This window comes from Python bivittatus, unplaced genomic scaffold, assembly GCF_059951505.1.
Source record: "Python bivittatus isolate LINGU-HERP-01145 unplaced genomic scaffold, Pbiv_v1 ctg000960_np1212, whole genome shotgun sequence".
NCBI classification, from domain to species: Eukaryota; Metazoa; Chordata; class Lepidosauria; order Squamata; family Pythonidae; genus Python; species Python bivittatus.
In genome coordinates, this window is record NW_028277124.1 from 14,320,267 (window position 1) to 14,608,624 (window position 288,358).

Consider the following 288,358-nt stretch of genomic DNA (forward strand, 5'->3'; position numbering starts at 1 on the left):
ATGCTTCATATGCTAGATTTCTATATGTGGGTTGTTGTTAAATGCTTGGAAACAGACCAGTTGGGTGACAGCACTCTAATTGAAATGATGGCTGAACTGCCTTCTTGTTTGAAAATAAAAACTACAAATGGGGTTTATGGATGGCCTATTTTGAACTGTAGAATTATACACCTATAATTGTGTTGTTCCTCCTCTGGTTTCTATATTTAATATATCCATATGATGCTCTCCACTGTAACATTCTGGGGACAGTGGAAACAATCCATATAATGACAAGAAAATTAAGTTAACAGAGAAAAATCACACTCCCTCCCATTGTGAAGACTTAAATGAAGTTCTCCTGCATGGGATACAATACTTCATGAGGCAGGTCGCTTGAGGTCGATCTTCTAATTTCCCCATGATATAAGCAAGACACACACACGCAACAGGAAACTGAAAAAAAATAATGCTCTAATCCTCAATTCATTTACTTTAAATCAAGTCCTAGGGATTTGGGTGAAAATCAGGTTCTCATTTGTCTATTTCCCTGATGGACCTTTAAGCTCAACGTTTGCAGTAAATTTACAGCTTAATCCTTTCCAGTTGGAAATTATCTAGATGTAACATATTGAAACTCAGCACCAAACTTCTCCAACCTCCCCGCCAAGCAGAAGACGACCCGTCTGCTAGCCCAAAGTGGAAGACTCATGGGCTCCCAGATACCAGTGTCCTTGTCTAATGAAGATCTGCTCACCACAGCACTCCAGCTGGGGTCCTCCTGCATTCTCCTCCAGTTCCTTCCCTCTTTTTTACGAGCCCCCGCGCTGAAGGAAAATGCAAAATGCTTCCCCAACTGCGTTCAGTTTTGAGGGCTAAGAATTCTCCTCTGGAAGCAGTGGGTGACAGTTCAGGGAGATGCAGGCCGTCAAGGCGTGCCGAGAAGCAAACCCAACTGAACTGAAGCTGCTTTTCAGTAGCCTAAATCAGCCCACCGGTTCGGCTAGATCCGTGTGAGGCCACCACCCCCATGTGACCGACCGGCAATCTTCCTCGTCCGCTGCAACCCGAGCGGCCAACACTTTCACGGGCAGAAACTGAACGGGATCGGGGAGTGGGTTACAGGAAGAATCACCCCCTTAAGTTCTGCCTAGTTAAACGCCCCTTCCGGCACCGGAGCAGCCTGGCCATCAAGAAGTTGGCAACCCCGGCTACCCAGGCGGCAGCGAGGCAAACGGGCTGAAGAAAGCTGATCAGGGCTTAGTGCTGGCCTGCCCGCAGCGGCTCTCTGGAAGGCAAAACTGCCCCACCTCGCAGTTTTTCCGGGCTGTACCTCTCACTCACCCTCCCCTCCCCCAAAACAGGCGCCAGATCGCAGCCCCAGCCCTAATCCGGAGGGACGAGTTAGCACCAAGGCGACGAAAGGAAAGCGCAGCCCGCTGGCCCGCGCGTAAAGTTCCCTCCTAGGAACTGCTTAGCGTGGAAAAGCAGAACAGCACCAGCCAGCTTCCAGGATCGCATCCTGCCCTGCCCTGCCCTGCCCTGCCCGGCCCGCCCCAGCGCGCTCTCCACCCCTTCCCCGGGCCGAAGCCCCCTACCGCCGCTGGAGCTGGCTTCCTCCAGCTGCGCCGAGATGCTGGCCACCCTGCGGACACTCATGGCGGGCTCTGCGCGGCCGATCCTGCGCCCCAAGGGGAACCGGGGGGCGAGCGCTGCCTCTCCGAGCTCCACCGGCTTCTGCGGCCGCTGGCCTGCCCGGGCGGGAGAGGGGCCAGTCCGGCGCGCGCCCCTCCCACCACCTGCTGCTGCTTCGCTGGCACGCGGAAGGGATCGCGGAACGAGCCGGGAGGAGACTGGCCACCTTCCAGCCGGTCTCCTGGGGAGTCGCTTCGAAAGAGGATCGATTTCCTTGCCAGCAAGCGTGCACAGCGTCTCCACGTTACGCCTGCACGGGAATGCCTCCGCCGCGGGTTAACAACTTGTCCTTGGGCGGGGGCGATTAAAAAATAAAAAAGATTTGGGGCGGGGCGGCAGGGAGAAAAAGGCAGCGCGCCCGAGGGTGGGAGAAAACTGCCCCGGTTGAATTTCCGCCAGATCCAGCAATCGGCAGCCGAGAAGGGGCCGCGATGTCACGTTTCTATGCCCAAGCGTAGCCCAAACTTCCTCAGCCGAGACGGGAATAGGGGAGCTGTAATGTCGGGTTCCAGATCGCTTAAAACAGCCGGTGCTGGAAAAGGAAAAGACACAGCTCCCTTCAGGCGTGTCCAACAGGTGCAACATCGGTGCCGCTGCGCCGTCTAATCTGGATCCAACCCGCGCTGAGTAGCCGATTAACTTCCCCTTACTTGCATGTTAACACATCAGAGAATCCCGATGCCAAAACTGTTTTTTTTCCTCTCCCTCTTAAGACCGAAGTGCGACCGTCCCCAAGACCTAATGCGTTTTCCAAGCGCACAACAGCACAAGAGGCGACGCCGAGAGGCCGTTTCGAGGAGAGCCGAGCTCCAGCGCTGCAGGCATCCCCTCCACTGGGGTCCTGAGTCACAGCCATTGCTCTCCCGTCCTCTGTCCCCTCGGATAGTTAACTCTCCTCTCCCTAGTTTCAAGCTCCTCTCCTTGTTTCCAGCCACAGACTTCTGCTACTTTATTTGGGGGAAGAAAAGGGGGCAGTTCCCAAATCCATAGTAACAATACTCAGAAATGGCATCAGTGAGAATCCTTTGGGCAAGCAACCCATTTTTCCACCGCAATGTCGAAAAACTCACAGGGATGTTGAGCTGGTCTTGCTTATGGGGCAATTTCCCAACATTTGTCAATTTCAGTCACTTTCCTGGTAAGAGACCTGGTTGTCCAACCTGAATCCCTTTTGTTTCTCCTGCTTCAGAGACTCACCACGTTTTAGCTTAGGGTGCCCAGTTTCCCCAGAGTTAGCCAAGATGGAATCGTTTCTTCATTTACAGAGGAAATACTTACCTTGCACAGGATGTGCCTGTATGATAACCCAGCTAAAAAGTTTGGTTCGTAACTGCATCACCACTGTGGCCACCCCTCTCAATCACAGATGTTTGCTTGTCAGTCAAAGAACAGTGGGCAGGGTGTGCATGAAAAAAATGGTATCATGCACATCATGAATCAAGCTTTCTAGGAGAGCATGTTCACCCAACATAGCTTTTGAAGGATTTTCACAATAGAGATGGGCAGCATTTGTTAATCTGGGAATTGAAGGTTCTGGAGAACTCTAGAACATGCCATTTTCCTTTGGATCTCTTTTTGGACCATGCCCGGTATGCCTGGTAGTTTGTAGAAGTAAATCCTCCAAACTGAAAGCAGTTCAAGAAATTTCAAACATAGCATTCCAGAGAAATCAGGACTTCTTTGTGGTTGGCCCGTCCCTCTGGAACATCTCAAATCACTTGTAGTTCTGAAGATCTGCTTCAGGAAACCACAAAACCAAGGATGTCTATAGGTTGTGATCCAAAAAGTGAAGATGATGGCCACAATGGTGCTATTGAAGCTCTGCCTGTCTTTTTATGTGCATTGGAGCTTCGATTGCACCGTTGAAGTTGCCATCTTCACTCTTTGGACCACAGCCTGCAGACATGGCATAGTCCAGGAAATTTAGCATGATCTGAAGAGGAACTAACATTTGGCACAATCCTAGTTCATACATTGTTATACCCTGATTTAAACACAGTCTGTTGAATAAATTATATTTGGTTGGTTTCACAAATTGTTAGCAATAAACTATGGTTTGTAAATCACAATGGCTGCGTTCACACAAAATGGAAACAAATGAAACCACTTCACAGCTTAGTGCAATGAATAAACACAATGCATGGCTTTTTAACCAAGACTTATATTAAATTCATGCACACTAAGTTATAAACCAGTTTACAAACCAAAATAGTTGCATTCTAACATGGCACTGAGTCAAAACCAAGCAAACCACATTTTGATTTAATGTAATATGCATGCTTAGTCTAAGTCTTACTCTGTGTTACTTCCTAGATTTCAGTCCTAAGTTTAAAGAAGGACCAAAACAAATCATTTTCTTTGTTATGCATTAGAGGGATCACGCATTTCACTAAGCTACAGTTTGTGTAGCTATAGTTTGTTGAGTTATAGAGAACTAGCTGGGTTCATACTTGCACTAAACCATCAACATGATTTTTAAGCCACATTGGCTGGGATCATGAAAAACAAACCAACCACACTTGGTTTATTGAAGAGGTAGCACTGGAATCTCCCAGGACTTTACTTCCCCAGTCCCTGAACCATCCCAGTCCAGCCATTCTGAAGGTGGCCTGGGAGTTTTCCAGACCTAAATCTTCTTGGAATGGGAAGAGGTTTCAGGTAGTCTGAATGTGGTTTGGAGGGAAAGCAGGAGTTCTGTGAGCATTACATTCCTGGAAGAGAATATTTTGCACGTTCCTGCTCTTAATATACAGAAAACATGCAGAAGACATCTCAGAATCTGGACCCCGTTACCTAACTTAGAATGTATCCTGCGTATTGCAGATAGAGGTGGTACATTTAATATTATACCATGTCTGTTAAGATTTCACTTGCCAGTTCCAAGCCCTCCATCTACCTCCTGAAGTGCTAGCACCAGATTAGGGCTTGATAAGAGCTGGCACCCTAAGAGCTGGATCTTACTGGTCCAACTGGAAGGAAAACATGGAACCCTGCAAAAAAAAAAAAAAGGCAATTCTGCTAGTTTTGAATAGTCCAGTCAAATCTTCCCCAGTATCTGAAACAAGCCAAAATACTCTTATCGACCTATTTCTCTTATCTTTCCCTTTTAATCTCCTTCTTATGGATGTCTCCCTGCCTGTACCAGTTTTAAAGCAAACAAAAAGACACACATTCAGAGATTGTACTCACTTGATCAAAGCCATTGCTGCATCTGCCTTTACAACATCAGTAGAACTACCCCCCCCCCCAAAAAAATCCTGGTTCTCTTGATCAACTGATATTTTAAATATTTGTTTCTTTGGAGTTTAGCTTACTCCTTGTAGCTACTGATATTTTTATAGTGCTTCATTTGTAATCATTTTCCCAAGTACAGTATTAATTCAAGATGTGAACCTTAATGTCATCATCGATAGACTTCAGATAGTGTGCTCTTCCAGTACAAAATTTTCACAACTTGCAGAAACCATTATTTCATCTTCGTGCAAGCATCAGCTCCAGTATTTTGGTGCCATCATTCATACCCTTGCACAAGCAGCTAATACTTGAAGAATTCTTAATAGACACACATCACCATTGTCAGTGCAATATCACAATTTGAACTTTTTCCAGTATTGTTATGTTGAATACAGTCCCTAATCAAAACAGAAGAAATATTTCTTGCCTGTTCTTCTTTTGTGTATGAGTTAATTCTATGAATTGGAGGTGTTGATTGTTTTTCTCTTACATTCATCACTCTAAACTGGAATGGTCTTAAACAGGGATACTATTTGAAGCCGGAAGCAATAGAGATAAGTTTTTTTTTTAATTGCACTTTCACATAATTTTTAAAAACTGCAAGAAAGAAAAAAAAGTATTCCAGATAAAGAGGTGCAAAATTCAAAATACGGGATTGAAAGATACTGCTTATTATGAGCTTGCTGTTCACTATAAGAGAGTTTGTCCTGTCCTATCATGTTTCACCCAGGGGCATCTGCAGGCTGAGTCAAAAAGTCATGACGACAGCTTCAATCACATGGTTGTGGATGCCATCCTGACTTTGACACCCCGTCCCACACCCCTTGGTCCTGCCAGTTCTGCACATATCCCTGCTGACACCCAAGTAAACTCTTGGGTCTCCATGCTATGTTTTGCTATTGAGAATACAAAATAGTTCAGATGCCCAGAGGACATAATGTTCCTAGGAGAAGGGAGGGGCAGCAAATACGGAGCTGCCAAAAAGGGGGGAAGTCCCCAAACACCTGTGATGGCATGCTAACATCAGAAAGAACCAACATGGTCATGGTGATGATGGTAGACAGCTGCTATGGATAGAATGGACCTAGTTTTCGTAGTCGTTGAACATGGTCTGTTGATTTTAATCCAGAGAAAGAATGGCTAGTGATTCTAAAACAGATTGGATGGTTTTTGTACAAATGAAGCTTTGTCCATTCCTGAGTGCAGTGAAGTCCTTGATGTTTTTGAGGATGAGACTCAGAGGAAGACTTAGTTCCTAACATACCTACCAGATGGGGATTGTGCTAGAAGGCAGAAAATCAAAGGTTAACTTGTCAAAGGGTCATCAGCTTGATCCAGAACAACAGCTAATTCATCTGACCATGAGAGATGGAAAAGTACCATTAAGTTTTGTAAGCCCATTTCTTCAGTCCAGATGGGTGTAGCTCTAATACTTAACACAGAGGGGTGCAGATATGCTACATGAACACATACATTAAATTCACATAATATGCTTCCTTAGAGTTCTTCTGAGGCTAAAAGAGAACTGAAGAAACAAAATGCTCATTTGGAACTTTTGTATCAGGCAAAACTGTTGTATCAGTCTGAAGGGAGTCCCATTTGCCAAAGAATGCACAACAGTCAGAACTTACTAATTACTATTTATATAATTTATATAGCCCCTGATCTCACACAAGTGACTCTGGTGTGGTATGCAAGGATTAAAAAAACAGAAAAACCCACTCTATAACAACAACAGAATTGGAGTCAGGAGAGTGAAACTGCTTGGCTGTTCTGATAAAGCTTGGTTGAAACTGCTTCTTATTGTATCTTAAGTGAATAGAAGAGGGGAAATAAAATCACTCTATTAAAAAAATCACGCTATTAAAGAGTTAGCAGTCAAGATAAGGTTTGCAATTCAAATCAACAGTAAGTATTTTAGAAGCAAAACTGTTCTATTTCAGGTGATCCTTCTCTTGCAGAACAGGTGATTGCAGGTACAGACAAATCTGGCATCTGTCCTTTCAAACCCATTTGAATTCAACACCCCGTAAATAATCAGACACATACACATTACTTTATGAAGTTAAACTGCAGAATCCTTGGCTGAGATTGAAACAAGAGCAGACAATTAGAAGAAAATTATGTGTAAGGTCTATTATCTTTTAATGAAGCTGCAATGGCATTCAAAGACACCTTTGCAACTCTGAGTTCAACTCTATTGTCATGGTTATTAAACAATTTGTTGTTGCAATGAGGCATTAATAACACTTCCTTCCAGTGTAGCTGTGGGTCTGTTTTTTAAAAAGTGTGTGCAATGTACTGCATTCTCAAGGAAGTTGAGGAAATAAACAAGGAGGCACCTGTGTCAACTCAGCTTCAGAAAACAGATTAGCCAAGAACTGTTTGCTTACAGCCTTACCAAACAAAAACAAAAAAAACCCAGAGACATCCTTTGAGATGGAAGAGGAACAAATGGTTCCAAGTGAGATTGAAAGACTACCTTTTATACAGCAGATTGAACTGCAAAAACAGCAGCATCAAAATATAAACTTGTTACTGTCTTTTTATGGGAGACTATTTGAAGACTTAAACATTAGGTCTTTACAGAAGATATATCCCATCTCTAGCTACTAAGATAACAGATAAAATCTTATAACCTTGTAAAAGCATCTATATTATAAATGTTTAGTAGAATTTAGGATATCATACAAGATAATAACCTGATCAAATCAGTTACAAAGATCTCACTGCCCATAATACCTATAGAAGCAATGAAACATGTCAATCCTACAACTGAAATAGTATATGAAGTGGAACAGAAGTATATCCTCAAATCTCTTGTCAGTAATCATGCAATACAATATTTAAAAGGATTTATGTGAAGCATCATTTTGTTTGGGATAGACTTCAGGTCAAATTATTTGAACAATTCTGTTTTTTTCTTAGGATGTGGCTCAGAAGTTATCAGAAGGGAAGTATTTTATACTCATATCCCAGAGTTGAAAAGTTCCTAGTTATGGGAAGTTGATTTTAAGTCTCAAGATCAGATGTTGGGAAGTGGGTTGGATTTAGAAAACCTTCCAGGTCCTTCCAACCCTATGATTCTATGAAATTAGTTTTCACTATAAGCCTCCTAGTTTCCTTGACTTTACAGGATAACTTCATGTTTCCCTAGAAGGCAGGTATTGATCCAAATTTCAAATTTTAGGTTGATCAGCTCAACACTTAACCTTGCTTTGGCCCTAAGCTGAAGCAATAGGCTCCTGACAATGATATTCAACTTAAACTAAATTCTACCTCACCTTGGGCCAATTGGATCTGCTTGGAAGAGCAAATCTGCCAAAGCTAATCTTTTTTGCTCAACTCCTATGAGAACCCTAACATTTGTGCGATTTAATATTTTGCTGTCCTTGCTGCTGGAAGAGAGATAGAACGATGGGGCTGAGCAAAAGCAATCAGTTTCTCGTGAGCTTTTGCTAAGCTAAAAAAATTGTTTCCACTACCTCACAGTTATGGTAGCTCAGAGAGAGAAAATTCTCTTTTTAGTTTGGTGGGCTTGTCTGAAATCTCCAAAAGAACCATCAAATTCACTTCAAATGCTTTCCATTCAACAATTAGTAGTGTAGTAACTCTGCAGTTTTACTAATATATTGGTAAGTTTAAGGCATACTTTAAACATATAATCTTCAGTTAACATTGTTTTCATGTGTGTGTTTATTTCTGATCTTTGTCTGCAAATCAGTGAAAATATCTAATATTTCCTGTGGTCAAACTCTTCTTTTCAAGGTGAACTACTCAAGAGATTTTGAAACTAAGCCTTGATGGAAGATTGGTACATCTCTATCTGGGATGAATGTCCTCTTCCAATGAGTGTGTAGTTTTGGAAGGGATGTGCATGGAGTAGTGAGGGACAAGGAGATACCCGCTAGACAGCCAGGTCAGCCAAATCAACTCTGGTGATCAATGGGGTGATAGATGTTGTGCTCAGATTGCCCTATATATCCACTTTAAGATACCGTATTTATCGGCATGTAACACACACAGATGTATAACACGCACCTTAATTTTAAGAAGGAAGTTTGAGTAAAAAAACTTAAATTTAAAATAAATGACTTGGAAGCAAAATAAAGGGAGCTCTGAACTTTGTTTATTAATATTTATACCACTTATAAGGTAAATACGTAATATGAAAGAGAAGCACCTCTTTGAACGAAGAAAACCGGTGTTCCCCATCGCTCGCACGAGCGCCTGAGCTCCACAGAACAGGAGGTGAGCAGCGGGCGAGTGAGCTCAGGCGCTCACATAAGCGATGGGGAGTGCCAGTTTTCACTCGCTCGCCCACTGCTCACCTTCTGCTCTGTAGAGCTGCCTTGGTTACAGCCCCAGCTCAAATGAAGGCTCCGCTCTCCCAGCCCTGCCACTTGAGTATCAGTATATAACCCACAACTAGGATTTCAGCCCCAAATTTTAAGGAAAAAAGTGTGTGTTATACACCGATAAATGCAGTATATAAAAAGTGTTTATTGCTAGAAAATGCAGTTCTGGTAAGGAACTTAAGATACTTATTTTAAGTGAGCACACTTGAAGGTGATATATGAATAAACAGGAACTGTAGTTCATCTGTAAGTTATTTTAAATAATGACACCTTTGATCTCAACTTAAATTCTGTTGGCTTCATATACCCATCCATGTAGTTTTCTTGGCAACAATATAATAGTAGTTTATTACAGCCTTCTTCCAGGATGTTTTTCAACTTCCTAGGCTACTATTACAATTTTCTGGAGGAATCTATCCAAGTTATAACCAGGAACAACCATACGTTGCATCCAAGTCTGGACCAGATCACCTAAGTGCTTCCATTGCTGTTTTAGCAATCTTAAAAGTGTTCCAGCTGGCTGTCAATCCTAGGGAAGGTTCATGGTGCCAAAGATTTACAAAATAGTCAGGAGTTTATAGAACAATCACCATTATACATGTATGGATAAGAGTTTCCAGAGAGTCATATCAGAAAATCCTAAAACTGTAAAAGAATAGTGCAAGACACAATCGAATATATAATAAAGGAAAAAATCTCTACTTCAGTCTCTAAGTCTGAAGAAATTAGATGTAAAATATGCAGTCTAATGGTTCAAGAATAGTGTTTCCAACTGAGTGCCTCTAATCAACATACCTACAGAACTTCCCTTGGCCGTTAGCTATAACATGCCTGCTTCACTTGATTTCATTATTTTGTGACTGGCCACAGTGACCATGAAAGTTATGGTTTCAACAACTGAATACATCCAGGAGATACTCCAAAGTGCCCACTGGCCAAAAAGATTCAGGATCTCTGGATTTGAATACTGAACCACTCTTCAGTTGATCTTAGCTATGTGTTCTCTCCATCTGTTTCACTCAAATTTGGGGGGGGGGGAGGTAATAGTAAAAGTTATTACTATCAATGATAGCAATCATCATCATCATCATCATCTAAAAAGATCCACCTTTGTCCAAATTAGGAGAGCAAACTATAAAATCAATTCTGAAGACTGAAAACATCAATATTTTTATCCAATATTGAAGTTGGAATCCAGGTACGCAACTCCTAAGAATTACTTCAGGTAAATATTTATGGCACTTATGTGGAATTATAGAACTTCCCAAAATGTGCAACTTTAACTCCCAGAATTGTCAATCATGCCCCTTGCTGACTGGAGAGATGAAGTCTACACTCCTGGAAGTTGCCCAGGTTGGATAATAGTATAACAATATACTCCAGGTTATATATGAACATATTATTGGAGGGCGGCAAGTATTCCTATCTATAAAAAGGCAGGAATAAGAGCTAAAGAACTATAGATGATCAGTCTGACATCATACCTTGAACATTCTACAGCGGTCATAAAGCAATTGATCTGTAAGCATCTTGAAAACAATGCAGTAACTACCAGAAAGCAGCACAGATTTATGAAGTCTTGCCAGATTAACCTTACCTCATTTTTTTAATTAGGTAATTTCATTAGATGATTGTGGGAAGGCTAGAGACATAATATATCTTGATTTCAGGAAAGCATTTGACAAAGTGGTCTATGACATTTTGATTAGCAAATTAGTTAAGTAGATACTTTGCTGGCTTAAAAGTCATGCAAGGAATAGCTACCAAACTGGAGTGCCATAAGGTTCAATACTGGGCCCTGTTGTCTTGAACATGTTTTTAATGTCTTGGTGAGAAGGTGGAGGAAATGCATGTGAAATTTTTAGATAACATAAAATTGGATGGGATAGATAGCAAATTCCAAACAAATTTGGTAGGTTAGAGAAACGGGTTAAGAATAATAGAGTGAAATTTAACAGAGACAAACGCAAGTTCTTCATTTAGGAAACAGACATGAAATGCAGAGATATCAAATATGTGACATGACAATGGTACTTGGAAGAAATGTTTGGAATATTAGTTGACTGCAAACAGAATACAGCACATCTCAGCATGATCTGGCAGTTGAAAAGACATTCAGTTTTAGGTTGCATTAACAGAAGTGTAGTTTTCAAATCACTTAGAGTATTGTATCTAGTTCTAAGCATCACACTTTAAAGATTCAGACAATTTGAAATAGGTTCAGAGAATGGTAACAAAGATTCTCAGGTGACTAGGAACTAAGTCATATTATGTAGAGGAATACAGAGATAATCTTGAAGGAGGAATGTATGCATAAGCATCAGCGGAGCCCTGAGAGAGAGCAAGAGGTGAGAAAGGGACTCAAGATTGCCCCCCAAAAATGTCTTTTTTGTATAAGAGGGAGAGAAACTTTGTCAGGCTTTCAAGTTTCTGTTATTCTACCTTTTAACAATAAAGTAGAACTTCAATGATTCTGGTGGTGCCTCTTTTTTAACCTGGCATACCTCAAACGGTTGCAATATGACATTGGCTCACATTTCAGTTATTCATTTAAATAAGCCTAGGTATGGTTGCTTGAGTAAAGACCCTAATGAACAGAGTGAATTTTATTTCTAAACAAATATACATAGGATTTTGTTATGATTAAGGGACTTCCTACAGTGCTGACTTGAGGTTCTCACTACCTGTCCTTGAGTCAACAGAAAGTGTAGCATCATGAAATTTGCTGGTCTTTTGCCAATTCCAATCCTTCCTTTAATGCTTTTGTTTCAAGTCATAGCCAATCCCATATCTTCTTTCCAAGGTATATGGGTGACAGAACTAAACCAATTTTATAAGCCTTGAGTCTGTCTTTGGCAGAGTTGCAAGAAGGGGAGAAAGACTCCATTAATACCAGTATAGCTAAGAATGACTTAAGGCTGTTTGTCTCATAGGTTGGGGAAGAGATGAAAGCAACATCAGAGATAGAGTTGAATGAAGATGTTGCCAATGCATATTTATGCCATTATTGCCAGTGGGAATAATGCCTCAGGGTCTGCAATTTTGGCATTGTCATACTTACCTTTTTTCAAAACAACAACAACAACACAGGTCCAAAATTCCACACTAGGCATGTTCCAACGGTTTTCTAATGACGGACAACATAAATCATTGCAACAATAATCTGACATTTAATTGAGCATATCAAAGACTAGCTGCTTTACTGCAGCTCTATGAACATACAGCACTGACTTAGAGTACTGTCACATCCTGCCAAAATTGTCTCTCCTGATTTACAACAAACTCCCTAACGTCTCTGGCCAACAACTTTCTCCGTATCTACCACTTGCTGCTCCAAACATGCTTAATAATAATGGATTGATAATAATAATGACCTTTATTGCAGACTTGTGCAAAGAACCCCTAGGCTTACATCTGAGGTTCTCAAAGCATAAAATAAATGTCAAAGTAGGATTATACAAATATTTATTTTTGTAAAAAATGTCTAACTGTGCAATCCTGGACATCTTTTCTTAGTAACAATCTTACTCAAAAGCTAGCTTCATTCTTCGATATAGTTTGTGAAGGAGGAGGAGGAAGATATAAGGGCTAAATATAAAGTGTATAATATAAGCATTACATTAAAATATATACAGGTGAACTACCAATAACTGAAGGTGAGAATGGTCCTTAAGATGTCCGGCTGGTTTTTCTTTTAATTTGCTTACCAAAATAAGCCTTTTCAGACTCAGATGATATATTGATGGTATATAATTCATAAGCCACAATCACAGAATGGAAATGGAATGAATGTATATAACATACACTTATTCTACATATGACATGTTGACAATCTTGCAGAGTCAAAGGCTTTTTTTCAACATGGAATTTTGCCCAAGAATTGCATCATAAGGTTGTATAACTACAATACTTTTAACAATTTAATATAGACTTTTTGTACAGTGCTAGACATCATCAATTAACCATGGATTTCATTATCTGGAAAGAGCTTAGAAATTATTTACACAAGCCTTCAGGCTTTGATCTGAATTATCGCAGCATACTATGTGGGCATATCAATACTTCTGGATGAGAATGATAAGTCAGACTTCTGAAAGTGACACTGTCTACTTCATATAAATGTTGTCAACCTCAGAAACATAGTTAAAAAGAAACTCACTCATATACACACACACTAAATCTGAAGGCACAAAAAGGCTTGTAGAGAACATTATTGATGTATGGGAAGAAGGAATAACCTTGAGGAACAGAAGGAGACACAACCAACACAACATTCAGGTAAAAGAAATTTGAGTCTGGGGCAGAACTGTAAGCTGAGTAAATGTCTCAGACAAGACCCTCCCTAGTTCTCATGAAGATAAAGGGAAGGAAGGGGGAAGCACATTCAGACTTGCAAGATTTTGTTACTGTAACCTACTACATTTACTGTTTGTTAATACTAAATGTAGTATTAGCATATATGACTTTGATTTCCTACTCTGGTCTACCTTGAAGGACTGACAACTGCTTATACAGTAATTTGAGGGCTTTCTTTCCTTTTCCTACTTTAGGAAGTCCATATTTGAGGAAATATATGTCTCCCATTATCTCTGCCCATCCTACAATATTTTTTTTAATGTGTTCATTTGATGTAATGACAAAGCCTAGATTTTCATCTGGTTCCCATTTAGTCAGTAAGCAAATTCAAGCAGTAAAAAGAGTTCTCTTCTGTTTTTCTCTCTTCATTAGCAAAGGTTGGATTTGATTATTTTTAAAGTTTGTTTCAGCTCTAAGAGTTCAGCCTCTCCTGAGTCAGCTTGACAATCCTCAGGCTCTCAACCTCTGTAAGTAGCTGTTTATTTTGGGCCCTTTTCAATTTTCTTTTTGCTCATGACAGTCTTGTAAGCCCTGCTATTATTAGCAAACAAAGTCTGAAAACAAGTTTTTCTCCCTAAAAATATACCACATTTGTACACATGAAACACATTTTTGGTACAGTAAAGCTGTTACAGACTTTGGGCAAATTATTTCCATTGTTAACTCAAACAAAAGCATACATTCCCATTGATATCATTTGTGAGATATCACATTATAAAGAGCATTACAACAGTTCTCTATTATTTGCCTATTTTCCCCTTTTTACCACAAAGATTTACATAGGGACAAGGAACTAAAAGTGATTTTTCAGGAGTCCAATTTCTGATAATACACAACTTCCACATAATGAGTGTTCAACGGAAACTCACAAAAGAATTGGCATTATCACCTTTGGGGGTATGCGATAAAACGTCAATGGAACAAAATGGTTCAAAATTTATAAAAGACATCCATTTTGAGGGTGCAAGAACACAATTATTCTTGTTTGCTTGTTCTGAGCAGCTGACTTAAATTGCTCACAGGGAGGGGACTACAAAGCCTAAACTTGACAAAACAAAATGGTAGAAAGCTTTGTGTGAGATGGGTGGCTATATAAATGTGACAAATGAATGAATAAATGAATAAATAAATAAATCTGAGATAAAATTGGGGTCAGTTTGGAGGAAATTTCCAGGTATTTCTTCAGAACCCCATTTCAAAACATCTGCCTTGATTCTTTCAGTTTAGCTAGCAAGACCCAAGTTCCAATCAGCCAGACAAAACCAGGGCTGTAAAAACAGGCTGAATTAATTAAAACCAACCAACCAAGAGCTCTTACCAGTAGCCAAAGTCCAAGATGGTAGCATCAGACCTGAGGTTTCCAAAACAGCTAAAAACTGGACCCAAGCACAGACTATCATAAAATCCTGCTTCAGGCCTGAAGAGCACTTGAGTGATTATTATAAGATGAGTGGCTTCCTGCTTGTGCTTATGCTCAGCTGGGGCTGATTAGTCCTGAGCACAGCTGTGGCTAGTTAACATCAGATTTCTCCCAAGTAGACATTCTTCTAGATGTCACTTAATGGAGCCATGAACTCCTCCAACTCTCTTTTCTCTGGGGCAGAAGCTTCCTTCCTTCCAGCTGCCCATCTCTGATACATGTGACTCGGGCTGGCTCACAACAGTAAAAAAACACATAAAAAATGATAAACAAAATACAAATAAAAACAACAGAAAACATAAAACCATATTAAAAACCATAAAACATAATCAGTGGCAGCGTTACAGTCCATTCATAGCAATCAATACAACCCTCAAATGGGCTCTACACCATAACTGGATCCCCAAGCACAGTGGCAAAGCCATGTCTTCAGAGCCTTCCAAAAGGCCCCGAGGCTTGGACCCAATCTAATCTCCAGGTGGCGGGGCAGCGGGGTGGATGATGTTCCAAAGGCACAGGTGCCGTGACAGACATGTAGTTTTAAATCCTTGGCCTCTTGCTCCTGTGTTTTTCAGGCAACAGCAGTGTAGATGCTTCCTTCCCAGCCTAGAAGTGTGTATCACCTCTCTCCTTCTTTCAAAATGGCTTCCTCAGTCATGAGAGATTCCCATTTCCCCTTGCCATAGACTCAGCACATCTTCTTTTTCAGATTCAAGAGCATCCACTCACCTGTAGCGTGTATAACTGTAAAGATCCTAGAGACCCATAGCAGTGGATTAGGACCTGAGACATAGATTCAAGTTCATTCTCACTCATGGTAGCTCACTGAGTCCCTTTCAGCCATTCACTCTCTTTCAACTCCGTCCCATTCACTCTCAGCTCGGTCCCACAACAGGGCTGTGGCTAAAGAAAAAAAATGGAAAAAGGAATACTGTATCAGCTTGAGTTCCACAAACAAAATCATGACACAAAAGTAAGAAATGAATAAAACAGACATCCTGGGATCTTGTGTTCCCTAAGTGTGGGGAACACACTTTTAATAGAACTATGTTAGGAATAAAGCTGAAAGTAAGAATAAGCTAACTGGTTCCTTCCATGACCAGTCCGTTATGATACCAGGAAACCCAGGAGACATTCTGAGATCTTCCTCATCCTCTACTGGATGAGAAGTAGTGGCATCATGTAATGAATGTAAAGTAAAACACAAAACTCATTTTCCCACTCTTTCAGGTGTCCTGAATCCACAAACATTTGGGTAGTAAACTAATTGTAAGGAGGGAACAACCACAGTTCCTATTCAGACAGGGAGCTGGAGCCTAAGATGACGAATCTTGCATATAATCTTGAGTCTGCCTATGGCACCATTGTATAGTAAAGGGACAGGAATGGGGGTATGAACAAATCCAATTATACAATCCTATTTAATTGACTTTTCCATCCAAGATGAGATTTTCTATGTCTGGAGATCAGTATGTGTAACTGAAGAAACTATATTAATTCTTCTGTTGTTGTTTTTTTAAAACACCAAATTTGTTACTATCCCTTTTTTTTTTTAATTTGAATTCTACTCATTATAAAAAAAACAAGGCGATCTCACATTCCTGAATGGCCTCTCGTGTCTATAGCCGAGGCTAAGGATCTCATTGTACAGTTGAAATCTGGGAAAGCTCCTGAAGGTGATTTTATCCCTCCAGGGTTGCTAAAAGAAAAGATTGGTGGGCCTCAGTGCTGGCTGCTCTTTGGACTTATGGCACAGCATGTTTTCCATCTGAGTGGAATGCCATGGTTATCCCTCTCTATAAGAATACCCTTGACCCTGGCAACTATAGGCCAATTAGCTTGCTTAATACAATAAGCAAACTATCTGCAAAGTATCTTTATTTTTAAACTGTTGGACTGGGTCCAAAGTGAAAATATTCTTGTGGGGGAACAGCCGGGAATTAGAGGGGACCCTTCAGCTTCAGACCACTGTCTGGGCTTGCATCATTTAGCTGAAAAATACACTTTATCGCCCAAAGGCACCCTGTTTGCAGCTTTTGTGAATTTTAAACCAGCTTTTGATCTGATTCCAAGGGAGAAGCTATGGCAAAAATTTCAGGAATCCTCAGTGGACCAAAGATTGTTCCTTCTTATCCAGACTCTTTATTCTAACACCTCATTGAGAGTCAGATGTTCCTCTTGGGGGCATCTTTCTGGAGCTGTTTCCACCAAAAGAGGGGTAAGGTAAGGGTGTATTCTACCCCCTTTACTTTTTAATCTGTACATCAATTAAATAATTCAGGCTCTCTCATCTTCTAATCATCACTCTCCAATGTTAGCAGACCAGCCTTGTTATATGCAGACAATATAGTAATTTTGTTGGTCTTCCAGGTGGGAATGAGAAGGGCTTTGAGGGCATCAGCTTCCCTTTGCCTAAAAGAACAACTTGTAGTAAATTATCAAAAAAACTAAAGTGCTAGTCTTTGCACGACAGAACAGTGCTTTACATAAATGGCAAATTAATGGGACCCAATAGAGCAGGTACATATTTATAAATATCTTGGGGTGCAGTTCCAGGCTTCCTTATCTTGGAGCACACATTGCTCTTATTGGGCAAGTGTGGCCCAACATAGCTCCATGGCTGTCTTAAGAGTTTTATGTTCAAAGGGCCACATTTCATTCCTGCAGCTTGCAAGGTTTTTCTTGCTAAGGTCCTCTCTCAGCTTCTTTACGGTGTTCCAATTTGCATTCTTACAAAGTTTAATGTCCTGGAAGTCCAAATTTATAAGAACAATACTTGAAGTTCCAAGATGCATCAAGAATGCTGTTTTATGGTTAGAGACAGGTGTGGTTTCTGTGAATGCCAGAGCCTGGTTCTATCTCCTTAATTTCTGGCTGAGATTTATTTTTTCTCCTGTGGGTCTGGCTCCACTGGTTCTCAGAGACCATTTTAAATCAACCTGGCTAACAAAAGCTAATAGCAAACTCCAGTCTTTAGGACTTTCTTTGGAAAGGCTCTGTCCATTAGGGCTTGAAAATGCCAGAAGTCATCTTAAACAACCTATCTGGGATATTGATTTTCAAAGCAGTTTAAGCCTAGTATCCAACCCTACAGTTTATGGGATCTTCTCAAATGGGCATCGCCATCATCTTACCTCTCTTCAATTCTAATTCTGAAATTTCGTCAGACTTTTCACCTTGACCAAGTTGGATGCTCTGCCCTCTGCAGTTCTGTGGGAATGGTACAAAAACATCCCTTTTTGGCAGAGCTTATGTCCATTTAGAGATGGCTCTGGGAAATCCCTAAGCCAAATGCTCCTTTGTTGCCCTCTCTGTAGGGAATCAAGGAAGATACATATTTATCCTATTTTAAAGAACCACCCTGGTAGAGAGCACAGCATTCATCTGCCACTGCTTTTATCTGACCAGGACCCTGACATATCTCCCCAGGTTGCCTGATTCTGTACTATCATTTGTTGTATCCATCCTACCTACAGTTGAAATTTAGCACAAATTTTGGTGATTGCCACTGTTATTTGTACTACAGCTACTATAATAATGTATTTTATGCAATTTTATTGGATTTTTTAAAGGTTTTATGAATGATTACAGGTCTATATGTTTTATTGTTGTGCTTTCAGGCCCATCGGCCATAATAAAGGTTTGAATTGATTTGCATTGGATTAATGCAAAGGATTAATTTAATATGCCATAGTCTTACTCTAGTAAGATCTTAGAATGGTGACAGTGCCTATTCTATTGCTCCTCTGAAGACTTGGCAAAGAACTATCTTCTAAATCACGCCATGTTACTTGAATTACTCTGGCATTTTTTTTTTAAAAAAAAGGTATCTGGTGATTCTTATTCACATATTATAGCATTGCTTTCAATCTGACAGTAGTGACAGGGAAAAGAATTTTATGGGTACAGTGAACCCATAAAAGATGTTTGCAAAATGGCTTGGCTCCATTAATTCTGTTTCAAAGCAAAGAATAACAGTGGAAAGTTGATTTATAAATACAGCAAAATCCCACAAATTGACGCCCCTTTTGCTGTACTGCCTCGTAAGTCCTGAAATATATTTTGAAACACATAACTTCTGTCAACCTGGATACCAGCATTCGGGTAGATCATAGGTGTGCAGTCTCACCAATCTCTTGGCCTGTTATGGTGGCTCCTTTTCAGCTTATAGACCTTAAAAGATGGGGATAGCTTGTGTGGAGAGATAAGGGCCACCATCTGCTTATCTCCCTTTCCTCTAACTGGGATGGCCTCTTGCAGGAGCATGTGAAGGCTGAAGCTGGCCAGATGGGAGCAGACCAGACAAGATGTTAACTAATAACAGTATATGTGTCTCCCACATTTCAATCTGGGAATAGAGCAACAAGTGGTTGCCATGAAAAGATGGGAGAAAGAGACCTAGGATTTAAATTTGGGGGCTGCTATCAGATTCAGCCTAGAAAGCACACACTGCTAGCGCAGAGCCGTTGGTCAGTCTCCCCGCCTCAGGCAATCAGGGCAAGGAAGCAATGTAACCTCAAGTTAACTACCGACAGGAGGCAGGCAGTTAACTCGCCGCAGGGAGCCAATTAGAAGTGGCAACACTGCAGCACAGCCGGCTCCCCAGGCGCCCCGGGCAACTCCGGCTTACCATACACCAGGAGCACAGCAATCCAGGGGCAATCAGTGAGCAATTCAAAACCAGATTAAAACAGCCACTCCAACTCACCATGAGAAAAGCTCAAAGAATGCAAGGGCAAGACACACAAAGGAAGAGATCACAACACAACGGAAACCAGCTGAATCTGCCATCAAGGCGAGGGGAAGGAAGATCACAATGGACGGATGGGCAGCCCAGGGCAAGGGCGAGGGGTGGAACCAAGGGGTAACTACGGGTCAAGGGGGGAACCCTATAAAACTGTTGTAAGGAACCATGCCAAGCCAATCCTGGCTTTGTCTGTAACCGCTACGCATTATGCCTGAATAAACTAGCTTTTGTCCAAGCCTGTGCCTCACGAGGTTTCGGTTCAGCGCCGAATGCAGCGAACCTTACAGCTGCCACCTACACATACAGTACATTCACATACAGAGAGTGTGTGCCTTGTATTCTGTCAAACTTGATCATCTGTGTAGATATGACTCTTCTAGCTTGAAAGAAAGCTTTGACCTAACTCTACCAACTCTTTGAAATTTTTCCTGTTAGCTAGATACTGGGTGAGTATCTGTAGAGTCAGGAAGCAACCCACGCCCTTCTGAAGTCTGACAGTAGATTTGTTCATGCTGTCCAGACAAGGCAGTAATAAACACTTTACTGGAGAAACTTTTTAAGACTTTTTGGTGTACGATGAAAATATGGCAGAAACCTTCAAGGCCAGGAAGCAAGCGTGTAGATATATAGCTGTTGACTCAAAAAGGCAAGAAGTAGAAACACAGGATTTAAACATAGAGACTGATATAGAGAGAAGGCAGAATTTGAGTGCTTTTCAACATAACTTCTTTGTATATTTGACTTCCAAATTCTATAGAACCTAATCTCTTGTGTCTGCTTGGGAAAGCAGAATGGGGAAATAGTTAAATTGTCATACCTGGTACAAACTTTATATCCTTGACTTAGCATCTCTGTATAAGCCAGTTGTAAATGTTCCATTTCTGGGAAAAGCAATTGAGAAATTTGTGGCTTGGAATATGTCAGCCTTGCAAGGTAGCGCAGACAAGAAGCACATTCAGAAATACTAGCTCTATCTTTATTGTATGGTTACATTAACAATCATGCAAGTCTGAAATACATCTCTCCCCCCTCATCTTTACAGTCCAAGAAATTAGGGAGGGTCCCTTCTGAGATGTTTGCCATGCCCCCATTCCTTCTTTGGACTCAGCTGTCACTTGTCTGACTGTTGTCTAGTCTGCGGCTCTTCCTCCTGTCTCCCAAGCTCATTGCCACATACTATTACAGAATGAAACTGATCTTCTGGATCCATTTCATTTGAATTTCAGCAGGGATATGTGTTATTTAAGCTGTTTTGGTCACCTTGGTGGATGACTGAAACTGGATGAGAAGAGCAGCCTTGCTAGTTCTCTGGACCTACTGGTGGCTTTTGATACCATTAATCATAGCATCCTTCTGAACCTAGGTAGTCCTAGTGGACTGCTCTTCAATAGCTAAGCTGAGGAAAACAATAGAATGGGGAAGACTAGAGATCTCTTCAAGAAAATTGGAGATATGAAAGGAACGTTTAGTGCAAAGATGGGCATGATAAAGGACAAAAAAGGCAGGGACCTAACAGAAGCAGAAGAGATTAAGAAGAGGTGGCAAGAATACACAGAAGAACTATACAAGAAAGATCTTAATGTCCCTGATGTCCACGCTGGTGTGATCACTGACCTTGAGCCAGACATCCTAGAGAGTGAAGTCAAGTGGGCCTTAGGAAGCATTGCTAACAATAAAGCTAGTGGAGATGACAGTATTCCAGCTGAGTTATTTAAAATACTAAAAGATGATGGTGTTAAAGTGCTGCACTCAATATGCCAGCAAGTTTGGAAAACGCAACAGTGGCCACGGGATTGGAAAAGGTCAGTTTACGTTCCAATTCCAAAGAAGGGCAATGCCAAAGAATGCTCAAACTATCGCACAATTGCACTCATTTCACATGCTAGCAAGGTTATGCTCAAAATCCTACAAGCTAGGCTTCAGCAATACATGAACCGAGAACTACCAGATGTACAAGCTGGGTTTCGAAGAGGCAGAGGAACTAGAGATCAAATCGCCAACATTCGCTGGATCATGGAGAAAGCACGAGAGTTCCAGAAAAATATCTACTTCTGCTTCATTGACTATGCAAAAGCCTTTGATTGTGTGGATCACAACAAACTCTGGCAAATTCTTAAAGAGATGGGAGTACCAGACCGCCTTACCTGTCTCCTGAGAAATCTGTATGCAGGCCAAGAAGCAACAGTTAGAACCGGTCATGGAACAACCGATTGGTTCAAAATAGGGAAAGGTGTACGACAAGGCTGTATACTGTTACCCTGCTTATTTAACCTATATGCAGAGTACATCATGAGAAATGCCAGGCTGGAAGAATCACAAGCCGGAATTAAGATTGCAGGGAGAATCATCAACAACCTCAGATATGCAGACAATACCACCCTAATGACAGAAAGTGAAGAAGAACTAAAGAGCCTCTTGATGAGGGTGAAAGAGGAGAGTGCGAAAGCTGGCTTAAAACTCAACATTAAAAAAACTAAGATCATGGCATCTGGACCCATCAATTCCTGGCAAATAAAAGGGGTAGAAATGGAAGCAGTAACAGACTTCATTTATTTGGGCTCCAAGATCACCACAGACAGAGACTGCAGCCATGAAATTAAGAGACACTTGCTTCTTGGGAGGAAAGCCATGGCAAGCCTAGATAGCATATTAAAAAGCAGAGATGTCACCTTGCCGACAAAGATCCGCATAGTCAAAGCTATGGTTTTTCCAGTAGTAATGTATGGCTGTGAGAGCTGGACCATAAAGAAGGCGGAGCGCCGAAGAATTGATGCCTTTGAACTGTGGTGCTGGAGAAGACTCTTGAGAGTGCCCTGGACTGCTAGGAGGTCAAACCAGTCAATCTTAAAGGAAATCAACCCTGATTGCTCATTGGAAGGATCGATAATGAAGCTCAAGCTCAGATACTTTGGTCACCTAATGCGAAGAGAGATCTCTTTGGAGAAGACCCTGATGCTGGGAAAGATTGAAGGCAAAAGGAGAAGAGGACGGCAGAGGATGAGATGGTTAGATGGCATCACTGAAGCAATGAGCATGAAACTGAGCAAACTCAGGGAGGCAGTGAAGGACCGGAAGGCCTGGCGCAATATGGTTCATGGGGTCACGAAGAGTCGGACACGACTTAACGACTAAACAACAACAACAACTCCTCAGGATCCATCATGTCCTCCAAGATGTTCAACATCTACATAAAATTGCTGGATGCAGGTTACCTGGAATTTTGTTTTTTGTTTTTGTTTTTTAATTTTTAATAAAAACTTTATATTATATAAAAAGTACAATTAAAATACAAAACAGAGAGTGCAGCAAAGAAAGTGGATAGAACTAAAAGAAAAAAGACAAAAACTAAAATAGTGAAAGTAGATAGAAAAATGAAACAGAAAGTGACTTCCGACTATCTCCAACACAGATATAGATACAAATTGAAAGAAAGTTAATCTCTTACCACTAATTAATCCAAGTTCACATTATTTCTATCAACACAAACCATCTAATCATTAAAACCCACCTGGAATTTTGGAACTGGGTGCCATAGCTATAAGTTAACATTTTTGACTGGTCATCTAAAAAGGAGGAGAGGAACAAACATTTGAATAGAAGCCATATGCAGGAAAACAAATAATTGGAATTTTGATCTACAATTCCACCTAGGATAGGATGGTACAATTTCTTATTTGTATGAGTTAGAGAGGATCATAAAAAAAAAAAATCAACTTCAAAACTCAATGAACTTATGTGTACCTTTTTAGGAATTCAAAACATGCAATAAATTGGAAAGCAGAGCAATTTCATCTCTACCTTAATAACCCTAATAATAAAGACAGTAATGATAATTGAGAGCAGAATGTGAAAAATGAGGAAGAAAGCTTGCAATAATGAGTAACACAATTAGGAAGCATCATTAGGACAAATGAACTTTACAGCTATATACTGAGATGGAGGTCTTTGGTTCCTTCAGTTAGTCAAGGTGGTATCAACTAATGCTGTTCACTAAATTTCACTGTTTTGCTCTCACTGTGATGTGAGCTGTTGCGGGGGGTGGGGGGAGACAGCATGGGACATTGGGGGGGCAGCTTGGGAATAAACAGATATTCCTTTTGGAGTTCAAAACTGAGAGAAGAACCCTGGGGATGGCTGAGGAAGTGGAGCCATGAGGTGTCAAAGGATTCATAGGAACCCCAAAGCCCAATTCTTCTGACCTACATTCCAAAAGGACCTGTTTGCTATACAGGCAGAAATAATGGTAACTTTTCTTTTAGCCTTTCATTTGCTGCCATAATTCCCAGTATGGTATGGTTCTTCCCACTCTGCAGAAGAGATTTAACCCATTTATTTATTCGATTTTCATGGCTGCCCATCTCAAACAAGTGACTCTGGGCAGCGAACAATCATAAAATCAATTAAAACCAAATATAAATGTCATATAAATAAATAAATAAATAAGCCAAGAAAAACTATAACCATAGATGTTAATATAACCAGGAAACAGGGCCCTTAACACAATCAGGGCCCCAGGTGCAGACACATAACCAGGTCTTCAAGGCCTTATGAAAGGCCAACAGAGTTGGGGCCATCCTAACTTCTGGAGGGGGATGTTCCATAGGCAGGGGCTATGGTACAGAAGGCACATCTCCTGGTCCCTGCCAGCCAGTGTTCCCTGGCTGACAGGACCCCGTAGCATGCCAACCTGCCAGACTGAATTGGATGGGTAGAAACAACTGGGAGAAGACGGTCCCTTGGGTAATCCAGTCCCAACCCATAAAGGGCTTTAAAGATGACAACCAGCACCTTGAATTGCATCCAGAAACACACAAACAACCAGTGCAGCTCACGAAGTAGTAGTGTTACATGTGTCGAATATCCAACATCATTTACTACCCATGCAGCTGCATTCTGCACCAGGTGAAGCATCCAAATGCTTTTCAAGGGCAGCCCCATGTAAATCACATTGCAGTAATCCAGATGGGAGGTCATGAGGGAATGAGTGACTATGAGCAAAGCCTCCTGGTCCAGAAATGGGTGCAACTGGTGCACAACCTGAAGGTGTGCAAAGAAGCCACAGCTGCACCTGCTCTTCATGCAGGAGCCATGAGTCCAAGAGGACCCACAGATTGTACACTGGGTCAGTCTGGGGCAGTGCCACCCCATCCAGGACCAAAGGTGGAAAAACCTTGCCACTGGAAGGCCCATATACCCAAAGCCCCTCAGACTTTCTTGGGCTGAGCCAAAGCCCATTGCACCCCATCCAGGCCCCAACAGCCTTCAGGCCCTGGGACAGGACACCACGGATCACTCATGTGGCCCAGGGTGGAGTTACAAAGCTGGGTTTCATCAGCATACTGTTGATACCTCACCCCAAACCATTGGATCACCTCACCTAGCAGCCTCATGTAGATTTTAAATAGGAAAGGAGAAAGACTGAACCCTGGGGTCATGGGCTGGACCTCTCCCCTGCATCAACACCAGCTGGAACCAACCCCAGAGGAAGGAGAACCAGTGCAACACAATGCCACCCACCCCCAACTCCCAAAGCTGGTCCAGAAGGATACCATGATCGATGGTATTGAAAGCTGCTGAGAGGTCAAGAACAGCAAGGATGGTTTTAATTTCCCCTTACAGGCTATCTGAGGGATCACTTCTCCCACTGTGAAGCTGCCTGGTTATTTAAATCGTCAGGACAGGTCCTCTGAAGATGCACCACTGCCAGAAGCTCACAGGAAATCTGGTACACAGGAAAAGTCTTCTTCTATGTGGCCCCAGGCTATGGAATCCTCTCCCCAAGGAGGCATCTATAGCTTCCTGAAGTGTTCAGGAAGGATTACAACTGCTTACCTGATTTGATTCTTGTATTTTCTATTTTGTATTCTGTAATCACAAGTTGCCATGAATGCTTGATGATGGTGATGGTGATAGATGTGTTAATAACAAAGTCCTCCCCCACCCCATCCCAAGGAACAACCATCTTTTTCTGCATCATTTGAAGATGTCATAACATTGAGGCACTTTTTTACAAATGACCCCTCTAGCTTTTTAGGGTCATCAAACCAGTCTGAACCCTCTGCAGACACATGGACAAATATTTGCTGTATCTACCTCCAGGAATAAACTGTAGTTCTTCCAGGGACAGTTCTGTAATATCTTTTCTCACATCCATCACTCTATCCATTGTTATCTTTTCTATATTTCCCCTCAACCTTACCAAGCACAGTCTACCATACACTTCCTTCCCCTGTCATAGAGCATTTACACGCCACACACATCACATGTACAGTGGTACCTCGGTTCACAAACGCTTCTGTTCACGAACAATTTGGTTCACGAACAGCTCCGTTCACAAAATTTTGCCTCCGTTTGTGAACGCCAGATCAGGTTACGAACAGAATCCGCGGCCATTTTCCCTCCCGTCACACGTGGTCGCGGCTTCCTGTAGGGAGGGGGACTCTCCCTCCAAGCAATATCCACCTCCCCACCCGCCTTCCTGTCCTCCACGCCAGAAGTCGCGTCGAGCAAGGTTAGCATTCTCTCTCTTTGTGCTGTACTTTGTGTCGTATTTTTGCGGTTTAAAAACAAACAAACATGTGGTTCAGGACGGATTAACCATAATTACATTGAACCTTATGGGGAAATTTGATTTGGGACGCGATCAAAAATCGGTTGGCGACCAAATTCAGAGAGGTCAGAACGGATTAACCCTATTTCCATTGAACCTTATGGGAAAATTTGATTCGGTTCGCGACCAGAGTCGCAGAACAAATTAAGTTCATGAACCAAGGTACCACTGTATGTGAGTTTCTGCTTGCTGCTCATGGCCTCAAAGGAGCAATCATATTTTATTCTGTTTGTTCTCTACTGGTCCTTTTAGTAACCATCTCCAGATTCATAAATTGGAAAAACAAACAAAAAACCCTCTTTCTGTTGCTCCTTCACAGCAATACATTACCACTGGAAAGACCATTGCTTTCACTGTTCTGGTCTTTGTTGCAAATAAATATCCTTTTTCTTCATGATCTTATCTAATTTTGGTTCTACTTTGTTCCCTAGGATTATTCTCATCTTCCCAGCACACTGTACAACGTTATCTATTTCTCAGCCCTAGAAAACAAAGCAATCTATTTTCACTAACTAACTTTCGGCTTAAGTTTTATTTTTTATTTAACTTACTTTCATTAAGTCTACATTTGTCTTCTTGATATTTAGCACTAGCCCTGATCTTCCAAGTTTCCATTTCTGTTTTCATTATAAATCTTCTAAATCTTCTTTACTTTTAGACAGCAAAGTGAAGTCATCTATCTATCTATCTATCTATCTATCTATCTATCTATCTATCTATCTATCCATCCATCCATCCATCCATCCATCCATCCATCCATCCATCCATCCATCCTCCAATTTTGATTTCAGCTGTAGCATCATCCAGTCCTGACATTCTTATAACACATTTGCTGTATAAGTAAAACAGATCTGGGGGCAATAGGCATCCTCGCCTCACTCCCTTCCCTATTCAGAACCACTTTGTTATTCCAAATCCTGTTCTTATACTAGTTTCTTGCTCATAATTATGATATCTCAGAAGAATAGTTAAGTGCTTTTGTACACTCATTGCCCTTAATATAGATCTACACAACAAGACCTTCCTATAGCCAATAAAGCAAAAGTAAAGCACCTTCTTATATTATCTTGGTCTCTCCATTATCCATCTTATGTTGGCTATTTGTGTCTGAAACCTGGTGGTTCAGTTGGCATTTCTCTTTCTCTTATGATTTATCCCCCTCTGCAAGAACTTAAGCAAGTAACTTGCTTACATAAGGAATTAGTGCCATGTTCAGAAGTCAAAGTGTTCCCTTGCACCTCTGCTCTTCTTTATTGGCCCTGATTCTTTCCTGTCTCTAGAGGGTTGGGCTTTGTTGGATATTGTTGGCCTGGAGCTGTTAGCACTTTAACAGTGTCTTCTCCTGCAGCTTTAAACTGCTAATAGGCATGTCATAGGTGCCTGTTTGATACTGTAGCTGGTCTATTGTTTGTCATACCTTACAGAACGCAGTCAGCTCCTGAATATAGTCTGTCTGGGAAAATGTTTCTGTGATTCTTTTTTTAATCTAACTTTCTTTCTATTAGATCTCTTCCATAAATACCATTGCTTCCTTAGCTGTAAATTCCTATTATTTCTTGTGCTCTTCTTACCATCTCTCATTTTCTTTGTCTTGTTATTTTCTTTTATTGTTATTGACTTTCTTCATTAAGAGATTTTTTTTTCTTGACCTTTCTTCTTTGAGGATGGTAGTCATCAAATCCTTCTTGTTGCTGAAAGCTTTAATCCTCCATCTTTCCTTGACTATCATGATATCTTCTGAAAGCCATCTGAATATTTTCCTCTTTGACATTTTGGGAACACTTTTTTCTGTTCTTATTTTCATAATGTCACTTAGCTCTTCCTATAACTTCTCAGGTTTCCTTTCACATAATTAAAGCATAGTGAATCTGTTCCTTATCTTGATTTTATATGTGACTGTATATCTTCCATATTAAATCTTGTTGGCATAAGCTATTCTTTTAAATTTGACCCATACACCAATAAATTGTGATTAGTTCTACGTTCTGCAGCTAGAAGACTGAATTGTCCTTCTCTTTCTTCTCAATTTCCTATCATGTCATTGATGAGATTCTGATATGGTGTATCTAATGAGGTTCATGTGCAAAGATTATATAGCTTAAATAGATATTGGCAATAAATAAAAATCATCTTTTCAAAACTCTTATTATCTTTTCTAAGGTGTTGGGTTATGGCTGTTTTCCGAATGTGGTTGTTTTCCTGCAGAGATTTCATCTGTGCATGGGACAGTAGAGCTTCCTGGTTGTTGGTATATATAAGCTTGCCCTGGCAGTCTTGGTTAGAGTGTGTTTTTTATTTTCCTTGATGGTTCCATGAACAGGGTATTGTTTCTTCCCTACTGACTTATCCAGTGATGTTTTCTGGTTATCTGTGTGTGGCTGCTAAGAAGGAAGTTGTCCTTCTTGGATTTTTAGTTGTATCTTTTAAATGATATGTAGATGGACTTTATTTACTTATTATTTACATTTGTTATAGTTGCCCAACTGATTGACTTTGGGGGGTGTTCAGAAACAAAAAACAATAACAATTAAAAACATAAAACCACACAGACAGCCCAGACTAAAACAATCATAACAGCAACAAGGAACCACAACAAGGCCCCCAAAAATACATGAGCCCCAGGCTTGGGACCAAAACCAGGTTTTCAAAGCTTTCTGGAACCCCAGGAGAGAAGGCACTGACCTTATGTCTAGGATGATGCTGTTCCAGGGTGGGGGCTGCAACAGAGAAGGCACCCTTCCGAGGTCCCATGAGATAGCAAGGTTTAATGGAAGGGATCTGGAGCACACCCACTCTGCCTGAATGTAGTGTGCAGGCAGAAACAATGGGAGTAAACTGTTTCCTCAGGTAACCAGGCCTTATGTCAAGAAGGGCTTCAGAATAACAACCAATGCCTTGAAATGGCACCCAGAAACAATGGGCAGCTGATGGAGCTCACGTAGTAGTGGTGACATTTGGGCACAATGTGAAGTACCCATTGCTGCTTGCACCACTGCATTCTGGATGATCTTTAAGGGCAACTCCATGTACAGTGCATTGCAATAGTCCACTGTGAGGAGACCACTGCATGAGTAACTGTCTGAAGGACCTCCTGATCAAAGAAAGGGCACAACTGGCATATACAATGAACCTGTGCAAAGGCCCTCCTTTTTATATCTAAAACATACTGCAGTGACATAGAACTCCACAAAGAGGAAACAGGATGCCTATACAACCTCTTCCTATGGAACAGATAACAACAATTTCATTAAAAGTGCCTAGCTACACAACCTACTGCAAGAGAACCATCACAACCCACGAAAAGGATAACTCTCCCATCATCAAAACAAAAACATATCTGAGACAACCAATAGACTACTACAACCTCTTGTCATCACTGTAGCACACAAAGCAACATACCTTAAATACCGGCATCATGACTAACTAGGAAAAGTTTTGCCAAGTCTTCATGTTCACATCTATCTCAGGAAATTCATCATTTCCCCTCAGAAACTAGAGGAGTGACATTCAATTTGGTACCCAGACTTGATGAATTCTTTCACCCATGTCTGTACAGTTTGCTATTACCTTCTGGATTTGATTTTGGAGTTTCTTCTCTTAGAGGGGTTTACTTTCCTCAGACCTGCTTCCCCCCTGCATGGATTGCTCTTACTTCATCCCTCCCCTTCCCAGCTTGTTATGGCCTTCAAATCAGGTGTTTTTTGTGTTTTTTTTAAACTCCTGGCAATTGCCTGGACTAGTCCCTGCAGTTTTGTTGGCAAGGTTTTTTGGAAGTGGTTTATGCGGTCATTAACCACCACAAGGAACCAATGTATCCAAAAGTAAATTGACAATATTAGGATAATTAGGAAAAGTACGTACAGACAAAGAATTTTGGCAAAAGGACAATATTAGATCAAAATATGCTAAGGGGCTTGCTCAGGCTACACATATGCAACAAGAAAAAAAGAGATTAAAATTAGCAATCCAGGGAATAAACATGTATATTTGTGAAGAAACCAAAACAAAATTATCCAAAAGGGATTTAGGAATTAGAGGTAGTTCTTAACTTCTGACCACAATTGGGACTGGAACTTCCATCGCTAAGCAATATGGTCATTAAGTGAATCATGCCCAATTTTATGACCTTTTTTACTATGGTCGTTAAGTGAATCACTGTGGTCATTAAGCAAATCCGGCTTAACATGACAAACCTGGCAACCTTGTGTGTTATTTCAGGGTTGAGGTCAGAAAGTAGAAATTGTTTATACTGATTGTTGTATCCTGGTTTGCTGGTCAGGAGTGGGGTAATTATGGCATTTCGAGGTTCTGTATAAAACTGGCAATACAGAAGAACATGTTCAATAGTTTCCACCTGTCCTGAGTTGCAAGGATATACTTGTAATGAATAAGGTGTATTTTTGTATCTTTCAGCTAGAAGTGCTGAAGGGAGAGCATTACATCAGGTGTAAAGGCCCTTCTCTGATTTGGGATGTTAAGCTATGTCAGATACATAGCTGGTGCCAGAGTGTATCTCCAGCTATCTTCTATGAGAAGCTGAGTGGTACTACCAGCATCTGTTTGATGGTCTATGTTGAACAGACGTTGCTTAAGTGTGGCCCTTGCTTGCTCATATCCCAGAGATAGTAAGTAAGTGGGGGGAAATTCTAGGAGACAGAGCTTGTTGTAAACTGCTTGTTTCCACCCACTTTGAAGTCTGTCTTCTAATGTCAGTGGAGCTAAGCCTAATGTCAGTGGAGCTAAGCCTAAGTCAGCTACAAGCAGAAGCGTAGCCCAGCTTGCCCTATTCTAGTCTCCACTCTCACCATTCCAGCCTCCATGCATAGTGAAGCACTGGAGACACGGAGGAACTTTTAAAAATTTAGCTTGAACAAGTTCCAGTGGTGCAAGGTTGGGGGTGGTCCAAGTTGTGTGCCATACAGTAATTGAGCTAGGGGCTTGGCCTCAAAGAGACTGGTGGCTGCAGGTATATATTGACCTCCCCTAGAATGTTAAAACCATAAAACAGCTGTTGCACTCCTATGTGCATTTTGTGAAACACAGATAGCATGGGCCCTTTTATTTCCATTAGCCTGGAAGATTACCCCCAGGTATTGAAACATTGCCTTGTTCAACGGCATGACTGTTAATAGTCCAGAAGCTTTTTGGGCCAATTTGCAAATGCCATTATTTTAGTTTTAGAATAGTTGATTTCCAGCTGGTTCTCTTTACAATGATGTGTAAAGGTGTTCAAAGCTCTCTTGAATCCAATGGGTGTCCTCGAGAGGATTACTGCATCATCTGCATATAACAGTATGGCATTATGTCTTTCTGCTAGTTTGGGTGGATGGGAGCTCGGATCCTTCAGCCGATCTACCACATACTTTATATAAAAATTAAATAAGAGAGGTCCCAATACGCGGCCTTGTTTTACGCCCTTGGTAGTTGGAATGGGTGCTGTCAGGTGTCTTTGAGAAGTGCATCTTCTAAGCAGTCTCTTCGTGTAACAAGAGTCGGCGATCAGTGGTGGTATTTCACTTGTTCCATAGCTTAATCCAAGATATAGAGTTGAATGCTACCTTAAGATCAACAAAGGTTGCACGAAGTGAAGCTGTATTTTGAGAGATATATTTCTCAGTAAGGTTTGAATATAAAACATTGGTCAGTTGTTGAACAATCTCCCTAAAACCAGCTTGTTCCTCTGCCAAAAGTCCTTCCTGTTCCATCCAAATCTCTGAGCTTCCACTGAAGATGTCTTGCATAAAGTTTACTTATAATATTGAGGAGGCTTATAGGTCGATAATTGGCAGGGCCAGTCTTATTCCCTTTCTTAGGTATAGGCACAATAATCGCTAGACCCCAGTCCTTAGGTATACGGCCAGATGTATCAATTGCTGTGAAAAGTGATGCCAGTATAGGGGCCCACCATGCTGCATTCTTTTTAATTAGCTCAGGTGTAATAGAATCTGTGCCTGGTGCCTTCCCCGATGTAAATTGGGAAATTGGATCCATAACCTCCTTGGGTTTCACTGGTTGCCAAAAAGGCAGCTCTTCCATGTCAATATGTAGGGATCTATTAGATACTGAGCAGAGTAGAGTTCCCTGTAGTGGTTTTCCCATATTTCTGGCAAAATAAAGTTTCCAGCTGACATAGGCCAATGCCAGGGTGCCCTGCAGTGATACGCCAGAAGAGAGATGAGTTATTTGTTTTAACTAACTGAATAGGACAAGTTCATAATGCTTTCATGTCTTCCATTTTCTTTTACCTAATTAATTTCTTATAGCATCGTTTCTGGTTAAGTAGATCTTGTGCTGTAATTTTGCTATTTATTTGCCTTATATGAATGATATCTAGCTATTAATCTTTTCTTGGCTACTATACAGTCTGCGTCAAACCATGATTTTGATGGATGGGCAGGCTGCTTGTAGGTCTTTGGGTTGTTTCAAAGTAAATGTTTCTGAAGCTCCTGTGCAAAGTTATTGTATAATTCTAGAAGATCATTGATCAAGTCAGTTGTAGCAAAGAGAAACCACACATGTGAGAAGTGTAACTAGTTCTGTAATTAAAGTACAGAGTTGAATGGTCTATTTTACTCTGCAAGATGTTGTAGTTGGGAAAACATTAAACTCATGCATTACTTTGATGGGGATCCACTGAGGTAGGGGTAATAAGCATAGAGTGAGTGGAAAATGATCACTATCAACCTGGGGAGAAACCTTAAAATAATCAAGAAACTGTAGAAGATTTCCAGATGCAATTACATAGTCTATTAGGCTACCCTTGGATCCATTCCAGTAAGTAAGCTCTGCAGGGTGGTCTGATTTAAGGGACCCATTCAAGATGTACGGACTGAGCCTGGAATTTAAGTCTCCCCCATCAATATATGTGCCAATATATACTGTACGTTGACTGTTATTGTCCTGATTGAATCTTTACTGACATGGGATAGTGTTAAAGTAGCAGGAGTTAATTAGTTGTTACATTCAGGACCAAGACTGGAATTTAAGTCTCCCCCATCAATATATATGCCAGTGAGTATGGATTAAGTAAATTATTTAAGTAGCATTTGAGTTCCTTCCATAAGCTCCTGATCTCATATTTAGGGAGTACGCTGTATATCCATTTAGTGCCACATCAGTTGGAAGCCAGGTTTCTTGCAGCAAGATGACATAGAATATAGTTATGAAACTCAGGAAGTTATTATCTCTACATTTTGACAACCAACCACTAATGTTCCACTAATTAGGCTAGCTTTGTTCTGGTGGACCTCATGTCAGTCCTCTATATGGCTCTGAAGAGAACCCTGTATGTAGGACATGCAAGAGGAGGATTCTGACTCTCTTGGCGACCTCTCTGCTGTGGTGTACTCTGTTTGGGGTACATTAGCCTGCTTCCATCTTCATAATGTAGCTCTTGAGGATGAAGGTTCCCTCACTTCTGGATCATCTATAAGCAGCTTCTGAGTGTTTGGTGACCCCTTCCTCGTGATTTCATGATTAGCAGCTTTGTCCAATTCTAAGGGTGACAATGGGTGTGTAGGTGATTGATTTGGGGGGGGGGGTTAGGTTGTTTTCAGCCTTTTCTTTTATTGAAAAAAGTAGAATCTAGAGCAAAATCTGAGAAGTGAGTTAGCAGCTTCCCTCCATAATGGGTAGGGTGATAGTTCACCATTATCCAACAAGTTAGTTCGTACATCAGAATCCAAATCAGTCAATATCAGAGGCGAGAGAAAAATCTTGCCTTTGAGGAATATACTGCTCCAATTCTTGGGTTCTGCTGCAGGTCTGAGCATACAGGGATAATTTCTCCCTCTTGGAACTGCACTGAAGAGGTAAGTTGGGAAGTTACACTCTCCTCTAAGCTGCGGTCAGGTCCAGCTGAAGGATAAGAGTTGTCAGTGGGGAAACTTGTTCTTTTAAGATCTGGAGTCTGTTCTGAAGATCTATTAACTGAGCATAAAATGAGTCAGTGGGGGAGAGAGAAGGAGGGTTGTGTTTTCTCTGCACTGAAGTGCTGGTGTCTGTAGTAATTACCCTCTGCTCTTGGGTGGAGGTTGTAGCCTTAAGGGTGTGAGGAGAGTATAGCTGAATCAGGGGCTGGGCTGTCTTTACAAATCCTAGGAGGGAAAACACTGCCAAAGAGTTTCTGCCATCCTAAACATTTTCTGTACATTATGTGGCTTATGAAAAAGAAGGCAAATTCTTTTAAACTCTAGAAAACCAGTCAAAAAGTGATATGTATCAAGATCTGTGTTCTTGGGATGACAGTTTAGGACAGTGTTTCTCAACCTTGGCAACTGGAAGATGTGTGGACTTCAACTCCCAGAATTCCCCAGCCAGCCCTGCTGGCTGGGGAATTCTGGGAGTTGAAGTCCACACATCTTCCAGTTGCCAAGGTTGAGAAACATGGGTTTAGGAGTTTGCTTAATGCTTTCTGATGTGTAATATTCCTAGCAAACAGTCTATTTAAAGGGAGAGACTGCAGAGCCTAGTTCTTTTGAAGCACTCTAGCTATACGCTCAGGTTGATTTTTAGGGACCTTGCATCATTAGATGTTATGACATGGCAACTACTAGCACCCGGCATTGTTATCCAGTTTAGATGGGATGTCATTTAGGGAAACAAAAATGGCCACAACTGTGGAACCTGTATGTAGGCAAAGCTCTCCTAGAGCCTTTGGGATGGTCTCTGAAAAGTATTTATTTATTTATTTATATTTCAAGTTTAGATACCGCCCTTCTCACAAAGAAGTGACTCATGTGGCCTTTCCTTTCTATTCCCTCCAATATTTCCTGCCTGAGGGCAGCTAGGACTATAACAAACCTTGTTGGGTGATCTGGAGGTGGACAAGTGTCGCCTTTCCTCAACCTCCTTCGGAGAGGAGGTAGAGTCTTCCTTTCTCAAGGTAGCAAGCTTGTTCTTAAGTAAAGGAGTACTTACAGCTCTGTGAGAATCACGATGTGGTAGAAAACAGACAATTTTTTGTTGTTTCCCTATCTTGTTTTGTTGTTCCCCACCCTTTCTTTTGCACTGTTGAGCACTGTCTGAGCTATTTCTCTGTTGCTTCTTTCCTTTGGTGGTCATTTCCAAAGTAATCTATTTTAATGCTTGGCTTGGCTTGGCTTTTTCTTCCTTCGTAATGTGACTCTCTGAATGCAGGCTTGTACTGGAGCATTTTCCTGACTCAGTATTTTTTTCTTCTGTTTGGGTATCTGTAGTTTTCCTCTTTCTTGCCAAAGCCAGGGAAAATTTATAACTTGAACCTTGCAATGTCTCTCGGAGTTCAAAGTAGTTGCTTGGAGTTTCAAAATGGCATTCCTTTTTGAAGTGGTTTGTCATTGCCTCCTTCCTAGGGCTGAGAGAGAGTGACTGGACCGAGGTCACCCAGCTGGCTTCGTGCCTAAGGCAGGACTAGAACTCAGAGTCTCCAGTTTCTAGCCTGATGCCTTAACCACAGCATCAAACAGGCTCTGTTCTCAGCTTACCAGCAAGGATATATACCAAGTATTCCCACTTCTGCCAGCATTGCTCTCACCATCACTGTCAGTGAAGCAACTGAGATCACTTCTTGGGAGAGAGTTTTTTTGAATGGCACAGAAGAAAATGGTGCTTCTTTTTCAAAAAGACAGAGGACAAGTGGAAGAAAGAAATCATCAGCCTGGGTTTGTTCATTTGTTGTTTAATGTTTCAATCTGTCTGTGTGCATTTTTGAAATTGGGGAGGTTAAGCTCTGTAGATTCTTGGTATAAACATTTTGCCTCTTAACCTCTCCATCAAGAAGTATCTCCCTTCAATCTGGCAGCTATTTCATTTCTTAACTCCCCCAACCATGACATTTTAAAAATCTAAAAATTGCTGGTCCACCCACTCAGGAGGACTCTAGCTACTGCAAAAGAACTGATAGTCAAAGATGAGCATCTAAAACCTTTGGTGATAAAATCTCAGCCTAAAGAATAGGAATCATCAATGACTACATTGTTCATTCTCCAGTTCCTATTTTCTCTTGCATATTTTTTATGATCCCTGAGTTAACCTAGTAAGCATATTGCAATAAGATGGATTTTGACTTTTTTTCTTTCAGCAAACACAGCCATCTTTACTGTATTCTTAATATACTGTTTCTATTCAAGGGGTTCTGTTAATATCAGGACAATGTGTAGATCATAAAATCTCCATTGCACCAATTCCTTTCCTTCTGCAGTAACAAGAGGGTGTATACCGCAAGATCCCTTATTTTGAAAGAGTCTACCCATATGAAGAAGGAACAATAGAATCTGTGGCACATGTTCTTCTAAGTTGCCCTCTTGATGAGCAAGCCAGGAGCTGGAGTAATACTTATGAAGAGGGTGGAAGGAAACCTACAAACCTACAAACTCCTATCTCCATTTTCTATTGAAAGACAGCTCTCCTTATGTTATAGCTCAGGTGGTGAGATTTTGCTCAGAAGCTACCCAAAAGTGTAAGAACATTGTAGACAATAGGTAGCAATACATTTAGATAGTGAGAACATTATTTATTGTTCTTAAGTGGCATAGCTTTTTTCAGCTCTCTTAATTCTTTTAGATTAGCTCTAGTTTTTTTTTATAAGTTTTAGCCTAAGTTTATAACTTTATGTTATATGCTCCCTATGTTATTTCTAGTGTTTTATAATATTTGATGATGTTTATATATTCTACTGGTCAATGACAGCTTACATTGACTTACAAGCTATTTTGTCAAAAAGCTTCAGTCATAACAGGTCTGAAAAATAACACAACATAAAACACGGAAATAAAAGAAAAGATAAAATAAGATACATGGAACAAAATGGAATAAAAGATAAACTGAGTACAGCAATACAGGTGAGACTTTCTTAGTTCAGGTTAGCAACTGCTAACACTAATGTTTAGTGAAAATACTTTCATAAATATAATTAGAAACAAATAAACAGGACGGTTAACATTTATTGTTATTACTAAACTTGGAGCAAACATAAATTGCAAACTAGCATGACTAGTTTCAGCATATTTCTTTTGTCAAGAATCTTTCACCACTAAAAGCTTTTATCACACACAGTAATGAAGTGCAAGGCCTTCTGTCCATGGTACTGAATTCTACAATTTAACAATAAGGTTTTAACATAATTTTATACAAAACTACAGTTACGTTAACTGCCCAGGATGTAAGTAACTCCTTTCATTGCCTCCCATAATTGATTTTCCTCTTTTCTGAAAGTTTATGACCCTGCATCTTCATTGCTCTGTTTGCTGTGGAATGAAAATAAGTGAACATTAGTAATTGATGCTGTTTTATCTTAAATATTTATCACATGTAATTCGTGTCAAAGGGTTCATGATGGGAAATATGGTGTAAATGTGTATTACTAGCAGTGAACATTTTGAAGGCTCGTGGCAGATGAATTAACTGCCATAAAGTAACATATGTAGTTATTTGGGCAAAATTAAAGTATTTAGGGTGTAATCTGCTATCAATTTAGCCAGAAGTATTGCCAATGAAGTAAATGAAATTTCTTTTGAGTACACACATAGCTATAAGATCTTCAGTCCAATTCAAGAAGTCTTTTCTGTTCTTATATCAGGTTTTCACTATTAGTTTTAACTGCTTCTGTATAATTGTACCAAATTATTTTTATCTTTGGCTCTACTGTAGGTTTTTTCCCCCCTTCTGTGATACGATGACACTCTCCATGAGCTGTTAATGCCACATTTAACTAAATTCCCAGGTCATTCTGATCAGTTTTATTTACAACTCTTACTTTCAGATGACACTATTTCTTCAAGTGTGGCTAAATTCTGTCAATACAGATATGTTTACCAAGTTAACTAATTAATTAATATTACAGCTTTTTGTATGCAATGTGTTTTATGGGCTGGTCATTGACCATAATAAGGAATCTCTCTCTTTCTCTCTCAGGCTTGATGGCTATCTTCTGGGGACACAGGAGTAGTAGACGTATGCACGGGAAAAGGGGTTGGACTAGGGGATCTCAGTGATCCCTCCCAACCCTAAATTTTATGATTCTGTAATTCAGGTTTCTTTTCTTAGAAGATGAAACCTTGGAACATGATACTTAAAAAAATAGAACAATCAAATCAAAACACAAAAACAGTATGTCTGGAACATTCTTGGTCTGGTAATTTTTTCAGGTATGTCCCAAATTAATTTGTCCATGAAGCTTACTTTTGCATATTTTCAGCTTGCATTGCCTCTGACTTTATTATTCCTTTTAACTTGATTTGGTTCCTATTTTAAAAAAGGATAATAAATGTGCCATTAATCTTTGATGGACTTCCATCTGCTCTCAAGGTCCCTTTCATTGCTACCCCCTTTGATCCAGTTTAAATTCATTCTTCCTTCAAGACTACATCTGTTCATTTTTAAGAAAAGGGTGAGAACCCAGTGTTTTATCCTCTAGAAAATGAGGAAGTGGAATCATTTAAACAAGTGTGGCATTTCCCCATAAGTAGTCTGTAAGCAAATTGAATGTGTGCATATAGTAAACACAGACTGACAGGGTCTTGATTCAATAAAGAGTTTATTCAGTGCTAAAATGAAGGAGCACTCAAAGATCTGTAATTGTTTTGGGGGGGCAATAGCAGGGATGATAGATCGTTTACAGTAGGTTGATTGATTGATTGATTGCAGAACTGATGTTTGAATGACCAAGGCCATTAACCCTGCCAGGTTTCAGCTGGATATCTTCAGGATTTTCATTGCAATGAAGTTTTGTCATATTCCTGCCATAGTTCTTTTAAGGCAGGATAAGGAAAGGGCAACATGGTAATCTTCCAGTTCTCCAGCAAAGAGCTAAATGATGCTCAGCCAATGCAGCATTTTGTTTCAAGTTCCAATCTTAATGAATACAACCTCAGCTAGTCTCAGCCTTTTGTAATGTCAAAACTATCTCCTCTTGACACCTAGTTATTTCTAAGAGCAGCTCCTTAGTTTCAGATAGAGCTATCCCATGACACAGTCAGAATCTAGGATATTATAGATGAAGGCAACAAACTGAAAACAAGGCTGTACTTTCTTAAGAAGATACACAGGTAAAGCTCTGTGAGTCTCCTCTTAAATCATTCCTAAGTATTTCTCACCAAGTAAAGAGTAATATACCTTTAATCACCCTTCATGGAAGTCTATCTTGACAGCATCCTACTTCAATCTGTTAATTGTCAGAGATCAAATTTAGTCCATTTGCAATATCTCTCAGGACATCGGAATGGTATTCCGCCTAAGCCCTTCTTATGTAAACAACAACATTGGTCAATAAATCTCTACAACTGCTGAACTATCTCCTTCATTCTGCAATTACATTGGATGTTCCATCTCTCAAGTTAAGTTGGAGAATGGGACAGAAATCTGCTTCAAGTAATATAAATAAATAACCCCATAAACAGTTCCTAGATTTTCCTGGATCCAGTAAAAGATGGAATCCCACTTATATTTTAAGACTGAATCTGTTTTTAATAAAAGGATCAGGGTACTTCCTTTATCAAATTGTTTTATAGCCAAGAGTCCAAATCCCCCACTGAAACAGAATTAAATTTATTTCTCCCACATTTGAATTTTATCAAGCCCCTGCCTCATTTTCTTCTCCGCAGAAGAATGCAGAATGCAGATTGAAAAGTTCGTGGGACCCATTAGAAATGAAAAACCTTCTCGGCTGTGCCCTGGCGTCAAGTGATGGCTCTTTTCAAATGCAGAAAAACAAAACAAACCAACAAAAAAGTTAGAAGAGAATTAATTATATGATACAGAAGTGCCTGCAGGGTGCAGCGAAAAAAGTCAAGATTACGACCCCAATGGTGTAATTGAAGTTCTGCCCATTTTTTAATGCACATCACACTAGAGATTACAGGGTTGCACTCTGAAAATCTGCGCACACCTCTATTTTTTATATCACAAAACCCCAAAACAAATTCACCCTCTTTGAGTTCTATGTTAATCAAAATCACCCCAATGGCTTGGGCCATTGTGAGTTATCTCTTTTTTCTGAAACCTAGAAAAGTATAAAGACTGCCTTCATTTCATGCTCAGGCACGGTATCTCAAACCAAGTAATGCAAACCGACTGCTATATCTGAAGACAAGTGTGTGTCTGCGTGTGCATGTGTTACAAAATAGATAAGGAAGGACCTCACACGCTATTATTCCATTGTTTTAAAACTTTTTGTCAGTGCCATAGATAGATTTATCTATTTATCCATTTGTATCACCCATCACTAAATCCATCATTAATGGCACTAAGACACTGAAAGATATGCAAATAAGTGCACAGTTGCAGCTTGCCCTGCTTCTGACATTACACATGGCATCAAAATCCAAAGCATTCCAGATGTGCTAAACCAGAACTTCCAGCAGCCTCAGCTAGCTTGGCCCATAACTGAAGGATGCTGGGAGTGTTACAGTCTAGCAACATCTGGAATGTCACAGGCTGCCTTCCCATGATTGGAAAGCCATATTTGTATTCAACCAAGCTATCTCCATGGCTACAGCAACAACCAATACATTTCTGCAACTGGGTCAACCCTCATCCTACGTCTCCAGCAAACCTGTTTAAGAGTTTAGTGTAACCTAAAAAACCAGCTGATCCAGGCAATGATTTTCATGGGCCAATAGTGCAACACAGTTATTTACAGTAGATTCTAGCTATATTAGTCTGGATTATTGGAACTTACGGGGTGGCCCTTGAACATAGTTTATTGGGATGTGCTTTATAAACAGCTGTTCTTGAATACAGATTGGAAAAGAGATTCAGTGCAACTTGAATGCATGCAAGGACCAACTTTCACACTGTATTAGATCTATTCTGCACCCTTTACCATTCATTTGTATTATCTTATAGCAGAACCACTGTTGGGCAGTTTATTTAATGGACAGCTTTGCCAGGGGCAAGAGGGTTATAAATAACATTGTTAGAGACCTAACTCTCTGGAGAAGGCTCTCATGCTGGGAAAAGTGGAAGGAAAAAAAAGAGGATGACCAGCAGCAAGGTGGCTGGACTCAGTTATAGTGGTGATGGGGGCACCATTGGAAGATCTGAAAGATCCCCAGCTGAGGAATAGATGATCATGAAGAAAATCTAAGTGGTTGCTAAGAGTCAACAATGACTTGATGGCATACAATCAATCAAATCTATATGAAATTCCAGAAAACTGCTTTTTGATCTGTCCATCAGAACTATCAGGATGGTGGGTACCAGCCACAGACCTTCTCCAGGATTGTCCTTCACCTGGAATTTCCTTCCCATAAATATGTGCAGTTGGTCATCCCTGCAAGTTTTCAAGAAAACCCCAAAGCCACATTTATTGCTTTCTGTGCTAGGATAATTTGTGAATGCAAAATCATTTTTAAGCCTCTTTTGTTCTTAACAAGGTAGTTTTAAATTAATGATAGAATTGTGTTTCTTATGTGTTTTCAAATTCCTTGTAAGCCACGCTGTGAGGGCAGTGTTCCTTGAAAGGTGAGGTAGAAAGTTATTAAATGAGGGCTGAATGAATGAACGAAGAAATATAATTAATACTCTTTACAATGTGAAGGATTTCTCATTTCTGACATGGGAAGAAAGGATAGGTATTAGATAATTGTGAGGAAAATCCTTCGGTGTTTCATTAAAGCATATTTTTAAAGACTGCTCTTTTCAAAAGGTGTATTAACTACAAAAACCATTAAATCTGGTTTTCATCAATGCAAAACTAGCCTTATGGGGCAAAATTCTATGGCATATATACAGGGTGGACCAAAAGTCAGGCCTGTGTGTGAGACATTTATGTCTCTGTGTGTACACATACACACATGGAAGAACTATATTCATTCATAAGAAGTGTACCAAACATGGGGGTTTGGAAATAAAAGTTGGATACAAACTTCAGTAAAAGTGTTGGGTGGAAGCCAACATTTTTGGGAAGGTCATAATTCATACAACTCTTTAACATCATTGATGGGTTGATTGAGCTTCAGTGCTTTAGATGTGTTCATAAACTGTAGAACAGTTCTTGCCAATTCATTAAGCCATCTAAGTCAGTGGTTCGTTGATTGTGTAGATCCTTCAAGGGCAGATGCCTCAGCCAAATGCAAAGGAACCTCTTAATGGGAGAAGGGGGCAACCTTGAAACTAAAGCAATGAGTAGACAATTTATGAGCTACTAGTAAGTAGTTGGGATGTGGATACCCCCCTTTCTCCAGAAAGTGAGTTCTCCCTCTAATTTGCTAGGTGACAAGCCATTCAGAGCTGACCTATTTGGAAAACCCCTTGGATTAATCTCCAGCCCCCAACAGTAATGCCTTTATCCTTGGATTAACATGGGCTGAAAGGGAGTGGTCCAACTAGAGGAGAGCGAGGAATGTTACAACTTGCCTATATTATCCATTACACACAGCATCTAGAGCCTAAACCACTTCGGGATCTATGAAAATGTTTTAAGTAAAAAAAATAAATAAATCTGAAAATATGAGAAGTAACAGTAAAATCCAAATTTGTATATTCTAACATTAAATATATTTGATATCTAATTAAGTATTATTATAAAGTATACTTATCAAAGTAGTATATATTATAAAGTATTACATAAAGTATTATTATTTCCAAAAATATGTAAGAAGCATTATTATTTGTATGCTTACTGTGATATTTACAGTTGTAGATCAGTACTGACTGAACTAGTATCATGTGAATGGCAGATTTTTGGCCTGGAATTCTTGGGCAGTCTCCCATCTAAGAATGAACCCAACCTGACTCTGCATACCTTTTCTTAAGATCAGCCCAGGTCAGCCAAGTTCTACCATACGTTGAGAAAAAATTGTGGAGTACACTGTAGCAATTAATATAGATGGATATATTTGTGAAAAGTCATCCTGAACAATTACTTTCCTTAATATTTTTGGTTAGAAAAATATGTTTCCATATTTTTCATGTATTTGGCACATCCTTTAGTTTTTGCTACACAAACTGTTCTGATTTTAAGCTGTTTATCCAATAAAGAAGATGGGGAGAGAGGCAGAGAAGCTAAATCAATATTATTGAATTTTTTATTAGGATTAAAAATATAGTCCAATATCCTAACAGCATTAAAAATATGCTGGATAAAGTTAATATGGAAAGAAGGGTCTGAAAGATTGTTGCCAAATCTGCAGATGAATCTGCAGATGAAAGAATATCAGAACTATAAATTTAAAGGAGTACCATGCAACAAAATTTGCATTTACTTAACTGATGTCAAAGAATGTCACAAAGAATGCAAGTGTTCTTAGGAAAAGGAAAAGGAAAAAGAAAATCAGTTAAAAGCAGACACCCTGTAGGGATGTCTAAGGGATCCATAGAGAGGAGTGATATATGGTGAATTGTATTCGCTACCCCTGTTCCTTTAGAAAGTTCAAATCCATAGCATTTATGATGTTATTTGCATATATGAAATATCACATGGCATACTCTTCAGTACAATAGGAAGCAGGTGTGTACATATTTGATATTTATTAGTGCTCATCATGGTTCAAAGCTAACTTGAAAATGGTGTTTGAGAATGCAAGGAAATGTGAGACCAGAGTCTCTTTAAAGCAACTGCATCTCTTTCAAGGCTTCCTCGCTAAAACTGCAGCCACTTAAATGAGCTGACTCCTTAAAGCAGTCAGGTCTTTTTTCAGACTCATGTGGAAACCTGAAAAAAATGCGGCTGCTTTAAAGGGGTGCTTCAGTTATATACAGACCTGCATGTTACAAGTATCTCTCCTGAATAATGTTTGAAGTATGAACTGTCCTAGTATCTAAACTCTGTACATAAAGGAAGCACTTTTGATCACTTTAAACTGAAGGCAAGGGGGTGGGGTGGAATTCCACTACAGCCTACATAGGGTCTCAGTGCAAATTGGATCCTCAGTGGTTACTCTAGAGTAAAAAAAGAAGACACATCTGCTGTGCATGCCATTAGAACAAATGCTATTTATTCCTAAAATATACATGATTTTTTAAAACATCTATAACGAACATCATTGCACATAACTGCACCAGAGCCTCTTCAGATGCTGAATTTAAATTCTTTGGATGGGTAGGTCCTTCCTTCCCATAATACCTTTTCCAGATCTTTTTTTTTTTTAATACTCTTTTTGAGATGCGGTGATGAGAACATTGCAAGCACCACAGATATAAAAAAGAAGAGTCAGCTTCATCTAACAAAGCCATTTTCAACTTATCACAAATATCCAAAAGAACAGTTTTCCTACTTGGTCAGGTTCCTGTGAACAAGTCAGCTAACCTGTACTGGCCTACATAATCCTTAACAAGGATTTCTCACTGGTATGCCTTGCTTTTTTGGACAGAAAGCTTGATGAGAACCTATGTTCCCATAGATAAATGATCAAGGGAACAAGGCAGAGAGGAAGTAATTCATTTACTCTTGAAGGGAGAGTAAGATTTGATGGTGGTTCAAAGTACAGTTCACAGCATAACACTTCATCTCCGTGAAACAAGTTTGAAAAGAATTATTAAACAGTGACTTTTTTTTTTTTACTTTAACAAAATTAATTGCTTCTCAACTTACTCACAAAAGAGAGGCACAAAAGAAAGCGTCTCATTTTACACTCCATTAAGTTTTAAATGCTTGTTGTGTTGGGAAATGATGACTAGGGACTGAAGAACAGGGCATCAGCAAGTTCTCTCAGTCTTGGTGCTCAAGCCTTCAAACTATCACTATAATTATCCCAAGGTGGGGATGCAAAATAGGATTAAAATCATAAAAACATAAAATTATAGCTGCTTAAAGCCAGGAACAACAAAAACATGAGCATCACAACAGCACCGTTCCATAAAAAAAAGTGTGGATGAAGAAACAGGTCTTTAACTAGCATCAGTCATAACTGAACAGGAAAACAAATCCATAATAAGCATCAAGAATATTATTCTCTTGTGCTGCTGCATAAAGAACCTCTGGCAACTGCTACTCCATCAAGAAGACTCCTTGGAAGTTCTTAAAGTTTGAATAAAAGAAAAGGTGTGAGATCAGGACAGATGGATCACCTGAAACTGTGGGTTTTGACCACCAGAGCTTCCTAGGACTGCAATGTCAAAATTCAGCACTCAAGAGAAATATTGAAAGAATGGGATTGCCCAGAGTTTCCAGGAGGAAACAGAAGAAATAAAGTGCATGTAGTCTTCAGATGTCTCAGCAGGTGGCAGGCCCAGCCAACTTTGTCTGGCCAGAAGCTAAGAAGGGTCAGGCTTGCTTAGAACTTAGATGGGATCTAGTGTTGTAGGCTAGAGTGGGAAGTCAGAAACCTTTCTGAACAAAGCAATGGCAGACCACTTTCTTATGATTGCCAAGAAAAATGTATGGTTGTTTATATGTGGTCACCATAGATTGACCTAATCCCAAGGTAGCCTTTGCCTTTACTCCATAATACTGGTGAGAACCACATTTCACTTCTAAGACACACAGTGACTCTTAGGTTTACTTCAACCATGTCTGCAAAAGGCAGTGTATCATCTTCAGACATTAAATCCATTGAAGGGCAGAGAACATACCTGAAAGGGTAGCACAACTGGTTTCTTTTGTTGGTGTAAGTGCAGGCAATCAACTCATGATTGCAGCAAGACATTGTTCCTACATTAGGGGACAGCCAGAATCACCCAAACAACATCAAACGAAACAGGAGAAAATGCCTTGTTGTTTCTTGGTGGCTTGCCCATGATATTCTGCAGTGCAATTTGAGGGGATTCTGCTCAAAAGGGGTTTGGAGATTGCATGGCTGATTGTGGGCTCCCCAGCAATAGTTTAGAAGGTAAGATCTACACTGCTTGCTTCTTACATTAGGAGGACCCATATTCAACATTATGGAGAACCTCATGAGGATACTGGCTTTAGGAAGACCTGAAGTCTCCAACCAGAGTGCAAAATATTTCATCCAACTGGAGTAGATGGTTTTGAGCTCTATTCTATCTTTTGGATTAATGCTGTTGGTTTTAATGATCTGGAATATTTAAATCAGCCTCGAACCAATTTTAAGCCATCTAGATGAAGAGAACCCACTGTTCATCAAGGCCATGCCTGGATAAATTTGGAACATAGGCAGAGATGCTCATAAGACATTTCTTACAGCTCACAAGGGATCACAACTGAATCACGGTACACACTTCAGTTGCATATATCTGACCAGTATTTAAGGGTTATGTACAGAGATTAATACTGGTGATCTATTGTTCTCAGGCAGCTTTTTCAGTTTTGACAGTCTCACCACAGCATCTTACTTTGCAGAGAGCTGGGTTATCATTCAAGAATGTTATTTAATATTTTGTAGGGGAGAAATGAAAATAAGATAGGAATGTTTCAATCAATTACTGATATTTTAAGTTACATTGCAATATATACTTAATTATAAGAGCATATGTCACAATTCTTTTTTTAAAAAAGAAAATCTATTAAAAGTCTATATATGTTACAAAAAAAGAATAGCAATATTGTGAGCAAAGGATAAATATTTAAGGTTATTTAAACAAAAGAACAATAATTTCATATGAAATGGTTTTTTAGAATGGGATCTGCAGATTTTGAGTCTTCTTTGAGAAATTAACCGAATGTCTTCATTTCCTAAACTTTCATCACATATTATAAGGTGAAAGAAAATTAAATTCTGTGACTTTAAATAGAGTTATAAAGACTTGCAAGTAAAAGAGGGAAAATTGCTTGTGATGGCAAACCAGGGAAAGGTTAGAATAGCTTCTATCCATCTAAAAGAACATTAACAATGAATGCTATCATGCAGGCTAGATAATATTTAGATCAGGACATTTGAAAATATAATAAGAGACATAAGGCAGTATTTCAAGCAGGCTACATTGCAACTTTCACTCCCAGGCTATGGAAGATATGAGTTTTCACAAATTGTATCCAGACAATTCTGGAAAATATGTGATGCATTGACCTGACGGATGAAATGACTATATGGAGATGTTCTGATTGCTTACTGATCCAAAGGAAGGGCAATACAAAAAACAGCAAGAAGATGTTTAATATGTATGTACACACACACACATGGTGTCTATACATACACACATTTTATAAATATATACTGTATATATGGAGTACATATTTGTGTGTGCATATACGCTATATATATATACACCCACATATGCATGTTCTCTCTCTCTCTCTCTCTCTCTCTCTATATATATATATATACTGTATATAGTCACTTACATATACATTTATATATTATGATATATATGGTAAGTAGATACAAAATATGTGGAACGATATATAAAATATTCGAAAGCAAATGTTCCTTAATGTAAAAAGCAACATGAAGAAAATCTCTGCATTGCAAAAGAAATCTTACCTTGGCCCAGTTTCTCCAAGACTCACCATTTAAATGATCTGCTCTGAATTTAGGTCCTTGAATTCTTTACACATCTGATTTCCTGCCCCAAGGAAAAATATAGACCAAAATGGAATACAAATTAGAATCACACCTGTTCTGTGCTTCTGTACATTTGCATTGTGTGCTTCTGCTCACTCAGACTTTTGTCAAATAGCATTATCCTAAGGTGAAAGTTACGTCTTATTAAGTCATGGTGTCTGTCAAAGCTTTGTACTGGGTACCCCATATAAGCTGCCTTCCTGCTCTACATTCCCAAGCAGACACAAGGAAAACTTCAGTCAGTAAGTAGATCCCTTGCAGAGAATTAGAAAACTTAATTAGGAAATTAGGAACATGACCCAGCAACCCAGAATCCTGTCTTTTATAGATGCTAGTTTACATCCTGGGCTATTGTCTCCTAACTCTATGAGTCACTAGCCATGTAGATGCTAATATCCCAGTCTTGAAGATTTTGGCCATCTCTCCTTTGTTTCTCTGGTGTGAGGATCGGAGGTTAGGACGATGTGAATTGGACCTTATGTGACCATAGCTCCTCTTTGCTACTTGTTAAAGCAACCCAACCTTTTTCGGCCTTCCTTTCTAAGCCTGGGGGAAAATGTGAAGCAGTTTTAAGAGTGCTATTTACTTTAAATTCCTGAAAGCAGGATCAACTTTTTTTCTCCCCAAGCTGGCATGGAAGCTTAAATGATTCAGGTTCCCTTAATGAAAAGCAAGAGGTGCTGCACTGATATGAGTGTAAATGACAGGGCCGTGCACTTTTCCAATCATTTTCAAACTATGCGTATCCCTATCATTTATATTCTTTTAATCTCTTGCATACAAATTTCCCATTTCCTTTCTTCATTCTTTTTAAGTACCGCTTGCCACAATGCCCAAATTAGACAAATAATGATTACAAATAAGCACTGTTTGTCTTCACCTGCAAACCAATGGCAACATTCAGTGATGGCATAAGACAGCTTGTCTCTAAAAGCTGCTTCCCAATGCACACCAAATCATGAACTTGAATATTGCTGTGTACTCTGGACTGGTTAATGCTCTACCACTTGCTGCAGTTAGGAGTGGTGGGTACTTGTAAATGGAAGTCATCTTGACTGCAAACAATGATGTGGATGAAGCTTCAAGGATGCGGGTTGTATAGCTGCTCAGGTAGCTGAAATTTAAAATGTTGAGATACATAAAAGCTAAAAACTGGGCTCAGAAACATATGCCCTTGAAAGAAAGCAGATGATTGCTGCTGCTGCTGCTGCTGCTGATGTTCCATCAAGTCACTGTCAACTCTCAGCAGCCACATAGATAGATATTCTCCATGATGTCTCTTACCTAGTCCTTCAGGTCTTCCAACAGTACATCTGTTGCCACTGTAACTGAGTCCATCTACCTTGCTACTGGTCATCTTCTTCTTCTCTTTTCCTCCACCTTTCCCAGCATCAGAGCCTTCTCCAGAGAGCTAGATCTTTGTGTAATGTGTCCAAAGTAAGATGATTTGAGCCTGGTCATTTGTGCCTCATGTGAGTCTAGGTTGATTTCTTCAATGATTCATTGGTTTATTTTCTTGGCTGTCCAAGATGTTCTCAGGAGTCTTCTCCAGCACCAAATTTCAAAGGCGTCAATATTATCTTGCTATCTTGACAGCTGAGATGTCTGGAAATCAGCCATGCAAAGATTATTTCTAAGGTACACATGAAGGAAGGTGAAAAAGCTGGCTTGAAAAGATTGTAGAGTTGATTGAATATTTTGTAGGCATGCTTGATTTGGTTGGAAATAACCATTTGCACCAAACAGCCTCAAGATAAATAGAGCTGCTAAATGATGAAGAAGGGAAAGCATATATAGGCATAAAGGGTTTCTTTTCCCCCTAATAGATGAAGAAACTGCACTTCCCGGCAGCCTGAGATAGTTAAAAAGCTTTGACAGAATGATAAATAAAAAAGAAAAGAAACACTTTCCTTGTAGCCTGAAAAAGAGTAGGTGGAATTGAAGGAGGTGAAAAACTTTAATGATTGTTTCTGCAGGAAATGATACAAGTTACCTTTATGGGAAAATATAAGTGATAAGAAGGACTGCCAAGCAGAACACGTTTTGGGATTCTAAAAACAACCTATCTTGCTTCAGCATTGCACATATGGCTGGAACACAACATCAGTCATATTTATGTGCACAATGTTACATTTGGAAACTATTATTCTGATGTAGGAATGAACTTCAATGGATCCAAGAATATCAGGCCATTGATGTCAACAGCAAGATCTCCATGGCTACAATTTTGCCAAAAAACTATGTGCTGAACCATGTGTGCCAGAAGAGAGGAAAATGGTGAAACTATTTTGCTGTAAGCATTTTATTTTTAAATCTTAGTATTTTAACTCTCAGACTTTTGTGCCACATATTAGTTGATCAAGCCCCATTGCCTTGCTAACACAGAACCTCTCTTCTTCCACTGTAAATACGTACTGGCTGACTTACCCCATTGTGCTAAATTACAACATGGTTTGTTCATTTGGGGACAAATGCACTTTTGGAACCATCATTTATTATTAGTAAGCCATGGATTGTGATGCTGTGTGATATGGAAACTCAGCCACTATGTTGCATTCAACAAAATATAGTCGAAAGACACCTAGTAACAGAATGTATGAACTCAGATACTGAATTAATATATACCAGTGTTTTGATTGATTGATTGATTGATTTACATACACACACACACCACTGATATATACTAACAATCCATCTTCTTGCTATTCCTTCATCATACTGACTGAAAATGCAATTTACTTTTTCAAGAAGTTGAAATGTCAGAAAGAAATGATAAAATGGATTAAAAAGACAAAGAGATGCAGCCATGAAGCTTATTGGGGCACTGGGACATATATGGGAGTACTCATCACTGTTTCTTTATAAGGCTGAGCTAAAAAGGCTGTATGTGTTTATGGGGATTTGAGCATTACTTCTCATACTGATGAAAAGACCAGGAGATACAATAACAATAGATAAAGACTGAGCCACTGTATAAAAGATGTAAGCTTCCAGTCCCCTTGATCAGAATAGCAATGAAAATAGGTAACCTTTCATATATATATATATATATATATATATATATATATATATATATATATTTGCCTATATATAAGTGTCTCATTTGAAAATCGGTACTTGCTGGAATTCTTGTGTTGTCACCCAAATCTGTTGTTGTTGTTGTTGTTTAGTCGTTAAGTCGTGTCCGACTCTTCGTGACCCCATGAACCATATTGCGCCAGGCCTTCCTGTCCTTCACTGCCTCCCTGAGTTTGCTCAGTTTCATGCTCATTGCTTCAGTGATGCTATCTAACCATCTCATCCTCTGCCGTCCTCTTCTCCTTTTGCCTTCAATCTTTCCCAGCATCAGGGTCTTCTCCAAAGAGATCTCTCTTCGCATTAGGTGGCCAAAATATCTGAGCTTGAGCTTCATTATCGATCCTTCCAATGAGCAATCAGAGTTGATTTCCTTTAAGATTGACTGGTTTGACCTCCTAGCAGTCCAGGGGACTCTTAAGAGTCTTCTCCAGCACCACAGTTCAAAAGCATCAATTCTTCGGCGCTCGGCCTTTTTTATGGTCCAGCTCTCACAGCCATACATTACTACTGGAAAAACCATAGCTTTGACTATGCGGATCTTTGTCGGCAAGGTGACGTCTCTGCTTTTTAATATGCTATCTAGGCTTGCCATAGCTTTCCTCCCAAGGAGCAAGCGTCTTTTAATTTCATGGCTGCAGTCTCCGTCTGCGGTGATCTTGGAGCCCAAATAAATGAAGTCTGTTACTGCTTCCATTTCTACCCCTTCTATTTGCCAGGAATTGATGGGTCCAGATGCCATGATCTTAGTTTTTTTAATGTTGAGTTTCAAGCCAGCTTTTGCACTCTCCTCTTTCACCCTCATCAAGAGGCTCTTTAGTTCTTCTTCACTTTCTGCCATTAGGGTGGTATCGTCCGCATATCTGAGGTTGTTGATGATTCTCCCTGCAATCTTAATTCCGGCTTGTGATTCTTCCAGCCTGGCATTTCTCATGATGTACTCTGCATATAGGTTAAATAAGCAGGGTGACAGTATACAGCCTTGTCGTACACCTTTCCCTATTTTGAACCAATCGGTTGTTCCATGACCGGTTCTAACTGTTGCTTCTTGGCCCGCATACAGATTTCTCAGGAGACAGGTAAGGTGGTCTGGTACTCCCATCTCTTTAAGAACTTGCCACAGTTTGTTGTGATCCACACAATCAAAGGCTTTTGCATAGTCAATGAAGCAGAAGTAGATATTTTTCTGGAACTCTCGTGCTTTCTCCATGATCCAGCGAATGTTGGCGATTTGATCTCTAGTTCCTCTGCCTCTTCGAAACCCAGCTTGTATATCCGGTAGTTCTCGGTTCATATATTGCTGAAGCCTAGCTTGTAGGATTTTGAGCATAACCTTGCTAGCATGTGAAATGAGTGCAATTGTGCGATAGTTTGAGCATTCTTTGGCGTTGCCCTTCTTTGGAATTGGAACGTAAACTGACCTTTTCCAATCCCGTGGCCACTGTTGCGTTTTCCAAACTTGCTGGCATATTGAGTGCAGCACTTTAACACCATCATCTTTTAGTATTTTAAATAACTCAGCTGGAATACTGTCATCTCCACTAGCTTTGTTGTTAGCAATGCTTCCTAAGGCCCACTTGACTTCACTCTCTAGGATGTCTGGCTCAAGGTCAGTGATCACACCAGCGTGGACATCAGGGACATTAAGATCTTTCTTGTATAGTTCTTCTGTGTATTCTTGCCACCTCTTCTTAATCTCTTCTGCTTCTGTTAGGTCCCTGCCTTTTTGTCCTTTATCATGCCCATCTTTGCACTAAACGTTCCTTTCATATCTCCAATTTTCTTGAAGAGATCTCTAGTCTTCCCCATTCTATTGTTTTCCTCAATTTCTTTGCATTGTTCATTTAAGAAGGCCTTCTTATCTCTCCTGGCTATTCTCTGGAAATCTGCATTCAGTTGCTTATATCTTTCCCTTTCACCCTTGCTTTTCGCATTCCTTCTTTCCACAGCTATTTGTAAAGCCTCATCAGACAGCCATTTTGCTTTCTTGCATTTCTTTTTCTTTGGGATGGTTTTAGTTGCTGCCTCCTGTACAATGTTACGGACCTCCGTCCATAGTTCTTCAGGCACTCTGTCTACCAAATCTAATCCTCTAAATCTATTCATCACCTTCACTGTGTACTCACAAGGAATATGATCTAAGTCATACCTGAGTGGTCTAGTGGTTTTCCCTACATTCTTCAATTTAAGCCTAAATTTTGCAGTAAGAAGCTCATGATCTGAGCCACAGTCAGCTCCTGGTCTTGTTTTTGCTGTCTGTATAGAGCTTCTCCATCTTTGGCTGCAAAGTATATAATCAATCTGGTTTCGGTATTGACCATCTGGTGATGTCCATGTGTAGAGTCGTCTCTTGTGTTGTTGGAAAAGAGTGTTTGCTATGACTAGCTTGTTCTCTTGACAGAACTCTATTAGCCTTTGCCCTGCTTCATTTTGTACTCCAAGGCCAAATTTGCCTGTTATTCCGATTACTCCTTGACTTCCTACTTTAGCATTCCAATCCCCTATGATGAAAAGGACATCTTTTTGGTGCTAGTTCTAGAAGGTGTTGTAGGTCTTCATAGAAGCGGTCAACTTCAGCTTCTTCAGCATCAGTGGTTGGGGCATAGACTTGGATGACTGTGATATTGAATGGTTTGCCTTGGATACGCACTGAGATCATTCTGTCGTTTTTGAGGTTGTACCCCATTACTGCCTTTCCCACTCTCTTATTCACTATGAGTGCAACTCCATTTCTTCTAAGGGTTTCTTGCCCACAGTAGTAGATATAATGGTCACCCGAATTAAATTCACCCATTCCCGTCCATTTCAGTTCGCTGATTCCCAAGATGTCGATGTTCAGTCTTGTCATCTCATGTTTGACCACATCCAGCTTGCCTTGGTTCATAGATCTTACATTCCAGGTACCTATACAATATTGTTCTTTACAGCATCGGACCTTCTTTTTGCTTCCAGATACATCCACAGCTGAACGTCCTTTCGGCTTTGGCCCAGCCGCTTCACTCTTTCTGGAGCTACTTGGAATTGCCCTCCGCTCTTCCCCAGTAGCATATTGGACACCTTCCGACCTGAGGGGCTCATCTTCCGGCGTCATATCTTTTAGCCTTTTAACATTGTCCATGGGGTTTTCTTGGCAAGGATACTGGAGTGGGTTGCCATTTCCTTCTCCAGTGGACCACATTTTGTCAGAACTCTCTGTCATGACCTGTCCATCTTGGGTGGCCCTGCACGGTATAGCTCATGGCTTCACTGAGTTACGCAAGCCCCTTCGCCACGACAAGGCAGTGATCCATGAAGGGGTACCCAAATCTTCCTTCTCATAAATGTTAGGGGTCGGAGCTCTGGGAGACTTCATTGCATTTACCTAGACTGAGAGGAAACCTCTCAGGGATGTCTGCTCTATAACCTTGTACTTCTTAAATATCTGTTTCCTCTTCTCTTGAATGCTGACAAATCACAGCTTTTGAGAGTAAAGTAGGGATCTTTAAAAGAAGTTGCTACATCCACCTCAAATGATCATTTCCTTGTTTCTACATTCCAAAGACTACAAATCTACTTTTGATTTTTTTTAGAAAACCATTTGGTTTTTATGATGGCCCCCATATAAAGCTTTAAACATTGACAGACCTTTGCCTCTTCATATGGTCATTATTTGACTTTATCCAGTATATAAAATGAAAAAATGAAATGAGTTTTGTAGATTTGTGTCAGGGTTGTACACAGGAACTTAGAAACTGCCTTGTGGTGTGGCCATACGTCCTCCTCCTTCAATAATATCTATGCTGATATTCACTCCAACTTCTTCAGCACTCTTAGAGGCACAGGAGACACAATAGAGTCCATGTGCATGGAAACAGAGAGAAGAGGATTTCAGCATGAGTAATAAATTCATGTTGATAGAGCGTCTTACATATTTAGGCTGCTGCTAGATTTCACCCACAGAAATAAATTGGCTTGTTCTTCCCAAGAAGACACCTCATTGTTTTCCAAAACAACCACCACCACCAAAGGAATTTCCATAAAACAAAGATGGTTTGGGAAAAATGCCAAGATTATTGAAATGTGGCTCCTTAATGAATACATACTAGAAATGAAGTAATGTTTGGATTGCCCCACATCTACAGCCAGAAAGCAGCAGAATTTAAGGGCCAACTGAATGCTGAACTTTGAGTTGTGAAGCTTTCCTCATGATATAGATAGATAGATAGATAGATAGATAGATAGATAGATAGATAGATAGATAGATAGATAGATAGATATCCTTTTCATGTAACAGTGAAACAGACAGGAAATCCACAAAGAATAGCACACAGTCCAGAAATCATTTCAGCTTTCCCTTTAGCACTGATGTAACTGTGAACTGCAATGCTATTTTTATTTATTCAACTGTCAAATCTCACACAATTTTGAAAATCTTTATTAGGGTTCTTATTTGCTGTATTAAGAACATCACATTCAGTACAAGAACCACCTGCGCCTCTGGTATTTGTCAGGTTTCCCTGCTATTCCATTACCAAGCTTTCCATTCTGTTTCACTTCAATTCTCACAGAGCCCTTCTTTCCTTGGCTAATCTGATCTAACCTGTATTCAATGTTCTTTCTCTGTTTCACTCTCTTTCTCTTTTTGAGTATCATTTAAAGCATTTTAATAGCATTTTCCTTAACACAGTATGTTGATTCGAGTATGACATATGCTAGTATATTATAAATAGACTTCTTAAAACCTGCTGCTTTGTCACTTTTTAAAAAATCTCAGTAGGATCACGAAGCTTTAATATTTGGAACCATAAATTACAAAATTTGGAACTTGCAACAGACTGTCATAGTATTTTGTGTTACAGAGTTTCAACTATCTTTACCCAGAATATTTCAATTATTCCTTTACCCTTGCTTTTCCCTTCCTGCCTCCAACAGACACTTAGCATGTGCAAGAAAGTTGTGGGAATGAAAAGTGTTGTTGTGAATGCAAATTCACAATGTTAGGAACTCTGGTACCCTTTTCATTCTTCTTCTCCTTCCAAATCATGGCAGGCTAAATCTAAGGACTGGCACATCTGGCAATTTTGTCCCTCCCTTCCTCCTTCCTCCTCCTCTTCTCCAGCTTTAGGATCCAGTTCGTCTCTTTAAAGGGGGAGGGGGGATCTGTATAGTGTCACTTAGCAAACACATTTTTTTCTTTACCAATTTTCTCTCATGTGTACACTTTTAAAGCAGCTTTCCATAAGATTTACTTTTACATAATATTTTAATGAAGGCACCGTTTTTGCATGCTTTCCTCTATAATTTGAGATGAGAAAGTAGAAAAGAGTAAAAAGAACACTATGTTTTAGCTTGTGCACGGGTTCAGAAGTGTGACATGGGATTGGCTGGTATTAAAAAGGTGCCAGATTGTTTTTTTTTCCCCATTCTAAACTTAAAGGTAGGCAGGAATCTCACTTTTGGAGCTCTGGCATCCTGTCCTTCAGCTTATATCTGCAGTGTCCAATTAGGAAAGTGACTGGCCACTGTTCTCCTGGAACAGAAAGGTGTGAGGGCAGAAGAGCAGGGCAGTTGTCTGATGTGGCAGCCTGCAGGTTGGACTGGGAATTTTGAAAACTGTTGCCAAGGGTCTCAGTCTTGGCAGGCCTTTCTTAAGCAAGGTTAGAATTCAGCTGGCATGAACCCAGGGCAGGAGCAGCCCAGATGATAAGTGTGGATGTTCCTCCTGTTTGCGTTGGAATAGTTTGCTGGGAAAATCTACCCAAGTTGGTTTCAGTTAGGAGCAAAGTCTTTTAAGGGACTCTCTGCGCTGGGATGGACATTTGCATTTCTACAGATATAACACAAATCTCTAGCATGGATCTAAAAAGAGCATAACACTAAGGACCACGCAACAGTGAATTTCAGATTATAAAAAATGCTAAGCAACCACAGAGTGTTCACAATAGTGTACATTGACTCACAAAAAACAAAACAGCTTTTCCTCGGGTGGAACTTCAATTGACAATAAAATGGTTCCCTTTCCTTTTGGACTGGTAAACCTAAATCTTCTAAACTCAAAAAACTAGTTTTTACTCCAAGCTTACTTAAGCACCTTGGTACCTTTGCAATTACACATAAAAGAACTGACATGCTCTCATCCGCTTAATTTCTACTTAAGCACTGTTCACATTTTTATCCTAAGAAATGCATAATCCCAGAATTTGCTCGGTTTTCATATGCCCTGGCATCTGAACAATCAAATAAAATCCTTTGTAAGAGGCTGAATATTGATATCTTGGTTTGGCTGTAATTCTTAGCTTTTCTTTTAATTAACTAAACTTTGCTTTTACTAAGCTATTTTAGATAAATATTTTAAATGATGGAATTATTAAGATTAGGATTTTTTTTTAAGACTCTACATTTCATTGGCATTGGCCTTTCAGCATAAATTCCTTGGGTACTAGTGCCATCAGTGGGTATTCTGTTTTACAGGTATAAGGTTGCTGGTTAATTTCCAGAAGGTCAACCTTTTTTCTCCTGTCCCAAAATAAACCCAGTTTAAAATGCACCCAAGGTTGATCTGGGCTATTTTGACAATGTTCAAATCTATTTAAATATCAGTGATTATTTACATGTTTGCAAGACTCTTGAACATTCAGAGAATGGTCAGCCAGTCAATGCTTGCCACTTCTAGCCAGTGGCTAAGGAGAAAGAACTATTGGCCAGAGTTCATTTACCACCCATCAGAATAAATTAACCTGTAAAGCCATTCATAGCTTGGCACCTGGTAACCTGCAGGACCACCTCTTCCAACTAGAATTGGCCTGGCCTGTTAGATCAAATAGAGGCGAGCTCTTAGTTGCCCCACATTTCTGGCACATCAGAGGAACTAAAGCTGGAAGGTGCTGCTTCTCTGTAGCAGCACTGATGCTACGGAATGGGTTCCCCAGTGAGATCAGATTGGCCACCTTCCTCATAGCTTTTAGGACATTATTAAAACTGGAGCTTTTTCAAAGAGCCTTTCAGTAACATCGTCTGTGTCTCTCGTTCTTATTATTTTTCTCTCAAACGTTGGTTTCGTTCTTGAGATTTGGATTGTATCCCATTTTAGTTGTTGTTGTTCTTTTCACTGAGACATTCTAACTGCTGAGAGTTGCAAGGGTGCAGTGGGATAGAAATCAATCAATAAAAAATTAATGCCTTCTCAAATCTTCTCTTGGCCATGTCAAACATGTATGCTAGAATAAATTGCTAGCATTTTCCTATGCTCGCCATGGTATCAAACCGCCATTGACTTTAAAACACCTAAGATTGGTGTGTTGGTAGTTCTGCACTCGGATTCTTTTACCTAATCAGGCCACCTGTGATGGGAATCCAGTAGCTGAGACACGGGACATGTCAAAAATCCTCTTCAGTGGGAGCCCAGATAATTCCTTCAAGCACAAAGTGGAGGTAGGTTTCCTTTTCTAAGCAGGCATTCACTAGGTGGAAATGACACACTACAGCAAAATATATCAAAAACTGTTTTCAACTGCAAGCCACCAATTACAGTATCAAGTGATCAGTGGGTCATCTCATATGAGTATTGGGCAATACACCTTTGTCTGGAAGATTTCAACCTAAAAGAGAGTCATTGGATAGTCTGATAACAAATATACCATTCTTTTGATTAAAAGTGCTGAAGTGAAAATTACAGACTCAGAATGGAACATAAGAACTTGGATTAAAGGTATCATAGAAGAGAAGCAGGGATAAATAAAGGGTATGCCACATAGAAGAAAGAGGCCTTCAGACAAGAGTAAAAGTAAGCAGAGACCATCAGCAGGAACACATAATAATTTAAGAGCAGAGAAACAATGGAAGACTTTGAACATAGAGACAAGGACCTTGTCCTCACTTGGGGGCTGCACTAATCTGAGTTCAGGGTCACCTTCCTGTTTTCCTCTGATGATGTGAGGCTTGGGAAGTTGAACAGATTATTGGTCTGGCTCCTGTTCTGAGGGGCAACTTTTAGGTATCAAGATTGACAATCTTTCATTATGTTAATCTTACTTCAAAGGCAGAGCTTCATGTCAAATAGTTTTAGGAAGCATGGCTCAATTCCAATATCTCACAAACTTATCCTTCCACTCCAAAATCATTTTAAGAACATCAGTTAACTTTCCCTTGTTTCCTGTTGCAAAAAGGACATTATGTACTATCCAAAGCTGTGCTATATCAGACTCATTCTTACTGTCTCTTTTGGGTCTTCTGATTATCTGCTGGGCATCTTAGATACTCTGCACTTAGAGGGAAGATAATTTGTTTTCTTCTGTTATCACAGTTAAAGGTCTCCTATATGAACATATCTTTATACTATTGGGTTTCTATCAGTCAACATGAAACATCTTCTGGGCATCTCTGCCATGGCTTAAGGCAAACGTTTATTTTCATTTGATGCCAGTTAGAAGGACTGTGCAAAGTGTTTCAAGGTCAAGATATTCCAGTTACAAAATTTCCTGTTCTAATTGCAGAGTGGCTATTCTGAGGGCACAGCAATTCTTATTGAAAGTGTATTTTCCCTAAAATGAGCTATATTGATCTTATTGTTGTTCCAGTTAAGTACCGGAACAGGCTGTCCTGGAAGTGTTTTGAATTTGGCTCAGAATGCTCTGGATTATGATTTGGCCCAGTTTATCTTCACCACAACTCTTTTACGTAGGTTAGGAACCAAATTAACCTATGATCATCTTCTGAGTTTTACCAATCTGAAACCAGGACTAACACTCAATTCACTAGTCTACACCTCGCTGTCACTTCTTCACATTGCACAAGTGAATATGCTTACACTGGAACCAACTGAGGTTGGTGAAGGATACTAAGAACAAAAAGCTCTACTTCAGTCATCTTCAAAATTAAGAAAAAAAAGGAAGCCAGCTGTTCAGTGAAATTGGGAAAAAGCTAACAGACAATAAAAAAAAGGCAGAATTTCTGATCTAGTTTGGGTGAGTCCTTCAGGCCACTGAAATGAGCTAGTTGCAAGATCAGGTTTTCAGCCCAAGTGCTACAAAAACATGGCCTTTTCCCACTTGACTCTAAATTTCACACAAATATGACCTGGAAACATTGTTTTTCCTGCTGTATCTCTGCAAGGTTGCAGGCCCATGAATGAGACAGCCTTAAGTCACTTCTAGTTATACCAGTATTAAATTACTCCAACACCATCCAAGAACAGTCTCAAGGTATGTAAAATTTGTTAGACTTTGCTATCCAAAAAGAATAATATATATTGTTACATCGGTCTAGCTTTATGGTGGGCAGAAATGTTTTCCTGGTTTAGCTGGTGTATACCAAAATGCTCCAAGCTTGGGTGAACTCTTATCTGATGTATCCATATTTATATTACAGGTCTCTTTGTTTAACAAGGTTAATGTGAACCCTAACCCATTTTATCATTCTCCTTTCAAGCTCTTAGATGTAACCCTCCTTGACCTAAGTTGCAAATCTTCTGGGTTCTTACATCATTGGCTTCGTTCTTCAGGTTTAATGACCACAATTTAATAAGTTGGCAGAGGTCTCTCACTTTTAGCTGTCAGCTAGCGGGATTCATGGTGTGAATGTAATTACCTTGAGAAAAGGGAATATGTACTCCAATTCATTTTGAAATCACTTTCTTTTGAAGAAGAGATGTTATGGCCAAATTTCTTTCAAAAACGTGCAAAACATTAATCAAGATCTCTTCGTTAACAATTAGTCCTTGCTGTTACCTGTCTGTCCCTTAAGACAGTGACTCACGGTCTTCATCTGCTATGTTGGAACCATAAGTTCAATGGGAGAATTTGAAGAAACTGAAGAAAATGGTTTCAGAAATGTACGGATCTGAGTCCAAATTTCTCAAAACAAGATTTGCCATAGATCTTGAAATTTTAATGTTAATAATACTACGGATAAAATTATGTCAACAGCTGTTCTGATCATTGTTTAATCCCACCTGAATCTTCAGGAAGCAAGAATTGGCCTTTCAACAAGAAACAGAAGCTCATAGGTTCAACCTTTGGCAGATCGTAAGGTATAACCACTTCTTTTCCTAGGGATGTTTCAAAAAATCTCCTCAATCATATTTTGTTCCAAAATCAAGACTTTTCCTCATTTACTGATTTACAGAGACCATTTATCCTTGTTCGTTGGCCAAAGAAGATCTCAGAGCAGCTTAGCTGCAATCTACAAAAATGAGATCAGGAATTAATTGGGCTTGTATCCGAAGGGAAAGTAATATATGTGGTAGTCCTAAGTGTTCTCATGCTTTAAATTTCTGATCAGGCAGTTCTCAACCGGGAGGTACTTTGCACAGGAAAATGTATGTGTGAAGAGTGACACAGATTTCAGAACCTTCTTGCCTCTTCTCTGTCTTCATCACCTGTGCAGAGATCACATCCTTATCTTAATTATGGAGTCAGGTTAGTTTTCTTATTTCTATTCTTTCAATCTCATTTCTGAAGCCTTGTGCAGATTTCATCATTTTGCCAAAAATGAATTATGTGCAGAGGTGTCCACAAGGGTGTGTGTGTGTGTGTGGGTCAAAAAGTCAAGATGGCAGACATAACCATACAATCAAAGTCCTGCCCCTTTTTTACAAGCAGTGCAATTCAGCATTCCAACACATAGCACCAGTCACTGCCACTACTACGCAAAGCAGTATTTTCCTAGTCTTGTTCCAATATTGCAACATTTTGTGTTTCTTGCTCCTGAACATTTTTAGGCTGCCGTTGTCTTTCTCTTTGGGAATAGTAATTTGCAGGCTTAGAACAAAGACCTGATACCTGGTTTGAGGGCTCTTCTGAGCTTCAGCACAGTTGTCTGTTTGGATCGTTTGCCCTGTCCCTCATTCCTTCTTCTCATCTCAGATCCATCAGCTGCAGAAGCATGGCTCCAACGTTCTTCACTTGAACTTCTTCCTGCCCAAATTATTAGTATCTAAAAGGCTCCTGAGCTCTTCTTTTTTTATAAGAACTTTATTAAGTTATAAAAAGCATACAAGTAAAAGCAAACAAGAACTAATAATCAAAAAGAAAAGTAGAGAAAGAGTTAGATATAACGCAGAAGGAATGCAAGTCATGAAAATTAAAGAAAAAGGAAAAAAAGAAAAATTACAAAAAGAATGACTTCTGACTTCTTATACAGAAAATATAAATGAATCATATAGTGTCCTCTTACTCTTAAACTACATCTTAACATACATATTTTGTATAACCTATTATTTTAACTAATCATCAAATCCACAAACCATGATTTCATTTTTTTCCTGTCTCCTGCAAAAAGTCCAAAAGAGGCTTCCAACTGGCAATAAAATTAGTCAATGTTTTTTCTCTAAGCAAAGTGACCCACTGAGATATTAGAACATATTATTAGAACATATTAGAACAACATATTTTATGTGTGGTCAAAACCCAAAAATAACATATAACACAGCTTTGTTTTTAAGCAAATCAATGCGCTTGAGATGTACATATGTGAGGTCGATTGGAGTGAACTGCTGGGGTGATATGGAAATATGATTTGTATTTTCACTTATATGTATACCCACTTATACTTATTTACTCTATTTTTATTCATGTCCTATTTAATCTGTTTGTTATATCAATTTTGTGAAGAGTTTTATTAATATTTAGTGTTTAACTTTTATTTTGATAAAATAAAAGTTTTATCAAAAATTAGCCTTAGGGCTAATCAATTAACTTTGATTTCATTGATTCTAAGCAAAGCTGTCAATTTTGCCATCTCAGCTAACTTCAGCTCCTGAACTCTTTTTGAAGGATACGATGAGTTCTTGATATTATTTGACCAAGCAGTTATCACAATAGCCAGAAGTTTGCAGTGAGCAGAAAATCCTGGGTCTTTGTTCATAAGAAATATGATGGCTTTCAATCAGCTCCCCCTACCAGGATAGCCTGTACTAAAATCCACTACTCTCAAGGGAAAAAGGAAAGAAGGACGGAAGAAGAAAAGAAAAGCTTATTTTTACATCCAAATCAGGACTCCTAACAAGCCAGAGGCTGTATCCTATGATGCACTAAACCAGAACTAGCAAACTATATTTTAGGCAAGTGTGTCCAATGAATCCAGCCAGGAGTCAGTAAATTGTGTGAACTCAGGCACACTCCAGGTCATTTCTCCATGGATGAATAGGCACTATGAACACAGCTGGAGTCTAAATGCGGGGTTTCAAACTAGATTCCAATCCCAGGTTTATTGGGGAGTTATCAACAAGCCTGCCCTGGTTTGGATGTAGTTCTAAGCTGCATCTTCTGCTAAGTTCCAGGCTACTTACAATTAGTCACACTGGTAGAAAGGAAATTATTGAGAATAAATAGGCAACATAATACCTATTATGTGTGTAGTGCTGGTGGTTTTACCAGAAAATTGACAAGGAGGAATTGGGTAGCGGTCTATACCCCTTTCCTTTAGAGGCATCATATATAGAACTTATATTCCTATGTAATGGTTTATATAATACAGTACAGATTTAATCAAGCATTTGGCCTATGTTTTGCTTTGCTTTGTCCTTGGTATCCTGTGTAGAGTACGAATAATCTTTCTCATCTTCAATCCAAAACCTTTGAGAAGCAGATAAACTCTGAGATGGTCTCATTGCTACCTGGAATAACCAAATACTTCTTAACCTTGACGGTCTCATTTCTGGCAGAAATCCTTAACCTTGAACCTCACTGGCAAGAGTAGACAAAGCATTCCAAGATAAGAAATGCTTCCTCCTTGTCCTTGACAAAATCCGATGAGATGACACCATAGAAAACAGGTGCGAGTAATTGTGGTTTAGAGCCTATATAAGCTGGTCAGACATCAGGAGATAGAACTTCGATGCAAACCTAACCAGGTAGCCTACCATCTTCAATTTGTGGTTCCCTGACTGGCAGAACAGGCATAAGATCCTTCTTAGTCTTATTGTATTTTTGAATATTCTTTGTTGTCTTGTGTTATATTCTTCAGTATTTTTGAATAGTCTTTTATTGCTACCTCATGTTAAGTTATTATGTTATTTTCTTATACTTTCTTGGAATAAAGCCTTGGGCTGGAGACAGAGCAATACAATGTGTTACTAAGAACTTTCATTCAAGGAATCCAGCTTTAGAGAGAGGCTTTACTAGCACTGTTGAATCAAAATATATCCATCCTGATGCCTCAATTCCTTTCTGAACAAAGGCACACCTTTGGGACACCTTTAACTGACAGAAGTAGTGAAGAACTAGTTCTTAAACCATTATGGTGAATCTGTTTGCCATGATTTCTCATTTATTGCAAGCAGCAATCAATAATGAGATCATCCCTTCTGAAATATATAGAAATACTGAGCCACAGAAGGTTCAAGAGCTTGGTAGCAAGATGGAGGATGCTTATCAATTCTTTATTCTAAATAAAAATTCACATCTGAACTTTGCAACTCAGACATAAGATAGAAGAGTTTTTTGCAACTCCTGGCCAGATGTTCCCTGAAAACATAGGGCAAAGAAACTCTGGGGTGGGGGGACACATTACCAGTGTGCAAAAGGAGAAAGGGAAATGCTTTCCCTTTACCACAAGATGCTCACAGAAGCAAATGCCCCTCAAATGTGAGGTTTAGAGCGATCTTGAGTTCAGAGAGCAATTAGCTGGGACAGTTGAAACTAAAATTAGAAATTAAAGCCTGAATAAACATCTCTGCCTTTCTGAGCCATTATTCAGCTAATGTTTCAAGCGTTTATATTATCCTCCATTTTGAACTCGTTTCTAATCTTGCCCACTATATTGAAGGTTGAGCTTCATTATTGCGGAAGCCCTTTCGACTTGCATTAGCATAGTAATTTGAGAGATTTGTTTGCAAACCCCAAGTCCTTAATCTGAGGTTTCTAAGCCTCTGCTTTCTGCCCAATGCTGCTGTTCTCTGTTTGACCCACGCTGGATGAAAGTTTAATTATCTCTTTCCTGGTGTCCTATTTTAATAAGCACCCTGTCTGTTGAAAAGAGAATACGTATTTTATATATTGTTTTATTATTTTATAGCCAGCCCTTAGGCTCTGAGCAGTTTACATAAATGTTTAAACTTTACATTTTTTTTCCACCTAAAAGTGGGAAAGGGAAAAAGGAAAAGTATTTCATCAATTGAAAAGTACAACAGATAGATAAAGTCTCCTTCAAGTGGAAACTTTTCATACAATGGGATAGACCACCTCAGCACTGCAGCATGGAGGAAGCTGGGATCTGGTGCATGGAACCAGTGCCAGGGACTAAATTGCCTTCCTGCACCGTTCGGAAGCCATACCTGACTGAGGCCTGAGAAATAAGTGAAACTGCAAGTGAAACTTAAACCACTAGACATGGGTGGCCCACTTCACATGTTTCTTATAGCCCATCTGTTTTCGCAGCTCCCTGCTCCACTCCCCAAGCAGAAAAATCAAGTAGATTGAATTTGAGGTGCTGCTCCACTGCCTTACATTCCCAGATTTTAGGGCACAGTTCTAAATTGTGTACTTTTCAAAGGGTTAGATTCCTGTTGACCAGTATCTCCCAGTTGTTTTCCATCAGTACTTTCTTCTCTCAACGTAGCCTGTCCCTAATTCTGGAGATTTACTTTATCTTTGAAAGAGATTGCTCTGAAACCAAAAAAAGAAAAAAGAAAAAGAAAAGAAAATCACCCTTTGATAAGTCGTAACTTTTTGCTTTGCCAAGTAAATCAATTTTAATTAAACTTAATACACTGACTCATTCCTTTTTTTTTTTTTTAGTCTGGCTGCAGCATCTTTGTCAATACTGAAGGGAAAAGTCAGGAAACAGTGTGCTGTGGCTTCTAATCATTGTTCATTGTCGTTTCACAGCTGCATTGGGCCTTGGGGCTCACAGCTTGAGGACGAGTAAAGAAAAACAAGGTGATAAATCTTTGTCCCCTTCTGATGTCCCTAAGACTGCTTGAAAAAAGAGGGCATGTATCTCAGGAAGCATGAATACAATATTTTTAAAAGGTAGATAATGCTGGAGCTTGCAATATTCTTTTCCAAGCTTGGTCCTCTATACAGTCTTGAGAGAAGGAAGGAAACATGCAAGGTTGGAATTTATTTTTTAGTTATTCTGATCAATACAGTATTCAGGGTGCACAATATCTCAGCCACCCAGGTATCTGGTGTTTGCTTAGCATGGTGGGTTTTTAAACAAACCATGTGTCAATGCAACCAGTGTTGTGCAGATATTTCATTGGCTCTTCATGGCTCCTCCCTTTAAGATAAAAATATGTCAAGGAAAACATGCAGATTCTGGCTGAAAAAAAATGGGACCACCCCTAAGGGGCAGCAGATTCATAAAATTACATATCTGCTGTTTTCTAGTGGCCATTAGTTGGCTGTCATCTAGCGGACATTCAGATTTGTGCAGCCCAGATTTGATAGCCCTACCCTCAAATCACGCTTAACTCTTGATTACTACAATCATAAACTTTTCTTCACAGTGTAACAGAAGGGGTTTACCATTCCCATCTTCCAAGGTGTATTTTTCTAACTTTCCAGTATAGCTATCAACCCAGAAAGATTACTCCCCATCCAATACTAACCAGGACCAAGCCCATCATTTTAAAGCATTTAACACAGACCTAGTGGAATGTGTGCTAAAGATAGCCTGCCTGCTGTTACTGATTGTCTGTGAGGTGGTTGAGTGACTCAACAAAAACCAGTCATCTAATTTTTAGCATGAGTTCCCATTCTTTAATAGTGTACATTTTAAGGTGTAGAGGACTTTAATCTCCATAGGAATGAACTCAGTTCATGCAGAAAGAGTGCTAAAACTAGATGGATTCCCAGTAGCTCTGAAGTAATTCCTTGTCAAGACCGGTGTCTCTGTCAAAGTCCTGGAATGGGGGGAAATAATGACCTCGGTGGTGGACATATGTACTTCTAAATGACCCTTCTTGTTTGTAAGAGCCCAACTGTAGGCAATAAAACAGCAGAAATGATTACTAGAGTCACATTGCTGCAGCTTTATTGGGGCTATTAAGGAGGGCTTGCACACTGCTAAATATCTGCTATCCTGTCACTGAATTTTGGTGGCGTAGTTTCAGAGGACAGGGGGAAAACAAATGAAATGCCTGGCTGCAGGTTGCATGGCCCCCTCCCCCAATGTACTAGCAATGATCTTTTATAAAGGCAGTCACTGCCACAAGATTGTAGAAGGGGTTCTTGAAACCATCAAGACCAACCTTTACTCTGGGCACAAATCCACATTAAAGCATCACTGACATGGGTGGCCTGGCCTCTCCTTAGAGACCTCCAGCAAAGGAGCACCTTCTACTCATTCTGAATAATCAGTCCCATTCTCAATATTTTTAGTGTTTTCCTAACCTTGGAATCTTCCTTTCTGCTACTTAAACCCATTGTTTCCTCTCTCTCTTTCTCAGGTCCATGCATCTTTCAAGATTGTTGTTGGAGAAAATGTAGGAAGTAGGAACACTACATACGATGCCTTGACTGTCTAAATGGAAGGCTGGATGTAAATCTAACAAAAACACTCAAGCTGAACCACTGTTCTATGCATATGATTTTAGAACTTGGTGTGCATTTCCAGACCCATGCTTTGGTGAATCTGCTTGGTTCTGAAAACAGGAACATACCTTACATACTCTGAACATTTCTGTCCCATTTTAACTCCAAGAAGTTTGGAGTTAAAATGGGACAGAATCCACTTTAAGGAGATGGGAACTTTTCTTAAAAGAGGTAATACGTGTTCCTGTGCAATATCTACTCCAGTGTTACAATACAGACTTTCCTACTGCTTGTAAAATACAAGCTCTTGATGCTAGAAATCAAGCTGTCACTGAAGGTTTTGATCATTATCTTTCCTTGCATATGTTGGACTGGGTTCCCATTCAGTATGATCCACTGTCGGGCAATTGGCATTCAGTTCAGTGATAAATTTATAATTAATTGCAAAGTCTCTAATATCTGACTGGAGATCAAATTAATGCAATTATCCTACCATTAGACGAACATCTGTTCCAGTCTCTTACAGCTTTGTGTTTGGGAGCTTTCAACAACACGCACACAAAATCTTCTTAGCCTGATACTTTCCACATATATTTGGATTACAGTTCTCATAACTCCCAGCCAAAGCCCAAGTTGCTCAGCTGCATTTCTGCCTCTTAGGTTGCTGTTTGGAGAAACCAAGTGTGTGTAAGCAGTTTTCTATTTTCCAGGATTGAACTGATTAAAAAACATTGATATCTACGCATGACCAGCTGCCTGATTCTTTTTTTCACTGCAAAATGAATTAAATTATATGCATAATTTTAGTAGTTTGGGACTGAAATAATCAAATATCTCCTTGTAATGTTTAGAAACAACTTTGCATAATAAAAATGAAATAAAATTTAAAGAGATTGCAGTAGAGAGAAAGAAATATCTTAGCAGTGTGCCTCTAAAGATTTCAGAAAGTCTTAAAATACTTTTTGGTTCATTTTCTTTAAGTAGCCAAGGGTTAGAATGGTAACCCTTTAGCAATTTCAACAGCATACTTTAACTTACTTGCACATTCTTTGGAAAGTGCGGGTTCAGCTTATTTTTATTTTTCTGAATGCCCAATGGATTAGAGAGAAATATTTCATTTGTTCCACCCTGGATTGATATTATTAGAGACACAAAATTGGACTTTCCATAATTGTAGTGGATAATTGCAGTGACAACAGAGATTCTGTTTTAAGTTCTGACTCTTGAAAACTCATTATTTTGGCAGGCAAGGATATTTCCACCTTTGCTCAACATCCAGACTAACCCCCCCAAATCAATAATTAAAGCATCTCTGCTGGAAAATATTACAGGAAAAGAAAATACTTAGGTGGGGAAGAACTACAAGTTGTTTAGAAACCCTGTTTGGAATAATTTGAAACCTAATTTAATTTACCATGGTGGAAAAGAGTTAAGTACTAGAAGATTATGCAGGTTACTCAGAGAGCACTTATTTTAATGATACCTTTCCTGCATCAGGTAGGACAAGATCTTTTGTTTCACACTTATTGATTTTTCCCAGTGACAATTTAAGGGTGAGGACACTCTGTCCTGTATGTCTGCCATGTTAGTGTTGGCAGAGTGAGTGACCCATAGGGGGTGGGATGAATCTGTCATCTCTTGGTTATTTGAGGCTGGGCTGTGCACACTGCCTTTTCTCAACTCTCCCCTGGGCATTTTTTTCTTTGGCTTTTCCAGTGGGGAAAGAAGCAAATTTAGTTTTCAGTTGCTTTATCTCCATGGCATGAAAGAGTTCGGCAATTAACCTTCTGCCCCTTTGGCAGCTGTCAAAGATATCCTGCTTTCATTCTTAGATTCTTTAAGCAGCCTTGAGTCCAACTGGTTTTCAGCAGTCAGACGAATTTTTTGGATAAAGTAAATACATAAAAATAAAATAAATGACTGGTAATAAAGATAGCAACAGTTCCTAAACTTCACAAGTAGGTCCTTTGAAGAATGAACTGGAGAAAGGGGGGAAAAAAATAACGTAAAGCAATCTCTTTTAGCCCTGAATCTTCACTAAATCTTTATTAGCAGGGCAACTAATTTCACAACACTAAGAGTAAAACCTTGGTAAAACTTTTCTTGGCAATAGTACATCTATAATGATCTATAGCCTTCTTCCAGAATGTTTTTTCCAAGTGTCCAATCTAGCCTAAGCCTCTGGGATTTTCTAGTGCTCTAAAATCCAAATATTAATTTTAGCTTTTTAGATCAACCAAGCATAGTTAGATACTGCCATTGGGTGAGAATCAGAAGGCTACCTGCTGGCTAGGACTACCTGCAACTAGGAATTTACAGTAAGCCTGAAAGAGGCTCCCACTCAGATTTAAAATGAAAACAGGAACTTCTACATTGCCACCATTTTCATCTTCCAAATTTCTGAAAGCAGTTGCACGGAGATCTGTGATGGTTTTCAGTATTGCCAACTAAAAATGATGGGGATAATGGGGGACAACCACTCCCCCACTTTGATACAACATGACTCCCTACTTGGAGTGGCAATGCCCTTGCAACTGTGGACACCCAGACACAACTGAGCATGTGTTTCTCCAGTGCTCATGCTACATTCTTACTAGCCTCATCTCACCATTAATGCATAAATACCCAGGTAGAATAACCTTCCACCACTTTGATATCTTGTCAGTTCTGAGGCTGGTTGTTCTACCTGTTGTCCTTAGTCTGGTGGTCTTTAATTTTAGTCCCATTTTTTAAACTGCGCTCCTTGACTTTTATTACTAGAACTTGCAGATCCTTTGCATTTTCAGCCATCAGGGTGGTACATTTCCAGATGGGTGGACTTCAACATGCAGAATTCTTAGCAATAGGCAGGCCAGCAGGGGTATTCTGGGGGCTGAAGCCCACCCACCTGAAAACTGCCCCATTTGGGAAACTGTGTATTTATTGCCTGAACCCAAAAGTGTGAGTTAATTTTCTCTTCTGGCCTTGGGACCCAGAGACAGGAATTTAGATTAGTCCCCCCCAAAAAAGGTTTTCCAGGTATTCCATATCTTATCATTTTTTTTTACCACTTGCCAGGTGTCCTGGGATGGGGAAGGGGCAAACTATCTTTAGTAGCCAAAACAAAATTCAGATCCTGGAGTGGTCAGCCAGATATTAAACTAGGAAACCTACTCTCATAGTTGTTTCCTATTTAGATATTTTCTTTGTATCTGCTGCCACAGTACAAATTGGAGTTACCCAGCTTTAAACCCACCCCAAATAATTCGCTTGGCAGCATTATGAAAGTGGTTTTCTGTTGCCTTTTTCTTGTACTTTCCATTCTAGACTACAGCCCTCTGTTCCTTCATCAAACAATTAACAAGGCTGGACCCTGCTTAGTTTCCAAGCCCAGATGAGAAAAGCCAGATGTTGCCATTTCCAAATATTTGTTGATGAATCTGAGTCATTTTTGACTTTTGTCATTTTTAAAAGCATTTTAAGTGGTCCTTAACCTCCAAAACACACTGTATTATTTTTCTCTTCTAACCAACAAGATAGTACACATTTTGCATATTTGATGTCTCCAAAGTGGTTCATGAACATTTTGCACGAGTTTTACAAATTATGGATTGAAATAATGGTTTGTTTAAAACCTGGTACCATAATACAGAATTGTTATTTGTAATTATCTTAGCTTGCTTATTGGATAAGCCTCAATAGCTAGGTTGACTCAACAGCAAAGGTGACAACCTGAAGCCCACAAACTGCAAAATAGCAAACCACAATTCTGCTGTGACAATCTAGACTAAGAAAACACCCTATAACATGGTCTCTAATGGTTACTCCATAATGACTCTGGTTCTTTCTTCAACTCTTTCCCAACAAGACCTGTTCTTCATCACAGGAAACTGAAACATTGGAAGCATTGCAGACAGAAACTTGCTGTCTCCTTAGGTGAGTCACATCACTGCAGTTCCTTAATCTCCCCCCTCCCCCAAAGTAATGGGTGACAAAGCCTAAGAGAAGCTACTCTTAGAAGGTATTGGATGAAGGGGAAAAACAATACTTTAAGAGTGAGTTAAGGATGTCTTACTCATCTGCTGCCTCAAGAGGAAATTAATCTCATGGGCAGATGGCAAAAAAAAAAAAAATGTTGCCAGGGTGACACTGGGTACGTGGCCAGAGTTAGAAATGAATGGGACAGGATGGATAGGATAGGAATGGATCTTAAGGAAGAAAATGGCTTACACCAAGTTAGGCAAGTTCACTTATAACCATCAGGTTATCGCACACATGTTAACACATGAAGATTAAACCCTTTTCTCTGCCCTTCCTGAAGATGCTAAAGATGGGATCTTCTTCATGCAAAGCCTACATTCCATCAGTAAACTATAGTTCTATCATCCCATATCATTACATGCTTCAAAAGATTATCTTATATCTTATTTTAACTCTATCAAGCTGAATCAAGTTGACTTCTGGTGACAACCAGGAAGAAATATGGAAGTGTTTATCGCTGGTCTCTTTTGGGAAGTCCCCTCTCCCTCCCCCAATTCCTGATCTAGCCTATTGCTTAACTGTGGGAGATCAAGCAAGGTTGATGTTGCCACTTCATGAAATAAAAATGCTTCATGAAATAAAAATGTTCTTAATTCACCTTGGTGTTTTGCATTACATTTCAAATGCAGGTCCAATTGCAATGCATCCAGTTTGGAATGGGTACCTCCATTTCACTTTTCTTCCAAAAATATAGAATTTTGCTTTTTAAGCTATCTTTGTGTGTTTGCTTAATGGCCCAGATCCAAAGGAATTATTTTCATTCTGCAATCTTTGCTTGAATATTGAATTTAGGAAGTTATTTCTAACAAGAGTTTCAAGTCTTCCCCCTTGTTTTACAGTTCTACTGAACTGTGTAGAATGCATTAGAGTAAAGCCATTATATCAAAATCACCTCCTTAAAATGCTCACATTTTAAAAAAAAATTAACCTTGCATTGGTATATTTGTTAGGATAGTCGCTACTGCTGCACAACTGGGAGAAAAAGAAAAGAAAAGAAAAAGAATGGTCTTTGGAGCAGAAACAAACATTTGAACTGATAAATTTGCTCTGATGTGTAAGTCGCTGCTCATCATGTACTTTTTCACTTTGCATTTCAAGATTATTTGAAATAGAAATACGGCAGCACCAGTTGTTCTGAGATAGCAGCAATCTGTAGGTTACAATCTGAGTAAGCTCGCCATGAAAGTGTCTTTGGCAAACAAGTGTCACTTAGCCTTAGGATTCCTTCACCAATGAAACTGCAACATGGGGATTATAATGCTGGCCTTACTTGGCACTGCTTTTTATTATTTATTACACTTTTAAATGCTGGCTGGGGATTCTGGGAGTTGAAGTCCACACATCTTAAAAGTTGCCAAGGTTGAGAAACACTCATCTAGAACAATCAGATAGCCCAGAATAATAGCAACTCTCTAGAGCTACTCAGAAAGGGTTGAAGGGCTTGGAGCCAGATTATCTGAAAGAGGTCTGTGTGGGCAAATTATTGTTTGGGGAATAAAAAGAATCAGGGTGGGAAAAGAACTTCTGGGTCCTGCAAGCAGAGAATGAAAACTGTATTCTTTTGGAAATAAGATCCAATTTTTTTTTTATACTGAGACTGCAAGCCAGCTTGGGCGTTCCGATTTGATCTAACAGTCTGCAGGGGCAATACAAGACTTTCAAAGAAGGTCTTGAGAAGAGAGGGAGGAAGAATCAGATTTCTTCACCTTAAAAAACACATTTTTTTTTTTACAGGTTACTCCCCAGATTTCTTTCCACTTGCAAATCGAGAACAGATGTAAATAATTCCAGTCACTGTCTGGACTGCAAAGGAACCCATGGATGAACAACCCAATATTCTGGTTTAGCTAATGGGAAACTGCAGTCTTGAATTCTATTGGTTGCAGATCTTACTGACCAACTCATCTTCTAGACTTAAGCATTCCCAGAAAATATCCTCAAAAGCAGCAGTTTATCTGGGTTCTTGGAGTAATAAATCCACCAAGCTAATCTCATGCTTGAAAACCCAGTCCAAGTTCAGAACACCAAACCAAGTTCACTGAGGAACCAGGTTTGGAAAAAAAAACAGACACGAACTGATTGATCTGATTCCTTTTTTTAGCCCAGGAATTTAAGATTTCTTTGAGATCCTCATGGCTTTTTGAGTTGCTGTGATAATGCATTGTTTTTATTTCATTAATCATTTAGGGCTCTGATTGTTTTATTGTTACTTATACAGGGAATATTGTTTGATTGGTATGTAAGTTGTGTAAATAAAGTCCAGTTTAGTTGCAAGCTGTTCTGAAAATGTAAACATTTGCTACAGTCATTGAAAATCATTTCTATTAACTGTGACTAGACAGAATACTGAGTTGCATGATAGGTTAGGTTAAATAGCTGGAAACATCTTACTCTGCTATCTGAATTGCCAGCAACGTGTCCTTTCTCTGGCTGGTATTGCCCTCACTGGTACCTGTGGATTTAAACTGGGATAAGTTAGATGTATCATATCACCATTTGCCTAGTGGCAAAAATCTTCATTGGGGGGGGGGGGTGCCCTCAATTCAGTCTTGATTCCTGGCAACTGCTTGGATAAGTCCCTGAAGTTTTCTTAGCAAGATTTTCAGAAGTGGTTTGCCCTTACCTTGAGAGAAAGTGACTGGCCCAAGGTCACCCAGCTGGCTTTGTGCCTAAGGTGGGACTAGAACCCACGGCCTCTCGGTTTCTAGCCTGACGCCTTAACCACTACACCAAACTGGCTGATCATATCCTGGAAGTAATAATCTTCATAATAACTAGGAAAACATTTTACTGCTTTAATTATTTATTCTTGTGGCCCAGATATGGTAGCCGTAGCTAAAGGTTTCTCATCACATCCCATGTTTATTTTGAAATAAGAGATTGCCAGTTAAATTCCCCATATTTTCCAACTATCTTATCTTCTCCTATTTCCCTTAATGTTTCTAGCCCAAGTCAAAAGTTTTAGCAGCAAAGAAAGCTCCCAGGGAGCCACCTTGGTGAACTGACATCCCTCTAGAATAGAGGGACACATTGGGACCAAAAACGGCACTCGAATGTGGGAATTGGGCTGCTGAAATCTCTCTGGAGAAAGGAGAGATCACAAGATTACCCATGTGTACTCCGAACAGATGGGGGGGGGGTTGGTTTTTTTTTTTTTTTTTTTTTGTGAGCAGATGGCAGGAACTGCATTTTTGCTGTCAGCTTCCAAACAGCTGGGAGTCATGGGATTCCATCATGCTTATAGCCACTAAGGTCACCTATATGGACTCTAAGTTTGACTGAGGCTCATCACTTAATCACTTTGGATTTATTTATTTGTTATTATTATTTTTTGCTATTTTTTAAAGATTGAGAACCTTCAGACTGGCAAGTTTTATTGAAATCACCAGGTGAGTTTTCTTCAATCCTTTAAAAAAAGAAGTTTAACTACAAGATTTGTAACAAAAACATTTTTTGGGGGGAATATACAGCCAAAAGATGATTACTGTTGGTTTTGGAAAGTTTTTAAAGGACTAAGGGCTTAGATGGACTTGATTTAAGACTTTGAAGTTAATTGAAAGGATTGTGGGAAGATGTCTATGTTTATACTTTGCAATAATTGATAAGGTAACTTTGAAGGTTGGATACCAGAGGGCACCAGAAGGCTACTTGAAAAGACATTTTTGATGAATGGATGCAGGAAGTTTTAAAGTTATTTATCTTTACAGAAGAAACAGAAGGTATTACTAAAGAGGAACAAGCCCCATTGAATAAAATTGAAATTGACTTGTAGGTGGATTCAAAAATGATAGCTTACAAGAAAGAGATGGAAATAATGGATTTACAAATGAAATTGGGTGATTTAAAAAAGGCTTACAAATAATAAACCAGAAGAGTGATGTGGATAATTTTTTACACTGGATTTACAAAAAGGATTTGCTGAAGTTGCCACACTGTAATTACAAAAGGGGCTTAAGAAAGACACCAAAAATTTTGAGAGAAGAGACAAAGAGAAAGCAGATGTTAGAACTGAGGAAGCTAAAGATTGTTGGGAGAAAATATAAAATCGGCTTATTCAATCAAGGTTAAAATAATGGGCTGCTATTTCTGGTAATGTTCAATTGTTTTTTGATTGGGACTGGATAATGATGTCTTAAAGATTTTGTTTATTTGAAGAGAAGAAATGGTGGGGGGGGCTATATTTAAATAGAAATGGAGCTATAAAAGGAAGGATTCAAACTGGGTTTAATAGATATAGTTTGTAATAGTTATGCCGTTATTTCTGATAACCCTTAATAGACTTTTGCTGATTAATATAGAGAGATGAGATTTTAAAGATGGGTTTATAGTGAATGGGGTAAAGTATGAGATGAAGAGTTGTTTGGTTTTACTTTAAGAGGTAGTGATAAGTTGTTATTGTCAATTATAATTGCTGGGAATGAAGAGGGAGGTTTCTTTTTCTCTTTTTTCCTTTCTTCTTTTTCTGTACTTTTTAAATTTTTTAAAAATATATTTCTATGCTATGTAGATTGTATTTGTTTTAATCTGTATAATATAATCTTCAACAAAATTATTGGAAAAAAAGTTTTAGCAGCAAAGAAGGAAGTTGAGTCACTTTGGAGAGAAAGGAATCCCATTCCACTCCATTTTTCAAATTAACAAAGTTCACTGATAGAGAATATGAAGGGAAATAGAGCCCACTAATGTGCATAAGAAAAGAAGTTGCATGACATGAACCCACCAACTATGCTATATAGTCTAGGGGCAAGGATTCCTTTAGGATGGAAGAGAAAGAGAGAGCGAGAGAGAGAGAGAGAGAGAGAGAGAGAGAGAGAGAGAGAAAGAAAGAAAGAAAGAAAGAAAGAAAGAAAGAAAGAAAGAAAGAAAGAAAGAAAAGAGCAAGAAAGAAAGAGCACTGAGAACTTCCTCTATGTCATTAGCAAGCAAATATCCAAGTCTTTTTACCTTTTCTAGTCACAGACATACTTCACCCAGTAACTGCTTTGCCTCAACAGTTGTAGCTTTTCTACAACACTGACTTTTCCTGTGTTTAATCATTCTTCGTAGATCAAAGTTTCAACTACAAGCAATTATTTACAGTTGAAAAGAATTTCACATAACTTTGAGGTTTTCTCATTGCAGCCTGATGAAATACACCCCCTGTTTTTATACCAACTCTGGGGTTTCTAGTAATGGTAAAAGGAATAATCATGGACAAGGAGTCACAAAAGACAATGACTGGGGTCCTGAAATTATTTCAATTATATTTGTGTGATATACTAATTAATTTGCACTCCAGCATTTTTGCAAGCAGCCCACAAGAGGCACAAGACCGGATGGATATTTACTATCTTGTGAAAAATGGAAGAAGAGGGAAATCAATAGGGATTTATTTTTCTTCTTCTCCCTGAATGTTATATAAGAAAAATGCTTCTTGCTGATTAAATACAATTTAATCAGCAAGAATCATTTTTGTTAAAAAATGTTTTCATCCCTCAAGTGAAAGTATTTTTATTTAGTGAATGAGAGAGGAATTAAATATGAACCTTAAGGTCTTATGGCAAATGGAGTTTTGCCCATCTTTCATTATGAAGCTACAATGCCAAGATGGGTAAAGTTAATAAAGGATACTAAAGAGAACAAAAATTGATATCTGAGGGAGCCAATCAGCTAGCATCTGAGAAAGCCAAGTCTAACAGTTTTCCCCCCAAAATTGCCAAACATTGTGAAAAGATACCAAGAAAGTTGGGTTTTTTACTTTGTTATGAGGAATGATTAGAAAAGTGTAAAATAGGAATAACTGCAAACCAGTTAACCAAGGCTGTAATCTATCAGATCTGTTATGAATTTGCTCAAAATCATAAGAGTATTAGGAGTTAGATGATTTTTCTTTTCCAAAATCTAAAATCTTGTGTAGTCAATGGGCACACACACAAAATCTCTACTCAGCATTCAGCCTGAAAGAAGAAGAAAAAAAAGGCACTTTGTGAACATTAATCAAAGTAAAATACTCAAACCACCTACAGGACAAAGTGCTTTTGACAATTCCAACCTTGTTGGGTGTGCAAGCCTGTTTGGAATCCTAAAAGTATATCATATGAAAACAGTGTTCCAAAATGACACATACTTAGTGCTGCCTATAGATTGGGGCACACCACTGAGACATGCCATGCTATCATAGGAAGCCATGATAATGTTTTGGGGGTTGGGATATATTGTTTTGAAAAAGGGCAATATTCAGGCACAAGGGCTGTAGATTAAAGCATTTGAAGAAGTAATTAGGCCATATTGGCAGTTTTGCAACCAGTTGCATTGCAAACAGTTCCTGGAAATGTTTAAATGCAGTCACTGTTGATCGGGGTTGTTTTGCCTATTGCATTCCCACAGTGAGCAAGCAAAAGTGACATTCTTAAGTGATATTTGCTTGTCCTTTCTCCTTGCCAGGAGACCATGAAAAATACTGGGCTGGTTGATTTTTTTGGGCTCAGGGGCGGGGGGGGGAGAGTCTCAATTATTATTATTATTTTTTTTTTTTTTAATAATGTTTTTTTTATTTTTACAACAAACACAAGACAAACATAAACAAACAAAAACATAAAAAGGCATAAAAAAGCATCTTCCATTTTATACCGTGTGTCAACCAGTTAAACTCGTTGGTGCCCCTTTCATAATCTTAAATTCTCATATCATCTATTCAAAATATACTTGTATACTTATCAATTAACAATTGTTAATCATTCATAGCTAATCTATAAAATCATATATTACAAAAAATTTTAACTTTCAATAGGATTAGTAATACATCTCCATCTATCTATTATATGTGTATATATATAATAATTAATATCAAATTTCTATTATAAAATTTCCTAATCTATTACATTACTATATTTTCTCATCTAATCATTAATAAAAACAAATCCGGTGTCATATAAAATTGCTTATCTTCTTACTCTAATTTCAAATCTCAATTTAACTCATCTCTGCACATTCCATAATTTTGAATAACTTCCTCCTGCATAAGTACTTTTTAATTTTTCCAATTCTTAAGAGTTACAATTCTAACCAATATCAGTTACAATATCAATTACAATTCTAACCAAGTTACAGTTCTAACCAGATTTCACTACATGTTATACAATTTTTAACTATATATCTCAAATTTATACTTTATTCCAGCGCTTGCATAATTTTGAGTTCACCCTTTTCATTCAATATCCCAAAATATCTGGCTGTTCATTCCTTTTTTCTATATTATTGGATAAGAGAAAGCAATAATAAGTGTCCTTTTGAACATTCTGTTTTTGGAAGCTTCTGTCAGTTCCATCATTGTTATATTCCCCTGATTTTCTCTTTAAACATCTGCAATAGTTTCTTTCAATATTGTTTTACTTCTTCTTTTTGTACATTCTCTTAGTACGATTTTCCATTATAATCTTGTATAATCTTTTTCTCACCCTCAGTGCCAAGAACAAATCTGTCTCTCTTCATTTATCAGTTGATTAACCCTTTTAATTCTCAGTTTATAGGCCTCACAATAATTCCGTTTAATGTTTCTGATTTCTTGTACTATTTCTTCCTTTTCCAATGATCCCGTTTTATGTTTAATTAAGTCCATTTTAGCTTTAATATCTTTTTTCTTTTTCTTTTTTTTTTTTTTTGAGAATTTCTGCAGCTCTTCTTCCAATTTTTTATAGTCATCCTCAATAGTTTAAAGATCTTTTTCTGCATTGTGTTTCTCGTATAGTCTATTATCTTGATAAACCTTCATTGAGTCAAAGGATTCTTTATCTTTGTTCTTGCCAAAAATAAGAGAAAAAAAGAAGCAAAAGGAGAGAAAAAAAAAAAAGAGGGAAAAATAAAAAGAAAAGGAAAAGAAGGAAAAGGCTAAGCCTCTTTAAAAAAAAAAATCCATCTGGGGGGAATAGAGAGCAAAGCAGAGCTTCTAGCAGAAAAAGAGCTACTGCCACTAATCAAGGCTCTTGTGACTGGCTCAAACTTTCCATCTTAATGTTTTCAAAGTCGCTTTCAACTCCACTTTCTTGTTTATAGTTACGGATGGCACCTGTATAAACATGCACATCCCACTATCTTTTTAGAAAGCACAGGGTCTTTGAGCGTGCGTCACAATGAAAAAAAAAAGCACTAAGTCGCGCCTCTAAATGGCAGTGCAACTTTCTTTCATTTACTTTCTCTTAACTCCACTTTCCCCATTTCAAAGTCAAAAAGATATAAATTTCTTATAACAATAAAGAAATCTTAGTAAAAAAAAAAGGCTTAAAATAAAGAGTTATTGAGTATTAAAAAGAGAAAGCCAATCCAGTTAAAAATATATTTTTTTTAAAAGAAAAACATCTTGTCAATTCCACTAAAAAGGGAAAGTTGAAAAGAAAAATTTTCTCCCCCTTCTTTTTTTTTAATAGGGTTCAATCTCGCCGCTTAATCCACTTTTCTTCACTTTTAAAAATCTCTTTAAGTTACTTAAGGTGTTCTCTAAGAATAGTTGAATAGTAAAAGTCCATCTCACCCAGTTGACACCCTTCTCTTCCATCTTCCTTTGGAGCTGTCCCGGCTTTCGCAGCCATTTTTGGCTGCCTCTCCTCCGCCGGCTTCAAGAGCTTCTCCCCGGATCGATCTGGGACTTGCGGCGTCCCTGAGATCCGCGGGACGCGCCCTTTGCGTTCGCCATCTCTACGGGACGGCTTAGGTCCATCGGGACCGTCCGGGAGAGGAGATATCGGCTGCCATCCTGGGAGCCCAGGATCGCCCGCCGTATCGCCGCGACGCCAGCTCCGCCCTCCGACCTATTATTATTATTATTATTTTTTTTTTTTTTTTTGAGAGGCAGAAAGAAGCAAATATAAGAGATCACTCCACAAGCTCCAACGTTGCAAACGTAACAGATCTACTTTGCTGTGGTTTTTAATAAATCGGCACAGAGACAGGAACGAGCTGATGTCTCTCACCAGGCAACCCACAGCTAATGCTGAACAGGCACAATGTTCTCATAAGGAAGCCGCCAATGGCGAAGGGACAGTTCTGAAGACATCAATCTCCTGTGCACCTTCACAAGTTCCCAGGTGTCCTGCTTTTTTCCTACTTTTTTTAATGAATTCTCAGGCAGCTGAGACTGGAGAACATCACTTGTTGATGGGCATCACTTGTAGACTTGAAATTGGCCATCCATTTCATGCATAGCTTTCATAACAGAAGCAAAAATTAAGGAGCAAGCCTTTCCTAATAAACATTATTTTCTTACATTCACGTGCTTTTTAGGGCATCGTTAGGAACTTCAGAAGATTCCCACTGCCTAAAGATCTATACCAGTGTTGCCCAAACTTGGCCACTTTAAGATGAGTGGACTTCAACTCCCAGAATTCCCCAGCCAGCATTGAAGTTGAAGTCCACTCATCTTAAAGTGGCCAAGTTTGGGCAACACTGATCTATACAGAAGTGTTTCATCGTTTCAGCTTCTTCCATAGTCCATACCAGTATTTCTCAACCTTAGCAACATGAAGGTGTCTGGAGTTCAACTCCCAGAATTGACTTTCTTTATATTTAATCTTAGTCCAACTTGTTCTCTGTGTTCGACTTTCATTACTACAGCCTGCAGATCATTTGCATTTTCAGCACTGCCCTGACCTATTCTTCTAATTTTCTGGCTCAGGTTCTGACCCTCTCCAGTGACTTGTTATGCAGTGCAATAGGTGGAGATAGTAACCTTTTATTTCCCCTCCACCTCCTCTTTTGGGAGAAACTGTGTGTCCAAATCACCACCTTTGAGTCCCAATTCTTTGGAGAAAGTTTGTCTGTGCAGTTGTGTATTTTTCAAAAGAAATGGAGTGATGTCAGGACTGGATCTGGTTCAATTCTTTTTGCTTTCCTTTGATTACTATCACATCCTGTCTGTCTATCTATCCGATTTGCTTGCAAATCTGGCTTAATTATTGCCAAGAGGCTGCACAAAACAGGATACTCCTAAGGTAATTGAATTCTTATCCTTATCTTTCCCCTTTCCCACTCCCCCATCCTTTTTTTCTGGCATGACCAGTTTTCCTTTTCTTACCAAAGTTCCTACTATCTGCCTAACAGTATGAATCAAAACTTTATGGAATCTCAAATTGCCCAATGTCCCTTTTAGGGCTTTTCCTTTGCTCTACCCCAATATACTAAAATCTTAAATCGTCCCCTGCCCTCACTACTAATGATCCAGGCAGATTAATCAAGAACCTGAGATTTGGAATACAATTAAAACTCCAACCAGAACTCCCATATTTATATTTAACAACGGAAGAATTATACACACAATATTCACTCTATAAACTTCTTCAGAGGGAAGTTTAAAAAGTATAATTCTTTTCTGTTTCAAATACATTTTTCTTCAATACAGAAATTGCATAAATTATCTATGCACTAAACTACTTTATTGAAGGTCACATTATAGGGTTCTTCAGCAGCTATTCAGGCCTTCAAAATATCCTTCAGCTCTCTGGAATTAAACTTCTGATTATCTGATTAAACAACATGCTCTATTAATAATTTAGAACACTTCCTGCTTTGCTTATCTAAAAAAGTTTGTAGGAACTTAGAACCACTGGAATATTAGGTTGTTGTGATGGAAGGGAATTATGAAGGCCAGACTCAGGGAGAAAAACGTTTCATCTCCTGAGGCGCGAGGGAAAGATAAGAGGATGAGACTGGCACCTCCCTGAGGAATTCACAATGTTGTGGCTGGCATTACTTGGGAGCTGGGGTTTCAGTCTGGGAAGATTGATGTCAGGCCTAGCCCAAGGAACTCCAAGAGACCATGTACATTCAGTCCAGCAATGCTTATTAGCTACAACCTCTAGCAAGAATCTTCCCAGACCAAAACCCCAGTTCCCAAGTAATGCCAGCCACAACATTGTGAATTCCTCAGGGAGGTGCCAGTCTCATCCTCTTATCTTTCCCTCGCGCCTCAGGAGATGAAAGGAAACATTTTTCTCCCTGAGTCTGGCCTTCATAATTCCCTTCCATCACAGTTGTACTCTTCTGACTTCAGCTGGTAACAATTGTCTAGCATGGATCTTAGAAACGGTGATCTGAGGATGGATATCATACATTCATTTGGTAGTGTGCGTATTTTAACTTTACTGAGGTTTTATCTGATAATTCATAGATGATTGCCTGATTTAATTCTCCAGAATTAGCTAAGTAATCTCTCAAACATTGCTAACGTATTTCTTGTTTTTTTTTTTTATCATAGTTGAACAACTGGAAATGAGTTACTCTGTTTTTCTTTTGGAATGCAAGCTCCCCTGATTATGAGTTGCCAGGAATATAAATTTCAATTAGGGGTCAGTGGGAATTTCTACATTTCCTACATTAAACGTGGGACAAGATACCCTTTGGATATATTTAGGGTTTTTGTGAAGGCTTAGCCATGGTAAGACCCAGTGGAGGAAATTAAACTCTGTTTAAGTTCAGGAATCAACTATCAATGCTGGATTTTCAGTGACTCTCAAAGCTTCACTTGGCGATGCAATGTGGATTTGATAAATTACTTTGCATTTTTCAAGGAGAATAAAAGAATTCAAGGAGTTCAACTTGTGGATTTTATTTTGTATCCCAGTGTTATCTCAAGAAATTCCTTCTATTTAAACATGCTTTTAAAATCCAATTTAACCTGGACAATTAGTGAGTATTCCAACATTGCAATGAGACTTGGATATGCTTGACTGCCATGTTGATTGGTCTTCCAGTTTGCTGGTATTAACAAAGGCATATTATTTTAACATGAGAAAACACTGACATCAATATAGTGAATGAAAGAAGAATGCTAATTCTTTTGATTTCACGATACTTCAAGAGGACAAGTGATTAATTTTATTACTATTTGTAATGGAACTACTGCATTAATTGATCCTGATACTATTTCACCTGAAGATGACTTGGGGTCAAAATGCTTCAAGAGTTTTATCCATCTTTTCCAATACTGTGCTGCTCCTTCCTTATCTGCAAAATGTCCATCATGTTGTTTAGATTGTTAATATTGAGGTGTGTGTTTTAACTGCTAGCTTATAAACAGGGAACTACTTAGTTGGCAGGTAAGAATTCATCTCAGCCATGGAGGCAACAATCTGTCCCACTTGCCCACAATCAGAATCTTACTGTAGCTGTCAATGAAATGGTAATTATTTTACATGCCAGAAATATGGGAGTCCTTTATGGCTATTTTCAAAAGAACATTTCAAACATTTGCAGCTGTTGCTAAGTAGCCTGACTGCCGGATTCCCTTTTTTAAAGGCACCAAACCTGTTGTAGCACTCCTATGTGCTTTAAAGGGAGAAGCCATGAGAAATCTCTATAGGAACCGATGCCCAATTCAGTTTCTGCACCTATCACTATCAGAAAGTATTAAAAATAATGGAACACTGGGTTGATTCCTTTAAAAAGATATAAAAATGAGTAACCATACCAGTGCTAGGATATGGGCATCCTGTCTTTGTGGTAAGTTATTCCCATCAATGATTATGTATCTAGACAACAAATAATGGCTTTGAAAATGGAAACTTGTATATTAGGGTAGGTCTTTCCAGCAGTCTGGAGCACACAGGAGTGCGCATGGAGCAGTTGTCAGCAACTCCTTGAACCAATGCATCCTTTTTTGCAACTGCTCTGCTGCACCAACAGGTATGGAGGTCTGGCTTGCCAACAGGTGTTACTCACACCAGCACCCACTTCAAAACACCTTTTCTCCTGTTGAATCTGAAGCACTAGGTACCCTTCATTTACTGCATATGTAAGTGTATAATCTGTACAAATCTGCACAAGTTCATATGTAGGTCAATTTCAGGGGATGCTTTTGTTGGGTCCCATGTAACAATTATAATATGGAGCATAACATAGGAGAAAAGCCCACCAGAATATACTGGAGAGGATTCTACATAAAAGACCACTGTGCAAGTGGTAAGATGCATCTCCTGATAAAGCTGGACAAGGTTTCTGTCTGCACCAGAGAGCTGCTTGTAATTAGTAAACAGCCCCAAAATAAAACTAAGCTGGATGCAGCGATGACACTTCTTTGATCCTGGATTATTCAAAGCTAAGCACAGTTAATTAATTCATTAAAACCTTTGAGTTAAGCACATACGTGTTGTGTACTGGACCTTCCCAACAAAGTTATTCCCCAAACTTGAGTTTTTCCCCAACCGTTTCCTTTTAGCTCCATCTAGTGGCTCACGTATGGTCACAGGAAGCAGAACAACTTCATTTAAAAAGCTTCTCTAGAAATAGCGTTACAAATCTGAACCATTTACTATACTCTTCTCAGTACTTGAGATACTGATAGGCAACCGGCACAGAAAGTCATCAGCGTATCACAAAGACAGCAGAAATCAAGCTAGATTCAAGGGATTTTTCACCTTTATGTGCATGACACACAGCAAAGAATCAGAAAAAAGGATCACGCCCTACTTGGTTAACATCCTGTAATTTTTCAAAGGGTAAAAGAATGATGGCCAAGAGACAGGAGGCTGTGTATACACTGAAAGCAGGATGTCCTTGTATCAGCCATAGGACATAGTCTAAGACAAGAGGCGGGGGTGGCATCACAGCCATTCTAGGTAGTTTTAAGGAGTTGCAGATAAGGACTCTGTGAATGCCTTCATGTACTCCAAAAATATTATTTTTGCTTTGCACTGCAGAGCCCCATAATCCCCCAAACTGTCTTAAGAATATTGCAATAGAACTACAGTAACTTGGCTGGTAAGTTCTGCCAATCAAGTATGATTTGGGAATGATTAGTTGAATATGTGCAGCCTTTCTGAGGACCGGAGCAAACTTTTTTCCAACGTCTGGCAATAATTTTGAATTCTGCTTCAGGATATACTGATGAATTATCAGAGTACTGCAGATTCATTGCCAAGAGGTAGTAAAAGGAAAGTTTGTGTGCCTTGAATATTTGGGATGTATTAGTTTAAGTCTAAGTGTGGTAATTTAAGTCGAAAGAAATTGTTTCACAAAAAGGGATAGATTTTTAGTCCACTGATTTTTATCAATTATAATTGATAGGACTGGCAGCACCTTGAAGGCCATGCCTGATCTTCAAAGAAAGCTAAGCTGGATCAGGCCTGATTAGTACTTGGATGGAAGACCTCTAGGGTTGTGGAAAGTTGAAAAGCAAATCATCAAAGAAAGCAGTGACAAATCTTTCACACTGCAGTATCCCTCCTCCCACTTAAATTGCTTAACCAACAGATTCTCAGTGGTTTACAATTAACAAAAACTCTGCAACAGTTCAAAACATACACAGTAAATACAAATTTAAGCAAAAAGTATTCAAAATTACAATACAATGATAAATAAAGATAAAACAACAAAACCAAGTAAAATTTCAACAAATAAATTAAGTATCCCAAAATGAAATGAACTAACTACTCAACCACTGCTCTTTGGCAAAGTTCTATGTTTGGTAGCTTCTAAACATGAGTATCCCACAAGGCTGGAGCAGCAACTGAAAAAACATTAGCTCCTGGCCTTTCTCATTCCTTCATGAAATTACAGTAGGACCTACATTTCTCCCAGAAAGAGGCTGAACAGGCTGATTCTGGCAGGACTTCTGATAGGCACCACCTCATATTAGACTTTCCTCCCCAGTCACCAACTGGAATTGTCCACTAAGCTAGGAACAGAGCGATTGTAGAATAGTCCCTTGCACCCCCAAATCCTACAGGACGTCCAAAGGGATACTATAATCAGTGGTACGGAAAGTTGCTGAGACTATTAGATAAGGCTGGATGTAGAGAAGACCTGTTTAGAAGGCACCCCATATCCTCTTTCAAAGCTGTTCAGAACTATTCAGCTCTAATAGGGAGTTAGTGACCTCTGCAAATCTGCTAACATTTGAAATGAAACAAAAATTGAACAAAATTGTATTGACAATCTGTATAGACACACTTACCAGAAATTCAACTTCAGGACACAATTACTGAAGACATACTGATTTTCAGAGCTGAATTTCCTCCTACTCTTAGAATGGCATAGTCCCATCTTTGTTCAGCAACTGGGCTGTCTTTGCCACACAAAAGGAAAATTCTGCCCCCATGGCAATTCCCAACTTTTATTACTGTCACAATGCAGCCGTATCCAAAAGGCCATGAACAGGTGTAGACTAAGGGCACAGTGCAAAAACTCAATTCCAATAAAAACTAGATTTTACATTTATTTTTGGAAGATACATTTTACTAATTTCAGAGAATTTCCTTGTAACATATGTCAAATTATATTAGAAAAGCAACTAGACATGTTATGCACAAATACCTGTAAGGTATTTTAATGTGGATGGTTGTATGAAAGATACAAGACTGAACCATTGGAATCCTATGCTCTTCTGTATTGCCTGTAGAAACTTTCCAGCCAATATGGCTTCTAACATAGAGAATATGAGTTGAAAATGCCATTAACCATTACATAAAAGTTTCCTTCCTTGCACACAAAAAAATGTTTAATTCAATATTCTTAAAACTGAGTGAAGTGTTTGCCAGAGTTCACAACTGTACATTCAAGACATTATCATTGTAGTAATAGCTTGAATACATCTGAATTGAATTCAGATTTCATTTTAGAATTTTTAAATCATGTTTCATACCCGCCAGGTATCTATACATTTGTTACTGGGTAAAGATGAAGACATCTCAAGATGACAGGAGTATTAAAAACATGAGGACCTAAAAGCCTTTCAAAATGTAAAGGCAGCATTCTGAATTCAGCAGTTGTTGCACAAAAAACACTTAAGAAATTATTGAGGAAGTTCCATCACCAGTTTATCATGGCAAAGGTGGGAATGTGTTAAATGTTGTGTCTTGAAAAAAACCAGTTAGCATACTAAGTTTTTATTTATGAAAAAATATAGAAATTGCTGTTTTCCAAGTAAAAGATACAAAAATTAGAGCCAGGTAAAACAGCAACATTAAGAAAGTTTGGATGAACTGGATAAAAAGAATGCATTTTTAATTAACAGAATGACTTTAGCAGAAATTGATTACTTCTGTTACAGAAGCAATCTATTAGTGTGATCCAGTGTGCTGGTTTTATCTTTATCAAGATAATAAAAATTAAGAAACCCCTTAGCCATTGAACATTTTCATTCTTAGCATCAGTTTTTGTTATATAAAATGGAACGACCAAATCCATTAATCTACTCATATATCTTTTAATTTAAATTATTTGTTCCCTGGAACTTAACATCAAAGAAAAAAGGGAAGCTAGAGTGAAAAGCCAAGGGACATTTTCTCCATTTTCTTACTCTGGGGTTGTGTAGCTCTCTTTTCAAGGCTTTGAAAAATAAAATTGTGACCATCTATTGTAAAATTTGACATGCCTTGATAGATCATTCAGTAAGGGTAAGAAATCATTTTAAAATTGTTTTGCCTTTTTGATATAAAGCGGCTAGGCTAAGGTTAGAGTAAAAATCAGAACTATAGGGGTATCTGAGTTAGCAAACACAGATTACTAGGTTTGTCAAACCACTTAAATACACTGAGAGACAAGTTACAGCATATAGCGTAAATATATACCCATTAATGCCACCTATCTTCAAATCCTTAGTTTTGATGTGATGCTGTACATTCCAAAAGAGATTAAAAGATTATATTAACCATTTCATTGCATTAATACAATGTAAAAAACTTATAGTAGTACAATCCAGGGAATTAATGTTTTTTTCTTCTTCCATGTCTTCCTCCTCAATGTTTTTTCTTGTCTTTTCTGGACGTGATTGATCTGGAACGTATTCTAGGAAATTTTCCTTTTTTCCTACTTTTCTCAATAACAAACTGTTTATTGTGCAATTTGCAAGTTATTTCTCTGAGCTGAAAGAAATGTAAGCAAGTACAGTGGTACCTCGGGTCACGAACGCTTCTGTTCACGACCAATTCGGGTCACGAACAGCACCGTTCGCAAAATTTTGCTTCCGTTTGCGAACGCCACATTGGCTGACGAACAGGATCCGCGGCCATTTCCTGCCATGACATGTGGCCGTGGCTTCCTGTAGGGAGGGGGACTCTCCCTCCAAGCAATAACCGCCTCCCCACCCACCTTCCTGTCCTCCACGCCAGAAGTCGCGTTGAGCAAGGTTAGCATTCTCTCTCTTCGTACTGTACTTTGTGTCATATTTTTGTGGTTTAAAAAAAAAAATACATATGGTTCATACGGATTAACCGTAATTACATCGAACCTTATGGGAAAATTTGATTCGGGTCGCAACCAAAATCGGTTGGCGACCAAATTCGTAGAGTCAGAACGGATTAACCGTATTTACATTGAACCTTATGGGAAAATTTGATTCATATCGCGACCAATTCGGGTCGCGACCAGTCGCGGAACGAATTAAGTTTGTAACCCGAGGTACCACTGTATCTGCACCGCAGACCCGCAAAGAAAAATGCAGCTGAAATGGATTAAGTTTTTGACCAGGCATAGTATGTATTTCAGAGCACTAGACTTAAGTACAGGAATGCAGAAAAGGTAGGCAGGCACAGCGAAAGGGAAAATGTAAACATCAAAAGGGATATCACTCAAAATGTCATGACAAAGTCTACGTTGATGATATTATATGAGCAGCCCAGTTCCCCAAGGTGACTGCTTCATACTGCAGTGTTTTTCAATCTCAGCAACTTTTAAGATGTGTGGACTTTGCGGGAATTCTGGGAGTTGAAGTCCACGATCTTAAAGCTGCTGACGCTGAGAAACACTGCTTCACTGCATTTGGAAAAGAGGATGGAAACATTAATTTGTTCAATAACAGCTCTAATGTACCCGTGGAAATTCTATTATCCATGGCTTTAGCCAAGAGACTACTACTTAATTTATTTGTGGAAATTACAGGAGGAAATCCCAGATCAGTAATTGCTGAAATGTTAAGAAAAGCAGGACAGGGGTTGGTACAGAAGTTCGCAGTCACAAACCTTAAACTACTATGTTTGTATTTAAGCTTACAAAATCCTTTGTTTCTTGCTACAACTGATATTTCATACATCATCTTGTGGCAATTCCAAGCTTGTCACCTGAAAGATCTTTGCAGGGACGCTCACAGTACCGTACCATGACAAGCATATCTGTGCCTAATATGTGATATTATCCGCCTGATACTTTTAGTAAAACGTATACCTGTTTAGTGACAATAACCTGTTTTAGTGACAATAACCTAAAATGACCTGTTTAGGTTTTCCTTGAAATTCACTAATAATCCTTGTCCTTAAAAAAAAAAAAAAAAAAAGGACCGCAAGGCTGCTAATTTCTGCAACTTTTTCTTTTTGCCTATTTGTGAGTTTGGCCCATAGCACTACTTTTGATTCTGCTACACAGGAAACAGAACAAGAGGATGACCAGCAGCAAGTGGATGGACACAATTACACGGCAATGTCCACCATTGGAAGACCAGAAAGACCAGTTGGGGATAGATCATCCTGGGGAAAATTTATCTAGGCATTTGCTAAGAGTTGACACTGACTTGATGACACCTAATCAATCAACCAATCCATACAGTTCTTCACAAAAGGAATATATGTATGTGTGTATGTATGTATGTATATGTACACACAACACACTCGTTAAAGGTTGGCTGCTATGTTCTCTGGCTATGAGTGTCTAATACTGAGTGTTAACATTTTCTTGATAAATAACCTATCAAGCCATATACAGGTCCTTAAACATACAAAAATGCTATATTATTCTAGGCTATACTCGGACATTGACTAGACAACACACCGCACATTTGGGGTAGAGTATGGTGTCAAGTCCCGAGAATGCAATCTTATGCATAGTTAGCTAGCCACAAAGCTTATGGCCAGTAAGATGAAGACTGAAGCCTTACAACTGCATTTGGTATGTAAGAGAACTTTAAGTAATTTATTTTACACATTTAAATACAAAAGTGAAATGTATTGGACATATTGAAGAATGATCTTACATGGAAAAAAAATTTAACTGTCCAGTTTGGCATCTCAAAACAGGGACTGGTAATGAAAGATCCATGAAAGAGCAACTGGACTATAAAAATGTCACAGATACTTTCTAAGGTGTATCCAATGGCAGATCTCCCATTCAAAATACCTTTATGAGTCAAGCACAGAAAACAAGTGGTCCTCTTAAGCCCTTTTAGGGATGTTCAGTAGCACTACACAGTAGTTTCATGTTTCCATAAGCCAGTCCTGATATTTCCAGTGCTGTCAGCACTCAGAAACGTCCCATCCTGGGCACTGCTTTTCAGAGGCCCGTTCTGGACTGCTAAATTTAAGCCATAGGACTTTTGCTGCCCTTCCAGCTCAACCACCATGGGCTTCCTTAGCGTGTCTTTTTTGGAGGTGGGAGGCACCGTTTTATCAGTGTTCCGGTGTCCTTTCTGAAGAGTGCTGTAAGCATCACTGCTGTCTGGCTGGGACTGGTTATACTGCCGTTCCCTGTATGCCAGATAGGCTCTTCGGGTCCTTGAATGCCCTTCAGTAATACTTTGACGTGTCTTAATTAAGCCATTCTGGATGCTTCCTTCTACGCTAGTGGGAACATCGTAAGCATATTCCCGTAAGACAGTCAGTCTGCTGGCACGGTGTCCTTTGCTTCTGTTTTTGTGATGGCGACTGGGGTGCCCATTCGTCCGTAAGGGCATCTCTAAAGGGGCTACATGCATTTTAATTTCATTGTCCACAGAGTGTTCAGTAAGACTGTTGTCAAGAGGAGGGCCAGGGTTTGGTGCTACAATACCCAGAGGACACTGGGCTGCCGCAACCTGGATATTGGTTAATTTGCAACCTTGCAAAGAATTCTTTAAGCTTGATGCACTTTTGTTAGTGCACGATGATTCTGCACTGCTATTGGTGCACTTGGCAGGATCGCTATTTGGGCCACCTGCACTGGAAGAGGGCTGAATGTTAACTTGTACCGAATACGTGCTCCTTCCAGGACAGCAGGACGTTAACCAAGAACGTCGGACATCTTCTCTATTAACGCCATGATGCATTATTAAAAAACTGCTAAGGCACAAACAAAGGACTCCAAAAAAGCAACTGAAGACTAAATCCAAGGGGTAAGAGGAAGAAACAGAGTGGGCCCCCAAAATCCACAAAGCCACATACAAAAATAAAGTGAGGCTCACGCCTCGAAGTTGTGCATGGAAGCTATGCTCATTTTCCAAAGCTGTAGTGGAAACCAACGACACGGACAGAGAATCTTGATTGTTCAGGCTGCCATGTTCATTGGTGGCCAGGCGCTGCTGCTCTTCGCTCGGTTCCTTAAGTTCAAACTTACGTTCAGGGTGCCTTTTCAGTTGTATAAATATGCTGAGAAAATACATGCAATTTACAAAAATAATGAAGCCAGCAGGTCCATAAAATGCTCCCAAACTTGGTTCCCATGCCATCCAACAACTGCAAGAAAAAGAAAAATCCTTAAGAAAGGCATTTCCATGGAGGATCTAAGTCTTTACCACTGTTTGAGATCAAGCAGGATCAGCCCTCCACAGCCCTCCAGCTCCAAGTCAGTAAAGCAATACTCACTACGCCGAGTGCGGTTTGCTCCCATAATTTCTTATATTTGCAGCAGCTGTTATCCCACAAACTATCACAGGGATTCCTCCACCAATTAGGTAAAACCTAAAAAAGAAGGCAGATACTGAACATTAGTTTAAATGATCAGAAACATGATTTACCACCTGTGCCCATGAGTGTACTAGAGAAGGGTCCTAAACAACAGTACTGTTGAAAAGACTATCAATGATCCTGAACTGAAGAGAGAGAGAGAGAGGCATTAAAATTAAAGGGATCCTGCCTCTATGCTTCCAGCGATGTCAGAGTCTGCACACTCAATCCCAAAGTCCAGTAAATCCTCTGGAGACCAAAAGTTCCATCAAAGATTTCTTTATTCAGGAGAAGCATACAGCATCATAGTTTGTTGAGTCTAATTCTACATAGCAAAGCCTTGTCCTTTTAAGCCCAACTTCTCCCCCTTCTAGGTTTCTATTCCCGCTTGCAACTCTTTGCGCCTTGCCCTGGTTCTTACACCTCCTGGCTTTGGATGTCTGTTTCCAGATAGAGATAACGGCACCTGGCCTCCTCTCCCCCCTTTTTATGACAGGTCAAGCAAATGGTTTAGAATAACATTCCCACATTCTCACTATTTCACTATTGATCTATGGTTAGCAATAAAAGTAAAAGAAATAAAATAATTTGAAGGTTCTGGTTTGCGTAGATCCTGACAGTTTTCTAGCTGCATTATTACAGGGGCAGAAGTATCAAGTGGCTGCCAAGCTCAACCCGCACAAGATGCTGGGAATGGCTTCACCTTTTTACATTTTCCGATTCTTTTTAACAAATTCTGCAGAATGGCTAAATCTCTGCTCCAAGTGCACGTGGAAGAGAGGGATAAGACAGCGAGGAAGCTCTCCACAGCACCCCTTTTTTCTGGCTGCAAGGCTGCTGCCATTCCATTACAGAGGTGGGTACATGAATTGCAACAGGGGACAAAATTAAAGGCACAAGAACTTATACGAATGCTGAGGTTGACGTTCTGGTGAAGGGTTTAACTCCAGACCACTGGAAGTAAATTCCACTGTAATCAACGTTTCATTGTCTGCTAATGATTCTGAAGCAGTTACACAGTACAGAAAACATAAATCCATAAAGGAGATTCTTTAAAGGTCGGAATAATATATAAGACACCATTACCAGTCTTATGAGCGTGAACTTACAAGAACACAGTTACTGACATAACTATTCCTGACAAATCGTTGTCCACTGGATCACAAAGAGTTAGAACTGACAGAATAACATCCCAGTACTTTTAACCACCTAGGATGTATTTGTGTTGCATAAAGACAGGTAGTAATTTGAAATGTTCTGCTGCCCAGCTAAAAGGAGATACGAGCTAGGACTGCACATTATAACCTATTGTTTCCAACGTAATATAACCACCAAGATTTTTTTTTAAAAAAAATATGTTTTGGAATATATAGAAGACTGCCTCATAAAAGATAACACTCTACTGCACTATTGACTTCAACGGACAGGGGCTTCAAGGAATTCTCAAGGGGCCTATGGATCAAACAGCTACTTTTGATTTGTAATAGTCATTTTGTTTCTCAAAGAATGCAAGCACAACAATATTCTTTAGTCTTTGTATTCAGTGGGAATCATAATTATAACAAGACATGGATGAAAAAGCATTTTGAAAAGACAAATGACTTACAAAGGAACAGAGTTCAATGTTGCAGAAATGTCTGACTGCTGAAAAAAAGTACCTTGACAACTGTGTATTATCATATACACACTATCCATGAGAGATAGTTCCTGCAATGAATGGAAACTGCCCCAAAATAATATTCTGTTCAGAGAAAGGTATATTATTCTATGTAGTACTTCTATTCTGGTACCAGTTGAGATTTCAGGCACAGGAAAACTCCACATTGGTTTTGCTCATTGTACAGGTAGACCCCAGTTTAAGAACGAGTTCTGTTCCCAAGGTCTGTCCTTAAGTCAAGTTTGTATGTAAGTTGGAACAATTTTATTGTATAATACTGTATAACCAATATTGTGTAATGAAGACAAACCAGTGTATTTAACTTGAATTGTTGTGTATTTAACTTGAATTTTGCTACAATAGGCTCCGTTTTTGACTATGGGTCATCATTAAACTAGCCATTCTTAACCTGGAGACTACCTGTACTTTTATATTATTTTATACGAGCAGGAAATAAAAGTGTAATTAACACCTAGTGCTACAATGTTCCATTCAATTTTGAGAAAAGCTGATCAGTTTCTGCCACCTTGTGGACAAAGATGGAGGAAACTGTTTTAATGAATATGGTAGAGCAGTCTTCAACCCTTGAGAAAGTGGGAATCTGTGAGCTGGAGCAAGAGAAATGACAGATAAGACTGGCTGGAATTGCCTCTTCCTTTCTTAGTATTCTATTCTACACATCTTCCAAAATAGTTAACTTTTTTAAATGGAGGAGCTAGCACATTATATATGCATATAATAAAAATAAAATAAGCTGAAATGAACCATTCCTAATTACTGTTAGTCTCAGGATAGCTTCAATTATATTTCACTTGAGGCTTACAATATTTAAAAGCAATACATACTGACTAGCAATCTTTCCATGCATGTGACCAGTTAAGTTTACAGGGTTTTTTTTTTCCTGGCTAGAATTTCATGAGTTTCAGTTCAACATATTAAAAATGTTTGATATCCTGTCTCTATATATCCTTAAGATCACCCTGAAAGATATTATGATTTTCATATACAAATAATAATTGTATACAGCCTCTCCCATGCATTCTGAAAATATTATCCAGTTTAAAGGTATAGGAAGGGAGAAGGCCTATGCATAAATGATATATCTCAATTTTATAAATATTCTCTTCTGATACGAAGGGTTTCCCTTTCCAGTTCTAAGGATGGATATCCCTTCTAATTTGTCACTTAGCTTCTCTGTGTGGATTATATGCATGTTTCAAGGGGAAAAACATATGTCCCACACAGTAGGTATCTAGTTAATAAGAGTGCCTGGCACTACACATGATGCCAAGTTATCTGCTGGTGATTATATTTATATATAGAAACACTTATATTTTGCCTTTCTGGTGACCATTCACAATTAAGAAATGAAAAAAGAATCTGTAATACTTGAGGATCACAGTATCATAAATCTCAGTAAGAACATAGCAAATGAAACATAACCTTTATGTAAAACAGCAGGTAAGTAATACACAAAACCCTTACGGAATACAATTGTCTTTACTGTGATTTTGCCCCAGTGAGTTAGGGACTGAAACTGGATTTAATGCTGGTGACACACTATTAATGAGAGCTGACTATCTGAAAGCAGGAAAACAACTCAAGGCAAAGTTCTTGGAGGAGAGATTTAATTTATGATTAAGGTGTCAAGTAACTTAAAGACAGCAAGTGGAGGCAGAAGTTCAAAGAGGTGTCCAGTGTATGATTAACAGGGCTGTGAGAAAGGAAGAAAGTAGAACACATTACTGGATTCAAAAGTAGTATTTGACTTGAAATGGGTCCGTGTTACCATCAGGGGAAGTAATGAAAACAAAGGACGAGCATTTGTAAGAAGACACTGATTCCAAATGATATTGAGATAGACAAATAAACAGAAATACATGAAATGAAGTGTGAACATTGTAAAAGGAGAGGTGCCTTAGGAGAGCAGGAAAAATCAGGAGGAGGAAGCGGGATGCAGCTCACAAAAGCCTTTTAATAAAATTTGTTAGTCAGAAAAGATGCTACCAGACTCCTGATTTTTTTTTTTAAGAATAAAATGGAGGCTACCAGAATCTCTTTAATACATTGCCAAATTAGTAAGACTAAGGAAAAGCTTGTTTAAGTAGTCTATTTTTTAAAAAAAGGAAAGATGGAAAAGAGTTGCCTTCTATCACACAGTAGCACAGAGTCTGTAATTATATTCCTTAAAATGGTTGGTTGTCAGGTCTGCTTCAAAGTCATGCTGGCAACAAAGACATTACTTACATCAGCATTTCATCATAAAAATTCCTTGAATGTGATGACATCTGTTCTGCTGAATTATATGTATTTGGCTTAATTAATGATTAAAAGAAATTTGAAAACAATCACTTTTGTGGAATCCTTGATGCTCTCTGAGCTTGGCTGTTTCCTTGCAGATGTTTCACTACCTGACTAAGTAACATCATCAGTGCTAGTGAGTGTGGGGTTTGCTCCCTGTTTAGATACAGTAGCTTGTCTTATTAAGAAACTACCAAGAAGGAAACCACACCACACCAACACTGGCAGGGTGAGCCACTGTATCTAAACAGGGAGCAAACCCCACACTCACCAGCACTGATGATGTTACCTAGTCGGGTAATGAAATGTCTGCAAGCAAGCTCAGAGAGCACCGACTCCACAGTTCAACCCTGAGCTGCAGATATTCTCTTCTACTGAGAATTGTTTTTAATTACTGAGTCTACTGCCAATAATTAACATATATATCCTGTAATTTCTTTGTGCTTTACATTTCTAATATCGAATTATAAAGCAATAGTTCATGTATTAACTGATTAAAACAGAGACATTACAAGAGAATGAGTTTTGATTAGTGATTCTACCAGTAAAGAAACTTTCCTGCACTTCTATTTTTGTTATTGCTGATGGTTTATTGTATGCTTCCCTTAGGAGTTTTTTAATGAAAAATAAAAATGAACACATTTTTCTTTCTCTTCTGAATCCCCCCCAACAAAAAAAGGAAGGGAAACAACTATCAAGAAATAAAGGGAAATTCTTGATTTCAGCTTCAACACATTCACTGGAAGTTAAAACTAATTAGACATGTAGTGAAACAAAGTAATTTGTCTTTTGCAAGCATCGAGAGAAGGGTTCAATATGGTGTCCACACCTGTGCAATCTTGACTTTTTTGACCTCCCCCAATACCCTTGGTCTTTTGATATACTGTAATTTTGCAGAACTTTAATCCAGTCAAGCTGTGGCAAAAGGATTTCAATAAAGAAAGCTGATGCCGGTTTCTCACCTCAGCATCGGCCTTGGAGGAGGGGGTGGTTCCCCGGGGTCCTGGCACCGTTTGGCTTTTCTAGTGACTTGCTTATAGATGTTCCTAGATGTGACTCCCATCCACAACAATGTGGCAAGGGTAGAATAGTGCAAGATTATCCCAACCTGGAAAACAGCCATCAAAAACTCCGTGTCAGACAAAAGAGTCAATTTTCATTTCTTCACTCTCAAATTCTCCAGCAGCTTGTTTTGTAAACAATAAACTGATAAACCTTGATAAAGAATAGAAAGGTAATATACGTAGCAGCTGTTAAGACTTATCAAAATACATTTTTATTTGTGCTCATCCTTCAAAATAAATACTTTTATCAAATTTTTAATTATCTTTTTATGAAGTATATTGCTTTTTAACCCTGCTTTGTCTACTGATCAGAGATCCCTTTATGATAAACAACACAATTGTAATGGTAGCTGAAAGTGACACTGCCCCAGGAAACCTGCAATTTGGTTAACATTTCACAATATGTAAGGCGCCCCTTTTCCTATTCATGTTCCTTAAGCATCTTCACTCCAAACCATATCAAATTAATCTTGCTGCAACGTTCTTGCTCAAGGGAGGTGGGACCAAGACAAAAATGTATTAGAATTTAATTAAATATAGTAAGCATGATTATCCCCCATGTATTTAATAACGTCTCCATTTTTTTTTCCAGAGAGGCAGGCTCAGCTTTCAGAGGACCATAGGGTTTACGGCCCTGCTCCACAGAACTAAAAGGACACATTTTCCATTACAAATATCAAAGTACAAATAATATATGTCACATTACCTGTAAGTGGTATATTTATGTTGTTCATTTCTAATCCCTTTAATAACAAACAGAAACTTTTGCATGTCTGGATGCAAAAGATATAGCGTACTAATCCACAGAAGACCCATCAAGGCAACTCCCCTGAATTTGTACACAATTCGTTCAAGCTGATTTTTGTATTCTTTTAGAATGCTAATTAACAAAACAAACAAAATCAACCATCTCCTGCAAGGGGACCCTCCCAGAATTCTCAGCAATGGCCATGACAGCTGAAGGAATCTGGCAGTTAAACCCCACGCATTTAAAGGATGGGGGAAGGCTGCTATAAATGAGGATTGCAGCTATGGTTTTCATCAGGACCTTGTGAACTTTGGATAAAAGAATTAATGTATGCAAGTTTGACATCAGGACTCAAAATATGGCAAAGTAGTATCAGAGCATTTTAACTGCCCAGGACGCTTGATTAGAGATCTCAAACTAGCTGTTTTGGAACAATGAAACGACATTAGCACTATAGAAGAGACTCCAGAACTCACGTCCATGAAGAAGTTTCAGGCTATTTCAGAACTAACTAATACAGTTGCTAATTGATGAGATTCTTGAATCTATCTCACATGTAATCTCTATCCACACAACCACCTTTTCTTTTCCTCCCCACCTTGCCTCATTCCCTTTTCAAATATTACATCAGTTTGGCCATTCCATGTCACTGATGAAGTAAGCTGTAGGCTTGAAGCATGAAGGCTTATTCCTTTTAATATAATTTGTTTACCTGAAAAGGTGACACCAGACTCCTGACCTGTGACCTGATCAGGCATCTTGGAATGGAGATGGTTTAAACAATAAATTGATACCCTGAACATAAAGTTCCAGAAAATGAACAGTTAACATTCAAATATGTTTTTAATAATCTTTAACTAATAGTCTTCACCCTTGAGCTTTTTCTTTACCATTTTTTTTTACTGCAATTCCCCCAATATACATTCCACTTACTGCTTGGCAGATGCTAGCATGCTTGCTCTGGGTTATGCCTCCAATAAATACCACACATGTCAGGAAAATATGAAAGCTGAGGTTTATTAACATGTGCCAGCTTTTAAGACTGATCCTGATGACACTGTGGAATGACAAAAACATAGCAGTATTTCCCAGATATACCTACATATTGTTCAATTAGATAAAGAAACTATTTTTAATTATAGTCCCCAAAACCTGAATCTCTTCTGGCCTTTATTAAACTCAAATAATCCATGCAAAAACATATTTACAAATATTAAACCATAAAATAAGATTTCTTCATAATACAGGGGGGTAAAAACCAAAATCAGACAGCATTATCAGCTAAGGCAAACTAGTTTTGAACTTTAGGGAAGGTTTCCTACCGTAGCATAACTAAGAACACTTTCTTTCTGTCCATGTTCCTGTGAACTGCAAGGATTTTAGAGCATGTTTCAGAATAAATGCTCACTTTCCATGAAACAGTCCTGCTTGTTCACCTTTATTAATTTATGTAAATATTCTAGAACAAGGCCAATACTTCCCAACTTTTAACTGAAGTTCAGCAGTGAGTTGGTTTCTTGCAGAAAACTCTCTTTGACCTTATTGATCTCTTACTGAGATCTCTCTGAAGTTACCAACCTTCCCCAGCCCCCAAATTATTTAGCCAGTAGGCTAAATTATTGGAACCACAACATAAATCACAGATTCTGCAATTTCTATAAACCTGAGAATGGGAGGGGGGGAGGGTTGCACAATCTTAAATTATTCTATTTGCTCCTCAGTATTTTGGATGCTGTATCAGTCCAAAATAAATTAAAACATGGAAAAGTGAATTAACAAATGAATGAATTTTACAATCAATTTATATAGCTGCAACTAATGTTATAACCATATAACTCTTTAGAGATGCAACAGCAAGATGATACTTACATATATATCAAAATAATTAAAACACAGAAATAATCATACCTATGCCTGAAGTGTCAGAATATGTCCCAGTACAAGAATAAATAAATAAAATGTAAGAGTAAGTCTGGAGTAGACTTTACCATTATAGATATGAGCCAATGGTATAACAAATGTAAATGACAGAGAAACACATTATTAAACTCTTTGATTATTTAATGCCCTCAATCTAGCAATATAACATTACTTCTATCTGCTAATTAAATGTGAATTTCTGTATTTCCAGTACTAATCTACATACATACATATAGCCAGGCAGATTTGGTTAAATATTAGAACTGTGCAAAGCATTAGAAAGAAATGTTTCATGAAGTGTATCAGGACAAATGGAAAATCTCTCTTCAAAGCTGTCAAGCAGCTGCATTTTCACAAAGCTTGCGCATTTGTTTCAAAGGCTGTTCCTCACATGCAAACACACGTGCCCTTTTCTATGTTGGCAACCCAACAGAAATCAACAGCCAAGATTGCAAAGGATTGACTACTTTAATGCTTTGAAGGAAGATGTTTTGTTAGTGCCAATGCACAGCCCTCATAAATATTAGTTGATTTAATCCAGCTAATTTAATATACATTCAGAATTATGCTACCTGTGGTGATATATGTAGCTAATTTTGATCATCAAGAGGCACATCAGCAGAATCACAGCAGACACATAGATAACTGGATGTAGAAGGTCAGCTGACTGGGCATACCCTGTCAAATCCTGACAGGCAAGACAATATGACACAATTCATAATGTTAGTCCAATCTGGGTCTCCATCTGACATAAGGATGATTATAAATTAAACATTAGGCCACATAAGAAGGTCATATAATTTGAGTATAGCTTAGGATGTAACATCTAATACAGCAGATAACTCCTCCTGTAGTTTTCCTTCCACCCTTTCATCAAGGGGAAACTAAGATGGTAACTAAAGATTGGATCATAATACACAGAGGATAATTTCTTAAGGAGGCTACCAGGCAGATCCACCAGCATGTTGATTACTGGCAGGATTAGCGGGATGTTAGCATCCATAACATGTAAAATAGTACTGATTTGACAAACATGCTAGATCCAAAACCAGTGTTGGATATAAATAAGCATAGCCCTGATACAGGAAGTGTGTAGACTGGAATGATTATAGTGGCATTTATAATAGCAGGATGAAATGCATTTGTACAGCGATGTAAGAATGGTGCGGAAAGCAACAGAAAACTATGACATGACTCAAAACAAGCATAAGAGCATCAAAGAACAAAATAGCATCACTGGGTGCTAATCTCCAGTAAGAGAGAGCAAGAAGACTCTTTCCTAAAATCCAGGTATTCTATTTAATTTGAAATGGATTTACTATTTACGTATTATATTGGAAGTCAGTTTGCTGAAGTAGTGAAGGTGCTGGAGTAGAAACCAGGAGATTCTGAGTTCTAGTCTTCCCTTAGGGATGGAAGCCAGCTAGGTAATGTTGGATCGGTCATTCTCTTTCAGCCTAACCCACTTTTCAAGAGGTTTGTAGGGGAAATATGAGGAGGAAAGAACATTATTTATGCTGCCTTGGTTTGTATAAATGAAGGCAGGATATAAACCTAATAAATGTTATCCAAAGCATAACTTTGTTCCATGCTTTTTAAAAGCAGGATTTCTCTCTCATGAAAGGACTGCATGTAATTATATGAATCAAAGGAACAGGAAAATACTGCTGAGATGATGCCAATGAACTTTTTAAAACAGTTGATACCCAGTTAAAAAAGGAGGGTTTTTTCCTTCATAGACCATAGTGTAATATGCTATATTTTTTAAAAAATAAAAATATTTAATACCAATTAAAGTTTTGAAATCTAATGATCCTGTATATCCAAAGACCACTGGAAGTATTTTTAAGTATTTGAAACTAGTATGAAAAATACTACTTGTTTCCTTTTATAATAGTAGCCTAATCCACCTCTCATAGGTCCATAATTTATTCTAAAGTCTGGGCTATGGGTTTTCATTTCAGCAAAGAGAAGAGAGATTTGAGCTCAGCACTCTTAAATCCACAATCTCCCCACAACTACTCTGTTTCCTCTGGAAAGGGCAGCTGTCTGAATCACGAACAAGCCTAAGCTATCCTGACAGCTTTATACTTTGATATTTACACCCAACCATGGCATACATTTGGATAACATTATCAGCTCCTCCAACCTCAAAGAGACAAAAATTATCACCTACCATCAAGACTGCATAATTACTGAGTGAGAAACACTGTATGGTTGTGACATTTTCATCAGAAAAAAGGATATGGCATCCATCTGATTTCCAACCACCTTGTCCGTTCAGTAAATCAAAGTCCCACTGAGCTGCAACAGCTTCTGTTCCATGTGCAATGCGGCGGAGGGTCACATTAATGGGAACGTCCTGATATGGTAGACTTATGCCATCTTATTTGGTTATAAAGAAAGAGAAAGTGGTATTTTTATATAGGCTAAAATTAAAGCAATGACATTTCCAGAACAGAGTAGAGTATGCTATTCTATGACAAAGCAACATGGGATTGGAATGTATCCTGTAAGGAACAAACCTGTTTTGGTGAGGATGACTGGGGTCACCACAGTGAGGCGTTTTCTGTCAGCAGTTAAAGTTGTTGAATTCCCTGTGGACGGGAAAAGTTTCCCATTACGGAACGCAATCAGTTGAAGCCTGTAGACAGCATTCTCCGTGGGCCTGATTTCTCTTTTGTGCCTTTGTGAAAACAAAGCAGGTGGCAATTGTATAGAAGCCTCCACAACCGTGTTCTGGAAAAGGAAGCAATTAAGGTTAATACAGAACATAAAAGCAGCATTTTAAATGTGCCATCTCTGCTTTGGATATGTCCGTCCCTGAACTAATCAGCACTGAGCTTTTCCTCGACAGAGGCTCAGGCTGACCAGAGAAGCTTTCCAAGGAACTGTTTCCGTAAGATCGATTGGACATAATAAAGGAACTGAAGAGCTTTGCATAGTTTGACATGGGAGCCCTTCCAGAGAATGTGGCATCTTCATTGTAGAAACCAACTGCTGTTTTCTTAAGGAGAAAGTTTTGTGAGGCTAAACTAATGGGCAACCACACCCTAACCTGGGCTTCCAACCACTTTACAGCCTAGTTTGCACACTGCATCAAGCTGTGGTTTATATAACCATGATCTGCTGAATAAATACAACTGATTAGCTTCGCCTGACATGACTTTGTGTAGTATGTACCTCCCAGCTTAATCCAAGTTGTGCTTGAGTGGGTAACCAATTAGTTCTGCTTCGCAGGCAGAGTTAGGACTATAGTGAGCTTCACCAAAACAAATTCAGCTTGAGGAGAAATGTACTGGCCCCTATGAAATGGAAGAAGCATAATTTATTTTAGCTTAGTTTTAAAAAAAGCTGAACTGAGAAGCTGGTTGTTTAAGACTTTTAAAAAATACTGCCTTGCTACTGGAGAGAGATTTCACTCCTGAAGTTTCACCAAAAAAAAAAAAGACCAAACAGCAGTCTGACTAGAAATAAAACTGTAATTCACCATACAGCAATTAGGAGGCCAACTGGTAGAGCTGAAAATTCTTGTTAGGTCAGTGGAAATATACTCTCAATGCCTCTGTGGACTATCTAACATCTCTGAGACTTTTTAGAAATTAGGGGTTACCCATGTCTTTCTGTCTCTGTAAGCCCCCTTTTTCCTATCTTAATTAAACAGATCTCCACAATTATAGCTTCCCTTTCAATTATCTTGCCACACGGACACTCCATTCTTGGCAGACACCTCTACATGAAAATTCACTTGAGCAAGAATTCACCAGGAATTTGCTTTCTCCATCACAGTGAAAAAGATCAATCAACATCAACATTCAACAAAGAAAGCACCTCTTAGAGGCAAAACTCCCTTCAGGAACTGCTAATAATCAAGTTGATCAAGTTGATGCAATAAATAAGAAACAAATGAACAAAAAAAACCTGGGGTGAAAACTGAAGGTATGTGAAAGAGAAACCATCTACAAAGCTTTCTTAGAAGGGCAAGTGCCAGCATCAGAGAAAAGGCTCATGGGAGTATAACTTTGCTAATGTGGAATGCAGGGGAAGGCTGCAGACAAAAGCTGCCATGGAAGCGAGAAATCTAACAGCTCTAAGGAATATCAGTATGGTTTTAGATGTGCTAGTGTCAGTTCCTGCTAAAAGGACAGTGATATAATAGTTTTTTTAAACATTACAATGATCACAGCCACAGTAGCAGCAGCCCCTGCCTGCCCTTGATCAATCCCTCCAAAACTAAAGAACATCGGATCCAGTTAAGTCTTTAGATGGGTGGCCACCAGAAAGCGCCAGGCTGCAGGCTAGGCAAATCAAAAAGTTAGGATTATCATCTCATGCTCTCAACCAAGGTTCACTGATAAATTATGGTTAGGATGTTAACATCCAGAACAACAAATACATCAAAAATTTATAAACCCACATATTTGCTACCACTCAACCTACAACCACAATGGATAGTACTGCTACAAATGCCAGTAATTACAAGTATAAGGCAACCCTCTGCTGAACAATGTTCTCATTCAGTATTTGGCAAACCACACTACAATATATCTTTTTTCGGCTAGTATTATTTATGCATATAAACAGCTTATGGGCTTACAGATTTCTTTCTGTAGTCATAATGCTTGAATGGGGGATGCGGTGGCGCAGCGGCTTAATGACGCTGAAAGTTGCCGGCCAGAAATGGTCGACGCTTCAGCGGTTCGAGTCCGGCCTTCGCGTTAAACAGGGTGAGCTCCTGTTTCCTCCCCGGTTCCTGTCAACCCAACAGGTCGAAAACTCACGTGAGTAGACAAATGGGTACTCTCACTCCGGTGGGAGGAAAAATGCTGGCGGTGCCTTGCAAAAAAGAGTTGGGAGCAGTTGCCAGTAAGCGCGAAAAACTGCGCGCGCCCGAAAAGGGCGCGAAGCAACGGAAACCCCGCCTCCTGCGCTCGCCAGCAGGGCTCTGCCCTAGGAAGGAGGCTCTGGCAAACCACTTCCGAAACAATTGCCTTGAAAACTGCAAGGACTTGTCCAAGCAGTCACTGCAGGGTCAGCAATGACTGAGCGCAGACAAAAAAAAAAAAAATGCTTGAATACTGAACATTAATTTTTGGGACATTTAGAAGAACTTTTTCTCAGGATTTAAGTACCCAGAGGAGTACTTGAAAAAAGGATGCAAGAATTGTCAGGTATTAAACATCCACTTAGCCCTAAGAAGGAACAGGGAGTGAGAAGGAAACTCAAAATAACCCCAGCTTGATTCTTTTTGATATAAGAGGGGCAGAGGGAAATGCTGGCAGACTTTCAAGATTCTGTTGTTATACCCTTTAACAATAAGATTCCAGTAATTCTTGTGGTTTTTGCTTCCTGACCTGGCCTACCTGAAAGGGTTGAAAAATGAATGACAGATAAAAAGAGACTATCCTTATAGTAGCTTTAAGGTAAAGTTTCCAAGACAAGTTCAATTTCATATGTGGAGTTTCTTGGAGGCAGTTTACCACTCCTTCCAGGATGTTTTCAGCTTCCTAGGCTATCCCACAGCCCTGACATTTCCAAGTGTTACCTCTTCAAATACTAACCAAGGCTGACACTAGTATTCTAGGATTGGTTGGGTGCTACCACCTGCAGTGTTAAAGAAAAGGATTAGCAAAATTCATGGAGGACGTATCAACTGTGCGGTTAGCTCAATGGAATCTCTATACAAGGACAATATACCTGACCACTAAATATTAAAGATGGCCTTCACGTTTTTACGTCCTGTTTGTGTGTTCTTTCCAGTAGGAATTTAGCTAGCTGCCTGCTGAAAAGAAAAAATGTTTATTTATAATTGTATTTATTTACTGGCAAGTCTTATTGGCTGCTCTGATCTGCTGACTCTAAGCGGCAAGCCCAATATATAACTGGGGTTAAAATCATACAATTAGTCTTAAAAAACAGCAACTACATTCTATTCATATAGAACAAACAAGATGCTGGTTTCATCTTAGCCTTCTCCCCGATTCATTTATTCATATGTAAGGATCAAATCAACTCTATGCTTGTAGTTCAAAATGGCAGTATCCCAAAAATGTTTCATCACTTGATTCCACTGAATCAGGTGCCTGTAACACAAATACAAGCACATACATATATGTGCATACAGTCTCTTAATGTTTATTCACCTTAAGTGCTAGGCTTGACAATGTATTTGAGACATTGCATTTAAAGCCCAGTTGCTTGTCAAGACTTCCATCCAGATCTCTTCGTCCATAGTCAGAAAACCCTGTGCGATCTGTTGCAGCTATTTTCTGGAATACAGTGCAGGTCATCCCAGTAAAGCTAGAGCCCTTTATTACATAAGCTTCCACTGCAATATTTGGAGAATACTGTTGAAATAAAACAAAACAAAGAAAATGCTATGCTGCAAAAACAATAAATCAGCTCCCCAAATACACCAAATTGTTAGAAAACTTCCAAATTCCAAAGAACTGAATTTGGAAGACGAGCTATTGTTAAAAATAAAATGAGATATCTACCTACCTACCTACCTATTTCCAACCAACCAACCAACCTACCTACCATAAGAGAAGGTATGGAAAGCCTTTCTACCTTCCTTTACTGCTAGGTCTACTTTGGATCATATGATCAAGAGGAAGGATGGAGAAGTCACCAATATTTCAAGCTGCTACCCAACTGCCCCTCCCAAAGGCATGTGGGGGACTTTTTTCCCTATGCACACTTGTCCTGATCTGCTCCATTTCTGAATTTTATCTCTCCCCCATGCCAAATGCAGTCCTCTCCAGCTTAGTTTTCAGAGTGCTACAATGCTGACAGAATCCTGTCCCCCTTTTTCAAACATTTCAATAAAAAATAAGTAGTGCTTTTACTTGATCTTCAGGGTTATCAATGAATAATGAAAGTGCTAGTTCTTACCGTTGAGTAAACCTGAGCCCCATTAGCTAGCCGGTACGTTGCAATCCTTTGTAAGCACTGTACAATTCTAGTACAGGCTTTGGCTTCTCTCTGGGCCATCCACAGTATATGTTCATCAGCTAGCATTATGTTACTAGCAATATCAACCATCACGTCCCCTAGCTGGAAGAAGAGTGGAAGAGTTGACATTCTCAGCTTTTGCATCATTTTCCAGTTAGATTCCCAACTGTATTCTTCTTCCCCACCCCATCTGCAACATTTTCTCTTTTACCATTTGTTAATTACATTTTATCCTATTTCCATTCAAGAAACTTGATATATTGTTTCTTGATCCTCACTTTACATTTATATTATCATTTACAAATTAGAAAGGACAAACACTCCCGTGGGTCTGAACTTAACCCTTGGTAATATCACGTATTCTATTTATATCTTTTATCTATTTTTGTCCTATCAGCAACTTCATTTTTAATGACAGTGCTGTAGCTTCTTTTTCACACTCACATTTTGTTCTTATACTTTTCCTAGCCTTCAAAACCCAATCAATACTTCAGCAGTGGTTCCTTGCCAAAGATCAGAATATTTTCCCCACCAATGGAATATAATTCTTAATAGTTGATTATAACTGTCCATTTGAATAATATCCTGAACTAAAAGCTTTTGGTGGACTCCGAATATAAAAAAATGCATAAGCAGGCCTTTCCAAAAGCGTAACAAAAATGCAAACAAAATTTGTGTTTGCAAAAATAGAAATTAAGGTAATTTAATTTGTTTTTTTTAATTAAAAAAGGAGATAATGGGAAAAGTTAAAAGGCCGTTCTCTTGCTTATAATGCTATGGAGATAAATTTTCAAATATATATACGAGTGTAGTGAAACCTGATGAGAGAAAAGTTTTTCAGGATGTTGGGAATCAAGTGGTAAAGAGTTAATGCTCCATAAATCCATGTGATTATTTCATAGAGAAGAATAAGACGTGAAGCATTAACATTTGCTTGAGCAATATGTTTATCCTGCAAATGCCTGGCTTACTTATTTCCAGAGGAGTTTAGAGCAGGGGGAAGGGACAGCTTAAATAAAACCAGCACAATGAAACTAGCAATGCTTAAAACAGTGCATTTGTTCATTACGGTATTTTCAGTTTTCTGTATTTTCTGAAACAGCAAAACCAAGGAAATTAACAAGCAGTCTTAAAGTAGTTGGACTGGTCCTGTAAATGCTTAGGGGAATAGGTGTGTCTTCAGTTCTTTCCTGAAAGAAGACAGCACAGACCCAGACAGACCTCTCTCAGAAGTGTAGCTACTATTAAGGCTTTGAACTTAGTCACATGATCCCATGTACTGTAAAAGGGAGGGAGAGTCCATGCAGGAAAAGGCTACTATCTCCACTGCAACCATCGCATCTCCCTGAAGGAGGGGATGGGGCATGAAAAGCGAATGTTAATGGTACAGAAAGCCAACGCTGTCTCAGCAATCAACAGAGTCACATTCCCCGTTTCAGCACCAAACCAAATCTAAACTGAAAAAACACCAACAAATTTACTCAATCCTTGATGACCTGGATCTATCCAGGCACTATTGGGCTCAAGTACTATGTCTGGACATAGTAACCTATAATTACTGAATTCTGTGATGCGCTTTTCCCCCCTCAGACTCATTTGAGTTTCATGAGGAACAATTTATTTTCTCCTGGAGGCAAATAGCTCTTCCCTCCCTACTAATGTATTACATTAACAATGGATTAAAGTTGAGCAAACAAGTTGTTCAGGAAATTTTATCAAGAATTATGCCCACATCCTCTGGCCTTCAAAACTGAAAACCATCCCCAAAGTCTGACCAATATTGCACTGAGCATTTCCCTAGTTTGAACTGGGGAATGCAAGCTGTAACAGGTATGAGTGTTTCTACTGCAAAACATGCCATTGAAGATCTCCCTATCATAATCTCCTATTAGAACAAGGAAAAAAAAATCCACTAGTCTTCCAGCTGGTTTTGTTCTTCTGTTTTAGTGCGGTCCAGAGATGTATGAAGAGAATTCATCCTTTGAAAGAATTAGTGAATGAAGACAGAATTAAATTTAAATTTAACTCAGAAAACAGTTAATATGGTTACTCTCCAGTTATGCATTTAACAATTATCTTCCATCACATTAAAAGATATAATTTGCCAAGAACTTTTGAAGATCTCAGAGTGCCATGGGTTTTACACTTCTGGTACAGGACAGAATATTCAAGAACAATCACATCAACTATCCAGGTCATATTCCAATGAGTGATCAGGACTTCAATGTGACTGGTCAATATATCAGGCAAAATATATATATATAAATATATATATATATATATATATATATTGTATCATCAGCAAAACAACTAACAGAATCTCCCTCTGGTTCCTAAGATATTCATAACAGTACATAACATAGCATGTTCCTAATTATCTAAGAATACATCATTATCTTTTGTATTGTATAGTTTTATTGCAGAAAGCACCAGTGTTACAAGTCTGTGCTATTGCAACAAAAAAGTGGGAAGCTAGGGATAAGCTTGATTTAAATTCAGATTTAAAGATACAGATTTCAGGAAAAATATTCAGTTTGAGCTATTCATTCACCTTTATTTTCACTTTCATATAAACTGCATATCGTAGTGTAACAAATATTAAACATTAAATCAAGAATCAATAGACTTAATTTTTTTTATAGCTCAGCAAAATGACATAACTAAATATGGTTTCACTAAGCCAGATTAATATGTATTAGAGACTATCCCTTTTAAAGTACAATGAAAAACATTGCTCCTGAATTTTTTTCTATTATTTTTATAGTACTAACTACTGGCAAAATAGCAGCAAGCTAGTGTTCAAGTTTGACAGTCTGGATTAAATAAATCACAGCAGGAAAAATATGAACCTTATTGCTATAAATTATCCAGTCATACATACCATCACACATTTCAGATCACATTAGATCACATTAAAACCTACCTGTATAAATATGGAATTGTAGCACTACTGATCTTCCCCATGACTTTTAAGAAAGGAAATTGAAAGCTTTTAATTTCTAAGGCTCTTTTAATATGATTACATTTGCTAAGGACCAGCTGTTTTGAACATTCAAACATGCTAATGCAGAAGACAGACTTTTAAATGTTATTGGATGAGTGCCCTTTAACAAGAAAATATAAATAGCTTGAAGATTATTTGATAGTAGAGTTTACCTTTGCTGAAAAAACTTTTTAAAATACATCTAGTACTAAAAATAATTACCTCTTTGTATTTCTCAGCAAATCTTCCAAATTTTTCTATCATTTCAGCCACAAAAATAACATCCATTTTGTCAGAGAAGTTTGCTGCTTCTACAGTGTATGCCAATAGCTGTCGGGCTGTGGCTACAGCATTGGTGAGATTCAGAGGCATCTGCATAAAGCACAACATGCTGCGTTAAAGGTGCATGCAAACATGCACAACAAAATACATTCAGGAAATTAGAAATGGACTTGGAACATACAGGCAGGTGTTCATGAACTGCATTAAGTTAGCCAAACTCTTCAGTAATTAAAATAGGATGCATTTTTGATTTTGTAAAACTCAGAACTTTTCATCTTCCTATGCCACCATAAAGCTGCCTAAAACTAACTTTACTGGGAAATAAATAAAGGGAGGGCACCATAAAGATAACACTAAACATTTGCTTCTATTTCAATTAGAGTATCCTCTCATCATCCAGCTAGGAAACATTCAGAGATGCTAGCTCCTGACACCTATATTTATTTGGTCTTAAACACACTGATCTTGGTATACTTGTTGCAAATAAGTGTGAGCTACTTTGATTACTTTGATTAAAGAAAAGGATATAAAACTGCTAAATAAACTAGTGACATGCCATATAAGATTATCTGACCTTCAGAAGCAGACCTTACTATGGATAGTAAGATATAAGCAGCAAATAAGCCAACTTAACTGACAGCTTCCATCTTTTACGGGAAGTTTTTATGTTACATAGAAATCTTCAGGCATGAAACAAAATGTATTTTCCCCTACTTCATGAAATAGTCTTTCAGCAAAAAAACAGTAGCAGTCAAAAATACAATGCAAGGATCAGCAGGTGTTCCTGCTCATTAATTCTCTATTCAAACAGACACAAAGATTACTTTGGGTGCAATATAAATGGCAGTACATTTGGATCTTTTGAATTATAAATACATTCCTAAAGACATTAGTATTAAAGGCTTGTGAAGTACACAATCTCACAAAAGATTACTGGGAAGGAGCATGGCTAACCTGATTGAACATATACAGGACTCTAGTAGCATCATTTGCGTATTGGCAACGAGAGTAATCCTCTTCAGCCCAGAGTCCTCCCTTACTACATCTGCGCCAAGCTCTCTTCTCATCCTGAGAGCTGCCCATGTAGATTCCACTGCCAGCGGAGTATCGAGTGCACAGCAGGTACGCAGTGATGCCTGCCAAAGTTCTGGGCCACCTAAAGATTAGAAAGCAAAACAGTACATACATTTACACAGCTACATGAGATGAGAAGGAGGGGGAGGACAACGAACAACAATAAAGGAAACCAGGGGAAATATGAACCATGTGACAGAATGAAAGAAAATTCAGATCTGCCTATGGTATTTGTCAGAAGCATTTTAGCTTCTGAATATTGTCATTCAGGCTTCTTCTCAAGATACCAATTTGGCAAAATGATAGATACCCATACTGAAATAGTTACATGCATGTTCCCAAAGGAATACGGGAGAAGACATATCTACACTTTTGAACATTCAACTTGGGGAGAAAAAGGTGGGGTATGCACTTACTATGCACTTAAAAAAAAGTAAAACAACTCAACACCATATTAGAGAATGAGAGGTGGCCCTCAGTTTGTATGCAGCTCCCCATGTCCCATCTTGTCTGAGACAGAGACAGAGGAAGGAATGGAATGCATATCCACCAATGATGGAAGGCTGGGAACAGAAGCTGGACCAAAGTGATTCTCCACTGAGGTTAGGTTCAACCCAGGGTACATATTTCTCTCATTTGTTAGTAGTCAACAAACTTAACATTTCTGAGAGCAGAAGGCAGGATATCTATACAAAAATAAGGCCTTAAGACAATGTTTTGGGTTATTTTAACAGCAGAGGTAGAGGCAGGGGAAGCTTGAGTGAAATTACGTGAAGAGCTCTAAGGTTTTGGAATGGGAAAAGAAAAGGGGCAGCTAGCAATACGAGTTGAGGAATGATGTGGAGGCACTGGGAAAGGCAATGTGTGAGAAACAGGAAGTATAAATGGAGAAAGCTGGAATCTTTGGTGCAGCAACAGAAGTGTAGCAACTGAACAACTAGCAAATTGTCAAATTTGAAGAGATATGGCTCAAGGGGAAGGTGAAAAGATTCAGCTTTGATTAGGGACAACTATCTAATTTATGGGACAGAGGGAAGATATTCTGATTACAAGTAAAAATAACATTCTTTGGCTGGTCAAGACTCTATTTTAATAAAACCTCTCTTTTTAAACTAAAAAATATCACATTTTAAATACAATTAAAAAGCACCTGATCATTTTTTAAATTGTTTGTACTGTTTTCTTGAAACTAAGCAGATTTTTGAGAATTAGGTTATTCATGAAAGTTTTTATTCTATTCCTCTGTACCGTATGCTGTTATTTAAAGAATGTGAAGTCATGCCAGAGAAATTATCTAGAATGTATAAAGGTATGCTGGAAATGTGAACATCATGGAGGAACATTCTATTATGCTTGGTGACGTGCAAAAATGCTAAAAAAATTTGGATTCAAACACTCACATTGATACAGAGGATTTCAAAGATTAATATTCAATTGAAGCCAGAACTTTTCCTTTTAGGACTGATGGATACATAGTTAGAAAGGAGTCATGGAAGATTATTTCAAAATATGATTCCTGTGGTGACATTATAATATGCACAAAGATGGAAAGATTCAGCATTACCCACCCTGGAGGAATGGTTGGTGAAATTGACAGAACTTGCTGACGTGGCCAAACTGACTTTCAACGACTGGAAACCCTTTATGGACTTTTTGTGTAAAAAAGAAAATGATTTTCTGACCAATGTTTTTGATGGTTAGAAAGAATAGGTTATAGAAAGAAGGGAATGATGATGTAATCTTAGAGAGGTTTGATTAGAATTGTATGTATAACTGCCGAGAGGAAAATCGGAAGCCATTTCTTTATATGTTTTTCATGTTTTCTGTTCTTCTTTTGGTCTTTTTTCCCTTTCTTTTTTTTTTCTCGTTCACATTTACTGTATTTTTTCTTTGAATGTACCTATTATATATGTAAAATCTTTTAATAAAAACTATTAAAAAATGTTTTAGTCACTTTATAGTTAGGCAGCACTATAATTCAACTCAGAATAGCTACTATTCATGGTAAATTAAGCTACTGATATTTTGACCACTCAAGAAACAAAGACAAATGTTATTCAGGGGTTTAAAGCTAAATACCTTAAAACTCTAAAAGTATTTTAATCTCTGAGAATTCAAGGAAATTCATTTCATGTTTCATACGAATTCAAGAAAAAATCTTTTTCCTCATACCTTTTTATTTATTAAACACACACGGATAAGTATACCAATAAAGATGAAATATTTGAAATTGTTTGTGTAAAAATACTCATAGAATTACACAACAATTTAATTTCAAGGGTTCTTTGATTTTCAGAAGTTTCATGAAAATAAAAAAGAGTAATCAATATTGTTGTCCCCCTTTTAAGATCTAAAATGAAACAGATTCCATATATCACTTTTAAAGATTTAATGGGAAAAACAGAACACATTTATATTTTGTTACTTGTCCTAAAAATCTGATAGTCTTACTTAATGTAATATTGATTTATTTTTCTATAACTTTACAGACTTATTAAATGCAATCAATATTGATAATTTTAAAAGCCAGCAAGGCCAACAAACTGATTATGGGAGTGGAACGCCTTCTGCTTTCTCTATAGGGGAAGGTACTACACGATATGAGGAAAAGGTAAAGCACATAATTAGCTTATGAAATTTATCAACATGGAGTATTATGATCTGTATACTGCCTTTTTCAAACAGAAAGCACTTAATGTGCCTCCCATGAATGCTTCAGATCAATCAATAAAACAATTTGAAAAATATTAAACATGTAGGAAATATTGGGGGGGAGAGAAACAATAGATATAAAAAAGACATAGAAAATCAAATATATCAGGGACCTGTGCAAGCAAAAGCAAAAAAGATTTAAGCATATAACAAGCCAAAGGCAAAGCCCAGCCATAGCAAGCACATTCAATAACCTAGTTGCAGCAGGGAATATACTGTCACGCATTGCCCCCAGTAGCACATGTCGTCAGATACAGGCTAAGGAGATTATGCTTAAAAGGGTTAAATTTATGCAGTTATTAGCCATAGATAGAAAAATACAGACCTTTCATGATTATGGAGTCTACAGTTTTAAATAACAATGATACATACAACCCATAGGAGACAAGTACTACCCTCATGGGTTAGGATGTTAGCTTTCTGATTGGGTTGGGCATTCTTGGAAGCAGCTAGATGGAAAAACTAGATGGACCTTTGATCTGATTCAAAAGGATACCTAGGCTTTTTCTCATGTTCAGAAAAACAGAGAGGGAGGTAAATAGCTTGGATATATTACATTACATTTTACCTTTGTGAAAATGAACTTTGTTGGTCCATGATGCAAAAAAAAAAAAAAATGTATATGTACATACAAGTATGTGCATATATATCTATACACACACACCTGTGTGCCTTTCAAATCAGTCTTCACTACTGGCAATTACACAGAGAAGTCCATGTAATGTTCTAGGCAACATTTTCAGGAATAGTTTGTCACTGTCTTCTTCCTAAGGCTGAGAGAGTGCAACTGCCCCAAAGTCACCCAGCTGTCTTTGTGACTAAGGCAAGAATCGAAGTCAGAGTCTCCCAGTTTCTATCCTTATGCCTTTTGACGACTATTCCAAACTGGCTCTTGTATTTGTATATAAATGTACCATGAATGCATCAGATGTTATACATATTTCGTGAACTGTCATAAGCCTTACTGGATTGTAGCAGGAGATAAATGGAATGAATGAAAAATAGATAGTAGTATGCAGGTGTAGGAAAAAAATTTGCTGAGAAAATCCTTACTGAGATAGTCTTCCAAAAACAAAGCTACAAACTGTGCATTGTATAATGTAGTTGTGAAGGTGTTAAGACTAGGACTGGAGAGGCCCAAGTTCCAGTTCACCTTCAACCACAGAAGTTTCCTGGGTGAATCTTGGCCAGTAAATCTCTCAGCCCTATATACCTCACAAGGTGTGTGGGGGGGGGGGGAGAGAGGGGGGAGAGAAAGTATACTATGTTCCAGGAAAAAAGTTGAGATATGACTGTAATGAACAAAAACCAAGTAAATAAACTAAAATGAAGTACATCTACTGTGTATTTCTTTTTTTGCCTCAATGAACCATTCCATACTGAAATTAAAGCAGAACAGCATAAGAAATTTCCAGCTATGCTGTATTCCTCCCAAGCCAAAAGCAATGTTCCTAGGTGCATTCCTAGCTATCTGCTCAGAATAATTTCTTTTACAAGTCAAACACTGCTTTCCATATGGCCTCAAAAGGTGCAAAATCACTCCTGGCTAAAACTCTTTCTTTAATACACATTTCCAGTAAATCCACCTCCACTGAGCCATCTATAAAATGATAATTCCAAATATTATGTTTCCTTTCAATGCATTCTAGGGGGATGAGATCCTATTCATTAAGAAGCAGTGAAAGCTGATTTAATAGAGAACATTAGAAGTGGGCTTTTGGCATCTGCTTTCAAATTTAGATTCAAATTGCAAGTCTAAAAATGAACAATTCACAACCACATTTAAGGAGTGATTTCACTGCTATGTATGATTTTCCATACTTGAAATATTTTGATTTACTTTTAATCTCTGAATTCACAATTACAATTACTGCAAAGGATAAGGCTTTACCAAGGACACGTCCACTGAAATCTTGTCCTCTCTCCCATCAAAAAAACATCCATTCCTTTCAAAACACTTCTCAAACTCAACAAGAGTTTCTGTTAGGATTCTGGGAACAAGGGAATGAAATTCCTGTTACAAGACCAAAACCACAAATCTCCCTTGGGTATTGGAATTTGTTACTCAGGACACCAGATGCAGGTTTTACTGAACTGAGAGTGAATGTTATATATTTTGAGCATGGAAAGGTTATTCTTTGGAGGAAAAAAGAATGCTGACTTACTCAATTGCTATTCTTCAACTCTGACAAATGAATTGAAAAGTTTTTTTACGCACCGGAAGAAGAGAAGCAGGCACGCTAGTAAATTAGCTGCAGGTTAAGAATGCTTGTGGACTTGTGTGCACAACTGTCTTGTTGAACCTCTGGTTCAAATAAATAGATTTTTACTCAGTACAGAGCATGTGTTTCATACGGTATGTAACTGGATTTTCCCCATGAGGGCAATATCCATACATGATGTCATCCTGGGCAAATAGTTCCCACACCAGAGGACAGTGGGGTAGGATCGAATGGGATATATGGTCAAAAAGCAAACAAAATAAATGACTATGATCATTTTCTAGACATTATCTTACATAATACGGCTACAGAATGCCACAGACATTAAGTTTATAAAAGGAGTTACCTTACACAGAGAGCATTTAACTGTAATAGCTGGCACTTCCAGAGGTAATGTGCTGTTAGAGTGACCAGCAGCAAAAAGGTCAGAATGGGGAGAAGTGAAGAAATAAATAAATACAGAAACAAGATGAATGTTCACAATGCCCAACAGCTACTAATATTTCTTAGATACAAACAACAGTTGCCAAACCTACCACATTCCCTGTTGAACAAAATGTTTTCACTGTAATATACATCAGAAGTCCCAAATACAAAATAAATCAACAAATAAAGCCTACAAATTTAAGAGATACTCCAATATAAAATGGGAAATTTTCCCCCACACTTCAGGCCACTTTTTGTACCTTAATACCACTGTATTAATTTGTGTATTAACTTCCTTAAATAATTATCATAAGAGGTTAAGGGCATGCTGGAGCATTCTCCTTTTTATTCTCATTATCATAACTTGAAGAACTGGTGTCAGCTTCCTGCTAAATAAAGATACTGGCTCTGCATTTTTTTTAATTACCACAGTTCAGAACCCTGATAAGTAAGATATGCTTTATTATTAGGGAGGAGAACAAAGTTAGTTAACTCTCAAACTAAAAAGCTATCAACATAGTCTCTTTACACCTATCATCACCAACCTGAAGTCACCTTTATTGTTGACAACCCTTTCTGGTGGGCAGTACTGCGCAGAGCTGTTCAATACCACAATGTCCACAGTCTTTGAATTATTCCCACGTCTGGAATGCACATGACACCCCCAGTTTCCAGTAAATCCAGCTTGAATATTTGAGATGGTCAGGGCACTTTGGTGATAACAAGCAAGACCAGCATTAAAAATTGTATCAAACCATTTCTGAAAGGTAAATCATGTTAATGGCAAGAAACAATGAATTCTTCTATTTTAAGACATTCAAAACTAAGCATGAGATGCTTTAACTATTAGTCAGGCATTCTACAGGGTAAGGATGTAGGTTCTTTCCATACCGAAGAACTATTATTCCATCCAGTACCTTCTCCAAGTTATTGTTTAAAAAACATCATTGAATCATGGTACCACAATCACCAGAGCATAAACTTTCACATTATAAAACACTGCTCAAATGAGATTAAAGAAACTGTTATGATTACACAATGCAGTGGGCCAGTAGATTTCTATACGTTGGAAATGAAAGATTTTGCATGAAGAATGAAGAGTTCTTTTGCTTTTTAAAAATATTCAGCAACTTGTATTAGAAGATGGTCCATGTAAATAATAGGAATGATAATTATAAAGTGTATCAGAGAAATGTACGAGAGTTTCTCTAAGTCACAATTACATGCTGTGAGAAATCCCCTTGTACAAGCAGACATAGCATACATGTCTCTACCCATTTAATAAATGGACTGAGAATATATAAAAGAACCAGCTTTATCCCTCTCACCTTGCAATTACAGAGCAATTATGAATCATATTCTTCTCAACAAAAATACCCTGGGATTCATCAGTTTCCACAATCTTCCCATCCTGATACCAAAGAACCTGCATGTCTTGATCAATATATGAAACCATGCACTGGAAAGGCAGGCTGTCTCCTTCAAATACAACCTGCCGATGAGAGGGAGTCATGGAGAAAGATGGCAATTCCAAGGGGGGATCTGTTTTCCATTGGGGGGAAAAAAATAAGCTATAAATTTTAGAACATATGAAAACACATTACAGAATATGAAATGAAAAACTACCATTAAGCTAAAAGCATTAACAAAATCAAAGATTGTACAACAAAGTAAAGCAATCGCTGTTTTACATCAGAAACATTGGCCTCAGTACCCAAACCCACACGTACACAGATAATTGTCAGTTAAACACATCTGCATGCATTGTGGTTCTTTTAATGGCTCCCCTCAACACACACACACACACACACACACACACGTATTTCCTACCATCCACTATTTAGATAACTGGGAGAGAGAGAGAGACTGACTGACTGACTTTTTCCCAGATTACTGCATGGCCCCAAGACCATGTGCTGAGAAGAGGAGGAGGGGTCTCATCTCCTTCGTCTAAGTGAACCTACCTTCCCCTCTGTTTCAAGAGGTCTTGTACGACATGTCTTTGGGTTGGATTACAATTCCTGATTTTTTAAAACTTTCTGACCATAAGTATTTTGGCTTTGCTACTAAAGTGTTGTTTCTAAGCAACACTTTTCTTTCAACATGAATATTCATGCTATATTTCTGTCTTACAGGTGAAAATGTTTGTCATTGATCTGTGAAGTACTAATAACACTGAGTACGGTGCTGCACTTAACTATTATTCTAGTTGCTCAGTTCCAAAAGCCCCATGAAAAAGGATTAAAAACCCACTGTGAATCCTAAAGTGAGCCATTAAACTTTCAGTTGACTTCAATGTATTTTCTTTACAAACATTAAGGAAATATTTATTTTGTTGCTTTGGCAAGACAGGTGGTTATATAAAGAAAAGTAAATAGATTATACGAAGACAAGAAAAACTGACACTATGACTATGCAAACTGTCATTTTTTCACAAACATAATAATTTACATTTATTTAACAAAACATTACCTACTTCAAAACATACCAAGTAAAAAACCTTATTTTTTTAAAAGGGCAGGTGAAAGATACTTCCTTTTCTGTGGCTAAGGAAAGGAATTAGCATTGTTATATACTGTGAATTAATTATGTATTATATTTTTTTAAGGGGCAAGACAGATAAAAATAGATAGCACGTGAAGAATTAAAAAAAAAAAAACCTATATGTTTTACTAGATTTTTGTTAAAGAGAATTTAGACCCAGGGGATTCAGGAACAGAAATATATTTACTTTTCAAAGAACGTCTATTAACAAAATCAGAATGATCTCTTCTTTTAAAATCCAATCACGGGGGCTGAGCAGCATCATAAAAATCAATGCCAAATTACCAAATCACAAGAAAATCGGAAGAGAAAGGTTTATGCTGGCAGCAACTTCAGAATACATTCATTTTAAATTGACAATCATTGGGTTGTACCATTCTTACCACATGTTAGAAGCCCTTGCTTAACACTCAAAATTGGTTGAGCCTGCAGTGACTTTGGGTATGCACATCTGGTGTCACGAACAGTTATATTTCTTTCTTGTAACCACTGCTGCATCCATAACATATTACAATCACAAAGCAGATAATCTGTCTGAAATTCACTGAAATAATTAAAAAGAAGCAACATAACTGAGCTTAAAATAACTGAGATCTAGTATCTTTCATTAAAACATCCATGATCAAGATATAGTTTCACTGTAAACTGAGTTCTGAACTTAAAATTTTTAACACACATTTTTTTAAAAAAAAATAGGGCATTACTGCAGAATTTTAGTTTATTATATTTTATGACAAAGTTACGGCAATTGAAAATAATATGAAATGATTCATATATTTACACATTTTACTTAATTACCACGAAGAGTCTTGGGATCACGAAGAAACCTAATAAACAGATTACAAAATCTACTGAAGAATTAGATTACGCCCACCAAATAACTCATACATTTGTACTTACAGAGCTTTTAATGAAGTTAGATGATCAAAGGTTCCTTGGGCAAGCAACGAAAATAAATTTCCTGAAAGATTTCTAGGACATGTGGAAACACAAACGTTTTAGAAATCTTCAAGTGTACTTGCAAACGTTGCAACACAGAGCCCTCCATTCACATCACTACCCATGTGCATTTCAGTTTCATGTTGATTTCTCTCCCCTCCAGGGTCAAGAGTATCCCATACATGGCACTTATAATCAATCCTGACTGGCCTCTTGGGGGTCTCTTTCTAAAGGATTTTTTTGGTACTTCTGAAAATCTTGGGATTCCCTAAGCCCATTAATGCCTATCTCTTGAGTGTTATATGATGCTGTTTGGGGTAGTTAAGAACTGGCACTTTGAAGTGAGACATTATGATCATTCCCAATAGTTATGTTACCCTATTCTTACTTTGTTATGGAAAATCTGTAGAGTCATAAGCATATCAGGAAATATGGAGAAGTAGAAATCCTGCATAATGTCAAAAACCCAAAGCATGTATTTATTTTCTGTTTCTCACAGTATACTTTAAAGCAAAAGTGACTGAAAAATCAAGTAATAATGTTTCCACAAACTGACAACACAGAAAGACGTGTAAGATATATTTATGTACACTCCACAGTCCCCTCCCAACAGTTAATAAGATTAGATATTTTGTACTACAGCTGTAACAAGCCGTGTCAACCCATCACCTCAGCATGTCTGAACACATCATTTAGTGCTTGATGATTAAATAACAGTCTAAAAAACAGCATACCAACATATATTAATTCATGGAAAATACATGGAAGGGGAGAGCAAGAACTGCAATGCAGGTAACAAGAAATTTAATAAGAACCACCAATGCAAAGCAGATACAGAGTACGTAGAACTTGGCAGTTAATGAAAAAAGGAATAAAAAATTCCTACTAGTAATGGAGGAAAAACTTTGGAAAATAGATGGGATCTTCATAAATGAATTCTTCCAATTTGGAAATCCCTAAGTTATTATGAGCAGAGCTCAAAACCTTTCTAAATTTTACTGCATAGAATAAATGCTTCACACTGAATCAATTCTGCAGCATTCTATATTTTGGCAAAGTTAATCAAGTTAACAGCAGTTAAATGTAATGCCAAGGTGTTTGCTTAATATGAATTTTGATAGCATCACCCAAGACTTCTCCAAAAGGACTTGAAATATTAGGAAAATGCACACCATGGAGACCACTTTAAGCCAGGTGAATGTTCTGCCTCGGGGGGGGGGGGATGGTCACATTTCTGTGGGAGGAGATGTTATTTATGTCCTACATCAGCCACCATACAATTTCTACCACACAAGCCCAGCTCTGTGTTCCCAAAATTATTCCCCTCAATACAATTACACTGAAACCTCAATTTAACAGGCACCTATTTAATTGACTTGCACTGCAACCGACCAAATTTACATTCAAACTTACCCCCCAAATAACGGACAAGTAAATTTATTCTGAAGTCTGCTTGGACAAGTATAATCTCTGCACATGAGTTAATTCTTTTTTTCTCCTGGACAATCCTGTAATGTTGCCTGCATTTTTCCTTTTGAGCTTGGAGAAAGGAGAGATGAGACCAGGGGCCCTTGTTGGTGCTGTCTTTCCACTTTCCAAAAGTGAAAGCCTCTCCAGATATTCTCCAGTCCACGTGAGGGGGCCTCTTTTTTCTCAAGCCAGAAAAAAAAATAACTAGGTGGCTTCTCTTTACATGTACTCACACCATTTTTCATCCTTTTCCACCTTTTTATTTAACAAACATTTTGCTTTAAACATTTTGTTCCCCATTATGAGGTATATTAAACTGGGCCTTCACTATAAAATATTCCTTCCAAAGTTCTTCCTATAGGACTTACAATACTCACAGTCCAAAAGTAATATAAACACCCAATAATGTACAACTATGCAAGCTGCATGATATTGAATACCAGTTTATAATTGAAGAAAATATGCATATTTTTATGAATAACAAATACATCAAAATAACACTTACAGTCTAATGAGATTTGTTAATCCTTTAAAAATATCTGCATTCAGGCATCCTATTTGGTTATTTGTTAAATCTCTGTTAAAAGAGGGAAAGGATATGAAAATCTGTTACATATACAATATATACCCTCATCAAAATTATCAAATCAGTATAGTTTCAGTGAAACTCAGCCTCATGCAACCTCATTTCCTGTTCTTACCACCCCACCCCCATCCTCTCTGCATTATAACATTAGTTCCAGAGGGAATCTGTCCATGCCAGATGATTACTGGTAATTACAATCACTGGATAACTGAAGCAGGATGCTACTGGTGCACAACTTTAGACAACACCGATAAAGCAATTCAGCAACCAGAAGTAAGGCACCAACTCAAGAAACATTCCCAGAGTAATTCTACTTAATGGAAAAGACTGATGAATATATTGTCATTTAAGAAATCAGATTTACAGGAATCCTACATGCCAGCTAAGTTTATTCTCCATTAAGTACATAGAGAGTTGAAACATTTCTTAAAAATATGTTAACATCAGCCTTTATAAACCTTTTTACCCTGGAGGAACCACTGAAATAATGTTCAGTTTCAGGGAATACCTGCATAAAAATCACAAAAAAATACAGAAACTTCACAATTAATTTCTAACTTACGCAATCCACGCTTTACCATGTTTACAATAAGAGCAAAGTGGCGGGTTGGCAGTTGAGTCACAGCATGTAAAAAAAATTCCCCAACACTGTGAGCACTGTGTGCAAAGTTTAAAAAAAAAAATATCCCCAAATCATAATCTCTTGCAGAACTCCAGTTAAGAAAGGCTGGTTCTATACATTTCTGGAAAAATCTGGAATCATAAGCAGGAGACCAAAGAACACTGTCTATACACAATATTCTAAAACAGGAAATGGTTTTGATTGAAGTAAAGGTAACTAGCCATTACAAGTTGTGCTTGCGGCTTAAAGCTACCCCAACTCTCTCTTGTAACATTTCATTTATGCCCAAGTTAATAAGGGTTAATACTTACAGTCTTTTCAGAGATGTAAGTCCTAGAAAAGCTCCTGGATCTATCACACTTATGAGATTGTTCTTAAGATCTCTGTTTAAAGAGAAAAGTGTAATGCATAGAAATATATTAACAAAAGTAACCTTGTGACTCTTTTTTCCCCCCCAAACTCAATCGTGACTTTATATGGGGGAGGGGTGTTTTATCTAAATAATGGTGCAAATGTGGTATCTTTTCACCTTGGTTACTCACTGATGTCTGCTTTAAAAAAGCCAATTTTGCCTGAAGCCTCATTTATAATTAAGATGTTCCTAAATGATACATCCAGAACAAGTCAAGAAAAAATACAATTCTTCCCTACAGAGAAGCTTCCCACATGAAGGAGGATTCCAATAGGACAATCCAGAACAACCTTTATCCTCTTAGCTAAAATACAGTCATATGCTAAGGCTTAATTAAGAAAAGTGACAGGTCAACAATATCATGGGACAAAGAAACGGATCATGTTTAAATGCTAAACGCAACATTTAGACCTTAAATAGGGAATAATTCTTTTTTACTCTTACCTTGAAAAAAATTATACAGTTTGAGAAGACCTATAGAATACACATACCTATCAATTACTGCAGAGCAAACTGTTGCTAGATGGTAAGTGGTTATTCTCTTAGTCATCCAAGTCATATCTGGCATTCCCTTTTTCCCCAAATCTCAACATGGCAGTATTTGATTAACATCATAAAAACTCTGAGAAACTGCATAATTATGAAGTTGTGATTGATTAAAAATCAAAGTTTAAAATGTTATAGGAATATCCTTTCAAGTATAGGATGACGGCCACCACAGACTTCTTTTCTGAACCATTACTCCAAGTACTCTAGGATCTCTTGGGGTTCTTTATGTATCATACAGTGACCAATGATAAGATTTTTGATAAGATCATGAGCAAGGCTGACCATCGAGTGTGAAACTGTCATGAGAAATATTTATAGTAGGGAAATGAGTTCTAAACAGCTGCAAAATAACAATGAAGAGTACTGTGTTATTAACTGAAATGAGTAACTGGCAGCATTACCAAACATAGCTACCTGTGGATACTGTTTGGCACCTGGCAGAAAATAAGCTTCTCTGGAACTCTGCACATGGGACATGCAAGATGCCCAAGGTGGGAAATAGTTGTGGCTCTGTGTCAAAAGTTCTTATCTTCCTTATCACAAAGCAATCCTACACTGAAACTAGATGCTAATCCCTTTAGATAATCACTGATTTCATACTAAAGCAATTATCTGAATATACGATAGCACTGCTTATACACTTCTATAAAAACACACCACTGTATCACTGAAGTCTTGCACTAATAAGTGTAGTACCTGAAATATATTACAGTCAATTCTCACTTGAGCAAACTATTAAGTAAAACAACATGCATTCAAGCAATTAATTAATGAAAACCTTTCAATATGCAGTTACTAGCTATGACATGATAATCAGCATCACTAACATTTGCAAGATGCCACACTGATATTCATCAACTACAGTTTTACACAATATTATACATACTTATGATTACTTATTTGAAAAGGTTTAAGCATCTAACCTTAACCTATGTTAAAAATGGCTCTTATCTATGTCATAAATCAGGACTAATCTATTTACTTGTGCATATCCTTGTAATTCTGAGAAAAATGTTGTATTTGAGCTGAAAGTAAATTGGGAAATGGTTGAATCATTAGCCCAAGCACCTTTCAAAGATAGGGACATGGCTCTTGGCAGTGAACATATCTTGTATGCAAAAATGTCTCAGGTTTTAGCTTCTTAATAGCTGCTACAAATGAGTGTAACTATCAAGTTAACACAATCATATAATGTAGTATAAAACTACGTTACATAAAGCTACTAAACTACATTACATAAAGCTATAATACATAAAGGTATTGCATAAAGAAAAGTTGGTATATATGTGAGGGTGTATCCACAGGTATAAGTAAAGCAATTAATTATAACAAAGAACAACTTTAGGGAGAAAACTGGATGGCAAATATGTATAATCACTATACTGTGTAATGACCAAAAAGCTGTGGACCTTTATTTATTCATTCAGCCAGGAGAGAATGCTCTACATTTTCAGCATACAGTAAGAATATAGCATTAATTTTAAAATATGCGTTCTGATTCCTTTCCTAAAAACACATACAGTCTTTAATTACATAATACTTTGTTTCCGCCTATTATTCTAATGACTACTTATGTAGTCTAATTGCTAGGAATGTAAAAGAAAAAACAAAAGCCAAAATTGGCATTTCTCTTAAAAGCATAATAGAATCATTTACAGCCATTTATGACTTGGTGAATAAACAGAAAAGAAAAAAAAACACTAACTCCAGTATTCAAGATTCATAAATATTAGAGAAAGTCATTATACTGACTTTATAATTACTTAGGATTCATACAGTGCTTTAGAATATTCAAACATTCCACTACATTAATATGCTGAGTTTTGCAACTGCTTGTCAAGGCATTACTGCCAATATGAGGCCTTTGTCTGAGTTAAAGAATCTGGCCAAATGATTCCATTCAGAAAGTTAACTGATTCACAGTTCCAGTCATAAGCTAGCCTTTGATTACAAGCTCTAGTGCCAAAAGACATTTGGATGACCCTTACTGGGAATGGTTGTGTTTTTGAGTCAGCTAAGTACCTTTCACCTTTGGCCTCAACAACAAATACACCTTTGATCTCATTGTAGGAAGAAAGCAACATTAATCTCCAACAGCAAAAAATCCAGAGTCATCTGGTAGCACTTTTTCTAACAAATTGTAATTAAACAGCAAAAGGACCCAGGAGCTGCAGCTCACTTCATCAGATGTAAAGACTGGTTAGAATGATTTAATTGGGATGAGGCAGGAGAAGCATTGTTGAGATAATTTGAAATGGCCTGAAACCTTTTGATGTTATGTGAATTCAGCAATCTCTTGCTCAATGGTGCTATTATAAAGTCTTGTTTTCAAGACTTCTGGATCTGCAATACAACATCCTAGGAGGTTGAAATGCTATTACTTTGCTGAATAGGTTTTTAACACATTATAACTCTTAAATTTATAAGGCACTGTCAATCAGTCTCATATCTAGCCTGCATCTGTATAACCAACTGTCTTTCCCTCCCTTCCTTTCATCCCAGTTCAGATCCTACATCAGTCTACCCACTCCATGCATCTGATGAAGTGATCTGCAACTCATGAAAGCCTATGCCTTTGAATAAAATGTGTTAAGTCATTGAAGAACCTACCAGGCTCGTTCTGACTTTTGATCTCAGCAAGAGAGACTAAAGCAGATTATTCTCTATAACCTTCTATTTTTAGCTTATCCAAAAGGCAGGTATCAATTCTTAACTTTATTGTTAATAACACATACTTTAAATTTTAGTAACACATAGTTAAATATTGAATGAACAATACTACTAGTAATGTTATCTGTTGATAGTCTGCTACCTTTCTTAAATACCCATCATCAAAGGATGATGGTCAAAAGTCAAGATAAAAGATCACCTTTACTCTTTATTCATTCCAAATGAATGCAACAATCATATAATGTGCAAGCTTCCAATACCTTTGAAATTTTCAGACTACCATCCCATTTCAGTAAACTAAATTTGCAAAGGCAAAGTATGTACTAACAAGAGTAAAACTCATAGCTCCAAGCTACAACTTGACTTGAAAATTAAAAGAAAAAAAATACAAATACATTTCCTAGAATTTATCAACTAATTCAGCTATCTTTTTGCTTCTTTCAGCATGAGTTCAAAATAATTATTTAAGGTGAAAAGCTCCTTGAACCTTGGTATTTGGCACAAATGCTTTAGGCTAGTTTTGACCTTTCCAACTTAATCAACTTTAATCTGCCTAAGGTGACCTCTAGAATTATTAAACTGAGAATTGTTACTTGTAACAGCAGAAGTGGAAGCAAACAAAAAAATAACCAAACAGAGAAGAGACTTAACTGGCAGTATTATGTTTTTTCCATTTTTGTTATTGTGAGCCGCCCAGAGTCACCCGTTGGGGGAGATGGGCGGCATACAATTTTAATAATAAATAAATAAAGTTTAAAAAGTTACTATTTTTTATTTTCTTCCCCCCTCCCCCTTTAATTGCTATGCTTATTAGTTCTGAAGTTGTGTGGATATGATACAGGTAGTCCTCTGGACCTGTACTGAGATAGGCTCAATAAGCCATATTGATGTTAGACCACTTCAGATGTAAGTTAGCACATCTCCTAACCTATATCAGCTACCTTCATTATCAAGATGACCTGCTGGAGATACTACTGCAGACAGTCCACTTGTACCTTATTCATTTGGCAGTATCATTTCTCCCACCCATCTGCTTTGGCTTCATTAATATGTCTGCACCATCTCTTTGGGTCAGTATATAATTAAGAGGAACTCAAAAGAACCCTTGAACTAAAGAATCAATGCAATTAAAGTCTCCCCATGCACATTCCAAAGGCTTCTATCAATACAGCAGATATCTTTGGCAGAGATGCAACTTAGTTGTATTTTGCCACTGAAAATGGGAAACTAAAACTGAAAGCATACCTACATAGTGGTAAGTGAAAGTCTGTGAACCTCATATTCTGCAATGCTGTGAGATCAACAATGAGATCTGAGCTTTATCTGAGTCCTATTTATAGAAAAAGAGATTCTGGTTAAACAAAGAGCACCCAAAATTGGGTATCGTGTCATGCCTTTATTGAAGACACTGAGCCAACATCCAATCTTTGTTGGGAAAATCCTGTGTAGTTTTAGTGACACCTCCTTCAACAGCAGCAACTTCTGCAAAAAATTATATCTGTTGATGAATCCCATACATCACCTTGGAAGTACTTTAAGGTTTTGCTTGGCTGTTCCAAAATGTGAAATTTTCTGTTTCAGCCATTCTGTTTTAGATTTACTTAGGATTGTTGGTATACCCCACACTCCAGATTAATTTAAGATTCAGCTCATCGACAGATAAACTTGGCAAAAGAATCCAGAATCCACTGTACCATTTCTGAGCTCAAGTCACCTAGGTCCAAAGTCTGCAAAGCAGCTCCAAAATAGGATTCCTTTCCTTGTAACTGAGAGTTTTGATTTCTGCAAATAATGTTTCATATTAATGCCAGAAAGTTCCATTCCATTCCAACAGCCTGCTGGATTATTCAGGTGGTCTTTTGCAAAGATGAGATGAGTGGCAATGTGCATTCTGGAAGGCAATGGTTTCCTCACTGATATCTTCCCATTCATACCCCCTTTGTTTGTTGTTTTCCTTAAGGTGGTCTCATGAACACTGACATCAGACAATGTAAGAGTAGCCTGCACATTCTTTGCAATTTTCCAGAGGACCATATGCCTTCTCTTGAGCTTTTGTCAGACAACCACTACTGGAAAGAATAACAAATGCTGCTGGACTTTCTCCATTTATACAGTATCTGCCTGACTAGACTGATGGATATCAAACCCTTTGGCAATAGTTTCCAATCTCATGAGCATCAACAATCTTTTTTCCACAGAGATGTCTTAACTGGAGCATTATACATTTCCATAAACCTGGTAGAACAGAGTTTTTGGTTCAGTCTGTTTAACCAAAATCTATTTGCTTAGTAAAAGGACTTAGATGAAGCTCAGATCAAATTATAGGTCACAGGACAGCAGATAGTTCTAAAGGGTTCACAATCTTTCCCTCACCGCTGTATGTAAATATGGCTTGTATATAAGTAAGCATGCATTGTATAACATGCTTTCCCAAACATTTTTGGAATTATTCACCCAAACTCTTTTGGGTATCACTTTCTGAAGCGATTAATTACTTGTTATATGCCTAGTAGGAAACTTACTCACTAAAGTACTACTGCTGGAATATCTTATGTTTGACCAAATTTAATTAAATATATATTAAAGGCAGGAGAATTTTACTTTAAGAATACTAAGCCATGTAATTGTAAAAACTTACAATCGTTCCAGAAGGCTTAGTCCAGCAAAGGAACCATTCTTCAAACCAGATATCTTATTGTTGCTCAGAATTCTACAACACAAAAAGAAAATCCATTATAAGAAAAGTCCTTTAAAAATACTTATGTAGTTTGCAAAGGCATTAGGTTTTATTCCTTTCTCCCAATCTTAAATCTCGTATACTCAACAGGTGAATTAGTATAAAAGGAATTAAATGCAAAGCAATAGAAAGAATTGCCCCCAAAGCTATGATGGAACATTGTCAATGCTTCTGAATCTTAGTGAGACATGTAATTCATTAGGTGCACATGATATGATTAACCATGGTCTCTTAAGCCAATCAAGACTCCTACTAAGCTCTTAAATGCAAGAAGACATGAGGAAAGATAGACAGGAAGTTGAATCTTTTTCACTTCTCCCTGCATTCCTTTGTCTCTTTCTTTCTCAATCACACACACGCAATATGAGGGGAGGAATGAGTAGAAGTACTTTGGACAGGCTTTAGCTTAGGAGAAGAGTAAAATCACTTAGTAAAACTAAAACAGTTTTCCTTAGTTAAGCAAACACCATTTAGACAGAAGGGTAGATTTTTCAATACTGTATGCATTACTAAAAATGAAATATAAACTGCTGAAAAATTATGTTGTATACAGTAGTGGCTGTTTTTTAGAAGAAGTATTAATGCAGGCTAATGGATACAAATTGAAGCATAAAGAAACGATTTTTATTATTTCACACCTTTTATAAGATTACATGGAAGCTAAGATATCTTCATAAAAGCAATTAAATATCAAAAAATTCAGGAAGTCTAAAGGAATTTAGTCATGTTTTTCTTTCACAGAGAAACTTCCCTGCGATATGGCAATCTGAGGATACATGAAAAAAGTTTGTGGTATGAATGAGGAGCAAGAAGGAAAAAACTGTACTGTATAACTACTGTAAATCTAAAAAAAAACCCTTTTTGGGTAGCAGCCACTATTAATAACAGCAAAGGATATATCACACCATAGCATAGAAGTTTTTCCCAAGAAAATACACTGTCACATGTACAAGCAAAGAACTTTCTCAAAGAAAACAGTGGCCACATGGAAAGCTTTCTAAAGCAAATATTTTTCTGGGAAGAGTTCCAGCAAAATCTATGAAAAAAGCATCTGATATTGAGAAACCTTCACAGATCTCTACAGCTCCAATTTTAAATATAATTCCAAATTTTTACAGTATAAATTCAAAATCTAAAATATGTTGATATACAAACTTATTTTGGTCTAAATGCTACTTGTTGCTAGGTTCTTCCTATTTTGCTTGGGGCTGTTATCTTACCATCCCTCCAAACTGCACAACAGATAATGAAGAAGGAAGACGATAAACAAAGTCATACTTTGGAAGAGGCCTATTTAAAATATAAAATCAATTCTCAAATATACCTTTACTCTTTGCACTTCATGATCAGTTCATTATAAGACAACTTTCCAAGCTTACAAGCATATCTGACTTTGTAAGCATCTTATTTGTCTTAATTGTGAAGATTCTTCATGCTGCAGGTTGTGATTCTTGCATAGTTTGGAGTTGCATTTGCTTCTGGTTCCTCCAAATATCTAGTGCTTTCTTGGAATTCACCTTTCTGCTTCATTTCAATTTCGTACTTGTCTTTGATCTTCATCTATCTAATGAAGCTCCTGACCTCCACCTTGTCCATGACAGTATTGATTTGTCCCAGCAATTTGTTCTTAATTTACCTGACTTCTTATCACATCTATCATTCTTCTATTACTGGCCATCTTTGAACAAAACTCTGTATATTCTGTCTTGGAGTTAGATGAAGGTCTAATGGATGATGATGGTATTAAACTATGTTACCTTGGCAATTACAAATGTCCAAAGTTAATATAAATGAACTGGCAGCATATTATTTCAAGGAATACCAATGCAATCATAAAACTAAGTCTAGAGAAACGAATGCCTTCTTTTCTTGTTCTCCATAGTATCAGATCTATCTTTCTTTTGATAAGGCAGATAAACTGCCATTATGCATAACTGCTTCAACTTTTTTCAGCCATATGGGAAATTAAATAAAAGGTTATACTCTAAAGTAATTTTTAAAAGTCAAATGCAAATACAGTTTTTATTACTTGCTAACAATAATTGAAAAACAAAATAGATAACTGAAATTCCTGCTTCACTATTTTCTATGAGAATTACTTTTTAAAAATTCTTGAATATATGTATTAGCACAGATAATGCTTCACAAAGATCCATGCATTCGTAAGTAATTTAATTATTTCTCAGTTCTGATAATGGTCATTTTGGATAGCTGAAGATTTTAGCAAAGCAAAAAATTTCTTCTACCTGATACTGAAGTTAAAGAAAAAACTATGGGATGTTAGAACAAAGGAATAGAATGATTGATAAGGATCTCTGAATGTACTTAAAGTCTGCAGAAGCCAAAGAGGTAGTGCTAGTAAGATAAATGGAAAGTCAGTCATTCAGCTCTTTCTGCTCTAGCACTCCAATGGTATATTAGGATATAGCTGGAGCACAACCAAAACTTACACAGGAGTTATTCTTGAATATTTGGTTCTGAGTCAAACAAACTATGCTAGTATAGAGGTATGAAGAATCCACATTACAATCCTTGTTTATTTTATTTATGATATTTATATCCTGCTGCAATCCCAGAGGATTCTCAGTGGTTCTCAATACAAAAATTATACCAATAAGTAACACAGTTAAAACATAAGCAAAAACCTCCACCCCAGTACAGTAATCCAGCAGCCATCAATACATAATCTCCACAGCAACATCCCTCTGGAAGAGCTGCATTTTCAGTTCCTTCTGGAAGGCAGTCAAACTGGGATCACATCTAAATTTCACTGGGAGGCCATTTCAGAAGGTTGGTGCTGCTTATTAGGCACTGCTTTAGACCATCAGGCCCCTTCGTCTCCCTAAAGTGGATAACCACCAGCAGTTTTTCCCAGCTAGACTGAATTGGTTGGGGTGAGTCTGATGGGAGAAAACGGTCCTGACAATAACTTGATGCTAAGCCATAAAAGGCTCTAAAGTTAAAACCAGCACTTTAAATTGCACCTAAAGCCTACTGGTAACTAGTTTAGGACCTGTGGCACAGATGCAAAGTGCTTCCATCAGCCAATGCTGGCTACAATACAGGCCACCTACGCTGACTATGAATTTCAAAGGCAAAGCAGATAAATTAGAAAAAATCAACTGCTTTCTCACTGCATATGAAACACTGCTAACTGGAACTACAAACTTGTGCATATATACATGTATGCACATATATTTGCATAATTAAAGCTGACTCACTCTAAAGTTTTCATTACCAATAGGAAAACAAACAGGTTCAGGACAGTAGCAGAAAAATGCACTTCTTGCACTGATAGGAACACCCATAGGAGAAAGTGCATCAGCATTCAAGGAAAGCTGATTTGTGGGAAAACTCCCTAGAGGAAATAGCAGCATTTAGCTGATCAAGGCAGACCAACAAAGCTAAGTAGGGTGGAACCTGGCTGATACTTGGATGGAAACCACCAAGGAATCACAGGGCTGTTGGCCAAACTGGAAAGTAAAAAATTTCACAAAGTGGCAATAGCAGGCTAGTTGTACACTGTGGCTGAGAAAATGACAAGGCTGCATCCATGAATGCACCAGGAGTTAAATCTCATCTTTAAGGATCATTTAAGTTCACAATTATCGGACTTCTTGGGGAGGTATGGTGAACTGAAGACATCTCCATAAAAGTGGAGCTGATGACTACAGCAAAGACCAAGGAATCAGGGAGTAGACTGGCTCCTCGGAACCTCCCCAGATAAGGAGAGGATGGGAGATCACCCACATGTGCTCTGGACAGCTGCTCCTTGCAAGGAGACCGCAGAACAGCAGTTTTACACGAATTTGAGCACAGGGATACAAAGGGATCAGCCATCTTGCTTGCAACTGCGGCACAGCCTTTTAAAGGACACTAAGTTTGCAAGCCTCATTTTCTAATCACTTTCAGAAATTGTCTATGAACCATCTTAAAGCTATTAGAGACCTTCAGAATGACAAGTTTAAAAAGTCTTCATCAGATGAGTTTATCTTCAACTCTGAACAAAAAGAAAAATTCATTGTAAGCTTAAGAACTTAAAGAACTTGAAATAAGCAGCAAAAAGCTAAATAAGATTTTGATCTAAGAAAGTTATAAATGGATTAAGGGTCCAAATAAATTTGGAATATTGATTTTTCTAAGCAGAAGGAAAACAAATACAAGCCTGTTCTTGCTATCAGTTAATACTGGGTCTTTGAAGAATGAAGCCAGAAATTAGTAACTACAATATCAACAGTGTCAGCAATAATGTCAGCTTCTATGGATAGACTATGTCCAAAAGAAGTTAATGAAGGAATGATAGATGTGGAACAAATGTTATATGAGAAAAAATACCAAAAGTGGAACTACAAATGATAGGCCAAGAGAACAATTTGGAAAAGGACGCTTTACTGGACATACAAAAGAAACTGGCTAAAGTCTTAAAAATTAAAAGGGAAATACAAATGATAAACCAAGAGAATGATCTGGAAAATATTTTATTATCTACAAAAGAGGCTTCTTAGAAGCCTTGAAGAAATTTTCACAATGAGACAAAGAATTGAAATCAAATCCTATGACAATATTTGACTGGATTAAAGATTAAGACTGTTAGAAATAAAAGGAATATAAAACTGATTTATTTGATAAGGTTAAAATAAGAAATAAGATTTAAAATAAAGTTCTGGCAACGCTTTTTGCTCACACAGAATTGAAAAGTTGATGTTTTATAGATTTGCTTATAGATAAGGGATGGGATATAGGACAAAGAGATATCTCTGTGTAACCTTATAGGGGGTGAAGAGTTACTAAATTTGTTTGTGATGATGGTTGGAAGTCACTTCTTTATATATTTTTATTTATTAAATTTATACGCCGCCCATCTCCCACAGAGGGCTACTCTGGGTGGCTCACAATTAAAATGCAACAGTAAAAACAATAAAAATATGAATATCCATATTAAAATTACCTAATAACTATTCTATGTAAAAAGACTATATACAGTTCAAGAAGATGGGGGAGGCAGTATCAATCATCCCACCAGCCAATTCAAATAATGTGAGGCCCCCCTCAGGCCGCCAGGCCATCTGGCATAGCCATGTTTTCACACTTTTCTGGAAGGCCAGGAGAGTGGGGGTGGCCTGTACCTCCAGTGGTAAGCTGTTCCACAGGGTGGGGGCCACAGCAGAAAAGGCCCTCTTCCTAGACCCTGCCAGCCAAAATTCCTTGACTAGTGGGGTCCGCAACATGCCCCTTCTGCCGGACTGAGTGGGGCAGGCAGATATAATGGCAGCGAGATGGCTCCTCAGATAACCTGGTCCTGTATTATATTCTTTCTTTTTTTCCCCCTGCACTTTTACTTTTTCTATTCTATTCTAATTTCTCTAAGTTTAGTTTTAGTTTTTACTATTGTAATCAAAATTCTTAATACAAATTATATTCACAAAATTATCAGGACATTATCTCTTTAAATTTAACAGAACCATTTCGCTGTCATAATACTAGTGCATGTACTGTTTTCACACATACACTTAACAACAGAGCTGCAGAATCCAGAAAATGGAACAAATGGTGAGCCTGTTGCAGTTATTTGGGACTTTTTGTGAATCTGATTTTTACCCAGGGAATTCTGGATATGGTGTAAATTCTAAGCTTACCTGTTTCTGTCAGCCCACTAAATACCTATAATTGATAAACCTATATGGTTCAGGAGTGGAGGGGGAAAAGAATCATATATTGCTTCTTTCCAAAACATTCATACTACTCAGGGAGCGTGAAGAATCAAAATGGGAAGCATCATATCATCAATTATTGAATTATTTCTTCTATTTTTATTTTTAAAAGTGTCAAGCCAAAATAATTCAATATACCTAATAAAAGTTTTAGTCAATCCCCAAACACAAAATATCAGTGTTACCTCCCTTTTTTCTTTGTGTTGTTATATCTGCCTTCAGCTAATGGACTTCAAATATCAGCAGCTTGCATGCTAACTAGATAATGCCATTATCATTTTCTAGTTTTGTTTTGGGGTTTTTAGTGACACACCCAACTAGGCAACAATACTGGATACTGGTGAGGGAAGGGGGGGAAGTGGGTAATATTTTGCCAAAAATGCATTGCATCCTAACAAACAATATGACAATGTACTTATTTTCTCCATTTTCACTTTTTAAACTTACAAACACCAAGTTTAAACTTAAACAAGAAATAGTAATAAAAATAAAGCCATTTTTAACTAATCTTCCAAAAGCACCTTCAGCCTAAGTAGAGGCAAATCTCAATCCTGACACCTCCCTTTTCACAATCGTAGTAAGTCCTAAATTTAAACAACTGTACTGAATGTTGGAAATAACATCAACAACTGCAATTGCAATCACTGTAATTGCTGTCTTTGTATTTGCCAGAAGGGAGAGGTGGAGTATAAATTTAATAAATGAATAAAGTCACAGAGGTAATAACAAAAGCAATAACCCCAACAGCTATGCTGCATACTTGCCAAAGGACAAAGATAGGGTAAATAAATGAATCAAGTAACAACAGTGGCAGTAGTCATAATAAATATAATTACACTAATTACAACAGCTTTCCTCAGTACCTGCCAGAGAAAGACAAGGGAAAAAGCAAGTAAATGAATAAAGCAGCAATAGCACCAGTTACAGCAATAATTATTATACTATTGCATACCCACCAGAAGATAAAAGGTGGGGCATGAAACAAATAAGTAGTAACAATATAATAATCATAGCAAAGCTGTCTTGCCTGCTTTGCAAAGGATGAAGGTGGGTTATAAAGCAAAGAAATGAAGCTAATAGTACCACTAGTAGTAAAAATAACAACAATAGTAGGAATCAATCACAGTTGCCCTGTCTGCTTTCTAAAGGACAACAGTTGGATATAAAATGAACAAACAAATCAAGTAATAGTGGAAGTAATACTGTAATAATAGCAGGGGTAACAGCCAGAGCTGCCTTGCCTCCTTTGCAAAGGGCGAAGTCGGACATCAAAGCAGAGAAATGAATCCAAAGTACTACTACGAGTAAAAATAACCACAAGAGCAGGAATTACATCCATAGCTGCCCTGTCGCTTGGTACAGAATGAAGGTTGGGTATAAGGCGGTAACCATGGGATTAATGATAGCAGGAGAACAGCCTGAGCTGCTTCGCCTCCCTTGCGAAGGGCTCGGCGGGACACAAAACAAAGAGCGCGGCTGCTCGTAAAAACAACCGCAAGGGCAGAAATCCCGGCCCTACTTTAGAAAGACAAAAAGGGACAGGAAGCAAATAAATAGCAGGAGCCGCCAGAGCCACAGCGAAGGGCCGAGGGGACCCCAGCAAGGGCCGCCCCGCCGGCTCCTCGGAGGACAAAGGTGGGACGGGAGGGGGCATCCCCGCGGGGGCGCAGGCGCACTGGCCCCGGGCCGCCCCACCTCCTCGCAGCGCGGCTACTCACAGCGTGACGGTCCTCTCGGGCAGGGCGCCGGGGGGCAGGACGTGGGCCAGTGCCAGGCTGCTGCAGACCACCTTCTCCCCCGCCCCGCCCGGCGGCGCGGCCTTGCTGCCCCGCGGACGCCCCCCGCCGCCGCCGCCGTCCTGCTTGCACCCGGCGGGCAGCCCCGGGGCGCCGCCGCCGTCGACCAGCGCCAGGAGGAGCAGAAGCAGCCCCGGCGGAGGGGTCCGGCCCGGGCCCGCCATCGCCGCCCTCAAGGCAAGCCGGAGCGCGGCCGCCGGGCTCCGCCGGGGGCGGCCGCCATCTAGCCCAGCCGAGCCGCTCTGCTTCGCTCAGCCCGACGCCGGCCTGCCTCCCTCCTTGCCTGCTGAGGAGACGCGCATGCGCGACTCTCCAAATCACCCCCTCCCCAGCGGAGCGCATGCGTGGGACGCCCTTCAGAGCTTAAGCCGGCTGGCGCGCGCTGGGCTCAACCGCGATTGCATTTCGCTCTCTTTAGCGTGCCCCGACACCCGTTTTTGTACGTATTTATATTTCTTTCGTCTGCTGGAAAGAAATATAAATACTTATAAAAACATGTGAGTCTGTTTCTTCCACGGCGAACCAAGGGAAAGCATGCAATATATAAATATATAGTTATACATAGCTCTGTATCTATATATCAGTCTGTTTCACCACGCAATATATATATTCATTCTCTCTCTCTATATATATACACACACATATACACACACACACATATACTACATGCACGGCTGGGTTCGCCGTGCAAGAAACAGACACGGGAAAATGACCCCAAGGGGATGAGTGGTTGCTTGCTGCTCTTTTTATTTTATTTTTTAAAAACGTTATGCATGGCATTGATGCTTCAGTGAATCCTCTTGACTGATCAGAAAGGGCTCCTGAGGTCCACGGTATTTCGAACGGCATCTGTTTTATTTCCACGGGCTAACTTCGTAAAATAGGCTGGCCAGCCTCGAATACAACTTGAACAAGGCTGGTGCCTTTCATTGGAAAGCAGGGGCCAGTTGCAGAAGAGGCACCCGTTGCTCCATTCAGTCAACAGGTCGAGCTTGACTTCACCCCGTGCACGGATCAGTGCAGTTTTCTATAGATGTGATTTCCCCGTTGTCTTCTTCCAGGACTCTGTTCGACTTCCCTAGAATTTCCAAGTGGCCTCCCGTCCAAGGCAACAATAGGCAGACGCTGCCAACTGCTGAGACATTAACTCAGGAGCATTTCGAGAGCTAATTCAGGAAGAGATCAGATGAAACTGCACGGGACGAGTTTGCAACTTCTACCTTTCGATTTTAGGCAAAATTAAGCTCTTAAAAAAAAAAAAAAAACCTTGTGTTTATAACACCAATTCAGCTTCCCCCTTAGCTCAATAATTCTGCCAATTTTGGCTCGTTGTTTGATGGCATTTTGCTGGCGCCTACTAAAGCTATCGCACCGTGCCCGTCCTCTTGCGCTCGCAAAGGCTGGCAGAAAAGGGAAGCCGTTCCAGCCATTGGAAGGCCCTGAGGCCTTGTGGGAAGTGTAGTTTTTTTCCTTCCACTTTCTGATGCGGTCCCAGGAAGAGTGAAGAAAAACTCCAGCTGCTTCCTTCCTCGCTTATTGTCGGTGCATTTCCTCTGGTGAGTGCTTGGACTCGTGAAAGGTTTTTTTTTTTTTTTGGCTTCTGGATGGTGGCTCGTAAGGATGGGCGCGGGGGCCTGGCTGCGAAGTCTTGCGTTTCGGCACTGATTCCAAACTCCCCAATGGCTGCCCCATTTTCTGTGCTTTTTAGCCAAGGGCTTCCCGGTTACCTGTCTTTGAATACGGCTGTGAAAAACTCTGTAGACTTTTTGGCCCTCTCCAAAATCCCTCTCCCTAACTTCTCTTGCCCAGGGATCCTTGATATAATGTAATACTCTCTGCAGATCACGAACTTCCTAACCAAAAAAAAAAAAAGATACACGAGAGTCTAAGGAAGGAACCTCAATTTCCAGTAATACTTATTTCTTTCATTTATTACGGCTTCCTTCACTTACTCTTCTCTTCCTCTCTCTCTCTCTTTTAAAAACATTTCTGTTATTTTTGCCAAGCCAAGCCAACTTTAATAATACTTATAATAATGCAGAATTTTAAAATGAAAGTAGACCAACCCGAAAGCCAGGAACATTAAAAAAAGGAGGCAGTAGTCATTGGAAATACCTCTGTACACACATGAATAATAAAAGATTTGGTCTTGAAGAAGGCAAAGTATTTAAAGATGTGTGTGCGGTATTTCTGTGTAAGATAACTCGCATTTGGATTAATCTATCAGGAAACTGCTTTTAATATAATTAATATAGGCTTAGTTAATATATAATAATAATAATAATAATTATTATTATTATTATTATTTTTACAGAAGATTGAAGGTAAAGTGGATAAAATAAAACCTGGCAATGACTGATAACTGGGACATTAAAAAAAGAAGCTGAAGGCTTGATTTTGGCTGTTTAAGAGCAAGCTATTCAAACTAAGGCAATCAAGGCTAGAACTGAAAAATCATCAAACCACCCAGAGTCTCTCTGCAGTGAGATGGGCGGTGACAAATTTGAACTATAAATAAATAAATATGAATAAATGATTCAAAGTGCGCACGGTGTAAAGAAGCAGAAGAAACAGTAGATCATATACTCAGCTTGTGCAAGAAGATTGCACAAACTGACTATAAACAATGACATAACATAGTTGCCAAAATGATTCATTGGAACATCTGTAAAAATTATCAACTGCCAGTAATGAAAAATTGGTGGGAGCATAGAGTTGAAAAAGTAGTGAAACATGAGCAGTTTAAAATACCCTGGGATTTCCGAATGCAAACTGACAGAGTTTGGGCGCAATACATACTAGATTTAACTGTGGTTGAAAATAAGAAAGTGTGGATAATTGATGTGGCAATACCGGGGAATAGAATTGGAGAAGATCACAAAGTATCAAGATCTGAAAACCAAAGTTGAAAGATTATGGCATAAACCGGCTGTGGTGGTCCCAGTGGTTATTGGCACACTGGGTGCCGTACCAAAAAGCCTTGGACGGCATTTAGAAAATCTGCGCATTGGCAACATTTCCATCTGTTAATTACAAAAGGCCACCCTGCTTGGACCCACACATAGACTACACTGATATATTACGCCATCCTGGGTTCTTGGGAAGAACTCGATGTGAATGAAGGCCAACACCAACTAAAGAATTGGCAGCTGTGATTTCACATAATAGTAATAATAATACATTGGGAACAATTTTGAATGGCTTCGTCCTTCATTGCAGAGGTTTTCACAGCTCTTTTTCTGATGATTTTTCAGCCTAAGCAATTTCCCAGACTTTTAAATATCACTGACCCAATGAAAGCTGTTCTTGGTTCCTTCTGGTGTTTTACAGTTATAAGCCTAGCAGCCAAGGATAAGAACAGAATCACGTTCTTATGCTGTATGATTTTAGATTTCTTTCTAATCTTGACTTTGTCCTTTCATAGTGCAGAATTTCAGAGTATATCAACATAGTTTTAGGTGTGAAAATTTAAGAAGATAGAGTGTCCTTTGAAATGAGCTGAACAGCTGTACATTTTTTTGGCAATGGTTTGAACTCTGGGATGTTTCCCCCGCCCAAATTTCCAAACTAGGCTGTAACTCTGGGATCTTCTATTGGTCTCCCATCCAAGTTGCTTTTCAAGATCAGCCAAGGGTCTCTTAACTGGAAACTGCATCCTAGGTTATAGCATGAAGAAATAGTGAAATACAAGTTGACATCTCTAGTTTTCAGATGTTGGTTTCAGCCAGCACTGTACTTGCTTTGCGTTTGCAACGGAAAAGGCAGAAACCGGATATGGTTGTTTTGTTGATAAGGAAAAAAAAAGATTAGATTAATCTGATGTTGCTGGGACTGAGATTATTTTTAATGTGTGGTTGCATAAACCGTATGTGAAACAGAATACCATATGGCTTGTTTGCACAATACGCTCTGTTTGTATAATAACACAATTTTACTTCCAGTTGGATCTTCTGCTTTTAACTACGTTTTCTGGCACACTGTGCTATCTCAGTCTGGAACAGTCACTATTTGGGGTTTCTGGAAATCAAAGTTTATATCCAATATCTATGGATTTACCAGATTTAACTGTGGTTGAAAATAAGAAAGTGTGGATAATTGATGCGGCAATTCCAGGGGATAGAATTGGAGAAGATCACAAAGTATCAAGATCTGAATACTGCCATAAGATTATGGCATAAACCGGCTGTGGTGGTTCCACATACCAAAAAGCCTTGGACGGCATGGCCTTGGAGGCGATGTATGTATATTTATTAAGATAAATGAGGTCTCCGTTTAATGGACCCTCGTTTAGCGGTCTTCAGATATAATGCGCCAAATTTCCATCCCCTTGAAATAACAGATACGTCTGTTGCATCTGAATTACTTTGGACAAGGCAGTTAAAGTTACATTAATTTTTTCCATTTTATAACATCTCTATCAATTTCCGTAATGACATCATTATACAAATGACGTAGATCGCTACAGTGACATACGTTCATATTTTACAGACAGGAGGTAAGAGACATCCACCCAAATGGTCCATAAAATTATGTTTCATTATAAATAAACTCTCTGCATCTTTTATAGTGCTATTCTATACTTGATGCATGCCTGACAGGTTGAGGGAGTTTCAAGGTAAAACCAGAGGAAGGTAGTGTAGATCGTATTTATTGACCTGGCTGTCTTCCAAGTCTTAATCAAATTTAATGAAACAAGCCATGGTGTCTGGTTTGAATAGAAAGCTAAAAAGCATAAATCATGGTATAGAAGCAGTAGTAGCTGGGTTGACACATTGACCAAAGCTGAATCCAAGCCTCGTTATTGCTTAGTTGTGGACTTTCCCAACCTTGGCAACTTCCAGATGAGTGTGTTTCAACTCCCTAAATTCTCAGCTGGCTGAGGAATTCTGGGAGCTGAAAGCTGAAAGTTGTCCAGGTTGGGAAACACTGAAGTGCAATGTGTGAATCCAGTTGGAGAGGATGCTGTCATTGGATCAGCGCTTGGGAAGAGGTCATTCCAACTAACTCTGCCTTCAGTGAAGGATCATCCATGCATGGGATAGAATAAATTAACTGCTTGAATAAGTTAACTGGTTCAGCTATTGATCTGGATTGTATCATTTAAGTTTAAACATTTACCTGGAAGTCAGGCTAAATCCCATCAGCGGGCAGGGGGAAATATGCTAAATTCTGGAGCAAATAGAAATGTCTCTGGCACAAACAATGGATGGCCATCACAGAATTTACATGTGTAAGACAGGCAATCATGTCTTGCAAATAGTGTTGTATGATTAAGTCATGCTGTTGGATCATGTAGTCTTGGTAAATTTAACCTATAAAATCTTAATCATATGCTTGAGGAATTCAAATTCAGCCATGGGTTCCAGAGTTGAGGGCCACATGCCACCATCTTCCTGGCAAGCAAAAGGGTCTCCTTGCTAAAGAAAGGATGGGAGGAACTTATACGTAATAAATTGACTCCTTTTTTCTTCTTAAGTGTGTCTATAGTCTTGGCCTCACCCAAACTAGTTTCCTGTCCCCAGCTTATTACTGAATGTAAGGCAGCTGAGCTCAGCAGGCAGATTGTCTCTTTCCTCTTTGTTCTGCAAACTTTGGCGCACCATCAGTGGTGTTAGTGTGTAGAGTAGAAGCAAGTAGGGATCCCATCTAGGGGATGGGACAGAAGTGTTGGAAAAATTCCTATAAAACCTTTGCAAGTGATGAAATTCTGCTGTGAAAAACAAACCAGAGCTGGAAGCATTCTCTGTCTTTAAGTGGGCTAGGGTGGGAGGAGATTCTTAGTACTCTGTAGCACTCTGTAGTTTGGCTGTGATCCACCTCAACTTTGCTTTAGAGAGGTGTCTTACCCTGCAGTGGTGCTGATTGAAGCATCGGTTAGGGCCGACGTGGCACACGGAGAAAGGTAGCTTCTAATCTTAAATTACAATTAGTTTGTGTCTCTCCTGAAAAATGCTTGGAGAATGGAGAAAATTGCAGCTTATCTCTGGCTCTTGAGAAAGATGGCACTTAAATGAACCGTAATTTTAAATTTTATTGAATGATTCCCTGTCTGTATAAACTACAGGACAATCCATTCAGCATGAAAAGATGCTTTTTATAGACTCTTTAAATTTACATTTACTCAGATAACACATATGGTAATTATATAAAAATGTACACGTTTTCTACTGTGCAATTGCCGTTTTGAATCGTTTTCCTTCTGAAAAATGAAAAAAATGGTCTGTTTATCAGTGGGATGAAGTAATATGACATCTATGTACTTATCTCCCAGTGTGAATAAAGTAATAAACATAACTGTTAAATAAAATGGGAAGAAAGTACATTCTCTTTATTAGCCTTAACGCAAACAGTGGCTACAATAAACACTGTTTTCTTAAAGTCAGTTTTTATGCTCAAAGGACCAGCTGCTAATACAAAAGAGTCTTTTTTACTATTATTTTTTATTTGCTTATCACTAAAAGAATGCAAAAACTGATTAGGTTTGCTAGATAGGCTGCATTTCCATTGATGGATAAAAATAACATTTAAGCAAGAACTTTCTTGGAGACCCTAATGGCCAAATATCCTCCATATGAAAAACTGGATGAATCATACCATAATTTACTGGGAGGTTTTTTAAGAAAGACTTTTATTAAGGCCCAAACAGGTCCAGAGTGTGATATGTGAACTTTCAAGTGGCATTCAACTCTTTTCATAGCTTGAGGATTCTCACCATGTATTACAGACCACATGTGGTTTTCATTCAGGAGCACTTTTATCTCTGTTCAGTCCATTAGCTGCACACTCACAAGCCAAATGTTTTGTTAGCAATTAAATGGGCCCATTACCAGATCGGCATGCCAGAGGCACAGTTCTCTTTCCTTAAATTGCCAACCATGCTGTCATTTATTGTGAAGTATTAGAAAACAAATGTTGTGTGAATTTTGTGCCTCCCTTTTGAAACTATACCCCTGTTCTACAAAGCAATGATTTCCTTGATTATAGCTCTTGAGAGCATCCTGGTAGGAAAAGCCAAACAGAAAAATGATGAGGACAATAGAAGGGTGAAGGAAACCACATATATACTTCCCCCCTTTGTGAAATAGAAAGCTGGATTTCTATCTAGATCTGGAAGTCAAAATCTATCCATCCATCCATCCATCCATCCATCCATCCATCCATCCATCCATCCATCCCGGATAAAAACAATAGCAAACCGTTTCTGCATTACTGCTAAAAAACCCTACATGGTTGTGTCCATATAATCTCCAGGATCAGAGCTTGACTCAAAGAAGTTCTTAGCTTTCGTTAGAACAGCTGGCACCACTGAGTTAACCTTGGCTAATGTCAGAAAGGTTACACAGGGTAAGATTTGGCTTGCACTTAGATGGGAGACCATCAGGAAATTCTAGGGCTTTTGGCTAGAATGGGAAATCAGTCAATCAATCAATCAATCAATCAATCAATCAATCCACAAAGAAGGTAATGACAAACCATTTCAATGTTGTTGCCAAGAAAAGTCCATGAATAAATCTAGGAAGCTGGTGTTTTTCACCATTTGTTCCTCTCTGGAGATAAAGATCCTTGGACAGCAAATTACAGTTACTGTCGTCTCACTGATCATTGATCATAAATCAGAGAACAAGGCACAGAATTGTCTAGAATGAAGAATGAAGAAAAGGACTGAAGGAAACATGCCTTTGAGTGTCAGATAATGATTCTGGATTGAGTTTTAAGCCATGCTGACAGGGTTCACATGTATTGGGTAAGCCAGAATGTGGTTTGCTTGGACTTGGCTTTGTATGTTGTGTGAATGAAGCCAATGGGGGTTTATTCAACAAGCCACAGTTAACCAAACTAGTCTTTGTATGAATATAAGCACTGTGTAAACATACCTCCTGCTGTGACTGAGTATTGAGATTTACTAGCTACTGAAGAATGAAATATAGATTAAATTTATCCCCAACATGCAGAGGGTCTGAATAATATTATTGTTTATGGTTTACTGTTATAGTGAAATGATGTTGGGTTTTGACTGTTCTGGGAGCAAATATGAGACAGTGGGTGGAACATAATGGAGCTTTCGAAGACTCCAAGTCTTAATGCAGCTGTGAAGTTCAGTGATGATCTCAGGGTACTTACAAAGTACCAAGCCTTGTTGTGAATATAATAGAGAAAAAAAAATTCTCTATAAGATCAATAAAACCTTCCTTTGAAATTGTATGTGTTTCATTCTGGAGACAAGGAAGTCATTTTGTGTAATCATACAAAATATGATTTGTGTTTAAACTCAAAACCCAGCAAGCAGACTTCTATAATCGGGTGCCTCCTAAATACATTAGATTACAACTCCTAGCCCCTGTGGCTTTAGTTATAGGAGCTATAGTCCAGAACATTGGAGAATATAACTGTAGAGTTAATTAAATGGAAAGATATGTTGAGGTATCTGTTAGCGCCTTCAGGAATGGCTTTACTTATTATACATGCAAAAGAAATACTGTAGAGGTGTTGTTTCCCTTATCCACCAGGTCCTTTTTGCAAACTTATTTTCTTGGCTTCACCCAAATAGTGCCATGAGGTTGATGTATGAATTTTGAATGCTTCTTCGAGGACTTCATTATTTTGCCTTAATTCTTGTTTGCAATTAAAGAGTCTCTGATCTTGTAATATGGAATGATGCTTTAGAGCATTCACTTTAGAAGAGTGTGTTGTGAAAGCAATAAAGTTTGGGCTGCCTTTTGGCAAATTGAGAGCATATTCTGAAGATAAACATATTCTTTGCATTGTAATCTCTGTACATTTGCGCTTTGGATTTTGGGTTCTTTTCTCTAGCATCCTTTAAAAAATGGATTTATATAACAGTTACAGAGAAAAAGTAAATATCTATGAAAAAGTAAACTCTATGAACAATGTAACATAGCTTCAAAACTAATAATAAGAATAAAAAGGGGAAAAAAATCAAAGGAATTTTAAACAGCTTGAGAAATTATATTATAAACAGGACAAAGCCCCCAGATTTGACCATAATGTTTTAAAATGTTGTTTCTTCCTCATTTCTTTTCTTTATTTTTTTTAATTCAAATGTTAACAAGCAATGCATGCCAGCAAAGCACTGCTACAAATTGGGTGTAATTTCCTTTTCCACTGCTGCATAATAATTTTTAGCTAGCCCCTGTGTCTGAAAAGTCTGTAATTTTTGATGTCCTGTTAGACTTTAGTGAAGAAGATTTGTCCAGAGTCACATTAACAATCCTGTTGAACTTGGCCCTTAACCAGACAAATTAATGTTCCAATTCCTGAGTTGTATCTCCAACAACAAGGTGACTGTAAGCATTTCTCTAAGATGGGCAATTCACAGGAAGCATTTTTTCCACTGTATGCGGTGTATTTTAAGTTCACATTCATTAGCAGGTGTTAATCTTGGGGGAAGTCAGATTTCAAAGTACAACTTTTCTTTGATCCATGTGTTGAATTCAGTGATGTTCTCATGGCTTATGTACTTGTATTGCGCAAAATTTCATCATAGTATTTAAGACAGCAGATCCTTGCATTTGGGTTCTCATCCTTGTACCACATCCCTGGATAATTTCATCTGGGATATGATGAAGCAGCTGCTTGTTCTATCTTGTACTTTCTAGAAAACTTCTCTATTAGGCACTTATAAGTACAGTATTTAATTTAGGCTTCATAAAATGTTATTGCATGTTAATTAATTACCATGCAAATTAAATAAATACCAACTCCACATCAGTACATATTTGCAGTATATTAAAAGCCACTGTATAAGTTGATATCCATTTCCAGTAATAGCTGTATTAAAGTTCTTAATCATAAGATGCTTAATAGTATCCAAATAAAAGACATTCATTATCCTTCTAAATCAAGATAAATTGTGCTATGGAGAATACTAATTTGAAAGGTTATCTATTTTCCCTGCAGATCTGATCTTTCTCTTGTATATTCTTTTACACAAAATTAGGGTCAGACTCAACAAATGTGGTTTGTGTGTCTTTTAGAATGAACTTATAACACACGCTGAGTACCAGAAGAGAAAAAAAAATCACATTTGTGCCATAGTACTATTTCTACTTACTGTAATCTAACATTAGCAATGTTATCTTTGGTAGTAAACATCTTACAAAGTGCTTTGAAAAGATTACTCAAGTATTTACATTCATCTGTTCATCTGCATCTATAAATGATATTTCTGGGAAAAACTCAGTAATAAAAAACATACCGAAGTATTTCACTTCTATCACTGGCATCTCTAGGTAGAAAGAGAATGGGGAAGGAAGGAAGGAAGGAAGGAAGGAAGGAAGGAAGGAAGGAAGGAAGGAAGGAAGGAAGGAAGGAAGGAAGGAAGGGAGGGAGGGAGGGAGGGAGGGAGGGAGGGAGGGAACGGAACAGAACAGAAAGGATGAAAGAAAGAAAGAAAGAAAGAAAGAAAGAAAGAGAGAGAGAGAGAGAGAAAGAAAGGAAAGAAAGAAAGAAAGAAAGAAAGAAAGAAAGAAAGAAAGAAAGAAAGAAAGAAAGAAAGAAAGAGAAAGAAAGGCAAGCAAGCAAGCTTTGGAGAAACTATATTGGTAAAGTCAACTCAACTTGAAGCAAAATTCTTTCAGAATCTTTGTTAATAAAGTTTACTGAAAGGGAATGAGATAAGGTTACAGAAATTTCAGCAACTGGACTGCTTTCATTTTAGAACCCAATTTATCTTTTCCATTTCTTAGAGTAGAAACTTTTCTGTTTTTTTCTGAGTAATGTCAGTTCTGTGAACTTGCAAGATGGCTGTTCTCTTCATGGATAACTGAGGAATTTGCAGGTTACTGTTGTTTTCCTAAGCATCTTCTGAATATCTATCAATCTGAACAGATCATTAATTTAGTAGTTAAATATTTAAGTTGGCTAGACAATTGTTCTTTTGGTGGTTAGGAAAGATCCATTGTTACATAAACATGTTAAAGTTCCAAAACAAATTCCTTAAATTTAGTCACCCTACGAGATAGCACTTGACCAGCCTGGTCTGGACTGAGAAGCTAAACAAGGTTAAACCTGGTTAGCACTTGGATGGGATACTACAAAGGAGTACCAGGAATGTGTGATAAGTCATTCCTTTTTTAAGGAGTTTTAGCTCACTCCATATTATGAGTTGCGATTACCAGTTTTTGTAAAATGAGTAGCTGATAATTGGCTAAGGATTTTAGCTCCAGAACAGCAATTTTTCCTGAGAACTGAATGAATTAACTCAGAACCCAGAGGTGAACTACCTGTGTACAATAGCACAGCAGTGACTTTGCATTGCTAGACTGGCAATTTGGCAGGCTTTTGTCTTGTCCTTGAAAGGAAAACATAAAAGAAAGAACTGAAAATCCCTCCCCTTTACAAGTGGCATTGGTTGATATCTCCCTTCAAGGTCAAAATAGTTCAGATGAGCGTGCAGGAAACAACACGGTTTTGAGTAGAGAATTTTATTTTATATGGACTTGATGAAAACAAGCAAAAACTGCTGAAGAAAATAAAGAAGCTGTCTACATGTTAGCTGAACAAACTTGACATCAAGCTTCAAGCAATAACAAATAATAAAAAATAAAAATAATAAAGGTAGGATAAAAAAAATCTAAAAAAAAAAAGGAAAGTATCTTGCATCATCTACTGCATGTGTGTTAGGACACTGTGTGTACCTCCCACATGGTGAGATATAGGCAACAGGATGTCGGCCTCCAAGGTAGTCTCAGAGAGGATGTGGAAACTACTGGGAATGGAGTGCAAAAGAATGATGTTGCAGAGTGCCACAGAAGTACATGGAATTATGTTAATGGAAAGTATAAAAAAGGATGGTTGATGGAATGATGAAGCGATAGAAGCTGTGGATGAGAAAATATACATATAAGGGAATGATTGTTGCAAAAAAAATGTGGATGACAGAAAAATATTGGCTATTGTGTAAAAGATCATTGCAAGGATGAGTCAAAGAAAGCAAGGAATGCTTAATAAGCAGGGTTAATTATTGTGCGCCGCCCAGAGTCACTTTTATGTGAGATGGGCGGCTATATAAATACTATAAATGAATAAAATAAATAAATATTACAAGACAGAAAAAATGCAAAACAGTTTGACAAAAATTTCTTGAGAAACGTGTCAAAAAGAATTAAAGAAGAATTTTAGAGATTTGTGTGGGAATGATAGCAATATATTGAAGAGTAGAAGTGAAACGACTGGGCTTTTTTTAGTTTTTTTTTTTTTTTTATAAATCTTTATTGGCTTATAAAATTTAACACACACAAATACCTAAGAAACATAAAATGAGAAGAGCAAATACAGATAGGAAAAAAAAAACAACTGTTGGTGTCCAAGGAAAAAATGGTGGAACTACAGAAATGGTAAAATAAGGATGTGGTTTGCATATGGAGTGGCTGTGAAACTTGTTTAATATGTGTGAGGACTGCATCAGCGTTTGGTAATTGGAAGAATGTTGTTTTGGTTCTATTATAGAAAAGGAAAGGTAACAAGAGCGAATGCAAATACTAACTGTGTCCGACCGAAAGGGGATTAGCAGGGACGGTGAGCAAAATCTGAGAAATGAAATTTTGACTGTTCAGCAGGTCAGCTAAGAAATGCATGGACATGAGAAAGAAAATGCATTGTGCCCTTGTAGATTTAAGAGAAAGTGAATGATCAATTCATGTTGAATTCAAGCACCGTAAATTATGGAATGTTTGAATGAATGTGGAGTTGCAGGAGGTTTGCTGAATATGACAAGGTTAGTATATGATAGAAATAAAGCACGTGGGATGGAAAATGGAATGGTTAACGAATGTTAATTGCTGAGCAGGGAAAAAGACAAGCATGTGTGAAATCCCCTCTGCTGGCAAAAATGGTTTCCGGCCACCCAACCAAACCAACACTTCAGTCCATGTGATCTTGTGCATTTTGATAATAGGGTTAGAGTCATGCAATGTTAGGAATTAAAAGACAAACAGTTCTTAAAAGTTGTTGGTGTAACTTTTTTACTACTTCAATGCCAAGTTTCCTTTTTCCTCTTCATTCCTGGCTTGATCCTTGGGTCACTCTTTGGTAACATCCTGATGCAGAGGTAGACCCCGATGTTAGTTCTGCAAGATTTATTAAGTGCTTAGCAAGTTCTTTGTCTTAGCAGTTGACAACAGCTGGCTGACTCTGTCTGGGCTCAGAAGCTAAGCAGGGTCAAACCTGATTAGTACTTGGATAGGAGAAGACCAGAAAAGTCTGGGTGTGTAAGATGGACTGGGAAGTTGAAAGAACATCCCAGAAGAAGAAAACAACAAAACAAAACCCCACCTTATATGGTTGTCTCCATGAAGTCCCCATGTGTGGACCTCAACTTGGAGACCTTTATTTTAACTAGTAGTATGCAAATGGCCTTTAACTGGAGTTGACCAATACAATTCTATGAAGCTCTTCCATCTTCCAAGAGTCAAGGGACTGTTTGACTCTTATGTTCAATAAAAGAAACCACCTTATGTTTATAATTAAGGCAAGCTCAAAAGTGAGAGCAACTTTTCTTGTTTATATGAATTGACAATGCCATCTTCTGGATGTTTTGTTAATAAATCACATTGGTTAAGTACAGCTGGTGCAGTTTGATCCTGCTTTAACCTCTTAGCCCAGCTACTATAATGTCCTCTGTGTTCATTAGGTGATGACAGCTAAATCCACGGGGGCTATTTTATTTCAAGTTTAATTTAGAGGCAGCAATGCTATTTTAGTGCTTAGTGTTTAAGAATTTCTTTCCTTGTGATCCTGGGAATTACTAGAATATTGAGAAGAATAAGGACCTCAAGGAATGCTTTGAAGGATTATTTCTAATTGATTTTGGGGACGTAGGCATTTTTTTTTTTGTTCCATTGTTGGTTTAAAGTTCAGTTTACCTGTGGCAAAGTAATGATTTGCTTGCTTTCTGTGCAAGGCGTTTTAATAAAGTTTGCCTTCTGTTACTAAAATTAATGAGAGATGTCAGCAAGCTTTGCTCATTTGGTCAATAGTTATCTATTAATTAAGACAGTGGGAATGAATTAAAGCAATCAAAACTCTGGTCTGGTAATTAAGAAAGAACACACGCATTCTTGGTAGGCCTGAGAAAAGACTTGGAAGTAATTTGCACGTTTTTTATGGTCCTATTTATTTTAAAGGAAGAGATTTGCAATGTCAACTTATTCACCCTTCCCCGTTGTCCCTAGACTTTTGGGGCTGGTAAGCACTTTCAGAATTTTGAAACTCTCACAAAATGGCTTCCATGGTGGGCATGGCTAGTTTCCAAAATAGCCATTTACTAGAAAAAAACCCACTAGTAAGGTTACTTTCCACTAATCCTGCTAGCAATTCAGGATATTCTCTACCACTTCAACTGTCTTCATCTTTGTTTTTGTCTTTACCTTCGACGGTCTTTGTCTCTATAGCAGGATACATATCCAAACACAGCACTTGTGTTATGAAGAATGTGTATGTGGGGCCTGTTGTTACAAATACAGGTGGATGCTTGAAACTGGTGCTCTGCACCATACTAGTTTTGTGTTAATTTATTTTAGTTATTTGATCTAAATATATCCAGTGGAACAGGGAGGCTGATGGATATCTGAGGGCATATTAGCACCCTATGGGACACAGGTATATAGGATTGCAGATTCAGTTATAGACTTTAGCATTCCCATGATGGATCCTTGGGCTTATATGCTTTTGAAATGTTCATTTATTTTATTAATCAAATGTATAGGCCACCCATCTCACTGTATAAGTGACTGTAGGCAGCTTACAAGTAAAAAGTGATAAAAAACAATAAAGATATTTACAAAATATACAAAGCTAAAAGATGGACAGAGTGTCCTCAAACCACCAACCACCCCCAGTACTGCAAACCCCCAGCATGCTAGTTGACACAGCCAGGTCTTGATGCTCTTCCAGAAGGCCAAAAGAGTGGGCACCAATCTCACCTCAGGGGCAAGATGTTCCTGGATCAGGAGGCTCTCTGGTCAATCACTCACGCCCTGGTCATCTGTCAGTTAGACTATTGCAATAACTCTACATGGGGCTACCTTTGAAGAGTATCTGGAAGCTACAGCTGGTTCAAAATGCAGCTGCATGGACAATCTTAGGTGCCCTAAGAATGGCACATATAACACCGTTACTGTGGACTGCATTGGGTCCCTGTTTGCTTCTGGTCCAATTCAAAGTGTTGATTATCACCTTTAAAGCCCTAGATGGCATGGGTCCAGGTTACCCAAGGGACCATCTCACCCCTGTCACATCAACCCATCCCACCTGGTCAGGCAGAGGGGGCATGTTGTGGAACCCATCAGCGAAAGAATGTCAGCTGGTGGGGCCCAGAAGGAGAGCGTTCTCTGCCATTGCCCCTGCCCTTTCAAATATTCTCCCTCCAGAGGTGCAGCAGGCCTCTACCCTCCTGACCTTCCAGAAAGAATTAAAGACCTGGCTCTGCCAGCTTGAGTTGGGTGACAAGAATCTTACCCAATGCTGGGGGTGGCTGGCACCTTGATGACGCTCCCCGAGCTACTGCCAATTTAACATCTATTCTTGGATTATATTTATTTTCTATTTATTCAGGATCATTTTATATTGTAAGTGATTTTAACTGCTTTGACTGCCCAGAGTCATTTTTTAATGAGATGGGTGGTGACAAATTTGATATATAAATAAAAATAAATAAATATTTTCTCTGTTCACAAGGAAAGGCTTCTGAACTCAGTTGTGTGATCCCTTGATCTATGGTTCAGCCAGTTGCAGGTTTCCTTGGGTTCTTTGTTTGCTTATTTATTAGATTTATGTCCCATATTGCCTCTAAGAGCTCATGGCATTTATGCTGTATCCTCTCCTTCATTTTTTTCCAACAGCACCATGGGAGGAGGGCGGAGCATGGTTGGGCTGAGAGAGATAACTGGCCAACATCATCTAATGAGCCTCATGGCTAAAGATGGACTTGAACCTAGGTCTCCCCAGTTCTAGTGCAACTCCTTTAACCGCTACACCCATCCCACCATTCAATATCTGTCTTCCTGCTGATTCCTTCCCTTCTGAAGCAGTAATATGCAGCAGAAAGTATTTCAATCACCATTTAATGGTGTTGTGGAGAAGACAATGTTCCCAAGGTCTCTTTAGGGCCTGCTTTTGTAATGTTCCTTTCAGAAAGACGTAACGATTGCACAGAAAAAAACATTTATTGCTAAGAAGAATGATGTTCTAGAACTCTGACTCTGCATTCCCAGGTGGTTAAGGCTAAGCTGTTGAAAATGGAGGCATGACCGACCTGGCCCTCAACCTCCTTCTCCTTGACCCTAGTCAAACTCTTTAACTCACACTGAGTATGGAATAGTACAATCACTGTACCTATTCCTCTCTGTCGAGCAAGGCTACAGTTAGACACCCTCAGCTTTTTGAATAAGAACAATTCTATCTCTGTTCGTGTTCCAATTTGTAAACCTGTGGCTCTCTGTGGAATCACATACACACACAGAGTTTTGATTTATGTGTTTGTAATATGGAAGGTTAAATTGAATTGAGAACCACATTTTTCATTTTGAAAACGCTGTGGCTCAAAAAGAAATCTGTCCAACTTGCTTTAAGGCAAGTGAAAAGTTTACAAAAAGGAGAGGTTAAAAAGCATCAGAAATCATCTGTGGTACGCTACTGGGTCAGATCAATCCTGTATTTTCCTTAGGGAAATTTTCCAGGGCGTGACCCACACACTATTAAAAAAATAAAATAGTAATTACTTTATTTCTGAATTGCTGTCCTTTCAGGGTGAAATCTGTTTACACTTTGCCCTAAGTCTTGGCTATTTTTCCAGCTGGCTGGGTTCACACATAATGCTAAACAATAATTCATGGTTTTCAGGGAATAGCAACCTGCTCAGCCAGTACCATACAGCCCTGTTACAGTTTAATATGTGAAGCAAGTTTTTAATTTAATATGTGAAGCAAGTTATATCTTTCAGTTCATTGCACCCAGAGGATAGGCATGATGATATTTAAGTGGACATGTCGGTGGAGACCCTTTTTGTAGTTCTATATCCAGTTCTGGGTATCACATTTCAAGAAACAGTCAAAGCAACTGACTCAGGTGCCAAGAAGAGCCACAAAGATGATCAGAGAAACTGAATCATAAGAACACAGAATTAGATTGGGATATGCCGTGTTTTAGTTCTAAAGCTGTAAAGATGCTTTGGAGGGGGTGTAGGTGCACTTGGGACATCTTTCAGGGCCTTGTTAAAGAAGCTGTGTCTTTTTCTCTTTCATGGCTTGCACAGTAGCAAATGAGTTCCAAGAAATAACATATTTGCGGTAAAGGGATGCTGACGATATCTACTCCATACCTGCTCCAAAGCATGGGATCAGGTCCTGTTGGTGCCTTCTTAATTCAAGTGCATATTTTCTTGAGATTGGGTGCCTACTGTAGAAGCCCAGGGGAAGTCACAGCTTCCTTAAGGAGGTGCATGCTCACACCTATTCCGAACCATATTTTCAGCTCTGGATCCAAAAGCTGTGCACATCCCTGAACATAAAATGGGGTGAAACCACTTCCAAAAATGTTGCCAAGAAAACAGCATAAACTTGTCCAGGCAGTCACTAGAAATCCATGTTGACTCAAAGGACCTTAACAACAAGTCTTGGGAAAAACAAATGACAGAGATTTGATAGCATTCTTCAGTTATTTGAAGAGATGTCAAGCAAAAGAAGGTGTAGGGAGCCATGGAGATGACTTTGGAGAAACTATTCAGAGACAGTTATAACAACATGTGTAAAAACATGCATAGAGCCAGGGAAACATGGAAAGTATTAGGAAGAGACCCAGATTGACTCCTACCTGAGTCACTAGGGTATAAGGAGAAAGTTTCTGTTACTATAGCCTATCTCAATGAAGTAGAGTTCTAGTGTTCTTGTGGAGTGTGTTTCCTGATCTGGTCAAAACCTCAAAGGGCTGACAAAGGGTCTCCATCATGTAAGAATGCAAGATATGAGACGATAGCCTGAAATTACAGGAAGACAAGCTCTGCTTGAATATTAGGAGAAATGTTCAAATGTGAAGAACAGTTTGGCAGAGAACCAATTTGCTGCCCTTCATTGGATGTATTCAGGCAGAAGCAGGACATCTGTCTGTCAAGGATGCTTTAATTTGGATTTTTCGTTTCAGCAGAGCTGGAACTTTCAATAAGTTTTGCAACTTCGTGATTTGTTGGTTGCAAATATATGTGATACATCAATAAATGTGATATACTACAATTTCACCATTATGCCTGGCTAGAAGGAGAAGTCAATTTCATGTAGTTGGGGAAAAAGGAAAAAAGGAGGGCCACCTTCCACTGTTACATCAGCTTTTCACTAGTCCAGCAGCCCAGGATGAAATGGTTGTGAAGAGCTTAGGGAGGGAGATTAGCTTGAGATGCCTTTTTGGGCAAAAGCTCTTAGTCCAATATAATTATAATTCTTCTCCCCCCCCCTCGCAAGTGAATGAGTGAGCGAGCGAGTAAATAAATAAATAAATAAAAATTGATCAACACATCAAGCAAAATGCAAAGTATGAACAGAGCTTTCAGTTCCTGTTGGGCCTCTAAATAATCAGGTTAAAATGTGCTTATAATGTCTTAACTTCATGCTTGATTCAAAGCGTTAGAATAAAATCTGTCCCATGTGCTAACTCTTCATTTAAACAAAAACAAACCAGAAAAATGCACAGAAGAACCCATTTTGAAAGAATTCCTAAATACTTGGATGAAAAAAAAAAAATCCCCCTTAGTTGATCATCTGTGTTTCCCCCACAGCCCAAGATGTTTTAAATAAGAACAAATAATTTTTATAAACTGGCCTCAGAAGGGAAGTTCAAGTCATTGCTTTACAATATTGAGTATTCAATAAGAAAATTATCTAACAGCAAAGAACCAAAATGCTTAGCTGACTCTTCTGAAACGGCATCTCTCAAGAATTCCCTCTTTCTCTCTTCATGCCAATGCTCTTCATACAGTTTCATTAGCAATTAAGAGCATTAGGTAGGCTCCCTGTTAAGATAAATTTACTTTTTAAAAGTGCCTTCGATCGCTCTTTAAAAGGAAAGCCCAACACGAAATGCCTGGGCTTAGTTAAAGCTAAAATTAGCCATGCTGATTAAATGGATTCTTCATAACCGTACCATTAGTCCCCCATATTGGTTTTTTGCTTTGAAAATCCTAGAGCACCAATAATGTCAGGTACCTGAATGAGTCACTTTCTAAGAGCTATTTTGGTAAGAGTAAATCTGCTGAATAGCCATTAATATTGATGGCATCCTCCCGGGATGAGGGCAAGCCACTTCTTGGCCCAAGTTCTAAATTCCAGGTAGCAGTAGGATTGTGTATAGAGCATATGGGATTTTAAACCATTTGTCAACAGCATACTAATTCTTAAGACTAGCTAGATTGGCGCTGTTAGGTGAAGTTTGTTGAACTTTAAAACTTCACTGAGATTTCATCTAGGTGGTGCTTAGATGAGCAGAAATTCCATAACCATAGATTGGACTGGGAGGTTTTAAAAAATAGCCTGACAAACCACTTCCTTGAAAATGCCATAGACATGACAATGAAGACCTCAGGGATGAAACTCAGCTTGAAGGAACTATTCCTTTTTAACACCTGAGAGAGACTTGGTATTTTAACTTGACATTTTTACAATGCTTAGAAAGCAGCTAGATGTCTTCTCTATGGAACCTCACAAGAGGGAGAACATACTGAAGTTGAGGAAGAACAATCAGAGTGTGCTTAGTCCCCAACCAGATGGTGAATAGGCTCCAGTTAAACTCAGTTTAGCACAGAATAATCAATGGCTCTGTTCATTCCCATCCCAGAACGGAGATGGGAGATCCACATCTCCAGTGCCAGACCTGTATGCTCCTTGGGTGAAAGGACATGATCAAACCCCAGAGGTAAAAACTGGGGAATTGAAAAAATTGAAGAAATATCCTAGAAGAAGGCAGTGGGGAACTACTTTCCTACTGTCATGAAAACTGAAGAGACACGTTCATAACTTTACCAGGAATCAAGTTCTATTGAAAAGGGACTTGACTCTAAATAAGAGGGATATTATCCTGCAAACAAGCATTTCAGGATAAGTGATAATCTGGAAAGAAACAGAAGAGGCACATTAACATTTTTAGTTTTTCTTACAAATGTCTTATTGCAGATTGAAAAATTAAGCTGGTTGCCAAATCAAGTCATTTAATACCATTTTATCTATATTATGTATTGTTTGTATGCTTTTATTTTGATTGTAGACTAGCATAAAGCATGTAACATTATAACCATTCCAAAAATAGAAGTGGAAGGAGTAACATACCCTATTAGTAAGGTAAAATAGAAGTTTACTAGCTTAAATTTATAAAATATAATACTGGGGGGGGGAGGGGTCTATAGAATTGCAATCTGTAGTCTAAAATCTAAAAGTAGTTAAGGTAGATAACTACAGATAAATACATAAGAAATACTAGGCTCTATAAGGCACTATAACAATTTAAAAGTATTGTATGGATTTCTTTATATCTAATTCTAATAAGCACCTCTTGCTAATCTTTGTGGTTCTGCAAGGGTGCAGTCATCTCATCCTCTCTCACCTATATCAGCATTCCTTATCAAAAGGTATCTGAAACCTAATAGTCCAAACAAGATACTGATTGTGCATTTTCTTATTTATCTAACATCTCTTAAAGGGTTGAAATGGATTGAGAGAACTAACTGGTCTCTTGCTTTCTTTTTGAAAAGTGTCAAATGCCAAACTATTATAGAAAGATGATTATGATAGATCCTGACCACTTGTGGAAATCAACTTGTAGGGAAAATTTATTAATTAATTGAGCACTTTACTTTTATGACTTTTAAATATCAATTAGCACATTTGCACAATATCAAAGTATTACTTCATTGTTTTACATCAGTTTATCAGCAATGAATTCAAATGAGCTGACAGTTGTGTCTTGTACACACCTACACACACACACACACACATAATTGATCAATACATCTTGCTAGAATCCTTCAGCATCATTGATCATGTCATGTTTTGCTGAATAATTGGCTGGTAAAATTGGTTTTTAGAAACTAATGATTCAGTGGTTCATGGGTCATTTCAGTAAGAAATTGAACGTAAGGATTTTCTTAATTTTTGCACTTTTTTCAGTGGAAGCCTTGAGAATGTTGCATTTCTGGCTGAAATATTTTCCCATTACTGAAAGCCAGGTCATCTCTGCATACAGTTTTTTAAAGTTTTAGAGAATAGCTCCAAATTTAAAATGAGCACTTTCTGTAATTTTATATTGTATTGCACAAAGCTTGATAGCAGTTTTTTGATGAGGAGGAAAGCTAAGCTGACCCAGTATCTTAGCAATGAAGAATAGCCAGTAAGATCTCTAGCCACCATTGCCTCTTCATTTAAAGCTCTAAAGAAGACCAAATAAGGCATAAGAATCAAAGAGAGGAGTAGAGATTAGAATGAACCAGGAGAGACTAAGTAGAAGGGAAGTTTTGGAAGAAAATTGTGTTGGACTGAAATGAAAATGGAAGGAAATCTTGGCATGGGGGGATTTTAAATATTTGTCAGTTTCCTTTTTTAAAAAAAAACAGCCAGCATGCTCAATGAAATCACAGGTGACAGTGAGTAAGTGACGGTGGTAGACAACTTTCTTTTCTTGAGATAAAAAATGGATTAAGATGGACAGTGTTTCCCTAGTAAGGATGGCAATAATAAAGATAAAATCACAAAGGTTGGGTAAATTTCTATGACAACAAAGGTTTGTTGTTGTTTAGTCGTTAAGTCGTGTCCGACTCTTCGTGACCCCATGAACCATATTGCGCCAGGCCTTCCTGTCCTTCACTGCCTCCCTGAGTTTGCTCAGTTTCATGCTCATTGCTTCAGTGATGCTATCTAACCATCTCATCCTCTGCCGTCCTCTTCTCCTTTTGCCTTCAATCTTTCCCAGCATCAGGGTCTTCTCCAAAGAGATCTCTCTTCGCATTAGGTGACCAAAATATCTGAGCTTGAGCTTCATTATCGATCCTTCCAATGAGCAATCAGGGTTGATTTCCTTTAAGATTGACTGGTTTGACCTCCTAGCAGTCCAGGGGACTCTCAAGAGTCTTCTCCAGCACCACAGTTCAAAGGCATCAATTCTTCGGCGCTCGGCCTTTTTATGGTCCAGCTCTCACAGCCATACATTACTACTGGAAAAACCATAGCTTTGACTATGCGGATCTTTGTCGGCAAGGTGACGTCTCTGCTTTTTAATATGCTATCTAGGCTTGCCATAGCTTTCCTCCCAAGGAGCAAGCGTCTTTTAATTTCATGGCTGCAGTCTCCGTCTGCGGTGATCTTGGAGCCCAAATAAATGAAGTCTGTTACTGCTTCCATTTCTACCCCTTCTATTTGCCAGGAATTGATGGGTCCAGATGCCATGATCTTAGTTTTTTTAATGTTGAGTTTCAAGCCAGCTTTTGCACTCTCCTCTTTCACCCTCATCAAGAGGCTCTTTAGTTCTTCTTCACTTTCTGCCATTAGGGTGGTATCGTCCGCATATCTGAGGTTGTTGATGTTTCTCCCTGCAATCTTAATTCCGGCTTGTGATTCTTCCAGCCTGGCATTTCTCATGATGTACTCTGCATATAGGTTAAATAAGCAGGGTGACAGTATACAGCCTTGTCGTACACCTTTCCCTATTTTGAACCAATCGGTTGTTCCATGACTGGTTCTAACTGTTGCTTCTTGGCCCGCATACAGATTTCTCAGGAGATAGGTAAGGTGGTCTGGTATTCCCATCTCTTTAAGAATTTGCCACAGTTTGTTGTGATCCACACAATCAAAGGCTTTTGCATAGTCAATGAAGCAGAAGTAGATATTTTTCTGGAACTCTCGTGCTTTCTCCATGATCCAGCGAATGTTGGCGATTTGATCTCTAGTTCCTCTGCCTCTTCGAAACCCAGCTTGTACATCCGGTAGTTCTCGGTTCATGTATTGCTGAAGCCTAGCTTGTAGGATTTTGAGCATAACCTTGCTAGCATGTGAAATGAGTGCAATTGTGCGATAGTTTGAGCATTCTTTGGCGTTGCCCTTCTTTGGAATTGGAACGTAAACTGACCTTTTCCAATCCCGTGGCCACTGTTGCGTTTTCCAAACTTGCTGGCATATTGAGTGCAGCACTTTAACACCATCATCTTTTAGTATTTTAAATAACTCAGCTGGAATCCTGTCATCTCCACTAGCTTTGTTGTTAGCAATGCTTCCTAAGGCCCACTTGACTTCACTCTCTAGGATGTCTGGCTCAAGGTCAGTGATCACACCAGCGTGGACATCAGGGACATTAAGATCTTTCTTGTATAGTTCTTCTGTGTATTCTTGCCACCTCTTCTTAATCTCTTCTGCTTCTGTTAGGTCCCTGCCTTTTTTGTCCTTTATCATGCCCATCTTTGCACTAAACGTTCCTTTCATATCTCCAATTTTCTTGAAGAGATCTCTAGTCTTCCCCATTCTATTGTTTTCCTCAATTTCTTTGAATTGTTCATTTAAGAAGGCCTTCTTATCTCTCCTGGCTATTCTCTGGAAATCTGCATTCAGTTGCTTATATCTTTCCCTTTCACCCTTGCTTTTCGCATTCCTTCTTTCCACAGCTATTTGTAAAGCCTCATCAGACAGCCATTTTGCTTTCTTGCATTTCTTTTTCTTTGGGATGGTTTTAGTTGCTGCCTCCTGTACAATGTTACGGACCTCCGTCCATAGTTCTTCAGGCACTCTGTCTACCAAATCTAATCCTCTAAATCTATTCATCACCTTCACTGTGTACTCACAAGGAATATGATCTAAGTCATACCTGAGTGGTCTAGTGGTTTTCCCTACATTCTTCAATTTAAGCCTAAATTTTGCAGTAAGAAGCTCATGATCTGAGCCACAGTCAGCTCCTGGTCTTGTTTTTGCTGTCTGTATAGAGCTTCTCCATCTTTGGCTGCAAAGTATATAATCAATCTGGTTTCGGTATTGACCATCTGGTGATGTCCATGTGTAGAGTCGTCTCTTGTGTTGTTGGAAAAGAGTGTTTGCTATGACTAGCTTGTTCTCTTGACAGAACTCTATTAGCCTTTGCCCTGCTTCATTTTGTACTCCAAGGCCAAATTTGCCTGTTATTCCGATTACTCCTTGACTTCCTACTTTAGCATTCCAATCCCCTATGATGAAAAGGACATCTTTTTTTGGTGCTAGTTCTAGAAGGTGTTGTAGGTCTTCATAGAAGCGGTCAACTTCAGCTTCTTCAGCATCAGTGGTTGGGGCATAGACTTGGATGACTGTGATATTGAATGGTTTGCCTTGGATACGCACTGAGATCATTCTGTCGTTTTTGAGGTTGTACCCCATTACTGCCTTTCCCACTCTCTTATTCACTATGAGTGCAACTCCATTTCTTCTAAGGGTTTCTTGCCCACAGTAGTAGATATAATGGTCACCCGAATTAAATTCACCCATTCCCGTCCATTTCAGTTCGCTGATTCCCAAGATGTCGACGTTCAATCTTGTCATCTCATGTTTGACCACATCCAGCTTGCCTTGGTTCATAGATCTTACATTCCAGGTACCTATACAATATTGTTCTTTACAGCATCGGACCTTCTTTTTGCTTCCAGATACATCCACAGCTGAACGTCCTTTCGGCTTTGGCCCAGCCGCTTCACTCTTTCTGGAGCTACTTGGAATTGCCCTCCGCTCTTCCCCAGTAGCATATTGGACACCTTCCGACCTGAGGGGCTCATCTTCCGGCATCATATCTTTTAGCCTTTTAACATTGTCCATGGGGTTTTCTTGGCAAGGATACTGGAGTGGGTTGCCATTTCCTTCTCCAGTGGACCACATTTTGTCAGAACTCTCTGTCATGACCTGTCCGTCTTGGGTGGCCCTGCACGGTATAGCTCATGGCTTCACTGAGTTACGCAAGCCCCTTCGCCACGACAAGGCAGTGATCCATGAAGGGGCAACAAAGGTTAGAAGAGCTAAAATAATATTTCTTTTTCAACTGGTAATATATGGTAGTGAAAGGTGGACTTTGAAGAAGAAGACAAGACACCTTTGAATTGTGGATTTGGAGGTGCTTGCGAAGAAAACCTAATTTCAAGAACAGTATTGTTGGCCAAATGAAGGTTAAGGCAGTAATCAGGAAGCAAAACTCACATAACTATGGGCATGCAGTGTGACCAGATGATGTACTAAGGAAAAAAATGACTCTGCTTGGCAAAGTTGAAGGGGAAAAAAAGAGAGAACAACTAAGGTAAATAGGTAGATCAAAGGTATGACTGGAATGACCCTGGAGCAGCTACAGATTGACCCTGGACAAGGAAAAGATGGTGGACAAGATTGGATACACACAGGGCCAAATCAATGGTGTGTAACCAGCTAACTTCCTTCCATCTACAAAAAACACAATGCTTCCAGCAAAAGCCAAATTGGGCAAGCACCATGAATTATGCAGCTGAACAAAGGTCTATATTTCATTCTACCATTTTTCTTGTATATTTCTAGTCCTGGAGGAAAAGAAAGAGGACTGCCTTTTAAGAGTTCATAGTATGTTCAACAGACCGTTCTGAAAACTTCCAATCTGATTTTAAAGAAGGACATCTGAATGCTACACTGAAGATTACATTCTGCATATTTTGCTGCTGCACAGACTAATAACCCAGCACCATCTTGGTTTTTCAGTTGTGACTTCCACAACGGAGGTTCAGTAGGTTGTAGGCTAGTTCAGCCACCCCTCCGTTGTCAACCTCAACAACTTGGAATGGCTGCTAGGAAGAGCAATGTACATCGAGATATTGATATTGTTAGCAATTTTTCAACATGGTTGCAGCATCTTCTGAAATAAAAGCAGGAAATATGGATGCTAAAGAGGCATTGGAAACATTTGACCCCCTCCACTAGCAAAAGATCCCTGACTTTGTTGACTTTGGACCAGTTGCTCTCTCTCAACCCAATTACTGCCCAGGGTTCTTGTGGGGGCATAGTGACGATGTAAGTTGCCTTGAGGTGCTGCAGGAAAGGCTGGATATAAATTGAACAAAGAAATAGGAAAATTAACGTAACAAAGCAGCAATGTTGCAGCACAAACATTCGGCAGCAAAATTGCTAATATTTAGCTATCTATATCTCTATATACCCATATCTATATATTTATTCATGGCAAAATGGTGCAAAAGAGTATGCAACCCCCACTTCCAACACTAAATAACTAAATAAACAAGCAAGTAGGGTCTACCCAAGTCAGCTTGCAATTATTTTCACCCCAGGCTTTCATTTGAGGCCGAAAAACTGAAAAGGCAAAACAGAGGGCTGAAAATGTCGCCTGCTTCTGATCTACATAACAAGTCACCATTGCAAGACGGGTGGCTGTATAAATCGAATAAATAAATGAAATGCAGATGTCAATATCAGCATGTCTTGCAAGTCTGTTGTAGATGAGATTGTAAACTCTATGGGAAGCACTTTGAGTACTTGAAATATGTTATATCGGTGCTAAATATTATTATCATTGGCTTCATAGGCATAAAATTTATCTGTTAAGTATCTTAGCATGTAAACCTTGTTGACAGCAAAAGAATCCCCCCATATCATACCTTTTCTGGGATCATGTTGCTGTAATTAGTCCCCCCCCCCCCTTGAGCTGGGAGTTCAAGAGTAGATAATTTGGCCAATGAGCTTGGAAAATCGTAAATGAGAAAGTGATAAAAGGCACGCAGTACGTCTGCACTCCAGCTGTACCTGGGTTAAGTCTCTGTGATTTCAACTGGGGAAAATTCAGTACATCTTCAGTCAATTAATTTTAGCTGCACTGCACTCAATTTTTTCCCCCTTTCAGTATCCCATTGAGTTTTTGAATCTCTCTTCCTCAGCATTTAATAATAATAAAAAATGTTTAAATTCTGATATTGTACTTAGTCTATAAGCTGGGTAAAATAATAAGAATAAGAGTAGGGGCTATGATTATTATTGCTTCGTTTTATTTTTATACCACTCTTCCCACTTTACAAGAGAACAATAAACCAGTCTTAAATAACAATAAAAATAAACCTGCCTTAAATAAGACCATGCCAGAAAACCTACCAACTTTAAAAACAATAACTACAAACATTAAAATAATACAGGGAATCCTCGGTTAACAAGGAATATTGGGACCAGAATTTTCGTTGCTAAGCGATGCGGTTGTAAAGCATGACATCATGTGGCCGCATTGCTTAGCGGCAGCAATCCTGGCAGTCCCTGTTGCCACCCATCTATCTCCCCCCACATCACTGCCCTTTTGGCTGCCCTGCACAGTGGCACTCCTTGGCAGTGGGGCGCTGAACTAGAGGCCCAGGACCTTCAGCAGTCTCAGCCAGGGCTACCATGGCTGCCAAGGAGTGCCCCGTGCCATGGCCAGCCTTCAGAAGCTTTCTGAAACATTGCAAGAAGGCAGCACACAATTTGGAGTGGGGCGGACACGGCCTTGGGAAGAAGGCCTGATGCAGCCAGCAGCTGCCTCCCATAGGGCCAGGCCGGGCGCACCTATTTAGCAGTGGGAGGAACAAACCAACAAAGGTCAGCTGGGGGCGGCAGGGACTGTGGAGCACAGGGAAGGGGGGCAGCTGAGGCTTTACGCTGTGGTGCTGTGGCAGCTGGCCATGGTGTGGGGCTTGAGGCGGCACTTCTCGGTGGTGATGGTGGCACTGGGGCTGAAGTAGAGGTCCAGGGACGGTGGTGGCTAGCTGAAACTCCTGAAGGCCCCGGGCCTCTACTTCAGCCCCAGCTCCACAGGGTGCCACCACCATCACTGAGGAGTGCCACTGTGTAGGGCAGCCAAAAGGGCAGAGATGGGGGGCAAGATAGGTGGGTGGGGGGAGTTGAGGTGCTCCTGTGGTTGTAAGTGTGGATGAGCTGCCAAATGCCCAAATTTTGATCATGTGACCACAGGGGCGTTACAACGGCTGTAACTTTGGGGACCGGGCATAAGTATTGTTCGTTCAGCACTGCCGTAACTGAACAGTCGCTGAATGAATGGTTGTTAAGCAAGGACCATTCATTTAAAGAAAGGAAACAAAAAGCAATAGAACAGGCATTCTAAAAGTCATAGAGCTATTGCTATCTTTCATTGTACTGTCATGGCCACCATCTTGACTTTTTTGACACTTCTGTCTAGAGTTTTGAGAGAATCTAATAGGATTCTGTGATAAATTAAGGGAAAAAAACACAGGAAAATTCACTTGGACGCAGCCTGGGAGATCCATAAATATTTTTCTAAGGCAAAGCAACCCTATTCCAGTTCATTGATTTGTTTGGTTAAAATATTAATCCCCCATAAAAGCAAAATTCAAGTTTTAATTTTTTGCACATTTAGAAATGTTAATTTTGTATTTGTAATAAACAGGGTTCTTTTTAATACTGGCAATCGTATAGGAACTTTCTGGGACAGGAATTGGGGCGTCCATTTTTTGGAAATTCAAATCACTTTAATATATAAATTTGCATAAATAAATTATAAGCTGGTGTTTTTTTTTAATTGTCAGTCTTCTATCATTAGAGTCTTGCCTCTTGGTCAGGGGTTCTGGTTTTCATTTGCTTTGTTTTAACCACGAGGTTCCATGTCCTGAAAATTTTGAAAAGCCCTGGGGGTCTACATACCCCACACAAATGGCCAACCATTTGATAACTGCGTCCCCCAGCTGGTCTCAAAATTCCAAATAGGCTCCTGGCTCATAAGTTCTCTGTATCTCCAATAAGGAAAACCAGGTAGCTACTCCAGGGAAGTTCAAGCTCTTCTCCTTGCTAGACCTGTTGTCAGTTGCAGAGTAAAGTGTAACAGCATGGTGAGTAGTTGTTGATCGGTCTGGACCCTCCAGATTGTCTGACCGTCACCGTGACCCCCTTGTTTGATCGATGTAGTAAAACCTTTTGCAACCTCCAATAAGGAATGACCCTTAGCGTTGATATCTCTGTCTCGTATGAAAAGTCCAGGCCATTGAAAAAGGAGACAAAACAAAACATTATATCTCTGAGGAAAAGGATCATTCTTGTTTCTTTGAAACATTGTATTTCCAGAACAATAAGCTTTGCACATCCTTATTATAATACATTGAGACCTGATCAGCTTAGTATATTTATTTATTTATTTATTTATTTTTATTATTTGGATGTTCTGACCTGTTTAAATTCACTTTGTGGGAGGGGAAGGTTTCAACAGTGGTGAAATATGACTACTTGAACGACGAATGTCTCCGGAGAAAACTCTGTAAGTTTATATTTTTCATGCACAAGTCTTTTATGAGCTGTCTGATCTCACTCCCGCCCCCCCCCCCCAAATCACTTATGAATAACTAGCTTCTGAGAAAAATGGCTAGACAGAATATTCCCAAATCACAAATGCAGACATATTCTGGGTCCTTCCCTACACGCCTTTCAAAAAAAGAGTGTATGAAAAAGTAATCCAAGAAGCAATTTAAACTTGTTGGCATTTTGAGTTGCTGAAAGGAAACGTAATAACTTCAAGTCGTGACATTAAGTAGGAAGTTGCCAAGGGCCAATTTGGATGTAGGAAATATTTACCAGTCCTATGGGCATGATAAACATAGATTACTGTTCAAGATGAATATTTCATATTTTTAACAGGGAAAACATAATCCTAGAATTGTTTAGTCTATAATAAATCTTATTGGTTTGGACAGGGCAGACAGACAGATAGAGAGACAGAAACTTTATTTTCGGTCATTGACCAATAAAAATATATTCTATAAAACAAATGAAGCAAAATTATCCCCTTGCATCAATAATTGCTGGCAAAGCATGCACATAATGTAGCAGAAGTTTGCTACTTTTAGAGTAATAAATTTATCTTGGTTGTTTAACAGATAATGCAAATAAAAATGATTAGAGTGCCCTGGAAATTTAAAGAAAAGGGGGGTAATCAACTGGTGGTGAATCTCCCTGTAGAACTGACAATACAAAAGAACATGGGCTGTGATTGTGGTTTCTATGGTTGTGTCACAGGGGCAATATTGGGTTTCCTATGGGGTTTTCCTATATCTCCCTTCCAAAACAGCTGTGGGGAGGACATTGAACTGGGCTAGAGATAAGGCTGTCCTGAATTTGGGGACTGCAATATGATATAAATACGAAGCTGGCTTAGGTGCTAAGATTTGGTTATTAGGAATGATACTGTGAGAAAATGCAGCAGTTTCTGTTTGGCCTTCTCTGTCTCAGATCCTTTGCCTTAACTTTGACCTAGCTTGAACTGACTCTAAGGTTAAGATGGCATCACTGGAGAAACCATAGAGACTCAGTTTCTTTTGAATAGCTATTTCCCAAGAGGATCTGAAGTTATCTGCCAGTATTAGATGGGCCAGTCAACTGAGTCCACTGGGGCTGTGATGTAATTTTAACTAGTAGGTAAGGATATTTATCAAGAGGTTAGCTTCAAGTTTACTGACTCCAGCTTCCCGGACAGACAGATAGTTCTCTTCCTCCTTTTTTGCTTCTTCCTCATCTTTTTCATTTTGTTTTTCTTCTCTTTCTCTCCCACCTTTTTTTTAAATTATTATTTGGGGCCCACATTTATATTGGCCAGAAGGATTCTAGGATTCAGAAGCCTAGCAGGGTCTGATTAGGCAATCCTAAGTAAACACTCAGTTTTGGAGACTTAATGAACACATCCTAGTTGCTTTCTTGGCAACAGTAAGAAGGTAATTTACCATGGTCTTCTTTTGGGATATATCCCAGAATATTCCTTTGGAATATTTCATCAACCCCCCTCCCCCGCCCCCCAGTCTAGCCTACAACCCTGGTGGTCTCCTATCCAGGTCTGATCCTGCTTAGCATTTTGAGAAAAGCTAGGATCAGTTTGGTGCTATAAGATTCTATAGCTCATTCTAAAAATTCTCAGGGCTTCTTCCAAATGCAGGCTAGTTACCAGATAATGGGAGGTGTTTTTTTTTTTCCTAACCAGGAAGGGATAGAAGAAAGATTCCCAGAAAAGGTTGTTGAATAATGGTGGCTGATGGAGGACAATGTGGAGTTGGAATAATGGTGGCTGATGGAGGCCAACATGGATGAGTAAAGAATCAAATGCATTACAGTAATCCATACAATTTATTCTACAATGGTTTATTGTCTTGGGAAATCCTTCTCCATAAAACCTACTCTTTGTGGGCAAAAGTTTTGTTTTTGGGCAATTAGAAATAATATTTTTGAACATTGGACTGTTCATTGTAGCCTAGAGGCCATTCAGTGTTCCAGATCTGAAAGCAAAATTTGAAAAGGATTTCCTTTTGTACCTGTTATTAATGGCATTTGAAGCCAACCACAATGACAAGCAGATACATTATCACACAAAGACAACTGTGTTGGATGGAAGTATGTAACTTGTATTTGCATTATGACGTTGTCACTCACCTTTTGTCATTTATCCCCCTTACCAATTGCCAGATATCTCAGGAACACAGTTCAAAATTTGAACTACCTCTTAATCCATATTGACTAAGAGATCTTAAAAAAAACAGCCAAACATGTATTGGAGGCTATTGAAAACCGCAACCACACATATTTCTGTCTTCCAATTAAATGAGGTTTTTTTTTTAATTGATTCCTATAAAACAGGCAAAATGAAAGCTCTGAAGGAATTTCTTTAGGGATCAGCAAAAATACTACCAGATCTAATTATTTTAACTGGGGGAAATGAATGATTCAGTTCAAAACAGAACATAAAGAGGAAAATACAAACTCAAAAACAAGAAAATGTAACATTTACTTTAAGGAGACTGGAATAAAAATTGGGGAGATAGAAATCTTCCCCAGAGATAGAAGTGGGTTCAAAAGGCAACATTTTCCAAAACTCCTGTTGGATCACTCTAGTGGAAAGAACAGGTGTCCACGGGGTCTGGGGTAAAAAAAGGCAACCATGTGATCAAAGTCCTGCCCTTTTTAAAGTGAATTTTAGGTGTAGTCTAGGTCTAGACCCCAAAATTATATCAAGAAGTCAAAATAAAATCACCACAATATTTCAAAGCTCTGGGGGTCTCTTTTCCTGCCCTTCCTTGGCTGGAAATTCACTGCTATAATGTGCCTTTGCAATGTAACCCTTGAGAAATTTCTTCTCAATTTCATTTTAGCAGGTGAGAGATGCAAAGCAGGAGGTAGCATGTTTTCTCTGGCAAAAAGGGAGAAATTCATCTCTGGTCTTCAGGAATCACATCTTACTGGGGTCACCAAGGTTTCCAAGAAAGCGGGGAGGAGTCATAACTTTTGGACTCTGAGACTTTCATTTCTACTTGGTTAAGAATGTAGTTGTCCCAAATGTGTAAGTGGATGATAGCCAAATTACTGATCCTGGAAGACTGTAGTTCTAAAACTCATAACAACAGTTGGAACACATCTGAACAGGCATTGGCTATCAACCTTTGAGGTAAGCCATGTCAGGAAACAGATATTGCAAGGGTTCCTGAAACGCTATTTTATTGTTGTAGGGTAGAATAACAAAATTTTGAAAGCCTGCCAGAGTTTCCCAAACAGTGGCTATTTTGAGTATTTTTCTGATGCTCCCTTCTTTCCAACGATTTAGTTTTCATTTATTCTCTCTTACCAAGGTATCTTCACACTCCTCTACATTATCTAATCAAACCAAAGAGAAATCCTGGGAGGATGATGACATTATACAGAATGTGGAAAAAGAAAGGTTATTCTTCAAAATTACTTGACCTTAGCTTGATTGACCCAGATAGCTGGGAGGCCCACTTTGATTGGATTAGTACATGATCAGGAGAGTTGATAAGGCTGATCTGATATGGCCAAATGTTAGACTTTTAGAGCAGTGTTTCTCGACTTTGGCCACTTTAAGATGCATGGACCTCAACTCCCAGAATTCCCCCAGTGGGCATGAGTTGAAGTCCACACATCTTAGAGTGGCTAAGGTTGAGAAACACTGCTCTAGAGGTGTGCTTGTCATATCCAACACATCGAATGATTCCAGTTCATTCTTTCCTTTCTGAAAAAGAACGGTTTTCATTTTCTCTCAAAATTAGAATAACAGGGTGGACTTATTTTATACAAATCACAGTTCTTGATCTTTAGCACTCACTCCAAGGGATCTTTTCACCTGGCTGCCCATTTCCTGAGCCAAGATGGGAAAATTGTTTCTAAAGATATCTAAGCCTCGTACTTACATATGAGCATCAAGAGAGCATTGTCCTGGTCCTGGAAGATTGGTAAACAAATGTTGTTTCTACACCATCCCGCTACTACAATTCTCTAACATTTCCTCTAGCCTGAGCAACTTGCTGATGTTTTCTTGGTTTTCTGGACTGACTGAGGGAGCCCATCCTGTCTTCTGTGTAATTGCTGCTTACAAACTGGGGGGCTAGATTTTGTATGGATTTGTTCTGGATGCCATGGGCCACAAGACCAGTATTTCTACAAAAAGATTCCTGAAAGAAAACAGGGTACCATCTTGAACCAACCAGTAGTTTTCAGCTAAGTGAAATGGCGGACTCTTGTCAGATTCCTCTTTTGCCACTATGATCTTTCTCCTGTGTGCTATCGTTTGTCACTTTCCAAGGTGATTGGCTCTATTAAATTCTCCCTGTGTTTCTAATTTTTCTGCTCCTCCCACTCTTCATATCTGCAGATCTAATTAATCTGGCTGTTCCTCCTTCTTTCAGAACATTAATGAAGGTGCTAAATAGATTGCAAGTAATGCCATTTTCTCTGCCACGGATTAATGGTTTTCTGCACCCACCCCAAATCTGTTGTTTTTCTTCACCTTCATCTCAGTCAGCCAACCTGTTTATGAACCATTTAAGCAATTTTAGGAAGACATTCTAATCAGTGTTTTCATAAAAAAGAGTGCTATTGGTACACTTGTTTTTACTGTTTCCAGTTCTCTATTTAATATTTGCATAAGAAAATGTAACACACCAGACTCAATTATGTTTTCCAATATAGTCTCAGGGGGCTCAGTTTTTATCTCCACATCAATCAAGACAACTGGTGGGTGTAAACTGACAAAACTATAGAGTTTTTCCGGCCAACTTTCACAAAATTCCTTGTTACTGCTGCAAATTTTACAATTATTGGAAAATGGGGAAATTTAATTCCCTCATTGGAAGTGAAAACTATCCAAAGTTCTTCTTCATTGCAAACTGAAATCTAGTTTCCAAGGCTGATGTCTTCTTAGGCTCATGTGTTGACTTGAGAGTTGGATCATGGAGACTTCTGCTCAAGTTCTTCCTCTGCATTGACCCTTCCAGTGACAATATGTCATAACAACTTCTTGAAAGAGGAATAACATTTAAATGTAATTAATATACCATACAGAACGGAGTAACAGTTGTTTCATACAGATCTGGTTGTTTTAAAATTTCTGTGCAACCATTCTTGACATTTCTGGCTTTAATCTTTTGGAGGTAGTTAACTAAACCTACCTATGCATTGAGGTCTGGCCGAAATCAAACTTAATGCCAGTTTAGATCAGCTTTCTGGGGAGACAGTTTTTTTAGACTAAGGGAGGCAAATATAACCCAAGTCTACAATGCATTTAAGAGTTTGCTCCCCTCTCCAACACACTTTTATGTCATAGATACATGTTGCCCGTGGCTTAATGAATATGAATAATGACCTGACCATAAATCAATATGGGTGTGTTTTATACTGACAGAAGAGGAATAGTATTTTCAATATCCAAACAATAAAGTTGCAATAGTGCCATCTGGTGTGCTATTTTAAAAACACTTTAGCTTTGAAAGCCCTTGAGTTTTGACTTGAATGAAGAAAATTTATTTCTTCTGGGAGGCCAATATTAGTAGTTTCTATATTCCATTTTCTGTTTCGTTTCGTTTTGTTTTTTTCCACAAATGGGCAAGTTAAAGAAAGAAGTAAGAAATATAGTGTCTTTTTGGGGTGAGCTAGAAACAATAACATTGATCTCTTTTACTGTAGTGGATTCCCAAGGTTGGTAGATCTCCCCTTGAAATAGTTTTCACTACCTCATTTTTGTGTTTATTCCATTTATATGGTCTCAAATACATGACCCTGTATTTGTTCCCTTTTCAGTCACAAAATATTTGCTAGCAAACCTGTTGCTATGCTTTTACACATTCAAGCTAATATCCTTGAGTTGCCCCTAGAAAGCAGATGAGTGTGTAATCCACATTACTTGGATACCTGAGGCAGAACTGCTCTTGTTGCTGGATATTATTCCTATGATTATTTCTGGGATCCAGATTCTGCTACACTATTGCTTTTACTATCTAGTGAGCCATTTCTTTGTGGTGCTTAACAATTTTCAGGTTAGAGAATTTATTTTCCATCACCCCAAGCATCCAATATTCTATGTAGATGGAATTCTACTATGGATAGAATTTGTCTGTGTTAATGTGTGTCTGACATTGTGGCCCACTATTTAAGTCTACACATCAAAGTGAAGAGTTACCCAAGCAAATTGTTCAAAATGCCCCCCGGAGAAACCAATTAGTGCAGTAGTTGTGGTTGTTAGATCCAGATTCAAGCCCACCTTCAACTATGAAACCTCCTGGGGTGATTTTGGTCCACTTACAATCTGTCTGCAATAATCAACGTGATGCCCATTCATTTTGTTCTGTTGACAAATTGCACAGATTTGTGACCAAAAGTAGTAGCCCTCACTTTTAAATTTTTTTGTCTACTGGGGAACTCTGTGCTGAAAACAATATTTTATTTTTGAGATTGTCTAGCACTAGTGTATGGTGTTCCCTTCTGTTGATACTTGGGAATCTTTAAAATAACAGATCCTGCTCTGGTTTTGACAGGACTCTTTCTGTTGGGGAGATAAACATATTTTCTTCAAAGGAATGTTGGATTAGGTTATTTCCTGAACACAAAACCCAAGTGTCTTCGTAGATGGTTCTTAGGATACAGAGCTTCAATACTACAGTCTGAATATATGCCATTTGGATTATGAATGAACCATGATTTATTCCTAATGGCTAAAACTCACATTCCATTTCTGTTCCCTTAATTTCAGAAATTGTCTTGGGGATGAAAAGGAGAAGTCCTTGCTGATGGACAGAATGGCCGGTCTTCCCATGGATTCTGGTCCCTCTCCAGTTTCTAGTGATGCCATCTCCTCTCCAGATGATGACAACTGGAATCTTGAAAGTATTACTTTCCCAGAACAATTTGCCTGGGGCTCAGCAACAGCAGCATATCAGATTGAAGGTATCTGATGTTTTTTAAAAAAATACTTTTTGTGCTTGGTTTCCTCTTTCCTCTTTATTTCTAGTTACAACAGAGGAAAGCATACACTGCATGTCTAAGATATGCTTGTGTTTCTTGTAAACAATTATTTTTGTGCCCATTATAATAGCATTCTTGTTTCTGATACTTACAGATGTGCTTTTTTTAGTGCTTGTATCTGTTAATGTGAGGCTATTCTATTTTAGACTTAATTATTTTGAATCACCTTTTTATCAATATGTTATAATTCATGGATATTGCATTTTTTTGGGATCGTTTTCGTTGTTCTTCAGTAAGGAATATTTTTCTGAAATGTGCTGGGCTGAATAAATACTATTTTACTGGAACTTGGGATTCCTCATGCTTTCTCCTGCAAAATATTGCATTAAAGACTTCCCCATGGCATCTTACAGAGAAACATGAAAGCATTGGCAGATGAAGGCAAAAGATCCCAAGACTAATATTTCTAAAATAACATTAGATAGTCCTGCTTTATCTTTTTTATTTTAGAATTTAGTTGATCCATAGAAAAGTGAAAGTTTGATGCATCAAATAGCTAAAACTTTCTGTGGGAAGAAACTTAACTGATATCAAAGTTGATGTGCTAGCAAACTTTCTCCATTGATAAAAATAGACTTGCCAGGAATTACTGAACTAGAAGAAAATGGGAAATTTGCGGGATGCTCAAAAAATGTTGATGTAATAAATTGACGTCCTTTGAAGATGGCCCCACATTAAAGTTTAATATGCTGGAAAAACCTGTGTAGATAAACCAGTGCACTTGAGCTATGATACATTTCAGTGAGGAACACGGGACATGGCTCAATGTCTCTTTTTTTTTAATACAGTAATTTTATTAAATATTATGATTATGAGAAAAAAAGAAGGAAAAAATAAAGAGAGAAATAGAAAAGAAAGGAAAAAAATAAGAATATAGTAAAGGAAAAAAAAAGAAATATATAAAGAAGTGATTTCCCCCTTCATCACAACAAATATAAACAATTTTAGTAACTTATCACCTCCTCTTAAAATACAACAAATGATCTCTTCTTCCCATATCCCATCTCTTATCTATAAACAAATCCATAAACCAAAAGTCCATTAAGGATTACTAAAGATAACAACATATCTATTTTAACCTTGATCAAATAAACCTTCCTTTTACTTCTAACAATCTTGGTCTTTAGTCCCTACAAATAATGTCCTAGAACTTGATTTCTTTTCATTTTTTCTTTGCCCTTTGTCATGAGACTCTTCAAAACTTTAACTTATCCAATATAGGAAAATTATCCAGGTCACTCTCTTGGTTTATTGTTTGTATATCCCTTTTAATTATTAAGCCATCAGCTGGTTTCTTTTGTATGTCCAGTATAATATCTTTTTCCATGTCATTCTTGTAGCCTGTCATTTGTAAATCCATTTTCAACTCATTCTCGATCTTCTCAGGTAGAACTTGTTCCTCTTCCATAATATCTTTTAGACACAGTCTCTCCATAGAGGCAGATGCCTCTGTTGACGCTATTAAAATTAATTTCTGAGTCCATTTTTCACAAATATCTTTCAGTATGTCCAATGTTAGAATATTTTGGTTCATTCTGTAATTGTAACTCAATGTTAAATGTTCCTCTCCTTTAATTATAATCTTTAGTTCCTTCTAGTTCCCTCTAGTGTCCAATTTTTAAAGTCTTATCTTATTATTATTTTTTAGAAGAATTCAAAACAAAAGCATTTTCCCACAAGAAGGATTCTTATAATTAATTTCCAAATCTTATTTCAATTTTATCTGGATCCTTAGTCCATTTGTAACTTTCTAAAATCAAAGTTTTGATCACAATTTGCTGTTTATCCCCCCAATTTTTTTTAAATCCTTAAACTTGTATTTAAAACTTCTTTCACTAAGGATTGAAGGAAACTCACCCAGTGCTTATAAAACTTGTCAATCCAAAGGTTCCTAATAGCTGAAAAGCAGTTAACAAACAATTTCCAAAAGTGATTAGAAAAGGAAGTATGCAAACCCAGTGTTCTTTCAAAGGCACCAACCTTTGAAAGATGGTTTTTCCCTAGCTCTAAACCCACTGGTGACCACTGTTTGGTGGTCTCTTGGCAAGGAGTAACTGTATGGAGCACTTGTGGGTGATCTCAAGTCCTCTTCTTTTCCAGAGAGGAATTATAAAGAGCTCTTCTACTTGCTGGCTCTTCATTCTGCCACGGTCGTCAGCTCCACTTTTAGTGGAGCCATCTTAAGTTCGCCATTGCTTCCTCCAGAAGCCCGGGACATGGCTCAGTGTCTGTGAGGAAACCAGTTGTGGAAGAGATATTTCATATTCTAGGAAAGCTGTAGCTGTTCCTAATATACTTAACCTTCCATTAAACTTAGTTTTAAGATATACTGAATATACTCCAGAGAGCAATTTAACCTCAGCAAGGGGTAGACTGGATGTCCTCCTAATGTATCTTTTCCATCTTTAATCTCTGTGATAGTGATTGATTATTAAAACACATTTTTATTGAGGTCTGATGTAAAAGTGTTGCATAGGTATTCATCTTGGAGATTAGGTGATATTTAATTTATAAAAGATTCTAAGCCATAATGTTCCTTTAACTTTTGAGACAGGCAGCTCTGAAAAGCATTACTTTCTATAAAATGTGAGCAGAATTTAAGCTCTGGTTTATTCCTTTGTTCTTTGCTCACTGTACAGTGCTAGGAAATAGTGAGATTTGGCTTCACTACAAACGCAGCTACTCATACAATTATACCACATGTCTTCTACCACCTTAAAGTATTCCTATTATAGTTAGATGGTTTACTCTGAGGAAAAGCAGCCTGACGCATGTAGCTCTAGCTTTCTCATTTCACCAATCATTTGGTCATAGAACCAATCTTAGAGCCAGCCATTTCATTCTTTACATGTTCTTTCAGATGCCTTGTAGGAACTCACCTAATTTAGGATGTAGTTAAATATCTTGGATAGAAACAAGATACATGCATGGATACATTTCCACAACCAGTTTTATCATAGGACTAAAATGACTAAATCCTCCAAGTTAAGCTCAACTGATCTGTATAACTACCTCTGTTTAGTTTTCTTGAGAGTAATACCAAAGTAATTTCTTCAGGGATTATTTTTTAGATTTCTCAGTATAGTCTTGTATTCTTTGTTGGTCTCCCATCCAAGTACTAACCAGATTGACTCCTGCTTAGCTTCTAAGTCCAGGCTAAATCAATCTGGTCTGCCGAGACCAATGGTGGCTTGAATTTAATTACCGTATTTTTCTGACTGTAAGACGATACTTTTTTCTAAAATCCTTACCCTAAAAACTGAAGGGCGTCTTATTCAAGGAAGTCAGCCAAGAATCATGCGGTTCCAAACTGCCCATACTTTGTTTCTGCAGAGAGGCTTCCTCCTATTGCTAGCCTCCAATCACGAGTGAAATAGTTGTCTCCCAAACGGACTTCCTCCAATCACGAGCCTGATGTAACTGACGTCAGCTGATGCTGAACAAACCAATTAGAGGAAGGCTGATTGCAGAGACAAGCTATCTGCAGTTTCACTCGTGCTTGAATGTAATCAGTTAAGCAAAAGAGCCTGGATATAGAGCTGCAGAGAGACGGTTTGGACCTCCTCCCACCGAGTGTATCAGGTCAATGTTAACTAATGACTAAATAAAAATGTGTTCTGCACTATCTTTAAAATATTGATTTTTTAATTTTGGGCTGGAAAAGTGGGGGTCGTCTTGTACATGGGGGCGACTTATTGTCGGAAAAATACGGTAGCTACTTTGCAAAGATTCTGCCCTGAAATTTATAATTAAATTTACCTGAAATGAAATTAACACTCCTTGGCCAGATTGCTCACTACATCACAGTGGCCTCTCCCTCTCCTTTCTCTTTTGTATTTACAAAAATCAGATATTTACAAGAGAGTGGGGAAAAGGCTCAGAAATATTTAAGCCTCAGCTACTGAACATTACCTTAATGTCATGTCAAAAGCACAATTCTCCAGGGAAACTGGGGAAGTCTACTGGGGACAGTTTACTTTCTCTCAGCCCAGCCTACATTACAAGCTTGTTAAATTGTGTGGTAAAATGGGAGGAGACAGCACTGTATGTACTGCCTTGAGGTCCTGGAGGAAAAGTGAGATACAAATCTAACAAATATTTATCTAAAACCAGTAACTCCCAAATTCTTGGGGAGCAGTTGCAGCTATAAAAATGATATATTTCAGCAATGGTTGCTATGGCCTAAGAGGATAACTATATCCTCTTTGATAACATGGCAGATTTCACCATATCACGTCCTTGTGAGTCTCTTGTCTGAAACATTTTAGTGGAAGCTGCATCCTACAGCTCACGTAGGCTAATTGTTGCCAGTAGCATCATCTACAGGCATCTTCAGAGAAAAATGAGGTCCTCACAATATTTCTTTATTACCAGGTCACACTATGGATGGATTGATTAATTCGTCAGCTTTTCGTTCCACCTAGGAACGCATGGCACAGTGTACAAAATCTTTTTTCCTCCAGTTCTTTCCCCAACAATCCTTTGAAGTTGAGAGAGAGTGACTGGTCCAGAGTCATCCAGGGAGCTTCTGTGGCTGAGGATAAACATGAACCTGGGTCTTTCCAGTCCTAGTCCAATGCATTCATCACTGCAGCACACTAGCTATGTTGTCTTTGCTCTGAGGACATGCCCCCCATGAAGAGAAGGCCATCCCTTTGGGTCAGCTCTGAATAATGTGTTCTCTAATTGTAGATAATTTCTTGTGACTTTTGCTTTTCCAGCTTTTTGTTCCTTAGTGGCCCAGTTATCTCTTCCTTGCTTGCATCACACAGCCTTCACCATTCCTTATACTCCAGCTACTTCTTATTTATTTAATTCAATTTGTATGGCCGCCCATCTCAACAAGTGATTCTGGGTGGCAAATTATTTTAAAATAAATGTAAACAATTCCCATCACAAATACAAAAATTAAAATATACAGAAGCCGAGGAAGATATCACAATTGACAATCGCTAGCAAAGCCAGGAGTCAGAACCTTCACACAATCAGGGTCCCAGGCCTGGGCACAGAACCAGGTTTTTAGGGCCTTGTGAAAGGCCAGCAGGAATGGGGCCATCCTGATCTCCAGAGGGGGAATGTTCCATAGGGCAGGTGCTACATCATAAAAGGGCCCCACCAGTTGGCATTCCTTGGCCAATGGGTCCAGAATACATGTATGCTGCCGGACCAGATCAGATGGGAACTCAGGTGACCCGGTCCCAAGCTTTAAAAGTGACAACCAATGCCTTGAATTGCACCCAGAAGCACACTGGCAACCGGTGCAGCTCACGGAGTAGTGGAGTTACATGTGCCGAGTAACTAGCATCATTTACTACTTGTGCTGCCACATTCTGCACCAGCTGAAGTTTCCAAATGCTCTTCAAGGGCATCCCCATATACAGCACATTACAGTAGCCCAAATGGAAGGTCACAAGGGCATGAGTGAAAGTGCGTAGGGTCTCCTGGTCCAGGAATGGGTGCAACTGGAACACAACCCAAAGGTGTACAAAGCCACGATTGCCACCTGCTCTTCCTGTTCCTTCTTCGTATCCCTCCGTTTCCAAACCACATGTTTCTCTGGTCCCTTTCATCTTTCTCACCCCACTGTAGGTGAGTCTAAGTGCCTTAGAAAGGAGCTTTAGTTTTTCTCACATATCCTTAGGGCCTCTTCTAAAGTCCTTCATCGTAAGGCAATATGATCATATCCACGCTGCAGAACAAGCTACAGCAAAGAACATCACGATGTCCTTAAGGACTAGCTCATGAGTTCAAGCTACAGCTGAGGTCCTAGATTGCAGCTCTGTCTTTAACGCTATGCTGGCAATACACTTAAGAGAATCAGGGGGAAAAAATGTAAGGTATGCATGATTGGAGCCTATAATGACATTTTAAATAGTGACCTCTATCAAAGACTTTGAAATCACTATGAAATATCTTTAAACTATCAGGATGCAAAAATTTATGCAGAGGTTGCAAAAACCTAGTGTAAAATTTAATTTGGTGAAAACCTTTGCTGTTCCAGCCCCCCCAGCCTCCCACAGACGCTTGTCTAAGCGAAAGGCAGACATTTTGCAGAGACGCTGTTACATTAATTCACATCTTCTATATGCCTGAGGCCATGGTTTAGAATGGCATTTCCTTTCCTTCTAACAGGCTATCAGGACTTTCAAAGGACACCGCAGACAACCCAAAATGGTTGTTTTCTGGAGGAATCCATCTTGTCTGAAAGGCTGTCTCTTTTTTTCACATTTAACCTACCTACACTTGTGGAAATCACTTTAGTAATCTGCTACCGAACTCAGAGAGACCCCCAATTAACTCATAGACTTTTTTAAGAACTGCAATTTGATGAATTTGTATTAAGACTTTTCTTTCTTATAAACTCTGCAATTACATGGGAATAGGATCTGTGAGCTGTAGTGTTCCTAAATGATGATTCCTGTGAGATCTTGTAGTTCTTTTACACTTATTTGGACATTTTTCCCCTCCAGTTCACAACCTCCTGAAAGTATAAATAAAAAAAAAAAAGTACCATCAATATCTGTTGTTATCTGAGGACAGATCTACACATTCTGAGAAACATGGAGCTGCCACAATAAATATCAGCCTTGTGTCAAATCCTCCATTTTTCCTTTCTTCCCTCTCTGTAAAATATATTACAGCTACTCCATCTCCTGACATCGTTACACTGTGCTGTTATTTATCCCCACTTCATCTTACCAACAGATGGGGACAAAATAAGTGATGTCTAACGACATCATGATGACCCATACTGACACAATTTGGAAGATAACTTGACACGAATCAGCTTTTTTATTTATTGTTTCTTATCGTGCATAATTTTGCCTTCATAGATGCATAAAGTCTTGCAGTGGCTGTTTGGTCATTTAAATGTCCGTGCAGCTGTGCATAATTTCCTCCTGGTCTTATTTTTAAGCTCTTTTGATGCAAAACATCCCATCAAAGAACAGCACCAGCCCAACTAGGGCAGGTCTGAAATTAGTGACCAGCAAGATCACCATATCTCAATTTGAAATAAGCATGGTTAAAATGGATTTTTCTACAAAACTCAAAAAATAAGTTAGATTATTGCTGCATATATTCTGGTTCATGTCCTGGCCAGCTTCACAATAGCCATGGTAATAAATCTTAGCCCTCCAGCCAATACCTTGTTTACTGCAGAAATTCAGAGGCACAGCAGTTAGTTACTTATTGTTGACAAGACAGAAGCTACGTATGTGCAGAAGAGCTGCCTGCTGCAGAATACAGAAATCAAAGCACACATATATGTCTGTGCTCCAGGGTTTAAATTCTAGGCCTTTTTCTCCTGCCTTTTTTGAGTCAATGGAAATTAAGCCTTTCTCCTTATGGCCTTGAGAGTAGAAGATGTCTACTCAGTATTGACATAACGATTCTATCCAGCCTGGGAACTGCTGATTCCAGCTCCCTCACCAGCTTCATTCCATATATGTACCATCCCAGTCCTGACTGGGAAAATGTATTTATTTGTTTGTTTACAATATTTATAAATAAACAAAATAACAGGTCCCAGGGATTTTTCTCTCCAAGGCTCCTGTTCTTTCTCCTCAAGTTTACAACTGGGCAGTTAGTACTGTTCCTAGAAAGTATTTTCTTCCTCTTCCCCTTCTTTTCCTCCTTATTTTATACCTACTCTTCTATTGGATTACTTAAGACAACCCATGGTAGTATAATCTTAGCAAGGGGCAACATCTAGCCAACCTTGGTTGATTCCAGAAGGCTCACCAGGATCAGGTTTAGTGAGTTTTTAGATGAGAGACCTTTAGGAAATTCCAGGAGTAGAGGCTAAACTGGGAAGTGTGTCCCGGAAGAAAACAAGACCAAATAACTTCTGTCCTGCTGCCTTAAAACTGTATGGGTGCGCCCATCAAGTCACTAGGAGTTGAATTTGACTCTCAGGAGAATTTAGCACAGATGTTACTTCCACCTGGAGCTCTTTATAAAGGTGAGAGAGGGCTGTGAAAATTATGAGAGCTATTCCAGAGGCTAGTGTAAGAGGTATTAGAGTACAAATTAGGGTTACAATTTGGAGGAAATGTTTGTTTGATTCATAATAGGTTTGGTACTTTGGAGCTTGGAAAGCTCATTTTGCATACATGCCTACAAGCATTCTTGAAATCTGCTGCTATGGTTAGCTGAAACTTCAAAACATATCCCTTCCTTTACTGGAGAATTGGAGTGGGCAAATTTTCTGTCTGTTGAGACTGGAAATTAGTCTCAGGGCCACAGACTGAGGGCCAAGGAGCATGGAATGGCCCAAGGGGGAAAACTACATATTTAGTATAGTTCTGTGGTGTGGATTATGACGGTAAATGTTTGGAAGATTTAAGTACAGTGTGGAAAGATCATACTCGTGTCATGCATAATCACTCTTATGTGAAAGTTTTTTTGGCCTGTTTGTTTGAACTAACTATGTGATGGCATTGTTTATGTATTCACTGTGTGTCTTCTCCGTGTCAAAACTGTAACGATCATTTTGTTTTTAATCAGGAGGCTGGGATGCAGATGGAAAAGGCCCCAGTGTTTGGGACACGTTCACCCATCAGGGAGGAGATCGGGTTTTCAAGAACCAGACTGGTGATGTAGCTTGTGGCAGTTATACTCTGTGGGAGGAAGATTTGAAATGTATCAAACAGCTTGGATTGACTCATTATCGCTTTTCTCTTTCCTGGTCACGTCTGTTACCTGATGGGACGACAGGTTTCATCAACCAGAAAGGCAATTGTTCCTTTAAAATAGAAACTTGTGCTGCCTTAATTCAAGGTTATTGCTGCAGTCTGGCATAATTAATCCAGTGTTCTAGTCTGCAGCGGAGATTTGAAATGGCAACTTTGTTCACAGTAATTATGGGATAATCTTGATTTATATATTAAAAAAATCTTGGCCTAATTAATATTCCAGTGTATTCCTGATAATATGATTTTTAGAGATGAGATTAGAATTAGGATATGTTACTTATTGTTTACTTCAGTTTTAATACTGACCATCAACAGATATCATTTCTTTTCTGCACTGAGGATGATAATAGCACTGGGCAGAAATTCATGAGTTAAAAATAAAGACAGGACAGAGAGGAGAAAGAAAAAAAAAATGGCAATGTGTGTTCTGAGAGTGGGAGAGACAACGGGGGGAAAAACTGTCAAAGTATCAAAGTAACATATTTGGTTGGATCCAAAGAGATGTGACAAAAATATCTGCTAGTGATTTTCTACAAAAATTATTGGTAATCCTCCAGTGAAAAGGTTTGCAGTGCTGTTTCAGGTCTTTTCTGTAGCAATATTTATGCTTTTGTTTCAGCAACAGGTAGCACAGCTATTGCGTGTGTGAAATAATTGTTGGATTTAGAGTCAACATTCCTGTGCAAAGAACATCAGGAGAGCCCTGAAGATGGATCAGGTCCCAGGCCTATCATGTCTAGCATTTGGAGTCACCCGGTGGCCACCTGGATACATCTGGAAGCCCACCAGCCTGGACTAGAGAGCAAGAGATCTCTCCCCTTGTTGCTTTCCAGCAACCAGTTGTAAGGCCTACTGCCTGATTCAAGAGGCAGAAAAACAGCCATCAAAATTAGTAATAGATAGCATGGCTTTCCATGAACCTCTCTAGTCCCCTGTTAAAGCCCACTCTGCCTGAAAGGTTTAGGAATCCTATTTCAAATATCTTTTCTAAACCTTTTGTTGCTAAAAGGTTATGTGGGATAGGAGGGCAGGGGTAGGAAGAACCAACATTGCATTTTGACCCTGGTTATAGACACATTTGAATGGTGGGGCCAAAGACACCATCCCTCCCTTTTTCACGCTCTGTATAGGAGATGAACAATGTTTGCCATCTGTGAAGCTCACTAGTTAGTGAACTTTTTGCAAGAAAACCCAAAGACTTTTTATCAATAAAGGACCTCAATAAATGGTGGTGTTTTGCAGATAGAAATCACGATAGCCTTTGCTGGTTGACAGCACTTCAATCCAGGAGAGGTGATACAGTCTCGTAGCCGGAGCAGAAGGACAAGTTTAATAGGCTTTTCTAAGACCACAGTCAGCAAAATCATCCTGTTTACCAATCCAGTCGTAATCTTTTTAAGCGAAAAATATTCTCCTGCTTGGTTCTCATTGTAAACATTCTGATTAATATTATGAACTTTAAATTTATCAAAAGGGCACTGGGAACTCTTCTAGTAGATTGGTTTTCATTACGCAGGATCTCGCTTCTCCTGAGCAGTGATCTGTTGAAACAATTGCAGCTGTGAAGTTTGGAAAGGCCACCGTCCCATCTACATTTGTTTTTTTCAAAGAGCAGGAAGAGAGTTAGAAATCTCAGCACAATGTCCTTTTTAAGAATCACATGAGCTGACTCACTAACTATTTTACATCTAAAATAAAAGATATCTTGGATTTTTTTTTAATCATCTTCCAACTGTTGGGGGAGGGGGATTGTATTTATTAAAATGATGTTTTATTTTAAATGAAAGCTTTAAATAAGCAAAATTGTCCTATCACTTTAGGAAAGGTAATCTTCTAAGAAAAAAATACTGGAGATGTCATTGATGGCCATCATCTCTGTCATCATCATTATCATTTATGGAAGGTACCATTTTTTGTTTTGCCTTGGATACCATAATATCTTGTGCCAGGAATACCATACCTTCATCAAGGGCAAAATATATTTACTGTAAGATTGTTTTCATCTTATAGCTAATTCTACTCTTGTGGATTTACTTTAGAAGCTGGAGTTTCTCAGGGCCAAGATATCAGTTCCTTCAACTGAAGGTTGAAATCTGCAAGGCAAAAAATCCACAAAGCTGTGTGGAAGGCAGAAGAAATGAAGTGCTGGATTTGAATAGCATTCGACAAAAGAGGGAACTGCATTCTCAGATTAACACAGGGCAATCAGTGGTTTATGTTAGTTTCATTCTAGTAAGCAATAATTTCTTATTTAATCATGGAAGCTTCTGAGTTTGAGCAGAGAATCTGACAGCTTGATTGCTCTCTCTCTCTTACTCCTGCCATTATGGGAGGAGAGCTCAAGGATAGGGAAGATGGATACTGATCCCAGAGCCACAGGGACCATTGATCAGTTAGCCAATGTCTTGCTCCAGTTTCAGAAAGAAATGGCTACTCTGATGGACCAGATAGCATGACAATGGGAGAATGGTTGACAATGAACCATGAACCAAGTGAGAAAGAATGAACTGCCACCACAAGAGATGGGCAGTCTCCCAGAAGGGCCCAGGCAGATTCCTCAGCCGCTATTGGTGCAACTGTTGCTGCCACCACAACAGACAGGCAACGCCAAATACCAGCAGCAATGGAGAAAGAAGACTGGATGAGAAACAAAAGAGATTGTCAGGTTCAGCCCAAGAACAGCAACAAGGCAATCCAGTACAGTTCAGTTCCTTTATTAGCTTGCACCTAATAGACAAAATCTCACCAGACTAAACCTATGCCAAGGCAACTAGTGGCTATAACCCATGAGACTCTAGGGAGTGACCAGCCTCATCCTCTTCATCTTCCCACACTCTTGCTGTGGGCTGAGGAGGCGCTTGCCCGGGAATGTCTCTCCCCCCTCCTGACAACCTTGAAGTTCCATTCCAGAATCTTCCCCGCTCATTGCCATCCATTACAGAGATGCAGTGATAGGCTTTGCCTCTGGAATTCCTGGACTAAAGCAATTGTACCTCTGGAAAGTAGAACAGGAAGCTGGAAAATGGTGCTCTTCCAGCTACGACCAAAGAACAGCATTGAAGACTGAAGGAAGGGGAAAGGAAATAACAACCATTCCTGTCTATCTGATGCCAGAGGAAGAAGGGCCAAGCACAATGGAGAGGAGGAGGAGGGCATGGGAGTTATGCTGGGAGATACAGTTCCTCAGGTTAGTAATGTCAGTTAGGTGAATAGTCAACAGTTACCCAACTCCAAAACAGAAATGCACAAAGCTAAATATCCTTTCAGAACCACAGTAAATCATTGTGGATATAAGGAGGGTCTCCACCTCATATTGTCAGAGAGCAATCAGCTGCTTAAAGTGGCTTTATTCTAATACGGAATAAACGCTCTTATCTAGCTGTGCCGTATAGAGTGGATAGCTTCTGCCATGTTAGTTTGTTCAAAGTTTTTCCTATATGTTGTTATCTCATCTGTTCTATAACGGGAACAGCCATTGCACAGGGCAGTCACATTCTCCTTAATCCAGTGGCACGGAGAACTGTTATGGCTGGAGACCTCTCCTGCTGCAGAGGATGACCACCATGTCTAAGTGTCTTGTTGTGCTCTTAGCACTCCACAACGCCTACTGGATCTGCCTTCTTGAGCGTTGGACCACTGATCAGTCTCCTCTGCTCAGTCTGCCAGGGCCAGAAAAGGGATTTGTCTGTCACACGCTGGGACAGAAAAATCCCCTATCTCACCAAAGTCAAAGACCCGTCGGCTACCCTCATCTGGTTTGCCCTGTCTGCCAAAATGGTTTACTGGGGTGTGGCCGCTGCATGTGTACTTCTACCTGGAACCACAGGTGAGAACTGAGCACCAGGTGGGGACCAAAGGTGACCATCACATGCAGGTTACTGTTGTGTACTTTTTCTTCATCTACAATTCATCTGCAAATCATCTTAGTCCAAACCTAGTTCGTTGAGTCCTGTGGTGATGAGGGAGTGGCGAAGAAACAGGTGGAGACGATCGATGGCAGTTGTAGTCACAAACCTGCACGTGGGTGGCCTTGGATCGGTGGTCATTCATCTCAGTACCCAGGGCAGCAGAGATGTCCAGCAGCATCTAGGGCAGCTGGGCAGCCCTTCTAGGATAGCACTGCCTATCCTCACATGAGGGAGGGGGTTAGAAAAGGTATCCTAAACATTGCCTGCCTCACAACATCTGGCTAGCTAACCGTGGCTGGCAGATCATCTCCTTAGCAGTTGACCATCAAGAAAAACAAATAAAAGAAAACTAATTTTCAGAGCCTGGAATGTCCACACCTTGCTGGATAGAGACAAGGTGTCAATGCCTGAAAGACGAACAATGTTCATAGCAGCTTAACTTCACCATTATAGCATTGACAGTGCTGCACTCAAGTGAGACCAGGCTGGCCAACGAGGGTTCATTACAGGAAGCAGCGAGTGGATATACGTTCTTTTGGAAAGGGACACCACAGCTGACAACAGGACTCACAGAGTAGATTTTGCAATCAAAACTGCTCTGCTGAAGAACATTTCTACTCTACCCACTGGAATAAATGAACACGTTGTGAAGTTCCATTTTCCTCTCAGCAGGTCCCAGTATATCACATTGTCAGCACCTACACACCAACTCTCATGAGTCCAGGCAAAGACAAGGAAGATTTCTACAAGGAACTGGGCCAGTTTATTAGAACAACCCCTGCCAGTGACAAACTTGTCATTCCACGCAACTTCAACACTAGGGTGGGGACAGACAGCAACAACTGTGGTGGAGTCCTTGGGAGACATTGGGTGGAAAAACTAAATAGCAGTGGCCTGCTGCTTCTGAACAAATGTGCTGAACACAACCTGTGCATCGCTAACACGATGTTCAGACTTGCAAACAAGTACAAAACTACCTGGATGCATCCCAGGTCCAAACACTGGCACTTGCTTGACTATATCATAATACGTCAGTGCGACCTAAAAGACATCACCATCACCCGACCCATGGGAGCTGCTGAGTGCTGGACAGATTACAGGCTGGTCCGGTCGGTCCTCAACCTGCACATAGCCCCTTTACATTGTAAGCAACCAAGGACTGTCAGAAAGTCATTCAACATTGGCAGACTGCAAGACCCAGGCCAAGTCCAACATTTCCAAGATGTACTTAATGAAAATCTCTGGCAATTTACCACTTGTAGGAACCTGTTCTGAAAAGTGGATACAGTTTAAAGATGTCATCATGCAGACTGCAACAACTGTACTCAGACTGAAAACCCAGGCGCATCAAGACTGGTTTGATGAAAACCATGAGACCATTTCAGCAGTCCTCCAGGCCAAGAACAAGGCCTATGCAGACTGGCAGAATGATCCATCATCTGTCTCAAAGAAAGACAAGTTTAAGCACCTGCGGTCCAAAGTACAAACGGAACTGCGAGAAATGCAGTATGAGTGGTGGCAGAGAAAGGCTGAGCAGGTGGTATGCTATTTAGACAAGTAGGCTACCAGAGAGTTCTTCAATGCCATAAAGTCTATGGTCCTTCTAAATCAGGATACTCCCCCCTGCTGTCATCTGATGGGTTGAGCCTGATCGAAGGCCAGGAAGGACTGAAAAAACGATGGGCTGAACACTTTTCCAGCCGTCCACAGTTGATCATGATGTCTTACAACAGGTTCCTCAGCTGCCAGTCTTGGATGACCTAGACTGCCCTCCCTTTACTGATGAGATCAAGAAAGCAATCTTGCAGATGAACTCAAATAAAGGAACAGGAAAGGATGGCATTCCTGCTGAGATTTTTGCCTGCATTCTACAGAACAGACTTATCACTGTCTCGGAAAAGAACCTTCCAGAGACGCAGTGTGGCTTTCAGCCAGAATGGAGTACAGCAGACATGGTATTTGCCATGAGGCAAGTCCAGGAAAAGTGCATTGAGCAGAACAAGCTTCTTTGCTCTGTCTTCATTGACCTGACAAAGGGATTTGACACAGGGAGGCTCTCTGGATCATCCTGAGACATTATGGATGCCTGAGAAAATTCATGAAGGTTGATTCAACTACTCCATGACTGAATGACAGGACAGGTTCTTTACAACAGTGATACATCAGCTGCATTTGCCATTTCCAATGGGGTAAAACAGGGTTGTGTCCTAGCCACAGTTCTGTTCAATCTGTTCTTCACTTGCACATTGTCACATGCTGTCCAAGGTTTGAAGGAGGGAGTGTACTTCAGGTACTGATTGGATGGCTCCTCTTTGACCTTCACCACTTGAATGCACAGACAATGTGCCCTCTACACAGTCATCCAAGAAACCCTCTTTGCTGATGACTGTGCACTCCTGGTGCACAAAGACAGTGATCTACAGTTGATGCTGAACAAATTCTCAGACATTGCTATGCTCTTCAGCCTGATTATCAGCCAAAGCAAGACTGAAGTACTTTACCAGCCCAAAATCACTGTTGATGACATCCAGCTGACAGCTTTAAAAACTTGGGAAGTATCATCTCGAGTGATGGATCTTTGGACAAAGAAATTGACTCCAGGATCAGTCAGGCCAGCCAGGCACTGGAGTGGCTACGTACTAGAGTGCTAAATCAACACAACATTTGTATCTCCACAAAGCTGAAAGTCTACAGAACTATGGTTATCCCTTCTCTCCTATATGGATGTGAGTCCTGGACTCTGTACCAAAGGCACATCGAACAATTGGAGAAATTTCACATGCACACACTCTGCTCCATCCTTGGCATTTGTTGGCAAGACCATGTCTCCAACCTGGAGGTCTTGGATCATGTGGAGTCCACCAGCATTGAATCCCTGATTATCAGAGCCCAGATGCCATGGGTGGGACACGTCACCAGAATGGACAACCACTGTATGCCTCGCCAGTTGCTCTATAGTGTACTGGAGTCTGGGAAGAGAACTTGAGGTCGACCATGTAAGTGCAATAAAGACGCAGTGAAAGAAACCTTACACCACTGTGACATCCAGCCAAGGGAACTAGAAGGCTGATGAGAGAACCCACTGGCAAGCCCTGTGCTATGAAGCCGCCACCGGCTTTGAAGATGGGCACCACCAAAACCTGATAGAAAATCGTGAGCGGTGTCACAGAATAGCACCCCCAGTTAGTACAACAATGGACTTCCAGTGCCCCCATTGTGCTGGACTCTGTGCTTCCAGAATGGGACTACAGCGCCATCTCCATGCCCACAGATGAATTGCACAAGAGTGTGTCACCTTTACACCCAAAGGACTATCATGTATATATTAGAAAGCAACTTTTCTGAGTTCTTTTAGGGGGAATATTCCTGTTCATCTGTCTCAGGGGCAGTCAAATGAGGAGGACACATCCAACTTTATTGTGGATCTTCAAAATAAGTTTATTATGCCATTGTTTTAGTAAATATCCCAAATAACTGGACAAATTCCTTCTTACCAACTTGCTTGCAGGCAGACTGCCTGCTTCCACTTATGCTATAGCTACATTTTGACTACCAAATAAATTTATGGTAGGCAAAATTTAAATAAAGCCCTGCCTGATTCACAACTCCATTCCAATAGCTTGTTAAAAACAAAATAATATGTAATGAAAAGTTTTATTTATCGAATGATGAAAGTCCTTATCCACATAGTCTGATAATACAAAACCCGCACCCCAGGCAACTATTATTATTGGTACTATGTTTATTTTCTTTTGCCATAGTCGTTCTACCTCTATTTGCAGGTCTTTATATTTTGTGATTTTCTCCAGTTCTTTCTCTTCTCTTCTGCTTTCTCCAGGTATTGCAATGTCCACTGTCCAGACTTTTTTGTCTTTCTTATCAACAATTGTTAAGTCTGGGGTATTGTGTGGCAGGTGCTTGTCTGTCTGAATTCTGAAGTCCCAGAGTACTTTAGCTTCTTCATTTTTTATTCCTTTGTCTGTTTTGTGGTCCCACCAGTTCTTGCTTGCAGCGAATGATATTTCTTGCAGATATTCCAACGCACCGTTGTTGCTACTTTGTCATGCTGTTGTTTGTAATCAGTGTGTGCAATCTTCTTGCAGCAGCTAATTAGGTGGTCCACTGTTTCTTCAGCTTCTTTATAGAGACAGCATTTGCTGTCTGTTTCTGTCTTCTCAATTCTGGCTTTATATGCATTTGTTCTTAAGGCTTGGTCTTGTGCAGCCAGAATTAGCCCCTTTGTCTTTTTCTTCAGCTTTCCTGCTCTTAGCCATTGCCAGGTCTTGTTATCTGCTTTGCCTGCTAGTGTTTTTGTTTTTGTTTTTGTTATGTACTGTCCACATAATACTTTGCCTTGCCATGTCTCTTTTCTGTTCTTCATTTGGTCTTTCTTATAGGCCAGTTTGGTCTCTTTGATATTCATTAAGCCTTCATGGTTTCAGTGCATCTTCTTCACTGTCCTTCAGATATTCTTCCAATGCCTTTTTTCCTTCTTCAGCTGTCTGGTGTACTTGCAACATTCCATGCCCACCTATGCTCCTGTGTATATGAAGGACATGATTCATTGTCATTATTTTTCTGGTCTTCCTATCCAGGGCTTCTAGTTCTGCTTGAGTCCAGTCCACTATTCCAGTTCTAATGACTGGAATAGCCCAGGTGTTAATCATCTTGATGGCATTTCAACCACTAAGTTTGGACTTGAAGATCTTTTTCACTCTTCTGATGTATTCACTACTAACCTTCTTCTTGACTTCAGTATGCTTGATGTTGTCAGCCTGAAGGATGCCCAGATATTTGTAGTGATCTTCATCAAGACTCTTGATGTTATTTCTATTGCGCATCTTGGTTCCTTCACTTTTCACTATTTTTCTTCTGTTGATGGTCAGGGTGGCACATTTGTCCAGTCCAAACTCCGTTGTAATATCTTGGCTGTATATTCGGACAGTGCTGAGCAGCGATTCTGTTTCAGATGGTGTTTTCCATACTGCTTCAGATAATCCACATAAAGGAGGTGGGATAACCTGGCAGATGTTGTTTGATAGCCGTGGCCTGACTTGTTCAGTGTTGTTGACAGAGGAATCAATGCGATGGGAAACAGTAGTGGTGATAGTGAGTCTCCTTGAAAGATTCCTCCCTCGATGTTAACCTCTCCCAGTCTATCACCATTAACCAGCAACTGTGTCTTCCATTGTGCCATTGATCTTTGCCCAGAGCTTCTGATATGTCTACTGACTCCTTTTATTTCTAGACTACTTGATCCATCATATGGCAGGCAGTCGAATGCCTTCTTGTAAACAGTCCTTTCTGCCCAGATGAAAAGAGCTTGTTTTCAGCTAGATGTTGTTGGACTGCATCAGCTACCACCCTAGTTAGCAATCTGAAAGTTGTTGGCAAGCAGTAATTGGCCTGTAGTTGCCTGGTGCTGCCACTTTGTTGGATCTTTCATTATCAGGTAGGTTTTGCCAGATGTGAACCAATCTTCAATTTTACCTCCTTGCAATATGTTGTTAAACTGCTTGGCAATGAGTGGGTACAGACCAGCCAGATGTTTCAATCAAAAACCATGGAGTTCATCTTCACCTGATGCTGACCGATTTTTGATCTTCCTTGCCCTTTTCTCCACCATTTCTGCTGTTATTACAAGTTCTTTCATTTCAGCTTCTTTTTTTCCCTCTCCACCTTTTTTTATCCAAGCTGCATTCTTGTATTCCTTTGGATTGTCCCATAGCTGTGCCCAGAACTGTACTGTTTCTTCTTTGTCAGGTGTTGACTGGTTCATTGCAGGATTGGTAGAAATATTTCTGATGTGATTGAATTGGAGATTCTGCCTGTAGTATGCAATTCAAGCTTTGTGTCTGTTGATTTTACAATACAAGTTTAATTTATCATCATCATCATCATCATCATCTCATCATCATGTCTGTAAGAAACTCAGCAGATCTGTTGCAAAGCAGGAATGTGTGCCCCTGACTTTCCATGGAAGCCCAGGCAATGTCTGGTGGCATCTTGTTGCATCAGATGCTAGATTAAAAGCAGGATGGCTGGCATGCTTGAGATAAGACCAGCCATATGGTACAGCTGTGAAAGCAGAATTATTTAAATACCTAACACTGTCTGGATAAAGATAATGTAGAACAAGACATCTGGTCCTTATGTGTGTGTGCGTGTATGTATGTGTTTAAATGTTTAACGTGAGTGAACAGAAAGCCAGAAAATAATAAATAATTCTGTGATAATTGGTGTTAATCACCAGGTGCTTTCACACAGGAGAGATTGTTTAGTAATATGCTGATAATTAAATAAAACAGACTTGGGCTATGTGATGTTTTGGCTTTGATTCCAAAGAGGTGCATGGTGGTTAGGGTGGGGGAAGTCTTGAATAAAGCAAAAGTGTACAACCCCTTAAAGCAGCTATGTCTTTTCCTAGGATTGCATGGTTGCCCTTGCAACAGCCCCATGTCCCTAGGGAACTCGGTAGCTGCTTTAAAGAATTGTGGAGAATGTTTACATTCACAGTACCAACTTTTTGGGATCAAAGCCAAAAGAATTCTCAGTCCTACAGAAATAAATCTTTTCCTATATTATTTTCATTATTCCTATTAGGGTTCTTACCTTATACATCCATGTTCTTCCGTTGATGACTGGTGAACTGACTCTGGTGAAAAACAGTGAGGGTGAAATTGAGGACAGTTTTGAGATTGAAAAAAAAAACTGTGTCAGACAGAAAATACTGTTCTTTTGACAAAATTAGGAGAGAAAGGCAGTTGGTAAGCAAAGTTACATGGTGGCTAATCAATCATCCCCCTTCATGGATCACTGCCTTGTCGTGGCGAAGGGGCTTGCGTAACTCAGTGAAGCCATGAGCTATACCGTGCAGGGCCACCCAAGACGGACAGGTCATGACAGAGAGTTCTGACAAAATGTGGTCCACTGGAGAAGGAAATGGCAACCCACTCCAGTATCCTTGCCAAGAAAACCCCATGGACAATGTTAAAAGGCTAAAAGATATGACGCCGGAAGATGAGCCCCTCAGGTCGGAAGGTGTCCAATATGCTACTGGGGAAGAGCGGAGGGCAATTCCAAGTAGCTCCAGAAAGAGTGAAGCGGCTGGGCCAAAGCTGAAAGGACGTTCAGCTGTGGATGTATCTGGAAGCGAAAAGAAGGTCCGATGCTGTAAAGAACAATATTGTATAGGTACCTGGAATGTAAGATCTATGAACCAAGGCAAGCTGGATGTGGTCAAACATGAGATGACAAGATTGAACGTCGACATCTTGGGAATCAGCGAACTGAAATGGACGGGAATGGGTGAATTTAATTCGGGTGACCATTATATCTACTACTGTGGGCAAGAAACCCTTAGAAGAAATGGAGTTGCACTCATAGTGAATAAGAGAGTGGGAAAGGCAGTAATGGGGTACAACCTCAAAAACGACAGAATGATCTCAGTGCGTATCCAAGGCAAACCATTCAATATCACAGTCATCCAAGTCTATGCCCCAACCACTGATGCTGAAGAAGCTGAAGTTGACCGCTTCTATGAAGACCTACAACACCTTCTAGAACTAGCACCAAAAAGATGTCCTTTTCATCATAGGGGATTGGAATGCTAAAGTAGGAAGTCAAGGAGTAATCGGAATAACAGGCAAATTTGGCCTTGGAGTACAAAATGAAGCAGGGCAAAGGCTAATAGAGTTCTGTCAAGAGAACAAGCTAGTCATAGCAAACACTCTTTTCCAACAACACAAGAGACGACTCTACACATGGACATCACCAGATGGTCAATACCGAAACCAGATTGATTATATACTTTGCAGCCAAAGATGGAGAAGCTCTATACAGACAGCAAAAACAAGACCAGGAGCTGACTGTGGCTCAGATCATGAGCTTCTTACTGCAAAATTTAGGCTTAAATTGAAGAATGTAGGGAAAACCACTAGACCACTCAGGTATGACTTAGATCATATTCCTTGTGAGTACACAGTGAAGGTGATGAATAGATTTAGAGGATTAGATTTGGTAGACAGAGTGCCTGAAGAACTATGGACGGAGGTCCGTAACATTGTACAGGAGGCAGCAACTAAAACCATCCCAAAGAAAAAGAAATGCAAGAAAGCAAAATGGCTGTCTGATGAGGCTTTACAAATAGCTGTGGAAAGAAGGAATGCGAAAAGCAAGGGTGAAAGGGAAAGATATAAGCAACTGAATGCAGATTTCCAGAGAATAGCCAGGAGAGATAAGAAGGCCTTCTTAAATGAACAATTCAAAGAAATTGAGGAAAACAATAGAATGGGGAAGACTAGAGATCTCTTCAAGAAAATTGGAGATATGAAAGGAACGTTTAGTGCAAAGATGGGCATGATAAAGGACAAAAAAGGCAGGGACCTAACAGAAGCAGAAGAGATTAAGAAGAGGTGGCAAGAATACACAGAAGAACTATACAAGAAAGATCTTAATGTCCCTGATGTCCACGCTGGTGTGATCACTGACCTTGAGCCAGACATCCTAGAGAGTGAAGTCAAGTGGGCCTTAGGAAGCATTGCTAACAACAAAGCTAGTGGAGATGACAGTATTCCAGCTGAGTTATTTAAAATACTAAAAGATGATGGTGTTAAAGTGCTGCACTCAATATGCCAGCAAGTTTGGAAAACGCAACAGTGGCCACGGGATTGGAAAAGGTCAGTTTACGTTCCAATTCCAAAGAAGGGCAACGCCAAAGAATGCTCAAACTATCGCACAATTGCACTCATTTCACATGCTAGCAAGGTTATGCTCAAAATCCTACAAGCTAGGCTTCAGCAATATATGAACCGAGAACTACTGGATGTACAAGCTGGGTTTCGAAGAGGCAGAGGAACTAGAGATCAAATCGCCAACATTCGCTGGATCATGGAGAAAGCACGAGAGTTCCAGAAAAATATCTACTTCTGCTTCATTGACTATGCAAAAGCCTTTGATTGTGTGGATCACAACAAACTGTGGCAAATTCTTAAAGAGATGGGAATACCAGACCACCTTACCTGTCTCCTGAGAAATCTGTATGCGGGCCAAGAAGCAACAGTTAGAACCGGTCATGGAACAACCGATTGGTTCAAAATAGGGAAAGGTGTACGACAAGGCTGTATACTGTCACCCTGCTTATTTAACCTATATGCAGAGTACATCATGAGAAATGCCAGGCTGGAAGAATCACAAGCCGGAATTAAGATTGCAGGGAGAATCATCAACAACCTCAGATATGCGGACGATACCACCCTAATGGCAGAAAGTGAAGAAGAACTAAAGAGCCTCTTGATGAGGGTGAAAGAGGAGAGTGCAAAAGCTGGCTTGAAACTCAACATTAAAAAAACTAAGATCATGGCATCTGGACCCATCAATTCCTGGCAAATAGAAGGGGTAGAAATGGAAGCAGTAACAGACTTCATTTATTTGGGCTCCAAGATCACCGCAGACGGAGACTGCAGCCATGAAATTAAAAGACGCTTGCTCCTTGGGAGGAAAGCTATGGCAAGCCTAGATAGCATATTAAAAAGCAGAGACGTCACCTTGCCGACAAAGATCCGCATAGTCAAAGCTATGGTTTTTCCAGTAGTAATGTATGGCTGTGAGAGCTGGACCATAAAAAAGGCCGAGCGCCGAAGAATTGGTGCGTTTGAACTGTGGTGCTGGAGAAGACTCTTAAGAGTTCCCTGGACTGCTAGGAGGTCAAACCAGTCAATCTTAAAGGAAATCAACCCTGATTGCTCATTGGAAGGATCGATAATGAAGCTCAAGCTCAGATATTTTGGTCACCTAATGCGAAGAGAGATCTCTTTGGAGAAGACCCTGATGCTGGGAAAGATTGAAGGCAAAAGGAGAAGAGGACGGCAGAGGATGAGATGGTTAGATAGCATCACTGAAGCAATGAGCATGAAACTGAGCAAACTCAGGGAGGCAGTGAAGGACAGGAAGGCCTGGCGCAATATGGTTCATGGGGTCACGAAGAGTCGGACACGACTTAACGACTAAACAACAACAAATCAATCATCAGACCAAGCCCCATTTTGTATATGGTCACATTTGAGATTTTTATTGTTCACACTTGTTAATTCAATTATCAGGCGGTAGCTATGTGTGTGTAAGATGGAAACAACCTTACATTTACTTTCAGTGTAAATCAGTTATAGAACTAATTGCAAACATTTGTTATCTTTAGAAGTTTTAATGGTTCCTGATTGGTTCCCAATGTTATTTTGCTCTTAGAAGCAGGGCTAGTTTCTGCAAAGGCTTGTATGAGACTCTGCTGCCTAAAGTTTTGATTAAAATTGATCTTTATGAGAATCTTTGGCCCCCTTATTTCTTGTAGATAATTTTTCACCTTTGTAGAAGAAGGGTGTAGACTCAGATCTTAGATACTGCAGCCTCTCAGCCAAATTACTGACCTCATTGGGACCTTCTTCACTCTGATCTCTAGAAAGACCAGAGTATAACCCCATATTTTAATAAAGGAGGATTATTCAGAAAACGTTTTGCTCCAGCCAACTACTTTACTAAAATCTTATTGAGTACACAGAATTGCTTTCTCCTGGGCTAGATCAGTGCACTGTCATCTATGGTTTTAGAAGGGAGTTATAATAATATCCTTTTATAGGATCATCTTTTCAGAAGAAATGACCTAACCTGTCTCATTTATCTTACTGTATTGTCCATTTTATCCAGTGTAATACCTGGACTTAATAACACCTTTGTTAGTCAACTGTCCAGGCAAATGAAGAGAACACATAGTTACTGTTAGCTGATCTATCTGTAGACAACTCTAGAAAGGTTGATAAGTTCTGTTCAACAGGTATGGTTGCAAGCATAGTTACTGGCTTAGCTCTGGAACTGTTAACTTGAAGGATAAATATATGCTCCTCCCCCTTTTAGCTTTTTTTATCTCAGCATACTATACAGCTGACCATAAATAAAGTAGTAGTAATAATAACAATAATAGCAATAATACCACCTGCAGTATAAATAAATTATTGTCCAAGTCTATGGGTTATTCATCTGCTAAAAGAGAAGTTTGGTTGCAGGCCCATATCTCTCTAAAATTCCTTAAACAGTACCTTGCTCTTTATGAAGCTTCTCATGAGGGGTCTCTGCAGGGCAGTGTCAAAAATGTCAAGAAGGTGGGTCAACTGTGCAATCAAAGCCCCACCTTTTTAAGCATGCATCACACTCATTACACACATGTAAAACAGGACAGGGGCTTGATCAAAAATCTGAATTATTTTGATACCCTCTGCAGTCTCTCATATTACAATATTGTAGACATTGAAAAGATGCAGAACAGAGTAACTTCCTCATCAGAAAAGGTTTCAAAGCTTTTTAGTTTAGGAGAAAAGTGAACATGGGGATATGTAATAAAACAGCATCATAGAACCATAGGGTTAGAAAGAAGATCTTTTAGTCCAACACCCTACCCAGGGCAGGAATTCTTGGACCATCCCAGACACATAGCTGCCCAACCTTTGATTGAAAACCTCTGATGATGGAACGCTCACGATTCCAGCAGGCAGGCTGTTCTACTGTTTAATAGTTCTCGTGTTCAAGAAATTCGTCCCTATTTTGAGTTTCAATCTCTCTCTGTAAATCTTCCATCCATTGTTTCTTGCCTTATGCTTGGGCACTATGGAGAATAGATGTGATGGAATGAATCTACAAGGAGGAGAGTGATGTGGGAGATCAAGGTATCAGGAAGGAAGGGATGCATTACAGGAGGAGAAAGGAGATAAGAGGCAACACAGTCCACAGGGGGAGCATGAGAAGAGTAAGAGATTCAGGACAGCCGCTCCCTAGAATCTCCCAGGGTATATCCACTAATTGCTGCAGTATAGATTTAGTTTGGCAAGATTCTGTCTATAAGGCGTAAGCAAATAAAGGAACTGTACTAGACTGGACTGTTTCATCGTTGTTCTTGGGCTGGGCCTGACATTAAATCCACACCTTCTTCCTTGATAAAAGAAATGCTACTTCATCCAGCCTACATCTAACCTGCGAAATTTCCCTCCACAAGGTTTGCCTACTTTGATGACTTCATTTTCCCCCCAATAATTTTATTAAAAGTTTTAGATAGAACAATAAATGAATACAAGCGGGGAAAAAAAAGAGTGTAAGAAAACTAAACCAAACAAGAAAAAACTCTCTCCCCTAAAATTGTGATTGTACTGTATTGGATGATTTCAAATGGTGTTTAGATAAATTCATGGAGAATGTGTTTACCAGTGCCCATACTGTGTCCCGTCTGAAAACTGTTAACTTCATATGCCTCGTGGGTTTCTCATAGGCTTCTGACTGGCTATTATGGGACATAGAATGATAAACTCTTGACCTGATCCATCAGGGCTCTTCCAGGGTTCTTCACTGGATGTATCAGTGTGCTCATATTAAGCACATTGTTGGCTCTATTTCACCCCTTCTAATATGTCAATAATAATGTTGATCTGCCTGTTTTTAAATGGCTAAATTTTTGGGGTGGGGAGGAGGTTCAAGAAATGATGGTTGAGTGCAACAGATACAGTGATTACAAGCAACTTGAAAGAAACAAATACTGATGAAGGTTTCACCAACCTTTTGGTCTTTTCTTCCTTAGGAGTTTATTATTATGACAAAGTGATAGATGGCCTGCTCTCCATTGGTGTGACCCCTGTGGTGACGCTGTATCACTTTGACTTACCTCAACATTTAGAAGATCAAGGAGGCTGGAGATCAGATGCCACAGTGGAAGCTTTTAATACTTATGCCCAGTTTTGTTTCAAGACCTTTGGGGACAGAGTGAAGCTATGGGTCACCATTAACGAACCACATGTTGTTGCTGTGTATGGCTATGAAAAGGGTGTGGTAGCACCAGGTATTGCAATGCCTGGTGTTGGTGCATATCTGGCAGCCCATAATATGATCAAGGCTCATGCTGCAGCTTGGCATAGTTACAGTAGACTCTTTCGGGAAAAACAGGGTGGACTTGTGTCTGTAGCACTCAACTCAGATTGGGCAGAACCCTTCAGTCCAAATTCCCTTGCTGACCAGGAAGCTGCTAAGAGGCGTATCGCATTTTGCTCGGACTGGTTTGCTACCCCAATCTTTCTCAGTGGTGATTATCCAGCTGTGATGAAATCTAAGATTTCTGCTGCATGTAAGAAGCAAGGTCCTCTGTCCTCACGGCCTCCTGAATTTACTGATCGGGAGAAGATGATGATCAAAGGCACGGCTGACTTCTTTCCTCTTAATTATTACGCTACTCGCAAAATCAAGCACCAAGATCATGAGTTCAGTCAGCCGAGTGTATCTGCAGACAGAGAAGCAGAACAAGTAATAGATCCATCCTGGCCTGGGGCAACTGGCAATTCTTGGCTGGCTGTTGTTCCATGGGGTTTACGTCGGCTGCTGAAATACATCAAAGTGTGGAATTTTCCTCTTGCTTTTCCAGTTGCACAGAGAACCAATCACTACAAAGGGCCATTCCCTGCTTGTACAGTGGTACCTCGGGATACGAATTTAATCCGTACCGTGACTCTGGTTGCAACTCGAATTGGTCTCAAGTCGAGGTAAAGTTTCCCATAAGGTTCAATGTAAATCCGGTTAATCCGTTCCGCCCTCCGAATTTGGTCACAACCCGAGGCAAATTTCCCCATAGGGTTCAGTGTAAATCCGGTTAATCTGTTCCGCCCTCTGCCCGAATTTGGTCGCAACCTGAGGCAATTTTCTCTTCAGAGCCTTACTCCCGCCAAGCCTGCTCTGCATTTTCTTTGGAGCCATGCTAACACGCACACCAAAAACCTTTGCAAAACACCGCAAAACACACCACAAGCCTCACCGAACATCTCCTTGCTACCGCGACCTCTCCCACAGGAAGCCGCGACCACGTGGCAGCAGGGAAAATGGCCGTGGATCCGGTTCGTAACTAGAGGCAAGTTCGTAACCCGAGGTAAATTTTTCCTGCCGAAGCTGGTCGTAACCTGAAATGTTTGTTAGTAGAGGCGTTCGTATCCCAAGGTACCACTGTACTTACTCATGGCACAAACACACCCTGGGAAACTTTTTTCTCTGTCATATTCCCATGATACTGCTTTCATCTAGTCTCCAGCCTGTGAGTGAGGTAGCCTTAAATCTTCCTTAGCTGTGCCAGTGTCAAAGAAGTTCTTCCCCTTTATTCAGACTCCAGCTGAGCTATATAAGCCTCGAGATGTTTCAGTGCCACTCATGATCTTGGAGGGAAGTCAGGGGACAGGCAGTGACTGGGAACAGAGGCACTGTGGCAGGATCAGCAATGGAGATACAGTAGCAAATTTCAGGCCAGTATAGTTTTTAGCTGACTCAAGAATGGGTGGAAAGTATTTCAGCAAGAGTGGGAAGGTCTTATAGTCTTTCATTATGATGAAATTCCAGTATATGTAGGTTGAAACAGCTGTGCAATGTTTGTTTTCATTATTGTTTTCATGTTTACTTTAAAGGTAAATTGCTTTATGGAAATCCATCCTGAATTGTGCTTATAGCCATGAAGCCTGAACCCAATTGACAAAACTGGTTCTCAAACATTCCAACTGCTTGGGGTTACAATAACCACCAGGAGGCACTACATGATTGGTTTCAGCCTTATTAGGAATCATCAGACACAACATAGCCAGATGTTAGTCTATGGGGTTCAAACCCTCTACCAGGAATTGAACTCATAGACCATTGCATTTTGGAGATGATATGCCGTGCACTAGCTTTAGGTTCTCACTGGTCTTGTAGGAAAGGATATATAGAATCTATCAGAATGATAGATACAGTCCAACTTCTCTTAAGTCTGAGAAGTCATGTAAAACCTTAAATACAGAGCTTGACCTAATGTAATAATTGCTTGAGGTACATTGGATCAGAATGCTTGTGGCTCCTCTTTTGCAAGAAAGTGGAAATTGTGTAGAATTATAACCTCAAACTGGTTTTATGGATAGGAATTGTTTTGTGAGTAGGCTGAAAATTAGACAGAGATCTTAGAAGGGTAGGTGAGGGGAAAAAGACAGATTAGACATGGAGATAAGAGAGAGAGAATTCTGAAAACATCAGTTCTTCAGACCAAAAGGGGGACAAGGAAGAGGGAAGACTAAGAAGGGTGGCTGAACCCCAAACCTCCTTCATGCGAATCATAATGCAAATATCTAGTTCTGTATCCTAATTTATCTTGTGGTCAGCCTCACTCATCAATAACAGATTGACCAGGGGAACTTTGATAGGAAAGATGCAACTCCTCTATGCCATGCTTTCAGTCTGGCACGTAAAGTCCTGTGAATAGCTGAAGGACTGTTTGTGTGAGTTTACTTGATAAGGCTGCCCTTGAAGTGATCAGCAAGTGATCAGCCTCTGCTAAAGCCCCGTGTATGTTGGGCATTGTGACAGGATATTCCCCACCCTAGCTCTTAATTGGTTAACCACAGGCACAGCCTTCTTTGCTCCAATCCCAGGCAGTCACACAGCAGATGGAGGTCATATCTGCCCAGGGGTGTTTGTTGTGACTGCAAGGAACAAGGGGTTAAAATGCAATGACAGCAAGGCAGATGCTAATGCAGAAAAGGATATTTCAGTATTCTCATTAAAGTAAGTAATTCCTCTTTCTTCATGGATATTTGCACAGTTTTGCTTTTCCACTGTTAGTCATAAAAGGTCAGCTTGTGGAAAATTAAGTTAATAGGGTCAGTGCAATTTGATGAAAACTAGTTTAGGGTTGTAGCTTAAAATAGATGGAGGGTAATGCACCTGATTTTATGGGCTTTTCTTAACATCTGTTCTGAATAAAACTTCTGTTCCCTTGTTCTAGGATACATATAATCACCCCGTAATTTACATCACTGAGAATGGGTTCTCCCAGAGTGACCCTGCTCCGATTGATGATGCTCAGAGATGGGAGTATTTTAGGCTGACTTTACAGGAGATTTTAAAAGGTACAATTTAAGAATGATGAAAGATCAATTGTGCAAACTTAATATAATTTTCCTATGTGCCTATTTGCATTTAGCAATGGCGAGTGGTTCTTCAAGTTAATGTACATCAGATAGGAGCTTTGCAATTAGAAGGAAAACATTCAGCAAATAGGAAAGAGAACAAGTTTAGATCTCCTGTATTATACCGTTAGGGAAAAGGAGAACAAATTTTCAACACAGTTTTAAGGAAACAGCATCATTTCCATCTGAATTCATAATGTTCAAAAGTTTTATTAATTGAAAGAGGACCTGATGAAAGAAAATAGAGCTGAATAGTGTATTATTGATTTCACAAATATTGACTTCCTGCTTGAGAAACAGGGAGATAAGGCTCTGCCAGAAATTAAAGGGGTTTAGGAATTTGCCATAACTATGAAGGTGAAAGGGCAGCAGACAATTCAGGATTAGAGGCAGGGCAAAATTCAGAGATTTCTGCCTCATTTAGATAATCCTTAATTGAATCGGTTTGTTTTTAAAGCATCAGGCAATCCTGTTGTGAAAGTATCTTCTAGAATTTTTTTCCAAATCCCTTTGCTCATTAGAAGATAGCTTGTTCCTTAAATACTCACCCAGAATGGAATGAGAGATATTTTTGCAATCTGTACAGATACTTAATGCAGTGCAGGATCAAAATCTAACCTCTGGATGGAGAAGCTTATAGATTCTTTCAGTCAGGCCCTGTCCTACAGTTCCAACACATGTGTTAGATTAACTGTGTCTTTATAGGGTTCTTTTTCTTCTTTCCAACCCAACCAAATGTTGGAAAGAAGTAACACAAAGAAGCTTGAGACTGTTTCTCTGTGTCCTCCAGCAGGATCACTCCCACAGAACAGAACAGAACAGAACAGAATGGGACCAAATTGGATGTGACTGAAGAAGCCAGCAAAGATTGATTGAGTTTGAAAATGGGCTAGATTCAGCTTGAGGCTACAGAGAAAAAAATGAGAACGCTGCTGATTGCTTCAGTCCCATTCCCCTTCTGTCCTCCCTCCTGTTCACATGACCCAGATTGGATCGTATGCAGCCCAGCCATCTCCCCACTGATGCAATGTGAGGGGAGAGTAAAGACACACCCACCCACCCACCTACCTGTTGCTTCATGTACAGAAGATAATTCAGGGCCCTCCCAATGTTTCAGTAAAGGAGTTGGGAAGCATTCCATAAGCCATGCTCTGCATGCTTTCCCTACCATGTTTTTCATAAGTGAATAAAGCAGTTTTGCCATTCATATGTATGGGAGGAAGTATTCTGCTGAATTAAATAAAAAGGGAACACAATTTTTGGGGTAGCAGGTCTGTTATGTGGCTAAACTTCCTCTTCTCTTTTTTCCTTTAAGGGGGAGGCAAAACAGCTTTTCTACTCAATTCCTCCATTCATTGGAATGGTTGAATTATACAATTTTCACAGGTAGCCTCGCTCACTTTCTTAGAAGGGACAAGCGGAAAAAGCAGGAGAAAGCAAGCAAGAAACTAACCCTATATATAAGCTTCCCGTTTGAAAGCAGAAGAACTTGTTGGAATTCTTGTGCTGTCCCTTTAACCTTTTCCCTTAAAAAATCTTAGAATTCAGAAAGTCATGTTCCTCAAATGTTTGTTTGCAGTCCTGATTACTGTGAGTTTTGACAATAGTTTTCTCTATTTCTTCTCATGTTCACTCTCCCCTGGGCACTGTGTGTATTTGTTCGGAAGGAATGAGAGGATATTTTTAGCTGATAGTCCACAAGTAGTCCAGTTCAGGAACCAGATTCCACAAGAAGATTAGAACTCTACTTTATTGAGGAGGGCTAAGGTAGTGGAATCTTGAAAGTCTGTCTGCATTTTCCCTTCCCCCTCTCTTCGACCACAGGGATCCAAGGGAGCCATATTTTAAATTAAGGTCTTAACTATTTTTCTTAAAAACTGTATTCCAAATGATGAAACCTGCCTTGCTGTGCAATGCATCATATGTAAGGGAGCCATTCCTGCTTGAATTTAGTTAAGTTTCTATTATGAATATACAATAGTCAGTTTTGCCATCACCGCGTATTCTCTGATGTTGGTCTCCCATTCTTGGGTTGTCAGTAGGGTTGTACTTTTACAGTGTTGTACCAATCTTGCCTCTGTCAGCATGTGTCTTAGTAGATTGTGATACTTCTCCATGACTCCCTACACCACCACACAGCCATATCTCCAGTAGCTATTTTGCAAAAACCTTCTTAAAATGTAGATGTGGCCTCTGATCTCAAAAGTTTGCATCTCTTTGACCTAATTTGCATTGGGTTTTCATAGATGGGTGCAAACATTCACATTATTGCCATCATTCCTTCCTTTCCCTGCAAAAAATGGAGAATCCACAAGCGATTGTGAAGCTGCATGACCTTATGCCAGTCTATCAGTCATAATTTGTCAACTGTTGGGTTCTTGGCATTCTCTAAGCTTGATTGTTTTCCTGCAGAACCAAGTTCAGAGAACACCAAGAACCCAACAATCAACTCTGAACTACACATACTCTCTACTACTGGAATTTATACCCTGTTGTGCAGTAGGGAAGCTACTAGAATGGCAGGGTAAAAATTCATATTAACTCACCCCATGTACAAAGCACCATCATGTACTGAACTGGAATTTTCTGTGATAACATCACATGTTAATTCAGTTACCTGGTAGGGGAAAGTGGTTGTCTGAATTCTCTGAACAGATGCCATATTGACTGGGAAGTCATGATTTCCTGGGTTCCTGATCAGCAGCTAGTCTGTGTGATCCCTATCACTTCAAGGAAAGGCACAAACTTTTCTTACAGCAAATGTGATTCGAGTATTAGGGCCATCAGGAAATCTGGATTTTACATAAACCCAGAAAGATACTGCAGTCAGTTGGGAATACGTACAAGATGATCTCAGAAAATCTAAGTTGGGTCAGGTCTGGCTAATGCTTAGATGGAAGAACACCAGAAAATACCAGTCTAATGTAGGCAAGGAAGGAATCACATCTTTGTTATGTTCAGTGATCCAAATTAAAGTTAAATAAAGAAAGAAATGAAAGTGAAAGCATAAAACATATAAAATATTATAATCAGGGGTACAATGTTTGATGGTGTGTTTTAACTGCAGGAGCACAAAATTTAGCTACAGTACTGGTCATGCTAGCATTAGAACCAGAAAGTAGAAGCTTTATATAATAAGCATCTGTTTATCCTGGATACTGACATAAAAGAGATAACATAAGAAAATTCCTTATATACCTATTGAAATGGCAGAACTGCAGCACATGGGCAATGGTTTCAAAGCCTGCAAAAAAATGAAAATGTTAAATATTTGGCCAGCACCCAAGGTCACCTTAAAAGCCAGATTCTGCTGTTATGTGGTATCCTATTAACCTCCAGCTGGTACTCCGTATCATCTGTTCTTTGAAGGAGAAAGTGACTGGCCTTTTCATAGCCCAAACTAAGAAGGAATCCAGCTGATAACCATAAAATGCTAGCTTCAATTTTGTAGCATCACTCCAGCTTGGAGAATACTTCTGTGCCAGTACAAGAGGTCGTAGGCCAGTGGGGAATAACTGGATCTTTAGCCAGTAACTAATCATCCTCCTCCAGGCCTAAGTTCTATTTTAGGCATCCCCTTCCCAAATCTGTTAGTTACATATCTTGGGGCAACAAGAATACTCTCAAGAATTTGTTTGCATCACTTCCAATGTATTATTTGCAGCAAAGATTCCCACCTGTGTTCCATCTAGGATCTGGGCTAATGTTCTGGCTTTAAATAGTATAAGAGTGGTAGGAACTAACTCTCCACTCTTGGTGAAAAACAAGCACTGAAACTTCACCAAAGCACACATTTCTTCAGAATGCCCTGATTGTATTGTATATGATAACAGCTGCAAGAATTTTATACACTTCTTATTGAAAAATATCTCTGGTCCCCTCTGTGGAAAAATGTCTAATTAAATGGTGGGAATATGCTTTGATATCTAGAATAGCTAAATATCTAAAAATTAAATCTGATGTACAGTTTAATCTTACTTGGAAACCATTTCTGGACTATAATTATATACATGGAATTGTGCCACACCCCAAATTTGGGTTCTAGAGTTTATATCAAATCATATTTTGATTGGACATACAGTCTAAGCATTTAGTCTATTATTTTAATGTATTGTTTACTATTTATAGCTTTTCTTTTTCTTCTTCTTTACCCTAATTGGAATAATGAAATATTTTTACTGTTCAATAGAGACATCTCTTGACTAGAAATTGGATATGAAATGCTTTATAGTACTCTAAATTGTTAATGGTGTAAGTATATATTATTATAATATATTAGCATATGATATTTTCATTGTACTGGTTATTTGCAATTTGTTGGTTATCCATCCAATTTGTTGGTTATTCTACTACTTACATATTTTTTTCTTCCTTACATTTCTTTCTCTATATTCATTGAAAATGTCTATTTGGTATCAGTTTTATTTCTTTCCTTTTTTCTTGGAATTATAATAATAAAGAAAAAGAAATGCAGAAGATCATAATGCCACCCAAAAGGTGTAATCAGGATGTGCTTTTCAGAATCTTTTGATGTCAAAAACTACTGCTAGGTATTTGAAGGTGTGAACCTGCTCCATCTTATTGCCCTCTCTACTCTATTTGGTTCTTTTCTGAAAGGCCATGATTTTGGATTTTTGAAAATTGAGTGTGAGTCTGTCTTGCTTGCTATAGATTTTACTGTTTTTCTAAGCCCAGCTGGAGTTTGGCATACAGAGGCAGCAGCATCTGCATAGAAAAGAGTGGGTGTCTTATGGCCTGACACCTTTGGAGCATGGAAGTCATGGTTGATAAGAATTAATGCCATGCCAAGATCATCCTTGATGGACGCCTCTTTGTATGGCTACTCTGTTTAAGAGGAGTTATTTTGAAGATCACTTTTCTTATAGGAATTTGAATACAGGTTTTAGAGAAAAAATAAAAATAAAAAATGGAACCACTTATCAGTTGATGCATTGTGGAGTTTTTCCCCCTAATACTTTCAGAGATGGAATCAAAGCAAATTTGAAATCCAGAAATGCCACATATAAAGGAGATTTCCGATTTTGTGTATGTACTATATTAGATGGTGGAAAGCAAGGACATGATCAAGAGTTCACCGACCCGCCCTAAAGTTCTCTTGTTCATGTTCAATACTTTTCCTTCAATCCAATCTTGAAGTATTTAGGATTTAGATGTTTTACATTTATTTAGATGCTTTACATTTACTGATCATGCAAATTGATTGATTGAACTATAGTTAGCCAGGCCATGTTTGTTGTTCTTCTTGAATGTGGATACAATTATTGCTATCCCCCAGTTCTCTGGCTGATAGATGCAAACAAGGAAGCTAATACTGGTGCCCACCAGATGAGATTCACTTTTATTGCTCCAGACATTGACCACGTTCCAATAGAAACAGTCTACTGTAGGCTAGACTGCAAAGTGCGGGGGGGGGGGGAGTTCTGGAAGAAAGCAGTGCTAAACCTCTTCCATATTGCTGCCAAGAAAATTTTATGGATGTATCCATGTGGTCATCAGGAGTTGGAGGCAAGCAAGTCTTTCCTTTTTTGTAGGTATATATATGTGCCAAATTATGTTTGTTGTATTTGTATTTTATACTTTACATAACAAAAATGTGCATATTTGCATGGAAACAATTACCGTTGTATTTACGTTGACCTCCTGTCCTGTGCTTGCAACACCTGAAAATGAAGCAGAGATGCACCGTGAAGACAGAAAGCCTTGCTTATAAAATGTCAGGGAGTTGAGATGGGGGAAAGATACTTGGTCTGTATTGAAACTCCAGCTGTAGTGATTACAAGGTATAAAACTCTAGTTATTGAGGCATAAAACTAAAATACCTATGACAAATGCTCTTAAACAACATTACTGTTTTATAATTTAGTCTTTAATATCCAGCAGCAGGCCTCTTAAATCTTACCTGGGAATATCTCACCAGCAACACCATTCAATCTTTTTCACTGAAATCTTAAATGGTGTTCTTGTTGCTAGAGTAATGCCCACGTCTTTCAGGATGCCTGGTTTTAAATGTGTAAAAGTTTGAACAACTGTCAGATTTTCTATTACCATTTAGAAGTAAAAATGCTCAGCAGTAGTTTCTGTGGGAATAATATCAAAATCAAGCTGTGTAAAGACAGATCCATTGATTTTTTTCCCCCTCACTCCAATGGTGGAGAATCAATTTAGGAGTGAGAAAATGACTTGCCTCCTCCCCTTCATGGTGTAAGAGGTACATGCAAGGTTTCAAGCCATGTTTTTACCAACTTTCCTAACAAAATTCAACTTTTTAGACATAGAAATATGCCTCAGTTAGCGCAGCAGTCCCAAACTGCTGAGAAGGTTTCTAATGGGCAGCTCTCGGCTCTTAATGACAACTTTATCCATGGCAAGGCGCCATGATATTTATTGAAGACTCCAGTAAAAATTGTCAAGGTGTGTGCAGAGGAGCAGGCTGATATATCTATCTTGCAATCTACAGGAGTTCAAAGTTAGAAATGCCCCCCACTTCTAGACAAAAGAATTGTGCTGAAAAGGGAATAGAACAAGAGGGCACTGAAGCAATTCCACAAAGGCCATTAAATGTACATTCATTACATGGAGTCTCTACGTTCAGAAATGGTAGGGAGAGACAGAGAGTCTAGCTTATTTGGGAAGGCAAAAAATAAGGAAAGTATGCTTGTATTCATGCCCCGTTGCTGGAATATCCAAAAGAATGTGGTCATTACTGGAGATAAGTTCTCTGTTAGGTGATCCTTGGATCTACTTGAATGATACTGGTTTTTGTTTTGTTTTTTCTTTAACATACTGAGATATAATATATTTCTAAAGGAAGAGTCCACCATCTTGTTCCTGGCTTAAAGTAAAATGTTAATTAGTGTCTTTTGTGGAGATGAAAAAAGGGCAAATTCACATGAATAACCAATTTAACTTGGCAAGGAAATAGCTCTTTTGGTCCCCTCTGCCCCTTTTCCCTATTATTATTATGGTTGGTTGCACAGTCAGCCAGATGTTTAGACTGGATTTGGCATTTTTATCCACCTATTGAGTCTTTCTCAAGGACCTGGGGTAGGCAGATGTTGTTGTTTGATGGTGTTAAAGGTGTTGTTGTTGTTATTATGATTTAAAACCTATTATTAGGTTTTATCTCTGTAAAGAGGTATCTTTTCATTCTAATCATTTCCACATAATGAAAATGCAACTATAGAGAAAGCGTATTACAAAGGACCACATTTTGGTGCATCTGCCTTTACAATATCAGGAACAAAATACTGATCAGTAGAATGGAGCATTGGAAGTGACCAGCAAAAATCCAAATATTGCATTATGTGTGATGAATCCATGTTCATATGAAATGCAAATAACTTTAGGTGGAGAATTTGAGTTTGCAGACATGAGACTACTTTAGAATCCCAGGACTCACAGCCATAAGGCAAGTCTGAAGTACCAGTTTAAATGGGGACCTGCACAAATCACACATATATTTTGATTATCCAGTTATCTGCAACTTGAAGTCATTTCCCTAGTCCTACTCCAATTCCTTAACCACAACACCACACTGGTTCACACAACATGCCAAACTATAAATGAGTGAATCTCACTTTAGCCTGGCATGTTTTGTGAACTGAGCCACTGCCTCACAATTTTTTCTCTGTGGCTGATTTTAATCTCTCTCTGTGTATCTGTTTTTACAGAACTAGCTCGAGTTTTCAGTCTTGCAAATTCAAAGAAAGAGGAGTTTGAATAAACATAAAATACAAGCTGTTAATTAGTAGGACAAAAACAATATATGGAGGCAGGTGACTTAACTTTCTGTTATTTTCAACAAAGGCTGGTTGGCCACTCTCAGAAGTGTGATTGATCGATCGATCAGTAGATAGTCTCAGTGTTTCCTTTTTCAATCTTTTCTGCTATAGTGGGCCCCATTAATACCGTCATCAAATCACAGTCCACAACATATAGATCCCTTAAAAACAGATATGCTTGTCTATTGTTGTTGTGTTGTGCTAATACTGTCAAGATCTGGATCTCTATCCATGCCCCATTCTCACTCTCTTTTCCTCCCACATTCACTATTACCATTCCATTTTCCTCTCTCACTGCCTGAGAAGCTGCCTGCCTGTCTTCTTCTTGCTAGCATACAGTGCATTTAGAGGCAGAGACCAAATTAGAATGTTTCCCATTACAAAAGTACTCGGCAGATGCATTCCAAGGCATAGGAGCAAGTTTCTGAGTGCTGTATTGCAGACTGAAAAACAATCTTGCCTGTATCTGTATGTTGGATAGTGTACTTTCTAGGATAGAGGAGAGGTAACATCTCCTTTGAAGTGAGTTTGGAAGTTGGGGACTTAATGGAGACAGAATGTGGAGGTCATGTACCTTCTTCTTAAATGCTAATTTCCCACTCTAGTCTACAGCCCTGGAGAGATCTCCCATCCAGGTACTAACCCTGGCTTATGAAACTAGCTGTGTATGATTGCACCCAAAATCATTTGAAGATATGATTCATGCTTTTCTGTACTTTCCCAAGCTAGCACAGGCTTTGAAATGGCTGAGGTAACTCTAACAAAACTAACTCAGCACTTCACCATTCCTCTTAAATCTTAAATGCTCCCATTATTCCACTTTAAGTCAGCTCCAAGCCTCAGTTTCTATACTCCCAAACTTTAATGCTAGCCTGAAATCTAAAACATGGAATAACAAATCTTTCATTTTGCAGAAATCATTAACCAACTTTTTACACACTTCCATACCATATCTTCATCATTCCTCTTTCTTCTACTGTCCAAACATGTGCTTCAATTCATTTGCCCTGTTTGGTTTTCATGTTTGCGTTTGGGGAGTGTCTTGTTAATGCTATGTAAAATGTAAGTTGTAATATTTAAAATTCTTTAGGGTCCCTACGTGTTTGTGTGTTTGTCCCCCTGCAAGTTGAGTAACAACTGGCAGGGTTTGGAATGGATTAGCAGGAGAACTCTTCATCATTGCCTTTCTCTATTATGGTGGAACAGGCTGGATAACAGGAAGAATGCCTTCTACTTTTATAATGGCAAGACAGTCTGCATTTCCTCATTGTTTTGATTACTGTTAAGTCTTCCTGTCAGTCTGGGAATTGACTGTCATGCCAGATTTGAGAGGCTGAACAAGGACTATATCAGGGCAAGATCAGACAAGTTACAACAGATGATACTAACTAGCTGACCTTGGCTGATCTTCAGAAGTTAAGCAGAGTCAGACCTCATTAGTCCTTGGATGATTGATTACCAGAAAATCTCAGGGCAGACTGGGAAAAGAGAAAAACATTCCAGAAGAAGGGAATGGTAAACCACTTCTGTCGTGCTACTAACCAAACAATATGGACATGTCTATCTAGCCACATCTTATAGCTAGTTCTACACCTTGTGGAAGTGAGCACACCTTGAAACCAACTTCTGAATAAGCTAAAGATAGGATGAGTGTGGGAAATGCCAGCCATATTGTCTCCCAATCCTCAAGGGAAAGAATTACAGATTGAAAGGAAATCACACACTCTGTCTGTACAGGGAATTCCTGGGCCTGAGTGAATTTTAATTCATCTATTTTTGTCCTACCTTCTTCAATTTCCTTTGGGGTTTGGTCATTTTGGGAAAGATGAAGAGGTATTATCAGGATAGCAAGCAAATAGCAAAAAGTCCTTCCAGTTTTCCGGAGTCAATGCATTAAGCTCTGCTTCTGGACTCAGCAAGTCACAGATCTCCCAACTCTTCATGGTAGCCCAACTTCTTGGCTAGACTTGGCTGAAGACTTACAGACTTACACTAGCTAACTAACCTTAACAGAGAAGCCAATTCATGCAAAAAGAAACAAACAAAAAAAAAAAGGTACCAAAGAAATATCACACTGTATTCCCATTATGCTCTTTCATGGGATTGAAAACTGGTTGTGCAAGCTTTATTGTACCAAAGGTCAAATTTGCCTATAGAATAGAATGACCCCATAGCAAACTTAGTTTTATTTTCATAATACTGACATTTAAGTTTCATTAATATTAAATATAGCTACAGGTTACTTTTCAATCATGTTACATCAAGTCCCTCTTATGTCTTATCAGAATGTTCTCTTTTGTCACAACTTGAAGGCTCTGGGAGTCACACCTGATGCTTTCTGACCTCAAACTATCACCCTTGACTTGATATTTTGTGGTTGGGACTGGCCAAATTATTTCTCCATGCAGAATGGAATACTATTTCCAATGGTGTTCTAAAAATGGGGGAGGGGCATATGGCCCCCACCCAAAAAACTTTGTGTGCAACCTTAAAGTCCTTCCTGAAATGGCAAAATCTGAATTTGGCCATTGTGTATATCTAGTTTGGGTTGATTTTAAGATATAGTCCTTGTTCAGGAAAGCAGCATAGAGGAGATTTATTTATTTTATTTATTTAAAGCACTTATTAAGGCTGCCCAACTCATAATGTACAACTCTGATCAGTGTACATCAATAAATAACCCAAAAGAATCAGAACCCAACCAATATAAAACCAGTATGGCAGACACAACCAGTATACCCATAGCTAGGCTGGAAATAGCAGAATCTCCCTTTCCCAACAGAATGGGCTCAATTTCTGTCCTGGACCATGGAAGAAGAACCAGGTCCTCACAGCATTGTGAAAGGCTACTAGGGTTGGAGTCTATTAGCCTTGACCTTCTAAAGTACAAATAGCAAATCATCTAAGCAGCCTGGCCTTTCAAAGTTGAAGATGATACTCGATCAGTTGATTGACCAAATTCGTATGCTGTCTTGCTTTTAAAGTAGAAGTAGAGAAGAGTAATTTGCCAGTGGCTCTAAAATATCCACAGTGCTTTCCATAAAGATTACCCCCATTTTATCCACACAGGGACCTTTTAAGGTAGGTCAGGCTAAGAGAGCACAGCAACTTGCCCAGTCAGTTCCATTCAGCAAGTTTAATTGGTTGAACAGGAATTTAAACTTGCTCCAATGAACTTCATGAAATTTCTAGACATGTCTTTAAAATTCCCATCCTCATGTCAGAATTAACTTCTTTTTTTTTTTTTAATGTGGGAATTATGTGAAGCAAAGAAACTAATCAATGTGTAATCAAAGAAGTTCTTCCAGACCTCACTCTCATTCAATTAGTCTTGCAACATCTTGCAGCCTCTGAATTCATTTGTGTTTTATATGCCTTCTTTATTTTTCAATAGTGCGGAGTCCTGTGCTGTAGAGATCATAACTGCATTCTGTGTAACTGGAGGTGGCAGTGTTTTGCTATATCCGTTTCATATTCTCTTTCAGTATAGAAAAGGCTACTTCAGTTCTTTCATCTCTAATCTGTTGATGTTAAATAAGCTTGGGATATGCACCTGTTGCTGGCTTGTAACAGGAAAGGAAGATTTAATGTGATATGAAAAATGTCTTTTATTTAAACAAAAAGCTTTTCCAGAGCTTCCATTTCACTGTGCAGCCAGATGTATAGGTTTATTTTTAAAAAATGTACACAGAATCCAGCATATCACAGTTATGTGTATATTGAAGCCTAGGGAGGATAATAAAGCCTAGAATAGTGAGAATGGAGCAGCCTGCCTCATAAATGCTCCATCACTGAAGGTTTTCAAGCAGCCATTTATCAGGAATGATATGAGGTTTCCTTTCTTGGTTAGAGGTTGTACTAGAAGATCTTCAAGGTCCCTTCCAACCTTATGATTCTATAATTCAACCAAGGTCTTTTTTCATCAGAAGACAGCAAAGGAACAGGAAGAGCGTGGTCCTTCAGTGGTAGCATTTGCTATCAGCCTCTCTAACCATCTGCACATCTTAAATGCTTTGTAAAGAGACAGAATTGTGAACTACTGTTTCTATTGTATCACTAAGCACCTTGTTGCTAGACCCCCAGGAGATCTTTTGGTCCTTCCAGGAGTGAAGGGATAGTTTACTGTCTGTGCAGTGAACTGAAACTGCTAATCTTTCAGAATTTGATTAACTGTCAGAGAAAATTTTGCAGGAGTGACGATCAGTCCAAGTTTAGTTGAAACTGATTACACTGTTTGGACACAGAATATAAGATACAAAATTGTCCTGGATTTTTTTTTTTTTTAAACAGTACAACTTTGGTAAAACAGGTGCATTCTCCTTCAAGTCATTCTACTCCTAGTATGATTTCAGGATGGAAAGTGGGCAGGAAGTAAAGATCTGACCTGCGATCTCCTGGGTATCCCCTACAAGACTTTGATAAGGAATAACAGTCCAACGTAATAATGCAACTTGAGCCTTTTCCTTAATTTCCATCTTTTTACCAGCCCTCCTCTCTCTTTTCCCATTAAATTTTCTTAACTTTTGTTCTTACAGACCCTTCACTCTCAATCCAACTCACCAACTCCACCCTAAAATCCATCACATGTCCCATTTCATCATTCTTTTGTCCCCCAATACTGTCATCACCCTCTGCATTGTCCTTGGCTATTTTTCTTCCATCCATGACGAGAGGAGCAGATCAGCCCAGTTATGGCCTGAAGATTAGTAACACTTCGCTACATGTTTGTTTATTTTTTATTAAACATTTTAGGAAAAATTAACAATGCAGATAAAATAAATCAGTTAAAGAGAGTAACGAAGTAGAGCACAAAGTATACAAGGGATACAGAAATGAATAGGAGTTATACAGTGGGGCAAAAAAGTATTTAGTCAGCCACCAATTGTGCAAGTTCTCCCACTTAAAAAGATGAGAGAGGCCTGTAATTTTCATCATAGGTATACCTCAACTATGAGAGACAAAATGGGGGGGAAAATCCAGAAAATCACATTGTCTGATTTTTAAAGAATTTATTTGCAAATCATGGTGGAAAATAAGTATTTGGTCACCTACACACAAACAAGATGTCTGGCTCTCACAGACCTGTAACTACTTCTTTAAGAGGCTCCTCTGTCCTCCACTCTTACCTGTAGTAATGGCACCTGTTTGACCTTGTTATCAGTATAAAAGACACCTGTCCACAACCTCAAACAGTCACACTCCAAACTCCACTATGGCCAAGACCAAAGAGCTGTTGAAGGACACCAGAAACAAAATTGTAGACCTGCACCAGGCTGGGAAGACTGAATCTGCAATAGGCAAGCAGCTTGGTGTGAAGAAATCAATGGTGGGAGCAATAATTAGAAAATGGAAGACATACAAGACCACTGATAATCTCCCTCGATCTGGGGCTCCATGCAAGATCTCACCCCGTGGGGTCAAAATGATCACAGGAACGGTGAGCAAAAATCCCAGAACCACATGGGGGGACCTAGTGAATGACCTGCAGAGAGCTGGGACCAAAGTAACAAAGGCTACCATCAGTAACACACTACGCCGCCAGGGACTCAAATCCTGCAGTGCCAGATGTGTCCCCCTGCTTAAGCCAGTACATGTCTGGGCCTGTCTGAAGTTTGTTAGAGAGCATTTGGATGATCCAGAAGAGGACTGGGAGAATGTCATATGGTCAGATGAAACCAAAGTAGAACATTTTGGTCTAAACTCAACTTGTTGTGTTTGGAGGAGAGAGAATGCTGAGTTGCATCCAAAGAACACCATACCTACTGTGAAGCATGGGGGTGGAAACATCATGCTTTGGGGCTGTTTTTCTGCAAAGGGACCAGGATGACTGATCCGTGTAAAGGAAAGAATGAATGGGGCCATGTATCGTGAGATTTTGAGTGAACAACTCCTTCCATCAGCAAGGGCACTGAAGATGAAATGTGCCTGGGTCTTTCAGCATGACAATGATCCCAAACACACCGCCCGGTCAACGAAGGAGTGGCTTCGTAAGAAGCATTTCAAGGTCCTGGAGTGGCCTAGCCAGTCTCCAGATCTCAACCCCATGGAAAACCTTTGGAGGGAGTTGAAAGTCCGTGTTGCCCAGTGACAGCCCCAAAACATCACTGCTCTAGAGGAGATCTGCATGGAGGAATGGGCCAAAATACCAGCGACAGTGTGTGAAAACCTTGTGAAGACTTACAGAAAACGTTTGACCTCTGTCATTGCCAACAAAGGATATATAACAAAGTATTGAGATGAACTTTTGATATTGACCAAATACTTATTTTCCACCATGATTTGCAAATAAATTCTTTAAAAATCAGACAATGTGATTTTCTGGATTTTTTCCCCCATTTTGTCTCTCATAGTTGAGGTATACCTATGATGAAAATTACAGGCCTCTCTCATCTTTTTAAGTGGGAGAACTTGCACAATTGGTGGCTGACTAAATACTTTTTTGCCCCACTGTATGTTTCCTGTATATCATCAATTAATTATAAACTATTGAATATAATATATCAGATTATGAAACTGAAGAAGCAAAATTAATAAAATCTAAGCAAGGATAAATATCAGGAACTATAATCCAGGCAGAATAACTCATCAGATAAAGTCATAAACTGTAGTAGGTTAAATAAAAACTGAAAATCTATTCTGATTTAAATATCTCATCAGATTGAAATACAGATTCTATACATTGAAGGTTTAACACATTTTAGATTATGCAGTCTTTATTCTTCCCAGCAAATTAACTAAGCACATTTAATCTACCATGGTGTATGACCCAAGTCCAGCATGTTGTATGCACCCCCAAAACTGAGTTCGTTGAGTAAACCATGGATAACTGCACACCCATCTTTGCAACAGAAGAGGCAGATTAGATTCTCATGAATTTATTCACTATTGAAAATTTGGCTTGTTACCTGTTCTTTGTGGTGTCTTTTCTCCTGTAATTACAGGAGATCATAATTATTATGCAGTGATTCTTTATTTCTCCTATCCTAGATACCATTCTATCCTTCTTTGAGAGTATATAAGTAATAATACATGATAGGTTTTCTGGATTTGCCATGATAATTTGGCTAGGGGAAAAAATAGAAAACTGTTTAGGACAAATTATATTCACATCTATACCTTCACCTTTCTACCTTCTGAAGAGAAGTAGTCTGTGTGTCTGCATATGTGAATATATGTGTTGGCAATTTAATGAGCAAATGAGAAATTTAAACACTATAATTTGTTTTTCTTACCTTTAATTCAGAGATATTAGCATTTAAATAGTGATTGTGATTAATATCTATATAGTAATTCCCTAGGCTGAGACTTGTATACCTTTCTTATTTAGAAAGAGAGAAAACTGGTGTTCAAATTCTTTTCTGTTAGAGAGGCTAAATCAGTTGTGGGAAGGAGCAAGAATTTTTCATAGTGACTCCCCCCTCCATTCAGTGAATGAACTTTGATGGGAGATTGTTAGAATACTTTCTTTTGAGCCTTCTAAAGAGAAGGTATAAAAATATTTTTAAACTAGGCTCTGGGGAGCCTAGTATCTTGCTTTTACTTTGTTTTAAATTATGCTGGATTTGGGATTTGGGAGATCTATAATTGTATTATAATAGGTTTGGGAACTGTTTGCTTCTTCAGTGTAGAAGACAGTAGATTATAAGTTTCTAAATAGAGGAATATATAAATTGGATGTTTATGACTTGTTGTGCATCATTATTAGCCTAATGAGGATCTGTTTAAAACCATATAAATTATCTTCCTTCCTTCCTTCCTTCCTTCCTTCCTTCCTTCCTTCCTTCCTTCCTTCCTTCCTTCCTTCCTTCCTTCCTTCCTTCCTTCCTTCCTTCCACAACGTGATTATTTTCCCCCAATGGCAGTGAGATATTTTGCATGCAATAATGTTTTAGTCCCCAAAGTTCTGAAGGAAAAGACTATTTCATAATTTCAGTTCACATTGTACAAGGGGACTTGTTATCTAAGTCAGTATTGATCTGCGGTTTGCAGAATATAGGAACCCTAAGATAATTTCTTTTAATTAAAAGGAATAGACTTGGATGTTCTTGGAGAGGAAGAGCATCTGACAGCTCTTTTTGTTTTCTCTAGACTGGAATTCGACAAATAACACATTGTCACTTGTCCTACATGAATGACAAGCAGCCAATTCACTTAATGTTGTTTGAAAATGACCTTTGGGTCTCTTTACCTGTGAAGTTCCATGATCCAGGAAGATGTTTTAGGAGCGAAGAGCAAGTAACTGAAATTCCATTCCCCCTAGAATTGAGTTGTGACCAGGTGGAAACATTTCTACATGTTCCATATGCACCCACTTCACCAACGTGGCTTGCAGTATGGTAGAGCCATAGGGCAGATTTCCACTTGATCTTAACCTTCAGCAGCACATATACTAAAATTGGAATGTAGAGCAGATTGGGTTAGTGTCATTCATAATTGCTGCTTGTTTGTATAAGACCGTTTCTCAACCTTGGCAACTTGAAGATGTGGGAACTTCAGCTCCCAGAATTCCCCACGCAGTAGGTTGAAATTCCTACACTGGTATAAGAGATGCATTTTCTCTTACAGAAGAGGTGAGGTCGCAATTATTTCTCCATTTTTATTCTTTCTGAACCAATGGAACGTTGGAAATGAATTATAGAAAACAGGTCAGGACTCTGGTCTGTCCATCAGCAGGAGAACTCTCCAAAATCCAAACAGAACCAGACCAAATTTGGTATGAGGGGAGAAGCTGGCCAAAGAAAGATCCAGTTAAAAATGGGCCCCATATGACTTTGGGTTGCAGAGAATAATAATCCAGAAAAAAAAATCTCCCCAAGGCGTCCTTCTGGGAGAGGCCATTGCACAATGTGACTTAGAGTAGAGCTACTTTTAAGGGATTGGAGAGAGTTGTAAACACTATGCTCTGTAGGCTTCCTTTAACTTGTCCAGATTGAGAGAGATACAATGGCTTGGGGAAGCCTTAACCCCATTAGTAGACGTTTGCCAGTTCACACATAGGATTGCAGACATCCTCTGTAGACATAATCTCAAGTTTGGATGGTTCTATAATAGCTTGTGCAGCCAACAATCCTTAGGCCCCTTTTCAAATCTCAAAGCTACATGCATGAAAATCAAACAGGGTTGGGACTTGTGTGGATATGTTCGTCTTCCCTCCCCCAGTTCAGTCCTGGATTTGAGCAGGTAAACACCTACAGATGGCTTGAATGGAAACCAGATGTTTACACAGGAGTAGATACAACTTTTTCCGTGACTCTGGAAAAGAAGAAAAACAGCTATCAAAAACTGCTGTGTGACTACACAATTATATAGAGCTTCTTCATTGAAAATAGCTTTATTCCCTGTTCTCAAATGGTCTCTTTTAACCATGTCAGCATGTAAACATTGCTTGGAAAATGCCACTCATAAGTGTATATTTATTCTTAATCCTCTTTATTGATGTTCATATGTTTAGTTTCTGTCTGCTCTCTACTTTAGTAAAGGTTATCAGCGGCAGGAAAAACTGAAATGTAAATTGGTTGTGACTCACTGAATCTACAGCAACTTCAGACACATCATATTTGACCTCAGTTTACAATCTTTAATTGCAGCCACCTCTTGCTTCAATTACCATAGAAATGAACCTGTTCAGACACTCAGAAGCACCCAGGTGATTTTCTGTGGGCCTGCATAAGGGTTCTGGGTGGTGTGTGAAGAGTCAAGAGGACATGGAAATGCATGCTCCATGAACCATTGCCTTTCTGTGGGTCTGTGCATGTAGCTGCTGAGATTTGCATAGTGGCTTCAGCAATGAAAAGACAGCCAATCAGAATGACACTGCAATGACTAAAGGAATGAAGAAACTAGCTGCATCTGCTTCAAAATTCATCCCTGTGCCACCAGGATTCCCTTGGATGGACCCATTCTTTTTCCTTCAGTGTTACCAGAGTCACCAAAGAATAACATGAAGAGAGAAAATCAGCATGGAAGATGGAGGGAGTGGTCTAATTTTAATTAGCACCTGCAGCATTGACTGCTGCAGTACACAAAGCCATTTTTCTTGCATCAGAGCTTCATTGCTTGGTGGTATATCCTACACAATAGAGTATACAAATTTAAGAATTCATTAAATCTTTTTTTATAGGTATAACACCCCCTTTTTCATACATTTGGCAATTTCACAGGATTTGTCAGGAAAAAGCTCCCACATTCTAGAACAGGAACATGGAAAGCTACCTGATCTTGAATGAACATTTTAGATCCATCTAGCTCCAATCAAACTGATTTGGTTTCAGATAAGAGTTGTTTCTAGCTGATTCAAGAGAAGCCAGAGGTTAAACGTGGGAACTTCTCCCATAAAACTACATCCCTTCCATTTATCTTGAAGACATTGGTAAACTTTATATTTTGATAGCATGGTGCCCAGGACTTCAGTTACAAGATCTACTAGTTCTTTGCTTACACTCATTCCCGAAGTTGCACAGTCTGGCTATGGAAGCACAAACATGGGTTATAATGTGTTCCATATGAAGTTGCGTTATATTCTGAGTATGTCAGACCTCTCTGGTAACAACGTTACCCAAATCCCAAGGAATAAGTCTGTCTGTGTTGTGATTAGCATATTTTATTAGGAAGGAAGGAACAACATGTAATGGACTTCTTTGTGCCTGGGAACAAGAATGGGCATTTCCAAAACACTGAAGAACAAGTTGACTTTCAGTTTATAGCTCATAAACGGCTAGCCATCTCCCCCTTAAATCAAGAGATAGTTGATTAAAGGCTTCAAGGAGGACCTGCCTTAACATACTCATGATAAAAGGGTGGGTAAAATACCCCCATTCAGTTTCCAAGATTCTGTGGCCTAGCCCCTCTTTCCTTGCAATAAACCTGGCCAACAAGACTTTGAGAATCTAGCTTGACATAACAGAAGAATTCCAATGAGTACTCTTTTTTAAGATGAGAAAGTATATATAGGGTAATGAAGGTGGTGAAGTTCTCGTTCTTTTCCTCACCTTCTTTCAATAAAAAGGAGAAGAGGTGTATTTCTTTTTTGAAAGAGGAACAGACTGTTTCTGTTGAATATTTGGGAAACAGCTACTAGATTTCTTATCTGTGTGAGAACCAGATGTCACAGAGTCAGAATGTTGTATCCATCCTATTAAATGAGCTGGTTATTAGTATGTGTGACTCTCTTCATAAAAATTCCACTATCTGTCATTAGGTAAAACTCTAAGTGTTGGTATGATTTAGATTTTATGTGACTTGGAGATATCCCCCATTCATGTCAACCATCTGGGCTTTAAGATCTTCAGAAATGGTTCTTTCTTCATTCACAACACCATCAGAGATGATTTTGGTTGAAATATAGGAAAGAACCATCTCCATGGCTGGTTCCAGAGACACAGAAGGTTTGTTTCTGCTCTTTTGCCCTATGCAAACAGACTGTGATAGTTTTATTCAGGTAGATGTTTGGCACGGAAGCTGGTTTGCCTGATAAGGTGGGTTTTTGCTGATTTGACAATTGGTTTTTTTATTAATGTGTTTTGTTTGAATGGAAACATTTATGTTTGATAAGAATTCTGTGTCTAATCTTTATTTTTTATTATTGCTAGTCCCTGAAGTGCCATTTTGAAGAATAAAGACTTTCCTTAGCTTTTTTCAGCCATGCAATAGCACTTTGAATCAGCTTGCAATATTTTCCTATCCAGTTCTCTTTAAGTACTAATGCAATAGCAACAAAGTTCTTTTCTTTCTAGTTCTTTCCCATGTCTTCTAACAGTGCACCCATCCCCACTGTAACTGAGTCCATCCACCTTGCTGCTGATCATTCTCGTCTTCTCTTTCCTTCCACTTTCCCTGGCATCACTGCCTTCTCCAGAGAGCTGGGTCTTTGCATAATGTGTCCAAAGTAAGTTAATTTGAGCCTGGCCATTTGTGCCTCAAGTGAGAACTCTGGGCTGATTTGTTCCATGACTGTTATTAAACTCATGACCATGAAGTTTCTAATGACTGTCAAATATTTCATAATCTTTTTAAATTCAATTATTTATTTTTATCTATTTGTTTTGGTTTTATATCCTGGACTTTTCATAAGAAACATGTAACATGGCTATACTTATAACTTTTCACATTCTTCAGTAGCTTTCCCCACAGTTGTTCTCTAGATGAAAAGAACTATAATCATCATGTATCCAATCTGTGACATGTCACTGTGGAAGCTGAAGTCCAACACTTTCAAATGGCACCAGTTTAGAGAAGCCTGATGGATCTATGGATCAATTATTGTAGCCATGAAAGAGGTACAAGGCTTGACCAATACCTGAACTGGATGCTAGGTTTCAAAAGAAAGAAGGAATAAGAAAAAAAAAATCTTTGGATGAATGGAGTTGGCATAGAGACATCATATATTATGATGTCCAAAAATCAAAAAAAGGTATTAATAGGTAAACTTGAGAAAATAGCTCTAGACAATGAAAGGAGAAGTTATTTCAATGAAAGAACCAAAGGAGCTGTCAATGGGATGTGAAGGCCCATAAATTGTTGTCATAGTACTCCAAGAATGAAAAGTCCTTGTAGAGAGTGAGTGTCCCATGGTATAAAGCTAACATAGAGATCAGGGAAAGAAAGTATTGAAGAGAGAGGCACAAGAAAGAGATGGCTAATGTGTAAGACAAGACAAATGATGTGCTTTGCTGTACACTTGAAATGGTTCTTTCGGCTGTTGTGACCACCCATGGTGGTTGGTTAATTAGGCAACCTTCCTGATACAGTGATTAATGGCATGCAGGATGTAAATAGATCTACGCTAATTAATAACATAGCTGTCACCAGAGAACATGGCCACAGGAGTAGAGAGTGAGAACTAACTTTCTATGCAACAGTTCTTTGGAGACACATTACCTAGGATGATCAGGTCACATGAGTGATAGAGCACATCATTCTCCTTCCATGGCAGTTAAATCTGCATAGCAAATTATGGCTTGCAGATGGGGTTTTCCTTATTTTGATCTATCTGTCTGTCTGTCTTTCTGTCTAGGATGGTGCCTGCCACAAGCACTTTTCATGAAACTGGTTTTTCATACCTGTAAAGAGTATGATTTATAAGGAACTGCTCTTGAAGACAACTCAAAAAATTCAGATAATCCTAGAATGCAAGTGATAGAATTCCAACTGGGATTAATCACTGGGAACAGGTGTTGAAGGAGCTCCATTGCCTTCTGAGCTCAATACAAGATGCTGGTATTTGCTTTTAAAAATTCCATACTAGGGATCTAAGGCAACATCTGCTGGCCCAGGAGATTAATCTGCTGAGGGCTTTTGTTGGTACTTTTCTTCAAGAAGAGCTGAGGCAGGTGGTGAGCAGAAGAGACCATTATGGAACTTGCTCTCCCAGGAAGATCACTTGGCACTGGTTCTGCTAATTGCTTTAATGTTGGGCAATCTTTTAATCTCCTAGGTCTTTTAAACATTTGAAGCATAGATTTAAATCTTATACAGTTGAACCTAATAGGATTTGGCCTGCAAAGGAATGTGATCAATGAATGTTGGTTTTTACTGATGGTGGGGCATTGCTGATTTTAAGTAGTATTGCTTCCATACGGTTTTCTACTGATTGTTCAATTTTGGTTTAATCCTAATGATTAGGATTTGTAGATTCCTTCTTGCTTATTCCTCATTCCTCTTCTACTTTTTAACATAGGGAGCCTCTAATGCAATTCTGAGCATATCTAGGAAGAATTAAAAGTATAACATGAAATCTCATAGAATATTTCCCCTTCATAACCTTACAGGAATCCCATAAGCCACCTGTTTTTTATTTTTTTATTTTTATCAGCACACCTCCTTCAACTGGGTAGCATGACACAGTTCTGGCTTTGCATACTACAGACCTAGGAAGGCTTGAACCACTTCCATTCTCCAAAGAGAAGAAACCTTTGTATTTCTAAATTAGATAGTCTGCTTCCAGGGCAAAATGTAGTTAAAGAATCTTCTACTTGACCCAAAAAGGATGGGAGAAAATGAGTTTGAATAACTGATGTGCCATGGCAGGAGTGTGCAATTTAAACTAAGGATGTTGGGAAATCATGCCTTTGGCTGAGAAATAATGAGCTCCTGACGCGTTTTCTCATCAAAGTATCGGCATGAAGTCACCATGTTTAGCCAAAGTCCTATCATCAAGAAAGCAGTACATCAAAAGTTCACAGTGGATATTATTTTGTGCCTCACCTTTCTCTTACATTTGGCTTCCTTAACATCCCTTCCCATTTGTGATGGTTTAAAAAGAGAAGAAATGTAGGAACACAGGTTCTTATCACATTTGTTCCAGCTTCAGCAGACCCAGAGCCATCCCTGTCGTCCTCAGTTATCTTTCTATGCAGCACTGTTTTGAGCAGAGGTTTAATACACAAAAGATTGTTTCCCCCAAGATTTAGGTACCTCATAAATCAAGCTGACAAGTCACATGGTAAGGTTCCCTCTACTGTTTTGTCTATGGTACGCACACAGACAATACAGTAGCGTTCTCCGTGGCTTATTGTCTCATAATGTCAGAGGGTTGTGTTCTTCTCATGCTGTATTAGACTCAACTTAGACAATTCTTTTTGTGAATGTTCATTTGGTGTGCATGTAGTGTGTGAGAAAGGGAGATGGATTCTGTTACTATAAGTGTGCTATGAAATCAAATGTAAATATAAAACTTACATTATTGGACTGCCTTTCCTGGAATATCATAACTTATATTGTTATAAGATATTTGCTTCATGTTTCATGATGGATCCAGTCTCCCCCTCACATCACTTGTGAGACCCTTCCTCTGGATAGGTGACATACTAGCCCCAAATCTACCTGAATCTACATTCTGTGATGACTTTCCCATGACTCAACCTTATGCTAAACAGGTATGGTAATGTCCTGATCTGGTCATCCAGTGCATTAATTGGTCAGTATTAATTTCCCTCCAGAAAGCTACTCCTGTCTCTAGTCCTAGAAAATTTCTCTTCCGGTGAGCCTCTTTTTCTGCAACAGGCAAGCAGAGAGTAGTCCTTTGAGAATCCATCCTGTAAGTGTCCACAAAGGTTAAGATTCCTGATAAGCTGAGTCATCTAGTGAGGAGGCATACACATTTGGATGGATGGATGGATGGATGGATGGATGGATGGATGGATGGATGGATGGATGGACAGATAGATCTGTTATGTGTTAATTACTAAAGTCTATGCTTTCTTTTAATTTGAAATTCAGCTGGCCATTTCTGTCTCCTTGCTGGATTCTTTAAAAATATTGAGGATTGGAGTTGACTTGGTCTTTTTTGCAATGCCTGGGAGTAGTCTTACCCTGTGTCAAATTACTTAGTTCTTAAGGAGAAAAATGGAACGATCCTGAAATGCACCTGTCATTCTTTAGAAAGTCAACCTTTAGTACTTGATCTTTGTGTGTTCCAGGTGAGGTTCCATAATTGTTTGAAATCACAGGAGTAGTGGCAGTGTTTCTGCCTCACACATGTCCCCTGAGATCTAGCAGACTTTCTTACCTGATAAGGCTGGAGGTGTGGAACTCCCACTTCGCTATCACAGTGTTACCAAAATGTTCCTTTACTGTGGAATTAATAGCATGCCCAATTAAGTTTCCATTAAGATAGGTTAATTGGTTTATTTGTTTAAGAATGTAACCACATAGTTTGAATTTAAAAATGCAATATAAAAGTAGTCTTAAATAAATAATAAATAAATATATGTAGAGTGTGTAGGCCTGACTCAATTTGTTGACAAGCAACTTAAATTCAGAGAAAGTAGTGAACACCTGGTGCACACTAACAGTAAGTAGGAAGTTATATCTGGTAGACTTGATCCATCTAATGTATCCAATCTGAACTGGGGGAGTGAATGTAATTGTTCTATTGTCTCAAGATTGTGAATGAAGCAAGTTCGGAGCCCTATATTAAGCCTCAGTCTAAATTTACCCCACTGACCCCATTTCCAGATAGTGATTTCAATTCTGGGTGATGCTTGGTCAATATCAACAAGGTTTTGTTTTGTTTTTCTTTTTCATGTGTACATTATGTATATGGAAAAAACTTTGTGGATATATACAGAGTACATACACCTCTCTAAATATAAATGTATGGGCTCAAGATCTCTAAGATGTTTTAGCCATTTGATTAGCCTTCAATCCACTAAAAGTGAAATGTCAACTAAAATTTTAGTCTCTGGATTATCTTCAGATATTTTTATCTAGAAACGAGTGTCTAATACTGTAGGATGACTGGCTTACTTGTGTTGTGCGAACAAAGGCTACGTGCATTTTTTGTAGCAGTGACTCAGCAAACCCACACCAATATTGCCTACTCTTGCATCTTTTGTTGCAAATAAAATGATATTTTTCTAAAACTCTTGAATTCGCTCTAATGTGCCGCCCTTTCTTCCTACATGCTATGCAGATTTCAAGAAAGTAACTTCAGCCTCTTTTTCTGAAGGAAAATGTGACTGCAAATTTTTTAAAAAGTGGGGGAGGGGGTGATGATAATGATGAAGAAAAAGGAGGAGGAGATGATGACTGAAAATTTCCCAGGGCAGGAATGCCGATAATATAAATAACCAACTGCTACCTTGCACAGACTATGAGAAGCATAAAACTGAGTTTCCATTAAGCCATGAAAAGATAGAAAGAAAAAGGTTGAGATTAAATTTCAGGAGGTGTAAGATTTTTGGGGCAACCCTTTTTGTCAGAAAGCAGTCTTTTAAGGGCTCAGTCCTCATGTACAAAGCTCATTTACTGGTTACATCATGTTGTTACTGGTTACATCATGTTGAGTTTCTGGGGAGTTTCTGCCAAATTAGAGCCATCCAGGGGGAGCCAAACAAGTGTGACTGTGAAGGGGTCAGGCTTGTCTTCTACTCACTGGCACAGTGAGCTTCTCTTCTTTTTATTATTGGTGAACAGGGTTAACTGAATTGTAATTACTTTTCTCTCCTGTCATTTGCTAAATTGGAGCTAATATTGTTCGCTTATATTGAATGACAACAACAGGGGTGATGTTGAGGATAGTGATGGCGATGCTAGAAGATCCCCCTTCCCCTCCAGAAGTTCAAGATGGCTTCCATGAGCGACTTCCTTTCATTTTATCCATACAGAACTATCTTGTGAGAAGGTTGAGAAGGAATGACCGGCCCATAGTTACCTAGTTTAATCCATGTTTAAGTGGAGACTTGAACCTGGAACTCCTGGTCCATCTGCAATGTTTTAAACAATGAAGTAGAGAGATTTTCTCAGATTAGATGTAAAGATCTATGGTGCAGCAAAGTATGAACTTGCAACTAGGAGTTTTAATTAAAGGTCTGGTCAATACTTAAGTGGGGAAACTGTTTTAAGTTTTGTTCTATGTAACAAAAGGGAGATATATAAATGTAATTAAAACAAAGTGATTCCTTTCCTTCTTCTTTTTAGCAATTTACACTGATGGTGTCCAAGTGAAAGGCTACTTTGTATGGTCCCTTCTGGACAACTTTGAATGGATTTATGGATACAGCTCTCGATTTGGGCTCTTCCATATAGATTTTGAAAGTTCAGCACTCCCTCGAGTTCCTTATAAATCGGCTATTGAATATGCAAAAATCATTGCCAACAATGGACTGATGAAATCACCAGATAGCAAATGTATACCAACACATCAATGAACTGCGTGTGATTTTTTTTTTTAACGTAATTTTGGTTTTCAATAAATATTTATCAAAAATCCAATCAACAAAAGGTGGTGTCAGAACAATAACTGCACAAGGGATGTAAAACCTATAAACTGTAAGATGTAGCTGTTAAAAAATAAAGTTGAAATGCTGGGGTTGCTATTATGTTATGCAGTTGAACAATGTTTATTACTGGACTGGGCAGAAATTCATTAGATAAACGTAGGTAATTAACCCACATTGATTAAATAGGTGGTACATCAATGGTTCAGTACTCTTATTATTTTTTTTAAAACTGCATGCAGGTAATTCAAATTCTGTGCCAAGAACAGATGAATTCTGTGACCTGTACTAATTAAACAAATTTGCCATATTTTCTCATTTCACATAGTTTGGTCCTGCAAAGCTAGTTAGAATTGAAGGGAACACTAAATGTGTTAGTCGATAAAGAATGAAGTAGAGAAAAGAAACAAACTAGTCCTCAGGCATTTTTGAGGCTATGCCTGTCTAAAAGGCTAATGAAAGGGCTCTTTTTCTGTGTCAAAGTGAATGCTTTTGTTAAGTGTCTCATTGTGAGGCAGGAACAAGGAAAACATGTATGAGTAGCCTTGGAAGTTGACCTTCACCAAACGTCATTCTGATTACATTTCATTCAGAGCAATGAATGAAGCCTGTTGGATTAGGAAAAAAGAGGCATTGCTCTGTGCAGAGTAGCAAGATTAGCAAAGGTGAGCATGCTTCCTAAGGTAGGCCAGGTATCATTCCTACCTGGGCAAGGCTAGCCTCAACTATGGAAAAGCTTGTTGGTAGGAAAACTCTTCCTGTAAGAAAAGAAACATCATAGAGTCTCCCATGACCATGTTCCAGGTCTAACATGGGCAGAAATGGAACTTTAAAATGTCAGATTCAGCCGGCGCGGACGGCAGGGACTTGCCCAGCCGCGCTGAGTCAGTTCTACCGCCCGAGCACCAGCAAAGGAAAAAGGGGAAGTGGGAAAACCTCAAGCTGATTAATGGGCCAGCTGGGACCGCTTAACTAAAACCGCAAAGCAGATATTTTGTATCGACGCCAATTAGCCTCGGGCGCCGTAGACAAAGGGTTAAGCAGTGGCTAGCAGCAAAGCGATCAGCGCATGATTGGAAAAACCCCAGCTTTGTCTGCAACAGAAAGCACCAGCGAAGACCACGACCACGCTAGCGGTGTAAAGCAATCAAGAGACAAAAGAACTGAACTGAATCTGCCGTTTCGGTGAAGGGGGGAATCACTGCAGGGAATTTGTAGCCTAGCAGTGGGGCAAAGTGTGGGAACGGGGGAACTATAAATTGTATTGCAAGATGTGCCAAGCCAGTCCTGGATTTGTCTGTAATTATGTACATTACGCTTGAGTAAACTTCTTTGTTGAACACACGTGTCACAAGAGTTTCTCTAGACGAACGGGGTAAACCTTACATAAAAGACACTTTATACAAAGAAAACTTTTCCAGTAAACCAAGTCACTGGACAACACATTCCACCTCTCTTAGGTCGAAAGAATAGTGCTGATTGACTAGATTAAAAATGGCTTAAAATATATGTACATCTTTGCATTCTGCAACTATTGATGAGTCTGAAATATGCATGACTTCTTGGCTTTGTTCCTCTATTTGTGCATGCCCCACACTGACTTTATTTGTTAACTTGGAAGATATAATTACTTGCTGATGAGTCTTGCAATTATGTTTGGTAGTCTACCTGTCAGCCTCACTAGGTCGACCAAACCAAGAAATCAACTCCACAGGAAGGGTAAAACTACTTTTATTGAGATTGGCTATAACAACTGAATCTTGTATGTCTGTGCTGCACCTCCTCCTCCTCCTTCAGTGAATTAGGGAGATCTGAGCCGCTTCTGAATGTTATCTACTTGTTTTGGACTTAAAAAAATGTTTTAGCTCCTGTCCACACAAACACTTTTGTCCATTGATGTGAAAAATAAAATTCTTACTTTTAAAATTCTTTGGGATCTCTTCAAAAGAAAACAATTAGCTTTATGATATAACAGTGCTACATCCCTGCATTTGAAAAAGCCTAGGATTAAAAATTGATCTGTGATCCAGGAATCCGTAAATAATAATTTACTCTTTAAAAAAATGATGCATTTCCTGGAGATGGATGATATCAGGCTTTTCCTGCTTACAAGAAGTAATGACACTCAATCATTTAACCCAAGCCATTAATGTTAAATGATAGAATTCTCAAATTAGTCATCATAGTTGCTTAATACATTTACTTTCTTCTACTTTTCTGATTTCATTTTCATGGGAAAAGTACATTGACTCTCTTGAAGTGATAATTTAACCACAGCTAGTACCTTTCACAGAACAAAAAGAAAAATACAGAGAAAAAATAAAAATCCTAAGGGCTGTATTTTCCCCCTGGCCTGAGAAAAATTAAGGATAGGATTCCTGGGTCATAAAAAAAGGTAGTTGGGCAAACTAACCTTTAAGACCTTCAAACAAGATTTGTAAGATATTCCCATCTTTATATAAAATCATATTCATTCTCCAAGAACTATATTTGGGTATCATGTTTTCAAATAGTAGAATCTAATTACCAAAAGGTAAAGCACCTGCCAGTGTCTCTGCGTATGCTATTACGATAAATAAAATTATACATATATCAAATTGTTAACAATGCTATAGTTAAGATGGTGAAAACAACACACCCCTCCAAGCTTTTTGATAGTTTCAGTTGATTTGCTTGAAAAGAGGGTCCTACTTTGTTTTATTTTAATGGAAAAAAGTGTGATTGTCTTCAAAAGGATCTCCTTCATCTAGCCTTCTACCAAGTACTCAGCAAAGTCTTTCAAAATTTACCACTTTAACTTCCAAGACCAAATTTAATGAGTGTAATCAATCCATAAAGAGAGAGAGAGAGATTAGCTTATTACCCTGGTCTTGCAGAAAATTATGTATGTAAATGTTTAGCGTTCTATTATCATTCTCTTAGGCTTCCAGATGTAGCTGAAGCTCTCAAGACTCCATCCAAAGTAAAGAAATTTCTTCTTAGATTCAGCCGGATTAAAGCCTCATTGACTACTGTTGCTACTTTAATTTTTTAGAAGATAAGGTATCAGTCTTTTCTTCATATGGCTTCAAAGTAGATGCAGCTTAAAGTTTAGAGATTTCACAGACCCAGGAAGTGAGGGAATCTTAGTTCCTGTTCTCACCATCTTTGGCTGATGAACCTCATTTACTGGACCTCCTGGAGTCAGAGAAGTAAGTATGTACTTTAAATCTCAATGGATTTGAATGTGTTGACGTTGTACTCATGAACCTTACTTTCAAAATGGTTTAAAATCACACCATACTGGCATCATTAAATGGAGAATATCTTCTAAATAAAACCAGATTCACATCATCAACCTGTCCAGTGGTCAGGCCACCCTTCCTGAGTTTAATATTCAGTTATGTTTGTACTCTATTTCATTTGTGATTTTAAATAATTCCTCTGCATTGGATTTTACAAGTGACTTTATATTATATAGCCTTCAGATTTTACATTATTATTCTGGAAAGAAGAGCTTTCTTTAATTAGGGCATCAGATGGAATATTTATCCTGATGGATATATTTATATATTTTATTTTAGAATACACAGACTATAGATCTTTTTTCCACAGAAAAGGAGTATTGTTACTGCATTAGTAAATTACATCCTCCAAATCATTTGGTTTATCCGCTGAAATAAATACGCCAAATACTGAAATTCAAACTCACTGAAAGTGCTGTGTACTTCTGTGTTGGGTTTGAAAGGACACCTCTCTCTCTCTCTCTCTTTCAAAGTTTTATAAGACAAAGGGCAATTCACTAATTACTACTGCAAATTAGTATTGCTGTGAGGTTATATAGAAGGAAAAAACAGACCAAACCCTGCAGTATTTCAATTAATGTTATTTTTAATTGCTTGTATTAGCATTTAAGATCAAGATTGATTAGCTTTTGACCATCAAAGAAAGTGCTGAACTGTGGAGTGGAAGTTGTTAATTATACTTAAAATCTGTAGATATGATACATAGTCAGCTAGAAGGTCAACAAAATATAGTACGATAGCTGTGATGTTTAGCTTTTAGTGGCTTTTACTGAAAGCTACGGAAAAGAGACTTCTATTCCATCTTGTCTGATCCTCACATTTGCCACCACTGAAAAGACACAACCAGCCCTGCCCCTGTTTATGGAAGGTGCTTCCAGGAAAAGCTTTTATTGTACAATTACCCCGCCACGTTCATGAAATTTTACAGAGGGGGCAGCCAATGTCATATTTTATATGTAACCTTTCTAGTTTTCCTGTTGCGGTGTCCATTAAGGGAGCAGGGTGAGTTATAGTAAATGCACAGTGACATTTGAGTGTGCCATGAGCTGACTTGGGATATACCCTAATTACATTTTAGAAGTTCCTTGGTCTAAGGAATTGGTTTCTCTTAAAACTGTGATTAAAACAGCAAATACGAATACGATACCCAAGACCAATTGAGATAGGAAGCCTGCTAGATCATCAGCATGCTAACGCCTTCCAGGTGATAGAACGAGCCAGTGGCAATTTAACCAAGTAAATTGGTCTAAGCAAACTGGAGAACCAGATTCCAACTACTTGCTTGTCCACTTTGTATCTAACTCCTCTTAGATTCTTTTTGTAGCAGCAAGAGAAGATCTGACATCTTGGGATTTTTATGTTCTTTTTTACTGCAGCAAAAAGTATTCAGGTGCTTCCAGAAGGTGAAGAAGTGGGTAGATGGAGGCACACAGAGAAAAAGATGGAATTGAGCTATCCAGCTGAGTTCTTAAACCAACAAGTAGGGTCTTTTGATGATGGGAAATGTCCTTTTTGGCCTGCAGAGCGATGAAAGCCTAAGGCCATCAGCATTTGGATTCTTGAAGGACAGCCAAACCTTTGCTCAGGTAAGCAAAAAAGCCACTGTATCCTTAATTATTTGCTTGGGCCCAGTTTTAACTTTATTAGGAACACTTGGAGGCATCCTAAGGAAGCTGTACTACATCCATGACTATTACTGGAATACAAGATCAAATCTAAAAAAAAAAAAAAAAATCTGTCTTGAAGAATTTCAGAAGCCTTTCTAGCTGAGAAATAACATCTTCCTCTTCCCCTCTCATCAACATTCCTTACTTTTCTATGTTGTAGATGTCATCTCTCTATGACCTCTTTATTTGCGGATGAAGCATCTGTATCTTGTTCATGACTTGGGTTTTTGTAGAGGCATGGGTAGATGACCTTGAAGAAGGAACAGGGAAAACAAAACACAGCGCAATCCTGAGAAAGGAGAATAAACTCAGAATAATTCCATCTGGATCCTATTTGCTATGAGACGCGGTGCAGGGAAATTCTGAGAGGTTTTCAAGATTCTACCCTACAATAGTAAAGTAGCATTCCTGTAATCCTTGCTCTGTTTCTTGACCTGGCCTACCTCAAAGGCTGACAGTTTCTAGCATCAGTATTGTTCCAGCCATGAACTATTTTAATAGATCCATCATTAATTAAAGAGCAAGAAGTGAAAACAAAAGAACAATTTTCACACCAGAGAGAGGTACAAATGGGGATCTCAGTAGGATCAATGGATACCTTAAAAGGCTTCTGGTCCAGCCTCTTTTGAAGGCCCTTCAACAAAGGAGAGTAGATAGTCAAGTCTTTGAAATGCTTTAGTGGATCCTGCACTTGGTAGGGAAGTGACTGCCACATGAAGGCTGTACCTATCTAAATCCATTTTTTTTTCTTTCCAAGTTTACACTTTTAGGCAGAACAAGCTATTTCCAGAGTTCTGGACCTGGCTTTCAAAGTGAAGCAGCTGATTTTTGTTCATTTCTGACAGATGGTCTACAAGTTTTTAGGGTTTTTTTTTTAGTAATGTTTATTATTTATTGGTTGTATGGATGGATTTTATAAAGGTTTTATCTCATATATTGTAAGCTGCCTAGAATTGGAAGAGTAGGTGGCAGATAAATTTCAATAGATAAGTAAAATGAAAATATCAGGAGATCACAATCAGCAACTTCTAGGCTTTGTTTGAATGATAACCTAGCCCTAGAATGTGCTTCTAGTAGCAGGAAGTTAAAATTAAAGAACTTGGCAGACCAACCCTTGGATAAGTCTTTTACTGTGGCCCTTAAATCTGCAACTACAACTAGGTTTACCTGTTTAGTTTATTAGAATAAATTTAGTTTATTCTCTCCTGGTCTTCTCATATCCTCATATCATCTTTCACCTCTAATGCAGCAGGGAGCATGTGTCAGAAATTATATTTGCCCTTGACTTTGCTTAGGTAAGGCATATTTAAAAATTAATGATTATTATTTTTTGTTAGTTTTTTAAACCAAACATCTCAATAAGCAAGCATTTCTACCACAAAGGCAGCAAAAGACAGCATTTCTACAAACAAAAGTTTAAGTGCAGATTTCCAAAGTGGTTAGATTTTTTTGGCCAACTAGGAGGAAAGATTATTTTGGCTGAGTTGTACAATCCAGTGAAAAACTCAGCAGTTGCATGTAAAGCATGGTTATTGATGACCCTGGTTAGTGTTTGCATGTTTTGTGAATGCAACTGATTGGATTAGTTTATAGTTTAATATATTTGTAGAAACCCAGCAAATGGGTTAAATGGCTTATGTGTAACCAGCATTACATGATAGGTTTTCATATCCTTGAAGACCTCCAAGTGTATCACAGCTTAAGCTGTTTCTTATATTTCTGATATCCAGCCTTTGCTCCTACTTGATGGGTGAATTTTGCAAGTTAATAATCCATAATTTGGTGTTTTGCAATAGATGTCAAGGTCCTTCTTGTCACTAGATGGAAATGAGCATTGTAGCCTCTCTTACCTAATCGAGGTGTCACCAGGAGAGGACTTTGAGATAGAAGTCCAGTATTACATACAACAGAAAAGGAGACAAAATGTAGGAGAGTTTGCTTACTGCATTTTAAAACTAGACACATTGCCTTTAAGGGATTGCCTTCTTTTCATAAGACTCTTAATTTCCAAGTTTTAAATTTACTTCACCAGCTGAATCTAGGATGGAGGCTGGAACTGTTTGAAATCCAGGCCTTCTTTGAAAACCAAGAGCCTGATTTTGTGTCAACATTGCAGAATATTTGAAGAGTAAGAATCATTACAGGAGAGCTCTGCAGTGCTGGAGATTGATTCCAAAAATGTGCTTCAAAGTAAAGTGGGACCCGAATGTAGCATCTGCAACTTTTTAAAGTAGCTGTGTCATTTCCTGGGATCGTGTGGTAGCCGTGGAGAGCAATGGCATGTTCCTGGGAAATTCTGAAGCACTGCATAGCCCCACCTAGTAGCCTACAGCAACCAGTTGCAAACTGGGAGGTAACTGTAGCAGTTACTTTATTTAAATACATCATTACACTTAAACAGGACCAGAATTGCAACTGGAAAGAGTATCTGCACTGCAGTGAAGTGTAGAGCAATGTAATTTAGTTTATCCGCCTGGGCTGCTTCTGGGTATAAAGTTCACTTAGATGTGATCTTCTCTTTTGAAATAGTCAAATGAACCAAAATGAATATGCATCAGCTCAGTTGATCTGCAAAACTTTTTTGACCATGTTTGATACTGCAAATTTTATGGTCAAAGTTTTGTGACCAGAAAGTCACAATAGTGAGATGTGTTTTCTACGCTAGGACCAACCCTAGCATTCACTGGCTTGGCTTTCACTTGGTAAATGTGTGAGAATACATATTGTTGTTTATGAACTTGGTGACCTTCAGTTATGTTGGATTTCAGTTCCCATACTCTTCCAGCCAGTTGATTATGGGGACTGAATTCCAACACATCTGGAAAGTAAATTCAGCCACAAGGCTGATGTCTAAATTAGTATATATAAAAAAATAATCATGACATTAAAACAAAGAGTTAAAATCAATGAATTTATATCTAAGTCAGAATCAACACTATGTTTTGCTTAAATGGACACAGAAGGTGAATTTAGACACTTGCTCAATCAAAGCATTTCTGAGAAGAGTAAAAGGACACATTCAGACAAAGATTTATTGCATCCACTAAAAAAAATGTAGTAAAATAATTTTGGCAGTAACTCTACTTTGTCAAAATAAAGCCCAAACTTTTCAGGATAGGAATTGTGAGGTTATGAATCAGAATAAGTAGGAAAAATGTTGACAACCTTAAAAATGCTCTTTCTCCCTGTTTCTCTTTTGGGAAGTTGAGTAGCAACTTCCCCCATTAACATCCTTTAACTATGAAGGAACAGGCACACTGTGTATGCATAATTAATTCATTCTTTAATTTCTGACATATCAGTAAATACAGAGAAAAAAATCTGTTTTCCAAAATCATGTGTTAAAAGCACAAGGCAGCAAAATCTCAGCTTTGTTACTAGATGGTAAATCAAACAAAACAACATTAATATTCTGTAATTATGTGGCATATAGTTCACCTGGAACATGCAAATTTGGTCACAATTGCCAATATATTACCACACAGTTGCCCTTGGAGCACAGTAGCTCACACACCTCACTGTAGATACTGTCTACAGAAATAGAAACTGGGAGAAAATAACAAGGAAGGTGAAATTTAATTATTTCCAAAGCTGAACATATGGGATCATTTTGGAAGAATTCAACTGAAGCTTTGGAGTGAAAGTTCAGTAAATAAAATGCTAGTACTTCATGCAGCTTATTAACATACAGCAAATCAATGAAACTAATTCTGTCAAACAAGAGGGGGTGGGAATAAAGTGGGAAATAAATGGAAGATTCCACATGAGATACTGAATTTCCAAAAAATGAGCTTAGGGAGTACTTTGTGTTTATATATATAATTATATGTATAATTAAATTATATATAATTAAAAGAAGATTTTACATAAGATTAAAAAAACTACAGAAACATAAGAAGTAGAAAAAAAGATGAAAGAATAAAGGAAAAAGTGAAAGACAACAAAAGAGAAGGAAAAAGGAAAAGGAAGTTATCCAAAGAAGTGACATCCGATCTTTGCAGCAGCTACAAACATGGTAATTACCATTTCCACCCTCCCAAGCTACATATCAGGCTTCCTTTCTTCCCATAAACACCCCTTTTTAATCAATAAATCCTGAAATTACAATTCATTTTTATCCATTTTCAGCAAAAAGTCCATAAAGGGTTTCCAGTCTTTTATAAAAGTAATTGTTGTTCCTCCTTGAATCAAACAAGTAAATTTAGCCATTTCTGCAACCTCCGCCATCTTCACGATCCATTCTTCCATTATGGGTATTTTTGTATTCTCCCATCTTTGTGCATATAATAACCTTGCTGCAGTGGCCATATAGAAAACCAATTGTCCATGAGTCTCTTCTAATTGACTATCCATAAGTCCTAGTAAAAAAAAATCCGATTTCATCTGAATATTAATTTTTAAAACTCTCTGAATCACCCTATGTATCTGTGTCCAATATCTTTTTGCTAGCTTACGGAGTACTTTGGTACATAGAGCTTCTGTTATCTTCTGCAAGACATTTTTTTTCAGCATGCAATTAGGCTTTGTCAAATGGAGAGCAGCATATATCTGCATTTTCCAGGGGAGGTTGGAGAGGAATTCCTTTCTCATAACTGCAGCATGATGGATTTCCAAATTCCACCTGCTCCACACGCCTTAAACTAACAGTGTCTACTGTGCTAACAGTAATCAGCATAACAGAAGGAAAAAGACTTCCATCAGCCACAATATAGAGAAAGACAGATTTTTTTTCAAGTATGGCTGCACGTCTAGGAGAATTAAAACACATTAACACCCCACCCCCACCCCATTTATTTTGCTGGCATTCAATGAACCCCAATCCCCAAATTTCTTAAAGTACGTTGAAGGAGAATTCTGGGGAATTCTGGGAATTCTGGGGCTCTGGCCAAAAGCTCCTAGCCTAAATGCATCTTCCAGGGAAACTAAGACCATCAAACATTCAGAAGGCCAAGGAAGGTGAGAAGCTAGGAGATCTTAGGAGGCAAGAAAAGCTCTGGGAAATCCAAAGAAAGTAATTCCCTAGAAAGAAAGTAGGTTCATGGAATATGGGCACTTCCTTTTTTGAAATCCCATTGTTTTTGTAGTCCTGCCCCATTAACTCACAGCTTCATTTTCATGGGCTCAGTGACCTCACTAGTTACATGATGTGTTATATCCAATCAAATTGTTGTATCCTATCATGGGTACACCCTAATTTGCATAAATCTCTCCAGAAGCATTGTAACCCCTCCCCTCTTTAGCCCTTTCTTGGCTTCCAGCACTGTCAGTAAACCAGTTTGTGCTTCAGTGTAACTGTGTCCTGGTCTCCAGTTCAAATGTACCCCTGGGAAAATTCTCCTAGCCCATACCAAATTATAATCAAGTCGCACTGAAAAGTTTGTATATCAAATTTCACTCCCAGGAAAAGGCCAAAAAAGAAGGGAACAAACCATCTGTGCCTGAAGGTTGCACTGTGCTTTGAATTTTGTATTCAAACGTTGAGTGTTTATGCGTTGCAAGGCTGTAGTTTCCTTACTGCTAGATAATGTGCATTTTAATATTTACATCCTGAACAGCCCTGTGACCAGCAATCCATGTGGCAAAGAAATTTCCATCCTCCAGAGGAGTGCTGAAAAATGGGGATTCCCTCAGGAAAGGATCTATCTAATTTTTGCTTTGTAATCTGTTGTCTGTAGAAAGAGGGCCATATGGTTTCCCCTTTTCACATTTCCTTCATGACTTAATGGTGTTGCATTCCAAATTTGCACATAGTTTCCTGGATGGAGGCAAATATATCTTTATTTTATATGGCTGGAATGTTCAAAAATTAATTTGACTGTGAGCAGAGAGCAATACTTCTCTGTTATTCATTCAGAGAGTTCATCTTTTTTTAAAAAGGCTTTTGCACAAGCTTGACAAAAGATGTGGCTGCTTTAATGAGTCAACCATTGATTAATTTTGACTGATTGATTGATCATGTGCCATCAAGTTATTTTTTACTCCTAGAGACCACATAGATAGATTTTCTCCATGACAATCTATGCCTAACCTGGTCTTTCAGATCTTCCAACAGTTCACTCATCACCATTGTAACTGACTCTATCCACCTTGCTGCTGGTTGTCCTCTTTTTCTCTTTCCCAGCACTAGAGCCTTCTCCAGAGAGTGATTCTTCTCATAATGTGTCCAAAGTAGGATAAATTAAGCATGGCCATTTGTACCTTGAGTGAGAACTCTGTGTTGATTTGTTCAATGATCCATCTGTTTGTTTTCTTGGCCATCCGCTGCATTCTCAGGAGTCCAAAGGCATCAGTATTCTTCCTATCCTGCTTCTTCAAAGTCCAACTTTTGCTTCCATAAAGTGTCACAGGGAATACTGTGGTTTGCATGATTCTGATCTTTGTGGGTATAGACACATCACGGCATTTGAATATCTTTTCCAAGGCCTTCATGGCTGCTCTATCAATTGCTGGTCTGTGGCGTATTTCTTGACTGCTTGTTCCTTTACTGTTGATGGCTGATCCTAAAAGGCAGAAGCTCTCCACCACTTTGACTTGGCTACCAAATCGCACCTGGCTTCCATGCAAATACCAATGCTCATGTTTTGCTTTGTGAGCTCGCTATTGATACACTCACAGTAGGCTTCCAGGTGCAATTCAGAGTGCTGGTTGTCACCTATAAAGCCCTTCATGGCATGGGGCCAGGATGCTGGAGGGTCTGGCAGGATGGGCACACTCCAGGTTCCATCTGTTAAAGGGTATCATCTAATGGGACCCACTAGGCCCATTTAGTGGGGCCTCGGAAGAATCCCTTTTCTGTCGTTGCACCTGCCCTTTCAAACACCATTCCCCCTGAGATTAGATTGGTCTTGACCCTGCAGTTGTTTTGGAAAGCCCTTAAGAGCTGGCTGTTCTCCCAGGTATGAGGGTCAGAAGATTAAGTGAGCTTGTATATTATTGTTAATTTATTGCTGATGGTTATCATCAGCTGTCATTCCTTTTGCTTATTTCTGGTGTGTATCTATTTGTATTTTATATTGGCACTTTTAATGGTATTTGCTGCCCAGAATCACTTGTGAAAAATGAGCAAATTAAATTAATCAAATCAAATCAATAAATAAATAAAACCCGGCTTTCCATAACAAATTTATATAGCAACACCAGAAGACTTCCTTTCAACCTAATATTAATTATACTGGTAATTCATCTGTGAGCTGTATCTCCACATATGTCTGAAGTCAGCATACCTCATCCAGCCTTTTTAGCATCTAAAAAAAGAAAGTATTTCCAGATCTGGGGAATTTCCAGGTTTTCAATTCCCATAATTCCCCAGCCAGCATGGTCATTGCTGAAGATTCTGGGACTTGAAAGTTGCCCTCCATGTGTATGGACTTTGACTCCCATAATTCCCTAGCCAGCAGTGCTATTCCTGAGATTCTGAGAGCTGAAGTCCACATATATCAGTGGTTGAGAAACACTGATAAATTGAAATGTGTTATAAATCCTGTTAATTCCTTGTGAAATGAAATACCACATGGATAGAATTTTCTAATCAATCTCCCTTAAATTTAGTGTCAAAAAAAAAAAAAAAAACAATACCTATACAAAGCAGTTTTTTTCAGAAGATGTCTGTTTATTTTTATACACCTCTTTAATATAAACATTAGGATTGTTTTAATCCACTGTTAATTTGTAAATTTGTTCCATTTTTTATTTTTATCAAGACATCTTACAAAGTTTTGCATTAAAAATGCCTCCTCCGCAAACATGGGTGCCAAATATCTCACTCTTTGCAATATGCCCACCCTCTTCTCCTGGCTCCCTGCCATAAGATATCCCATGAAAGAATTTCTTACTTACAATTTGCCTTTTTTATACATTTCCTAAAGAACAAAAGCAGTCAGTTAAAGTTCAATCCCAAGTCTTGAATAATCAATGCTAAAGGAGACATGATTGGGAACAAAGATTTTCTACATTCCATATGTGCAGAAACTGAAAACAAATCTGGTGTTTGCTTTACCTGCTGTCTCCAAGCCTTCGCTCCTAGGGTAGCAATAATGTACTTTTGATGGTGTACAAAGATCATCTTGTGGCAATCCATACTGGACTCTCTCCAGCAGTCTTGTGAGGAAATCAATTTGTGGAGCTCCATGTGGATTTTGAAAAGGGAAATATATCTAAATGTGAAAGCGAGATGGACTGCAAGCCTGTGGCTGGTCTGCCAGTCATAGATACCAATGCTTTTACCTTGTGTACAGCCCTAGTAAATTCACTAGACTTCTAAGCTTATAGTATTCTTGGCTGAAGTTCTTAAACATACAGATAAATGCCTTTAAAACATTATTTCTCATGTTGTAATTGGAACAGGTCACCAATTTCTCCTACCATAGCAGCAGCGGCAGAAGCAGTTTCTACTGTCTTTCTCCAAAGTTGTTTGAACAGCCAGATAGACCCCAGTCACAGCTGCCTTGCTGTAAAAAGCTTCTGCCCCCCCATCCCTCCCCCCAAAATCTCCTCTACCTGCAAGAGTGATCACTTGCAAATCTACTTTCCTTTTCCTGGAAACACTTTTACCTGAGGTAGCAGATTGAATCAAGTTGGGGCTACCAGATCTGAGTTGCAAGAATCTGGAGAGCCACCACAAGAGCCACAGAAAACATCAGCTCTTCCCCACCTTCTAGTGGCCCTGTGGACATTTGCAGCCCAGATCTGGTAGCCTACATCAAGTGTCAGGTAGAACAAAGTGCATTTAAGCTACTTCTGTTGCAGCATTAAGACGTGCTGGGAATGCTTCTCCGCAGCCTTTAGTTTCTTGTAAATGTATATTTACTCATTAAATATATTATAACATTCTTATTAATTTAATGGACTGTGAACAGAATTGCCTGTGCTTTTAAAACCATAGAGAGGTTGGCTCTGACTGTGTATACATTTTATACATTTCTTTTTCAAAAGAAAAGAAGAAGATAAAACCAGCCTTGTGAAAACGGCCATATCTTCCATGTTCTCATAAAGACTTTCTTACCCCAATCTCTACTCTTAGCTATTCTCCTATTACTTGTCTGTTGGATCTAATCTTGGTAGGATTCCCTTTCCTAAAGCACAAAGGAGTCTTAATAATAATAATGCCTGAAAGTTTCAAAACAGGAGATATCTAACAGGGACAATAGCTTTTTGGTTTATTTGTACCTTGAGGGACAATATTTTGGTCAGGAAAATGGATGGTTTGGGAAACCAATGAAAGTATGACAAGAGGAGAGTCTCAACCAACATCAGGAAGGAAAAAGCATCTCTAAGGTCTACAGTTGTGATTTTTAATTCGGAAAAAGCTCAGTGGTGGGATATAAACACAACTGGGCATCAGGAGTAAGGAAAAGAGTACAAAAATATATCTCTCATCAGATTTTCATTGTTCAATAGAGGGAATTTGTAGGCTGAGCTCTTGAAACTTTTTATAATTGCTGACATGCTGCAAGTGACAACATGACATGACCAGAGACCTGGGAAGAAGGAAAACCAACTTTGATTTGTACATCATTTTGATATAATCTGCAGCTTCTCTACATTCATCCAAGACATTTCCTTAAATGAAAGATTATAGAGAGTATTTCTGGTAATTTTTAAAGAATCTATAATCAAGCCAAGTGTGAACTTGGTAAAAGCCACATTTCTGGAATAATGATTTAGAGGGCCAGGAGGACCAATGAGTCTGCCTACCTTCTCTTCCTGAATTGCTCCACGTCCCTCTGAAGATAGGCTGGGACTGGTCCATGCTGTGACTTTCAAACACCCCAATCAACTTGTTATTATCAGATAATGTTCAATTTGCCCAGCAAGCTGAAGGCCAAGTCTCTTGTTGGACACTGGCTCTATTCTATTAATGGAAACATCTTGCAGGAGGGAACTGCAAAGTCAGGTTGCATATTAAACAATATGGCTGAAGGAAAAATAGCTACTATGGAGAGGAGAATGCATAATCATGATCTTGTCATATTCGGCATCTAGAGATGCAAAGATAAAGGAGCCATTTATTACAGTTTACGGGCCCCACTTTCCTTAGCTATTGCATTAGCAATAAATCCTGCTTTGGGTACTAATTTGATGCATTTGAAAACCAGGCCAACAAATACATTTTGTTCCTGTCATGGAAATATGGGGGGAAAAGTCTACATATCATTCTTGTGGCATGTTGACACCTTCCAAGATTTATGCTCTTTGAAACCCCCTATTCTTGTTAAATGTACTGCATATGCAAGTTCCTTGTAATTTACTCAGGACTTGCGCTGTCACAAATAATGTTAATATGACTGTTTTGATACAGCACATAAAATTTATTTAATCAGCTCCCTCATTTTGAAATATATTCATTAGGTGTGTTGGATCAAAGCTGGATGGGGATGGGGGGCCCATCCTGGTGCAAAGATTTGGTCATTTTGAGGGTGATGGCATTTGCAGGTTGCAAGGAATGAACCCGTAGAATGGATTTTGGTCAACTCTCATAGCATTATTCGGATGGTAGTCTCTTCTTATTGATTGGACACTGGTTGAAAATTTAAAGCTTATGCTACATTTCACTAACGCCGTGACAATGGAAAGCATGAGCAATGGTCTGTCAAATGTGAGAAAATTGCATTCTCCTCCGAGTAAATAAATGCACTGTTCATAACTCTATAAAAGAGTGACGGCAACATTTATTCTGGAATTAAGCAATAATAAAAGAGAGGCCATGTTCTGTGCTCTGAAAAAAGGAGTTAGGGTTATAGTATGAAAGCAAGATACTGATTGCCAGATATCTGCTAGATGACATGACTGGAACCCACACAAGAAATGAGACACAAATATCTTTCTTACCTTCTCCCCTTTTGCTCCTTTGGGCATGCACAGAATAGGGCACACAAGGCAGAGCCACATTTTCACAGGCATTTGCTTGCCATGGTAGAGGTCCAACCAAGATGCTAGCAACATTTGGTTGATTTTGCAAAAAGCTAATCTGGGCCTTGTTGGGTCAGTATTAGGATGGGAGACCTCTGAGGAAAATTGGGCTGTAGACCAGATTTGGAACTTGAAAAAAAATATGTAGGAAGCAGTTGATGACAAATAATTGCCATGTTGCTGCCAAGAAAATTAAATCTCCATGAAACGTAGGTGTTGAGCTAGAAGGAGTCTCTTGTTTTTTTAAAGGAAGGAGAGGCTTTTAAAAGACCTCCAGTCTCTTATGGCAAATGTAACACCCATAGCAGATCCCAGAGTCTAAATTTTAATTAATCCATTGATTACACAATTAAATGTGTCCCTTGATCAGTTGCTATATTTGTGATGCAAGAAGCCTTCATTTTAATGCAATCGTTCTCTACAAAAATTGTGATGAGTTCAGTGTTACCTTAACCACAACAGTTTCAACTTGTCTCCTGACAGATCTCCATATATGTCATTTTCTGAAAGATTTGGCCCTAAGCTGTACATATTGTTATTGACCTCTTCAGTTTATGGCTCCTCAAGGCCAGAGCGTGAGTCAAAATTCTCCTCAACATGATCTCTTGTTTAGCATGATCTCATATATGTAAGGTTTGCTGCATTCGGCACTGAACCGAAACCTTGTGAGGCACAGGCTCGGATGAAAGCTAGTTTATTCAGGCGTAATTTGTAGCAGTTACAGACAAAGCCAGGATTGGCTTGGCGCGGTTTCTTACAATCGTTTTATAGGGTTCCCCCCTTGACCCGTAGTTACCCCTCAGTTCCGCCCCTCGCCCTTGCCCTGGGCTGCCCATCTGTCCGTTGCAATCCTCCTTCCCCTCGCCTTGATGGCAGATTCAGCCGGTTTCTGTTGTGCTGTGATCTCTTCCTTTGTGTGTCTTGCCCTTGCATTCCTTGAGCTTTTCTCATGGTGAGTTGGAGTGGCTGTTTTAATCTGGTTTTGAATTGCCCGCTGATTGCCCCTGGATTGCTGTGCTCCTGGTGTATGGTAAGCCGGAGTTGCCCGGGGCGCCTGGGGAGCCGGCTGTGCTGCAGTGTTGCCACTTCTAATTGGCTCCCTGCTGTGAGTTAACTGCCTGCCTCCTGTAGGTAGTTAACTTGTGGTTACATTGCTTCCTTGCCCTGATTGCCTGAGGCGGGGAGACTGACCAACGGCTCTGTGCTAGCAGTATGTGCTTTCTAGGCTGAATCTGACAATATAGATGTGTTCAATCCACTGGCCATCAGCCTTCGCCCAGTTGCCAAACTCTCCTCACCTCCTCCCTACCCACCAGAATTGTGCTTCTGAAATTCAGCATCAAACCGCCAATGTTTGGCAGTGCCACTGTCTCTCTTTTATAAGGTAGTATAGGTATGTTCATCCTCCTGTAAGTAATCTCTCCCGAGGGCATCAACGCATCAGAGAAAATGCGATGTGTTCTTCAAGTTCATGGAAGACATCTCAGACTGGGGTGAAACTGAAGATGGAGCAAATATGGGGTTAGTCTGGACACGGGCATGTGAGAATCAAGAAGTCATAACACGTCACGTCTAAAGCTCAAGTCCTTCCCTTTTCTCCCCTTAATGTTCACGCACTAAACATGAACACGCACTGACAGGTTGTGCAATATAGTGATTAAGGTGATGGGATGAGACTAAGGAGACCCAGATCAAATCAACCTTCAGCCTTTTAAAGCCTTAAAAAGTCTGGGTGACTTTTAAGCCATTGCTCCCTTAGCCCAGCCTATCTGCAAGGTTATTGCTGTGTGGGTAAAATGAAAGGAGTCTCCCACAGACACTGCCTTAGTTTCTGGGGGGAAAAGGCAAAATATAAATCTAGCAAATTCATGTGTTTCTCCCACATCCCACTGTATCATTTTACATTCAGGGCCTCATGGGAAATCTTTTCTGCTTGACTCGAAGCATTGGAAAGGGGCAGAAAGAGGTGTTTGCAGAGCCAGCAGATTTTATATTATGTCCTAGGTCCTATGTTTTTCCTTTCTAAGGCCATGGACGGTCTTATTACATCCTCTCACTGGAGTATGAATAAAAGGCATAGAGCTTAAGAAATCACATATATACCAATTTTTATTCTCTGCATAAAGGGACATGCTAAGTTTGGAGAAGACAAAATCTCACAAGGCTGTAGAAATCCCTCTGCCTTTTGTACATAATTTATGGTACTGTACCACTTTCTCAGGTGATAAAATATTGAATAAAGAAAATTTGGGAACACAGATCAGTCATATAGCTAACATCTGCAGTGAGCAAAAAGCCCAAATTATCTGAATCTTAGGGGATTGTTCGTTCCTCTCTCCTGACATAACTTGTGTTTTTCTCAAGCCATGTTCATTCAGATCTGTCTTTGTGATGCAAAAAACTTCCATTGTAATGTCAGCATTCCTGTCTCTTGGGCAAGCTGAAAATTGTTACTGCTATCCGTAACATCGGACAGAACCTTGCTTGTTGTATGTCACCCAGATGGTAACCTAAAAAGGAAAGGGCTAAAGTGTAAATGTTGAGGCTTCATGCACCCTGGGGTCACATATGTCAAAAGCAGACAAACACAGCATCTCTTCAGTGGGGTTCTAGAGAATCTTTTATTCTGCTATTATCGTTCATAAGTCTTTTATCAGATTCAGGTGCTGTCAGAAAATCATTAAAAACTCAAGTCCCTCCTGGCCAGTAACAATAAAGAAAACATAAAAGTCTATCAATGATTACCTGGAAATTGACTTGGAACCCAACAATAAGCAAATTGGTTCCATCACACTTAGGGAGTGTAAGTGTGTTAGGAGAAGTGGGTTAATTTCTAAACTAGTTGAAAGGATTTTAAATGTCAACAAGAAAAAACAAGAAAAAGAGAAATGTCAACAAAGTTGAAAATGCCAGGTGTTCCAGCTGAGACTGAAATTTAAAGCAAAGTGGAGAATGTGGGAGAAAGAGCCCAAGGAAGTCACTTGATGATCATCAGAAATGGAAGGGCAAAGTAAGTGGATAGCTTGGTCTCACCCATAATGGATGCCAGTAGAAGCCCATCCTCATAGGATGGGCTTGCATCACTCACCTAACTAAATATCTAGCAACTACATCCATAACAACATGTTAACCTTGGTTACTATTAACCTAGTTGATGCTTTTGGTGGTTTAAGGAGTTATGAAAACACCATCCATTATTAATGTACAATTCTAATGTGCTATAACAATCCAGAAAATGGGTTTACTTGGGAACAAAGTGAACCATGTTCTGTGCAGCTGTAGAGAAGGGAGGATCACAGAAAACATCATAAGCCATGGCCAATGCTGTTTGTGCTTCAGGCAACAAACAAATGTTAAGTGAACCACTGCTTTGGGGAATGTGTAAAATAAGTTATAGAGACAATTAAACCAAAGCTGTAGTGGAAGAATATGGAGTTTAAAGTAGGCTTTGAAAGAAGAAAGGCAGAGATGTGATTGACATGACACTCTAAACCATATCACAGCTAGGTTTAGCAGGTCATTGAAGCTTGGACTATGTCCAACATTATCATTAAGGTTCCTTTTAAGTTGAGATGCTTTAGTCTCATGTCCATGTGTCATGTGAAACTACACAAACCTTAAATAGCTGATTCCACCTACTGATTTGTTGGCATGAACCGGGCAGCACCTCTTCCATGTGCAGGGATTCAATGTAGATTTTTTATTTATTTATTTAGCCAAATTTATATGGCCACCCATCTTACCTGAAGTGACTCTGGGCAGGGTAAACAATATGGGATAATAAATAAAGGGGCTAGCAATAGACATTCTCTTCCATACTACATCCAGTGGCTCAGACATTGACTGACACATTGTGAGTTTGTGTGTTTGGAGAAGGGCAAGCAAAGAGGTTGCAACATAGGTTAAGGAATGCTTTCAACAGTTTGCTATGCCATCTGAATGCAAAGCATGGGTAAATCTTGTAGATACGGTGAACTCTATCTTATGCAAATGTATTTTAGATTTCTCTGAGCTAGGTTTCTAGGTTGCAAACATTACATTACCACACTAGGTAACATCTTCAGTGCAAGAGATGTGAGGAAGGGGGTTTGTTGGTTGGCAAGGATTGTTTGTATCTTTCTGTTATGCTAGTTATGCATATACTTGGGTGGGGAGTCCTTTGGGAAGACTGTTAGTTTGTATGTGAACAAAGTCTTTGTATAAAAAAACTTTTTTTTAAAGTTTTTTATTTTTTACAACAAACACAAACATACATAAACAAACAAGAACATAAAAAACATAAAAACCATCTTCCATCTTAAACCGTGTGTCAGCCAGTTACCAATCATTTGTGCCATCCTTTCATAGTCTTCACTCACCATTTATATAGATTCTCATATTATCTATCCAACATATATTTATATATTTATCAGTTATCAATTATTAATCATTTGTGACTAGTCTCTCTATAACACCAGCTTTCATTATAAGATTTGTATCATTTTTGTCCATTGATTGTATATATAAATATATAGTAATTTATATCAGTTTATCGAGTTTCTATTATATAATTTCCTAATCTATTACATTACTATATCTTTTCGTCCAACCATTGATAAAACAAATCCCATATCATATAAAATTGTTTGTCTTCTTGCTCTCTAATTTCAAATGTCAATTTACTCATCTCAGCACATTCCATAATTTTCTTAATAACTTCCTCCTGCATAGGTACTTTTTCATTCTTCCAATTCTTAGCAAATACAATTCTAGCCGCTGTCAAAACATTTATAATCAGATATTTCAATTCTTTACTGTATGTTTCCGGTATAATTCCCAGTAAAAATGTCTCTGGTTTAAAGTCTATATGTTGTTTTGTCATTTTTTCCAACCATGTGTGGATTTTAATCCAATATCTTTTGGCTTCTGAACATGTCCACCACATATGGTAATATGAGCCGGGTATCTGATGACACTTCCAACATTTATCGGACTTGTTCTTATACATTCTCGCGATCCTCCCTGGGGGTAAATGCCACCTGTAAAACATCTTATACAAGTTTTCTTTGTATGCAGTTGACACTGTCATTTTATAGTTTTGAGACCATAGTTTTTGCCACTTCTCTAAATCAATTCCATATCCAAAATTTTTCCCCCATGCAAAAAGTCTTTGTATCTTTTGATCCATATGCAGGGTGTAAGTCTCTGTGTGTGTTGATTGTGGCTTGTTCAAAATGTCATACCTTCTGTGCTCAAAGTGATATAATGTGGAAAAGTATTCTTCAGAATTGCAGCAGAAAAATACATCCTGAAGTTACCTTGGTGGTAAGTGGGGGAATTAACAGAGGGCAATAATAATTTTGGAGTGGAATAATTTATTAATTGGTTTTGTTGCATTGTATTGTGAGTTGCTTTGGTTATTAATTTAATAAAAGTAAAACCAAATTAAAACAAACTAAAACCAGGAGACATGGGCTAAATAATTGTAATTGCTGGTGATTTGTCTATACTATATCTACTGTAGTTAAGAGACTATTATCATCTTAGAAAAAATAAAGTAGAAATGGAAATTTAAAAATTGCCTCTGAAGCAGAAGGTGCAAAAAATCCAAGTCATGCTAAGAAAGCTCTCACAGCCTGTTTAAGGAACACAGTGATAGAAAAAGTAAATGTTACTGGCTACTTAAATCAATGTTGTTAAAGTTTAGCATTAGAGTTTGATATGGTTCTCTCTCTTTCTTTATCCTTTCTGCAAAGAACTGTTTCACATTGCAATGGAACAGAATTAATAAGATCTGATAGGCCAACTTTTAATGGAATTTCATTTTTTTAAATAGCCACATAAAATGTCTTCCTAATAAAGTTAATTAGAGAAAACAGAAGATTGTATTATTTCATCATTAACATAAAGAGATGGATAATTAGAGTTATGTGATCTGCACAGTAAGTGAAATTTACTCTTTCCTATCCAAAGTGAATGGGAAGTGCCAAACGCTCTGTGTGTGTGCGCATGTGTGTGCGGGCATAGAATTTGGGGTTAGATAATAAAGGGTTTCCTGATTTTTGCAGAAAACACTTCCACCCATGTATAGACAAAGAGTATACCATTTAGTAAAATATTTCCTATTGGGGAAATGCATCTCCAGACCAAACTGTCAGGATCTACGCAAACCAGAATCTTCAATTGTTTTTATTTTGCTTTTATTGCTAACCATACTTTTGCTTTTATTGCTAACCATAGATCAATAGTGAAATAGCTAAAGAAGTGAATATTGAAACTGAGACTTCAGAACAAAAGATTTTCTTTGGGACATAAGTTTTTAATATGCAATGATTTGTTAACTACATATGATTAACTTTTATTAATCCCTTCATACCCAGGCTAGGTTCATACCATTCATTAAACCATGGTTGGTTTTCAGTGTGGTTTATTGAACGATGCCTACATCATTACGGTTTAGTATATGTGACTCCTAAGGTTTGAAGCAAAGTTGGAATCCTTGGTTCCAAATTCCAGTTTGTTGCAGTGAATAGTGGAGACCCAGAACTGCATGGCACAATTAGCATTCAATAACCCCCAGACCTGGGTGCAAGAACTGCACTGTTTGTGTCGCATGTTATGTGAATGGTGCCATAAAGTCTAAAGATAGAGTCAGGAAAGATTTTTATTGTATGATTTGCTTGTAGACAGAGTCTAAACCTAGCTAGGCTCTTAAGCATCTACAGACATTTTAGCCAGATCTACATTTGTTAGAAGATTGTAACAGAAGAGCACTGGAGGAGTTGGCCAAGTTAACTCTGTTTCCCATAGCTGCTAAATATATGCTTTTAAGAAACATAGGAGCATGAAAGCATTAGGCCTGCCTTGCTGATGCTGTTCTCCAGACACTTTTATTCTACATGGGGTACATAACGATTTTATTTTTTTCCTTTTTGAGCAATCCAACCAAATGCTTACAAAGGCTGAACATTTGTGTGCACGTTCAGCTCAAATACTGTCATAAAGCTGAGTCTATCCCATTTCCCTTTCTGAGACTCAAAATATGAATGGTACAGATACTTATGTCGTATTTACTTTGGCCCTGCTACTCTGGCTTCAAATATAGATAGTGAACCAATTAGTTCTTCTGAGCTCCCCCTCCTTCCTGTGATGTCAGCCTGTGACCCTGCAGCCACTGGGCTGCAAAACTTCGGACCACCTGTAGATGGCAGCAAAGATCTGCAGAAAGTCTAACCGTTTGCTGCCATCTCACAACCATATGGAATATTGCAGTCCAGCTCTGTTAGGTCCAGCCAACATGGAGAACCAACACCTCTACTTTTCAGCAATCTTTGCCTGGAAATATTTCAGGTTTGAGTAATGAAAAGAGAAATTCGCTCCAATAATTTTTGTGACATTAGTCATCATTTTTGTTTTGTAGCAGAGCACATTTTAATATTTATCGCTGAAAGTTATTGCCAAGGCCTTTTCTTTCTATTTTGTCATTTCCAGTTACAGCCATTGAAACAAAGGCTAGGTCTGTACGCTGACGGGCTGACCACTTAATTTTACCACTCAGCCATAGAAAGAAGCTTACTTAGCAGTCTGAAGGTAGCTTATTTGTGAATAATATTGAAAGAATATTGCATTTTGCTACACATTTATGGAAAACACAGAAAAATTTCTCATGTAGTACCAGTGAAAGGTATACTATTGCTGATTGTTGTTGTTTTCCAAAGCTGAAGGTGTGAGGTTTGGAGATGAATGTGGTAGATCAATTCTACCAGGTCTGCATTATCAAATGGGCTGATTCCACTTTGGCCTCATCAGCAAATGCATTGAGCAAAATCATTCACCAGGCCCAGATGGGTCAGTAAATTCTTGGATCAGGTAAACAGCCAAACTCAATGAAAGACTGGATTCACTGGAGTTGTTGGCAGATAGTTTGCCTACTTAATCAAACCGAGATTGGGGAAAACTTGTGCCAGAAAACCCTCCACAGTTTTAGAGAGCTGAGACAACTCAATCTGTAAAAGCAGGAATGGAGACGAAGATGAGACAGCGCTACCAGGAACAGGCCTGAACCGCTTGGGTAAATAAGCAGCATCTGAGAGGGGATCACTTGCCTGGCAGCTTGAAACTAGCTTCCTGTCCATTTGAAAAGCTTGCCTAGTGCATCTTGAATCATCATCATGTGTCTTCAGAACCATGTACCTTCTTACAAACTCCTTTTCTCACCTGCCTCATGGACTTGACCATTGCCCTAGGATTCCTGGCATGACTCACTTATGGGGCTGGACAACATTTTTAGTAAGCACTTCTTCTGTTATTCACCTCTTGTTGTTTTTCTTGGACCCTCTTTCCTGGAGACCAGCCACTTCTTGGCTGGAGGGATTTATAGCTATCCTCCCTGCCTCCTTCCCTCCTTTCCATCAAGACAGTTAAACCATGGGGGAAATAAAGGCAGGATGAAGGTTATCTCTGCCTCTTCTAGTGATATCTCCATGTCACCAGATGGTCTCTTGCAGCCTAGGGAATGTCAGGAAGATAAATAGCAACCTCTGGTATAAGGGCTCTGCCAGAAAAGTGAATAACCCTCAGGGCATGGAGGTGTTTTTGTTTTGCTGCATTTGAGTCAAGTCTTGACTCCTGGCAACTGCCTGGAGAAGTCCCTGAAGTTTTCTTGACAAGATTTTCAGAACTGGTTTGCCCTTGCCTTTTTCTTTCTAGGGCTGAAAGAGAGTGACTGGCCCAAGGTCACCCTGTTGGCTTTGTGCTTAAGGTGGGACTAGAACTCCTGGTCTCTAGCCTGGTGCCTTTAACCACTACACCAATTTGACATATACAGCCAATGTAAATATCTACAAGTAAAGATTTTACTGGCTCCTATGAGTGAATTCCACAAGGAAATCTCCTGGTCATGTGGGACACTTGCTTTCTGTAAAAGCTTCCAAGGCAGGCTTATCTATTGCTATGAGCAGCAAGATTTTGCTACCTTGCTTTTCCTTTTCTTCTCATTGCCAGTCCATTTGTTCCTGCAGATCTTTGTGGGAAACAGTCTATTGCTATAGCTGGTCCAGGACAATTGTTCCAGCGTGCAACCCCACTGCATATGGTTTAGGGTGTATGATGGTCATTCTAGGTACCCACCTACTGAATCCTGATTCCATTATAAATCTGAAACTGACATTTACAAAACACAAATAATCTCTACGGATATTATCTGATTGATTCAGAGATGGAATAATTTTTCAGTCTTTATGCACATACATGTATTCATTCACAAGGACTTCACTTTGGACATCAGATCTGGTTGGGTCCAGATTTGGACATGTATAATTAAGCTGGTGGAAGCAAAGTTTCTATAGGAAGTGGTCTGCTCCTTCCCTGAACCTGCTTCTACATAAAATATCCAAGGACCCTTGTGGAATATGCTGCAAGGAAGGAAGGCTTCTCAACAATTCAGTGGTGGTGGCACCATCCATGAACAAAATTCCACCAACAGAATGTGCCCGTCCCCTGTGTTGAAATCAACCTCCATTTCTTTGGCACTTCAGCTCTTCCTTCATTGAACAAAGCCCTCTAGATCATGGATGACATTTTCAGTGGAGTAAAAGGACTGCCATAGAATAGAGACAAAAATGCTTCTGCCAGCCCAGCTGTATGGGTGGATATCTGTGTTCAACCCCATATAAATAAGGTACTGAATATCCATTGGATGGTGGGATTTCTCAGTACTTCTGAAAGTGCCATTGCTAGTTAGATTATGGCTAGATTCTTTCATTGGAAGAACTTCAAATGATGCCTTATTCCCAATGTGTATTTAATGTGTGTTGTGTTAAGTATTTATTTATATTTAAGTGTTTACATTAAATAAGACCATTTTTTTAAAGAACTTGAAAGGAAAGCAATGCCAGTGGGAGTTTTGTTCACTAAATAGGTGATAAGGTGATTGCTACCATTGTTTTAAAATGTTATGCCCAGAAGACAATTTTATAACGTTAAACAGATGGGTCTTTTTTGCTTCATTCACTAATGTTTTACTAGTAACTAATTAACAGGTTTACAGCCCAAATTAGCAATAAAAAGTGTTTAGAAGCGTTGGCCAAAGCTGTTTTTCTGCAATTGCAACCGTACAAAACAATTTGCGTGATGGTTGGAGGCTAGATATAGTTCAGATCAAAACTTCCCCTGCTGTTTTTCAAATAAAAGTTGACAAATAGGAAGCTGAACCCTGCCGACTCTTTCCGTTGTTTCACACGTTAACACTTTAGCCCTCATTATTATGGATCGCTTGTAACAAAATACATTCTTGCAAAAAAATACATGTGAGGGTTCTATACTTCAGGTAGGTAGTTGAATCTGTTTTTAATTTTGGCAGTTTATACTTCCTTCCACTTATCAAAGAACAAAGGCCTTGTCACAGTGGCCTGAGATAATACCCATCAGATTTAATATTTAATAATGCCTAGAAGATTTGATATGTCTTCAGGATAGATATACTGTATATTGGGTCATAAGTATAGTGGGTAAGGTAACATAAATAGCAACGCTAACAGAATAATTATATTTTTATGTTTTTCTAAATCTGATTTGCAAACTAACTCTGGAATGAAGCCACTGTTGTGTGAAATTTCTGCAAGTTGGTGCTGAAAGTTTCTGCTGCTGAACTGGTAAATCTGGCAGTTATAGGGTGCTCAGAGCATTGAATGTTTCAATCAAGGGTAAAAATACATTTTTTAAAAAGCCTAAAATTTTTTAGGTTTGCAATCTAAATAAGTGACTGAGGATCTGGAACTCTGAATTAATGATTGTTGCTAGTGCTAATATGACAGCTGTGGTATCAGAGGCATCTTTAGGAGTGGGCAAAAAAGGCAAGATGGTGTCCAAAAAAGCTTCACCTGGTTTTTATTGCATCGGGTGGAGCTTCAATCACACCATTGTGGTCCCCATCTTGACTTTTTTGACCATCCCCTACACACACCCCTGTGTGTTATGAAAGTTTCAAGGTGGTCTTTGTTTAGAGAAAGCACTTTGATTGCAAGTCCAAACCAGGACAATAGATCCATTTATAGCTAATTCAAGGCATGAAGAACTACTGTATGTTATTATTTGGTCAAAAGGATAGTTCTTAAAATTGAGTTGATTGATTAATAACATTTACAACTCACCCTTTTCCCAAGAACCTCAGTTAGCATATATGTTCTTCTCCCCATTTTCACATCACGATAATATTGTGAACAGGTTTGTCATGCTTCTGCGGGAAACTCAGTGGAGTCCACTGAGAAATTACACACACACATGCTTTAAGAGGAGTGAGCATTTGTCTTCCACTATTTCTGGGAACAGACAAGAATGTTGGATCAGGAGACCAGTTTTAGCTTCCTTGGGTTGTAGTGTAGTAGAATTTAGGATCTAGAACCAAGGGCAGGGGGAATACCTTGAACTTGGTCTCAGCAAATGGCAACACTTTAGTCAACCTTGACTGATCCCCAAAAGCCAACCTGATTAAAACCTGGATGGGAGACCACAAAGAATCCTAGAGTTATAAGCTAGAATAGAAGTAAAACTAAATCTAGAAGAAAACAGTGGGGGAACACTTCCTTGTTGTTGGCCGGAAAATTAGAAAGATGTGGCCATCAAATCATTAGGACTTGAAGCCACGAGGGAGTTTGTATGTATTCCTCTAACCGTTACCCCACATGGTCCTTGTTCATCTGTCTGCTTTGACAGATGATACACCAGGATTGGAGAAGTTCAAGTTATTCTTGCAATTTGTGGGTGAATACTAATGTGCTGCTTTCCCCTTTCTATAATTCAGTGTTTTTGTTCTTTGGTTCTTTGACTTGGACACGGAACTGGGAATGCTGACACATTAACATATAGCAGAGGGTGGTGAGGCTGAAGACTGTCCAGGAGAAAACTACAAAAAAGCGAGCCAAGTTGGAAAGTGTGTGAAAAATAAAGTGGAACTGAAAAGCAGAGGGGAAAATTAACTTGGGTGGGATGAATTTTTCAAAGTGCAAACACTGTGCAAGAACGGAAGTAATTCAAATGAGGAAGAATTTATCTGGTAAGAGAGGGCTTAGAAGGGATGTGAATGTGGGGAAATAAATTCCTTTCATGAAAACGAATATTATACGGAAAGTTTACGATACTGATACGGGTGCTTTGTAAAAAGAGAGCATAGAATGTCTGTCTGTCCTTATGTTTATATCCTTCATTCTACTGGCTGGGTGAAAGTTGTAATCAAGAAGTATCCTCAAATGTTCCACTGCTTGTTCATCATCTCATCACAAAGAAGACCAGCTCTACCTTATATATACCACAGGTAAGCTGTTTGTGTGTCTTCCGAGTGTGTATATGAGTGAATCTGAAGGAAGCCTTTATTCTCCTCATTGTGAGCCATTGTTGTCTTGAAGTACAGCAAAGCTAAGAAAATACCCTATATTGAAAATACCACAATTGGTCAATCAAAGGATAAAGTTATGCTATTCTCAAGCCGCTATCATTAAACTGGAACGTTATAATATCAGAATTATGTGAACAGAGTGTTCCATGCTGCAAGTTAGTGGCATCACTTGGAGACAATTCATTCTATTTTATACTTGTTAACAAGATCAGTGATCCATGAAGATGATTCTTCTTCTTTCCGTTTTGGTGTCTTAGAGTTTAAATTAACGGTTTTGGGGGCCAGATAGGTAGCACTGTGTGCCAAATAGCTGGCAACTGTTTAAATTCCATCTCCCCGTACAAAACTGGATAGAGGAACCAGACCCACATGGATACGGTTACCCCTGCTTCTTGTTGGTGTTAAAAGGTGATTCTGGAGAGGATTTTGCTTCTGCTTAGCATCTCCCTGGAATTCGTAGCCTCCATCAACTTGCCTCTTCTCCCCCCTATCCCCGCCACATACTGTCATGATATTACTCTCTCTTCACATATGAAATAAGCACATATATTAGTTTTCAGTCTGATTTTTTTGTAGCTGACCTTTAAAGAGTGGTAAAGGAGAAAGAGATGTCAGTTGATCACATCCAAACCTTTAGGGACAATTGATGTTATCCAATGCCTCCGAGAACTCCATCGTAATATAGTGTTTCTGAAGCATAATACAGATATTATGTCAGTGAAATAGCAATCACAGATTGATGATCTTGAGATCAGCAAGAAAGTAATGCAATGACCTTGACAGGAGTTTAAGAATTCCTTACTAAGAGTCGTCTGAAACATAATTAAAGGCATTTTGCCATCATAAGCCCAGCTGAACGCAAAGCGTCATTTCCGTATATTGAACAGACAGACACGGCTTTTATAGCTGCAGAGCTTATGGTCAGGAATGATATGAAATATTAGAAATGTGACAGTTTTATAATAATTTTATACTTATTGGAATAATGTTCACTGGTGGCTTTTTCCAGCTCAGACTATTGCAATAGCTTTAAAGATTTTTTTGCTGTTCAGCATTAGAAGTTTGATCTGTCTGTGTGTTTAATTTTAATGTTATAGTTACTGAGCAGTTGCACAAAAGATGCTAATGGTGTTAATGATGTTGAATATTCAACCTCATGTAAAGGAGAAAACAAGAACTCTTAACAGATATTTTTTGCCAGAGTTTTATGTTAGGTTCCTATAGTATATTTTTTATATTATCTTTTCAAACATGTCAATTTCTTTATATTCATCCGGAACAGCTTGCCTTAACCAGGTGTCCCAAGATATATTGGGACTACAAATTCTATATTTCCCAGCCAGTCTTCCAGAAGGTGCCAGATGGGGAAAGGCTGATGTGGAGTATAACGTCCCATATAATATTTTATATAATCATGGAGCGTTTTGCAGATTCCTCACTGCTAGCTAATAATCCAGATTGCAAACACTGGTAAGAATTTAGCTTGTTTTGGCGTCCTTTCTTTGAATGTTAATACAGATAACTATTTTCCAGTGGTTTTTCTAAACTAATTGAAAACTTATTCGTACTGCTTCAGGGTCATTCTCTTTGATACCGCTTCCCCCCCCTCCCCCTTATTCGCCTACACAGCCATTCATCCTAACGGTCCATTTGATATTTATCAATGACTTTTAACATGCTCAAAAACAAAATTATGGACGACTAAAGCCAAGATAATAACACACTACAAGAACATGCAGGGAGGGAACAGACAAAAAGGCACCGGCCAGCATCTGTATGACTATTTATTGAAATAAATACCCTGTTAATTTATATTGGCAGCATCAAGTATACAACATTCAATGCAAATGCTGAAAGTGGGGGATACAAAACACCATATAAATCCTGTATGTTGTCAGAAATTTCTATTTTTGTTTGATACATTTACATTTTCAGTGTATCTTTTTCAGAATATACAGTACTGAGATTTCTAAACAAAGGAACCAACGTGATTCATTGGAAGACAGTAAGTTGGGAAGAAGGGGACCTTTGTTTATTTAAATACAAGTGTACACCTGGAGTTCACTGGGGGATCCTAGAACAGCCCATATGCACATTGCTAAGTAGTCCAATTCTATCTGCCTTTGTACCTGGGGCATTCAGCACCTGTGGACAGTAAATACATGAAGAAGCTTGGTCCCGTGGCCACCATATAGTTGTAGGACATCCCCTTCCAAAGGTGTCAGCCCTTCAAGGTACACCAGACTTGGAAACCAATGTTATGAATACTGAAACTACTTTTATTACAACAGAATCTTGCAAGTCTGAATGTGCATCCTCCCTTCCTGCTTTTATCCTAAAGAGAACTAGGGAGGGTCAAGGCTAAGACATTTTGTCAAAGTACATTTCGGCTTTGGACTCAGATTTCTCTTATCTGACCATCATCTTGGTTGCGGCTCTTCCTCCTGTTCCTCAAGATTATTCCCACAGCCCACTTCCAAAGGATGGATGATTGGCAATCATTTGATGGAGGGCACTTCTACATGCAAACTATGGCCCTATGAATATTCCATTTTGTTTTGGCATCTTGTCAAACAGGTTGAGGCTGAGGCTGGAGTGGAAGACCAGACGGAGCATCGCCTGGGAAGCTGGCAGACAATCAAACAGCAGAAGTTCATGAACTGGAGCAATTGGGAGCACCTAATCCTGATAGGTTGAGTGGATAGCACAACCGCACACTGGCAGCTACAAAGGGCAAAGCAGAGGCAATCATCTCATCTCCTTGAGAGGAGAAGGTGGCAGCTCCTCTAACTGGGCCCTTTAAGAGCAACGTTCATGCTCTTTGCCCTTTGTTGGAAACAACTCTGCTTGAATCTTCAGCTATCACCCTGGATCGGACTCTGTGGACCTCCAGCTGGGGACACCCTAGTTTTTCTGTTTTGATATGAATTTGTTCTCTTCAGCAATGTGCTCTGACTAACTCACCTTCTCTAAACACCTCCTGGCTTTTGATTTACCACCTCTGAATGAAGTAGAGCCTCTGCTTGTGAAGGTGACTGATTCATAACCTCATCATAAAACCAGGGTTAAACCTGTTTCTCACAGACTGTTGTTATTGCTTGGCCTAGTGCAAGACCTATTTAGAAATTTAAATCAGTAGTGATTGAATCAAACTGGGCAGCTGAATTCAGCTGGCAGATTGAATAGATTCAAGCCATTGGATACTGTTTTGTTGGACTGGTTTGGAAGCCCAAGTGGGATCAGTCTGACAATTTGCTTAGGACTGAAAATCCTACTGAACTGATTTTCTAAACCAAACCAGAAGTCTGAATCAGATAGGATCACAACTTTTAGATGACTATTTTCATACTAGGCTTGTATTTTGTTTTTTCTGTAAGGACAGGAACCTTCTGTCTTAGGGTATGATCCCCATGAAGAGAACACCTAGAAGTGGTACCCTTCAGATGGAACCTTATCAGAAGTCAGCTGGTAAATATAGCAGGCACAAATAATAACATCAGGGGGATATATTTAGCCCTGCACTTTTCTGCTCATTACTTACATATTTGGCACCCAAATATATTAATTTGTAATCCTAAGAAGAGGTCTAGCACAAATGAGCAACATCATAGATACCTCTGAGTTATCAGTGTGCTCTGGGAAGGTCTGATCTGCAAGGGGCATTATACCTTGATGTGCAGAGCCCTGAGAGCACCGAGAGTTTGTGTCAGAGGTGTTGACAGCATTGCTATAGATTGTCTAGATTTGAAGGCAAGGATGCTCACCCATTGCTAAAACTGCACTTTGTAGACTAATCTATTGTCAGAACTAAAGATGTAAAGCTTGGAAGATGAGGTCTCATAAATAGTTTGAGATTTTTAGTTTTATAGTGCACTCAAGCACAGTGCTTTGTTATATAGAGAAATTTCAGTGACATGATGCCCAAATAGGTTCCATGTATGTTGTAGAAAGACATGGAATCTTCACGTTAGGATAGGATAGAATGAGGTAGACCGGAGAACTTTTCCACCGCGTCCCTTTAATTGTCTTGTCTGGCCACCCTTTAATCCGCACAAGGTTAGTCCACAAAGAAATATGTATCTCTTCATTTCCTAGCATTAAATAACTTATAGATCATTGTGTTAACTGACTTCACTGAGAAAAGTGGCAATGGAGAACATGGGGAGTGATTTGTTCACAATGAACAAGTCTCTGAGGGTAAGTTGGACAATTTCAAAGGGCAATTTCAAAGGCTGGCAGTAACTGTAGTCAGAACACCTTTTACAATCAGATCATTTTTACTTTACCAAACATCCTTCTTATAATTTCAGCAGGGAAGTTATCTTGATCCAGTTTGAACTGTTGAGTTATTACAGGGTCATTATCAAAGGAAGGAAAAATTCAGATATTCCATCCATATCTCTCAACTTGCACCATTAGGATAATATGGTTCAGATGTGTTTAGATAGTCATGTGTTCAGAGAGTCATGTAGGACATATGTGCCAATGGTTATTAAATCAGATACAGGAAAATTCTGGGAAGAAGCTGGTAAATTTGTTGAGTTAATGAGTTGCAACAAGGAGTTGGCTAATGAATGAGGCTCTGTGTCCTGGGTAGAAGGTGTTGCTTCTTATATCAAGGATATAACTTCTCACATTACTAGAAACATTGGAAGACCAGATACAGTGGTACCTCGGGTCATGAACGCTTCTGTTCATGACCAATTCGGGTCACGAACAACACTGTTTGCAAAATTTTGCTTCTGTTCGCAAACGCTGGATTGGGTGACGAACAGGATCCGCGGCCATTTTCCCTCCCGTGACACGTGGTCGTGGCTTCCTGTAGGGAGGGGGACTCTCCCTCCAAGCAATAACCACCTCCCCACCCGCCTTCCTGTCCTCCATGCCAGAAGTCGCGTCGAGCAAGGTTAGCATTCTCTCTCTTCGTACTGTACTTTGTGTCATATTTTTGTGGTTTTAAAAAAAATATACATGTGGTTCAGAACAGATTAACTGTAATTACATTGAACCTTATAGGAAAATTTGATTCAGGTCGCAACCAAAATCGGTTGGCGACCATATTCGGAGGGGTCAGAACGGATTAACCGTAATTACATTGAACCTTATGGGAAAATTTGATTCGGGTCGCGACCAATTCGGGTCGCGACCAGAGTCGCGGAACGAATTAAGTTCGTGAACCGAGGTACCACTGTATTTCCCCAGAATTATCATAGGTGGCAATATTTGGCCATAAATATATCCAGGGATCTGCTATTGTCTACCTAATCAAAGTGCTGAAGGTACTATTGAGTTGTTGAAAGAAATCAAGAAGGTATGCAAAGAAATTTTGTAATAATGGAAGGCTTCAAATACCCTGATGTTCCAGCCAGAACAAAGAATCCTATATAGCCCACATGAGAAATGACTGTGTTTCAGAACTGTCAGTCTTGAAACCAACCAGTGGTGAAGTAATCCCATATTTAATCTTATGATGTAACAGCAAGATGTAAGTGTGGTGGAACACCATGATCAAGTGCAAGATGTAAGTGTGGTAGAACCAGTAGGAACCAGTGATCATGATGCTCTTCTATTTATGATGCAAAATAGCTAGCAGGGTTCAACCCTGTCTCATTTGACAAAAAAAGAGGAAAATTCTAAAAAAAAAAGGAGGGAACTGGTAAAGCAGAGATAGAAAGGAAAAACTCAAGAGGGCAAAATCTTTTCACAATGTCTGGAATTATTTAAAGCCACAATAGTGGAGCTGAACTAGAATGTATTCGACAATGTATGAATGGGTCAGTCAAGTCCAAAAAGAAGGCAGCATGGTTTTTAGAAGATTCTAGGAAGTTGTAAAGTTAAGAAGGTTATTCTTAAATTCTTACTAAGCTTCATAGTTTATAATGTCTCTTCAGGTTTGAGACAGAGTGCTACTGAGTAGCTTCTTGGAGAGCAGGTTCCAGCTGGTTAATGTGGGATATGAAATCTGAATTAGATGACCACTGGTTTAATCCAGCAGAGTGATTCTCATGTTCTCAACAGACCCAGAAAGGTGAATGCTCATTAATATGCCACAGTTGCAGCAGATGAATTGTGAGATGTATAATGTAATGACTCCAGTTGTCCCTTTGAGACTGTGAAGTTGATTTCCCTCCATCAGTTATTCTCCTTGTCCCTCACTGATAAGATCTTCTACCCACAGGGTATGTCTCTTCTGATTAATAGATAATAAAGAGTGTTAGGTTTATCCCTAACAATATTTAGTTCTGACTGTGAAGCATATTTCTTTCCTTGTTCTGCTTGGAATGCTCTGCATTGTGTGCCTGAAAGAAAGCTGTAAATATTCTTCGTTATCCATTTATGTGGTGAAGTAGACTTGGGATTGCTTTTGTATATTTATTCTGGGAATCTCGTCCTTTCCATTTTGTACTCTTTATATTTTCAGTAGGTCTCTGTGTTAGCTTGAGCACTAATATTCATGCGAATTTTGGAAGTCTTTTAGCATACACACACAGAGTCCCAGTGAGAACTGTGGCAACGAGTGTTGCCTTTGGGTTAGAGAAATATTCGTAGTTCAAAGCTTTCTGCTGATAGGAAACTTGGTGGAGGATCTTGGGAAAAATCACAGCATCTCAGCCTTGCAAGGTAAGCTGTGCAGATCACATAAGGTAAGGTGAGCCTGGGAGAATAGTATCTATATTTAAACCTGGAAAGCATAATTTATGGTTTGAGCTACTGCTGTGATGGTTGCACAGGGCCAAAAGCCAGGCTGGTAGCATTTATTCCAGACTCAGCCAGTCAACAATCTTCCTTCTGTGGAGTCCTTGGAGTTCTCTGAGCTTGGGTGTTTTCTTGCAAATGTTTTGTTACCTAGCTAGGTAACATCTTCAGTGCTAGAAGGGAGTGGAGTTTGCTCTCTGTTTGTATACAGTGGCTTGCCCTGCCTGTGTTGGTGGGTCCCCCCCCCCCCCCGGTAGTTCCTTGATTAGGCTGTTGTTTACTGCTTGATTGTATTCTGGTGATAATCTTGGTGTTAATCTCTGCTTATCTGGGTGCTGATTGCTGGTGAGGTGATGTTCTGGTCTTTTGTTTTCCTTTTTATTGTCTCTTTTGAATAGTGTGTAGATGCTGTTTATCTCTGTGTGCCTGTTGATGGATGCCTTGTCTGGATACCAAGCTTCCAGGAATTGCCTCACATTTTTGGATTTAGCTTGGTCTAAGATGCTGACAGTTTCCCAGTTGAAACTATGGTTAAGTCTGTTCATATGTTGTGAGATTAAGGAGTTTTCATCATGTCTTCTGACTGCTAGTTGGTGTTCATGGATGCGCTCTGCTAGCCTTCTGCCTGTCTGTCCTACATAGTGGTTTTTGCAGTCCTTACACTGTATGTTGTAGATGACTCCTGTTTTTTCTTCTTGTGCTACTGGGTCTTTTGGTTTACTTAAGATGTTTTGGAGGGATCCACAGCTACTGTGTATCTTCCTTTTCCACCCTGATAGCCTCCCAGTGTGTTGGACTACAGTTTCCATTGCCACTTAGCAGAATTCCAATTGGCCATGCTATTTGGATAATGGGACAACACAACTTTTTTTAACAATGGGAATTTGCTTCACTCTGTGGTGCTTAGGATCATCAAGTTACACTTATATAAAGCATACCAAAGTGAACATTGTACAGCATATGTTGGTAATTTCCTGTCCAGGCTGTACTTGAATTCAGATTTGATGAAACTCAACAAAGATGCTACATTACATATCTTCTATATCTAAGACGCCAGGTCTCATTTTTACACCCTGCTAACTGTGGCACAAAGATGTCCCAGTAACCTTTTTCAAAGAATATTATAACATTACCTTCATCTCACCTTAGGCGACATATGTATCTGACTTTAGTTGTTCTAGTGTTAAACTAGTGTTTGTATTCTTCTCCCAACACTAGTCATGCAGTACAAAAGACCTGTGGCACTTCATTCACAGTGTTGATAATGAAACCGTTAGGATCCGAGATCTGACAAGCCGAATATAAGCTTTTCAAGTTGCTGAACCCATATCCTTCCTCTCTGATCTTTGATCTCCATCACCACTCCAGGAAAGTTTGAGCATCTGGCTTCTGCAAAAGAATCTGCCGGTGTAATGCATGTTTGGCATACCCAGGTTTAGTACTCTTCTGGAAGAGGGCTCAACCTGTTTTGAAGGAGCATTAGATCTATCTTTTAAAAAGGAAAGATTGATACTGCAATCATTTTAATGGTTCTGCCAGATGACTGATGATTTGGTCCCAAATGACTTTTCCCTGCTTCTGCTAACAAGGTGCTCTCCTTTCTACTGGTTTTGTTAATTTGTGGGGAGAACACAGTTTTTGCCCACTCCTTTGCCATTTGGTGTACTCATGGACCACTTCCTGATATTGTTGGTTGCATCCACTCACTGCATACACACTATTCCCTTGCAGCATTAATCAATTGTTCCTTCCCACTTCTTTCCACAACCAATTGACAAGGTGCATGCATGGCAGGGACAGTGGGTTGAAGTGAAGGGGACTCTCCTGATGCTCTTCCAACCCTTGTGTTATGTCTGTGACCTGACTCTTGGGCTGTTTTTTGGACACATGTCTAGTGAAAGAATGCTAGATACATGCTCAATCAAAAAGGTCCAGTGCTCCTTCAAAAGATTACTTGACCTCTGTTCAGAACCAGCCTGAGTGATAGGACAGTAGTGCAGAGAACCTCTGTCTCCTCTCTGAATATTTGGAAGGGGGGAATTATTTTGGCACTTTACAGGTGTTTCTGCTGTCCTTGGAGATTACTGCAGGGCACTGGGATAAGGTCATGATATTTTTTCAAAAAGGTGTGAAATGTGAATTATACATCTTGGGTGGTGTTCGCCTCCTTTGGTCTGGAGACCTCCCAGTGCACATTTATTTGTCTACTGACTTGGACTATTCAAGGCAAGAAAACTTAAGCATTCTTCAGCACAACCTTCTAGAAGAATTGTGATTTCTTTTGATGATGGTGGTGGTGGTGGTGATTTATTTGTGTGTTTTTTGTTTATTTACTGCCGAAGACCAAGTCACATGATTTACAGTATTTATATTCCACCCTATTCTGCAAGGGATCTGAGCAGCTAACAGAGAAACCAAAATAGTTAAAATTATATATAAACAAGAAAAACTATCATTTAAATGATCCGTGTTTCTGTGCCACTTAGACATTCTGACAGCCAGCAAACACAGAGTGCTTACATCTGCACCCTGAAGCTGATTCTCTGGCCAAAGACCACCGCTTAGGACAGTGTTGTCCAAACTTGGCCACTTTAAGATGAGTGGACTTCAACTTCCAGAATTCCCCAGCCAGCCATGCTGGCTGGGGAATTCTGGGAGTTGAAGTCCACTCATCTTAAAGTGGCCAAGTTTGGACAACCCTGGCTTAGGGGCATTTAGCAGGGAAAAGTGCTTGAATTATTTTCTACCCAAGGAAGCTGTACTTTCTTCATTCTTCCAGCTGGGACCTAAAATAGTAAAATATGTTTGTTTGTTTGTTCTATCAGACTTATATTAAGTTATAGCTGATCTGACTTTCAGTTGGGCTTTGCAATCCAAAAGAGGGAAAGGTGATTTGGAGCATGTGGGTGGGCACGCAGCCCCTGTCAGCACCTTCTTGCGCCAAACCCAGTTTGTTCTGAAACTGGGCAGCTATTCAAGCCCAGGAAAAGAGGCAGCTTCTCTAAAGAGCTGCTGACAAGGTCTTAGTGAGTGACTCTGTATCTCCTTTTGCATCTGGAGGGCGATGCAAAGACTGTGCTAGTGTGTGCCGTGCCTCTGGCCCTGCTCCCCTATACAAAATGCCTCCTCAGATTCATGCAGTGACTTGGTTTACACCTTGCACCAAAGCTGTCGTGCAGTTTGTCTGCTTTAGCTCTGAAGTGTTTATTTGTTTCTTTGGACTGACTCCTGCTGGTTTACAAAAAGCATCAACCCAATAGAAACTAATCAAGAATTATCACCACCAACCCCACTCACAACAGCAGTGTCAGTTTTATAGGAAGAGAGCCATGTTAGTCTATGGTAGCAAATATGAGAAGGAGCCCCCACTTTCCCACTTGACCCCAATTTAAATCCTACATCAGTCTGGTCACTCTATGCTTCTGATGAAGTGAGATCACGAAAGCTTGTGCCTTTTAATAAAATTTGTGAATCGGAAAAAGTGCTACGAAATGCCTCCTGATTGATAGCAGTATTAACTAACACTCACAGTCCTATGGAAAAGTTCTGTTTTCATAGCCTTGGATGAACCCAGCCAGTTGTGACTTATTCTAAAACCAGGGTTAACAAACCATAGCTTTGTGAGGTTGATGTTGCCATCCAGATTGAACCAGGGTCTTTTCTAGATCATGATTCGCACTTCAATTGGTGCATTTCTCTCAACTTCTCGCTATGGCCTTTTTTTCTTTTTTTTTTTTACAAAATATAGTTATCTAAGAGTGCACTGTTAGAACACCCACGTGATTTTTATGGGGGAGGATGAACTGTGACAACTAAACTGGTATGAAAAATAGTGGACACCTTTAATATGAACCTCCTCCAATTTTGACTTTTAAAGCTAACCACGAGGATGATAGTATTTCATAAAATCAGCTAGTATCTAAATTTAAATTAGCTTGCATCCTTTAAAAAAAAAATAGGGTCGGGTTTTTTTTTTTTTTGCTCCTGATACTTGGTAACATGATCAAGTGATTATCCGCTGAAGTCTATTTAAAAGTTGCATGAACTATTCCAAAGCATTTGACATAGCTAGAGAAATATCACTCTTGTCTGCATATTTCTGCTTACATAAGCAGAACGTTATTTTCCAAGTCAATACCTGGAGGTACGGTTTCTCTTTTAAATGTTCCAGACAAAGATCAATCAATGAGTTCAACTGCTTTTACCCTGTTTGTCTTTGAAGTACCCATTATCTTTGGGGAGGGGGGAGGAAATGGCATCTATGGCGTGAATGAAATCACTGTATTGCTGTCCCCACCTCTCAAAAAAGTCTGCGGTAAATTGCTTTGATGTTCTTGTTAAAGCAGGAAGAAGGGGAAAAGTCCACACTCCATCATATCCTATCATATTGTCCCAAATAAGATACATATCCTGTAGCTTGGTAATAATCTGGCAAGACACTGCTGGGAAAGTAAGGATTCATATCTACACAAGCATCTTAAAAAAAAAAAATCTTAAAAGAGCTTCCGAATCAAATCTAGTTGTTCAGGAAAGGAGCAGAGAGCCTTAGTAAAATTTTAGCAGCTCACCAGTCTATCAAGAGTCTTTGAGGGATGCAAGAAAACTTGAGCTAAGATAAAAACCGTCCACGTTAGCAATGTAGATATCCTCTGCTACAATTTGTCCAGGAGTCACCTCAGTAAATCCCCCCCTCCCAAAAACACACACCTCAACTGAGGACCAGACTTAAGAAATAGGGACAACAGTGGGAGAGGATGGGACTGTTTTCCTGGCAGCTTTGTGAGTTAAGGGATCTTTAATATTTATCAGCAAGAGCCCCCAGTCTTTTTGAGCTGGTGGCCACATTTGAAATGTTGAGGCAAATCTACTCCATTGGCATAATGATTGTCTGTGAGAATTTGGCCAATGACAAAACATTCAAGGCAGAAAGAAAAATAGATTGCCCATGAACCTTGCTATAAGGAGTGATAAAATCGAAAAGCAGTAATTCAAACCCATCATTTACTGTTCCAACACTAATTCAACAGAAGGCAAGATGATGAGATACAAAAATTATTTGACTAAGACATGGAGTGTAAGCTGTAAGTGAGCTTTGACCCCCAAATACCAAATCACATATTGGCTCCCTTAAAATAGAACAAATAGAAATTGTTGTTTTGTTTTCTTTCTTTCTTTCTTTCTTTCTTTCTTTCTTTCTTTCTTTCTTTCTTTCTTTCTTTCTTTCTTTCTTTCTTTCTTTCTCTTTCTCTCTCTTTCTTTCTTTCTTTTTCTTTCTTTCGTCTGTCTCTCTCCCTCTCACTCTCTCTCACACACACAGAGTACACCACAACTGACTCCATAATAAAATGAAACATGTACACCAAGTACACCAAACACTCCCTTCCCATGTTATCTTCCTTTCCAAACAGTGGAAGTCTTTCAGTATGAAGCAACTGGACTTCAGTCAATCACCATTTTGATTTTTTTTTTTAATCCACACTCAATCGTGACCGATTCTGCAGTGCCTGCCTGGACGAGTCCCTGCAGTTTTCATGGCAAGGTGTTTCAGAAGTGGTTTGCCATTGCCTCCTTCCTAGAGCAGAGCCCAGCTGGCAGGCGCAGGAAGGCAGGATTTCTGTTGCTTCGTGCCTTTTTCGGACGTATGCGACTTCCACATTACCAGCAACTGGTCCCGTCTCCCATACAAGGCGCCGCTAGCATTTTTCCTCCCACTGGGGTGAGAGTACCCATTTATCTACTCGTGGTTGCTTTCGAGCTGCTAGGTTGGCAGAAGCTAGGGATGAGACAGGAGCTCATTCTGCTGCAGAGAGCTGGGCTTGAACCACTGAAGTGTTGACCATTTCTGGCCAGCAACTTCCAGCATCATTAAGTCACTGTGTCACCGCATCCCCTATTTTGATTTTCTACAAATGGGCAATAAAGATGGCTTAGGAAAGCATTCTGCAAGCCTCCTTTGGCCACCACTTTTGAAATAGTTATAATAATAATATGTGAAAGATCACTAGAGGAAGAGAGTTGCTAATGTTAGGGAAAAATCCACAAGTCTTTCAGGTTGAGGAATTCATTTATACAGCACAAATGCTACAAAGATTGTATGTGGGTTTTTGTGAGAGCCTTCAAGTCAGTTTTGCCTCCTGGTGAATGCATGGACAACTCCCTGCAGTTTTCTTGACAAGCTTTTTGGAAGTGGTTTGCCCTTGCCTCCTCCTTCCTGGGGCTGAGAGAATGGGACTGGTCCAAGGTCACCTGTTTGGCTTCATGCCTAAGGCAGGACTAGAACTCACCATCTTCCTGGATTCTAGCCCAGTGCCTTTAACCACTCCATTAAACTAGATCTCACAAAGATATATTACAAATGCATAAATAATATCTGAGTGGTACAACTCACAATATCATCTATGACTAAATAAATCTCTTCCTTGGAAAATAATTTGTATTACATGTTGGGTGTTGTGGGATGTGATAGGCTGGACAATGGGCTTCTAAAGATCTAGTTAGGCCTTTTAAGATTTTGTTAAATGGTCCAGCTTCTCATGTGAGAGAATCAATATTCTGCTTCTCGTAGCATTTGGTCAGATGCTAAAATAGTTCATCATTATTTTCCTCTTGTTTCTATCCACTGGAAACAAACATGGCAGTAAAGGAGTGTTAAAATCCCACCAAAATAATGTAGCAAATCTGCCGTATTGTTTCTCATTGCCTTGCTCCAGTATTTCAGGTGACTAAAAGAGGATTCTGTACATGCATAGAAGCTTTTTATGCTTCTTCCAGTGCACTACTAAAAGTCGCAGGAGGCCTTCCAGAGTACCATGAAGAAACTTGATAAAACAAATCACTTCAATGCTGTGCTTCAACAAAAACTAATATCAATTTTGCTGAGATAAAGAATGGCCAGTCTGTCAAAGGGCTGGGGATGAGGAGAAGCCAGAAGAAACAAAGACAGAAGTAGTGACCATTCCACCAGGAAGATCAGGAGTGTCTGCCAGGAGGGGGTAAAAAAAGTCAAGATCGTGGCCACAGCCATGTGGCTGAAGCCCTGTCCCCTTTTTATATGCATCTACTTTTTTGACCTTCTCTGAAGAAGATGACACCAAATATGCAAAGGGCCATAGATATCTCAGCAATTGTCCTTGGTCCAGTACATAATTGAACATGAAAGAGACTTTCATACATGTGGTCAGAAACATCCTTCCAGGGCAGGTACTTTGGCAACTGAGCTGCTGGTCATTGAAAGCTGGGAACTGGGACAGATTTGGAGCTGCAGGAAAATCATGTAATCCTGGCTTAAATATTAAAAATGGGCCCAGTTGTTAAAATAGTCAGCTGTTGACTTCCAAGAACTTCATGCATATAAAGTTTTGACCTCACTTTTTTCCAACAGGCACCAGTTCCTTTCCAAAGAGTTGACCTGAGACATCCAAAGTTATCATGAGCTCAAGTAAAAATAAAATAGAGACTGAGTGGAAGGAAAGGGGAAGAGAAGGAAAATGACAAATTAGATAGTGACTTTATTCAGTTGTATAGCCACTAGTTCACTTCCCTTGTCCAAATGAAAATTTCTGATGGAACAAGAGCAGATCACCATACAAAATTATAGCAATTGTTTTTCTGATGATAGGCTTTATCCTTGCATCAGCTGATGCTTTCAAATCATTTCATTTTGTCTGGTTAGCTTCCTCTAAAAATGCTAGAGCAGGCATCTGTCTTGAACTCCAAAAATCATTGAAACTGTTTTCTCCCCAGCCTTACTACTGCTTCAAGAGGGCTGTGTGCTCGCTCCATCTCTCTCCCATAACTGCTCATATCATGGCATGGATTTGTGAAAAGGCTAAGGAGAACCTGATTATTGCTAAAGAGTTAGGGGTTCCTTTCACATTGTACTTTATAGCCTGGAATGGAAAACAACTAAGTTTACTTTGGATGCAAGAGTTAATTACAGATTAAAAAGAAAAAATCATTGAAATCCAGCTGAGTTATGCTGCTCTTAACTATCTCTGTTAATGCCTGTGAGTGATGCTGTATGTGTTCTACAGACATTACGGAGTCTATGCAAGTGAGTGGATCAATTTTTTTCCTTAATTGTTCCCTTATTATGGAAAGAAGTATGAGATGAATAGGATGCATAAAATTCAAATTCACTGTGTTGGTTTAGATTTTTTTCCCCCTAGGGCTCAGAAAGCTTATACTGAGGGGGGACCTTCTTGTTTTATTAAATAACAATCCATCTATCTAATAGGGGCACCCAAACCTGGCCACCTGAGGGTAATTTGCTTTTGCGATAAAAGAAATAAACATGTGGCCCCATTGAATTTCCAGTTCTTTTTAGAAGATGAGTCTGAGAAGAGAACTATGCATGTAGCCACCATTTCTCACAGGAACCACACATTTAGCATCATGCCTTAGCCTGGACCTCAGATTGCTTGTTAACACTTGAAGAAGAGATGCTTTGGAGCAGATCAAAGATACGTAGTCCGTCATTCTGGTTTCCACAGTGGTAAATCAAATGCCTATCCTGAATCTCCCATGTACCACAGCATCTGGCACTGTACCATGATTTTCCAGTCCTATATTTTACAGCTAATGTGCTGTCTGAAAAACTTGCCCTGAAGGTCCCACCATTAATTTTCACTGGACAATTCTGCGTTCGGGTATTACAAAAGACGAAGAAATAGTTCTATCCATAGTCTCAACACGTTATGTAGGTTTTACACCAATACCTCCTTCCTGTTTCTTTGCTCCCCCCCCCTTTTTTTTAGCTCCAAGAGACTCTGCTCCAACAACTCAAAAAAGGAACAGTTAAAATTTAATCCAAATTTATGCTAGGCTGTGACCATAATACAGATTGATTTCATTTGATTTAATTCAAATTACTTTTTTAAAAAAGCACTATTGAACTAATTATGAGAAATCAGATGATATTAAAAATATGCCTCCACAGCTCCATTCCTTGCAACTTAATTTCTGCCTTCTATAGACTAAATAAAGACCCTAGCTTTTTCCAGACCTATTCTAAGTTTGGCTGTGAAAAGCCCTGGTTTTTCATGTATTTGGCTACTTTTTGAAGGGTTAATATCTAACATCAGTGAACTCACTCACTGCTCTAGGTCTTCCTCCTGATGCCAAATTTAACAGCTTTTTGCTTTAGAAGGAAAGACTGAGGGCATTAAGCTTGTTTCCAACAGATTTGTGGAAGGTTGGCTTCCATGTAGCCCTAATAGTTGCTAAAGTAATTCTTGCTTCTGTGATCTTGCCCAATGGTGTCAGGCTCGACAATATGTCCTACACACCAGTGCTGACCAAATATGCAAGACACACGTCAGGATCCCAATGACCATTCTCAGAATGTTTTCATTTGAAATGATATAGCAAGCACTGAGTAGCAACTGCAGGTATTTGTGCTAAAGGCCCTAAGTAAAAAATAACTAGGCATCTCTCAAACCTAATGATATTTCTGCCTTGAACAGGCTAATTGGATTAGGAGTAGGAGTATATTCACCTGCATGCACTCAAAATTAGGTTACTCCAGGATGGACTGTGAATGTGGGGGAATTCTATCTCCCAAAATTCCAGATATGGAGAGAGTTAAAGAAAGGGAGCTGACCTGTCAATCTTGGTACTGGGTGAAAAAATTGAAGCTCAGGAAAATCCAGTGCTGAGAGCCAACTGTGTGGGCTTTTCCCTGAGGGAAGGGCATTCTCCATTCTGTCTTTGTCTTTATCCTCTTGGAAGCTGGCTAGAAGCCAGGTGAGAGAAAACAGCTCAGCCAGCAGAAATAGCTGGACTTAGTAAATTGGAAGAGCAAACTAGGGTCAGTGAAGCTAGACACGGTATAGATTTTGTTTTATTTTATGGATGGAAATTTGGGCTGTGTGAAATTGTTCAGGGGTGTGTGTGTGTGTGTGTGTGTGTGTGTGACAGAGAGAGAGAGAGAGAGAGAAAGATTGTGGAGCTGAAGGAGCAACTGACAAAGATCAATGTTTTCAGAAAGCTCTTCTTTCTTTTCCTCTTCCTCTCCTTTCCATGTTCAGCTTTCTTATAGGTCTCTGTCCTTGTTATCTATAATAAAGATTTACAATTCCTACTGAACTATTGGTACTCTCTCTGACAACGATGCTGGTCTTGCTCCAGAAAGCAATGGGAGAAAAGGAGGGTCCCATTTTCCTCCTTCCTGAAATAGTACAAGGGCTGAAGGCACAGACCTTCTCATCTCCCCCCAGGAGTCCTGGCAAGAAGGGCAGCAAGACTGTGAGAGAAAAGTTCTGCTGGCACCTCGTGGGAATCAGAGGGGGCTCCAACCATCACATCCTATGTGTTCATACACAGCCTCAACATGATACTGTCACTGGTTTGTTTTGAGGAAGGTATCTCAGGGAGTGATTGATTGATTATGTGCCATCAAGTCAGTGTTGATTCCGAGTGACCACACAGGTAGATTTCCTCCAAGACAATTTGTCCCCTATCTAGTTCAGTGGGAGTAGACAGTTTATTTATGGGATAATTTAAAACTCAGTGAAAAGTTCAATAAGGGTCAACAGGATAGAGCATGATAAGCTTAAAAGGTTACCCTCCAAGTCAACTTCTCCCTGCTTTGTTATATTTAGTTATTTAATCATCATTACTTATTGTGAATACAAAAACAGTGCAAACGCTACTAATTATTACATTTACATCCTGCGTTTTCTCTTGAATGCTCAAGGTGGCATCCATATATCCTCTGATGTGTTCCTTGCAATTATCTTGTTAGGTAGATTAGGGTGAGGGGAAGTGACTGAGAGGGGACAAACCTGGGACTGCTGGATCCCAGTTCAACATCTCAGCCACCACATTGACACTGGCTGTTCAGTACCCACCAACCAGGTTCGGGCTAAAAGCCACCCTAGAATCTGAGCCCTTATATGTTTAATGATATGGTGAGTATGATGGTAATGGTGGGATTTCTCCATAAGCCTTGAGCATCTATCTCTAGGAGGCCTGTGTTCTGGGCCTGAGGAGTACTGAACAGAAGGACCCTTGTGATGATGAGAAGCTGCTATTTATTTTAATTGGAAATATAGTTACAGAAGTGCTTTTTATGGATGAAACCATCTTATAGTTATAGAACGGAGTGCATAGAATTCCTGTGTCAAATTAATTCGAGTAAATCATAAGTTAGTGGATAGGGGTTTTTTTTCCCCCTGAAGGAAGGCCCTGCAGTGACAATATCAAATAAATTTATATACAAAAGGCAACACTTTATAAAGGAATAGTATGACAGCATTTCTGTGTTGCATGTTCTGCAGCTGTCAACAGCCACTTGTAGGGTAATTTTGTATAATCTGTTTAGATATTTATGGTGAAATGCACCATTCACACTCCATGCTCCTGTCACATTTATTTAACTTCCCTGAGCTGGGTAATCTGAACATTTAAAACTCAGAGCACTGCTGTTTTTTAAACTGGTCCACCAACTGGTCCTATCATACAATTCTTTCCCTGAATTCAGACATAATTTATCTGAATTATAGCATCCCAAGAACAGGAAGGATATTTCTTCACATCTGGAAGTAACTGTGCAATGAAGCTCCCCATCTGAGCCAAAATCCCCCCTTAAGCTTGTCCTAAGGGACCCTTAGCTTTGAAACCCACAAACAAGGCTTATGCAGATAGAACAGCCTTCATAACATTCCCCCAACATGACCTTTTGCTCAGACCTAATGCCAGATGCTGGCCTTAGGGATAAAACTTCCATTCTGGGGCCTCAGGGATAAAACTTCCATTCTGGGAGATGTAGCAAGGACATAGACACCCTGCTGAAAGGTTGATTGAATTGCAAAGCCAAGGAGTGCTGCTCTCCTTGAAAAGAAGTGAAAGCAGATAAGATTTTATTTTGTTTTTATTTATTTACAATATTGACAGCCCACTTCAATCTATAAGAATGCTGGGTGAGGTACAACAAAGTCATGAATTTAAGGAAGAAGAGGAAAAAATGGTGTAACATGTTTATTGTTGAAGGCTCAGAGAAGAGAAAGCTGATAGGCACTCTGTCATTACCCTAAGGATCACATGCCTGTTGAAACAGTACAGCTTTGCCTAGTTTATGAAATCCTGTTAGGCTAGGGGACACCTGTTCCTTGTCAGCAGATAGTTCCAAAGAAGGTGATTTTTACACCATTTTTTTTTAAAGACAACCAGAACTAAAAAGCTTTTTGTGAACTTGTCCTGAACCCTTCTGAATAACACATGTTGGATAGACACCATAGAAAATCCCTGATTTTGGGATCAGCCACTGAGGGAAGAAAAACCTATGTTTTTCAGCTCCTTTCCGCATGAATAACTGAAGCCCTTTGAGCTCTGAGCTCTCCCCACACTCATTGTAAACTTTGCTTACCTCAATCTCTTCAAAACATCTGAGTCCAAGACTCCCTAGTGGAATGGACTTGAGCCCAAACAGGGTGACCTCAAAGCAGGCAGAGGCAGGGAGAAGGAGACCGTGAGCGCTCAAGATGCTGATCTCAGCCCATCCAGCACATTCTTCATTCATTGGGAGAAGGCTGTAGGAAATCTTTTGTGTCGTGAGAACACAGTCAGTGTGAAACCTCATGATCCAGCAAGAGTGTGGAAGCTTTACTTCGGCCCTCCAGTGTCCCTACTCACTTGGCCAGATGACCCTCCCCTCACCCCACCAGATGTGAGCATCTGGTGTTTATGTGCTGCTAGGTGCTCACAGTATCATCAGGATTGAGGATTGAATGTGAAAACTTCAGTTCTAGTATGAGAAGCCGAGACCTCTCTGCTTGATAACACATACACATCCCTCCAAGATTTCCAGTCAATTGGGAGTGGAAATCATTGTGTTTTATCTCCATTTTAAAACATCTTTTTCTTTTTCCTGTTCTTGCTCTAGTGACATATTCCTTATATGAATCATGCTTCTTTTTTAATGCTAACCATTTTTCTTGGGAGAAATATTTTGTAATTACAGTCTCTTGAAACACTCTAGCATAAAGCAAGGAGAGAAACACCCCCAATTCTATCAGTGCTGGTGTTAATTATTTTAGGCAGGCTGTCATTTATGTTTTCCAAAGTGGATTTTGTTCGTGCAGTCAGGAGCATTGCTTAGTGCAGAATTAATTAATCTTTATAAATACAAAACCTGCAGTATCAGCGCCCACATTCAGGAAGGTTTCAAGAGGCAAGGTTGAAAGAGTCAATAGGCTGCTGTGGGGAATCATTTTTTTCTCCATCAGATACAAGGACAATTAAATTATGCACTTAATCTTTACAGGGACACTTATTCCAAGTATCATTGACAAAAAAAAAAAAATTGAAAAGCATGCTTCATTTGAAATAAATGTTTCTAACAACACACAGCTATAGGAGGGGAAAAAAGTGACATTAAACATGAGTGGCATTGGAACTATTAAAAAAAAAAAATCAATGGACCAGAATCCTAGAAAAAGCAAATTATAATAAATTTACCTGTAGGCTTGATCAGCAGTTTCCAACCTTTTTGTCTGGATAACAAGTCAACTGATCACCTGGATGGTTATGAGACTCTTGTGTGATACATTTTAGCAAGGGGAAATCAAATGCTATGGTAGTTCTAGCCTGTCTACTGTGGGTAAAGCTCCTGAAATTTTAAAGAGTTTTTGTAACTTTAATTAAAAACTTTCTGTTCGTAGATTCAGCTTGCTGTCATGGTTTCCTGATAAGCATGGACTGGGAATTAAAGATGGATAGCCTGGTAATTGCCTCAGCATTAGTTGCTGTGCCATGGAAATATGGGAGAGGAGATACGAGATATCATACCATCACAGAGCAATAACAATAATAAAGATGATGAGAGAAAACCTGTAATAAAAGATTTCCAAGTGGAGAATATTGGAATCATTAAGAGAGGCTATCCATCTCTAACTTATGAGGAAGGTTGAAATGATTGATTGATTGACTGATTGTGTGCAATCAAGTCATCATTAACTTTTAGCAACCACATACTGTAGATAGATTGTCTCCATGATGATCTGTCCCCAGCCTGGTCCTTCAGATCTTCCAATGGTGCACTTATAGTGACTGTATCCGAGTCCCCCCACCTTGCTGATAGTCCTCTTTCCTTCAACCTTTCTCAGAATTAAAGCCTTCTCCAGAGAGCTAGGTCTTTGCATAATGTGTCCAAAGTAGGTTGAAATGAGCTTAATGTAAAGGAGGAAATCTGATAGAAGGACTTTGATAATAGCTCTAGAGGGGCTATTTTCCTCTTCCCTCTGGGGATGCAATTAGAAAAAAAAATATACACTTCAGTTATGAACCCACACAAGCAACTTTATGATTTGCAGTCAGAAACCACACAGATATACAAATAGTGTTGCACAAGAATAACTTCCAACTACAGTAACTGTTGTCCTTAATGGGGATGACTCCCTCTGTGTGATCTGAGAAGTTTGCTTAGATATAGAAGTATCTTTTCTGCACACACCCCATACCCAGAAAACACTTTTTCAAGGTGCGCTACATTTCAGCAAGCTCAGTGCATGTTGAAACAATCCATCTCCCCAGCCAGTAAAGATGTTCACAGCCACAACTGCCTTTGGAAAAGTCTCATATAGCAATTCCTCTTGCTGTCCTCTCAGCTGCTGGATTCGTTTTGGGCAACCTTCATCCTGGCCTGTCTGAATCCAGTTTGTTCCTCCTCCCCTTCTCATGGGCAACTGTGATCCACTGCCAACCAAATCCATTGGACAATTTCCTCATGAGCAATCATTGTTGCTTCAAAATTTGAACACATTCCCTTTGTAGCCTATGGTTTCCTTTTTCTACGTGCACTGCAATGTTGCCTGTGCACTCAAAAGGGATGGAACTTGTGACACAACGTTGCAGTGCTGCTTTTGTCATTCTGATGAAAGCAATGAAATCCTGTGGATGTCATTACAGTGTTGCACAGCTTCTGATATCCTTTCCTAAACACACTTTTCTTTCCCTTCCAGATCCTTTGCACTCATTCATTCATTTCTTTGCTTAACATGGCTACCAGTCTGCACTATGTTAATTTATTTCCAAATCCTGCTGCAACTTTCTAGAATATAGGCATACATTCTATAGAAATGTAGAACTATATGGACGTAGAGATCTCTATCACTCTATTGTGGCCACCTTGAAGATCTGCTCTCTCCCCCTAGTGGTCCCTTGCTCTGTATAGAGGTGTGGATCTACAAGACAGCCACAATACTTCAAAGAATTTCTTCCCAGATGCAGAGAGACTGACAGAGATCTCAAGGTCTATATAGATCTATGGTCTGTATACCAAATTCTCTAGATCTTAGCATAATACCAATTTAAAATTCTCCTGCATATTTGGAGAAAAGGGAGAAGCAGTAAAATGAAAGTAGTCTTGAAACAGTAAGAAAGTTCTCTCCCTGTCCTCATCATTGTTAATAAAGCAATTGTTGTAGTTTCACTATCTCATATATCTGATTCAGCGGTGATTCTTATGTGAAGATTGAGGTTCTTAGAAACAAACTTCCTACTGTAAATTTAGCTCAATATATTTTGCCCTTTAAGGGAAAATAAGGAAGCTGGGGACCCTATACCCATATTTCGTGGCCCTTGGATGTCCTTTGGACTGTGAAAGAAAGTGAGAGCACAGTTTATTGTGCTACATGAAAACTAAATAAAGCCCCCATAGAGGCCTATCATAGTTAAGACACACACAAGACTACCCAAAGTTAGTTACCCAGATCCCTAGCTCCAACCATATGTAAGGTGGATCCACACATTTTGGGCCCCTCATCTCCAGCTCCCAAATGCTAATCCCTCCTCCCCAAATTGGCCTTAAGTCCTTGGAGTATGGTCCTTGCCATATGATGCAAAGACTGCTGCAGAGCTTGGAGCCCATGGAAATCATGCACTGCTACTGGCTTACAGCTTAGAAAGTTATTGAAACTTAGCTGACTGTGGTTTGTTCAGTAAAACATAGTTAAGCAAGCTATGCCTTAGCTGGAGATACAAGTCCTGTCTTAACTGTCTTTGAAATTCAAGTGGAGGAGTTCTCTCCTGCAGGAGCCACACAATATGTCTTGAAGGCTATCTTGTATGGATGTGTCCATAGTGGTGCTAATTCCCATGCAGCTTTCTTCAATTTTGGATTTGCCAGGTTGAAGGGGAAAAGTGGGTCTCTGCCATGTTTCGAGTATCGAAAGGTATGATTTTGCTCATGTAACATACATCATCAATTATGCAAGCTTCCTTGGTTTTATAGCTTATAGTAAAAGAGATTATTTTATGATTTGTATTACTAAAATTATGTTTCTAATGGGGTTTTAATTGATTTTGAATCCAATTAAAAATCCTTATTTTAAAGCACACCTCAGCTCTCACCGCTCGAAAGTATGCCAGATGGACAGGCTGTTAGCTGGTAATATCACCATTTCACTCTGTTGGCTAGAGAGATGTGGAAGTGACCTGTGTTTAATGCATTCCCCCGATTGTCCTAATTAGTTTTCTTCAATGTACTGATGCTAAATATCTTCTATACGCCCACTACAAACTGGATTGGCCAATATAGTTATGGAATTAGGGAGCTGTATTTCTCCCCAGTGTTGCACGTAGCCTTGGAAAATCTAAATCCTCAGAACTTTGCAACTTCATGAATGATCTCAGGTCTGAAATCTTCATGCTGGTCCATGCTTGGCTTGGCATTCTGGAGAGTCTAAGTCTGAGACAGCAGTTGACCGATCTCTTAACGTCTGTGAAGAAACAATCTTCACATTGCCATACCCATGGGAACAGGAAGAAAGTTAAGCATCCCCAGTCAGAAAAGAAAGAAAGGCCTATAAAGAATGGTATATTTTGGTTAGTTGGAGGAATTGACATCATCAACTCACCAAAGGTTCCTGTGGATTTCTTTCAAAGAGAGATGGAAAATGTTAGAGGAGGGAGATCTGGGATCCTCTTCAAATTTGTGTGACATACATATTCATAAGGCAAGAAGAAGTTATAAAATTATATTTAATAAATTAAATTAAATACGCAGGGTTTTTTTTTTTTTTTTACTGTTTGTTGTGCATGGTTGCAGGATTGACCTGTTTTTGTATTGCATTTGCCTAGTTCTTCCAGCAAAGCTATAAATACATGATGCAAGAACAGATTTTATTTGTCAGTCAACTTGTCACAGACCCTGATGCTGATTTGGACTGAGAGAGAGAATAACTGGCCCAAAGTCACCCAGCTGCTTTCCTCTCTGTTCCTAATCCAGCACCTTTGCCTCTATATCACACTGACTTGCTTAAATTAAATTAAATATATAGACTAATAAAATAAATATAGTGTCTTGGCAGCAGCCAGCCCAATGCTAGCAATAGATCCAGAAGAAAGTGCAAAAGGTTTTGCAGGCAGGACCAATAGTCACTTATATATACTTATATACTTACGTCATTTGGCCATGTCAAAGAAATTGTTATTTCTGTTGTTGTCTTTTCAGTGTATTGCAGTGTTTCTTACAAGGTAGCAGCATAGATTTGGGGCATAACCAAGGAGAGATGCTCTAACTCCAATGGAGACGTGATTCTTCAGCTAAAGAGTTATCAATGGCTTCTATTCCTTAGTATTCATAGTTTCTAGATTCTGCCATGTTTAATGATATTTTAAGAGATTGGGTGTATGTGTTTCTGAATTTCTTATTATTTCTTCCTACTATTTATTACTTCTTCAGTATCGAGGTTGCAAAGTGCTACTCCATGTCAGATGCCATATAAAAATCTTCCACTATCCAACAGTTCCACTAGAACTGGAGAGAAATGAATAGAATTAAGGTGTAATAAAAAGTTTGTGAGATAAGAGTTTGCCAGGAGGGTGCAGAAGAGTAAAAATTCCATTGCAAAGGGCTGTGCCTGTAACAAGGAGTTGGAATTATGAGGAAAGAGGAACCTCCAGATATGGGGGTAAGTAGGTAAAAATTAGAAGAAGAGCTAAACTGTGGTGATAGAGTAGGTAGAGCCAGTAAGGGACCTAGGAAATGGGAAGGCCTTGTTGCCTAAGGAGCAAAGCTGCAGAGATGGGATTTAAGAGGGTGTGAAAGTGATGGAGGTGTGGGTAGACAGGAGAGACACATGGGTGGAGGAAAGGAGTATGTGGGTCAGAAGTGCAGCAAGGAAGAACGAGAGCCTCAGAGAAGCAGCCTATAGAGAAAAGGAAATAAAGAACAGAGCTAGGAGTGTTTTTGTCTCTGAAACAAGAGATAGCTTGACCATAAGATAAGCAGTAGAAGGGACAGCTAGAGAGTTTTCTCTTCATTACAGCAGGGATTCCCCTGGCTATTGAAAGGAAAGGGGGCAGCCTGGGAGCACAAGGGAGTTTTGGTTGTCAGCAGTAAAGAAAAGGAGGAATCAGATGCAGCTGTGCATGTCTGTGACAAAGAAAGAGTGTCTAATGGTTGGGAGAGTGGCCGGGAGAGGTGAATTTCCAGTGGACCATGGCTGGCCAAACCAAGAGGACCACCAGGGATGTGGATCAGATGGGCCACGTTAGAGGAGATCCAACTCAGCAATACGGAACAAGCAAGGGGAGGACAGTGAGAAAAATGGCCACCAGAGACCCTTGTAAATCCAACGGTTGGTTTGGGGGCATTTAGCTGGGAGAAAGGAAGTGTCTAATATGCACTGTGCCTTTAGTATGTGCTGTGTTTTCAAGACTGCGCCAACTTCACGAGATGGCGTGCTGGCTTCCCACTTAGCTGGCTTCCAAAAAGTGTGGACCACTTCATGGAAGTCCTGAGGATCAATGGCTATTAGCCTTGATGGGAGTGGGACTGCCTCTGAAGGCCACCTGCTGGGAGACTAGGGGGCTTCCTTGGGCGGCTGGTTGGCTACTGTGACAACAGACTGCTGGACTAGATGGGGCAGGGGTCTGATCCAGCAGGGCACAGCTTATGTTCTTGAGTTCAGCCTTCTGGACATGGATATGTATGAAGATGAGACAGACCCAGCCTGCTAATTCTCAACAAAACCCTTTGCAGGACAAAAGGACATTCACCCCATTGAGTTCAGTAGCAGTTGAGGTTGTTCTTAAACTTATATGAGTCTGTTTTGATCATCAGTATACCAGTGAATACTTGTCTAAGTATTCCTGGTAGTAGTTCAACTCTTCACAATGTATTTTGTACCAGGTGGGGATGTGGATTGAAGTGGGGAGGGAAGAGTATTGATACAAATTGAGCCCCCGTGTCTTTGCTGTGCAATAAAAGACTGGGAACCGCCTGCTATGCAATGAATGGGCTATGCCACAACAGCATCTGTTGGGTTTTTCAATCATTCCCAAAGCCTTGGAACATTGCTATGTGTTTTCCCTGTATTATCCTGTTTGAGATGGATGGAACGGCTCTCCCCAGGACCCCATAATTTCAACAATACACTAGGGGTCAAATTGTTTTTGTTTTTGCTGTTGTTAAATTACAGAGAACCAGTACAGCTTTGCAACCTGCACTGTGTGATGGCATGGGGGCACATCTGGCAGAAGATGGAGCATAGGATAGGATTCCGTGCCTTCCAAGTCTGGTGTGTGTCTGCTGTCTTTTGATATGAAGAAAATACACTGGGTGACCAAACTGTTTCAGATCTTTTTCAATGTAAGTTGTTTTTTTTTTTAATTTCCTTTGAACTGGAATTTCTGAGCTAGAGAGGGGGTGTTTGGTTGAGATGACTGCCTTTCCCACAGAATATTCTTGGTCTGTAAAGACAACAATCTTATCATCTCCAAACAGAGTACAAGTTATTAGCTCTTTAGTTTAGCTCAGCCTTCTCTAATCCAAAAGCCAGATATGTTGGGACAACAACTGGTTGTAAATCTGGGAGTTGCTGTCCCATCCTATCTGGAGGCCACCAGATTGTGGGAATCTCATCTGTCCTTTCTGTTGTAGAACATCCTTCTACTCCTCAAAAGTAACACCATTTCTACATTTGTGGAGTGATTTTGAAATATAACTGTACTGCTCCAGCCCGTTAAAAGCCCTTTTCAAATGCATTTGCAGCAATTCCTTATAATCCGATGGATGTCTTGGATTTATTATCTGCCCCTAACTACATTTAATTGTGTGCAAGGTTGTGAAGCCACTATGTCATTGTTCGTATTTTGCTATTTATAGATCTATTGCCTTATAAATAGGTCTCTCATTCACCCAATGCAATGTGCATATGACTTAACCAGAAACTGAATTACTGCTGTAACCTCCAATAATTTCCAGCACCATCCCTTCCATTCTGTTTTGCCTCCCATTCATGTTTGATCTAAAATTAGACTGTGAGTTATTTTCAGCAGGAGCTATTTATTTCTTTATGTGCTGTGAAAAGAGCAGCTCACCATTGGCTTCAGATTTCCACCAGCTCTGCACAACACTCAGTATTGCTCATCCAGCATCTTGTCTCCGATAGCAGGTGCAGCGTGGCATTTGGGATTATATGACGCACAAGTTCATCTACTAAAATAAAGGCATAGATTTAACAATGGGAGGTGTAGATTTTCTCCCTATTAATAATATCATTGTGAGGTTCATTTCCAAATCTCCATCACTGAAGTGTTGCAGCAAGGACAATGAATAAATCCTACGTACTCACATTTATCCCCATTTTTATCACTGTCTTCTCTTTTTCTAGCCAACTCTACTTTTTCACAAGTTACAGGACATGATCGTTCTTTGAAGGGTTATACTTTAAAATATGAGTGAAGTACACAAATGTGCTCTAAAGAAAGAAGACAGCCCCCCCCCCCCAAACACACACATCATTATTTCATGTTCAGTGCAGAAAATATGCAGTTGGGATGGTTGGAGAGACCAGTTGATCAAGGAAACATGCTAGCAAGGCAAGAAGGAAATAGTCCCTTCCTCTTATGACTTATCTTCTGCAAACTAAATCCTTCTGTTTGCTACTGTGTGATGTGGCTGAATAGCTAAGGCTGCATCAACCCTTTGAAAGAAGTTCTTGAGAACATGGAGGAGTAGGGACAAAGCTGCCCTTTGGAATTATTAAAGCAGCTGTGTCTTTTTCCAGGTTTGAGCAGTTGCTTTGGAAGTTGCTCCTGGCTCTGTTTTCATGTGATGCATGTCTGTAGAGATGACTTCCAAAGCAGCCAAGTGATCTGGAAAAGATATGGCTGCTTTAAACAGATAAAGAGAGGTGCTTCGTATGAATTTCCATGCATTATCAAGCACCTTTTCCAAGTGTTAGCACACTGTTTCTTAATAACTAATCAGTTTGGTTAGTTCATAGTACTGAGTATATCTTAAAGTGCTTTTTTTCCATATGTACCTGAACATGATGATCCTTTTTTTCATACCTATGTTTGAAGTACACTGACGTATTAAAATAATTTGTTTCCTGAGGCTCAGTAAGAACTATTATGCAACAATAGTGCTACACTGAATTCTATCCTCCAGACCTAATGTCTAAACATCTTGGCCATGATCCATTGTTGCCTTTTTTGATCTCTAGGTCCGGATTCTCCCCAGTAATGCTGGGCTGAATCCAAGGAAACAAACATGCAAGAATCCAGAAACTTCAGATAAGTAATTTATTCTGGAAAAGCTATTAAAGAATTACAGCAATTACTGAATATTTGAATGTGAATTCTACTTTTAATAATCAACATACAATAGGAGGAATTAGCAAAAATGCTGGGATTGCACACTAAGAGTATATAATCCACCAGGGTCATCCAAGGTGTGAAGGTAATTCCAGCTGCCCTGCTAAAGCAAGCAGGCACCTATATGAAGCAGCAGGTTGGTTGATGAGTTTTATAGTCAAGCTCAATTTGAAATCAATAGAACATGCCAGCTAGATCGGCTGCTTGAGGCTGAAAATTGGAATATCAAAGTTGGAACTACTAAGGAGGAAAATGTAATTGGACTGTGTGGCCTAGGAAACTGAAATGAAGCAAGAGAATGACTTAACAGTTTCTGCCAATCCAATGATTTTTTTATAGCTAAATTTCTTCAAACAACCAAAATGATACATATATAGTGGACATCACAGATGAAGATAATATATGTAGCTCAGGGTTGAACTGTGGAGTCCTTGGTGCTCTTTGAGCTTGGTTGTTTGCTTCCAGACATTTCATTACCTGACTAGGTAACATCATCAGTGCAACACTAATGATGCACTAATGCAATGCACTGATGATGTTACCTAGTCAGGTAATGAAATATCTGCAAGCAAACAACCAAGCTCAGAGAGCACCAAGGACTCCACATCACAGATGAAGCACACAGAAATCAAATTGACTATATTATTGGTACAAGGAAATAGAAGAACTCAGTTACAGTATAACAAAAAGGACATGGCCAGGGGCTGTCTGTGGAATAGATCACAAACTGCTCATGTGCAAGTTCCAAGTCAGGGTAAAGCAGAAGAACAAGGACAATGTCCAGTTTCCACAAATATGAGTTTGAGCATATACCCACCATTTTCAAGGAGAACATTAGGAATTGCTTTGAAGTCCTGAACCTAATTTCATAGGGAACCAGAGGAACTGTGGAATGAAATCAAATAAATTGTTAAGGATGGATTTGAAAAGAGACTGCCAAAGATGAAGAAACAGAAAAAAAAGCAAGCTGGATGTCAGAATAAACAATGGAATTTGCTGAGAAGAGAAGACAAAGCCAAGAAAGGCAAAGTTCTCAGGATAGAACCTTGCAAAGAATTTCAGAGATCTGTTAGAAGAGACAAGAAGCAGAATTACAACAATATATGTAAAAACATTAAATATAGAAGCAGATCCAGAAAAACAAGGAACATTTTTGAAAAGATCTCTGAACTCAAAAGGAAGTTCCAGCCTCAAATTGGTATGCCAAAGGATGCCAATGACCAGACAATAACTGATTCAAAGAAGATCAAACAGAGTTGGAAGGAGTATACTGAAATTTTGTACAATAGGGAAGTTGACATTCAAGATATTTTAGAAGCTATTCCCTACTTAAAAGAACATCTAATACTAGAAGAAGTTAGATCAGCACTGTGATTATTATCAAGTCTATAGGAACTGATGGAATATCTACACAAAAAGTCAAGCAACAGAAGAAGAATCTGTAAAGATTCAAACTATGTCAGCAAATCTGGAGAATGAAAGTTGCCAAAAAAATGAAAGAGGTCAGTGTACATACCAATCCCAAACAAAGGACAGTGTGCAAAATATCACACAATTTTATATATCGAATTTGTTACCGCCCATCTTGTTGAACAACTCTGGGTGGTTTACAAAACAATTAAAACCAATTAAAATGACATAATTATAGTAGCCCCATGTAGAGCACATTGCAATAGTCTAGCTGAGAGATGACCAGGGCATGAGTGACTGACCAGAGAGCCTCCTGATCCAGGTAACTGGCATACCACACATGGGAAAAGGCTCTCCTGGCCACGGCTGCCACCTGCTCCTCAAGCAGAAGTCATGAGTCCAGGAGGACCCTCAGATTACGTACCAGGTCCAGCTGGGGCAGTGTAACCCCATCCAGAATCAAAGATGGTAAACCCCCAGATACAGAGGGCCTCCAATCCATAGCCACTCCATCTTACCAAGGTTCAACTGAAGCCTGTTGCACCCCATCGAGACCCCCACAGCCCCCAGGCACCACGAAAGGGTGGTCACGGTTGTCCTTAAAAATAATTATTAGGATCATCCAACACAGATTAGAGCCCTACATGGAAAAGGAAAGGATGTTGAAACTGGTTTTAGGAAGACCAATGAATGAAACAATTGTTTATGATGCATGCTGGATAGTTGAGAAAGCTAAAGCATACCAAAAAGAGTTAGTCCTTCATTGACTATAAAAGGACATTGTGTTGACTGGGTGAAGGTATGGAATATTCTTAGGAAAGTGGGAATCCCAGAACATCTCCCTGTCCTCATGGAAAACCTGTGATTAGCTCAGGAAGCCACACGTGGACAGAACATGATGAAACAGACTGGTTCCAGTCTGGCAAAGAAATGAGGCAAGGCTGAATAGCAATGTGGTGAGCCTATAAACTGAATATATATTAAGGGAGGCTGGAATGGAAGAAGATGAGCATGGTTTTAAAATGACATAGTGCTTGCCTGGTGCTTGCTGATATAGTGCCAATTTTAAAACCATGCTCATCTCCATCAATAAAAAAGAAAGAAACACAGTGGCTGTTAGAGTCCTTACACTGTATGTTGTAGATGGCTCCTGTTTTTTTCTTCTTGGGCTACTGGGCTCCTTTTTTTTTTTAAATCAAAAAGTGCCTAACCACTCAACCCACTACAGCACAACCAACACAAGCTATGAAAAGGGTAACCCTGCCATACATCAAAAACATCTCAGAAATAACCAACAGACTATTAAACCACATGACATTACTGTAGCACACAAACCAACTAAAGCCCTCCTAAACATCTTAAGTAAACCAAGAGACTCAGTAGCCCAAGAAGAAAAAACAGGAGTCATCTACAACATACAGTGTAGGAACTGTAACAGACACTATGTAGGACAGGCAGGCAGAAGGCTAGCAGAGCGCATCCATGAACATCAACTAGCAGTCAGAAGACACGATGAAAACTCCTTAATCTCACAATACATGGATATACTCAACCATAATTTCAACTGGGAAACTGTGAGCATCCTAGATCAAGCTAAATCTAAAAACACTAGGGACTTCCTGGAAGCTTGGCATTCAGACAAATCAGCCATCAATAGACCCATAGAAATAAACCACATTTATACACCATCGAAAAGAGATTAAAAAAGCTAAGAAGGAAACAAAAAGACCAGAACACATCCTCTCCAGCAGCCAACACCCAGATAAGCTGGGATTAACACCAGACAAACAGTCAAGCAGAAAACAATACCCTAATCAAGGAACTACCAAGGAGAAAACCACACTCCCACCAACACTAGCAGGGCAAGCTACAGTATATAAACAGGAAGAAAACCCCACATTCATTAGCACTGATGATGTTACCTAGTTGGGTAATGAAACATCTGCAAGCAAACAACCAAGCTCAGAGAGCACCAAGGACTCCACAGTTCAACCCTGAGATACACATATTCGCTTCTATTGAAGCCTATTGTGGCTAAGAAAGGTAGAAGGGAAGGGAAGAGGATGATCACTGCAAGGCGGATGGACTTAATTACTGTGATGATGGGTACATGGTGGGCCAGTTTGGGGACAGATCATCCTGGAGAAGGTCTATTGTGTGATTGCCAAGAGTCAGCAATGATCAAGACAGCACACAATCAATCAATGATAATATTATAGTATAAGCAAGTAATGGAAACCAGCATGAGCAGGAAAGAACATCTACTCGGAGATTTCATAGTGACTTTCCTATTCCACAACAAAGTCTATATGAGGAAATTCTATAACTTGAAAAAGAGAAAGAAAACTGTAATTTTCCAGCAATAAAAATGCAATTAGTCATTCCAGTCAGAGACAGATTCTGCACTGAGGGAGAGAGGTGATAGAAGGTGAATGTTCTGTTAAATGATGCAACATAAACTAATACTATGGATGGAATCATCAGAACACCATCATCATCATCATCATCATCACTACTACTACTACTACTACTACTACTACTACTACTACTACAGGCTTGATTTGCTGATTAGAAAAGCTTCCGGAATAGTTACAGTAATCTGGCAACTGAAATTCTTTTAGCAAAATTAATTCTTCAAATGAGGGCATTGGATTGTTTAATGAATTCTGTAGAGTTCTCCCACTTGCAAGTGATGCATTAGAATTTCACTAATTAAGGTATTTTCCAAGTTCTCAGTAATATTTTTTCTCTTTCAGAGAATGGAGTAATCCTTTACCCTAAGTGCAATTCCATTCTCCTTCCCCTAAATGTTTGCTAGTGTAGCATTTTCCAGAGTCAGCAGCTGAATTTTAATGAACTTGGTGATAGAATAGCATCCTTCACTGGATCTGAAGACAATGGCTCTGTCTTCCACCCTATCTTCTCCCCCCATCTCTCGAAATTTGCTGTTGGTGGTGAGCGATTCCCTCTGCCTAATGGAGGGCCACCCTCTGGGCAGCACCCCCCCCCCCGAGGTAAGGACGGCACCCTCTCTCCTGGGGTTCCAGAAAGCTTTGAAAGCCTGGCTTTGGTCCCAGGCCTGGGGTTGAAGTCTATGATTTGTTCAATGACCCCTGTCTTGTTTTGCTGTTTTTGCTGTTTATTAGATCATTTTAGTATGGGCTATCTGTGTGATTCAGTGTTTTTAGCTGTGTTTTGTTTTCCCTAGTTGTGTGCATCACCCAGAGTCCACTGGAGTCGGGCAGCCCATAAATTTAAATAAATAAATAAATAAATAAATAAATAAATAAATAAATAAATACAGACTTCACCTTCGTTTGTGGCTTTGTTACAGCCAAAGCAAGTAAACAATGTCTACTGTCTGTTAGTAAGAGCTCATTTAGGAAAGCAAAAAAGCACTTAACCAATCTTGGCTGATCTTTGGAAGCTAAGCAGGGTCAGTCCTGGTTAGTACTCAATTGGAGGAGTACGTGGAAATGTCAGGGAGGTAGCCAAGAGTGGGAAGCCAAGAAAGAAAGAAAGAAAGAAAGAAAGAAAGAAAGAAAGAAAGAAAGAAAGAAAGAAAGAAAGAAAGAAAGAAAGAAAGAAAGAAAGAAAGAAGGAAGGAAGGAAGGAAGGAAGGAAGGAAGGAAGGAAGGAAGGAAGGAAGGAAGGAAGGAAGGAAGGAAGGAAAGAAGGAAAGAAGGAAAG

The 288,358-nt window shown here is 39.1% G+C and overlaps 2 protein-coding genes across 3 annotated transcripts; one reads left to right on the forward strand and one right to left on the reverse strand.

The window, feature by feature from the left end:
* Positions 1-84,763: 84,763 nt before the first annotated feature.
* Positions 84,764-136,586, reverse strand: ADGRA3 (adhesion G protein-coupled receptor A3). The gene is made up of 19 exons (XM_088131326.1): positions 136,224-136,586; positions 128,696-128,767; positions 122,738-122,809; positions 121,724-121,795; positions 119,710-119,781; positions 119,193-119,353; positions 117,594-117,807; positions 116,811-116,975; positions 110,786-110,987; positions 109,772-109,921; positions 106,507-106,668; positions 105,756-105,959; positions 102,138-102,351; positions 101,789-101,997; positions 100,185-100,300; positions 98,626-98,749; positions 96,843-96,988; positions 91,842-91,937; positions 84,764-91,712 (listed from the first exon to the last, which is right to left on the reverse strand). Exons 1-19 carry the CDS (start codon positions 136,463-136,465, stop codon positions 90,467-90,469), a joined length of 3,939 nt encoding a protein of 1,312 aa, XP_087987452.1. The 5' UTR covers positions 136,466-136,586; the 3' UTR covers positions 84,764-90,466.
* Positions 136,587-136,736: 150 nt separating this feature from the next.
* Positions 136,737-228,576, forward strand: LOC112542854 (cytosolic beta-glucosidase-like). Of its 2 annotated transcripts, XM_088131327.1 has the most exons (6): positions 136,737-137,857; positions 172,332-172,525; positions 181,112-181,339; positions 197,821-198,626; positions 201,025-201,148; positions 226,429-228,576. In XM_088131327.1, the coding sequence occupies exons 2-6, from the start codon at positions 172,369-172,371 to the stop codon at positions 226,656-226,658; spliced, it is 1,545 nt and encodes a 514-aa protein (XP_087987453.1). In that variant the 5' UTR covers positions 136,737-137,857; positions 172,332-172,368; the 3' UTR covers positions 226,659-228,576. The 2 variants fall into 2 exon arrangements, 1 of the variants encoding a protein (XP_087987453.1); XR_015794210.1 differs by lacking the exon at positions 226,429-228,576 and having other exon boundaries at positions 197,821-200,804; positions 201,025-201,115.
* The last annotated feature ends 59,782 nt before the right edge of the window (positions 228,577-288,358 follow it).

Bases quoted from the DNA above. Each gene is read 5' to 3' on its own strand.
- ADGRA3 (XM_088131326.1), bottom strand. From the start codon at position 136,465: ATGGCGGGCCCGGGCCGGACCCCTCCGCCGGGGCTGCTTCTGCTCCTC. The intron at 119,354-119,709 runs GTAAGTACAAAT...TAATTATTTCAG, and splicing joins CTAACTTCATTAAAAGCTCT to TGAATTTCAGACAGATTATC. The intron at 105,960-106,506 runs GTAAGAACTAGC...TTATTTCAACAG, and splicing joins GGGCTCAGGTTTACTCAACG to TATTCTCCAAATATTGCAGT.
- LOC112542854 (XM_088131327.1), top strand. From the start codon at position 172,369: ATGGACAGAATGGCCGGTCTTCCCATGGATTCTGGTCCCTCTCCAGTT. The intron at 172,526-181,111 runs GTATCTGATGTT...GTTTTTAATCAG, and splicing joins AGCAGCATATCAGATTGAAG to GAGGCTGGGATGCAGATGGA. The intron at 201,149-226,428 runs GTACAATTTAAG...TCTTCTTTTTAG, and splicing joins TTTACAGGAGATTTTAAAAG to CAATTTACACTGATGGTGTC.